This window comes from Carassius auratus, chromosome 3 (assembly GCF_003368295.1).
Source record: "Carassius auratus strain Wakin chromosome 3, ASM336829v1, whole genome shotgun sequence".
In the NCBI taxonomy this organism is placed as follows: Eukaryota; Metazoa; Chordata; class Actinopteri; order Cypriniformes; family Cyprinidae; genus Carassius; species Carassius auratus.
In genome coordinates, this window is record NC_039245.1 from 8,218,150 (window position 1) to 8,506,507 (window position 288,358).

Here is a 288,358-nt window from a genome sequence, read left to right on the forward strand (position 1 = left end):
CAAATCTCGGGAAATTTTCCTCAGCCAGCCAATTCTACTGGAGCTGGAAGCACCACTTAAGATCTGCGGTATGTATGTTTATTAGGTTCCCACCTTTGTAGAAACCTGGAAGATAAAAAAAGAATTTGTGTCCTAATTTGTGGAACGTTTTAGATTAAACTTTTTTTTTTTTTTTCTGTGCAGGTGATGTTCATGGTCAGTATTATGACCTTCTTCGTCTCTTTGAGTATGGCGGCTTTCCTCCTGAGAGTAACTACTTGTTTCTTGGAGACTATGTGGACAGAGGGAAACAGTCTCTAGAGACCATCTGCCTCCTGTTGGCCTACAAAGTCAAATATCCTGAAAACTTCTTCCTGCTGCGTGGCAACCATGAATGCGCCTCTATTAACCGTATATATGGCTTCTATGATGAGTGTTAGTATTAGTATAAAAACTGAATTCGATCTCTAACAACTACATTACCACTTATGACACCTTTCCATATACCCATTTCAGTTTTGAATGGTAATAAGGATTTTTTCCCCCAATCTCTTCAGGTAAGCGACGGTATAACATTAAGCTGTGGAAGACTTTCACAGACTGTTTCAACTGTTTACCTGTGGCTGCCATTGTAGACGAGAAGATCTTCTGTTGCCATGGAGGTAAGAGTGCAGGCAGAGGTCTTCTGTCCCCATGGCAATTTTAATGCTCTGTTATAACCCCTCTATTGACTTTGCAGTTTTCCTGGAGAAGTGAAAATATAGCTGTTCATAGATGTATCACTGGGTGACCATTAAGCTTGGCTCTTTTGATTGGCACAAATTCAGGGACACAACAGGGGACATACTAGAGTCCTGGTAAAAAGACAGGGTTTAGTTTACACTTCATTTGAACTGTAGTGTGTTTTTGCAGAAGACTTGGGAGTAATCTACTCTGGAAATGAACTTTAATTGATTTTTATTTTTTTTGTGATACAATCAGTCATCATATCCTTAAAATAATTACTCTGGTTAGCGAATGAATGCTGTAAATGTGGACGACTGTAAACAAAGGTCCAGAAGGAGTGCTCATTTAAAAATGTTGAGGTTATTTCTATTACTTCAAGCAGCTTAAATTTGTGGTGTTCACTAGGAGTGTAACAATATAAATAATAAAAATAGTTCTATCTAAAATATATATCCTTAATGTGAAATAAAATTTCTCATAACGTGAAATAAGATTTTGGTATAATCTCACACAATTCCTGCAAAACACAGTAACTAAACTCTAAAAATTCACAGCATTTTATTAAAATAGTGTTCTCATAATGTTCAGTATATGACAGTTCCATTCATAGTTAATAATATTTCATTTCTTGCTCTATGGGCTGAAGAGAAAATCACCATAGTAGGGCTACAATAAAGCACTTTACTGCAGCGTAACTCAACCAAATGCATCTTATAGAGACAAATAATATTAGGCCTGGGTATTGAGAGCGATACTTTCTAGGCACCGACCGAATTGCCTCTATACCATTGAGTATCGAAAAAAAACCTCTTGTCTGTTGTTCCGTACCAAACTTCTATACCTAAGGGGTTAATCTCATGTCAGTCAGCCGATAAGCCTGCAACCCTAGTATGGTGTTATTTTAATGTCAAATGTTGAGAGCCCATTATTGTAGCGCAAAAGCACATTCAAATTTCTCCACTCGCATGCGGATTTCCTGTTTACTGATGTCATAAATGTATATAGGGGGGAAAGGAGAACGATAACCAGCATTTCCTGCAATGCCACAGCCACAGCAGAAGAAATATTTGAGTTTTGAATGTGAAGTCTGAATTGAATTGAGTTGTCTTACTGTCTGCACTCAAAAACAATGCAGGAAATGTAGTGCAGTCTGATTGACCAAAAATTAAGCTATATTCTTTTAAAGAATCTCCTAAATTAACATTTGACATACTAAACCACAAACATTCACGTTCAGACATGTATTGATGCAAGAAATATAACACTTTTCTATTTATTATTTGTGCTTCATTTTTATAATAAACCTTTTCTTAATTATGAAACCTAAAACTTAAAAAATATAATAATTTTTTTAGTTTTTTACATTAATGCTGATGAAAGACATCTTGTTAGTATATGATGTTCTATTTTATAGATGTGGTGCCATTTCTTGTGTTGTTTTGCATCTTACAGCATCTGGATGCTGATTGCAAAATAAAAAACAAACAAGTTTGTCCCTGGAAGTGCTCTGTGAAACATAACGAATTGTTTTCTGCTCCAGGCCTCTCTCCAGACCTGCAGTCAATGGAGCAGGTGCGGCGTGTCATGCGGCCCACAGATGTACCTGACCAGGGGCTGCTGTGTGACCTGCTGTGGGCCGACCCCGACAAAGACGTGCTGGGTTGGGGAGAGAATGACCGTGGCGTGTCCTTCACCTTTGGTGCTGACGTGGTGGCCAAATTCCTTCACAAACATGACATGGACCTAATATGCAGGGCACATCAGGTTAGTTTATGCTCTGCGGTGGTAGGAATGTCTCCACAGATCATTGCAGCATAAAAGATGTGATGCTATCATCTTGTTCAGGTCGTGGAGGATGGTTATGAGTTTTTCGCGAAGAGACAGTTAGTCACCCTGTTCTCCGCTCCTAACTACTGTGGCGAGTTTGATAACGCCGGGGCCATGATGAGTGTGGATGAGACACTCATGTGTTCCTTCCAGGTAAGAGAAGAGCTGTCATTTTCCTCCCTCTCTTTTACTTTGACCTTTATTACAAGGCTTTTCTGTTCCTCTGCAAATGCATAAAATATACTTGGATGGAACAGGTCTGGCCAACTTCATCTTTAGATTTGCATTAAATAATTTTCTGAATGTTTGTTCTCTACAGTGACTCTATTGTTCCGTTTCAGAAAGCTACTATGCTGCCTGCAGATGCTTTTAAAAGTTATGGGCTTTCTCTCATTACAGATCCAAAAAAGCTAAGCTCCTTAATCATGCTGCCTTGTAAGATTACTCACTCTAAATGTGCAGTAACATTTCATAGGCACAAAAATCGCTGTCTAGATTGTAACAAGGTTTTTAAATAATTGCATTTTGTAATTATAGGAAAATATTTTTTGGAGGAAATAATTTGGGAATTTCCCTTGAAATAATTAGATTTTGCATGTAAAAATTTGCCAAACAATGGTTAAAAAAAAAAACCTTGCTGTTTAAGAAACTCCCTAATATACTGCAATAGAGCTTATTGTTGGGGGGGGGGGGGTCTTTGGACTTTTTTTATTATTATTTTACATTTTAAATTATCCGCTACTGAAAAGTGTTTATGAAGAATTAAAAAAAAAAAAAAAAAAAAGTTTTTATTCTTTTTGAATTTGACATTTTCAACAGTTTCACATTAGCATATGTTGTCAGTTGTGAGTGGAGTGCCTCGTGTTAAATTGGTCAGTTAGGCAGCTCGCTAGGTTTTGAAACGGAGCTTCTGCTTTGCTCACTATATGTATTGAAGTGCTCTCTCTCTGTGGGCAGACATGTCTATATTTAGCAGTCTTTTTGCTGTAGTGCGCTGTTGCTTACTCTCGTCCTCTTTCTTTCAGATCCTTAAGCCAGCCGATAAGAAGCTATACTATGGTGGAGGGGGTGGAATGGGCTCAGGACGTCCAGTCACCCCACCGCGAAATTCAGCCAAGGGTGGAAAAGCCAAGAAATAACACCCGCTGGATGAAGATCCTCTCACCCAAAATTCCCTGATCTGACTCCACTCTCTTTCTCTACCTCCCTTCTTTCTTTCCATCTCCAAACGGCTGTAAAGCAAAACAGTACCCAGGGTTGAAGTCCTTTTCTCCTCCTTTTCATTTTTTTTTCCTCATGTAACTTTACAAATGTGTGTTTATATACGAGACTGCGTGTGTGTGTGTCGGTTATGTTTGTTACGCTCTTTGTGTTTGTTTTCCCACCCACCCATCCTTCCCTCCCCCTCCATCACTCATTGCCCCATCTCTCCACCTGTCTCTTCTTTAGGGAGCCTCTGACAAAGCCTCCGTGTAAACGCCCAGCCAGGCTCTAGGGAAGACTGAGACAGACAGAGGGGTCAAAGGGGGTGGGACAAGCCCCATCACTGTTTATGTTCCCTGCATTGTTTAAAACACGGAACTGCATTAGTTAGAGAGCCAGTCTGAGTGAGATGTGATACATGTGTATATACACACACACGCAGGGAGAATGGATGTGCAGAGAAAACATGAGGTAGAGAGAGTTTGTCACAGGTGCATAATTTCCATTTAGAGGTCCAGTGATTTAAAACAAACGATCATGTTGGAACTTTTTACTTTTTTTGTAGATGGATCACAGCTAAAGCTTTGAAATTCTTTGCTTACTATGTGTCTTTTTAGGGTCTTTTTTTGAAAGACAATTATCAATAAAGAGAACTTTATTTAAACATCCTGTACTATCTATCTTACTGTCTCCAGTTCTCCAAAGTTACGACTCTTCCTCAGGTGTTCACTGTTGTCAGTCTGTCCTGTTTTGTTCTCTATTTTGACTGAAGAGGACTGAATGTAGTCTTTCAGGGTTGACCAAAGTTGACATTTGCTGAGAAGGACTGAGATTGTGCACCTAATCATTTTCTATTTGCCTCCAACTTGCTTGCTGCCTCCTTTTCTCTGTGTCCTTCCTCTCAACTCCGTCTCCTCTTTGCCTTCCAATTAGGCTTTTTTTCCATTCACCTTTTAATTACTTTAACATAATAACTCTTATCTGACCTATTGGTCTGTCTGTCCTTCTCCGTTCACCTTTTACTAGTAAACATTATCTGGGTTTTTAGTTCTGGGCGACGCACCCTGCTGTTGGATCTTGATTTGCTCTTGCTGAGTTCAGCTTGTCTCTTTCTTCTAAAGATGTGTTGTCCTTTTCATTCCCCTCCCTCCATTTCAAACTGTGTTTTGAGTTGCCAGGCAGGATTTCAAATTTGATCCATTTAAATCTGAGGAGTTGCTACTGTAAGTGGGATTAAAGAATTCTTCTGCTTGCCACACCAACTTGAATCAATGGTTCCAGCAGACAGTGCATTTCACAAACTTAGAATCACTAGTACTTTAATGTGTTTGTAAGGGATATGAATACTGTAAAGCAATACACTAGTGTCCTCTGCTGGCTCAAAGACACACTGAGTTCCTATAGTGCCCTGCTTTGTGTCCTGAGATGAAATTTTGAGTTTTAAGCAGAATAGTGACATCTAAAATGGTTTAAATCAAGCAGCTCATCCTTTAATTTTGTATCATGTCTTTTAACATTTTTGAAAATTATTACAATATATGTAATATGCTATATGGTGACTAAGTTTTTGAGAAAAAGTTAACTGCTTTATACGCTCAAAGAGACCCCATAATTGAGGTCTTAAGGTCAAGGTGTTTTATTTGTATTTTTTGTTGTAAATTTTTTTTTTTGCCAATATAGGAGCCTAACACTGAAAAACCTGAGTAATATGTGTAATGATTGCACTACTACACACTTAAATTGCATCACAGAACTGATTGACATACAGAACATAACAGTGGCAGAAAAACATGAGAAATCATTGCTCATCTGGAATCTGTCTAGAGAAAATATCATAAATGCCATCTTATATATCACTCTTCTGATAGATTTTGTATGTTTTTTTTTTGGGGGGGGGGGGGGTGGAATTTGAACGGAGTATATGTGCGATTAAAAAAAAAGCAAAAAGTTAATGTTCCTTTGGTTGATGGCCTTTTTATTATCTCTCATCTCCTCAGCAAGGCTTAATTTGTGCATATTATATTTGCTTTACAGCAACACTGAGATTAAGACTATTATTAGTAGAGTTGTTGTTTATTAATATATCATTGTACTTTTATTTATTTTACTGACAAGAAAGCAGGCTATTTAGATGATGTGATTTTCTTCCTCCTTTCTCTTATAAAGCAATCAGGGATGTTTTTCCTTAATGCACTGTTGTACATTATTTCAACTGTACCATAATGAGAAACAAGCCAATTAGAGGTTTTAAAAAAAATTGTTTTAAGTTTTTTTTTCCTCCAGTGCAATTTGATTTCCAATGATAAATCCTGTTTCTCAGCTAACGGAAACAAAAATAAAACGGTGTATTTGTACTGATGGTTTCAAAATTAATTCTGTATTTTTAATATGGTGTATTATGAGATTTTCCACTTTTAAGTAGGGTGTATTTTAGGAAAATATATTAGACAAGCAACACCTAGCATTAAAATATGACTTCTAGTCTTGGAAACCCCATGGGGAAAGATTTAGAAATTTATTTAATATTTATATTAAGTTTTTTAGTTTATTCATACATTGGCTAAATGAATAGAAATCTTAATTTGGGTATTTAGAATTTACATTTGTATTATTATTTAAAACCAATCCTTACTGCTGTGAAACAATATGCAACACAACAAACAGCACAAAGATATTTAAATATTAAATTTAAATGGTACAAAGACCAAAGTGCAGGACATTGATATTTAAACATATTTTTAGCATAAACTGAAAGCTTTAAAGGGGTAGTTTATCCCAGAATGAAAATTGTCATTAATTACTCACCCTCATGTTGTTCCAAACACAAACTTAGATATTTTTGATGAAATCTAAGAGCTTTCTGACCCAGCGGACAGCAAGGGAGCTACCACTTTCAAGGCCCAGAAACGTAGTCAAGACAACTTTAAAATAGTCCATGTGACATCAGTGGTTCAACAGTAATGTTACGAAGCTACTAGAATAATTTTTGTGTGCAAAGAAAACAGAAATAATGACTTCAAAAATGTATTCTCTTCAGCACCACATTGGAACACTGACACAGAAGAGAAGATATTGAATAAAATCATTATTTTGCGCATAAAAGTATTCTCGTCGCTTTATAAAACTATGGTTGAACCACTGATGTAACCTTGGTACGTTTCTGGGTCTTGAACATGGCAGTTCCCTTGCTGTCAAGCTCTGGTTTCATCAAAAATATCTTCATTTGTGTTCAGAAGATGAACGAAGGTCTTACGGATTTAGAACGACATGAGGGTGAGTAATTAATATCAACTATCCCTTTAATCCAATTAAACGTGCATTTTGCCCAATTAACAGCCTACTATCATATTGCATAACTCCATGAGGTCAACAGGACACCGTTAAAGAGATGAGGCGGGGAATGGGCTTCTTTCTCTTTCACTGATTAGCAGAAGCGCGTGGTATTTTCTACCTCTGCACTCCCATAGGCCAATCGGAACGCCGTGTAACTTGGCCAGCCAATAAGATGAGAGGAATAACGCCGAGATCCCGGCCACTCATCATACTAACCAATAGGAGTGCGACCATGGATGTCAAGGATTGGTTGAATTCACCTCCAGGACGAGACTTCTACGTTCGAAAACAAACGCAGTCTAGAAAAAATTAATGTTAGTATTATACCCGAGTCATCTCAACTCGACGGTCAGTTTTTTTAGTTTACAATCAAGTATCTGCAGCAGAAACGTAAAAATCATGAAATATGGGAATACCAAGAGCAGATGGCAGCTGCACTCGTAGCCAACATGAAAAGCTAGCTTGCTAGCTTACAGACGAATTTCACTACGGACAAATCGAGCAAAACATTTGAAGGAAAGCCCGTCAGGTAAAATGCACTCTTTTGTTGGATACGCTAGCCCTGTTTTGACCATATTTTTTTATTATTCAAAATGAAATCTATGCTGTTAAAAGATTCCGTTTGGACTCTGGTGGTTGGCTTATGTTGTTCAGTGAGCTAACTGGACCCCTTTGGTTTGGGGTGAAGTCCGTTAACTCGGCTCTTCTGACAGTGATAAATGGCCCCTTGCGGCTCTGACCGTTAATAACCAGCAGTTACGAATGGGCAGAATCATTTATCCTTTGACCTCTAGTCAGGTATGTTGTTTAGTAAATACTAATTAGTACGATCAAAGCTGCTTGACGATTGATGAAGGTGTCTCTGTGAGACCATGCGGCATGTAACATTTACTGTAATCTTATTTTATTAACCCCTTGAGTGTCCTTGTAACATTATATAGTATTTTTCTCCGCTGTGCCGGTGATCTCAGCGCGAGTCGACAGTCCAGAGGTCTTGCTGAGCTGCTGTTAGTGTTTACACGCTCTTATTTTCACGCTCGAACTCGATTACAACTCAAGTGCCGAAGTGTTTTCTGACTGAATCGCTGCTCTGTAGTGCGACTCTTGACCTGTCAGTGGGAAGAATTACTCGTTTATTAATCGCCGAGAGGAGGATGTTTGCTTGCAAGATAGCTGCGAAAATCAACAGGGTTATAATAATGCACAATACCAAACAGCCACAATGCAATGTACATCAACGCCTCTATATCGGGTAAAGCAGCTGCAATGAACAGTAACTATATATATATATATATATATATATATATATATATATATATATATATATATATATATATATATATATACATACATTGCATTGGAGTACAATAACAACGTGAAAAGGGGAAAAAGACGGACCCCAATCTTATAATAATTTTCACTCATTATAAAGAATGTTTAATGAACAAATAACAAGTATTTTCACTAGCGGCCCTAAGACGTTTTGGACACCACTTTATATAGGTGTCTTTGGCTGAAAGATGAAGGTTATATTTTTAGAAATATGGAAACATGGGATAATTGCTGTTGTTCTTCTCTGTCATGCTTGTGTAGTGTGACTTGCAGCTGTTTGAATGTGTAACTCACCAGCTTCGTTTTGTTCCAGCATGTTGATGGTGGGCGACCATGGAGGGATCTTATAGAATGAGTGTGAGAGAGCTTTGTGAGACAGATGATCTGGCCACGAGTCTGGTGCTGGATCCCTTACTGGGGTTTAGCACCCACAAGATGAACATAAGGTACTTATTATACTTGATTTGATTGCGCTACTGCTTTATGCATGATCAACAGTTTTTATGTACATTATATATATAAAAAAAAAAAAAAAGATTTGATTTAATTTTTTTTATTTTTGTTTATTATTCTGATAGTGAATTTTTCTAATGCTCACCAAGGCTGCACTGATTTGATAAAAAACTAAACCATAATATAATACATGTAGTAAAAGAAAACAGCATGTCAAATTAACTACACAAAATACAGCACGAGGGTTCAGTGCCCAATGTGTGTGTGTGTGTGTGTTTATGTGTGTATATAATATACTTATAAGTATTGACCCCAGACTTTTAAACTGTAGTGTAAATGATAGATTAAATTAGATAGATAATTTGTAATAATTTTTTTACTTCTTTCATTATGTGAATGAAGTCCTCCCCCTGAGATCCGGCGATGGGGTTACCTCAGAGGGACACTACTGCGCTTCAAACGCACACATGACTTCCAGGCCACCTTTGATGCCCTGTTGGATGGGGAATGGGTCAGTGGCTACTTCACCGGGCTGGGTTCACACCGACAGGAGCTGCTAAAGCAGCATGTGAGTATCATATCCAAAATTGCTAAATGTCCATTTTTTGCGGAAAAATCTTCACCAAAGAGGAATGTAAGAATGCTTGAATTGTTTTGAATGAGTAACTGTTGTTGTCTAGTGTAGTTACGATGGTTTGCCCTTTTTTCAGCATGTTTGTCTTTGCTAGATCAGTTGTTTGGCTTGCTGATGAGAACAGTCTCTCTGCACACACAGAGACCAAAAAAATAGTTTGCCTTACATAGACAAGGGAAGGGAAATTATAGATTTTTTGTGATCAATTGAAATCTTTATTAAACCAATCCTGAGACTTTCTTGAACTAAAAATTGTCAAAATTAATCTTTTACTTTTATTAAAGACAAGCACTTTACTATTATTCAAGTAATATAATTAATGTCTTTGAACTTGCTCCTCTGTTTTCTTTAGATGTATCGCTATATGACTGCATTTCTGTTGGACAGTGGAGTGAACATTGAGCCATGTAACCGCTATTCTTCTGAAACGAATGGAGCCAAAATCACATCCACCCGACACTGGTTAGAATCACTGTTTTGTTTTTAAATCATAAATTAAAACTCAGCATTTTATGATTATTAAATCCTAACACACAATAAACTGGTCTACTTTCTAAGTTCTGTTAACCACCATATTGAAGCATATAAAAATGGTGAATTCTCTAGGCTTGTGGGAGAACGGGTGGAGGTGCTGCAGGGCTGTATAGCAGAGCTGAGTCCTGAGGATAGTGCGGTCCTCCGAGCAGGAGTAAATGACTTCAGCGTCATGTACTCCATGCGCAAGAGATGTGCTCAGCTTTGGCTGGGGCCGGCTGCTTTCATCAATCATGGTGAGATAGCCCATATGCATATACTGATCAGTAATATTATTTTTCAAAATACATTCTGTGGTAGTAATTTTTTTTTTTTTCCCTCTCTTTCATTTTTATTGTGGGGAGAAGACTGCAGACCCAACTGTAAGGTAAGATACTGAATTATTAGTTTTGCTTTAGCGGTGAATCTTTTGAATTGCTTAGTTTTAAGTAAGACCTTGTATATCTGTAATGTATCTTGCAGCCTAAATGCACAATTGATTTGTTAGACTTGTCGGTAAAGTTTGTTTAACTAGGTCTCGCTAGATCTGATAGAAGTGATTAAGGGGTTTTGCTTTCAGTTTTTATATTTGCATTCATTCTATAATGTATCTGTAATGTAATCTTTAGTACAAATTACAGATTCAACATCTGCATGCAGTCAATTGATTCGTGGATGTGTTGAGGTGTGCTTAGAGTATTTGGTATGGCGTATCTGTGTGTGATGCACTTTTTGGTCAAATCCCCATTTTATCTTAACAAGAATCTGGTATATCACAGTAGATATATGCAAGTGGTGAAATGCAGCTTAATGGACCTGTCACTGTCTGTTATCTCTTTAATAATTATCAAAGAGCAGTGTTAACAAGATAAAGATAACAACCGTTTACTGCTTTAGTGGCTTTAATAAGCCTTTTAAGAACACCTTTTTTTTTTCTTGTCGTTTGTTTCTGTTGTCCATGTAGTTTCTTTTTTTAATTATTATTGAAATAGTAAGGAGTGTGTTCAATAAAACCGTTTTTGCTCTGGTATCATATTTTTTTTTTTCAGAATTGACATGTCACTGGTATTGGTATGAATTACTGAATTTTTGGTGTCATGACAACCCTAGCAATGATAATGCAAGCAGAAGTGATTATCTGGAAATTGCCATTTGTTCTCTGAGCCATGTGGTAGGATAAACTTAAGACAATGTGCTGTTTTGTTGTAAAGGGAAGAGAAAAAAAGGTATACTGCTTAAGGGCACTGTTGCAGACATGAACATTTCTCTTGTGTCCGTTTTCTTATGCACATCCACATATATTCTAATCAGGTTGTGTTAACTTAAAATATTGTAATTTACAGGATTTTAAAAAACACTTACAGATAATTTCCAACACTGTTGATTATTTTTGACATATAAATAAATAAACATTTAAACCTAACTCATATTTTTAATTTTAACACTTTGTATGAGATGTAGATGTGATCTCTCTCTCTCTCTCTTTGTGTATTTATTATTATTGTTATACACAGATGTGTGTGTGTATAATATATATATAACGCTACTGTTCAAAGATTCCGAATTAAGATAAAAATTTTTTTTTTGCACATTTTGATTTAGCAAAGATGCTTCAAATTGCTAAAAGTGTCAGCACCAATTCAGCATAATAGAATGATTTCTATAGGATAATGACTGAAGAAGATTCAGCTATTATTGGGAAAAATAAATTTAAAAATGTATTAAAATAGAACAATTGTAAAAAAAAATTTATAATATTTCAGTTTCTGTATTTTTGCTCAAATACATTTTAGGTGACTTCAAAAAAAAAAAATTCATACTGACTTCAAACTTTTGAACCGTAGTTTATATATGTAAATTCAACATCCATATAACATGACAAACAGTACTATTATTTTAAAATGTGCATATTTTTTATTTGAAGTGTGTATTATCCATTTGATAGTTTTAAAAATTTTACTTTTATTTATTTGATATCACTTTTTATTCCTAACAGGGCAACACCCTTTTTTAATTACATTTCCTTAATTTGTTTTCACTTGTTTCCTGGCATATGACTAAATAGATTAGTCAAACAGTGTATACTGAAAAGTAATTTGCTCATGCTGTTTCTGTTCCTCTTATTAGTTTGTCCCTGGAGATAAGAATGGAGCTTGTGTAAAAGTGGTGCGGCCCATCTCGCCGGAGGAGGAGATTACCTGTTACTATGGGGACAGCTTTTTTGGGGAGAATAATGAAATGTGTGAATGTTGCACATGTGAGAGGTGAGAGATTATATGTTAATACTGCTTCAAGGCCATCTGCTTTGGATGTTGTAGTTATGTTTGATCTTTAATGCACAATTATCTCTATGGATGCTTGTAATTGGTCTTAACTGTATTAGGTTTCAATGTCAATTAGGTTTCTAATGGCAGAAATAGATTTATAAGCCTTTTAAATCTGCTTTTATCACAACTCTCTTTATCCAATCTGTGCAGGAGAGGAGAGGGATCTTTTAAGAAGAGAGACCAGTCACCAGATGACGCTTGCTCCGTGGATCCTTCAGGACAAAAATATGAGTTCAGAGAGACCGACCTAAGGCTTAACAGGAATAGGGGAAATGGCCCAAACCCAAAGCCATTTCTCACTGTATCAAACTCAGGTATGCTTGCTTTACCATTCATCTTTAGTTATTTTCTTATTACTTGTGTCCTGGAGTAAAATGTGTATTTTCTGAATTTAAAATGACAAAGAATGTTATTAAAAGCATACCATGCAAATTTTTTTTTTTTTTTTTAAGAAAGAAAATTATTATTATAATTTTATTACTGCCGATCACTTAACTCTGGCTGTCTATCCTTCTTGTCTCATTCTCTTGTCAGCTTTGCCAATGAGGAATACATTTTCCCAACGGACAAAGAGGAACGCCCTTGTTTTGAGCAAGATGAGAAAGACTGATAGGTGGAGGAGGGAGGAGCAATGCAAACAGGTGGAAAAGAGAACCCAAAACCTCTTATCATCTTTCCCTCACCTGAAGCTAAAGGAGCTGAGCATCTGCCTCTATCAGCACAGCACAAATTTCCTATTAAGCTGTAAGGACCCCTTGAGCAAAGAAAGGGCCCTGCTATACCTAATTGAGAAAGAGCGACCAAAACCAGAGAGGATCACAAGGAACAGCAAATCTGTCTCTCCACCACTTAGTAGTGCTAACATAAATGGACCGGAGGAGAGAAAAGATGAGGATGGAGAAATGTTAAATGAAGACCCTGTCATTCAATTTAAACCCTTTACTCTTGGATGTGTTTCCAGTGTACATGAAAGAGACAGCATGAAGGCCAAGGGACGTAACATCGATGCATCATCTGTCAGAATTGTCCACCAGGGCATTTCTTCAAGGACCAGGAATATTCTTCATAGTCGTCTTAGCAGGTTCCAGAAAAGGAGTCGATCTAAACTCTCCAGATTCAACAAAAGGGGGACCAGACTGATCAAATCGATCTCTAAACTCTCTACAGGGCAAAATGAATGCTCTGACTCGCTGACACAAGATGGAAAGCAGCAAAAGGGAAGTGAGGTTGAGTCCAAGGATAATACTAACCCTGTATTAATCTCTCCAGGTAAACCTTGTACTGATAAATGTGTACACATTGATGGAGACACTGGAACTAACATTGACAAATCATCACAAACAGAGAGCACGGTGAACAGCGAGACGCAGCAGAGAGTCTTTAGGGATTGCCTCAGGGAAGTGGCTGGTGACAGGAGACACATCAGCGGTTCCATTGCTTCTAGGGCAGGTGATGTTAGTGCTTGTGTAGCTTCAGAAACCTCAGGGGATAACAAGCAAAAGCACAGGCAGTCTGTCTGTTCTAGTGCTGTAAGCGTTACACCCTCCATGTCTTCAGCATCTGTTAATAGTCCTGTCTCTCTCCTCTCAGGGTTAAATCGTTACCTCAGAGTCAGTCTGGTCAGGGTTGCTGTCCCAGGAAAGCCAGAAGTTGAAAGTACAGGTGAGAGGAAGGCAGACAGTACAAGAGACAAAGTTACAGTACCAGCAGCAGCATCAGTACATCAGAGCAAAAAACTTAATGGGAGCAAAGAAAGCAATATACAAGGTAAGAAAGGGGTGAAGGAGTTGTATTTCACACCAGTAAATATAGAGAGTGCAGATAAGTACTTAAAAGTAACATGTGATATAGAGACTGGCAAAAATGCAGTCACACAGCTTGTTGTGAAAGAACTTGTGTATGCTAAGGATAGCCACAGTGAGTATGAAATTGAAGGTAAGCAAGGTGATAAAGTTGCAACAGTCACATCTGCTGAAGTCACACTTTCCAAAAACTCTGAAGATGCTGTAAAGAAACTGAAAGGAGCAGACCAGGATAAGAAACAAAAACATGTTGAGAGCATAGCTAAGATGCAAGATAAAGAAAGCAGCATCAAGAAGCAGGAAGAAGTAATTGTTGAGAGAAATTACTTGGAAAAGAAAGTGTTAACCACACGTTTTGGTAGCAGGACCATTGTTGTTAAAGAGGCAAGGGTACTGTTGACTGATATTAGAAAGAGTTTGAGTTGCAAGTTTACTCAACATCCTAATGACTACCAACCTCCGTGCAGTTACAGTGGTATAGGAGAAGCTGATAACATGAAGACACTATTACTTGCTGACAATAAAGAGACAAAGGACAAGCATGATACACATCATAACAAAAATGAGCACCCTAATCAAGTACTTATGGCAGCCGATCATCTAAATATACATGAAGATACTCAAGAGAGACCATCAGAAAGCGCTTTGATTTCCTCAGAACCTTCATCCATGTGCATGGTTTCTCTGGATTATAGTCACCAAAGCAACATTCCCCTAAAGAAACGGGCTTTTCGAGAATCACTTGATACAGACCCAGAACAGGATGTTAATGTACCTGCAACACCGTGTACTGATGGCAGTAAAGGCAAAGAACCCAACTCGGACAATATGTTACCTAAGCCAAGTGAAAGCAGCAGTGTCGAATCAACATTAATGAAATGTTCAATACCTGAGTCAAGTTTAACTCTCAAAGACAATGTTGGCATTGAGTCCAAAAAGCGTGGCTCATCCAAGTTGATAAAGACTTTGGCTAAACAATACTGTAAAGGTCTTCAGAGTGCTCATCGTGGACCAGGCAAAAATGATGGCCGAATTCCTGAATACAGGGATAGCACGAGTAAAGTACATGTTCGTGAGCGGACAATCAATGACCCTAAGAGTGAAACATCCAAAATTACAGAAGCAGTCAAATGCAATATGGGAGAGGAGAACAAAGCAAAAAGTGACAAAGGATTAGGAGGAGGAAATAAAAGACCAGGGGACTGTGAGATCACGGATAATATTAAACATGCCATTATAGATGAGTTGTCTATCTCAAATGATTTGGATAAGATGGAAGAAGAGCAGAGGTTAAACGTCAGAATCCGCCTTAAGAGGAAAAGAGGAAAGGAGTGGGCAATGGAGTGTACAGATGAGGCAAAAAGTGTTGTGGACAAATCAAGCCCACACCAATGCTTGGCTTTAGTTGACCCTTTCAGTGCCATTTTGGATACGGTCTCGATTTTAAATGCAGAAATGGAGAGGATTCGGGGTCATGGGGAGGCTGATAATGGCGTAGGTTTAGAGAAAGCCACCAAAGCAGTTCAAGACGTCCTAGAACATTGCAGAAAAGAATGTGCAGCTAAGCCAAGTAAAAGACAACAAAACGCATCAGCTGTTCACATTAACAAGAATGTTAGTACACCAAGCGAAATTGTTCAAGACCGTATTGATGTTACTGACAAGCAGCTGCAACAAAAATCATCTAGTCCAAAAATTGAGACGGACATTGATGACATTAAACCGTTACCTCTGATTAGATTGTGCAGGAGAGCTGAAGGCAAGTGGGAGGTGGAGTGGAAAGAAGCTCACAGTGAAGATGGGAGCACTGATACTTTGCACAGGGAGCCAAAGAAATTAACATCTGTCTTTTCTACACCAGCAATAGTAGAACAGATGCCTCTCTGCAAAGTTAAAGAGGAAAACTCGTCTCAATGCCAGCAACAAATGGTGGGGCGTTGTTGTAACAATGGGACAGAGACCTTCAGGGATCCACAGAGTTTTGAGACTTCACCCTTATCAATATCCCTTTCACCTTTGTCTCTTTACTCTCCCTGTTATGATGGGCTGGCAGGAGTTAGTCATGTCAGTGGGGGTATTCAAGCAAAAGCGAATGTAAGGGAGCATGTGTCAGACACTCTCGAAAGTTTTAAGACTGGAGTTAGAACTGACAACAAAGGAAGGGATGACAGTTGCTTGAGCCACAATTTGTTTCAGATTAATAAAAGTCTGTCAAACTTCCAGGCTCTTAGCCAGTCACATGTATTTGAGAAAAGTGTGCCTACTAACACCAGTGCAACCTCCTCTCAGATTCAGTCTCCTTCCATTTCTCCCTTTACCTCAGAGTGTAGCTTTAGTAACTATTCTGAAGATGTGCTTGACTTTCCATGTTTAAATCTTGAAAGCTACGATCAGATGCCTGCTCAAAACAACTTGGCAAGCTCTTTAATAGATTACTGTCCTGGTGATCCACATAACACTGGGTCCTTCAGCAGCCCCTTTTCCCAAAGTCCCACTGATGCATGGGATCCGGAGACCCCTTACCTAGGATCACCAAGCCCAGTGAGTAACTTTAGTAGTGGTGAGGAGCTAAGTTTCCCTGATATTGTGTTTGCTCAGTCTGACATATCCTCATCTATTGGTGCATCTCAACTGCTCTTCAAAGATAAGTTGTGTAATACAGCCACGAGTTCTGCTCCTCTTCAAGACCCAGAGAAAGATCTGTACTTGTCTGATGGTGAGTTGTCCAAAACTCCCATAGAGCTCCAGGTCCAGGAAGATTCCGCAACACAGTTTCTCCCCAAAGACTTGACAATGTTTAACAATGCCTCTACAAGTGCTAAACAACCTGGGCACCCAACTGTGCGAATTCATCCTCAGGATAAAAGATTTAACTTCCTTGATTCCATTATTAACACAAAGTCCTCTGAGTCATACCTTGCTAAAATTGACATTAAAGACAAAATTCATGGACCTCTCAACTTGCATAGCTCAAAAGCTAAATCCGAATCTGTTTTTCGAAACCAGTCAACACAAAGTCTGCATGGTGCCGGGCCTCACAGTAACCTTGTTACACCCTTCCATTCACTTCACGCAGGAAATAAGTCAACTTCACTTGCTGATTATCCAGGTGCATTCAATTCTGGTAATGCACTTTTTAGTAGCAATGACAAGAAGCTTCCTTTTTTTCCATACCCCAAGAATGTCATTAAAGCAGAGGAAGGTCAGAATGCTTGTCGAATTTCTGTGCCTGCAGGCAACTCGAAATCTCTCAACAACATGGAAAGCATCTATGCTTGTCCGGGTCCATCAAGTTCTCACAGTGGAAAAGAGTATTCTGCTAGATGTCCTAATGCGGAGTTCTCAAGATTGGCTGAAAATCTGCAAAAAACCCCAAAGAACATCGCGTCCAAACAGTACCCTGCTAATCCTGGTCTACAAGGTGATCGCATTCACCCTGTTTATTTCATCAGCTCTAGCAAAACCAATACAAACATCTTCAAGAACATAAAGCCCCAGATCTCAAGGAATGATAAAGATCCATCCTTGCCCTCCACATATTTATTTCCCTCAGCTCAAGGTTCTCAATGTTACAGTACAACTCAAAGCAAATTCTCAAAATTGGAAAAACCCCATGCCGTTGTGGCTCCCACTCAAAACACTCAACTTTCTGGAGTGTCTTCTGTCCAGCCCAATAAGAATCAGATGTGTTCAAACATTTCTCACTGTAATTCTTCGGATTTCAACTTCAGCTCCACTCTTTCTCCTCCTCCATCGCAGCACAGCAGTACTCATCTGGGATACAGAGAATCCTCCATCCCTGGGGTCCCTTTGATTAAAACTCAGTCAACCACCTTTGAACACGGTCAACCTCCTCACCAGTCTTACATAGTGAACTTTACCGGAGATCATTCTGTGACTCTGGGGTATAGTGAGAATGGTGAAAGTTTGAATTATACTGGTTCAGGACCTGCAAATTACACTTACCATTGTCTCATGGAGCCATCGGGAACTCAAGGAAGGCTGGTTGTAGAAGCATGTGGTCACTCAAACTTCTCACCTTCTCCCTCTGCGAGTAGGTTTGCAGGGTCTAAAGTCCACGGGGGCCAAGTCGGTAAGGATCAGCAGCATCAGGGGACTGGAACTCACCCATGTAATTCTCTACACTTCTCCACCTCTCACTCGCAAAGCACCCCCATAATGGATCGCAAGCCTAAGAGACTTAGGCTTGTGGTGACTGACGGTACAGTGGATCTGGACCTACAGTATACTGATTAATGTCACTAACATGCTGAGACTTTATTTATTTATAACAACTTCAGTGTAAGAGGTTCTTTTTGTTTTCATTACACTGAAAACTAAATTTATGATTTCTGTAAAATGTCCTGTTCCTTAGCATCAAAAGAGTTTTCTTTAAATATTTAAAGACATATTTTTATTAGCACACTTGCCTAATTATTTGTATGCTACATGATGAATTTTGTTTAGTACCTTATTGTAGAAGATACAATTATTTTCATGCTAGTGGTGTCTGTATTAGAACAGAGGAAAATAGATATTCTGGTGGTCCTGTAATACATAAGATTTTCCACATGATGGGGATGTTGTCTGCAATGTGGAAATTCTCTCTTATTTCCTCCTAGCCTTTTCAGTTCAGAGTTGCAAGAAAAGTAAGCTTGGCTGGCAAATTGCACCGCTTAGTGGGTAAGCACATGAAGGACCAGAGCAGAGATCATGTGCTTTTAATTTAGGGTTGTTTAAATGCCCATCTGTCAAGTTGAATAAGAATGTACAAATAGTTGTGCAGTCAGTGGTACACAAAGTATGACAAACACATATTTTGAGCAGCTCTCAGGTGTCCTGTTTTTGGTTTAGGGATTCCTGCATGTCATAAAAAAAATGCAGCAGCTGCTACATTAAATGCATACAAATCACAGATATTCCAGCATCTTTACAATCTGTGATGTCATTAATTTGAATAGCATCCCATCATTTCCAAGGAAATCACACACACTTTGCAAGCACAAATGTGTTTTGGCATTGGATGCTTTTTTTTTTTTTTTTTTTTTTTTTTTTATAAACGCCAAGCATTTATCTATATCAGATTCATGGGGTTTGTATCATATTGGGTATTGCTTTGGTACTTTGGGTCAATGCATAATTAATTAGTTACCACTTGTATTACTCTAGAGAGATGTTTAGTGCCCTTTGGAGCTGATCCTTAATCAGACTCGCTTAACATTTATAGAATATTGTTACTATAATGTACTGTAGTCCTGTAGGTCACCAAGCCATCATCTTTGACTCTATATTGTGTGTGTGTGTTTTATGACCTACCAGTACATGTCAGATATGGAATGCGTCTGTTGGTTTCTTCTCATTTTTAACAGTTGCAGACCTGAGCGAGCCCTGGGCTGTCCTACATGTTTGACGTAGTTGTGTTAAGCCTTGCCTTGGTCTATAAAAAGCCAGTGTATTAATAATATTTATTTCAATATGTTCTTAATATGGTGCTTCAATATAACTTAATTTTTTGATTGTACTGAACTTAATGTATATTACAGTTTTATTAATATCTACAGTTCAGATGTCTTTTTTCCGGTATGTCTTGTATGGCCGTCCTGTTTGTTACTTAGGACATTTGAGATACATTTTAAATTGTAATGTTCAACTGTAAAATTGTAAAAAAAATGAAATTAAGGCAATTAAAATGAAATGATTTTAAATGAAACAGTTCATGGTATTTTAGTATGCTGACATGTAACATCTCCTTGAAAATATTATTTCTTTTGGAAGGGGCCAAAAATATATATATTTTTTAATTCTAATTGATATATTATTGTGCTATATTGTAAATGCATTGATTAGGACTTGTATAGTTTCATTAAGAGACCTCATATTCATTCATCGGTGTTCCTGAGGTGCACTACTAAGTTTTTCTTCAAGGTTACAAGGTCTGATTTGGCCTAATTGCTGCAAAGACTATATAAATGATTAGCCATAGAAGGGAGAAGGGAACATAAAAATAATATGCATATCATGTACAAATGCGTAAGTGTTATGTATATGTTTGCGCATTTGAGGTGTTCCACCCACAATACATCTTTATCTTAAGCACTGTCTTTTATCAGTCACTGCAGCTCATTTAGATTTAACCTGTCGCTGAGCATCTTTTTGTTCCTTCCCTTCTTTTCATCTTATTTGGTTTGTCTTTACATGCATTTTTTTACATGCACTTTATTTTTCTGCTTTCCGAATAGCTTACATCCTAAATTTTAAATCCTCAATGTTGATGTTTTTTTTTCCTCCTTTTTGTTTTCGACATCTTCCTCCAAGCTATTTGGCTGCCTACGTTCCATTTTGACTTTTTACCTTTGACTTCTACCTTTTGGACCTTTTTTTTTTTTTTCTATGCATGCTATCCTTTCACCCAGCTACTGTACTTCTTTTTCTTCCTCATCCCTCAGTCTTTCTTTTAACCCTTTGTCCAGTTCCTTTCCATTTCATATTGCCTGTTCATACCCTTTCCCCATTCATGACCCATTTTCTGTTCTCTGAACAGTGAGCAGAGGGTTAACTCTGAAGCCAAGTGGAACAGCTTTTTTCATAACGAGGACACGGGCAGCAAGGCAGTAGATAGAAAGTGAGGCAGAAGGGCTGAACCTTTGAGACACTGCGGAAAACACTGTAGGACCCAAAAACATTGCCGCATCATTAGGACTTCCTTTGTGCAGACTTTATTAATAAATCTGGTCTCCAGTTTATTGTTAAAGCAGATGATGAAAAATCTAACATGCAACTCAAGCTATTGACTCAGTTCTGGTGACCCAAGGTTTTGCTTCTTTTGAAGATACTGCCTTGCTCACTGACAGATATTACAAGCAGATTTTTTTGTCACAAAAGAGATGTACAGTTGCATCCTCCATTTTATATTCCTTCAATGTGAGACAGGCACTAGCCCGTTTGATTCATCTGTGCTTTCTTCTCTTTTTGAATTATTCAGCAATCCTTTCCTACACCCAACCATCCTTTCTCACTCCCTCCTACCTTCCTGTACACATAATGTTACTAAACATTTACCGTTTAAAATGGAAAAATGAACCTTTCCATCTGTTCCCTCGTGGTAACTCCAACATATCTCTCCATCCCCGTTTCATGCTTGTTCTGACAAATGAGATAGATCTATTAAAGGATGTTTCTTAATAATTGTTACATGATTTACAGTGGGTACGGAAAGTATTCAGACATCCTTAATTTTTCACTCTTTGTTATATTGCAGCCATTTGCTAAAATCATTTAAGTTAATTTTTTCCCCTCATTAAATGTACACACAGCACCCCATATTGACAGAAAAACACAGAATTTTCGTCATTTTTGCACATTTATTAAAAAAGAAAAACCAAAAAATCACATGGTCCTAAGTATTCAGACCCTTTGCTCAGTATTTAGTAGAAGCACCCTTTTGATCTTTTTGGGAAAGATGCAACAAGTTTTTCACACCTGGATCTAGGGATCCTCTGCCATTCCTCCTCGCAGATCCTCTCCAGTTCTGTCAGGTTGGATGGTAAACGTTGGTGGACAGCCATTTTCAGGTCTCTCCAGAGATGCTCAATTGGGTTTAAGTCAGGGCTCTGGCTGGGCCATTCAAGAACAGTCACAGAGTTGTTGTGAATCCACTTCTTCGTTATTTTAGCTGTGTGCTTAGGGTCATTGTATTGTTGGAAGGTGAACCTTTGGCCCAGTCTGAGGTCCTGAGCACTCTTGAGAAGGTTTTCATCCAGGATATCCCTGTACTTGGCCGCATTCATCTTTCCCTCGATTACAACCAGTCATCCTGTCCCTGCAGCTGAAAAACACCCCCACAGCATGATGCTGCCAACACCATGCTTCACTGTTGGGACTGTATTGGACAGGTGATGAGCAGTGCCTGGTTTCCTCCACACATACCACTTAGAATTAAGACAAAAAGTTTTAAAAACTTTTGTAAATCACAGGAAGTCGTGGCCTAATGGTTAGAGAGTCAGACTGGCAATTGAAAGGTTGTGAGTTCGAGTCGTGGAGTGCATGTACAGTTCTCTCTCCACCTTCAATACCATGACTTAGGTGCCCTTGAGCAAGGCATCAAACCCCCAACTGCTCCCCGGGCGCTGCAACATAAATGGCTGCCCACTGCTCTGGGTGTGTGTTCACAGTGTGTGTGTGTGTGTTCACTCTGTGTGTGTGCACTTCAGATGGGTTAAATGCAGAGCACAAATTCTGAGTATGGGTCACCATACTTGGCTGAATATCATGTCACTTTCACTTTCACTTTATATTGGTCTCATCAGACCAGAGAATCCTTCAGGTGTGTTTCAGCAAACTCCAAGGGGGCTTTCATGTGTCTTGCACTGAGGAGAGGCTCCCATCAAGCCTCTGCCATAAAGCCCCGACTGTTTGAGGGCTGCAGTGATGGTTGACTTTCTACAACTTCCCATCTCCATACTGCATCTCTGGAGCTCGGCCACAGTGATCTTTGGGTTCTTCTTTACCTCTCTCACCAAGGCTCTTCTCCCCCGATAGCTCAGTTTGGCCGGACGGCCAGCTCTAGGAAGGTTTCTGGTCGCCCCAAACATCTTCCATTTAAGGATTGTGGAGGCCACTGTGCTCTTAAGAACATTAAGTGGAGCAGTTTTTTTTTTTTTGTAACCATGGCCAGATCTGTGCCTTCCCACAATTCTGTCTCTGCGCTCTTCAGGCAGTTCCTTTGACCTCATGATTCTCATTTGCTCTGACATGCACTGTGAGCTGTAAGGTCTTATGTAGACAGGGCTTTCCTGTGGCTTTCCTAATCAAGTGTAGTCAGTATAATCAAACACAGCTTTAATAAATCTGCAAAAATGTCAACAATTCTGTGTTTTTCTGTCAATATAGGGTGCTTTGTGTACATTGAGGGGAAAAAAAGAACTTAAATGATTTTAGCAAATGGCTGCAATGTACCAGAGTAAAAAATTTAAGGCGGTCTGAATACTTTCTGTACCCACTGTATATTTTGTAATGAATAAATTATCAGAATCGTATTCCTTTATTTTTATGAGGTCCAGTCATTAAGTATTTTCTGCTTGAAGGCTTTATTTTATGTTTTTTGCCTCTTTGTCTAATTTTAAGTTAATGATGCTGCAGTTCAACATTCAGATTCAAGAGCCTCTCCAGAATATTGTATGATGTATCGACTGTAAGGGGTACTAAAAGTATAACATCAGCTCTAAATGAAGAATCAGTGACCTCGCTATGAGAGCCGTGCATATGGCGCTGTTTACAGAGACCCGGAGCAGCCTTAAAGCTTGTTGTCATATTCACAGAGGGCGGAAATGGATGGATAATAGATAAGTACAGTAGAGAAGAGCAGGCACTTTCAACCCTTTAGATTTGAAACAGGCAGACTTTCATACAGTATTAGTGTCTGTAGAGATTGAAATCGATCCAGAATTGAATGATGATTCCTTTCCTTAACTGGACGTTCAAGTTCTACAATCTCTGAATGCTAATTTAGCAGAAATAAAAATGTATATGGAATTACCTGCCCTATGACTTTAAGGAATTTGTAGGATGTATCAATCAGTGTCTTTTGCCAATGGTTTTGAGCATGTCTGCTGGAGATAGTATTATCAAAGACAGTTTGCGTTAATGTAATATGTAAATGCATTTTTTTTTTTTAAGAACTTGGACTTGATAGACTGAGTTGGTAAAGTCACAGGTGTACAACAACTACACTTAATTCTCAGAAACAGTTGTGCGGTGAAGGAAAAGGGAGAAAAGGAAGTGCATTGAATCTTAAAGAAAAAGATGGGTTGAAAGAATCTGCTCTTGAAGAGATACTGGATGAGTAAGGAAAGATTTATGGAGGAGTTTCAGAGACACAGCACCTAGTGCTATAAAGTAAAGTAAATAGTAGAAGTGATGAAAGCTTAATAACGACTGGATGAAAATTGTGAGGGATGGAAGCAAGGAGGTTAAAAGCACGACTGGTGAGAAAGAACCATAAAGTAATTCCTGAGAAATATTTGCCCTAGTAGCAGGAGACATGAAAAGAAGTGATGGAGCTATGAAGGCAAGACTTTTCAGTGGAGAAATGTTTTTGACAATAGTAGGGGCATGAAGAAATGACTGTCATGTGTATATTGGACTGCTGCACCACAAATCTTCAAGCAGCATTGTCACCGAGGTGAGGTACACTTCTGATAAGATTTGTTGTTTATTGTCATCAGTTTTTATTTTTTTAAATTGCTGCACAGTTCTGGAAACAGATACACAGTCAATTTCAAACAACTTTACAACTTTAGTCTGTCTTGTATCACACATTGATTTTCAGTCATGCATGTATCAATGATTGTCTCACATGCCATAAATTAGATCTAATGCACACATAATCATAAATCTTCACAGATGACAACACAAATTACATAATAAGCACAAGCTGAACATGGAGCCAGCCAGTCACATGCACATGTAAACTTAATTGACATAAGGATTGGACAAAACTCAGAACCTAAAAAATAGTTGGAATTTGAGTTTAATTAACTTCATCCCACAGGAAATGTAACTTGAATGTTATGAAATTGAATTTCAATTCAGAGAAATTCATGCCATTGTGGAAAATTAAATGTTCTTTCACCCTAATCCATCTTTGTAAAGTTTTAAAAACCTTTGAATTTTCACCTATATTCTTGAGCACCTATGGCAATTTTTGAGTGGTGTGTTCTTAAATGTATCTTCTCTTAAGTTATTTCTACTTGTAAATTAAAATATGCCTTTAAATAGGTTCCCATTTGCTCACCTTTATTCTAGATATTCTAGTTCAATTCGCATTCAAGGACAGAATTTTGGGATTTAAAAAGCATTCTCAATTCATTTCTGAATTTCAAACAAAATTCACTGATATCCTTGGGTGACATATTAATTTAGGTGAGGCGATCATATTCAATCCAAACAATGGTAATTACAGAAAATGTTTCAGACATAATCACATTGCGTTTGTAGTATAAATGCTGATCCTTCCTTTTTCTGACTCTTTCTTTTTCTTTTTTCCCATCCTTTTCTTGCCTTTTATCAACATTGAGTGCACTTAGTACCATGCACTCAACTAATGCACCAAGTAATATATGTATTCAGAAACCCTTTGCTTTAAAACCTGATCACAAGTGGCCACTGGAGACATATTTGAGATCTTGCTACCTGGTCCATGATTGATTCTGCTACAGTGTGGTGTGTAAGGGTCTATTAAATAGCAAGTTACATTTACATTACATTTTTAATTTAGCTGATGCTTTTATCCAAAGCGACTTACAATTGCTATATGTGTCAGAGGTTGCACGCCTCTGGAGCAACTAGGGGTTAAGTGTCTTGCTCAGGGACACATTGGTGTCTCACAGTGGATTCGAACCCAGGTTTTTCACACCAAATACATGTGTCTTATCCACTGCGCCAGCAACAGCAAGTGATATAGTTTTGAGCACCCTGTGACAGACTTCATGTAAAATACATTGATGCTACTCACTCTTTTTATCTGTTTAGAGACCTATTTACCTAAAGGTTCCATATTGGTACCTTAAAGGCAAGGCATGTCACCTTTATTTATATAACACTTTATACAACACAGATTGCATGAAAGCCGCTTTACAGTGTTAAACAGGGAAAACGTGCTGATAATGCAAGACAGTCAGTTTATGAGTTAAAGTCAGTTCATTGTTGATTCAGTGATGTCATCGTCCAGCTCAGGTCAGTTCTTTTCCAATTATGTCTGTGCAGTCAGGTCAGTGTTGACAGAAATTGTGTCCCCAGCTAAGCAAGCCAAAGGCGACAGTGGCAAGAAACCAAAACTCCATCGGTGACAGAAATGGAGAAAAATAAACCTTGAGAGAAACAAGGCTCAGTCTCGGAGCCAGTTCTCCTCTGGCCAGACGAACCATCATGGTGTGGTTTAATTCCAGGCTGCAACATATGTCAGATTGAGCAGAAGACTCATGGTCTTTTGCATATGGCTGACGAGATCTTCACAGGGGATCTATTACTAGGGTTTGTCTAGTTGACATGGTCTCCGCTGACATTAGGGGCGGTAGAGGTCGTCTATATATCAATAATTAATAAAATGTATAAACCCTCACACTTTCTTTCCCCTTAATTTTTCCCACTTTTTCCTTCCCCAAGCTAAGTGGTTCACTCCTTCTATTACATATGTATTTTTTGTTCTCAATTCATGTTTTAACACAGTTGGCCTTAACGGCAGAGCCAATGTTTCTTCAGCGGACTGCATCTAAAGGTGTGCTCACTCATAAAACTGCAATTATCTTGTCTTTCTCAGTATTCTTCATCCAATGCAGTGAAATGCTTTGTTTCTTCTTCCTTGAAATGAATTTAGCCCGAGTTCACATTTGTGGCTTGTTTTCTTTTCATCTCTCCTTCTTTCATGCCGTTCTCGGGAACTGCCATAGTCTGTCAAAGACATCTCCTCCTCATCCTCAGCCAGAACTCCTCACAACATCAAAGAAAGCTGGGGAGAAGAAGAGCGGGAAGGAGGGATCTGCCTTGTATCTGGGTTCTGATGGGGAAGACGGTGGAGGAAAGGGGGAGGGGCAAAAGCGATTGAGAGAGAGAGAGAGAGAGGCAGGTATGGAGAGATGGAAACAAGAGGATGAGAGAGGAACGAAGCCAACCAACCAGCTGAAAGAGAACGAGCGATCAGGGCTGTTTGAACGTGGCAGGGAGAAAAGGAGGGAGGAGGGAGAGAGAGAGGGTGAGAACGATTGTCAGATCCGAGGAAATAGAAGTGTTACTATTCCACGAACAACTGGAACGGTGACTGCTCGCTGAGGATAGGCATTGGCTCCCGGCGCTCACCGGCTCACAGGACACGCTCTAAAATGTAATTTCCAAAGGCCTAATTGTTGCCACGGTGATTTATTTTCCTTCATTTCATTTTTCTTTCTTTTTGTTTTATCTGCCTTCTCTCCTCTCCTTCTCTTTTTGTCGTTGTTGTATATCCCCCCTGTTTTTTTTTTACCAGCTGCTGGATTTTCCCCTTCTTTTATAACTGCTGTCATTCTCTCCATTTACAAAGGAAGGATCTACAAATAGCGGCAACCACAGCAAGACAGTAAGTGGGGCTTATTTTTCCTTACGCCTGTGCCGGGGGGATGCATGGAACGGGAGGCTGGTGAAAATGTGCAGAGGATGAGCGATGAATGGATCCCGATAGGGTTTGTAAGAGTAGACACTGGCTGGGGGTTTGCCATCAAAGTTGAACCATTCAAATCTGGAAATATGAGCTACTGGGAAACGGAGGCGACCTGTGTATGCGCTGTGTCTGCTAGACTGAGTGAATGATGTGAGGAGATCAGACTGGGCTGGTGTTTCCCATTATCTGTAGTTTGGCTGCAGGTTTACTTAAAACAGTAGGTGCTTGAGGCGCACTAAGAATAGATGAATACTGCATCAGCAGGTCGTAAGTTCTTCTGGATATTTAAATATCTGTGTTAGAAAGAGCTTGGCACAGAAAAAGATCATAATATTGATAAAAATGACAAGTGATACAAATCACATCCTGCCACATAATGTAATATGTTTTTTCTCTTATGTATATTTAAGGGAGAAGCCTGATATGCAGTATCTTGTCACTCCCTGAAACACCCACCCACATACATTGGCATGCATGCAGACTTACTCACCGAGCAGTGCTAACAAACTGATCTGCAAGCATGGCAGCTCTCTCATATGATTGCATCTCTTAAATGCCACATCAGTTTTCTTTTCTGTTCACTGCCTTTTGTCTTTTTTCCTCGTAAGCAGAATTTGCTGTTAAAGGGATAGTTCAACCAAAATGAAACTATTCACTCTCATGTCATTTCAAATTTTTATGAATGTGTTTATTGTATGGAGCACAAAGGGTGGAATATTTAATATTATCGCGCATACTCTTTTCTATGCAATCATCGTGAACTGCAGATTAAAAATGCACCGTTAGAGTATAATAAATGTGGTCCATACGACTAGTGCGCTGTTTTCCAAGTCTTAAGCCATGCAAAAAGCTTTGTTAGAACAGACCGAACTTTACGTTATTAACATCTTTGTGCACAAATCAGTTCAGAGTTATAAAAAAAAGATTTGACTAATGTGTACACAAATCCACAAACATGCTAAAGAGAGCTTGCGCAAATGTCAATATTTTCAGTGAATAACAGCTTAAGTTATATTTTTGTTGCACAAAGCCATTGTGTAACTTCAGATTATGCAGAATATTGCACTTCTGTCATATGGACCCCTTTTTGTGTTCTTTTTGAGGCCTTATGAATGCTTTTCCATGTGGAAATAAACATAGAAAACAGTCTTAAAACAATGTATCCTTTTGCCTTTCATGGAGGAAAGCAAATTGTACTGGTTTGGAACAATGTGGGGATGAGAAAAGGATGGCAGATTTTTCATTTTGAGTGTATTATTTTTATATTGTGTTTATCTGGCATATGCCATTTATCCCAGATTAATATTTATTATAACAAGTTGTGAATATAAGTAGGCTAGGTACTTTTCAGGTCATTGCCATTATCACAACATTCATTACAGATTCTTCTTCGCCCACAGACACACTGCTGCTCTGACAACACACTTAATGCCTCTTATGTAGACCGCCAGCTCCTCACCTTACAGTCTGGAAGTGACACACAAGTGAACCGACAAGCGAACGTTCTCTCCTCTGCATGGATGTGAAGAGATCTTGAGTCCGGGCCAGTGTGTCTGCATGTGCTGTTACACATGGATTGTGTGTTGTTTTGGTTTGGGACTGTCCCCTGCCATTATCTGCTGAATCTGTTATCAGAAGCCTTTGTTTTTCCAAGTACATTCTCCTCTGATATTGTTGCAGGTATTTTCTGTGGTCACCCATAATTACATGATATATGTATTTCTAGCCACTTATTGCGAGATTGAGAGAGAAAGAGCAAAACAATGCGGGGGAGGGAAAAATAATAAGTAAATTAAGTAAGGAGATTATTTTCTCACAAACAAAATGTTGTTCAATTTATGTGTAACAGCATGAACAAATTTCTAATACAAATTATTTTTCTGTAGGATAAGAGAAACAAAACCTTTCAAATTAGTTTTCCTTGCACAGATATTGGGCAGAATTGTGTTTTCAAAATTGCATGTAATAAAACATTTCTTCCTCAGTCTTCCCTTTAAACACATGCATACAGAGTATCTCCTGTGTAGTGTGAGTGTGTTCGCTTCGGTGGGGGGTGTGAGATAGGATGACAGAGTGGATAATCAGACAGAGGCACACAAAGAGAGTTCAAATTAGCCACATTGAACGGGCCATTGATAAATCGGGAAACTAACAACACCCTTCTACTCAATGCTCTGGCTCCATGCATATCATGCATACACATGGATGTGTCCAGGGTTTTGCAAAACCATTTTTTTTTATTGTGATATTTAATATTATTACATACTTAGTCATGTGATTGAAAAGCTGAATTCTTAACAACTATTACTGCAGTCTTTTGTGTTACATGATCCTTCAGAAATTATTTATTACCTTTAAAACCAAAGTGCTTTTTTGGTGCTAATTTTTGTGGAGATCATTATACCAATTATTCAGGATTGTTTGATGACTCTAAAGTTGAAAAGAAAATTTTGATTTTATTTTATGTTAGTCTTTACTGTCACTTTTCATCAATTTAATGCATTGATGCTGAAGAAAAGGACAACTAGTACTGCAGGTATGTGAGAGCAGTGCAACCACCCTGACCCATCCCCAGTGAAGAGTGAAAGTATTTCTTTCCAGTTATTTGATATTTGTGTTTATTGCTTCTTCCACTTCATCATTTAGAGATGGTGCTGGTATGTGTGAGTACCACCGCTCTCTTGGTGGTTCAAACACTTCTCTCTCATTACGCTCAGCAGAAAGATCTCCTGCGACGCATCCTCACACTTGTAACAGTGAATGAGGAGAAATGTTTTTGTCTTAACATAGTAATAGCTCACACCATTTCAGCAGGCTTAAATAAATGATCACACACTGACATAAAATCTACAGCAGGTCTGGCTAAGCTGACAACTACCACACAGTGGTGCATTTCCTAAAAGCATCATTAGCTAACTATGCTCTTTAGTTCCACTGAACTCTGTTGGTAATAACAGAACTTGCGACCATAGTTGCTTCTGGGAAACGCACCTCAGAACAATTGTAATCAACTTAATCTGATGTTCTTCTCACATTGTCCTATGAAATGAGTAGATACAAATGTGCCATTCAATAAACATTTCCATCCTGAGCATGATCTAATAATACATTTGCCTGACTAAGCTAATGTAAGCAGGCAGTGGATGCTAACTGGCCAGCATGGATCGATACCAGTGGATGTGTAAATTTGGCCAGTGTGGAGGTTTGATATGGTGTTCACCGTTTCATTCTTATTCATTTAACTCAACTCCTATCAGGTTATGTTTGATCTCTGTTCCATCCTGACTTCTTCTCTGTTCCCGACCACTTCCCTTCCTCCTCGTCCATTATGCACTTTACTTCTCCGTCCCCTGTAGTCAGTGAGTTTTTCTTGCCCTCTCGCCATTTTCTTCATCCCAGTGTGTTTGCCCAGCTGTTGAAGATGGTTAATCTCTCCTTGCTCTAATATTTACTGTATAGGCTCTTGGGGGGATAATTCGAGCTTTCGGGATTTAGCCCAGTCGTTTTTACGCATTTCCGCTCATTTTTTTCTCCTTATCTAACTCTGCTCGCAGTAAAGTACTGATCTGGGACAGACAGTCTCCCTAGTGCTCTGGCCTACTTCAGCTCTGTCCTTTCTATCTCACCTCCCCAAACTCTCTTTTTTCCTCTTTCCATCTGTTTATCCCTCTTTTGCCCTGAGTGTGTCTCTCTTTGGCGTAATGTTTGATGACTAATCTTGGGGGAAGATACAGTACTTGTGAAACTAATGCATGACAATGTTACGTTACTTTTACAAAAAGTAGTTACATTGTTACTTTTGTGTAACTTGTTCTCACTGAGACAGCTGAAAGAGACTCTTTCTTTACCAAAGTAGAAGCACTTTGCTTGGCTTACAGATGATTTTTATGTGTGCCGTAGACAAGAGTTTCTCCACTGACACATTTTGTGTCAAACACAGGCTATACTGTGAAAATTGCTCACTGATTGTAATAAAACTGGCAAGGCTTTTGGCGGTCACCTGCAGGCTCAAGGACAGAGTATACCCACGGCTGCTCAGAGCCATCACCCCAAAACAAAGTACAGCTGGATTTTCCTTCAGCATGTACACGCACATTAAAAGTTCATCTTCTGTCTCATTAAAACAATGTATTTTTAAAACATTGTATAAACACTCCAGTGCTTCTTAAATTGCACCAGTACCAGTTCAATTTTTGCAAACATACTACAACTCCCTTAATAATTATCCCTTACATTTATTCACCCTCATGTCATGGCATAAACCTGCATGGCTTTATTTCTTTCTTTATTTTGACCATAAAATTAAATTTAGTGGGGTCCAGTGTTGTTTGAAACACAATGTTTTTCAATATATCTTCTTTTGTGTGAAGGGAAGGGGTTTGAAACAGCAGAAGGATGAACAAATTATGACAGATTATTTGCATTAAATGTTTTGGCTTCTATTCCACAGAATTGGATGGTGCTTTGCTGGTCTACTCACCAGGTTTTTATTTGTATTTTTCATCTCAACCACCAAAACCTCCTGGGTCAACTATATTCACCAAAAAGTCGATGCTTGTTGACCAGCATTACTTGCAGGTAAATAGCATGACATTGCTGGTCCACCACCTGTATCGGCACCAAACCAATAGTGTGTTGTTTTAAACTGTTCTTTTCAGGAAGGAAGGCTGATGTTGATCAGTGGTTTTTGACTATTGAAGTGTTATATAGGGACGGGTGTCATGCACTCTGGCTTTGGCAGAACTGGAGTGTCGTAGCAAAGCAGCCTTGGCTGACAGAGCTGTTTCCCCTCATAACTGAAGAAAGACCCAAACACAAATCCTGCTGTTGAGAATAGTCTAGCGCTTTGGAAACTCAAGCAGAGCCAGGGTGAGATGATGCCAGCATCGGTGTGAGCACCGAGCATTGGGGTGTATCTCACAGCACTGGTTGAGCATGTTTATGCTCATAAGTAGAACAGAACCCTTTGTTGAATCTCAAGAGGATGGAATCACTCTATGTTCCTTTGCTTCACTGAAATACAGTTGCAGTAATGCAGTTGCATGCTGGTATATTCCTTCCCTCTCGTGCATGAGGATACGCTCATTCATGCCAACTGTTCTGAGTGAATGGATGGAGTCTCCTGCACTTCTATGGACCAGATCCCAGTTTAATAGTGCTAATTGCACCACTGAGAGGGAAAGAGGGATGCAGTAAAAGAGGGGGAGTGGGGCATGAATTTTCCCAGCAGTCACTAGTGCATCATCAAAGTATAGCTATTTTTAGAAACAGTGATGGTGGTGAGCCGGTTGGCCCAGAACAGCAGTATTAAACTGCCATGGCACTGCATTACGCCCCATATTGACTTTTCTATGGACGGTTCCGCTGCTTATGCAGATAAATTAAGTGTTGATGTTCAGGGTTCAGTAAGATGACTCTTAAGAGTAGGCTACTCTTTATACAACAGATCTTTCTGGTCCTCGAATCTGATTGGCTGATAATAATGCAATATTATAGTGATAATAAAACTCCTCCAACTGTTTAACTGTTTGTATCACTTCGCCTGCTGTATTTTTCACAGTGAATGTCATACCGGACGCCCAAATCCACTAAATTTGTATTTATGATGTAAGATGTCATTTTCATTTTGCATGTTAAATGCCTGATAAAGCAGGGCTTGTAAGTTCAGCAGAGCTTTGTGTACAGCCTTTATAGAGTTTGTTCATGCTGTTGCTGTTAAAACCATCTATAATTTAAAAATAATACTGTTTTTGTGTCACAAAACAGTTTAAGAGTATGATTACTTATAACACACAATGAACACCATATTAAATTTACTTCATTTACAATATAATGGACTTTAACATATCTTGGAATTGTTTATTTGAGATCTGCACAGTATCTTTGATACAGTAATTGATATGAGCTTAATACTCCTGATAAAAAGCTTAATACAACTGAAAAAAAAAATCTGTTTTATATGGTTGCATTTGATCTTGATGATCCTCTAAATCAGTTGACTATAAGCAACTTTGCAACTACATGCCATCTAACTCTCATTAGAGTATTAGTATGCTCAAGAATGGTAGAATCTAGTTTGGTAGAATAAGTTGACATACTTGCAAATACACTTAGTCATTTTATTTGTATGTTGACAATCAAAATAAAGTGTTTGCATATATTTACAGTTGCAGACATACGAATACTCCAATGACTGCTAGATGATATGTAGTTGCAGAGTATCTAATCAACAGCTGTCTAAAGGGTACCATCAAAATAATTAAACTGATTTTACAATAAAAATTGTTCTAAGCAAATGTGTCATATTACACATTCATCTGATCTGATATCTGATCTTATGGAATACCTTAAGAATACCCTTATAATGTATTATAAATACGGGCTTCATAGAAAGTGTTACCAATTAATCTATTATTTGTTCCATTGCAAATAGTTTCAGCTGAGGGCAAAATCTCATCAAGTTATTTTTTGTGTAACTTCAATGCTGTCAAAGCACTGCCTTTTTACTTAGAATTTTACTCACTGAATTGTCTAGCAACGTTTATGATGATTTGATTATATACATAGTTGTATTTAGTATTGGGAAACTGAATGTGTTCATCATGGTGATTATAGTGACATTGTTCCGCAATTAGATGGCGGCAAGTGACTGTTTTACGAGTCAGCTGTAAAGATTTTTTTTATTGAAAGAGACTGAAATGGAAGTTATTTTTACTTTTAATAACAGCGCATAAGACACATCCAATCAAATGCGGTGAGCAGCGCTGTCATCGGAAATCACCCTTAACAAATGAAAGGACAGTATAACAAAGATATCGCTTTCCTCAGCAGACATTCAAACTAATATTTTATTGTGAATATGAGATTGATCTGAAGAACGAATGCTGTATCAGATGCAGGTAATCTAATACTCGACTACATAATACAGTGAGCTTTTCATGCAGTAAAACTTCTAATGAAACTACTCAACATTCATTTGTTACTAGTTCTAAAGCAACTTTTTTGAATTAGTAATGTACTAAGGTTGGAAGGTTGGACCTTCTAATATAGTTGTGGAAAATGGGGAACCTTGGAGTCAGAAAAGTTAAGAAGCACTGCTTTGTAAACATACAATCACTGACTGATTTTTTAAAATAGATATTAGTGGCACCTAAACGTCTTTTAAGGGTGCAAATATTTCACCACACATCCTTCTCAGTATGCGTAATATCATTCAATCTTATCAGTGAATCATGTCAAGCAAATGGACAAAGAAACATGTTTAACTTGTCTTTTTGTGTTAGCTGATCAAAACTGCAATGAAGAATGAGCTATAGCATGTTACTGTGTGGCTAAGAAGCGCTCATCTTCATTCAAAGGGATTATGCTGCTGATACCTGCTTAATGAAGACAGGGGAGACAATCTGTTACTCATGAATACTTCTGCATAAAATCACATTGTTTGCAGAATCATATAGCATTTAAAACCTGTAGTAATCCATGCTTGCTTTTCTTCAGTTGTATAACACAGCCGATGCTTATGATGAGAATATCAGAGTGAAAAAATGGCTATGGCTCACAACTGCAGATCCTCAAAGACTGAATTCCATTAAGGCAAATGAAAATATCCGGATTGTTTATAAAGAGTATGTTTTAGAGTTGCGCTGAACAGATTTACTCTGTGTGTGATCAATTGCATTGGTTTATGAATAGCTCGTTGGAGGCAGCTATGTATGTCTGCTATCCTTCACTCTCTGTTCATCTGTTGCCGGTCTAATAGCCATATACTTCAGCTCACAGCGCTAGATGCCAGTTGCAGCAGCTGTGCTAAACTTGAAAATGTACCTCCTCATATGCTGACTGTTTTGGCTTAGTTTATCAGTGTCAGCCACACACAGACCATCAATCAACCTTTACCTAAGCTGCGGTGGCAGTGTCAGCTCAAGTAAACAACTTGATCAATAGGCTTTTAGAGCCATCCTCCTCGTGAGTAATGTCCATTTTTAGGTTAATGTTGTGGCTGTGAGTTGACATGGAAATGTCTATAAAGTCACCTGTTATTTTGTGTTATTAGTTACATTTGTTAAAGGTCCCGTTCTTCGTGATCCCATGTTTCAAACTTCAGTTAGTGTGTAATGTTTTTGTTAGAGTATAAATAATATCTGTAAAATTTTAAAGCTCAAATTTCAATGCCAAGCGAGATATCTTATTAAACAGAATTTGCCTATATCGAACGACCAGTTTGGACTACATCCCTCTACTTCCTGCAGTAATGACATCACTAAAACTGTTTTTTGACTAACCTCCGCCAACAGGAATACACAAAAAGGGGGGCGTGGTCTTGTTGCGCTTGCACGGAGAAGGAGGAAGAGTGTTTTTGTCGCCATGTCGTCGAAACGCTGTTATTTTCATCTCTGAGTCCAATCACCTTTGTTTGGGCTTCCCAGGGACACTGTACTTAGAGATCAATGGTTACAATTTATGTTTTACTCGGTTCCAGAAAATTATAATCCACATGTTAAACTATGCGCAGCACATTTTGCTGAGGACAGCTTCCTCAATCTCAATCAGTTTAATGCCGGATTCGCACAAAGATTATTCGTGAAAGATTGAGCAGTTCCCTCTTTGTCTGGAGAGGGTGTTGTTTATGGACCACAACCGGTAAGTGTATTTTATTATTTAAGTTGGTGCGTTTAACAGTTTCTGTAACTTATTACACAAAGGACAGCGCTGTTTAGCTTTGTTAATAAGATGGTAGGGCTGTGCAAAAAATCGAATGCGATTTTCATGCGCATCTTGTCAGTAAAAACGCTCCTGTGATTATAAGTACATCTCCAGCATGTGCGTTCAGATCACGATTGCCAGTTTTTCAAAACAAATCCTGCCCACTTGCTTCTCAAAATTAGCCCAATCGCGTTTCCAGGAGGGCAGCGTGCACTAAACTGGTGTCGAATCACAACACAGGAACCGCTGGCACAATCAGAACTCGTAACGTATTTCTGAAGGAGGGACTTCATAGAACAAGGAAGTCATCAGCCTGTTTTTATGTGAAAACAGCGGTATACAGATAAGTGAATTGTGTGAAAAAAATACTGTTTTTTTTTACATGCGAAACATTAACACGTTATATTGCACACTGTAAACTATTATCTATTCCCCACTCATCTGAGTAAGTGAAACCAGCTCTACTTTGATGTCTCTTGTATCACACTGTGGACATCATATTAACTGTAGCAAAAAAAATGACCTCAGACAACTTCAGTTTTAATATTATTGTAATATTGCTGCAGACTGCTCAGAGTCTGGGTCCTAATCACTTTTCAAACTTCAGACACTTCAAAAGATTCAGAAATTGCCAACTCTAGTGCCTTTTAATGGTTGCAAGAGTCAGGTCAAAGTTTTTTTTAGCAGTCATTTTGGCATTTTGTGTAGTTAGTCACATTTCTTTACACATTATTCTTTGTTTTTGTTGTTGTTCTTATTGTTGTAATGTTTTGTGCTGCCTTCAAAAACATTGAGATTTTAATCTAACCAGAGACTAACAGATAAATCATAATATACAAAAAAATAAAAATAAATAAAAAAATAGGTCAAAAAGATTAAAACTACTGTAATACACTTTCATATTAGGATGCAATAGGATGGTGAGTCCTCAGGTGTGTCAGAGCAGCTATATTGCCTTCACTATGTGCTCAATCATCCGTTCATCCCCTTTATAAGAGATTATGATGAATGAGCCAGACCCACATCCACACCAGGATCCTGGTTTTGATCCTCTTCAGGCCTTATTCAGAAAGCTGTGCGTGGGTCAGCCAAGCAAGCAGCGTCTTGAGGTTGTGTCTTGCGATGATGGATTCAGGATAGATTGGTGTGATTGGCTGGAGTGGTTGTGAGCATTAATAATAGTGGCGCTGCTGGTTGTATTTATAGTAACGGTGGAGGGTGGCAGCGCTGTGAATGGGGAATGATATATGACAGAACCTCTCTAACTGCTCAGCCGTCCGCCTGCTTGTCTGCGAGGCCGGTGTGTGCGAGTGGACACCACTTGCCATGACTAACAGCTGCAGAAATAGTGGGTGGTGGGGCCCTGGAGATGTGCATGAACACTGGCAGACTTTGACACACACAAACAAACATAAACTTGCAACTTTCAATGCTCCATTTAGATGAAAACATCTTTTCTTATCTTGTGTCTGAAGTTCTGTCCAAAGAGTTATACAAATATTTTAGGGTTCAATACAAGCTCAATGGGGAATATGGCACATGACCAAACCAGAAAACTTCTCTCATCGATTCCCCTTTTCATAGAATGTGTTAGCAGCAGTTTGAACTGACGGTTATATTTTAGATATCACTCTGCATATGCGATGGACAGAGCTTATACTCATATTGGGTAGCTCATTTGAAGGTATCTTGAGTAGAACTGCTACGTACTTAATGAAGCACATAACCAGAAGCAACGTTGCTGGTTTTAAACAATGCAGATGTTTGTTGCACAATTGACAGTACTTGGCATAATGTTGATTGCCGTAAAAATGAATTTCCTGTTCGTCATGCATTGTTTCAGCTGTAACGTTGTTCTCATCATTTTTATGTCTTAGGTGTTGTCATGGCAACAAAGTTGTGTAGTTCAATATAGCTTTAGAGTAAAGGTTAGTAAGCAATTTTTGACAATAAAATCATATTAACGGAAATATTGTTTACATCTTGTGGCATTGATAATTTATCACTTACAACTTGTATTTAACCCAGTTTATTTCTTTAAGCCTTTCTTACAGGCATGATGGCTGAAAATATTTTTCCCTTATTATCAAGGCTTAAGATTTATGTATGGCTTCCTTTCAACATAAGGTCACTGTTGTTGGCTCTTCAGACTCTGCCCAGGTGGCTGCTTCTGTGTCATACTCCAGAGCTTTGATAATTATGAAAGAAGACTACGTAATGATGGCCATAATCATCACATTAACATTTGAAAGCAGAAAGCCTTCACACTAGACAGGATTGATTTCATTTACATCCCTCAAATGCATTATTGCCAGATTATTGCTTTATTTTCAAATAAGTCATGGACCAAACACTGCAGGAACCTCACTGATCACAGTCTTTGAGATTAGAGCTAAGAACAAGCAGCACTCGAGTTGTGTCTCCACCAAAAGAGATTATTGGAAAGTGGTTTTGCAGAATCAATAATATGATTTATGAAGTTACATATGTTCACAATAGATTCAAGAGATTCAGATACATCACTGTTCTTCGTGCTTTGTACTGCACCTCCTCAAATTGATACACTAAATCCCAAGCCTGCTCACAGTGTAATTACTCTGCAAATTAAAAATGATCATGCCTGCCATTCTTGGGAAATTTTTGACACCGGTTGCATATGTTTCTTTATGCATCTCTTTAGATGTTATCAAATAGCTCTGTCATGAAATGGCTCTTTTTCATTTCAGTCATATGCATCATTTAGCATTGTCCTGGGGGCGCACAACCCTATGTTTCCTCAAGCAGAATGCGCAGTTTTGCATGACAGATGTGGATTTGGAGTCATGTGGAAGCTGGAGGAATGCTAAGTGTCTTTTCTGTTCTTTTTATTGCTTTGCATCATTTAAAATGCAAACACAATTAGGAGGTGAAGCGTGTACATGTATTGTCGAAGCCGAGGGGCCTGGAGGAGAAGGAGGGGGAGAGAAGTGCTGTTTGAAGTGTTGCCCTATTGACTGGCCTATATAGAATAGATTAGAATGATATAAAGACAATTCCTTGTGTGTTGGTTTTCCCCTTTCATCCACAGTTTGAACATACAAAGCCAAATTAAATCTTCAGCTTCTTGACGCTCTTATCTCTGTTTCCCATCTGACACTCTCCACTAAAATTAATGAGAATATCAAGGCTTCTGTCATCAAAGGCAGAGGCTTTTAGAGGCAGGAGTTAGTGTATGTTAATTAATAACGATTACTGCATGTAAAAAAACATGTAGCTGATAAAAGCCACTGTCATCTCTCTTTATGTTTAACTCTTTATTTATACATAGATGCTAAGCTAATGATATTGAATGCATTGGGGATTTTTGGAATGAAGTGTTTGATGCTCATGCACAAATAAAGGTTCTTTATTGGCATCTGTGGTTCCATGTAGAACATTTAAAGGGGTCTCGAACTGAGAAATCTAAATTCCTTTGATCTTATGACACATAAGAGGTCATTGTGCTATAAAAACATCCTGTACGTTTCAGAACTCAAAACTTTCTCATAAGTTCTAAAAACTGCTTGTATTGAAGCCAATCTGCCCAAAACAGCAGGTTGTGGAATGTGCCACTTTATGATGTAATAGTGTGGCCAAACACTGTGTCCTCACGAGAAGATCAATGCCTGCTTCTGCATCACCGCCTGATTAGCCCCGCCCACAAAATTTGTGCCTGTAGTAAGTAAATGACGAGAGGGGCAAATGCAGGTCTGCAGAGAAACCAAATTATAAACTTTTACCATTGATTTGTTTACAAACAAGGAACAATTCGATATAGGTTTTCAGAAAGATTTAAACTAATGCAACTATATATGCGACTATATTGGATCCGGCAGTAATGGCGCACCACACAAGAGTAAATAACTATTTTTATTACGTGGTCACTATTGTTATTCATATGTACAGAGTATTTATGCATTTTAACCTAAATCACAGCAGCATCCATCTGTGAAGGATGTAGCCTGTCAGACACACAACTTTTAGCCTATCATAGCAGTGGGCGTTTACCTCCGAGTCTACAATCCACCACACATATTCAAACAGAGCATTTAGGTGAGGGGGGTCAAAACACAGTACCAGCAAGCGCCGGCAGGGGTGCCGGGGGTATGGCTCCGAGACGCAGCGTCTCGTTCCCTCGAGGAACTAGGGTTACATTCGTAACCTAGAGACGTTCCTCTTCAGGAACTCGAGCTGCGTCAACACAGGACCCACAGCTTCCACAACTCCGGGCGAGGGTGAATTATCGTACCCTGCGCCTGCGAGAGTAGGTCTGTCCTGATCGGTATCTCCCACGGAGAGCCATCGAGGAGCGAGACAAGATCTGAGAACCATACTCGGCCCGGCCAGAACGGGGCTACTAACAACAGACGGACCCCGTCCCGGCGCACTCTCGCCAGAACTCCCGGGAGCAGAGCAATAGGGGGAAATGTGTACAGACGAAGCCTCGGCCAGGTCTGTACCATAGCGTCCAGTCCCAGAGGAGCTGGATGAACTAGAGAGAACCAAAGGGGGCATTGTGACATCTCTTGAGATGCAAATAGGTCTACTTGAGCCCTGCCAAATACTCTCCATATCTGCTTCACTACTTCTGGGTGCAGTCTCCATTCCCCTGGCCTCGGCCCCTGCCTCGACAGTATGTCTGCTCCCATATTTTGTTTCCCAGGAATATATGCTGCTCTTAATGAGAGGAGTTTGCTCTGGGACCACACCAGGATCTGGTGCGCCAGCTTGTATAAAGGGCGCGAACGCAGACCTCCCTGGTGGTTGATATAAGAGACCACCGATGTGTTGTCGGTGCGCACCAACACATGGTGACCCCTTAGGTCTGGGAGGAAGTGCTTCAGTGCACGATAAACTGCTAGCATTTCTAGACAATTGATATGCCATGTTAGATGGCAATCGCTCCACAGACCACGGGCAGGGTGACTGCACCCCAGCCGGTGAGGGATGCATCCGTCGCTAGCGTTACATGGCGACAAGGAGCTCCCAGCACCGGGCCCTGTTTCAAAAACCAAGGTTTCTTCCACATGTCTAAGGCACGGAGGCAGTGCCGCGTGACCTTGATAGTACGAAGTAGATTGCCCCTCGGGGAAAATCCCTTGGTCTTGAGCCACCACTGTAGGGGTCTCATGTACAGCAGGCCAAGAGGTATCACGTTGGACGCAGCTGCCATCAGACCTAACAATCTCTGAAATTGTTTGACAGTGAGTGACTGGCCTTCTTTGACTCTCTCGACTGAGATGCGGATCGACTTGATACGAGCATGGGACAATCGTGCCTGCATTGCAATCAAATCCCATACTACGCCTAGATAGGTGGTTCTCTGAACCGGAGAAAGCACACTCTTCTTGGCATTCAGTCTCAAACCCAGCTTCCCCATATGTGCGAGGACGACATCTCGATGCCGAACCGCAACCTGCTCTGACTGAGCTAAGATCAACCAATCATCGATATAGTTGAGAATGCGGATGCTCTGCATGCGCAGGGGGACCAGAGTCGAGTCTACACATTTTGTGAACGTGCGGGGTGAGAGTGCCTAGGCCGAAGGGAAGTACTCGATATTGGTAAGCTTCGCCCCCGAAAGCGAACCTCAGAAACTTCCTGTGTTGTGGAAGGATGGATATGTGGAAATATACGTCTTTGAGATCTATTGTGACAAACCAGTCCTCGGACCTGATCTGCGCTACAACATGCTTGATTGTGAGCATTCTGAATTTTAGTCTCATAACTGAACGATTTAAGACCCTCAAGTCTATAATCGGATGCAGGCCCCCATCCTTCTTTGGAACTATAAAATACCGGCTGTAAAATCCGGACTCCCTGTCCTGAGGAGGGACCACCTCGATGGCCTCCTTCTCTAATACGGTTTTCACTTCCTGTTCCATAACCAGACCCTGCCTGAGGCCGACTATTTCGCGTTCATCGAGCTTGCTTCTCTGCGGTTCAGCTGTTTTCTCGGCGGGCCAATCGATGCTTAATTTGGCCACCGCACGAGTAACCACCTCCAAGAGCTCGTCATACTGCGGCGAGTGGGGTGGCGAATCCCTGTCGATCGACTCAACGTCAACCTCCTCGGAGGAAGAGAGGCGGAGCGTCGACCCCTCTCCCTGAGTGGAAGGAACCGCGATTTGGAATCGCCATCAGTGTGTTTGACTTTCGCATTGCTCTTTGGCATGTCTAGGAGCTCTTAAACTGGACAGACAACAGTAAATAAGACTCACAGACAAACAGTTTGACATTCACACACAGAGTGCTTGCTGAAAGATGCGAAGCTGACGCCAGCTGCGTGGCACGTGCTTTTATAGCTTCCTGGTCGCTTACGTCACTCCGCCGGTGACGTCACGCTCTTCCATTGGTCTGATTTCACAGGATATTCAGAGTCGCGCACGCTGGGGGCGTTCCCCAAAGCGCATTGACGCAGCTCGAGTTCCTGAAGAGGAACTGTGGTTCTTTTAAGAACTGTTCACTTAATGTTGTTTGAAGAACCCAAAACGGTTCTTCTACACTGCAAAAAAACCTTTTGGAAGAATGTAATGTGACAGTGCACAGTTTTCAATGTTTTGTGGCATCCATAATATATAATACAGTGGGAATCTAGCCAAGAAAGCGTGCCAGAACATCTGTCAGATTATACCTTTAATGTGCCATCGATGTTTTATTGTGGTCATGTCATTTTGAGGGCTGGCAGGGATATGTATAATGGTGATCTGTGGTGGTGATGTATAAATATGATCACGGTGAATGTGGTTAGATAGCTACCCAGAGAACTTCTTTTCTCATGAAGAGTGCTCTAATATCAGTGACCTCTGCACCAGCTGTAATACTGACATTGCCTTCTAAAAGTCAGGCCACTATCATTTAACCAATATGATACTTCTTCAGAGTATTTTATGCTCAGATGGTGCAACAAAAAAAGAAAGGTGACAAATGACAAAATGCGCAATATTAAGAAGTTAAAAAATATGTATTTTAAATGATGGTACATAAAGAGCATATGGTGGAATTAAATAGTTGAGGAATAAGCAATAAGCAAATACACTGAAGAGTTTGGTAGTTGCTTGTATAATAGCTGACATGTCCTTCTGTCATTCATATTGTCAGTTTACTATACCCAAATGGGGTGGTTTTAAATGAATGGTTGACATTTTAATACTGCAACTCAATCTGTCAAATCCCGGTGAGGAAGACGTGTGACATTGGCTGGTTTGGAGCTTTTAGTATTAGAAAGTGACAGCAGTTTTAATGGATGGCTCAATGGGTCAGAGCGTGTTTGTGTGTGTCAAGGCAATTTCCTACAAAACAGGGCATTTTCAACAAATGTTCAGTGAAGAAAGATGGCTAAATATTTAATTAGTTTAATAATAAAAATGAAATGAAAATAAATTAATAAAAATGTTACAAGTTATGCATTCAATACTACAATATCTGTAAAAATAATTTGCAAATGAAATAAGATTGTTTGCATGTCTTGAAATCATGCTGTAGAAAGGGTAAAGATGTTAAATATATACCATTTCTTGAGTGTCACAAGTTTAAGGAATGGCATTTTTTTTGGGAATGCGGGAAAATCATGCACTGAAAGGGATCAGTATTTGGTAGGTAAAATGTTTATATTTAGTTTTACTACAAGGAATGGAGTATTTATTTGATTATTTAATTAATGTCTAAGTTATGATTATATATTATATGAATATAAGTTATATATTATTAGTTGTATGATGCAGTCAGCAATGTGAGTACTTCTAAGGTGGGATACAACAAAATAGTTTTTCACTTAGAAACTGTTAATTAATTAACAATTAATTACAAAGAAACACATTATGGAGAAAGTAACACATTACATTAAATATGAAAATATACTATTAAAAATACAAAAATATTATTTTATTGTAAAACTTCAATAATCTTTTGAATAGTTCTATAAAGAAAATTAAAAAAAAATAATTAAATAATGGGATTTATACCTTTACTGCTTTACACCAAAGGGAAAGTATATTCGTGAAAAGTATCATAATCTTTCTACCATATCACTGCTCAGTTTGGCCTATGTTAGTTGAATTGAATGTTGACATCCGGAGTGCGTGTGTGAATTGCACTTTCGCAGAGGAAGACAGAGCATGTTCTTGTCGGAGTGCAAGCTCCTCTGATCCAGCTTCGTCCCGCCCTCCCCTCTCAGCCATCTCTTTGAAACAGACACACAGAGACATCTTAATCCCGTGTTTGCTCATTTAAATCCCTGAATGACGGCCGTATCATCGCAAAATATGTCTGTCACAAAATGCCAGGTTAGCTGGGCTTGCACCTGAGGGAGCCTTGGCAAAAAACAGAGTGTGGCCTGTCAGGAAACCGCAGCCTGAAATGTTGCAATTCTGTCAGTTGGAGGAAACCCTCAGGCCACCGTGATAACACATCACCACACAGCACTGTCTCAAACACAGTAAACCAGCTTTATTTGATATGTTAATACAGCTGTGATTTACCCAAGTATGTCATCATATTTTTGTGGAGGTTTAGTCTGAGGTAAAATCAGTTTGGACAATTTATTCTCAGTTATGTCGGTTGTGTTTTCCTTGCAAACCAATTGCAGCCTGAGAGGAATTTTCAGTTTTGTTTTAATACTCCCGAACACATTTATTTCTGAACCAAATATACTCCACCTCAAGATCAAATAAGACATTTATCTCCTCCGTTTAGAGAGCTATTGCACAGAAATGATTAAAATATCAGTATGAATAAAAAAGATATAGTTGACAAAATACACAATCACATCTTCAGCTAGAGTTTAAGAGATTTGTAGGTCAAACCTCAATAATGCAGCAGTTTGTGCGAAGGATTTTGAGGTTGATTCTACTCTTTTTTTGTTGTCATTTTGGAGATTTATTTTTCTCTCTGGTTTACCTCAGACTGTTAAGACTATACACTAGTCTATACACTATTACAGTTTTTGCCAATAGCCAAAATCCCCTATAAGAAAACCACTTTTTTCACTTTGATGATTTCTGGTGGCCATATGTGTATGATCCTTTTGTTAGATTTTATGATATCTTACGTCGGATTTGTTAAGTTCTTCCTAGTTGTATTGTATAATCTGTGTCCATTAACTCTGTTTTTAACACAAACCTCAGTGCAGTAGATTAGAAAACCGATGCTGACCACAAAACAGCTGAGTCAGTGAAGTCTCTGTGAACCGCAAAGATCCAAAGCATCCTGTTCTGTTAAAGTTCTCTTGAGGATGTCTTTTCAGACCTACAGGCGAAAAAAGAAAGGCCAGGAGGGTTTATTGACAAATAAGAGGAGGCAGTTTGATTGTGTAACATAGTCGTGTTGTTTAACAAGTAAGTTTTAAGGCAGTCATTTTGTCTGTCTGCTTTGCTAAAGCCAGATAGAAACCTAATTTATTTATGCATGGTACAGTATCTCCCACACTGCCACCTAACTCATTTCATATTCATGAGACACACTGTATTAGATTGACTGTACTAGAGGTTATTAAAATAATAGTTCACCAAAAAATAAACATTCTGTCATCATTTAATTATCCAAACCTGCATTCATTAATAAATTTAATTAGCTTATTTTAAAATGCTCATCTTAGTTTGAGTTTTAGTAATTTTGTTATGTTTTTGACAATTTATTAGATTTAAACATTTCTATATAGCTTTAATTTTGTAATTCGAGTACTTCTGATTAAATTAATTTCAGTTAGTTGTCAAATATTTCTAATTATCATTTAAGTTTGTGTCAGCTATAATCAACTGTATCTTTAAGACTACAGGTTTGACAATCTTGTATCTTCTGCCATCTTATAAAAGAAACTAAAAGCAGCGTGACATTAATATGTCTCGTTCACAGTGGGATGATCCGTCCTGCGTTTGTGCCATCGTGCATGGTGTCTCCAATCATTTTTAAGCATGAAAAACTCAAGCATCAAACCCAGAGCCCACACACTCTCTCCCCCTGCAGCGTTCCGCTCTAATGTGTAACCTCTTTATTTGCTTCCATTCAGGAATGTTTCGGAAAGCTCTTTCCCATTGAGATGTCTGTGCTCTTATCAGTCTAGCCAGAAAATGCAGGTTAGCGAGGCATTGTTCGGTCTCTCAGAGGTGGTCAGGACTAGAGCTGTTTTCTTGTTATGACACTGCTATCAACTGCGTACGTTGAGCCAGGTTTGTGCCCAGAGGAAATACGACACTGCCGTGTGTCCAATGGCTGGTTGATGAACAGGCCATGAGGTGACATCACTGTCACACACGAGCGAAGGAAAGGTGGAAGTCGCTTGACATAATTTCTGTTGTTGACAAGACATGTGACTTTTCCCCTCTGCCTCGCTTTTGCTCTTTTCATGCATGCTCGCTTATTCTCTCTCTCCATCTCTTTGAAACACACTCTGTATGTGGGCCGCTGCTCTGTGTAAGAATCTCACGCTCTCCTTATAGAACCACAGGTCACTGCTGATTGATGTTGATTGTGTGAATAGAATATAAATCAGTCCACTTTAATGAAGGCATGATGCTGAGGTGTTTCAAGAGACTGGTGGCCCATGAAATCTTCTTCTTTCAAGCTCTCCTTCTTTCTTCTTTTCAATCCGCTTGACATGCCACAATTTTACTAATCTCATACGTGAATATATTTAAGGATGTGAGCTTTTTCAAAATTGTGAGATTCTGACTCAAAACAGCGTCTTTTGTGGGAGCACGGAATTAAAGAACTGGCTCCTTATCAGTTCATAAATTGAATTGGAATTTGGATTTGAATGACAAAAGGAGGAAGTTTCTGAATCGCACACAGTAAATTAACACACCAATTTATTCTCCAGTGTTCTTCTGTCCTTGGTGACTAAAGTTAATATATTAAATATGATTTAATATACACTATCGTTCAAAAGTTTGGGGTTGGTAGGATTTTTTAAATATTTTTTCAAAAGATGAATCTTGTTATTATTTTATCAAAAATACAAGAAAGGGTAATATAGTGAAGTATTAGTACAATTTACAATTTACAACTGTTTATTTATATCTATCTATCTATCTATCTATCTATCTATCTATCTATCTATCTATCTATCTATCTATCTATCTATCTATCTGTCAGTTATAAATGTTACACAACCCTGGTTTACTGACATTTAAGTAAAAAAAAAAATCTGTTAGAAATGTCAGAAAGAGAGAGGGTCGTTGCAGTTGAGTGAGTTATATTCTCTGCTCTATCTGAGATATTTTACAGATCTTGTAATATTTTCTGAACGTCATTTGAAAATGAAAGCCGTTTTGGAGAAGACAGTCTGAGCGGGATCTAAGATCTTAATTAGCCCCATGGTGGAGAGTTTTCGACTCAGAGGGGGAGTTTGATTTGTAGCCTCCCCTAAGGTGCATGTATGTGGAAGTACAGCTGTTTTCAGCTCTCTAATGTGATTTCTGTTATATAACCAGACCAGAATCTTAGAGTACACAGTAGAGATTTGAGCTTTTGGCTCAGTTTTTTGCTCTTTTGCTGTGGGAATATGTTTCTATACAAATGTGACCTTGTGTGGTGTCTTTTGACGTGCCTGTGTAATGATGGGTATTTGATTCAGTGACATAATTGGAAATTCCTAACACTTTAAATTAAGAAAAAATGCAATGAATGAAATAGAGCTAGGTCACTTTTATTACCCACATCATAAAATATGTTGCGTTGGTTATTGTTTTATGTGCTCCCGTGTAAAGATGGCTGATGGAGAGAGGGAATTAGGATGACTTTCTTCTGTTATGTGGAGGAGATTGCAAAATAACTCTCTGAGGACTGAAACTCTCTGAGGGGCCGAGATTGTGTCTTAGTTGGTTGATTGACGTGTGCAAGGACACACAAGATTGTGAGGTCAAAAAAGCCAGAAGTGAGTAATTCTGCACTCACTTCAGTGATTCTGTCCTACCTGTCCGGCCTCTTGTACACGGAGCATTAGCCTGTGGATGGGCATGTACCTATGCGTTTGTGTGTATGTATCAGAGAGAAATTGGCCGCTCCAGTTTCATGGTGTAAAAGTGGGGCGGTCTGTTCCTTGGAAGTTTCCCAGTATAATGTCCTGGGGGCCGAGATACTGAAAATATCTATCTATATAGATGCTTTGTCCTACATTAAAGTGAGGGTGAAAGAGAGAGAGGGCAGAACACCTGAGAGTGTGCTAACGACAGAGAGTGATATGAGAGAAAAGCCATTTTAGGGATGGACAGCAGCTGGGAGACCAGCAAACAAGCCTAAGTTGTTTATTTAATTTAGCAGGGTTCACACAGACTTTTAGAAATGTCTATTTGTTTTTTATTGGGAGACAATTGCTGTTTCACAAAGTTTCAACACTGTAAAAAACAACAATAAAAAGCAACGTGGTACATTGAAGTTTGAAAAACCTTTCAGTGACACATCTTTGTGAGTGACCTGAATTTACTCATTCATTAATATACATGTTTTGTTTTGTCAATAATTTATTTTCAATGCTATAGATGTCTTGTGCAGAAAATCAACACCAGTTAATTATTTTATATCATTCTAAAAGAATTTTCATTTTTGGATGGACTATCACTTTAAGGCCCCGTTTACACTTAGTGTGTTTTTGTTTTAAAACAGCGTTTTAGAATGAAAACGATTCTCGTCTACACTGGCGTCTCCGCTGTGTTTCAGAAACGATCTTTGTTTATATTACACAACTTAAAACACGTCACGCGACCATTCATGTAGGTACAGCCATATGAATAGGTAGATTACCTATTATCTAGATGGCATCTAAGTGCTTGGGGCGATCGAATGGGAAATCTATCTATACATCTTTGTCTACAACAATGCGCATGATGTTAATGATTACACAGCCTCCAAGGATATGCAGAGCGAATATCAGCAGTTATACGCCATCATTTTCAAAAGTCTCCATTTTGGTCCATTTACACTGAAATGCATACTAAAGCATTTTCAAAAGTATCAGTTTTCGAGGGTCGAAAACACCGGAGTAGTGTAAATGATAGACGTAACCATAGCAAAAGTTATGCGTTTTTAAAACGAAACTGCACTAGTGTAAACGGGGCCTAACATGAACTCTGAAACATTACTGCAGTCATTGAGATCTTGCAAGGTAAAGGAAGGTCTCATAGACCTTAATCAGGTTAGATGCCTTATTGATTTTAACATGGATGAAAATAAGGCTGTAAAGGATAGATTTACATTGTTTGCAGTGGCACGTATTATATAAAGTCCCTAGACCCTGTCATTTTCACAAAGTTTTGTCTACTGAATGTTGTTGTCAAATAACAGTACAATCCACGTAATGCACTGTAATCTCTCACAGCCTCATTTTCATTCCTGTCAAAAAAATTCAAATGGTGCTAAGGTCTAAAATGATGAGACGAATTGTGTAAAAAGGTAAGCTCTGACCATCACATTATGACAAGAACAACTAAATAAATCAGCTATCAGCAACACATTAATCCAATAAATGTAGCCGCTTAATTTATTCGTGCTACAGTGCATCCTGGGAGCTCACAAATCCTTATCAAATCATCAACATGGTATATATGAAATTGTTTGTCTAGACAAATCTGTTAGGCTAGTAGGGCAACATTAAGGGGAATATTGTTACTCTAACCTGTGTTTTATGTAGATTTAAAACTGAGAGGCAAAAACTGAAAGGCAAATAAACTCAAAATAACACAATAAGGCAAGATTAGACTGTAAAAATCCTGAGGTGCCACATCCGAAACCTTGATACTGAGTAATCGCTAAAAAGGCACCGTAAACCTGAAGCTCATTAAAATTTTGTTGAATTATGAAAGTGGAAGTTCGCTTGGACAGGGTAAATGAGAAAAGGGACTCATTTTGAGGATAACAAAAAAGGAAGAGATGAGGAGAGATACTGTTATCTTGCACTTGTTATCACTCGGTGTTTCCTTCTTGCCCTACAGAGTTCATCAATCACTTCCTTTGTCTTGATTCATCTCTCCTCCTGGGCTGATGATTAATTGAGATTTGCTCAGTTCATTGTGTGCTCTGACATTCTTCATGTCCTATCCAACTATGTCCTTAAAGGAAAAGTTAAAAATAAAAAATCTACTTACTCACCTTCACATCATTCCAAACCCATATGCAGCATATTTTATGCAAAAAAAAAAAAAACATTCATATTAAATGAAAAATTCAACCTATTTTGTAAATGCATTTGAAAGATTTTATTGTGAACAAAACATCCATGCTTATGTTTTATGTTTTCATTTTATTTTGATCTTATAATTTTTAGTCAAAATGTCATAAGTCTATCTTCTTGTGAGAGGACACTTTACTCTTCAGACTTCTAAAACTCCCACGTCTTTCTTCCAGTCGTCCATAAGCTCACATTCATTTTTGGGTGCAATGCCCACGTCTCAAAATCAAATAAACCACTGATTCATAGAATGGTCCTTGTCTCAGACTTTTGTCTTTGTTGATAATCTTTCATTTCATCAAAACATTGAAGGAAAAGTTCACTCAGAAATGGAAAATGATTTTCCTCTCTGTTGCTCCAAAACCATTGGAGTGATTATAGTTACCAGTGGTTTTCAAGCAATGAAAAAGACAAAAAAATATTTGTAATATGATAATATTTCCTTTCTGGATATAATTGCAGAGTAAATTGATGCCTCAAGGAATGTGAAATTTATCAATGAATAAAGATTTAATTCTCATCTGTTCCTCATACAAAAACCTATCATATAGTTTAAAAATATTTAAAATATAGCACAAGGTTTGTCTGAACTACATTTCTGATCATTTTAAGGATTTTTTTTTTTTTTTTCGGTTTTGGAGCTTTACAGTTTTTAAATCATCTTATTTTGAAGAAAGAAAGTTATACAGGTTTGAAGTGACATAAGGTTGAGTAAAATATAACAAAATTCAGATTTTAAAATGAACTCTCCTTTTAATGTCTATTTAGTTGATTTTTCGTTCCTAATTTTCTCTATTTGACCCTCTCTTACATATTTCCCTGCCATCATGCACCTCTTCCCACATGTGGGTTCAGATCCTCAGTGTTCTGCTTTTTAATCTATCTGTTCAATTCACATTTCTCTCCTCTCCCCTGAATCCAGAACCTGCCGAGACTAATCCCTCTCTATCAGCATCCTGTCCTTCCTCTTTTTCTGTCTTTCATTCAGTTTCCCACCACAGCTCTCTCCACCCTTCTCCTATTGCCTTCTATCTCAGCTCGCTCCCGCTTCCCCTCATCTCCATTCCCCCTCATCTGTGATTAGTCAGCACAAAAATTTATTATTTGTTCTTCAGCCAGTTTTTTTTTTTTTTACTCTTTCCTTTTTTCCCTATCCATCTTTTCAAGTTTTCTGTCAGCTACTCTCAGCTGAAGGTTGCTGTTTGTTTCTCCTCTTTTCTTTCCAGCCTCCTCTGTTACTTATACTCTCAGTACTTTCATGTTGTTTTTGTCACTTTCATTGCTCTGTTGAACAGGGATGCTCTGGGTAACCAGTAGCATGGATATGGTTAGAATCTCTGCCTAAACCTGCACACCATCTGTAGTTCTGTTTCATGGTTGTAGGGTGCCTTTAATGATAAAGGAGGACTTTAAGACAGCACAATTTCACAGAGCTTGCCAAAGGGGCATTAGTTTGATCTTTGGTTGTAAATAAGAGGGCTTTGTGCTTCATTTATTGTATTTCTTACATATTACCCTCTCTTCCCACTCCACTTCTCTCAGCCATTGTCATTTATTTTCTCTGACAGCCATATTATTTATTTTACAGCCCTTTTAATGTTCCTATCACATATTTTCTGTCAGTTTTTCACCCTTTTTTATCCCTCTGGTATAATCCATATCTTCTCAATTAGCTGTTCCTCCTCTTTCTGTCCCTCATTCATTCACTCGTTCCATAACTCTTCTCCGTTTTTGTATTCTCTGATTTATGCAGTCACTATTCACTGTAAATGCATCTTTACTTAACCAAGTTAAGGCTGCTATGAGGAGGAGTCTTGACAATGTAGAATTATACACTTTATTTTACAGCAGTGCTGATATTTCGTCCAACAGCACGACTTTTCACTGTTCATGTCAGTCCAGTGGTCTGTGCTGTCAGTCTGTGGTGGGGATGTGATTGCCCTAATTAAAAATGAGATGTCAACCTTTGCATCTGTATCATTTTTGAAAGACACATGTGCAGCGTAAACCAATCGCATTGGCATAAGTTCTTTGAAACGAATCCCACATGCTATTAAATTGTCTGTGCATTATCTTATAAAAATTTTTAACAGTATTTCTTTAAAGTAGACTTAAAAGTTTATGCACATTTTTAGGAGACTAGCATCAAGGTATTAGCCCACTATATATTAATTGTTGTCTTTGAACTAATCTATAGAGTAAATGAATCAACAACTCATAAAAATAAATTACTTGTCGCCACCTACTGGCATAGTGATGCAACATGCTTTGGAATCATAAGATTTTTAAAATGTTTTTGAAAGCAGATTCTTTAAAGGTGCAGTGTGTAAATTCTAGCGGCATCTAGCGGTGAGGTTGTGAATTGCAACCAACGGCTTAGTTCCCCACTCACCAAGGTACGGTGGCTGACACAGGTAAAGATGTCGTCGGTAAAGACATCAGAGAGCAAAGAGATTTCTTTACAAAGGCAAATCAAGGAATTATATTTACTTAATTGTTCAATAAATTGATGGTATTGCGAATGTGAATGTACTTGTTCATCATTGTGTCCGTTTTTTTATTCGCAAGAACAACAAATTTACAAAACGCGCTCTGTAGAGCAGTTTGTCCATTTAGGGCTACTGTACAAACATGGTGGTGACTGTAAGGGGACCTACGTTATATGTAGATAGAAATAGCTCAATCTGAAGTAATAGAAAAATAACAGTTCATTAAATAAGTTCTTTTTAATCATCTGAAAACATAGTTATGTATATTATATTGCATTTCTGTAAATAGATTTTTGTAAATATTACACATTGCACCTTTAATACAAGGATTACTTGACACTGAAAACTGGAGTAACGGCAGCTGAATATACATTTAAAAACAAAAGAGTTATTTAAATCAGTTAAAATATTTAATTATATAATTTATTTACTGTATATGTGATCAAATAAATACAGCTTTGGTGATTCCAAACTTGATTCCAAATAATGTAAAATTATTGACTGGTAGAGTATGTATTCAGTGTGAGCATATTTGCCATCGATTTCTAATCATGTTGCATTGCTGTGCCAGTAGATGGCAATAAGTAATTTTTATTAAGAGTTGAGTTGATTCAGTTAATTCAGTTGATTCATTCAAAATGTATTCATTTGAAAATCACAATTACTGTGTGTTATTTGGAGACATGCAATGTTTGTTCTGTTGTGGCTTCCTTTTGGAATATTTTCTTTGGCAGAGCAATAACGGATCAAGTCATTGGCAATATACTATGCCTAAAATGTAAGTCGCACAGTGTTCATTTCTTGTTTATCAAACTATATACTCTTAAAATTAGATGCTTCAAAAGTTCCTTCACAGTGATGCTATAAGAACTATTTTTGGTTCCACAAAGAACCATTCAGTCAAAGGTTCTTCATAGAACCATCTCTTTCTTACATTTGTATAATCTGAAAAACCTTCTTTCACCACAAAGAACCTTTTGTGAAATAGAAAGGGTTCTTCACATGTTCTTTATGGAACAATTTAGACAAAAAGGTTCTTATATGGCATCGGGAAGCACCTTTATTTTTAAGAGTGTAGTGTAAAAAAATATCACACAATTGTGCTGTTGGTCTTCTTGAAAAACGACTAAATTGTGCATATTGCTTCAGATACAGTTTCCCTGCGACTTTGCAATGCGAGTGCCTTTTCAGACTATATAAATAGCAGAAATCTTGAATAGCAGAAAACTGAGTCATGGTCGTGCATAATGCTGCTTTCCAGACAACTCGAAATTCAGATTTTTTTCCCACCTCCCATTTGGAAATAATGTATAGAACACTGCTTGAAAGTTGGACATCCGACCTGTGAACTTGGGACAGATGGATCAAGTTACCTTGTGTCAAATTTAAAAACCTTACATATTAAGCTTGTAAAATGATACTTTCATTTTTTGCTTTTCGTCAGCTGTTTTAGCAAGCATTTTATGTAATTTTTCTGTTTAGCCAAATAAACACGAAATGCTGTCGTTGTGTCATGGTGACATCATGAGGTCATATATTAATGTGACGTTTGATTAACTGGAACTCACTGAGGCTTGAAGTGGGACATTTAATCTTTCCCGCAACCGACCTCTGGATTGCAAAACAAGCACACATTAACCTCTGAGAACATAAAAAGCAATCTGCTTTGTAATTGCAAAGTACACACACACACACACACACACACACAGTTGACTTTTCTGTTCATAAAAACATTTAAGCTTTAAATTACTGATGATCAACAACCCGAGGGTCAGAATATTGCATTGAACTTAAAGGGAAGTCCTTAAGACAGTACTAAGATACTCTTTCAAGAAGTCTAGCTGTTCCCCTGACTTCACAACAAATCCACAGCCTCACAGCTATTATATTTGTGTGCTTTGTTGAAGATGCAAATTGGGTGTAATTGTATTTGGCACATTGTCAACTTTGATAGCACCGCTCTGTATATTTTATATGGTGTTTTTTTAATTAAATAACTGAAACTCTTCATGCAGCTAAGATGTTCTAGGGCAATTTTCCTATTGTTTTGAATAGTTTGCTTCTGTGCTGAGGATATGGGCATGTGAAACAAAGGAATTATGGTGCAGAACCCTCAGGAAAAGCTTCTGAATTAAGTGTCTGCAGAGACATTAACACCCGTTGCCCTCCAGTACAGAGTCAATAACCCTGGTGGCGGGCAAGCAATGATGTCTTGTTCAGTGCTTCAGTCGCTTCCTGTCTCACTGAGGTAAAACAGCGTTTCTAATGAAAATTCAGTTAAGGTGATGGCAAACGTGATAGAATGAATGGCATGCTTCAGAAAAGAAAAAGATAATGGTTGATAATTGCTGGTAATTATACTAAAGTAGAAATATGCAAAATAGACGAACTGTCACTTGTGATCTCAGGATGTTGGACTATGGCAGGGGTTTTCAAGCTGGGGTGCCATGAGGGCATTCTGGGGGAAATTTCATAGAGAAAATTAGCAAAATGTATTTTTGTGGCTGTGAAAGTGAATATGTTCAATATATATATATATATATATATATATATATATATATATATATATTCATATATATATATATATATAAATTCATACATTTATTTAATAATAATTGTAATTCCATATGATTAACAAAAGCATGTTTATATAAAGTGATTGCCTTTATATATTTTTAGAACTCAATTTAACTCATACAACTCAATATTTTAACTCTGAATAATCAAAGTCTACTGATTAATAACTGATAAGCCGATAATTTTCTAATAATTTTTAAATTAAAGCTGCAGTAGGGAACTTTTGACGCTCTAGTGGTTAATAAACAGAACTGCTTGCGTCTTGCGGAAGAACATTGTAGCCGGAACTACTTCTCTCTGTTTATGTCTATGAAGAATCACAAAGGTACTGGGTTACTCCGCCGCGGTACCCCCGAAGCAATCTAAAATAGTCAGAATATAAACACTTATTCTAGGTGCTCCCTAGTGATTCAGGACAAGCCAAAAACATGGTTTGGAAAATGGATTCATGGCGTACTCGCTTATTATATACATTTTTCTACATTTTGAACAAAAAAAAAAGTTACGGACCGCAGCTCTGATTGGTTGTTTCTTAACGGGAGCGATGTATTTCTGCAAATGGCAATAGGACCACTTGGAGGAGCCAGAGGAGCTTGATTTTTTAAAAAGATTATCTGTCTCATATTCTACTGTCAGGACATAATGACAGGTTTAATAAATATGTAAAAAATATTTTTTTTACAAAAGTTCCCTACAGCACCTTTAACCGATTATCTAAATAATAATTTGTTGCAGCCCTCTTTTATATATATATATATATATATATATATATATATATATATATATATATATATATATATATATATATATATATATATATATTACGTGTCAATTCTTTGAAAGCTGAATAAATAAGCTTTCCATTTATGTATAGTTTGTTAGGATCTGACAATATTTGGCCGAGATACAACTATTAGAAAATCTGAAATCTGAGGGTGCAAAAAATCAAAATACTGAGAAAATCACCTTTAAAGTTGTATGAATTAATTCTTAGCAATGCATATTACTAATCAAAAAGGTACATTGGGAAATGTACAAAATATCTTCATGGAACATGATCTTTACTTAATAATTTGAGTGACCGTATAAAAAATTTGGAAAACTCTGCTCTATGGTCTGTGTATGGAGTGAGAGATTTGATTTTATGAGTAATAGTGAACATTTTCAGATATGACAGCTGATTTGCACAACAACGAGACACATTGTCATAAGATATCTTCCACATCTAAAGTGTGTGCGCAGCATCTGAGCCACACAGCAGCTGGGTGTGAGTGGCACTACAGAGAAGTATTTTGTTCCCTCTGCTAAACACAGTAATCCTATTTTGAAGAGGTCTGTTTGAAGGGGAGACACTCTTAGTCCCTGATAGTGCTGGGCTATAGTGGTTTTGTTACTGATCTGGGACATATGAGGAATTACAACACTGTGTTGAGTGCTGATTGTGTGTGTGTGTGTGTGTGTGCACAGGGATGACTGCAAGAGTCCCGTCTGTGCTGTAATACAAGAGGTTCATGAGTTTGTGTTTGTAGAGAGACAGAGCCGAGGGAAGCCAAACGTCTTCTTTCTGCTGTAATACAAGCAGTTCATGAGTGGCTGTACATTGACAGTTCACTCTCGTCGTTGTAAGGAGTGTGTTCGTTTTGCATAAGGGCAAGTGGGACATGTGGGGTTGGTGGTAATCTGTGAATGAGAATTGGCTTCTTGCCGAGGGGCTGTTCCCACGGAGACTGTTCTTGCGTTCAGAACTAGCTAGACGGTGTGCAGTGGAATTGGAACATGATGTTGATGTCTTGACAATTTGATCTGTTCTTAAAGGAATAGTTCGCCAAAAATGTAAATACTGTATGATTCTTTTTCATGTTTTTCACATGGCAGTGTGTCATTGTTTACTTTCATTTTTAATAAGGCTCCCAAGAACATCGGAAAAAAAATACAAATAAAATGCATGCGCCTCTGATCCTTTTCTAAGTGTTCCTGTTTTGGTGAAGAGTAACATTTAAGCAATAAAAGGTAAATCTCATTTATAATTTTTTGTGTGTTATTAAAAAAGAAAAGTAAACAGTAAAAACCAATATTTAGCAGTTTTGTCAGGTACAGATAAATCAGAAATATATACAGTTTTTAAGCATCTTTATATAATGAATGTTTTTTTCTTTTCTTTTTTTTTTTGTTGCTAGTTTTAAATGTTTCTTAAAGGGGTGGTTGACTGGTTTGTATCTAGGCTTGATTGTGTTTATGGGGTGCAGTCTAACATGTATTAATGCTTAATTTTTTAAAAAACACATTATTTTTTCACATAATTTACCTTTATTCCACACCGATCTGTCCCTTCTCTGTCAAACACCTTGATTATTTCCCGTTATTATTAAGCCCCTCCCTCTGAAATACGCGATGGGCTGAGATTGGTCAGCTTCTGAAGCAGCACAACATGGCCTTGCCCCCTTTGTTGCTTGTTCCTGGGGGAGGGGTTTATCTGGGTTAGTGAACCAAAGGACCTCGGAAGAAGCTTGTTGTAGTCCCTTACCAGACATTTTTGTAGGCATTAAACTGCCAGAATTTTCATTTGCATTGAACTTTCAGCGCTGCAACTTTGCAGATATTGTTTATGCTTAAACAGCAACATTACACACCAACTAACGTTAAAAACGTGAAATCACAATCAGCCACCCCTTTAAAGTAAGTTGCTAACTGGACTGAACTGTGGAGCTGGTGCACAGGGTGATGATGATTTTTAATGAATTAAAATTTTTGGGAGAACATTTCCTTTAAGTGACTTCACACTGGATGTAGTATTATTGTATCTGTTTTTTTGTGTTTTTCTTTGTGAACATGCACTAAGTGTATTTAACCACTGCGACATGTCTCACTGAAGTCCCCTGCAATGAGTGCCATGTTTTGGAGACATTGTGTCAAGTTAAAAGAAGTTCATCTTGATTATGTTCCATTCCACTGACTTTCAAACATAATGCTTGTGGCGCGAGACGCTTAAAAAACTGCAAGACATGTTGTGACTGTCAAAGGTGTCACTCTGGTGTGTGTTTAAAAATGGCATGCATGCAAGACCATCTTACATGGACGGCCTGTTGCAACTTGGTGTGAGCTGCTGAGTGATGTGGGATTGTTTCTTATTTTATATTCTCTCAAACTCCTATACTTCTGTTCTCTCAGTCTGCCCTCTCCTCCTCTCATCATCCACCTCTCGCTATTTCTCATGCTTACACTCCTCTTCTCTTTTCACAGTGTGTCTCTGGGGATGATGCCGATGCCGTTGGTGCCACTCTCCCTGTCGCCATGACGATGCCGCTCAGCCCCCTCTCCAGCGACGAGGAGCACCAAAGGATGCTGGGAAACAGTCAACACCTTTATCCAGGGGCGGAAGAGGAAGAGGAGGAGGAGGAAGAGGAAATGGATGATGACGGCGTGGGCGAGGAAGGCGAGGAGGAGAATGGAGAGCTGGAGTTGGATGACGAAGAGGATGTGGACGATGAAGATGACATCAGGCGAGGACCAGGGCGTTTGAGAGGAGGCAGGGAAGAGGGGCACAGGCAAAAAGGCACAATGGCTGGACGACTTCCAGGAGACAGGCCGCTACGTCCCGGCAACCCAGGCCACACGGCCAACCCATATTCGTCCAACCCTGGACCCACCCACCAAACGCAGACTAATCAGCAACAGCAGCGGAAGCTACGAGAGCGAAGCTCAAGCAACGCACCTGACGACACACACATAGCTATGATGGTCTTTCGGATTGGCATTCCTGATATCAAACAGACGGTTAGTCTCACACACACACAAACCCACACCTGTTTTCCAGTCACCCATTCATGCACTATGCATACCGTCTTTTGCTAACCCTGCCTGGTTGAGCCCACAGCATAGTGAACTGCCCTAAAGTGGGACACTTAAGGTTTCGTGTTTGTAGCACCCCCATAAATACATGAATGCCAGTGAAACTCTGGGTTAGCAAGAGTGGCTGTGGTGTCATGTGAACGAAATCACATCATCTCTCAAATAATGTTTAATGTTTTGGTTACACATCGCAATATGTCACAGAAATCTGAAAATCAAAAAATGTCCCACATTAGGGCAATTCTCCCCACATACTGTATATTCCAGGCAGTCAGAGCGCAGCCAAAACACCATTCAAAAAATCCATTAGGCGAATACTTTTTCGCGAAGTATACAAATCTAAAAAGGGGGCCACGAATGAATTACACAGACTTGAAAAAGCTTTTCTCAAACTTTCTACGCCATCTCAGACAGTATGGGGCATGTGTTCTGCTATTGCAGGTCAGAACTTGCTTTCCACACACTCAACAAACACATATTTAGTGCTGCCGCTGCCACTACAAAGCAGAAAGTGTCATTAGCACTTTTAATAAGTTTACATACATTTCAAAAGTTGGGTTTCAGTCAGTTTAACGGGCCGTTCACAGGTCGTGCCTAAAAACTTGTGGCAAACACTAGGCCCGACGCTTTCTGTTTTTTTTTTTTTTTCATGCACTCCGGAGGCATTTGTCATTGCTAAGCAACCATGACCTGTGCTCTCCATGAAGATGTGGAAATTTTAGCAAAGGATACATGGATTTGCACCACTAAAAATCTCTTGCAGTAGCTCTGCTAAATTTATTTAAAAATGGCTATCCATATACAGCTATGATCAGCAGTTCCTTCATCTTGGTCGAGCTTTAAATGTTGTTACAGGAAAGGATGAAGCTGATTGGTTGGTTCTTGCAAAATGACCCATGGTGCCCATTGTTTTTACAGTTGGTCTCACTCTCAGCATTGTGCGCATACTCCAACAAATGAGAAGTGTTGTGCAGTATACGTTCATCAGAGAGTAATGAAAAAACAATCATGGTTTCCACCCCCCACCCCCCATCCCACCTAAAAAAAGAAAGAAAAAATAAATAATGGCACAAATGTTTTCAACATTGATAATAATGATAAATTTTACTTTTTGGAAATCAAATCTGCAAATTAAAATTATTTCTGAAGGATCATTTGACACTGAAGGCTGGAGTATTGATGCTGAAAATTCAGCTTTTCCATCACAAGAATAAATTACATTTGAAAATATATAAAAATAGAGTTAAAACTCTGTTTTAATAATAGATCACAGTTGTTATTACTTGATCAAATAAATGCAACCTGGATAAGCATAAGAGACTTCTTTCAAAAACAGATGTCCAAACGTCTGCAAAATATATATTTTTTCCAGATAAAGCAAAAAGAAAGCAAAAAAGAGAGACAAGGGAAAAACAACAAGAGAAAGCAAGTACAGGGACTCTATGACTTTCAAACAAAAACAGACTCAAGGTGACCTCAACGGAGAGAAATTGCGAGGAGGGGGGCGTGGGATTAAAGTATCCCCATAAAAAGCGTAAAAAGCATCACGTGTGATGGTGTTAAAGTGAAGCTCTTTATCACAAGACTGATTAAGAGGTTCAGTGGTTTCAGGAATGAAATAACCACTGCTGTAATCCGTTTATTGTACACCACAAATTAAACCAGGCACTTTTAATTTAAGCCACTGTGGACATGTTTGCCAAACGGGATGGAGATGACAGCGCTGCTTCCTCCCAAACCAGAAACAAATGACAGCATCTAGTACTCTGCAGTATCTGTCTACAGTTATTCTTCATTCCTTTGAATGACACTACTGAGGTTTACTTTCCCATCATGCTCCCTGGCCCATCCTATTGCTGTGGGCAGTGGCAGAAGATTAATGATTCATGAATAATATGATTATGTTGATAATTGATTTAAAATGGTAGACCTGGGCCCAGAGTGTTCTTTCAGTGAAGTCAAACTAAAGGCAGTTTTGCTGCCTCGCTGCCCAGTCAACCAGTTACTCCACGGAGACTATTGATTACCTTCAAAGGCACCGTAATTTAATTAATACCAGTGTTATTTTAGTATTGTTACGTATATATTCTGTTATAGTTTTCATTGATATTTTGAATTGGCCTTTAGGATTATATTTTTAGTGGTCATTTTAATTTTAACTTAAATTTGAGTAATTTTGTTGTGTGCTTTTGTCATTTGTTGTAAATTTTGTAATTAAATAATGTAAATTATTTCAGTTTTATATTTAGTTTTAAGCAATTTTAGTGTTTAAACTTCCAGGCAACAATTTTTTTTTTTTTTTATTTTTTTTTTTTATCTTATATTTATATTTTATTTTATTTCAGTTTTATTTAGATTAACTGAAGAAATTTTAGAAGGCAAATATTTTAACGACTTTCTAAGTAATTTATAATTTAACTAATTGTTTTTCCCCTATAAAAATTATCCTGCCATCTACAGAATAATTTGTTTCAATCACTCAGTCAAACCATTTTTATTCTTGCAACCAACTGGCAGATCACATGCACACAGGATTGTGGGATATCTGCATTCAAATATTGACCAGATGGAGGCATTTTTGTAGAATGGGTGTTAATCAAACACTGGATTTGGACACGCCTGATGAGGGAGCATACAGAAAGTTTTACGTTATCTTTTTTTATTCTCAGTGTTTCTTAAAAACCAAACTGTATCTGCTATTATTTTTTTACTCTTGTAATATGGGATTGTATAATGAATGTAGGTGTGCAAATGTGCATTAGTGTGTGTGTTCGTGAGGGGGATGTTTGTGTGCGAGTGGAAGAGAGGGACAATGAGTGTTATTTTCTTTGTTGCAGTTATCCAAAACTGCCTGTTTAGTCCAACAAGCCACTAGCAAATTGTAATTAGTGTATGATTGGTTGATAGATGAAACAGGATGGCAGTGGAACACCTGGAGGTTATCTGAGCTGCATCGAAACATTCTGCCAAATGTTTTCCTTGTGATTTTAGCCCATCTGCAACACCTGCCAATGCAAAAAATGATAAGGAGTCGAATTCTGCAACCAACTTTTAGCAGTAATTCTGTTTAGCATTATTTTAATTATATTTAAATTAAAATGTATTCTGTCTTCTTTTCTATCTTCTTTTATATGTTGTTGATGTTATTATGAATGAATCATCCGTGCATGTTTCATTTTTTGTAATTGTTTTGACCTTCTTCATGAGTGTCATAACTCAGTCTTCTGTTTAAAAGTAAGTCATCTCTCTGATGATGTATTCCAGTCTCCTTCAGTCGTTTAGTCTGCTCAAACCCTGCCATTTTCTATATACATGACCTCAAATTCAGATCACTCTCCATCCAAATGAAAACAATGTATTGAACAAAGTCCTTTCCCTACATTTTTTCTTTTTCGATAATCTGTTTCACCTGGACATATGTCATAATATGGAATAAAAGATATTTTGTTACATTGCAACTAGTTGGTCATTAATTCTCTGTATACATTAAAGAAAGCAGTCAGGGGTGGAAAGCTGTCAATGCTATTTTATTTCAAATACCTACAATAAGGTTCGTCTGACTTTCAGATTCTCTTTCATGTCTTTCTGTTTTGCCTTAAACCATGTTCTTTTATGTCTCTCTCTCTCTCTCTTTCTGCTTTTTCTGTGTGGAGTAATATGTCTGCATAATCCCAGTACATTAGGCCTGCTCTACATACCAGCTAATTCACCCTCAATAAACTGCAATTGCTCGATAATTGTGGTTTAATGAGCTCGAGGAGAGACAGTAGGTGTGCAAACACAACCGAACAAATGTAGGGATGCGAGAATGCCCACTCACCCTGTTATGCACTAAATGCTTTTGGATGCAGATTTGTCATCGGACATCAAGCGGCAACCCAAAACAGAACTAGAATTGGATATCATAGTGAACAATGTTTGAAATCAAACATTAAAGATTCATTAACTGCATGCTAAATGATTAAAGTGCCCCTATTATTGATTTTTGCATTGTGTAACACAGCTCTAAGAGAATGAAAACGTCCTGCAAAGTTTTAAAGTGCACCGTGTATAAAGATATTGTCTCTCAAAAGAAAGATTTCACTCTGAATCATTGAAAACAAGTAAAAAAAAAAATTCAGATATCTTGATAAATAGAGAGTTCAAAAGACCATTTATTCAAAATAGAAATCTTTTGTAACAATGTAAGTATTTACTGTCACTTTTGATCTATTTATTGCATCTTTGCCGAATAAATGAAAAATTCTTTAATTCTCTCTCCACTGGCAATTTTTATTTATTCATTCATTTATCTATCTATTTTATTTTTTAACTCAAGTATGAAACTCAAAGTATGAACATTTGGTTTGATTTATGCTTTATAAAAAACTTTTGCCAATGTCAAAAACATTAAGAAAACATTTTTCTAGTGGAAGAGGAAGATTATTGAAAATGACAAGTATGTGTAATTGTGAAGACTAGATGGGAGTGGTGACGAAAATGGCAATGTGAAGAGAGAAAGAGAGAGAGAGAGAGAGAGAGAGAGAGAGAGGAGGAGGAGGAGGAGGCAGTGAAGGTTATTTCCCTATAGATCTCATTAAAATCTACTAATCCCCGCTGCTCTTGCCCTGCAGAAATGGGCCTGAGGGAGCTACTGCAGTGAGAGAGAGACACATGAATGGTTACATGAAACATTGTACCAGTCAAACATGAGTAAACACTTTAGTAAGACAACACCACGTAACGTTTGCATATATAAGACCATTTCAGATTACAGCAATCATTTTCATGCTAAATTACTGAAAAGTGGACATAGTAAAAAGTTTACATATGTTCCAGGAAAACGTGAAGACACATACATTTTTGTGTGTGTGTGTGTTCATTGTTAAAGCAGACTATTTTCCATTCATTGATGTTGAGATCAAATTGTATGAGCTATTTAACCCATGGTACATCTACGCTCATGTACTTTTTCCCACAACTATATTGCAGCACATTGGATGTCTGTAATAGTTCAAACATATCCAGTGTAAAGTAAAAATATTGGTTTTATCTGAATTGTTCTTCAGTGCTTGAAAACAGCACATGATGTCATGCTTATTGTCAGTGGAAAAAAGAGAGGATGGCATTGTGAAGAAGTCTGTGGTTTGGACCTGATAAATATAAATAATAGCTCTTATAGATTAACTGCCAAAATAGTATAATTAGATATCATTATAATAAATCATTTTCCAGGTTGATTATCATTCTAAAACAAAATGATTGTAATCACATGGGTGTAAGTGAATTTACGTCTACATCTGTGTTGTGTACCTAATGGCGATTGAATCCTGTATGGTATTTATTCATCAGTGGAACAAGGGGATGTTCTGAAGAATGTTCACACTGCTCTTTTCCATAGAGTGAAAGTATATGTGAACCAGAGGATGTCCAGCTCCAATAAATCAATTAAAAAAGCACCATAACAATGGGCCATAGGAAATTCCATGTCTTCTAAAGCCATTAACTGAAATGCTTGCCTTGACGGCTGTGGTCACCATCCACTTTCACGATACTGGAAAAAGCAACTTGGATGTTCTGCTATAAACATCTTTTGTCTTCCACAGAAAAAGAACAATTACAGGTTTCAAAACATGTGAGGCATGTATAAAAGATGATGAAATGTTCATTTTGGGGTGAGCTATTCTGCACATCCTTGCATATGCAGGATGTTTGACTTGTCTACACACTGAGATGTGAGTGATCTCCTGTGAGGTTCTTCTGTGAAGTTGTCCACTACACCTATGACCTCTCAGTCAGCAGGACTCCTCCAGTGCACATGCACCCCGTAAGATCGCAGTGAAACACGCACACCATACCATAGCGCACCAAGGGACTGCTGAGATGTTTCTATGGCAACCTGCAGCTTGCTCCACTAATGAACTGGTTGCCATGGTGATGGGGATTGACTGTGTGCAAAGTGTGAGACTGAATAACAGAGGGAGGAAGAAATTTCACACCTCTCTGTGCCACTGCATGTACACACACACACACACAAGAGGACAGTGGTAAAGAGAGCAGGAAACTGACCGTTTTGGGCTTAACCCCTAAACACAACCACGGACCAATCACAGCATCTCCTCAAGGTCAGAGGAGGGGATTCTCTCCAGCACTCGCTGCAGGGCTGTCCCATTTTCACAGTTCCTGGAACAGCACTGCTGTCCCAAAATCCAGCCTGAGCAGCTTGAAGCTGCCATGTCCCTCAGCCTGGAGCTTGTGCTGAAGCTTGTAGGCTGCATGGAGTCTTAGGTTCACAGCAGGAACCAGGGTGTGTCATAAATCACATCGCTATTCCTGAGCTTCCTAAGCATCTATTACAGTATCTGAGCAGGCTGTGGGCTGGCGTTATTACTGAAGACTAATTAATCATTTGGCATTGCCATTTAGCACTACCAGGGCGACCAAAGTCTCAAATGATATCTGTTAATGAATCTGATGGACAGTCGCTGGTCAGGCGGTGTCCCACAAGCGAGGATGCTGCACCTCAGTCAACCACAATGACTCCCTCTAGTGCACATCGGTCAGAACTGCATTTTTTATTTCTTTTTAGGTTCAATGGTCATTTATAGTAATAGTAATTGTTTGCTAGTTATTATTAATGAATACAATTAAGTTAACCAAATTTAGTTATATGTAAATAAATGTAAAATATATGAAAACAGATTAATTAGAATAAATATAATAAAAACTTCACAATATTACTAGTTTTACTGTATTTAGTATCAAATAAATGTGGCCTCTGTGAGCAGAAAACACCTCTTCCAAACTTTCAAGAATATAAAAAAATCTTACCAACCCTAAATATATATATGAAACATATTTTTACAATATAATTAATATTTTAATTATATAATAATTGTATATAATAAAAAAGCAAATAGTTAAAGCATTTTTTTTATCGTTTTGATTGTCTAACCACCGTTTTTTCTCTCTGTCTCTACAGAAGTGTCTGAGGTTCAACCCTGATGCAACCGTATGGAAGGCAAAGCAGCAGGTGCTGTGTAGTCTGACTGAATCTCTGAGGGATGTATTAAACTATGGCCTCTTCCAACCTGCTACTGATGGGCACGATGCCAAGTTCCTGGAGGAAGAGAGGCCGCTCCGCGAATACCCACAATCCTTTGAGAAAGGAGTACCCTATCTGGAGGTACCCTTCCTTTCATTCTGCTCTTCATTTTAAGCATTTTTTTCCTCTTTTTTTCTTCTTTCTTTGTTTTTAAATCGTCTATAATTGAATGTGGATGTTGGTGCTAGGAAACTGATGCTTCAAATTGTTGCCAAGGTGATAATAATTCTTTAAGCAGTTCTCTGGTAACTATGAATCCTAATAACCCTGATATGGTTTATTGGAGACTGTTTCTAAATGAAAAAATTAAAATGTTTTTATTATTTGTAGAGCACAGGGAAATTAATATTTTACTCAACTCAGAGTCTAATTAATTCACAAAAAGCCCTTCTCATCTGAAGTTTATAATAAGGGTGGGCAATATCACTCATTTTCTTTTCAGTCTGAAACCAAGTACTACTACCAATGCCTTCTGTTTATTAATGTATTAACAATTACAGAATATGATTGTAACAGCTTAATTTAGGCTTGTGCTTCTTGTGTTCAGTTACAGTGCTTGATACTTTGACACCTCGAGATGCTTTTTGACTGAAATCTTACTTTTTATACATACATACTGTTATAGTATTTATTCATATTTAAATTTTCAATTTACATTTTTTGGTAATTTCAGTACTTCAGCTTAAATATAATTGATTCCATTCTAGAACAACTGAATTCATTTCAGATTTCCATTCTAAAAGAACTCAATTCATTTCAGATTTATTTAAATGACCTGTAACTATTTTAAAAATAGCTGTATGTAATTTGTAATAAATAATCAAATGAATAAAGCTGTTTTAATAGTTTTGTTTTTAGTTAACTTTTATCAACACAACCATACTATGAAAGGAAGTGGCCATAAAGGAATTGTGCCATAAACAGAAGTTAGACCACCTAGAAAAGCAGTCCTGCCAGAACAGTTTTAGACAACTTTAAGAAAATACCAAACATTTGTGTTTGTTAACAATATTTAGTCCTTCTTAGATTACAGTAAACCCTTTTTTTTTCCTTCCACAAACTGATGGAGGTTTCTTTTACGGCACACAGTTATCTGTCTTACACTGATTTTGGCTGATTTTCTTTCACACAGTTCCGCTACAAAACCAGGGTGTACAAACAGACAAATCTAGATGAAAAACAGCTGGGGAAACTACACACAAAGGTAGGCATCATCACAAAAATCATCTTATTCTTTTCCAAAAACAAAAATATTAAGCAAACTTTTCGTATGTTAAATCGATAAGTAGCTTATCGTCAGGGCATGCACTGCATAGCATGGTTGCGAGCCATAAGTTGTTTGTGTCTCCTCCAATAGGCCAGTCTTAAGAAGTTCATGGAATACATCCAGGCTGGGGCTGTGGAAAAGGTAGCCAAACTTATAGACAAAGGACTTGACCCCAACTACCATGACCCTGAGACAGGAGGTGAGGTGTCAGGCACTGCACTGTTCTCTTCCTGTGAGAGTTAATGAACTTCCCATTAGTGAGCTGAATAAAGAATTACTGCCAGCAGAGCATAAACTGGCCCACACACATGCTATATGCATATGGAAATGAGGCTGCATGAATATTCAATGCGCGTTTACAGGAATGGCCATTTGCATCTTCTCAAATGATCCATGCAGTTTCCAACAAAAGTCATCTGGAGTTGAAATTATGCAACAGATGCGTTAATGTTAGACTCAGTGGCTGTATCCTAGACCCAATTTCTACTTTTGGGCTATTTAATGAGATGAAACAATTACTGCAGCTCAACGATTCATTTCAATGCACGTCAACAGAGAAAAAACACGGAATCATTTGAATGTATTTGTAACGAAGCAGCATCTTTTATGGTATATTAATTATCATCAAAATTAAGTTTTTACTGCTTTGGTGAGCATTTGGTGAGCTGAAGACGTGGCCAGGCATGCTGTGAAAGTCGTTTTATGCACCAGATGACAATGTAGAGTAATATTAGCATTCATTTGACTTGCAAGATGGCTACTCTGAGAGTTGTTCACAGTTTGCATCGTCTGCGTTGTCACAGCGTTGATGTTGTGTTTGCCAGGCTGACAGTCACTTCTCCAAACAGACCCTGCTAATGGGGAGTGAGAGCTGCTGCACCATTTGCAATCACTAGGAGGCTGATCTGAGAAAAATATGCTGTTACAATGAAAGGCATAGTTCAGCCAAAAATTAAAATAACCTTTTTATTTACTTACCTTCTTGTCATTCCAAACTCGTCTGAGGCAAGACACACCCTAGGTGAATAGGGAAAAAAAACTAATACTCCTACAATTAACTGTTAATATTAAAGGGGTCATATGACATTGCCAAAAAGAACATTGTTTTGTGTATTTGGTGTAATGTAATGTGCTTATGTGGTTTAAGGTTTTGAATCATTGGTGGCAAATTCTTTTAATATGTAAACGTACTTACAGGCTGTGAGTCAGAAGAACCAGACTGTCCTTGAAAAGTTGGAATTGCCTCACTTTACAGAAACAGAATCCGGCATTGTAGGCTAATGGTACAGGAAACAGTCCTCGTCCTCTGTAAAATGTGCTGCACACATCTGAATATTTGGGTTGAACTGTTCTGAAACAGTTGGTGGAGGTGACAACTGAGATAATAAAAGTTACACCTTCTTTTTTTGCGTGACCATTTGGGTGGCGTAATGCTAATCTTCCCACATTGTGACATAGAGATGTTTGGGGGGGTTAAACGAGGGGAGCATGGCTGACTCAACTTCTATAAAGAATATCTCTTTGGATTTGAGACTTTAGTCTTTGGAACTTTACAGATCTTCTGTATGCACCAAGAGCTTATAACACTCCAAAGAGAAAGGAAAAATTGAAATCGGATCATATGACCCCTTTAAGAATTGTATATTGCATATATTTGTATATTACATGCTTAAATATGCAAACGTTGCATTCTCTGATTAAATATACATTTATGTGCATACATTGGATGCCAGGTCATGATTCTTGTTTCTTTTAAAGGGATAGTTCAGCCAAAAATGAAAATTTTATGTTTATCTGCTTAAACCCAAGGCATCTAAAATGTAGGTAACTTGTTTCTTCAGTAGAACACAAACCAAGATTTTGGTCCTCCTGAGCACGTTCTCAAGCAGGCACGTGAGGCATCTTCTTCTTGCTTTATGGCGGATTGCAGACCTATAAGTGCATTACCGCCACCTATCTCTCGAGTGGATCATTGACACTCTGTCTACAATCTCAATTAGGAGTGTCAATGGTCCACTTGAGAGATAGGTGGTGGAAATGCACTTATAGGTCTGCAATTTGCCGTAAAGCAAAAAGAAGAAGAAGACGCTTCACACGCTTGCTTGAGAACATGCTCAAGAAAGTTTTAACAGTTCAGACATTCTGTGTATCAGAAGTAAAACATAATATAAATACTGTTCAGTTTCTTGCACAGACCAATCATTATGTGTCTTTTCACATCAATGTATCGTCACGAGCCACAGGGTTTAATTTGGTTTTGTTTGTGTATGTTTTTTTTGTTTGTTTTATTGTATGTTTTAGCCGTGATTCCAATCCACTTACATCATAAGACTGATGGACTGCAACGGTTTGAGCTTAAGATTTTGGTTTATGTTCTACTGAAGAAACAAAGTCACCTACATAAAATTTACATTTTTGGGTGAACTAGCCCTTTAAGGTTTTTACAGAGGGAATTTTGTATGTTTTTTTAATCAAAAATCTCAAACATTGAAATGCAAAAGAAGATATTTTAAACAATTTACTAAAATATATGTACTGGATCATGTGTATCATAAAGATGTTAACAATTGCAACCAAACCACTGGGTTGAACTTGGGATCTGGATCAGTGAATGAATCTTCGTGGGCTGCATCAGTTGATTCATTAAAAATATCAGACTCAAAAGAAAAATTTGTTCATCATTACATCAACATGCTGACGAACTTGGGTTGATGCCAGACTGTTTAGACAAATCATATATACATTCATATGAATGATGTACCACATTGATCTTAATTATCCATTTGCCTAGTATAATAACTGATCGCTTGTGTGTGTGTGTGTGTGTGTGTGTGTGTGTGTGTGTGTGAGACAGAGACCCCACTCACTCTGGCTGTACAGACGGAGCCGGGTGGAGGGGAGATCATCAGGGTGCTGGTGATGGGGGGAGCACACATTGACTTTAGGGCAAAGGATGGCTTGACCCCTCTCCACAAAGCTGTCAGAACACATGCGCACACTGCCCTACTGGTAACACATACACAAAATCACAGACAGCACCTCAGAACCATGATTGGGATGAAATTATGCTTGTAATGAAAAATTCATATTTAAATGTAATAATTTTCTGTGTTTTTAGACGCTGTTGTCTTTGGAGGCATCTCCTGATTATAAAGACAGCCGTGGGTTGACACCACTTTACCACACTGTGCTGATAGGGGGCGACACCTCCTGCTGCGAGACCCTCCTCTACCACAGAGCCAAGCTGGGGCTCCGCGATGAGAATGGATGGGACGAGACCCATCAGGTACAAAAAAATGCTGAGAAGAACAGTATGTGTGGCATATACAGCAAACACCTGAATAACTGATGTGTAACTGATGACTGTTGTAACTGATAAAATCGATGTGTCACAATTGTCTAGTAGTATTACATATTTGTGTAGCTTGAGTTGACAGTGGCAGTAGCTTGAATTCGGATATAGATGTAATGTAAATGTTATTTTTCACAAACAGTAATATCTGTAAAAACTGTATCAACCTAATTTGGTAAAATTGTATTATTCTGACTGTTTGAGTTTTATTAAAGTGAACCATTGGTCTTCTATAGTAGCATACATTTAGATAATGATAACCCCAGTTAAAACGTCTTGGTTACGTACGTAACCCTCGTTCCCTGATGGAGGGAACGGAGACGTTATGTCGACCGACAAATGGGGTCTCACTTGGGAGGCCAATCATCTCTGATTTTAAGAGAAAACGCCAATGAAATTGGCAAGTGGATTAACACACCTGAGCCACTCCCCGTGCCAGCGGGTATAAATAGGACGACAGGTGCATCCACTCATTAGGTTTTATGCTGAGGAGCCGAGAATGTGTCCCGGCAACAGCGAATGGTTCAAGGTTGTGGCATGGGGACATAACGTCTCCGTTCCCTCCATCAGGGAACGAGGGTTACGTACGTAACCGAGACGTTCCCTATCTGTCGGTCACTACGAGTTATGTCGACCGACAAATGGGGTCCTATGGAAAACGCCATAACCTGAACCTCGTCACAACCCTGTGGCGCTGCAATTGTTGACAAGCCTTGGCGTGCCACAAAAGCTACGCTTAAGGTCGTAACCTTCCCAAAGCCCCAGCGCAAATTCACTGACCTTGGTACCGTAGGGGCCAAAGGGTGAGTACATCGCTGCTGGAGAAGGCCATGCTGCTGTTCCGCCCACATAAAGTAAATGGAAGGGATTTCAACCTTCAGTGAAAGATTGCTTCAAATCTTCCCTATTTGTTCTTTCAGCTGGCAAGACAATGGGGAAGCGAGCCTTTAGGAAAGGTCGCTACGGAGACCACATCCTACCCGTAGGGAGGTGACATGTGGATATACCGATATGGACTGACCCAGGGGGCAGTACTACATATGGAAAGGGTCTCTGAGGCAGGTCCTACCTTGGAGTAGGGATGGAACGGCTGCCAGAAGAGACTGACAGAGCGATCTGTCAAGGGAAGACACGGGTTTGCCAAGAGGGAAACCTTACCGTGGAAGAATACACATATGGGATTACCCGCAGGGAACCCAGCCATATGGACACCTAGCCCAGTACAGGGGCTGATCGGCTCCGGGCATGCTAACGCCAGTACTGGGCCTGGCGACAGACTGCTCCGCCAAGTCTGACGCCGAGGGTGCTGGAGGATGCTCGACCAGGGTACGCCAACCGGGGAACTCTACTGGGAGAAGAAGGCGCTCACATCCCCGTGTTAGGGGGAATGGCGCAGCAAGCGAGACACCCAGCCAGCCCTTCCCGCCAATTACCTGTTACCCAACACAGAATCAATCGGCAGCTGCACGGGACAGTCGCTGCGTGAGGAGTGAGAGGTCCGTGGGGCGTGGCCCGGCGGAGAAGCTCTCACTGTGATCCTCAGATCTCCCAGAGGGGTCCCGACAGAGGGGTCTGCTGCACTCCCCTTGAGGAGTGAGAGACGCGATCGCAGCGCTGCCATGTTCATACGCCCACAGTAGACGCATGAATCATCCACGAGCGCAGCCTCAGCGTGTTGGACGCCCAGACACTGCAGACAACGCTCGTGACCGTCAACCGAAGACAGGAAACGACCGCATCCAGAAGGACACGGACGAAACGGCATCTTGAAAAAGACGCGAATCGTCCGTGATTTGCTCTTTTAGAACTGTCTCTTTTAGCCGAAGCGCCCAGGGAAATCGCCGACTCGCAGGGACACCGCTGTAATGCGCCGTCACACCGACCAGGAACAGTTTTAAAACAAAACAAAGATGATGGCTTTGTAGAGGTTTCTTCATCCACTACTCGGCTCCGAAGCAAAAACCTAATGAGTGGATGCACCTGTCGCCCTATTTATACCCGCTGGCACGGGGAGTGGCTCAGGTGTGTTAATCCACTTGCCAATTTCATTGGCGTTTTCTCTTAAAATCAGAGATGATTGGCCTCCCAAGTGAGACCCCATTTGTCGGTCGACATAACTCGTAGTGACCGACAGATAGGGAACCATGGTACCATGGTAAAAATGTAACTATATGGTTTGGTATTTGTAGTCTAAATACTTTTAGTATAAATGCACAAACACTATAGCTTTATCACAAAAGAATACTGTTATTATATTCCATTACTCCTTTAACACATTTAATACATATGCATTAATAATATAATAAAATTATGTATGAATATCTCACAAATTCTGTTAAAATATTATGGTGCCATTACTGTTACTAGAGTAAATCCATGGTAAACCATGGTGATTTGTTGATTGAAAAGTCTTCTGAGTGTCTCAATGTTTCTCCTGTATGTCATGCAGCACTGTTTTATCTGCCTTTTAACTAGTTTAAATCACAGACTCATTTGTGTTTTTCGCTGAATTCAAGTGCTTGCTGGCTCTCACAGCACTGTTTAGAGTCGTGTGACAGAGACTTATCAGCGAGTAAACGCATCTGCTGCTTGAACTTTGAGCCCAGCAGATAAATGCTCAGTGTTGCGTGATTCAAATCAGTCACACGGTTTCATTTGTTCATGAGCATTAACATTTATCAAACTCTTGTTATCATTTTATCGATGAAAAATATATCTCAATAATTATCGTTATAGTTTTATTGTCCAGCCCTAGGTCTTTTGTAGCCGGCTGTATCTGTGAATCATTCATTCGTGTGTCATGGAAAGCACTGATCTACCCTGAATATACCTACATATTATTTACACTTTATGGTTTTATGTCTTTATATTTTAGATATATGTGGTACCATTACAGTAAGTTTACAGTATGTTTATTAATTTTTTTTTTTAAAGAAAGAAATCAACAGATTTGTTGTACAAGAATGCATTAAATGGATCAAAAGTGACAGGAATGACATTGCATTGTTACAAAAAGTTCAAACAAAGTTCAAATAAATGTTGTTCTCTTGAACTTTCTATTGATCAAAGAATCCTGAAAAATGTGTCACCATTACGCAAAAATATTAAGCAGCCCAGCTGTAAAATACTAGTTAAACTGTGGTAATATTTTACATAAGGAGTAAATCAGCATACACAGTAATAAAATAAAGTCTACATGTATTAAATTTGTAATAATGTTTCATAGAACAAACATTACACTGTATTTTGGAATAAACTCTCATATCCTCTCCTCTCCTTCTTTTACCCCCCCACCCCCCCTTCTCTCTTTCTCCAGGCTTGTCAAAATGGGAATTCTCAACACTTAGAGCACCTGCTTTTTTATGGTGCAGACTCCTCATCCCAAAATGCCTCAGGAAACACTGCCCTGCACATATCTGCTTTATATAACAAGGTAAAACTTCTGGTCCTGCCACAAAAAAATAAATTAAAAAATAAATAAAAACACCACGCCAAATAATAAAATCTCATGTTGAAAATATCTATCTTATACCAGCATGAATTTTCATGCTGGTTTGTTCTGACTAGTGTTGGTTTAGTGTTGTTTGGCTATTCACCTTTCCAGTGATGCTTAAAAGATCCCTGTGAAGATTTCATTATTTTGTGTACAAGTGGTTTATTTACCAGGGTACTAAAGTTGAATGATGTATAATGCTTGTTATATTTTGGCCAGCATCCGATGGCTTCAATGTCTTTAGACTGTTATTGTCTAATTTCACCATTTAGGAGAGTTGTGCCCGCATTCTGCTGTATCGAGGAGCCAATAAGGACACAAAGAATAACAGCGGGCAGACCTCCTTCCAGGTAATAATGAGAGTGAGACACTTGCAGATTGTTATTTAGGTTTGTTTTTCAACGTTCTGCATATTATTAACCGGTTAATAATTAAAGAGTTTTACTTACAGAGCCAGCTGTGACTGTGATCATGCGTTTTATATGAAAGGAAGTTAATGCCTGTGTGTGTTTAATATTGTGTTATTCCCAAGCCCTGTGCGTCATTCACAGATGCAAATATTAAGTGCGTGTGTGAACTTCTTTTCTAGGTGGCTGTGATGTCTGGCCATTTTGAGCTGGGAGAAATCATTAAAAACCATCGTGAATCAGACGTAGGTAAGGAGCAGAGATTTATTTGGTTGTGCCGGTATTTTTATTCTGTGTGAGATAATTGATTGGTTCTTCAAACAGTGTGACATTTGGAGCTTCTTTAGCATTCTTGTGACTCATATAGTCCCTAACAGTTCACTGCTCCCTAGTACACACTCAGCAGGGGATCTGTTGAAGTTCACTTCATTTGTAATGCTTTGCAACATCATCGAGTACATACCACACCTGCCCTTAAGATGGCCAAATATCCTGTGAAGTGAATTTTGCAGGAAATTATTGGGCAATTGGAGCGTATTTCTGTGTCTCTTGGTATCTGTTCTCTCTCTGTATTACTGTTTCTCTCCTGATTTGATGCCAGTTCCCTTTTTGGAGTCTCCAAAGTATGCCCCCCAGAGAAGGGAGAGTTCTCGTACTCTTGGATTGCCCCATCCTCATCCCTTCTTGCGGGCCAACAGTGACAACAGCATGAATGTGCCAGACTGGATCGCTTTTCCCAATGCTGCTGGATCAAGCCTTGTCTCCGTGCAAGTAAATTATTATTTCTTTCTTTTAGTTTTTTGTGAGCAAATACTGCCATTCAAAATGTATATATATATATATATATATATATATATATATATTGTTCTTAACATTGATTATAATAATAAATATTTCTTAAGCACCAAAACAGTTTGTGAATGATCAATTGCTGATGAAAATTCTGCTTTGCCATCACAGGAATAAGTTACATTTGAAAATGTATTAAAATAAAATAAAAGTTCTTTTAAATTGTATAAAATAGTATTTCACAATAATTACTGTATTTTTGATCAAATAATTGTAGCGTTGGTAAGTATATTTTCTTTGAAAAACATTTTTAAAAAATTACTGACCCCAGACTTTTTAATAGTAATATAGTTTAAATAATTTTAAATAAATACTTATTATATGGCAAAATATGTAAAATGTGAAAATTATACATTTAAAAATTGAATTCATAAAAGCTGTCCATTAGCATGAAAGATAAGAGGCTAACTGGTCAATGCTAATCAGCCATGCTAACTTTGACCCTTCAGACGGACACAAACTTTAATTGTTATTTTTCGTATTTATGTTAAAACTTTCATTGTTACTCATCGTGTTTTTGTGTATCTGTCAGGGTCTAAAGCATGGTGGCACCTTGCGTAGCTCCAGCAGTCCCCGTGGAGTCCGAACCCGTTCCCCGTCCCGTGGCCGAACAGGCGACCGAGACGATCGGAGCCGGCAAACACGGGGAAGACAAGGGTGAGAAAAAGAGAGTAGAAAGTACAAGGTTATAACTTGTCATTCAGTGAACTCATCATCCAGATTCACGTCCAATGAAGACGGACACCTGAATAAGTAGAACCGGTAATAAATGTGAATAAATGAATGTTAACCCTGTTGTTTGATTGGTGTGCCTTTGTACAGGGTGGGCTCTATCAGTAGTCAGGGCACAGCAAGCGGGCAGCGGCGGCGTCTCTACAGTGCCGTGCCTGGCCGTGTGTTTGTGGCCACCCGCTCACACTCCGCCCTGGGGGACCGCGAGATCAGCTTCAACAAGGGAGACAAAGTCAAAGGTGAATGGATGTGTGTGTGTGTGCGTGAGTGTGTCTGGACAGGAACACTGATGTGCGTTGTGTGAAAGTGTGCGTATATATATATCAGCAAGAATACCATTAAATGTGTGTTTGTTTCTGTATGTTTTTCACAGGTGTGGATAAACGTTGTCTGTGTATGTATTCTGGTGATATATGTTGGTATGTCAGTATATGTTTGTTTGCGAGGAATGTCAACGTGCATGCGAGTGTGTGTACGTGTGTGTGTGCGTTTAATCCTAGAGTTCATGTTTAGATCTGTCACCATAGCTTGCATATATGCATGTTTCATCATGTATTAATAAACTCCTAAGTGATAGTGATTTTGCATGCAATTTGTGATTCAATTTGTCTGTGTATCCCTGAGATGGTGTTTGTGAGTGTGTATCAGGGGCATTATGCACCTATGTCTTTTAAGGGGGAACCAGGTACGATAAGATAAAACCAAAGAAAAAGAAAAACAGTCTTGATGGTTATGTAGGTGCACATTCATCTAAAAAATATTTCCTTACAATTTATACAGGAATTCCAAGGTCAAATATTAAGTTATTTTGAAACTGTCATTTTCAGGCCTGAGAAATATAGTAAAATGCTGAAAGTTGTTGAAAAATTCTTTATAAATATATGTACACTACTGTTCAAAAGCATGGGGTCAGTAATTTTTTAAAATATATGAATACTTTAATTCAGCAAAGACACATCGATCAAATTGATTAAAAGCAACAGTAAAGACATATATACTGTAGTGTTGCAAATTATTTCTATTTCAAATATGTTTTTTCTGAAAACTTTCTATTCATCAAAACAAAGCAAAAGTTATTTTAAATGTTATTAAATTATTTTTTAACTGTATTTTTTCATTCAATGAAATTCAATAAATGCAGCCTTGGTTAGTATACAAGACTTCTTTTAAAAACATTTTACTGACCCCAAACCTTTAAGAACGATAGTGTTATAGGTATGAATGTAAATGTATCAATATAAATTTCTCTAGTTTAGAAAGGGAGGTCCACCATTGAGTTGGATTCAAATCTGAGATGTATTTTTTTAGGCTTTAAAGATTTGTGCACAACTATATATGTTTCAAATCCGTTAATTTCAAGAGCTGTGCCTTAAATTCTTCCCAGCAGCCTGTACATGGAACAATCATACAAAGTCATGTGAATTAATTATGGGTGGGCAATACGGAAAAAATATCATATCACTATTTTTTTTTTTTTTCAGGAAAATTACAATTTGCAATTTTATAGCAATTCTTTGTCATGTTGGTTTTACTATTTTGCAAGTTGTCTGAGCATTACAGCCGAACTAATTTCATTATTTAAATAAATAAATAAATAAAAATAAAGTAAAGAAGAATGAAAGATATGTAGGTTATTTTTTTTTTTTTGTTATTAAAAAACAAGAACAAAGATGGACATTTTAAATACACATAATACACATGTTTTGTTGAGCTTTTCAGAGTATACGTTTATTTGTCATTTTAACTGTCTGGAAACGGAGTGTAAATGTGGAAGTCCTTCAAATATTTCTTATCCTGTTGCGCCCTCTGTAGGACCAGCGACTAGTCGACGTCAAGCTTAAAATGTCATGGCAGAGCATTGTACCCATGTATTAAAAAACATTCCTTTATGATAACTTGAAAATGTCAAGTCATACAATTTCAAGTAATCAGTGGAAGGACTTGAAGAACTCGCTTGGACATAACAAATACAGACATAATGACTGATTTCAGCCACATCATTTAAACAAAAACTTTTTTACATTCCATAATTTTGGAACTTAAATATGAAATATGGTAGTTCAAAATCCACTTGGCTCATAAATGTGTCTGGTCACGACGCTTCTGGTCTATATAATGTGTTTTTGTTGCTGTACACTCTTCATATGTTTACTGCTCACACACACACACATACACTGTTGTTTTTCTCTCTTGATTCTCTCAGTGTTGAGTGTGGGTGAAGGAGGCTACTGGGAGGGGACGGTTCGAGGGCGCACGGGCTGGTTCCCCTCTGACTGCGTAGAGGAGGTGGCTCTCCGGAGCCTGGAGCCTCGTTCAGGTGAGATTCCTCATACACACACACACAAACACAAACATTACACACGTTATAAGTATCAAAGACATCCACACTACACTCAGAGCTGTCATATTGATAGTCCCAGATGGAGGTGTAGGACAGTAGGACTGCCACTGCATCTCTGTGATGTTGTGATGTCAGACTTGGTGAGGGAGAGCAGCTACTGTATGATGACTATTAATAGTTTACAGCACTACTGGAGTGTGAGAGAGACCGATTGTTTCATTTCACGCTGGCTAAACTCACTGTGGTTTGGGCCACCATGCTCTGTCAGAGTGGGAAACTTCAAGTCAGACATGTATTTTCTTGTCATGCTGTAGTTGCCCCCTCACACACCCAATCTCATGATGATGTGGATGCGGTTGTGTGTGCGTCTTTCAGAGAGCCGCAGTGACAGAGCCAAGCGACTCTTCCGACATTACACTGTTGGATCCTACGACAGCTTTGATGCGCCCAGGTAAGAACACTTTAAGAATTTATGGATGTGCATTGCTGATACGTTGATGTTGATGATGTAATGAAGGACTTTTTGCTAAGAAAACCAGTTTAGAGTTTGTTTATGCTGGTTTGGTGCTGATTTAGCTAGGGGACCAGTGTATAATACTCACTAAAGCATGAAATACAAAAATTAAAGCAAAAAAAAAAAAATGACTGTAAAAATTGCGATCAAAGGAATTCTTGCTGGTAGTTAGGAAACATCTAAAATGCTCGTTTTTTGCAAGATACATATTTCTTCCTATGGAGATTATTTTATCATCGCTATCAGAAACTGTGATTTTGATCTTTATTATCTTCTTGCATGTCTCATGGGTTTGACTGAGTTTCGTTCAGCACGTGGATAGCTTTCTGTCAGTTCTTTTGAAATGCTGCCATTGGCAGTGACTCACCTGAGGAGGCCTTAGCACCTTTTCTAGTGATAGACTGATGGGCATGGAGATGGAGATACCAATGTGTGATTTATGCCTCTTTATATTTGTGGCCTGTGAGGCTGGTTTTGAAAGTCAGATGGGAGACTGCTATGTTAAATTAATTTCAGAATTAAATAGCTGAGACTGACACTGAAGAATGTGATAATGAATTGAACTACACTACTTTACATTTAGCCACTGCGATTAAAATTTTATGTTTCCTGTAAGTAAGTGTATTGTACTAAGTGTACATTAAGGGCATTTTACAGTTTAAAACTTTAATTTATATATATATATATATATATATATATATATATATATATATATATATATATATATATATATATATATATATATATATATATATATATATATATATATATATATAGGTTATGCTATATATTATTCGAAAAGGGGGTAAAATCACATTACCTTCTAACATTGTTGTAACATTTCTGACATCTAAAACATCTAAAAACAAAGATAATTATTTTTGAAGCAGAAGTTAAATTCACTAAACTAAAAATGAAAAAATAAATAAATAAAATAAATTGCAGTATATTTTGATGACCCCATTACAATATCCACGACAAATATTTTAGCTATATATATATATATATATATATATATATATATATATATATATATATATATATATATATATATATATATATATATATATATATATATATATATATATGTGTGTGTGTGTGTGTGTGTGTGTGTTAGTCAAAATCATTGCGCTGGGGCTGTTTGGTGCGCATGCACGTGGCGGTGTTTGCATACTGAAGTCTTGTGAAGTTTAGCGGATAATCACATACAGAAGGCACATGCACTCCTGACAGCAAAATGGAGACACTTCCATGGAGCATATACCTGTGAAATGTAAGTTATGCACTGAGGAAGACAGCACATCTCTAATGCATTAAACAGTGCAGTTAGCCTGTCAGCAGCACATGCAATCAGTTATATGTCAGAGCATCTGAGTTGCTTTAAACTATGATAACTATATCTTATGAGCTATTTTAAAGGGGTCATATGATCTTGCTAAAAAGAACATTATTTTGTGTATTTGGTGTAATGAAATGTTTTTATGTGGTTTAAGGTTCAAATACAAATTATTTTTCACATACTGTACATTATTGTTTCTCCTCTATGCCCAGACTTTCTGCTATCTAGTGCTTTGTGATTGGCCTAATGCCTCAAGCGTGTGATGGAAATGTTAGGCCCCTTAACATACTGTGATGCATGTCCTGGTCAAAACACCAACACGAAAAAAGACAAAAACAATAAAACCCATTACAAATCAGCCATTCTTTACATCCAGTGGAGACATTATTACTGATTATAATGACTTATACTGTCTTTATACATGTTGTGTTTTGAATCAAAACGACAAACAACAAGCGCTACTCTTCACTGCTCAAAACTTGTGTTTGAATCATCAGTGGCAAATCCTTTACATATGGAAAAGTACTTACAGACTGTGAGTCAGAACAACCTGCATTGTAGTCTACTCTCCCAGGATCAGGAAACAGTCCTCCATAAAATGTGCTGCACACATCTGAATATTTGGGTTGAACTGTTCTGGATCAGTGTTGTAAATACAACTTAACCACTGATTTTCTAGATGTGTCCTCTTTGGAAGGCCAAAACAAAGTATTTTCGCTTTCACAATGAAACACAGTGTCTTTACAACATGGCACCGGATGCAACAGAGAGAATAAAAGTTATGACTTCTTTCTTTCCATGAACATTTGGATGATGTTATGCAAATCTTCCGACATTGTGAAATAAACATGTGGGGGCGTGTTTAAACGAGCTGTTTTAGGAGGGCGTGGACAAGTCTTAACTTTTATAAAGAATATCTCTTTGGATTTGAGACTTTAGTCTTTGCAACTTTAGGGATCTTATCTATTCACAAACAGCTTGTAACACTCCAAAGAGACAGGAAAACTTGAAATCGCATTATATGACCCATTTAAAGCCCTTCATATAAAGCATGTCTCATGTTTAGGACAAACTGGATTATGCACTTAACTGGATTACACAGAACAGCTCACTCTGTGTCCTCCTCTACTTTTCAGATGCACTCTTATCAAACTGTAGCAAAGTATATCGATATAAATGGTATTGCCTCATACCATATCATTTATTTAAAAAAAATATATTGTCCAAACTCCATATACCGCCCAGTCCTAACAGGTTGCTTCAGGGAACTGTTCCTGTAATAGATGAAGGCTACTGTTCAGTAATTAACTTAAAGGGTCAGTTCAACCAAAAATGAAAATTCTGTCATAATGTACTCTTATTTTGTTACAAACTATAGGACTTTAATTGTCCTGCAAAAACAACAACAACAACAACACAGTTTTGATGGCTTTTCACTTCAAAAAAGCCAAAATATCTTCTTGTATTTTCCATTAAAGGAGGTTATTTCTCTTTATGTTACTGTTCCTTTAAGATCTGTTTCATAATTGATAGCCTGAATGCACTCACTTTGGATAAAAGTGTCTGCTAAATGCATACATTTTCATAAAAAGTATTGAATAATTAATTTTATACTTTTTATTAAGTATTTTGGTCTTTTTTGTTTGTTTAATTGTTTTCCAATCAACACTTAATATTTTTCTACATATATCTAAGATTTATTCTAAGACTGAAAAATAAGTTAACAAATGATTGAAAACAAGAGGATTTTTTATTTACTTATTTTTTTTTTTTATACTTATATATTTTAATGTATATTTTTTTAGATATATGTTTTTTTTTTTTGTTTTTTTTTTGATAGGGTAAGGTGCCATTCATTTTCAATTAAAACACATTTTTGCATTTTAGTATCCTGCTTTTCATATTGGAATGTTTTCTCTGTGAACATGCACTAGGGGAATGTGTTTGACGCAGCTCTCTTTTGTCACATCTAACAATACAGAACAAGTTTAAAAAGTTCAGCTTTTAAAAACCGTATCTCTAGACCTTTATTTTTCATTCCACTGCCCTCCATCTCAAATTTTTTAATTCAAAAATGCATTCTGTGTAAATGGCCCCTAAATCATCAGCAATCTACTTTTGTAGGATGGTTCACATAAAATGAGTTGTCTACCAAGGGCCATTTTCAGGGGCTTGGGGAAACGTGGGGAGCTACTGAGGTCCTTTATGGTGTAGCCTACTCACTAGGCCTTAGGGAGAAGGGTGGGACTTAAAATATTGTCCCAGACCCTTTGAATTTAAGTGACAGCACCGTGAAATTAAACACTTTGCGCAAGACTGTTTTGTCTGTTTTTGGTGGCAATGTTGTAATCTGACTCACTCTCTCTCAGTCTGTCGTGTGCTGCTAAATTAACACTGCTGTGCTCTTTTCATTAGCACCTCACAGTAAACATAAAGCTGCTTCATGATTTCATTCTGTCCCAGTCATGAAGAGAGTTCACACTCATCTCATCCCAGCAGCCTGCAAGACAACATAATACAAGCCTAGCAAATTATTTACATACAAATATACACATTAGAAATCATATTTTTTAATTTATAGTCTGAATCTTGTTGGTCACACTTACTTGCTCCCATTCAGCACATGTAGAAATACACTAAAAAACACACAAATTGATACTTTTTACTGTTTTCAGTTTCTAATAATTTTTTTCACCCCTCTATTTTTGGCTTTGTCATCCCCTTGTCCCGCTCAAACTTTCCCTTGCGCTCTCTCTCTCTCTTTTAATTCCTCCCATTTTACTCACCCCCTGCGCTCTTTCATATTCTCTCCATCACCCTCCCACCCCTGTGGTGACTCCATCTGGAGGTCAGACTATGAAGGGCACTAAAGAGGAAGGCAAAGAGAGAGAGAGCGAGGAAGAAAGGGATGAATGCATGGATGAATAAATGAATACAGAAGCATCTTGCAACTATTGACATGACCAAAGGAAGAAAAAAAAAACTTTTTGGCACATAAGGCTTTATACAAGTTTGAAACATGCATTCAAACTTTTTTTTTTGATCATGCATTTTGCATTTTAGTGTCTAGATAGATAGAGATGACACACACACACACACCAAATAACAATAAAAAATATAATTGCAAGATTATATTAGCCTAGATTAAATGCTATACAAACATTCTTTCTTTCTGTTCATCAAGCTGTCTCTATTGTTTCTCCAGCCTCTCATCTCAGCCCCACACATCACTGAATCCTCCTCTATCATTGTCCTTCCCTTGCAGAGTCATTTTTAATAGCAGCTTCCTCTCTCTGCATCATCCTTCTCTGCTCCTTGTCTTCCTTCGATCTGTGCGAGCTCAACTGTGTCACAATTCCAGCGTCCCTGTCCCTGAGCACCCTGCAGCACTCTCTTTTTCCCTTCCCAGCGCACGTGATCTCTTTATAGGCCAGTGATCTGCGTAATAGGGTCAAGGACGTACAGTATAATTTCAGGTAGAAGTTCACAGAACGAGTCCTCACAAACACGGCTGTGCAGTCTTTCACTGAAAACATGTCAGCAAGTTTTCTGGCATCGATACAGATAAAGGAACACGTGTACTAATACATACTGTACTGTACAGGCACAAATATGCCTTCTGCCACTATCCACACTTCCTTACCCCCTCTATCCTGCTGATTCTCCCTCTCTTCTGCTCGCTCTTGCTCTGGTTCTTTCTCCCCTCCTCTCTTTCTCTCTCTCTCTCCCTTCATCACACACATACTCTGAATGAACAGCGGTGTGGTGTAGTCTACCATGCTGGAGGACAGAAAGAGTGTGAGAGTTGTAGAAAGTGGTAGAATAAAGCAGTAGATTGTGGATCCAGCAATGCCGTAGAGAGCGAAGGAGGCAGAGGGAGACGGAGGGGGAGGGCAGCGAGGACCAGCATCGACATCCAACGAAAGAGGCTTTGACAGAGATGATGTGAGTTATTTTTTTTCTCTCTCCGCTTTAGCTCTCGTCCTCTTCTTGTCCGTGTCTTTCTCTTCTCAGTTCTCTCATGCCTGACTGTGTTTCTCCTGAGAGATGCATGGCTGCGTTTCCCTCTTTCGATTCCCTCGCTCTCTCTCCACCTTCATTCATAGGTTCCGCTTTGTTTACAGAGATTGTTAAAGGAGAGGGAGGTGACAGGGGGAGGGGGAGGGGTCTGGTGGGTACATCTGTGTGCTTGTTTTTAAAGGGATAGTTCAACCCAAATTGATAATTCTGTAATAATTTTGATCCAAAACCCTATGAGAAGTTTAGCCGAATGACCAAGCTGCTCTTTGGTTTTAAAGTAAAGTTAGTTTAATATATTTTGGTTGATTCAGTGTTATTAAATAATATTTTGGACCTAAAACAAGTTCATTTAGAATAGACAAGTTAAATACCTTTTTTTTTTCAGTGTAGGGCAGTTCAGTGTGTGTGTGTGTGTGTGTGTGTGTGTGTGAACCTGGACCACAAAACAAGCCTTTTCGCTGGGGTATAGTTATTTGTAGCAATAGCCAAAAATACATTTGTATGGGTCAAAATTATAGATTCCTCTTTTATACCAAAAATCATTAGGATATTAAGTAAAGACAAAGTCCTTTCAGGCAAGTCGTGCCACTCGGGCGCCAATCTTGGCAATGCCTCCGGGCAGCTATTTCAGAATAACAAGACCAGCTCCTATCTAAATGAATGGGCAGAGAGTCAGAACTGCACTTTCACTGGTCACCGGGACATAAAAACAGCATCTATAGGAACAGCAGTGCAATATGATAAAAATCGCCGAAAAATGTTGATGACTTTGCCCCAAAATAAGGTTTAAGATGCCTTTTCCCCCATAAGTTATTACTACGCATGTGCAAGGGTTCCTTAACTGTGCGCATACATCAGTGGAACCAGACGATAGGCTTAAATGTTTTCCCGGCTTGACTGTTAAAAGCAGATGATTGACTTTCCAGGGGGAGGGGCGGGACATGTGCACACAACCGCCATCTTTGCCGTTAGGGGTTTTAGTTGTATTGAGAATTGTGGAAGTGGAATGTCTATTATAAACTGTCTCTGGTAAAGATCATGTTCCATGAAGATATTTTGTAAATTTCCTATCGTAAATATATCAAATCTTTTTGGTTAGTAATATGCATTGCTAAGTACTTTATAGTAATTTAGACAACTTTAAATGTGATTTTCTAAATTTAATTTTTATTTTATTTATTTTTTCGGCCTCAGATTCCAGATTTTCAAATAGTTGTATCTTGGCCAAATATTGTCAGATCCTTACAAACTATACATCAATGGAAAGCTTATTCATTCAGATTTCGACAAATTGACACTTAATATTTTGTGGTCCAGGGTCACACACATATATATACATACATACATACATATATATATTATTAGTGGTGGGCATAGATTAATTTCTTTAATCTATATTAATCTCACTGTAATCTTGGAATTAATCTAGATTGAAATGAATAAAAGTAACGTTAAGTCTTTGAGAATAGGTTTCTCAAGCTAGGTGGTGCATTAGACAAGGGGCTCATCTCCTGTTTCCAAAATGCATCACAAAGTGCTTGAGAAAGCTGTAAACAAATTCCACATTGCACAAGGTGCAAATAAACGTACGCCTTTTTCACACATTATCCGTCTCCAGTGCGTATGCATTTCTTTTTTTTTAACGCACCCATGTTAACGGATTTCCAGCATTCACGCGGTGTTTTAATAAACAAAATTCCCTGAAGCAAACCCGGCATCACCTTAGCTGCATCCATGTTAGCATGTCACGTTTGATGTGGTAATTTCACAGTAGGCATACACACAGGTTCAAAGACTCATTCTTGCCCCCTACAGATTCGGCTAGGTATACATTCACGCTTAAATATTAAGGTGAAAGTCATCATAGCTCGTGTAGTATAGACCCTGCTCCCAACCCAACTTTGAGAATAGATTAACAGCGATATTTTTTTATCGCCTGATAAGAGTCTTACATTAACGCAGCACGTTAATGCCAATAACAGCCCACCACTACTATATATACACACATACGTATATATATCATCAATGTCATGAAAATGCATTGGTTAAAAAGAGTGATAACCCCGAAGAATATTCAGCTTTTACTAAACCTCTCAGAACATTCAAAGCTTATTACAGTTTTTTTCAACTGCTTACCCACATTTTCCAAAGTTTTCCTCTTTTTTTCAAAACTTAACACACAAATTCAAGAATTGCACACAGAAGATGCAAAATGCCTCACATCTCTTTCAAAATGAAACACCACAGTCAAAATATCACAAACATATTTCAAAAGCAAACATTTGTCTTACGTTGTAAACACCTTTACCATAATGTTATATTTAATACACACTGTTATTCAAAACCTAAAGCTCTTCTTTTAAAATCTCACATGTACATGATTGAATGTAATTGGGAGAGAGCTGTTGAATATATAAAGTAAAAACAAAAGCAAAATTTAAACCAAACTTTATTTATTTATTTATTTTTTGCTCTTTGTGGTTGTTAATGTAGTATTAGTGTACACAGTTTGAAAAGAAAAACATACGTCATCCACGTCACATGCTATATTCTCTCTTGATACCTTACCAAACTGTGACAAATGCAATGCACTGTAGTAAATGAATGCAAGGGTACTACAGTAAAATATATGGTAACACTTTAGAATAAGGTTCCATTAGTTAATGTTAGTTAACTACTTTCGTTAACATGAACTAAGCAAGAACAATCCTTCTACAGCATTTATAAGTCTTAGTTCATGTTAATTTCAACATTTACTAATGCATTATTTAAATCAAAAGTTGTGCTTGTTAACATTAGTTAATGCACTGTGAATTACCATGAACTAACAATGAATAACTGTATTTTCATTAACTAACATTAACGAAGATGAATAAATACAGTAATAAATGTATTATTCATTGTTTGTTCATGTTAATTAATGAATTAACTAACATTAACTAATGGAACCTTATTCTAAAGTGTTACCAAATATATTTATTATAGTATACACTGTAAAAAATAAGTGTAATTTTAACTGTAAAATTTTGTAAAAACGCTACGGAAAAAAACTGATAATAGGTTAACAGTAAGTTCCCGTACTATATACAGGGAAAAACTGTAAAAGATCTAACAAAGCATTTAATGTAAATTTACAGTAAAATTCTGTTAATTATACAGCTTTTAGAAGTAAAAAAAGAACAAATCAATGTATAATTTACAGTCTAAAACTGTAAACTGATATTCCCAGAATTCCCTGCGTGACACTCCACGTTTGAAAGTATTTTGTTTAAATAATCATGTTTTTAAATAGTTCTTGTTATCAGTTATGTACATTTGAGCTTTATGTTACATCTTCTGTTGCTTAATGAAAGTTTTTTGCATTATTTAAGTAACACGTGTGTTACCATGATGGTGTTTTGTGTTTCCATAAATGTGAACCTTCTATATGTTAATATATACTTCTGCTTGTGGTGAAGCTACTTGTGATGAGCTTTGATACTTCATGTGGCTTTCTCTTATACAGTACCATCTTTATTATTATGGTGGTTGTCAGTATTTTCAAGGTACAAAACAGATTTAATTTTGTGTGTTGTTGAATTTACTGGTTTATATTCACATTTTCTTGTTTGTAAATTACAGCTTTATATTGTAAAATTAACAGTTTTTGACGTAAATGTGTTTACAGTTTTCTGTATTTTTACAAAATTATTCTGGCAACCACAGCTGCCAAAAAGTTTTTGTAAAAACAACAAGAAATTTTTTACAGTGTAGGCCTATTGTTTGTTATGGTAAAAAAATATATATATATTATGTGTACATTAGAACATGTGTACATTACATTAGATTGTTACATACCGGTTCTCATTTCTAAAGGTTTGAATTATAAAGTAAATCTACTCAAATTAGGGTGGACTTTAGCCCTAATCTCATTCAAAACCACTCTTCTTGTTCCTTATCCTCCTCAATTTCTGACTCGTCCTCTTCCTCCACTTGCTCCCCTTCCAACTCCTCTTAGTCGAACTCATCCTCTGGCTCTCCCTCCAACTCCTCTTACTCTGTCTGCTTTGTTTGCATCCTTTGTCCAAAACCTATTACTTGACCTTTGGCCTATTTATAGGCCACTACTAAAGTTATGATTGCTTTATGTTAAGAAAAGCAAAATTTTATTGCACATGTGAGTAGTTAGTGTGAGGCACTGATTAATTAGTGTGGGATTTTGATTGGTTTTGTTTATAAAAGGAAATCAAGAAACTTCCTGTCAGATTTTTGTGTGTTGCATGGAAAATTGTGTGTTGTGTTTTGCAAAAAGTGTTTAACGAAATTGAAAACTGAGTAAAAGGCCAAAAATTTGTGTATGGTTTTGCAGATTTAGTGTGTGGTTCTGGTGTTTGAGTGTCAGGTTTTTAGAAATTGTGACAAGTAATAATTTTGTGTGTAAGCAGTGGAAAAAAAACTGAGAATCTGTTAATTGCAATTTAATTTACTGAAACTAGAATTGTAGGCTCTTGAAATATATATTTTTAAATTTTTTTCCAGAAATGGAACATTGTGTTTACAACTTGTGCACTATTTCTGTCATTTGAAGCATTTTGTCATTTGTGTAAAAAGACAACACTGGTTCATATTCAAAGTTGTGATTTACTGAAAATCTTGCTAAGAAAGTAAGGGAAAAGTGCTTAGTGCTTATAAGGAAAAGTACAGATTGGACATTTTGTGTTCCAAAGGAAAAAAAACAAAACAGCGTAAGTCAGTCATGACAAATTTTTAATTTTCGGTAAACTATCCCTTTGACAAAAGGCAGCATGATTTTAGTGGTTTTCGGCCTGTACTCAAGGTCATTGCAGAAATAAGGGGCAGTGTCAGTGTAGGACTATAATAATAAGAGAGGACAGAAAAAAATAAGGTCAGAGAGGGACAGGGTGTGATAGGTGTGGGAGGACAAGCAGAGGAAAAGGAAGGAACAAAGGTCAGATGGACAGAAGGCAGAAGAGGAAGCAGATGGGTGTGGAAGTGTATGCATCTGCCATGGTGCAGAGACAGGAACAGAGCAACAGGTTTAGAGGAGGATGAAAAATACACCAAAGACAAGAGCAATATCCACATAGCTGCACTAACGGTCAGTCTCTCGGCTCTGTCCAATCTAGTGATGGCTAATGAGATTTCTATGAATCTCTGTCACTCTTATTGTCTTGTGGACAGTGTTTACTCAAACATGAACCAATGGCACCCAGAGCATGGTGGCTAATGTCACTGACCCATGGTCTGCTTATTAGTCTGATTAACATCCAGAGACTCTCAGACCATTACAAACATTGAGCTCATTAACACCCCAATTACTTTTGCATGTCCTGATTTTGCTGAGTTAGATGTGTTCCTAGGTCAACATATTTTGTTGACCCTGGAACAACATTTTACTCCAAAAATATATTCTTGACCATATCCCTACACCTAAACCTAACCCTAACCATGAGTAATCCCTAAAATCAGAAGAAACGATAGATGAATGACACTGATGTACAAGCACCAAACAGTGATTTTAAGTGTAAACTTCACAAAATCTATAAACTGGTTCTTCAAATCTGATTTGTTAATCACAATGTTGTTCCAGGGACAACAAACATGTTGTCCCAGGAACATGTCTCGCTTGGTAAAATCAGGTTCTGCAATTACTTTTTGACAGATAATTCATTTTATGTAATTAGGGATATTATTTTATTCAATTATTAATTTTAAACCAGTCATACTAAACACTGTTCAAAAATACTTACTGTGTTGTTTTATGCATTTTAAAGTTAACTTCTTAATAAGACAATATCCTTTACATTTTTGAAGGTTTTACAGTAACTCTTGTTATTAATACTTATAAAATACATTATGGAATGCAAAATTAATAGGATGTTTGGTCCCACTTTATATTATGTGGCTTTAACTACTATGTACTTACATCAAAGAATAAGTACAATGTACTTACTGTGTTCATATTGTATTGTAAAACACTTTTGCTGCTATTGAGGTGGGATAGGGGTAAGGTTAGGGAGAGGGTTGGAGGTATGGTAAGTTTAAGGGTGGGTTAAGGTGTAAAGTATGGGTCAACAGTGTAATTATAAATGTAATTACAGAAATTAAATACAGATGCAATTACATGTAGTTTTTAAAAAAATATAAGTACAATGTAAAAACATGTATTTACACAAAAAGTACATTGTACTAAATTATTAATTAAAATGTAAGTACATAGTGGTTAAGGCCACTTAATATAAAGTGGGTCCGGATGTTTTTTTGCAGTATTATTTAAGACCCCATGATTTTGATGCCCATTAGTACATTAGAATGTAAGTTTAAAAAAATATTTTAAACCAATATATATATTATTTTTTTTATTTTATTTTTTTTTACTAAGGAATATGGTCATCTCTTTCAACTGAATATAAATGTTTTATCTAAATATTATCCAACGTAATTACATAAAATTAATTTAAGAACTGGTTTCAAAGTATTAGACAAGGTAATTAATAGGACAAAAAAAGCTTACAGGTGTTTTTTTTTTTTTGATGAGTATGTTTTGCTTTTCTATAAAAATACTGTAGACTGTAAATACTGTATACTAGGAATATATCACTACCATTCAAAAGTTTTTGGTCAGTTATTAGGAAATGAAAGTTTTTCATCATTTTATCTCAGCTAGTGGATTGGAGGCTGAAAATGGGATGGGGTTTGGTTGTAAAAGTAGGGGGAAAAAACAATGCTAGATGCACATAATGAAAAGCAGCTAACCATTTAATTGAGTAAACTTAGCATGTGTGTCTAATTATCCTATGATTTAGGTATGTTACTGCAAATTTATCTTAATATGGCTAATACTAAAACAATATTTATCCTTGTGTTTATTCCATGATTAATGTTGGTAAACTCACACTTTTTCTGTCTTAACAATTGTATTTATATTTACAGAATTTTCAAAATGACAGAAAATCCAGATATCACATTCACTCAGACTCCTGTATTATGTGTCAGTCGGTATACAATGAATAAAAAGTTTGTGAATAAGGTTTGACCACAAGCAGCAACAGCAATGAAAAATGTGTAGTAATAAGAAACAAATGTTCATTCAGTAGCTGGTGATACTGATGATGTAACAGGCGGATGGTGGTTCAGAGCTGTAGTGCTCTACGGCTACCTGACAAGAGCACTAGAGAGTGCTCTCTCACTCTCTCACTTGTTCCCTGTCTCTCTCTACCTCTTAAACGCTGCTGTCAGTTTTATGAATGGGAAAACAGTGACTAGTGGAGGCAGTGATAGAAACATCACTCTGTTCAACTCACACGGCTGTTAAAGAAGAGAGGAAGAGGCAGATGTGCACATGAGAGGGAAGAGTAAAGAGAGACAGAGTGTGCGACAGTGAAACTGGTGTTTGGCATTTCAGTTGCACCTTCCCAACATTTTGATCTCCTATACTGCAGCAGGCGTGCATAGGCACATATTAGCCATGTGTTGTTTGTTTTCTATGTGAACAGGCATTAGATGAATGCGTGTGACCGTTATGCTGCGTCTTTCTGATTATTTTAAGTATCTCACGTCATAAACAGTGTTGCATTTTTGAGCTTGACTGATGTGTTAAAACAGTTCAAATGCTGTAACAACGTGCCTCAAGACACCTGCCATTCGTTCCTAGCTTTATTAAAATGCTAAAACGCTTCCTGTGTGAATGGCCTCTTAGCGTCCTTTACATTCAATGCATGCATTAGCTAATCAGCAAACAAACTCAGTCACCTCAAGCCCCTCTCTCTCTCTCTCCCTCTCTCCCTTCATCAAATTACATCACTTCTCTCCTCTTTCATGCTAAACCATGTCTTCCAACCAAACATTCTCTCTCTCTGTCCATCTATATCGCCCTCCCTCCCTTTCTCCTTGCCTTGCAAGCTCTCCCTCCTCCTCTGTCGCAGTCACAGTGAACCATCTCTCTCTCTCTCTCTCTCTCTCTCTCTCTCTCTCTCTCCGTCTTAAGTATGAAAGGGTTGGGAGAGCTAGGCCCTCGTTCTCACTCTCTCCGTCTCTCTCTCCTCCTCTCCTCCCCTCGCACGGCTCTCGCTTGCTGTTCTCTGGCTGGAAGAGGAGCAGCAGTAAGAGGAGGAGGTGGAGGAGGAGGAGGAGGAGGGGGGGGAAATGGCGATGGGAGGATGCGGAGAGGAGGATCTCTCTCTCTCCCTCTCCCTCTCGTCGTCCTGGCCGTCGCTAGGCCCTATGAATCGCAGCGTCTGGTTCATTTACAGGTATTGGCTGTTTTCATGTTTTTCTCATGGTTGGTAGAGAGGGAGAGAGGTGGTCTAGAGAGAGCGCCGCATGTGTGCAAGGAACGAGCCGGAGTGATGGAGTGGGTCGACTGGCAGGGATGTGTTGCAATGCACGCGTACGGACGTGTGCGTGTCTATGTGCAGAAGAGTAAGCGCTCGCTCGTGCATTAGCCAGCGTAGCGCATCTCCACTGCTGCATGCATTTGTGTGTGCGTGTCTGTGTGAATCGCAGCTTCTGTCTCTGCTCTGTTAACGGCCGCAGAATACAATGTCTGCCTCCAGCCAGATACACCTCTGCTCTGATGGACAGAATGCTAAACCGGTGTGAGCGTGTGTATGTATGTGTGGGATGGAGAGAGAATGTGCTGGGCTTTAGAGCTGGGCTTTTACTTTTGGGTTCTTCTACTGGGTGTGTGTGTGATCATACAACCCGTATGTACATTCAAGAAATGAAGAATGATCACTCACAAGGGGACATTTGTGCTGGTTTCATGTAACCCCTGCTGCATTTATTGTTGAATGTGCTCTGTTTGATGTGGTGCTGACCTCGAACCTAGAAGAGTTTTTGTGTGTTGTTCAGTGAAGTTATCATGTGTTGGCTGTTATTAGACCTGAAACTCTCATCAAGTTTGACAAGTACAACTTTGGCATGTTATTGTCCCTGCAATATGTTGGTGTTGGTTGGTCACTTTGAAGATTGTGTAATGTCATAATATTTGTACACTGAGATTGCGTAGGCTTCACTGCATGCACGGTATTTATGGATGCAGCTACTGTATAAACTGTCTGTATCACTTTATAGGATGAACCTAATGCCCAAAAGATCAGAGAGAGAGAGAGAGATAGAGAGAGAGGGGATGACAAGGGGTGTGTGAAATGTCTGTAACTTTAAAAAGGGAGTGCCAACTTGAAGGGAGACCATCACTTTCTGCACATCAATTCAGTCCTGGCTTGTTTTTTCGATCTGGGCAGGGATGAGTGGGTGAAATGGAGAATGGCCACCGTTGGCATCCCTCTGTGCAGGCGCGATGGAAGATATGTGAGGAGGAGTGCGGACGGACTGTTGGAGAGAAGAGAGGACCGAGATAGAAAGCAGGGTAGGAGGTGACACACAGAGGAGTTATTGACAGAGTTCAAAGGGAGATATGAGCGACCCCCTGGCCTTGGGTTCCTGTTCTTTAAGAGGTTCAAATAACAGCTTTTATATTTGGCTTTTAGATGGAGACTAGAGTTTGTAAGCATTCAAGGAAAGAGAGAGGAAAAAGAGAGAGAGAAATGAACAGATGGAGTGGGTCGAGGGCTGAGCCTGTGTACAGTGTGACTATCAGCATGTGGGTACAGTATGGTACAGTTGAAACAATATCTCACTTGCACTGGACATGCACACAAGCACTCACATAGACTTAGAGTGCAAACAAACTTCCAATACAGATATATATATATATATATATATATATATATATATATATATATATATATATATATATATCCTGGGCTCCTCCCAGTGGTCCTATTGCCATTTGCAGAAATTCATCTGCTCCCGGTAAGAAACAACCAATCAGAGCTGCGGTCCGTAACTTTGTTTGTGTTCAAAATGTAGAAAAATTTATATAATAAGCGAGTACACCATGAATCCATTTTCCAAACCTTGTTTTTAGCTTGTCCTGAATCACTAGGGTACACCTATAATAAGTGTTTATATTCAGACTATTTTAGATTGCTTCGGAGGTACCGCGGCGGAGTAACCCAGTACCTTTGTGATTCTTCATAGACATAAACAGAGAGAAGTAGTTCCGGCTACGATGTTCTTCCGCAAGACGCAAGCAGTTCTGTTTATTAACCGCTAGAGCGTCAAAAGTTACCGACTGCAGCTTTAATTCTTGGTTCTTTTAATTGTGATGATTTTGGCTCACACTGAACAAAATCCCACCAATCTCAATCTCAACAAATTAGAATACTTCATAAGACCTATATATATATATATGCTAAGAGAGTGTTATAGTTTAATACACTCACACGTTCAATGCACTTACTAATATATGTGGACCTGGTTGTTAGTTTGTATGTGCTTGCTTGGTTGTTTTCCACTTCCACAACTGCAACTTGCACTTGTACAACAATTAACATCACAAACACAACACTTGCCTGAATCCCTCTTACACTGACCTTAGAGTCAAACCCTGCCCTTATGCCACTAACACATTAAGATACCCCAAAGCACTTCATCCTGGATGAAATAAGACACATGGCTTTGGGCTGTACATGGACACCTGCAGCGTTTGGGTTTGGAGCTTTATAGCATAAAGGCAGTGTTTCTGATGGTGTTTATCAGACCTGCTGCACATGATTCATGAAATCACTGGCCATATGACTCATGGACTGGCAGAGACACTGTTGGACAAACAACCTCACTGACTCACTAACACAGTAACTGACTCATCTAACTCACTGAAACCTATACCATCTAAGTACAGTATCAGCATAACTGACTACTGACTTCAGACATTCACAAATATATCAGAGCAGTGACTGAATGACAGTGATTGATATAATGACTGAAGGAACTGTAAATCATTTCAACTGCTCATGAATCATTCTGGAGTCCCATATACACTCATTAAGAAGCATAAACATGAGTTGAGTACAGATGACATACTATACAAAGTGCTCTTATACTATATACTTAACTGTCTAGTGTATGATTTTTTTTTAATCTTCCAATTAAAAGTTTGACAGTGTATAAATTTTTAAGTGAACACATCACATTAATAAAACTATTAATACAACAATATATACAATATATAACACTGTGAAAAAGTATTAGGACATTGGTATTTTCACAAGCATAACTAACTAACTAAATAAATAAATAATACTTTTAAGTCAGTTCTTTCTATCTTTTGCTGTAGTGTGTCAGTAGGAAATATCAGTTTACATTTCCAAACATTCCTTTTGGCATTAATTGTAATTAACCAGTGACATTTTTGTATGCACAAGGATTGATCTACAGATCTCACAGTTCTGTGGATTCTGTGTCAAATGTTCATTATCTCTGCAAGCCTCTGAAAGTTGCATTGAAATTGCATTGCTCCACCTTTTCCTATTCCGAGCAAATAGTTATTTGCCTAAATATAGACATGATCTCAGACATAACCAGGCTTTTGTTATTTATTTATTTTATTTAATATTGTTTCTGTGGCCAGTTATGTACTTGGCCCAGTTTACACTGGTTTGATTTTGAAAACATTATGCTTGGGTGTTTTACTGAGATCCCTTTGAGGTGAACATTGGAATGCTGAATGACTAATTTTGTTCAATAAGGCTGCCAAGTGTGTGTACTGTATCACTCACTGTGCATGTCTACGTATTGTTCTGCCTAGTTCCTATATCCAGTTCTGGCCGTTGCTCAGGCAACCGCCAACATCTCACTAACAGTGCCCATTGCACATACAAACATCACATAGAAGATCTGCAGTCTCTATGTTTCCTAACTAAAGGACAAGATGATTGTGTTACTCTAGTGGATGGAATTTTCCTACTGTGTGACACTAGAACTACATTCAAGTTTGGCACAATGTTGTGACTTGGACCATACCCCTAGTCTCTTCCTTCTGGTCCTTGGGCAGTGAAAGGATACAGCTGGTTAAGTCTCCTCAACACAGAGCTAAAGGATGGGGATACTGTGTTCTGAACTGTAGTGAACTTGTTGACGAAAGATCGTGGATGCCAGAGTATTGTAAACAAAGCTTTGGTGTCAGTCAGATGGGCTCCACTGTGAATGGTTTTTAGTATTACAGCAACAGGAAGTGTACGGCAACCAACAAATGGCTTACTTATATGAGATATGTATTAAACATACACTACCATTTAGTTTGGGTCGGTTAGATTTATTATTAATTATTATTATTTATTTTTTAAAGAAACCTTTTATGCTCACCATGGGAGCATATATTGGATGGCAAATACAGTAAAAAAAAAGTCATATTGTGAAAGATGATTATAATTTTGTTGTTTAATATTGAATATTGAACTTAAATAGCAGTGTTCTATTAGATTTGAAAATATAATTTGATAAATTTATGATAGCAATGCTGTATTTTCGGCATCATTACTCCAGTCTTCAGTGTCACAAGATCCTTCAGAAATCATTCTAATATGCTGTTATGGTGCTTGAGAAACATTGAGAAACAACCGTGATACATTTTTTATTTGTTCAAAAGTTTTTAATTAATAGAAATTTCAAAAGAACACCATTTATTAGAAATGTAAATCTTTTGTAAAAATGTTATGTATTGGTGTTGTAAAGTGTTCATTTCTTTGAAACATCTTTCAGACCCCAAGCTTTTGATTAGTAGTGTAGATTATATTAGTGAGAGAGGACATACATTTAAATGTTACTTTGTATTTATTTCTATTACACATAACTCTGCATTTTTTTATTTTGGAAAATTACAGGAAAATAATTTTTTTAATCTGAAAACAAAGTTGCATGTTTTCATCTTGTGTATTGCTATTTGGTTCTTGGAATTCACTTCTGGTGCAACTCAGACACATCATCAGTGATGTATCCTTGGTTCATTGGGTGTTTCGGGTCTCACAACATCATACACCCTCGCCTAGGTGACCCAGCCAGGGTTGATCAGACCCTGGCTTGTTTCTGAGTAGCTTGTGTGATCCACAGATGACCACGCTTGATCCTCAGCCACCTTGATGCCTTCTGGCGGCATCCGTAATGATCTTGATGGCTTTCCTGATGTGCAGTCCCTTCACTCCAAGCATCTTGAGGGACCTGATGAGTGACTGGCCGATGAATACTCTACACCCGCCTCGATGGGATTGCATCGGGTCCTCCACCCCCTGCTTCAGCATTCGCCTGCCAGCACCTCTTACTTGGCCCCCTTCCTCTCAAAAGCCTCCTCCACCCGGTCTTCCCAGGGAATGGTCAACTCCATCAGGACCACTTGACTTGTTATTTCTGACACTAGGACAATGTCTGGCCTGAGCGTGGTCAATGCAATGTTTTCTTGGAATTTGAGCTGTCTCCCTAGGTCGACCTCCAGCTGCCAGTCCTTTGCTGTTGAGAGCAGCCCCCCGATTGCTTCAGGCGCTGATGTGGCTTCTCCCCGGCTTAAACAAAGGCGATGTTTTGTCTTGCTGGTTGCTGGTGTCTACTGCAGATGATCCCAGAACTGATGATCTCAGCACTTGGTCGTGGCGCCAACAGTAGCGCCCATCTCCCAGTGCTTTTGGGCAGCAGCTCAAGATGGCTCCAGGGAACCTCCACTCTGGCAAAGTGGGCACAATGGTGTATCTGCCAGGCCCCAGCGGAAGAGATTGGATGGACTGGGGAGGACATATACAGACTGAACCAGGAATTTGATCCGATGTGGCTCAGACTTCCACAATTCTGTCCATGATATCTTCCGGTCTGCCACCTGCTCCCATCGGGTCCATGCCCCCTGCTGCCGCATCCCTACTGACCTACTGCTGTGGGCTTCTTCCAACCCAGCTCGGACCTCATCTTGGATCAGCTGTCGCCTTTCCTTTGTCTGTGACTTTTTAAAGTGAGGTCTTGGATTGCTCCCAAGTCCTGCCCATCCACTGTCCCCACCAGCTCACTGTGTTGCAGTTGTGACTCAGTCTGCTCTACTGCCTCTTGGGCCTTCCTTTTCCTGCCGGTTCTGACCATTATGCCTGCCAAAGAGACCCTGTTGTCACTGGAGTCTCTGTACAGTAGCACCACTATTCATCGGGTTACCATAAACTCTTCCTTCAGACTGCTAAAAGGCAGTTTAAGTTTGTTATTCCTCACGTACAAGGCCATAACACTGATGCTTCGTGGTAGGAATAAGCACTTCCACAGGTAACAACTAACTTTACTCTTGAAGCATTCAACGGTGGTTATTGACACGTCATAGACCAGCAGTGGCCATAACAGTCGGGGCACGATGCCGTGCTGGTAGATCCAGGCTTTATATTTACCTGGCAGACCTGACTTGTCCACAGCCGTCTATCAGATTCCCAACTGTTTAGTGGTTGTCTAGAGTGATGCATTATCTTTCAGGGTGCAGTTGTAGATCTTGCCCAGACTCTTGACTGGCTTTTCTCCAACAGATGGTATCAGCATGCCTCCAAGCGAGAAGCGGAACTGGTCTGTTACCTTCCCTTTCTTCACCACCACGGACCTGGACTTGGCTGGCTTAAATTCCATCCTAGCCCAGTTGATGAGATGCTTTAGCCCTCGGAGGATCCATCTACACCCCGGGACCAGTGTTGTTGTCACTGTCAAATCATCCATGAATGCTCTGATGAGGGGTTGCCGTATACCTGATTTGGTGAGTGGGCCTCTGCACTCCACCTCTGCTGTCTTTATCAGCATATTAATAGCCAAGGCAAACAATATCGAGAAGATGATACATCCAGTGATATTACCCTTCTCAAGCTGATGAAATGCTGATGTTTCCGCTCCAGATGTGACTCTCAAACTGAAAGAATTGTAATAATCCAGTATGAGGTTCTTGATCTTGTCTGGAACGTGATGACAGTCAAGTTAGGTTTCTACCAGCCTATGTGGGATTGACCCATAGGCATTAGCGAGATCGAGCCAGAGGACTGCCAGATCCCCTTTGCCTTCACGTGCCTCACGTAACAGCTGGGTGACAACTTCTGTATGCTCAATGCATCCTGGCATCTTTGGGATGCCGCCCTTCTGCACAGAGGTGTTAATGTACGAGTTCCTCAGAAGGAATTCTGTCAGGCGACGGGCAAGAATACCAATTAAAATTTTTCCCTCAACACTGTGAAGCGAGATGACTCTGAACTGCTAGATGGTGTTTGAGTTCTCAATGTTTTGCATGTTCCATGCTCTTTGTCTCTTGAGCTATCACTGTAGGTGATACTGAGATATTTGTTAATATCTTCAGTGCACGCAAGATGGTCTCTTCTTTTCTACCCGAGAATTTTCTTCGTAAATCCAAACGGGTTAGAAATGAAGGCGACACGTTTCCTGGCTCTGTCCTTGCCCCTCCTCCTATGCCACTCTGCTTGCCGGAGGGTGGTTAGTCTTTTCCTCAGGGTGTGGCAGAGTTCTCCCAGACCAGCCTTTTCCTCCTCACTTGCCTTCTTGAACTGCCGTCCGGGCAGTCTAAGCTCACTCTTTAGCTGACTGATCTTCACTTCCCGCTGGCTTGGCTCTGCCACCCCTCTGTTCAGCTGTTGTTCCTTAATGCCGAACCTTCCAGCTCCAATGCTGATGATCATTGTTGACAGAGCCTGCAGTTTCTGGTCTGCATCCCCCCCTTGCAGTTGCTTCAAGGACTTGGTCCAGGTCTTCATCAAACTGGAGCGACTCTCTTTCCTTGTTGGCAGCAGGCCACTTGACCCAGCGGTGATTGGAATGTCTGAACTGGGGTGGAGCTTGTGGGGCTTGGAGTTTCTGGGCACTGTGGGGTGACTCCAAGCCGAGCTCCTCCTGCATCTCACCAGGTACTGTATCTGTGCGTTGCACCTCCTGCTTCCCCGTCAAACATTTCATTTTTGCCTGCTGGATCTTCAGGCCATGTCAGTTCTTGCAGACTTTGCCACATACGCAAACTGCACTCATTGTCGTTTCATTGCCTGTGTGTCCATCCTGTTGGTGTCCATCCCCTGCTGCACTTTTGCATTACAGATATCTTCGGCTACCTTGTTTGTTTTGTGAGCGCCTACACTTCAGAATAGTTCTGAAGCTACAAGTCATTGGAGTCTCATGTACAGTTCACAAATGGATGGGTTCAGGAGCTGGAGATCATAGAACCATCAATCAGTATACAGTAATCCGGACAAAGGTAAGCTGTGCTCTACCTAGCTGCTAGTTTAGTAACTCCCTTATGAAACAAAAATATATTGCAGTATATTGGAAAATATCATGTAATATATTAGGTAATATATTATATTTCAATATATTGAAAGCGGCAATCATTTGTATATTTTGCAATATATTATATAATATATGCATCATCAATATATTATTAAATGTATTCAAACATATAAAATATTAGAAAACAAAAAGGGAAAATAATATATTACAATATATCACAATATATTTTAAGAAATATATTGGTAAATATATTTTCCTTTCGTAAGGGCTGTTGGTGCTAAAAAACATTTTCAAAAGTGTAGTTAGTAGCTGTCAACCCTCCCGTTTTTTCCGGGGTTCTCACGTATTTGAGCTCTTTTCCCACTGTCTTCCCGTTTTATTATTTTCCTGTAAAATATCCCGTTATCTGTGCTGTTGTCCTGTTGCTACTCCTTGCCATACCAGCGAACATATGTTTTCAATGCTTTGTTTTGCTTACTTGAAAGCAACCTTAGCGTGATGTTGGGCTATTTAAGATAGCGTGGTTGTTGTGATAGCACGATTTCACGCCAATCTGTAAGCAGTCATGTCAGACTTAGCTTCACAACTCAGTCGAATTTTTTATGTCAGCAGAGGGAAAGCAACAGAGAGATGAATGTTGAAATTTCCAGTTTTTTGGACGAGTAATCCGGGAAATTTCCCCTATTTTCATTGTTGACTTAAGCTATATAAATGAATATTCAGATGTTATGGTCTCCGTGGTCGCACCTCCAAGCAGGAAAGTGGAGGAAAGTTAATCCATTCTCATTTTATTTTCCCCATGGCGATTATATGTATATATTATATATCCGAGTAGTAGTAAAGGAGGCCATCAACATGGTGGCCACGCCAAGTAATGACGTCACGACACCCAAGCCCTATTTGAAATATTGTAAACATTATATATATATATATATATATATGTGCCTCCCTACCGTTAAAAAGCACAGTAAACTGGCATAAAATTATTTTAGGACTGGAAAAATGGCACACTTCACCTTTAAAGAGTCAGTACAGGTTGTGCTAATGTATGCATTCATACACTGTACTCCACTTTTATCTGGCCTCTGACCCACCCCACCCCCTTCACTCAATAGCTTGTTCAGGATTTAAGAGTTTTCCTAATGCAGTGGAGATATTTACAACGTCTTCTGTCCTCTTTTATCTGCCTTTTTATCCCTTAATCTCTCTATTCTTTCTTTCCTTCCTTCAGTGACTACATAATCAAGGAGAAGACAGTCCTCCTGCAAAAAAAAGACAATGAAGGTTTTGGCTTTGTGCTGAGAGGAGCCAAGGGTAAGAGCAGGGCACAATATATTCTTTTTTACACATAAATATATGTTTCAGCATTTTAATTAGCATCAAAGTTAGATCGCAGATTTAAAATTGTAAAATTAACAGGATCATCTCAAATATATCAAATATAACTTCTGATTTTGTTTAAAACATATTTAATGTCATTAAAGCTGATGACTAAAAATGTGTGACATTACCCCAAAATGACTGTGCCCCAAAAACTACTGACAAAAATGGTTTTAATAAATCGATCGCCCTGAAATTCAGTGAATAATTCACACACATTCACTCTTTATCTCTTACACGCATATTTATACTGATACATTCCAAAATGAGATTTGTCTTTTATCACTAATCTTTTATCACTGTTCATCCTTTCTTTTTCTTGTGTTATCTCATAATTGTCCATGTATTGTAAACTTCAATAGAACATTCTGTACATGCACGCTACACTGATTATATAAATGTCCTCTCTTTGTAGCTCAGACCCCTATAGAAGAGTTCACTCCCACCCCAGCCTTTCCAGCACTGCAGTACCTTGAGTCTGTCGACGAGGGAGGTGTGGCTTGGAGAGCTGGTCTGCGAATGGGAGACTTCCTTATCGAGGTGTCTGCAGAACTGCATGATGGAACTTATATTATGTCCTTCCCTTTTTATAATTACTTGAAGTCTCTCAAGAATTGTCCTCATTACTCCATATCTCTCTTTCCCTTTCGGTCTCTTTCTGTATATTGTTTCTTTCTCTTTTCCAGGTGAATGGTCAGAATGTGGTTAAGGTGGGACACAGGCAGGTGGTCAATATGATCAGACAAGGCGGCAACAGCCTCATGGTCAAGGTTGTCATGGTTACACGAAACCCTGATATGGAGGAAGGGGTCAGAAAGAAAAGTAAGAGATACAAATTCACACAGCAGAGACAACAGTGAAGCATTACAATGTGATCATGACACCAGTGACTCTCTCTCTCTCTCTCTCTCTCTCTCTCTCTCTCCACACAGTCCCACAGCAGAGTAAAAGGCTGAACACACCAGCTATCGCTCTGCGCTCCAAATCCATGACATCAGAACTGGAAGAGATGGGTAAGATGTGTGAAATGGGAGGATGGAAGAATGGGGGAAAAAGCTAGTGCAGTGTTTCCCAACCTTTTTTTGACCCCTACAGCCCCCTCACTACAACTCAATCACCCCTTAATCAACACAAACCAGAAATGTTTCACTTGAATTCATATTATGATGGATATCATTTTCAATTATCATTCTACCAAGTGACACAGAAATCTGCCTCTGTCGGGTGATTTTATGTAGTTCATACTCTACTGTTCAAAAGTTTGGGCTAATTAAGACTTTTTAAATATTTTTATAGAAGTGTCATATGTTTACCAAGGCTGCATTTATTTGAGCAAAATACAGCAAAACAGTAATATTGTGAAATATTATAACAATTTAAAATGTTTTCTAGTTCAGTATATTTAAAAATCTAATTTAGCAAAGCTGAATTTTACTCCAGTCTTCAGTGTCACATGATCCTTTAGAAATCATTCTGATATACTGCAAGAAACATTTCTTATTATTATCAATGTTGAAAACATTTCACTATCATACATCCAGTCATACATAAAGTTAAGAAATCAAGCACAGTGTTGTGCTGTTTAATTTGTGTGGCTTAATAAATGTGTCATTTTATCAGGGCTTTTATCAATAGAAAGTAAAAAAAAAAAAAAATTGTTATAAAAAACAGTATATATAAATCTCTTCTAATAGTCTTACTGTCATTTTTTATCAATGTAATGCATCCTTGCTGAATAAAAATATCAAATTATAAATAAAAAATTTAAAAAATTAAAAAAAACATTTTGAACAGTAGTGTATATAGCATTATTACATAAAGTACAAAACAAATAATGATAAATATTTGCAAACAAATATTTTAATCTATTATCAGCCCTAATTTTATTAGGTGTAATTTCTGTTTTATGGGTTTAGGGTTTGCAAAAACCAAAACCTTTTAAGCACTCCCAGCTCATGTAACCCCCAGCTGGGAATCACTGCACTAGAGAACAGAACCATAAGGTTTAGAGAGAGAGAGAGAGAAAGAAGACAGTGAAGAGAGGAGTTCAAGAGAGGATGAAAGAGTCAAATAGAACAGTTTGAAAGAGAAAGAGAGACAGAGAAAGACAGCATTAAGAATGTTCTCTCACTGTTCTTTCAGAAGTTCCACACTGTCACTACCAGCACCCCCACTACAGGTAACCCCCCAAAAACTGTTCCCTCCCAACCCTAATATCCCCCCAGCTTCCACCTTATCCCTCAATCCTATACCTGCAACCTCTCTTAGCTTTAACCCTAAACCTCAATCTAAACCACCTTCCTTAAAGTCACACATCTCTGGCTCTCAGTTTCTGAGTGCTACGTGTGTTGTTGTAGGAACGCAGCGGGCAGTGGGCATTGCTAGAGAGGCACAGTGTGTGCTTGCTCAAGGTGTCACCATCACTGACAATCATTTAGTTTACCAATCAGGCTTATATAACATTGAGAGGACCAGAGGAGAGCATTTAAATGGCCCACCACCAAGTCAAACACAGCTTATTGTCATCTGTATCCAAATTGCTGTACACACCTTCCTCTATCAACCTTTAAAACTAAAATCACCTCTTATAGTCCACTGAGGCATGTTTTCCCTTCTCCCTTCTCTTCAGCCCAAGCAATATTCTCAAAACTCACAGTGGCTACTGTAAATGCTCAATACTCTCCTCAGCCCAGTTCCCATGGTTCAGTAGTCAGGGTTAATGTGAGGGTAATACAGTTCAGTAATAGTGAGTACTTGTTATAGCACTCAATCAAATTGGCAGGCTTCTACACAGGTTCTGGTGAAAATCAGGAACAGGTTTAAAACATAGTAAATCATAAACATAGTCATGCTTACAACGAACCCTTTCTAAGCAAGAACTAGATGTAACCAGTTTGCCAAGTTCCTGATATTTATTTTTTACAAGATATTCTTAGTTTATCCTAAGCACTTAGTACCATGTAAACAGGACATACATGCACAACTGTCTATTCAGTACAGATGGACAATATATCAGCTGTCATATTTATACTGTTATAAGTAAAAGAGGCCAATATATATGTATACACTACTATGCAAAGTTTGGGGTCAGTAATATCACAGGGGTCAAAATGTGATCAAAATTCATCAGAAGGTACTGTAAAGACCTTTATATTGTTACATTGTGACTTCATTTTTTCAAATAAACGCTGTTCTTTTGAGTTTTCAATTTCTCAAAGAAAACTGAAAAAATGTGCAACACTTCCCCAAAAAATGTTAAGCAGTTTTCAACATTGGTAATAATACGAAAAGTTTATTGCGCACCAAAGCAGCATAATAGAATGTTTTTTGAATGATCATGTGACACTGGATTGATTTCTGCAACAAACAATAAATTATGTTTGATACATTACATTTATCAATTTAATATATAAAAAAATAAAAATAAAATAAGAGTAATAATACGTATAATTATTTATTTATAATTATAATATATTTATATTGAATAAATATACCAATAAAAGTCCTCTTATAAGAACATTTAAAAATATATATTTTTTAAACGTATTGTCAATAAAATATAATGATCACAAACAATCACAGAATGCCAAATTATTACCTGTTAATAAATATATATTTTTTATCTATGACTCACAGGCATCATCTTTTTTATCGTATTTATGACAATTACATTTTCCATAGTTTTTTTTTTAATGAGACTAGACCATAGATATGTTTGATTTCTTTATCAATTCTACATTTCTGAAATGAATAGTTGTTGAATAGGAAAGTTGTAGAAAGATGTAAATAAGTTCAGACTACTCATTTGACATGGTTGATACACAATCACTATTTCAGATCAAATAACTGTAATACTGTATCAGTATTGCAGCTATGCGCTGCTGTTTCAGAGCAAAACACCAAGCTTTGACATTTCATTCACTGACACGCTTCACTCTGCAGCGTTTTTGCAACATTTTGAAAATTCATATACAGTAAAAAAATACAAAAGTTAAAATAAAAAATAATTAAATATTAGCACTGTATTTTTAAGTGTACTGTACAATAACTGTATTTTTATTTAATACTCATTTTTATTTTAAAATAAATAAATTATCACACTTTATTTATTTATTTAAAAAAAATAGACTAAATAAAGTACAATAATACTAATATTTATATGATTAATTATTTAATTTTTTTTATAGTTATACACTATGTGCAGTGTGAGCACCAAACCAGCTGCTTTCATGAGAACCAGTCTAAAAAACTTATGTCCACCCCTGGTTATTACATTATTTGAGTGAACTAGCACTTTATTGCGAACCAGTTTATTATTGTCATCAGATTTACCCACCCCTAAATATACAGTAGGTATAGGAAAGAATCACCTCTTTAAAATAATCACATTTTGTTGCATTGCAGACTGAAATGAAGACGGACACAGTTTTATTTTATCCAGCTGAATTTTCACATTTACCCAGCTGGATCTGTCTCTGTCTCACTCTCTACTAACTTTGCACATCTAGACTTGCTATATTTGCCCACTCTTCTTTGCAGAACTGCTCAAGTCCAGGTAAATTTGATGGTGAGCATTTGTGGACTGCAGTCATCCACAGATTGTCAATGGGGTTTGAGTCTGGGCTCTGACTAGACCATGCAAGGACATTCAGCTTTTTCTCTCAGTTTTGCTTTGTTCTTTGGGTCTTTATCTTGTTGGAAGGTAAACCTTCTTCTCATTGACAACTTTCTGGCAGAGAGCAGCAGATTTTCCTCAAGAATTTGATCATATTTTTCCTTCTATCCTGACATGTGCTGCAGAGAAACACCCAGAACAGGACATTAGCACATCCAGGCTTTACCGGAGGAATGCTGTTATTTGGATGATGAGCCAAATTGGATTTCCAAAAGTCATATCATTTAATTCAATTTTAATAATTTAATTAATAATATATAATTTTTTTTTTTTTTTTTTTTTTTTTGGAAATCTCAGTCATGACTGCATGTGGCCTTTCTTGAAGAGTGGCTTTTTTTCTTGCAACCCTCCCATACGAGCCACATTTGTGCAGAATTTGTGATATTGCTGTCACATGCACACATTAACAACACTTTGTCATAAATTCCTGCAGCTGCTTCAGAGTTGCTGTAGGCCTCTTGGTCGCCTCTCTGACCAGTTTCCTCCAGCTCTTTCATCCAGTTTGGAGTGACGTCCTGATCCAGAGAGGCTCTGTGTTGTACCAAATACCTTTCACTTCTTAATAATATACTTCACTGTGCTTATGCATTGATATAGGCTTTGTGTGCCATTTAGAAGGTGATTAGTTACATCTGATTGAGTTTACAAGTCATTTTTAAGAGGGGATGATCCTCAGTGATTCTGTTTTTTTACTTTTTTTTTTCCTGACATGTTGGTGTTATATCTTTCACTTGGATATTATAAGTCTTATAAGTTAGAGTAAATGCAGCTGGATAAAACTGTGTCCGTCTTTATTTCAGACAGGAAAGTGACAAAATGTGATTATTTTAAAGAGGAGTGATAATTTTCTATACCCAATGTATAAAAAGCAAAGTGTGATTGTTTTTTTTTTTACATGTTGGCCAAGTTGTGGCCCACTAAGTGGGTGTTTTGTCCCAAATAAACTACTGTTTACAAAAGATGTAATGCCAGAAGTCTGGAGAGTAATGTAGGCCACAAGAGGAATGCATGTCTGTTGTACCATTTAAAGCTGTTTAAGCTAATACTCTATTATTAGAACTTGATCATAGTGATTCTAATGTGTTACTGTTGTAACTTCTCAGTGTACTGCAGGTGTCTCAGGTGTTTAATGTGTGCAGGTATTATGTTATGTGAGTGAAGAACTCAACTTTTCAGATGTATTCACCTCTCCACCTGGTAGAGTGTCCCACCTCACTGGCTGCCATGCTCTGAAGATAGCCGAGATTGCTCTATAGCATGAATGTGTTGCTGCACTGGTACCTTATAAAACAGGCAACAGCACCTAAATGTAAAAAGATAGACAGAATCAACTCTAGGAATACAAAAGGGCAGATCAACCCCTTCTCTCATTCCCCTAGAATCCCTCATCTTAATATACATACAGAAACACCTACACAAGCATACACAATCCCTATATACTCACTTGTGGCTTTTATGAACCTTTCCTGCACACTTTTGTTGCACGGGTTGTTTTTTAGTTGATTGATTGAAACCCTAACAAACCTGTCTTATAACCTCCACAATCTTTCTGTCTGTCTTTGCATTCCATACACAGTGGACAGAGGTAAGAGACACTCCAGTTTCACTTCACGTATTTTGCTATGGTTGCATGTGAATATGATTGGGAGTGCATTTTGTGTGCATCCTGGATTTTTTTTTTTTTTCTGAAATTTGAAATCTGAATTTGACATTTTTTCTGTTTGTTTGTGCTTGACCTAAAATTTTTTTAAAAAAAGTGTTTAATCTCTTGCTACTTGTTAGATGATGTAAATGTGATTACAGCATTAACAGGTCATACAGTATTACTACAAGCTGATGGTGTTCCACCTTAGATTGACTCTCTGTTTGCTTGATCACAGCCTCTGCCCCTTGGAAAAAAAAATCAGGTAAAGCACTTTGTCCACTCTGTCTGTCTTGTATGAGACACTTGACCTAATGGATCTGCAAATATTTCTTATGGGATTAAATCTGTCCATCTGTTACAGAGTTTGAGTCTTCACAAGCTACAGAGAAGAAGAGGACAGTTTATCAGATGGCTTTGAGTAAGAGTCATTGGTTTTATACAAGGGGATTGCCATCTAGTCATACATAAAGTTCAGAAATCAAGGAACAGTTCACCCAAAAATTAATAGCCTGTCATCAGTTATTCACTGTTACATCATTGTATGACTGAGCACCAAAGAGATATTTATTAGAATGTCTGAGTCACTCACTTCATACAGTGAAAATGGGCAGAGACAAAAAAAACAACAAAAAAAGCATCATAAAATTTTCCTTGTCCAAGTCTTATGAACAATATTCCAAGTGTTTTGAAGCCATATGATAGTTTTGTGTAAGCTATAGTATAGGCTGAAATGTATTTTATTATTCATTGAAAATCATGCTTGGCAGGCATGACCACAATGTACTTTCATTGTATGGAAAAGAGTAGCTTTGTTACTCTGCTATAAATAAATCCTTTTTGTTCCATGGAAGAAAGAATGGGTTTCAAAGACACATGGATGAGCAATGATGACAGAGTTATCATTTGTTGGGTAAACATCTCCATTTAAATCCAAGCTAAATCCCTCCAATTCAAGCTAAAAATAAATAGTTAGTTAATTAATAATTGATTTATTAATTTCCCTCTCTCTTTTATTCTATGTCAGATAAACTGGATGAGATTTTAGCAGCAGCACAGCAGACTATCAATACCAATGAGGCCCCAGGGCCCCGAGTACAAGGGGTAAAAAGAGAACGGGGCAGAGGCTTTTATAATGAGGTGTGTTTGTGTATGAGACCATTGAAGCAGTTATTAAAGATCACTAAGACCACTGATGATTATGAAAAAATTATTTATTAGATGGTGCTTTGGATTTACTGAGCTAAATTTTCTTTGCAGAAATTTTTTAGCAAAACTGAATTATGTAGAAAATTTGTGCATAATGTTTATAATGTTCTTTCTTTCCATTTATTTTGGTAGCCAAGTTTCGACCAAGTGGGAATTGGGATGACATCATCTGGGGCAGGGTTAGGATATGACCGTGGTCAGTTTATGTCTGGCCATGGCCCCCCGCACGGTATGCTGCGACAGAAGTCCATCGGTGAGGCTGTCTGTTAGTCCATCTGTCTGTCTGCACACCTGTCTGTATAACCATACTGCTGTATGTCTATGGTACGTGCGTTTAGAGCACTCAAAAGAGTGCAGCTGTGGATTTGCTTTAATGCTTATCATCTGTAATGCTTTATTGCTCTAGAATAGAGACCGTACATTTCAGTTGTTGAAACAGTCCATAAGAATCTTGTCAGGGGTTTGACTGGTTTACTGGAGAAACCAATTGCCATAACAAAGGTGAATTAGATGTATTTCTTAGTGTTCATTCTTGGTTGGACTATATAATTTGCAGCCCATTTAAAACCACCAAGATAATTACAGAAGCACACTATCTATATTATAAGAAATGCTTTCTGTTCCATATAAATGTCATCATGTGCTTAAATGTTTAATATTAAAATGTTCACTTTCTTGGGTTGCACAATTGGGAACTTTATTTACATAAAAAATAACAACAGCATTTTTTTTTTTGCATGCCATGAGATAGCTATTGTGTATTTGTGTCACTTCTTTTTGTCATCAAGATGACTTTATGTATGTATTGCATTTGTCCTTGTATAACACAATGTAGCTAAAACCGGTCTGCACTGACACAAAATAGCATTTCAGAAGTAGAGAGGTGAATGGCTTGTACATGTTACTGTTGAGAGATATCCCAGTTATGGTAAAAACAGGAAAGCAGACAGACAGACAGACATAATTCAAGATGGTCTCATTTCTATTTCCCATTTTATTGTCCTCTGCTCATTTTTAGGACATAAAGATTTTTTTTCATCTCCTTCTCTTTTATCACATACAGCTGATGTACATTATCTTTCTCTCTCAAACATATTTTTGTTTTGTGTTTGTTTTGTAACACTATTTTTTATTCATACTCCATTTCTTTCCTTGAAAATACATTTCATCTCTCTTTTCGGTTTTCTTTTTCTGCAGGTGTTCCAGAGGAGGAGAAGCAGTTACTTCATCCTCCAGCCATGAAGTTTGCCCGCAGTCTTTCAGTACCTGGCCCAGATGACATCCCTCCTCCACCTACTACAGCTCCCCCTGAGCCCCCTTTCTCCTCAGCTCCCCCTCTTGGCTTTAGGGGCAAGACATCCCAGCAGCCATCTGTTTCTGTATCCCAAACCACTTCCTCTTCTGCAAATTTTCAGCTCTACTCACAGTCAGTGTCTGTCACTCATGGCCCCAGAGACAGGTCCCCTGGACCACCTGCTGGGTCTGGAACTGGGGACCTCTCTTACTCCCATGCTCACGCCCACCCCTCTGTGCCAAGCAGGACTGCATCCAGGAAGGTGATTGGGTACACAGGGGACCTTGCAGGGGCTGGAGGAGCACCAGGGGTAAAGGCTGCAGCATTGAGAAGGGGCTATAGCAATGCAGTACCACCCACTAGCGTTGCTACTGTTATTCCCCAACAGCAGCAGACTACTCAGAGCCAACCTTCCAGGGTGGACCGCAGTGTGATAGGGGCAGGAGCAGGGGCAGGTGGTGTGCCGAAAGGTGGTGCCCGGAGAGGGAAGGGGCCCTTGGTGAAGCAGTCAAAGGTGGAGGATTTGCGCCAGGGCCAGGGCACACTGGAAGGGAAGGGGTCAATGGAGAAGAGTTCAATTCCTATCCCAACAATCATCGTTAAAGCCCCTTCCACCAGCAGCAGTGGTCGTAGTAGCCAAGGCAGCAGCACGGAGGCTGAACCGGCTACTCCAGGAGAGAGTGACAGTTCTAAACCCCAACCTGTTGTTCCCCCGCCTGCGCCCACCGTTCCACCACCAGCCCCTCCATCTAGACCTGCTCCACCACCCCCATCACTTCGTACACAAGAGAATTTGGACTTTACCAGCCAGTTTGGTGCTGCCATAGTAGGGGCAGCTCGCAGGGATCGAGAAAGATTCCATGAAGCACGACGAAAGAGTGCCTCCTTTTTTCTTTCTGCTGAGGAAGAGTTGGGTGGAGCAGGAGAAGCGGGTGGACGGACGCAGACTTCCCAACAGCAGCTGAGTTCCCAGCCTTCACCACGCCTGCGACCATCCAAATCTATAGATGAAGGCATGTTCTCAGGTGATACTTTTATCCACCACACACGCAGTATGCCCCCTGCCTTTGGCCTGCCTGAGTACTCCTCACCTGCTCCTCCTGGGGATTACCAGCCTAAGTCTGTACCTGCTGACTTCTATGGGGCGGGGGGCCGACAACAACAACAACAGCAGCAGCAGCAGCAGCAAACCTCCACTACAACTTTCATTCACCCATTAACAGGGAAAGTTCTGGACCCTTCATCCCCACTAGGGTTGGCATTGGCAGCACGGGAGCGTGCTTTGAAAGATGATGGTCGCATACGCAGAGAGAGGACCACTGAACATCATTTTACCCGTCAGTTGTCCAGCATTGGGGCCTTTTCCTCATCCACTGCACAACCAACATCACACATCTCCTATTCAATGGTCTCGTCTTCCTCTGCAACCTCCTCTGCTGCTCAGTCCTCAAGTTCCTCCTCATACCTTGTTACCTCCTCATCGTTAGCTGCCACCACCACATCTACTCGGCCTCCATCTCCCAGGATCTTGCGTGGAGCAGGAAGCAGCTGGGGTGAGGAAGCAGGGGTTGGAGAGCGTGCAGATAGGGAGGTTGCTGGTACCTCTGCTCCCAGAGAAGGCCTAAGGGTTCGTTTCTCTGAGGATAAAACTGTCCACACTCACAACTATCAGTCTCAGCACTATCAGCCCACCTACAAGGAGCGTGAACGAGAGCGTCAGAGAGAGAGGTCACGAGAAAGAGAGAGGGAAAAAGAGATAGAAAAAGCTCAGACCCAGTTACAGCAGCAGTCCACACAGTCAACAACCCAGCAGCCTCGTCGCCCCTCGTTCTTGAGGATGGAGAGTGAGGCTGGTGCATACATCCTTTCCTTGACACCACCTACTCCAGCTCCAACAACAGCCCCTACACGTCCTTCAGCAGGAGCTGCAGGTGAAAGTGGCACAGGTCTGATGGTTCTCCCTCCCCCAGCTCCCTCAGTGGATGTAGATGATGAGTTTGTGTTTGCTGATCCACTCCCTCCACCTCTGGAATTTGCCAATAGTTTTGATCGTGGTTTGGGTTATTCTGCAATATTGTCACACAATGTGACAGCCCGCCAGCAGCTTCACCCTCCCCCACCACCTCCTCCCCCTCCAAAAGACTCCTTTATGACTGGGTTCCCACCTCATACGCCCCTGCCTTCACCACAGGCAGGAGATTCCACAACTTCCAGCCTTACTTCCTACGACAGTGAGGTTGCCCACCTCACCCAGTCAGCCCCCTCTCCCTCTTCATCTTCCCCCAACCCAAAACCCCCTCCCTCCCCCTCCACCTTGCAGCCTTCTGGGCCACCTCCACCTCCTTCTGTATCACCTCCGCCTCCACCCACCTCCTACCATAGACCATTTGGCCTATCTCAGTCACAGCACTTATACAACAGTGCAAATTCAGCTGGACGCTCCTCTTCTCCGACTCCACCTCCTCTCTCTATTCCAGCTCCACCTGCCTACCGGGGTCCTTCAGCAGCAACATCCACCCCAGCAACTTCTGTAAGTCTTAGAGGAGCCCCAACTGTGACTGCAAGCTGTTCCACAACTGCTACAACTGTCATCTCTTCTACTACTTCGGCTGCTGCGGTCACACCACACACACGCTTAGCAACTGTATCCACGGTAGCTACAGGGGGTAGCAGACGGCCCAGTGCAGAGCATCATCCACCACCCAGTGTCGCTGCAGCTAAGAGTGGCGAGTCCCAGGAGACAGTGGTAGATTCTGGGATTGAGGAGCTGGATAGCCGAAGCAGCAGTGACCATCACTTAGACAACATCCTTGCACTCAGTGGTAGTGGGGTCAGAGAAAGGTTGGAGAGAGCAGGGATGGGTAGCATAGGTGGAGTTGGAGAGAGAGTTGGGTCAACAGATGCTGACAGAAGTGGGACTGAATTTTTAGAGTCTTACATGAGCTATCTTGATGGACAGACTTTTGAAATGCACAATACCAAAGCTACAAGCACTGCATCCACCTACCCAAAAACACAGAGGTACAGAGAAGGGAGTCAGGCTTGCGATCTTCGACGCCAAACCAGCACAGCACCCCCTGCATACCACCGTCGTAGGGAGGAGGAAGAGGAGGAGGATGAAGTAGAAGAGGGAGAGGAAGAGGATGTGAATGCCCGTGATGCCTTTGGAATGATTGAAGGGCCAGGGATCGCTCGCTCCTCTGTAATGTACTTTGACCGGCCCCGCACTCCAGAGATAAAACCACTGTGGGGTGATGGGTCAGCCGTACAGTCCGTAGGGGAGGGAGGGGTTCAGCCCGGTGGGACATATGTGGAGGCACGTAAACTACATCCTCCCATGTCCGGTATGAAGGCAAGCATCATCAATGAACTAAGCACCAAATTACAACAGAGGAGCAAAGGAACAGAGAACTGGGGAGCTCAGAGATCACTGAGCAGACATAGGTATTTGTGTGTTATCAGTATAGGTATATGTGCATGACTGTGTGTAAATGTCTGCATGGTGGCCTTGAAAAGGAGACATGTGGCATGAAAATCTCTAAGCTGCCCAAGCACTGTGTGATTTGGTATGCATGAACTCCTGGGATATTCAGAGTAACATAATGTGTGAAAATTGTTTTGTAACTGCCATTTTATTATTCAGTGTCTCAAACACCAATGAACTCTGTGTGTGTATTGTGCAACTGTGTCTGTTTAAACTGTTCCTCTCTTTTGTGATTTCTGCTTTTTATTGCACTGTCCATGTACATCTGTCTGTCCCACATCAGACACAGGTAACTGTAGCACTATACTGCTCTCTTGTTCTCATTACTGTCAAACTGTTTTTTCTTTCTTTTTGTCCTCTCTTATTCTTTTGTCTTAATTTGTGTTACATTTTCTCTCATTTCAGGTACTCAGAGGACTCCACAGGTGCACTGAGTCCTCCTTCTGTCCGCTCTAGCTCCCCATCTCCTGTTCAGCTCTCTCAGCCTGCCTTGTCTCCCTCCCCCACCCCTTCTTCCCAGCCACTCTACCCAAATTGGGCTCGATCTCCTTCACCTCAGCCCCCTGCTGCCTCATCCCAGCCTCCTCCCCGATCCCACTCACCTGTTTCACCCTCTTCATATTCACCGTACCCCACCTCACCCAAACACCGGCCCGTTTACCGCACCAAAGCCCTGGAGTTTCAGTTTATCCCCAGCCGAGATTCACGTAAGGCAGAGTCACATCACGCTCAGCGCAGACGAGCACCCAGCCCATTAATTTCTCCCTCTGACCGCCCCAAGCTTGGCCCTCCCCGTCCCTCTTCCCTTCCCATTCTCCCCACCACACCCCTCTACAGCAGCTTGTATGACCTTCGTGGTTCTATTACTCCACCCTCACCTGCCAATCCTCTTGGGGACCCCTACTTCTCCCCCTCTCCCCCTCTCTTTGCCCCTTCAGGGGCTCCACCTCCTCCAAATTCCTCTCTCGTGGTCTCTCGCTCCTTGTCTCCCACCCACTTCCTGTCAGGGACATCATCACCACCACTCCACCCCATTCCTCCACCCACTTGCCTGAGTTATCCACACCTTCCACCTCCTTCACCCACCAAACCCTTTGCCTCCAAACCACTCCCATACTGGACCAAGTACGATGTTGCGGATTGGCTGGGCTACCTGAACCTGGGTGAGCACAGAGAGCGTTTCCTAGACAACGAGATTGATGGCACGCACCTGCCCTCTCTAACCAAGGACGACTACCTGGACTTGGGTGTGACCAGGGTTGGCCATCGCATGAACATAGAGAGAGCACTCAGGAGAGTGATGGACAGGTGAGAGAAGAGATAGAAGGGGAGGCAGAGAGAAGCAAGGGAGGACAGCGATGGAGAGGGATTAGAGTGAGAAAGGGGTAGTGCATAAAAAAAAGCTAGTATAGATGAGGTGAAACATTAATATGCTATTCATCGCTAACTTCTGGGAAAATTTGGAGTGGACTAATGCATGAGGTCCAGGATGGCATGGGGCAAGAGAAGGCGAACAGAAAGGGGGATGTGGGCAAATGAGAAAAAATAAGTCCTTATACTTTCCACCTTCCCCCCCTATCATCAGGCTGTCCTCTAGCCCTTTCCCCATTTCTGCCCTCTCCTCTCGAGATGAACGGACAGACAGAAGGAGAGATGAGGCCAACCGGAGTTGATTGGACAGGAAAGAAGAGGTGACAACTGCTGCCATCAGAGATTATTCCCTGAATTAAGGAAAATGCAGGAAGAGATGACTTCAACATCAAACTGCCGACTCACAGATAGAGAGATACAAGAGAAACAGAAAGCACTGAAGGCCTGCCGACTGTGAACATGCCTGCGCTTCCGTGTGTTTCAGTCAACGAAAATATAAACACCCACATATGTATCCATACATATCAACATTTAAACAGAACACATTTAGTTTGAGCTTGCAGGCACTCACAAGATGATCAAAATGAAAATAAATGAATAAAATATTGGAATTTAACTCCATTGGAATGAGTATACACACGTTCAACAAAAGAATGTGACATACTACATGCCTGAGCCAAATAATTTGAGGGAAACAATCAAAATGCTTTTTCTGTAGTTCTGTAGAAAGAGATAGGGAGAAAGAGAGATATTGAAACCTCCTTTGCTATCTTTCTCTTTTTCCTCAGATTTTGAGCTGAGTCTGTGTTACCGGCAAATATTTACTGATGGTCTCATTTTTAGAGTAGGTTCAATGGTGACCAATGCAGGGAGGGCAAGTAATGCCAAACCTCCTTTCTGGCATGACTAGGGAAGCCCTTAAAATAGAGGTCAGTTTATCTTACACTTATTTGGTAAGACTGTGTTTATGCTTGGGTTCCTGTTGTTTGTGTGTGATTGCGTGTGTGCGCATACTTGATAATGTGAAAGGTTATCACTAGAGGCATGACCGTGATTTGTTATGTGATTTTACCTCACCAATGGAGGGATTCTATTTTGCCGAAGCCAGACTGGGGCTTGTGCTTATCTTGTATTTCACTAGAACTTCTATACTTTCTCATGTCTTATAATGAAATTAATATATATATATATATATATATATATATATATATATATATATATATATATATATATATATATATATATATATATGTATATATATATATATATATATATATATGTATATATATATATATATATATATATATATATATATATATATATATATATATATATGTATATATGTATATATATATATATATATATATATATATATATATATATATATATATATATGTATATATATATATATATATGTATATATATATATATATACACACACACACAGACTGGTCACTGTATTACAAACCCGTAGCAAAAATAAGTGCCCAGACCAACATAACAGCCACAAAATGCTCTAACACTTACACACATGCACTCAGTACATCCTCAGCCTACTGATAGCATTATACACAAATGTACGACAACACCTGTCGATGACGATATACTTCTCTCTTTTATTTATATAACACATAATGGGACACAAATATCAAAGTATGGATACAAGATGAAGATAATGTTATAATGCAAAAAAAAAAATATTTTAAAGAAAGATTATACAATTATATATATATATATATATATATATACATATGCTAAAAATGTATCAATATTTTTACTACAGACTCTCAAAATATAGAGGTGATGATGACTTCAGCGAACCTATCAACGATATCAAGCCTACATTTTAAAAGAGGAGACAATATAGAGACGAGGGAGAGGGAAATCGAAACTGCCTGTATTTCTTTCAAAGTCACTCTCCCTCTCTCCTTCCAAAAAACACTCTTTCTATGGAGGCGAAGCAAGATGAACATGCACTCTGACATGGGTGAGGGATATGTGCTAATATCTGTTTTAATATGATGATTGTTCCTGTAACAATTTTTTAACTCTTAAGTGGGTCTGGAGTTCTGTTATTGATTTAATAAGAGATAATTATATTTATTGCAGTCACTGTTTTCATCGTCCTTGCTGTTATTGCTATAAGCTGCAATGTTTCTTGTTTGCTTTTGAGCAGAAACGCTAAACAGATGTTTATGTTTGACTTTTTTTTTTTTTTTTATTTGTGATCACATGCAAAAGATCAATGTTCAGATCTTTGGTACCTCTAGGATTTAAATTAGACAATAGACACTCATATCTTACAGTGTCCCTCACCCTCCTGATTTTCCTTCCAACACAAAATTAATGTCATCAATTTGTATGCAAGGACTATCAAGAAGTTTATTGTCTGTGGCAGTAGATATACACTTTACATTCATATTTCATTACACAAATCTATAAGTAAATCTAGTGACCTCCACCCCTCATCTCCCACATCACAAATAGTTGCTCAATCAATTAAAAGGGCTCCTCATCATCACATTGCACCTTTAATGAGCCATTCCTCTTCTGTTCCTTTCATCTGCTGTCACCTTGAGTCCAAACCACCAATGCCTTCACCTTAATTTTAACTTTCTGTCTATGTCACTTTCAGGACCATCAAGACCATTCTCCCTCTTCATTTCCCTCTGCCCATCTTGCATCCATTTGTCCTCTCACAATTAGTGTGGGATTCATTGCATTATTGATCACCCATATTGGACAAAAAGAAGAACTTTTATTTTTGATGTTTAAGACTGGTAAGTATAGTAATGTTGATAACAGTAAGGACAATGAAAGATATTATGATTCTGAGATGGAAAAAAGGATTCCAAGTTTTAAAGAATCTCTGTCTTCCAAATGTTTAACATGAGTTTAACGTGTAATTGAATCATGCTTTCTACACATCCTGTGTTCCCTGTTGTCTCATCTTTCCACAGTCAAATTCATTAAACCAAATTGCTTCAATAGCTGCGAGTGTACCTTGATGAATGGTTAATATTCTCAGTTTCCAATATTGTCCACTAGGTGGAGTAAAAGTCACACTTCTCACAACCCTGACAGTTTCAGTCGAATAGCTGAATGAAGGACTGGACCATGCAAAGGACAAAAAAACAAAAAAAAAACAAAAACGGCCATATTTCAGCCTTTGTTCAGTCCTCAAGCTCTGCATTTAAGATTGTCAATATCACAGGTTCTAATAATAGAACAGTATTCAGTCATGCTTTCTTGCTGCAGAAATATGCAGAATCATGCTGAGGATACATACATATTGAAGATCACATAGCCATTAAAGGGTCTGGGCAGTGTGACCTAGGACAAGGTCATGAATCACACACAGGGGCAACTGATGCAGTAGCTGTCCAGGGTGTGCAGAAAGCATCTTTTTTTTTTATTATTGAAGAAAATTAACTATGAACAGATAAGAGGTTATTTACAGAATGTATGTGTGTATGCAATTATACATATTCATATACACATATGAAATACAAATGTTTTAAGAAATGACTAAAGGTTATTAGAATTATAATAAAAGATGCAGGAATTACTTTGAGTGTCTTGTGGTTTGTTTACTATAACATTTATTTTTTATTTATTTTTTTGGTATTTTTTATTTTTGGTATTTATTTTGTATTTTGGTACATGGATATTTTAAACCATACAGTTCTTATTAATGTACATCATGATAAATATTTAATAAGTTAAAGATATTTGACATAACACATGTTTGCATTTATAATGCATAAGCCAAAATAAAAGCTAATTTTACACAAGTTTTATGTATGCCACAGCACCATTAAGCTGGCATCTAACAAGCTATCCTGTGCATGGTTCTCGAACCATAAAGGCTGGTGTAATTTGCCCCGACTAAGCATTTAAATAATCCTCTGAATACGCTTAAAGAATTGAAATAATGGCATTCTAAATTTGCAAAAATTGAATTGAAAACCTATGAATCATATTGCTGCCTACCCAAAGATTCACAGCCCCAATTCAGATGTGTGCACTGCAGTACATTTTATGGAGGACTGTTTTCTGATCCTGGTAGAGTGGACTACAATGCTGGCTGTTGTGACTTGGCAGTCTGTAAGTACATTTACATATGTAAAGGATTTGCCTCTGATGATACAAACAGAAGTTGAGCTGTGTAGAGTAATAGGTCATTTCTCAGATCGCAAAATGCAGACATTTATGCAGCAATGCCCAAGGTGTCCGTACAAGTCATTACAAACTATAATTAGGTCCCTACTGGATGCAACAAATGGCTTGTCCGGAATGGGTTTTTGTCTTGGTCTTGTGCCGGTGTTCTGACCGGGACACGCATTGCAGTATGTTGAGGGACATAACACTTCCGTCACATGCTTGGAGGCCTTTAGCTAATCTCAATGCACAGGATAGCTGGCCAATCAGAGCACACCTGGCTCTTCAGACTGATGAGCTTTGTAGAAATGTTTCAGATGGCAGAGCATAGAGAAAAAGGTACAGTATGCGGAAAACTTACCTTAAACACCACATTTTAACAGCAAAAGTGATTTTAGATTAAGATCACATCTTAAACAGCATTTCAAATAATGAATTCTGAAAACAAGCTTGAAGATGAAGTCTTTATTGGTAGTTAAAAAAAAAAAAAAAAAAACCCACCCCCCACACACCCCTATTAGAACAAAAATAGCTACAAGTTCACACAAGCATTTTGTATATTTTAAGATTAAACGCCATTCGCAGAAAGGCAGAAGCTTGTCCACAGGTCACGATCACATGTCGCCAGATTCCACTCTGCAAGTAAAAAAAAAAAAAATTAAGTAGTTTTATCCACGTCGAATTTAATTGCTTTGAATCCACATCAATAGCGCTTCTCAGATTCTGCCATGTCAGGAGCAGAACAGCACTTTATCTTCACACGAGTTCAGAGCCCAGTGCTAACACATCACAGAAACACTTCACAAACCATCGTTTATTACAAAGGGATTAAACTGCATCTCACCTCAAAACTGCAGTGACGAGGCCTTTCTGGAAGAGAAAGAGCAGATGTCCTTAAGTTTAACAATCACCACAAACACATGTTAAAAACAACTCGAAAGGCAGTAATCAAGTTTATTTAAAAAAAATTCTAACACTATAACCATCAACGCGCACGTGGTGACGGTAGCGCTCACTAAACGTTTTAACCAAATAAAACCGCATTGACCAATAGTAGTCTTACGTTAATCATCATTACGACATACACTCCTTATAAAACAATAAATACTTGCTTTTTTTAAATGAAGGAAGAGATTGGGGGGGACCACTTACCCACACAGACAATATAAGCTTCTACCACGGAAGACTGAGGACTCTTTCGCGCGCAGTGTGGCGGTTTTATATCCTCAGTAGGACCAGCCTTTAGGCGTCCGATAATAGAGCCTTTACAAAATTCAACTAGACCGCGCTACGCCGTCAAAAGCGATATTTATTTTTGTTGTTAGATGGTTTATTATTATTGTTATTAATTTTATTCACCTTTTTCTAAATTGTACCCGCTGAATTCGTAGTAGTATATTTTATATTACGATTTTTATTAGCTCATCAAGAGTTGTATAAGTTACTCTTAAAGATGTATTTGGTTGTATATGTGGACAGGTTTTGTGTTTTAAAAGCAATAATCATATCACTAGATAAACAGATACTATACAGGCTTTTGTGATATTTCTATACTTTATTTGAACTTGTTTTTCTTTATTTATTTAAAATATAACAATATAATTTTATTCATATAATGAATTTTTAGATTGCTTTAAAAAGCTGCTTTCCAGCAGCTAAATTTAATACAGTAAATATGTAAAATATTGTAAATAGATAGGTTGTTAATGTTATTATGATGTGATTCTGTGGAGAGGGGCAAAGGTGTGATATTTAACCCCTGACACACATTGGCTTTTAAGAATATCACAGAGAATGAACTTAGGGGGCTCATTATATTAATTCTCAAAATGCTATCACTAATTCTGAGATTATAAAAATATAACTGAACCATGCATGCAGACATATTTGGGATGGGCTCTTGTCAGTGTGTACAACAGCTGCCATATTTGTAATACTGAGTCACAGACCTTTGTTCAACAAATCAGGGGGTCTTCTCTCATCTCCCCTCCTAAGAGCCACTGGATGTGCCAGTGCCATGCAGGCAGCTGTTGTGCGGACCTCCGGAGAACATGGGAACTGTGAGATTGAGCACTTATAAGGTAGATAAATTGTGATAGTATAAATGTAGTTGTTACAAAAGACGAAAATTCACAGAATATAAAATCTGTAACACTTTACAATAAGGTTTCATTTGTAAACATTGGTTAACTGCATTGGTTAACATGAACATTCGGCAGCATTTATTCATCTTAGCTTGTTAATCTTAACATTTACAAATACATTATTAAACTTGAAAGTTGTATCTGTTAACATTAGTTAATTCACTGTCAACTAACATGGACATTTAATTAACAGTAACAAACCTTAATAAAGGCTGTAAAATATATTGCATATTGTTATTTCGTGTTAGTAATGCACTACATAATGTTAATGAAATAAGACCTTATTTTAACCTTATTTTTGTTAGCATGAACTCTTTAGGTGGGCAAGTAAAAAAGTGTGCAACAGGTATGTGGGTTATTCACGAATGAAACACATCCAAACTAATTGTCTGGACTGAACCCATTTCATTACCACTTTACTGTGAGGACCAACTCTGTGTTTAAATGAGAGGGAGAAGGAGAAAGAGAGAGAGACATGGAGAGGGAGGAGTGTTGCCATGTAGTATGATCCACAGAGTGAAAAGTCTATTCGCCCGCAGCTGCTTCGGAAAGAAGGGGGACCTAGAGAGAGAGAGGGAGGAGAGCAGAGAAGAGAAAGAAAGTGACAGGAAGCCACCTCAATAAACACTGACAGCGGGTCAAAGACAGAGAAGAGAAGAAAGAGTGTGTCCAGAACACACCATAACCATATGGTGGGCTTACAAGTGGAAAAGCCAGCAGAAAAGAGCTGATCTGTTGCGTCTGAAAAAGGAAAGTGTGAACTAAAAGGAAACTTTCCTGAAAAAGTTAGAGGTGAGTCTGTTGTGTCTTTTTTCTCTGTCCTTCTATTATTTATTTTTTGTTTGTGTCAAGTTTGATCACACTGAATTGATGAGTTCTGCAGAATTCATATACTATTTCTGTCTGATGCATTCATTAGTTGCTATATATTTCTTCGGTGTGTGGGTGTGTGTTGAGTGACACTCAAAACGGGGACAGGGGGAGGAGAGAAAAGAGAGCCAGGGTGGGTGAGGGGTACAGGGGTTTGAAAAGGGGGAGAAAAGAGAAAATGAGAGAAGAGCGAGATTCATAGCAACGTCATGATGATATTTTCAGACAAATAGGTCATTCCCTCCTCTCCAGTTACAGGACCTTTCAAAACTTTCAAATAGTTTTTGATCTCCGTTTTGAATGTCTTCTACAACATCCAGTTCTTTATAACCTGCTGTTCTAGATAGTTTTTTCTTACTTTTATCCAAAGATAGTGATCATTTAATTCAGTCAAGCAGATGCATTCATCCTTTTATTTAATTGTACATACATTTGTGTGACCCACAGACATGGGTTATGAAGGTTAAACCCTTCTGGAGACTGTTATAGGTTAACTTCACAAAAAAGGCTGAATGCAAACAGGCAACATTGGGAGGAAAATGAAAACACTGTTATCACATAGTCACCCTCATGTTGCTTTAAACTCACATAGCTTTCTGTGTTCTTTGGAACAAAAAAGGAGAACTTTTGATGAAGGTATCATGTATCCCCCCATGCTTTTGTGGATGTAGACAAAATTGTGTAACCTTCTAAATTGATGTAAAAGAGCATCATAAAAGTATAGAAAATTGCCTTGTGCAATGTATTTTCTACACATTTTCTGAATATGTTTTGATTGAAAAACAGAATCAAATTGTAATATTTATTCACTGAAAATCTTCCCATTGACTATTCACCCTATCTATTTTCTAAATGCATCATACTGAAAGATTTATCAATGGATGTTTAATTTTTATCATTAATTTATTTGATCATTTTTACAATGTCATATCTGAATCTTTCTGGTGACATATGTCGGATTTCTCCAGTTACTGAGTATTCATAAAACCCTTCTTTTTCTTACAGGTGACTAAAAACCTGCATTTACATCTGCCTCTATAAAAAAAAAAAAAAAAAAAAAAAAGAAAAAGAAAAATTCTTCCTTTTTCATAATCAGTTTCATTTTCACTACATTTCACAATATGGAAGTAAAGATCTGTTATTATTTCCATTACATCTCAATTTTCAGAGCTGTATCAGTCAAATTTATGAACAATTTAATCAGAAGTTTTTTTTTTTTATTATGGTGCTTTTGCCTCCTTTTGGAAGCTTGAAATTTTTATAATAACAAAAGGATAAGAAATTAAAGACGGAATTTAACATTTTTGGTGAAATTTCCCTTTAAGCTTGTCCCTGCTCATATTCTCTGAGAGCACAAGACTTTCTGGAGGGAGAGGAACAGAGGGGGGACAGGAAGTGAGGTTAAAGTTCAAATATAAAGTGATTTACTTTACCCATGACCCCTGCAGTGGGAAAAAGTGATAGGAAGAGACAGTGTGGGATAATGCACTGTGGCCCAGGGAGTAGAAAAGACAAATAACAGCTTGTTCATGCACTTCCCTTCTGTCATCTTGTTCTCTCTCCATGTCTTGTGACAAAATGTGGTTTATTGCATTTACAGAAAAAAGTTGAGCTGTCAAATGCATGTGTTTCTGGCATGTGTGTGTTCAGGGCAGCTCAAACATGTTCTTGTGTGGGCCAAATGTGCTTGTATTTTCAAGCAAAGAGCTCAGGAACATGTGGTTTCAGAAGAGAAGTTTATTTATGTGTGTGTGTGTGTGTGAGAGAGTATGTGTATGTGTTTGTGTTTATTTTGGGATGGCTCAAATGTCAAAGCCCAGAGCTCTGGTTCGAGGCAGATAGCAGTGAAGAGTATTAAGAGAGAGTATTAGGCACTATCTGTCTGACTACAACCCTCTTCAACACTTACATCTGCTCCGAGACATTTCACTTTTTACACTTTAACTAGTCAGTGACACATTTTTCATCCAGAAAGCTCTTTTATCCTCTGTAAACAGCCTTGAATGTAACTACCCTCCTTTCTTCAAGAACTAGACTTCAAGAGCATAAAACTTGTTAGCTGGAGCCATGCACTTCCCGACGCAGTTCGTAAACTGTAGTTTAAATAGAAGAAAGCTTGTAAAACACAAGGCCCTCCCAGCATGCTATTAGGCACATTATGTGATTCAGCTCTGTCACACATTTCTGACTATTGTCTCCCTGTTAAAGCTGCAGTAGGTAACTTTTGACGCTCTAGCGGTTAATAAACAGAACTGCTTGCGTCTTGCGGAAGAACATTGTAGCCGGAACTACTTCTCTCTGTTTATGTCTATGAAGAATCACAAAGGTACTGGGTTACTCCACCACGGTACCCCTGAAGCAATCTAAAATAGTCTGAATATAAACACTTATTATAGGTGTACCCTAGTGATTCAGGACAAGCTTAAAACACGGTTTGGAAAATGGATTCATGGTGTACTCGCTTATTATATAAATTTTTCTACATTTTGAACACAAACAAAGTTTCTTAACGGGAGCAATGTATTTTCTGCAAATGGCAATAGGACCACTGGGAGGAGCCAGAGGAGCTTGATTTCTATTCTACTGTCAGGACATAATGACATGTTTAACAAATATGTAAAAAATATATTTTTACAAAAGTTACCTACTGCAGCTTTAAGACAAGCTAGAAAATTAAAAAATAAATTGCAATCATTTGTCCCTCTGGCATGTCAAATGGAGAGTACTAGCCCAACTACTGACCTGTATTTCTCACAGCAAAAGTAAGAAAAAAAATACTAGTAATTTTGTTTTAAAGATGTATTAGTAACTGTTTTTGTTTGTTGTGCTATTTGATACACCAGGCATTTTGGACTTACACTGACACATAGAGGCATGGATGCACAAATGTTTTTTTGGTTATGATGCCAATGTAAAAATGTGATATCAGCAAGTCAATGTCACAGTGTGACAAATGGCATGTGGAACTTATTCCCGCTGAAGCAGTGTTCCCGGGGGAACGCTTTGAGTGTAACCCTGTTCCCAGGCCTGTGTGTGCGTTTGTTGCTGTGACAACCCCAAATGATGGATTGGCAACAGGTGTGGGGGATTTACTCAGAGTTTGCGTGAGGCCTCATCAACAGTGGAGAGGATAAAAAGCAAGAGAGAGAGGTGGTGCGTGTGGTTTTTCTCCCTTGTGAAAGGTCGTTTTATTGGGTGGTAATAGTTACTGGAGGACGGGTGAATGAAGAGGACAGTGTTGCTTGATGAGGGATTCGAGAACAACAGCAGGAGAGCGAATTACCCTGTTTGCATTGGAGAGGAGCTGAGTAACTGAGAACTGAGTCTTGTAATTGCACACGTTTGACACTGAATTGGATGTGGTTTGGAGTGTTTGGATCACGATCATAAATATCATTGAGTGGATTGTATTGATTCATTACCGATCTCTTACCTCTCCCTCCTCTATAAATGGTGATGTGAACTCTGCCGGTGACTGTGAAGAAAAACATCTCAGAACATCCTCAGTGGCAGTGAGGATTGCGCCCTCCCCCTTCCCTTCGGACAGAAACCCGAATGTGAGTGCTGGCTTTAATTTGCACGTCGTGAAGTGAGTTTGCAGTGGCTAAAATTGATGTTTCCCCCCACAATATATGTTTGAAGTGGAATTGTCGTGTGTGTGTGTAAGCTACATTCCTGTTTGCCATGCACTCTCTATGTGTCATGAGGGCTGACTGTCAATAGTAAGAGTCCTGCGACACTGATTTGTTCCAACTGTCTGGATGTTGAGGATTTATCATCTGGGATGTGAATTAACCCCTCTGTTGTGCTAATAGGAGAAGAGATGCCCTGTTGAAATATTTACTATCTGCCTCAGAAAAGCTCTGTGCAACCTGTTGACTTCGAGTCTGCTGTATCCCTGCCATTCAACTGTATGGTGAGAGGTGTTCGCTCCTTCCAATACATGTGAATTGTATACTTGCCTGAAACATCCATTCTGTCTGTCTCAGAAGAAGCCCCATTCAGCCTGTTGACTTCGAGTCTGCTGTATCCCTGCCATTCAACTGTATGGTGAGAAGTGTTCGCTCCTTCCAATACATGTGAACTGTATACTTGCTTGAAACATCCATTCTGTCTGTCTCAGAAGAAGCCCATATTCAGCCTGTTGACTTCGAGTCTGCTGTATCCCTGCCATTCAACTGTATGGTGAGAAGTGTTCGTTCCTTCCACTGCATGTGAACTGTATACTTGCCTGAAACATCCATTCTGTCCGTCTCAGAAGAAGCCCCATTCAGCCTGTTGACTTCGAGTCTGCTGTATCCCTGCTATTCGTCTGTATTGTGAGAAGTGTTCGTTCCTTCCAATGCATGTGAGCTGTATACTTGCCTGAAACATCCGTTCTGTCTGTCTCAGAAGAAGCCCATATTCAGCCTGTTGACTTCGAGTCTGCTGTATCCCTGCCATTCAACTGTATGGAGAGAAGTATTCGTTCCTTCCAATGCATGTGAACTGTATACTTGCCTGAAACATCCATTCTGTCTGTCTCAGAAGAAGCCCCATTCAGCCTGTTGACTTCGAGTCTGCTGTATCCCTGCCATTCAACTGTATGGTGAGAAGTGTTCGCTCCTTCCAATGCATGTGAACTGTATACTTGCCTGAAACATCCATTCTGTCTGTCTCAGAAGAAGCCCCATTCAGCCTGTTGACTTCGAGCCTGCTGTATCCCTGCTACTTATCTGTATGAGGAAGCCCCATCCAGCCTGTTGACTTCGAGTCTGCTGTATCCCTGCTATTCATCCGTATTGTGAGAAGTGTTCGTTCCTTCCAACGCATGTGAACTGTATACTTTTGTTTGAAGCATCCATTCTGTCTGTTTCAGTAGAAACCCTGCACAGCCTGTTGACTTAGAGTTTGTTGCATCCTTGTGGCCCACCTGTGCTGAGAGAGGTGACTGTCCTTTGTCACGAACGTGAGAGGGGCACGCTTTGTCTGGAATATCCACTCTGACGGTGTCAGGAGAAGCCACCTTACTGTAAGACCGTGCACCTGCCGTATACGTACTTGACTGATATCATTCGCCTCAAATTCCGTACCTGTGGAAGAAGGAAGGAAGGCTGGAATTACATACTTACCGGAGGAGACTTACCGGACCCCTCACTTGCCAAACACATCCCCACCTCAAGGCTGTGTATCTGCCGTGTACGGACCTGACCGATATCCATCCGTCCCAAATTCTGCATCTGTGAAGAAGGGAAGGGAGTTTGGAAGTATTTAATTACCAGAGGAGACTTACCAGACTGCGGGCTTGCCGATTGCATTCCCACCGGTGAAATACCTACTTGACCACCCATCTGTCCATCTATTGCGGGGCCCGCACAGAGGAAGAGGGCGGGAGAGTCCCCGGTCGCTGCATTGTTTACCTTCAAGCCCTGAGGGTAGCAAAGAAGATTTTAGTTTAGGATTCCCAATTTGTTTTTACTTCAAAATAAAACTTGTTAAATTTATTCTCTGTCTCCGACTCTTCCCTCTGATACGCTCCTCGAGGGGGTCCTGGTTTAGGGGAGGGCGCAGTCCAGCTTGGCCCCCCTGACCTGTGACATCAACAAGGATAAATGTATTACACAAATGAAAGTATTCAATAACAGGGGCTTACTGAGCTGAAGTGAGCAGCATTTAACAGCTTCCACGACGAGGCAACCCGTCCTATGTAGAAAAAACACAGTCTTCATCTCATGTGAATATAGTTGATTTTAAACATTGTTCAAAGGTACTATTAACTACTTTTTCTGTAAAACTGTTTTTAATGAGGTAAAAGAGTAAACTTTTAATGTCTTAAAATGTTGTTTATCATGTCTCTATTCCAGACTCCATCATGTCAACGCTTTCGGCAGAGACAGGCCCTGAGGATGCCAACAATCAGAGCTTCTGGATGGTAAGTGAGAGGGGGAGGAAGGACAGCAATGACTCAGACAGGGTGACGGACCTCTAGAAAATACCATCTGCTTCTGCTTTGTTATGTATGTGTTAGCAGACATGCACGTGGGCGATGTAGCTTGACTTGGTTTTAACACCTAAACACTTGGAGCAACAACAGATGACAAGATTTGTTTGGACATTAAGTGGAAAGCTTCACAAAAGCTTCTGAAAACCCTACATTAACCAAATGAAGATGAATATTCAAGTCAAGTCTATTTTACTTCTTTGAGACTACTGCAGCATGTTTTATGGTTCTTTAACCTTCAATCTCAGTCTGTAAATTTCTTCCATTGTGCCTCCACCCATTTTAATTAGCTAAGCTTTTGTCTCTCAGCTCCCTAATTGGTTTGCTTTTCCGCCCTCCAGTGCTGGTGGGAATCATGCAGAACCTTGCCTTTTAATACCTTTGGAAATGTTTGAAAATAATACTCACAGTATTTTTTAGACTGTAGCAATTCTGTAGTATTTCGACATTTGGCATGTTCAAAGTCCTTAAAACACCCTATGGATAAAAGTGAGGTGTATTTGCTCATGTGTCATCTTTTTAACATTTAGTTTTCTGTTTTATATTAGTGAAATTGGTAAAATATTCCTAAAAAGTCCTTTTGATATTAATAATGGTAATTATGTGATGATACTGTATACATAATTTAATTACATATAGTCACTATTAATCATGTTCATGTTCAAACTTATATTTAGTTAGAAAGTGAATAACAAGCTGTTATTTAGCCGTGAGTTTTAGCTGATGAATATTTATAGTTTTTTGTGGTGATTTGTTGTTATTTTAGCAATGACATCTAGAGATCTTTGAGAGCCGTATGAAGCCGTTTAAGATTCTCCTCAGCTCTCTTTTAGCCTCAGCTCTTTTTGCTGAGTTGCCATCCCGTCTGGAGCTGGGCCAGTGCTATGGTTTTGGGTGAAATGCTCTGACCAACAGTGTTCTGTCAGTTTACAACAACCACCCTGCTATAGCCTGCAAGGGTTTTGTTGCATGTCCTACCTTTTAATTGGCTGGCCGCTGACCAGAACTGAGCGCTGTAGGGTTTTTGTGTTCATCCTAGACGCTGTGATTGGTCAACCACAGCACTGGCTGTAGATTGCAGGGGTGAAATGGCAAAAAGTTTCAGCCAGAGTTGAATGGGGTTGGTTTAAATAGGCTTGTTTGATCAGTAAAACAATTCTGTTTAAATATTGTACAGCTTTGAGTCCAGCTGAATGTTATATTCCGTTTGACAGGGATTGTGTTATTTGTTTGATTTCTGTGATTCTCTGATTGGTTGGCAGGTGCTGCTCTGCACCGCTCTTGGCCGGAGTTGAGATTCCTCAGCTGTTTTTACTTTTTCTCAGACTGGGGAAAATATGTGGTGCAAACCACAGCTAAGAGAGAGAGAAGGAGGAAAAGCCAACAAAGAATAACAAAGAAGGAAGATGTAGAGGAGAGAGATGAATTGTTAAAATTGTGGGGGAGCTGCTAATAAAATGGAAGAACACACTCCACATTATCAAACACAACGCCCATTCTGGAAATGTCATTATGTTTGCCCTCCTCCTTCATGTATTATAATTGATGGAGTTAATACAGTTAATCAACCTCTTTCACTGTGCTGTCCATGTGATGCCTCACTTACTGTGGCCTGAATTCCCTTGACTCGCTGGTAGGCAACTCATCTAGTCGCAGATGTTTGGTTGGGGGGGGGGGGGGGGGGGGTGTTGTAATCTTTGAATTGTGTTCTGGTTTTCCACACCACTTGTTGTCTTTGGATGTTTATATTAGAAACAAACCTTAGCCGATGCTGCTAACTAGTCCAATCCATAGCAAACAAACTCAATGACCCTGCTGGAAAAGAAATGAGGCCAGTCCCTCAGAGGAGACAGGGACATCTTCCATGTGTCATACAGTAAATACCTCACTCTTGACCTCTTAAACAGACTCCAAACCTTTAGCGCCAAGGGCTATTCTTTCATTTTCTTTTCCCTCTATATTTTACAATTAACCTTATTGTTTCATCCATGCTCTATCTGTCTGTGTCTCAGCCAGGGAATTACCACCGGACTGTGAAGAGGACCGAAGATGCCTTCCAGGCGTGTAATGATATAGTGGCATGTTTCCAAGAGAGGGCCAGGGTCGAGAGACAGTACGCGCAGCAACTTAGTGAATGGAGTACCAAGTGGAAACCCCTAGTGGATGCAAGTGAGTACTGCATTTTTTTGTTCAAGAGGTTCTGGAATGAAAACATACTGTGCAGTATGTACTGTATAAGGTATTATAATCAATCAATAGAATAAAAAAAAAACAAAAAAAAAAAACAGATGACTGTACTTGTTTTTTAACAATTTAGTAATCCCTAATACATGTAAGGTGACATTTTTGATTGGCATTCAAGAATACCTGCTTTGAAATCCTATCCAATATATAGACCAATATTATATTATATCGCATTATGAAATAAATGTATATTGCTTGTTATAGGGAAAAAAAGCATTCATAAGGGTAAATGACTGTAAATTATTTATGCCACATTTACTTATGTTGTTTTCTTATAACTTTACAACAGTTCTAATTAAATGCCAAATGATTTTAACATGACCTGACTGTTATTTAATTCTACACGTTGAGGAACAATTAATGATTAGTTTCCTGATTACTTTGTTATGATTAAAAAAATATATTAAAATAAAACAATATAAAATTGTTATTTTGAATTTTCAATCAAATGTTAAATGTTTTGAACACAATACTAGCATATTTCTTATTTTATACTGTGATATACTGTATATTGCATGTTATTTAAAAAGTATGCATAATAGTAAATAATGATACATTTTTTATGTTATGTTAACTTTACAACATGACAGTAATGCTAGTATGCTAAATGATTGTGACATGACCTCACTATTTTAATTCATCATGTTCAGCGTTAATATGATTACTTTGCACATGCTCTAATGTTGTCATGGCCCTTCATTATGTTGTTTAGTTCAAGCTCATCTCAGGAGTAAAAAATATTATTATTAATTTTTATTTCACCAAATTTAGTCTTAGAATGGGTTTAGTTTTGACAGAATTATCAAATAATAAATAAATAATGAGAAGGAGAATTTGCATTGCATTGTGGGATATTTCCCACATTTTAGCAAATGTTGGTTTTAAATAAAAATAAATTTAGCATACTGATTGTACTGCATATTGAAAAAGATTAGTATGAGTAGTATTTTGAAGATAACATAAGAGACAAAGTCTTTTGTTAAGAGCCGCACATATCATTTAGTATAGGAACTATGACCTGCGTTTTATGTGAGAGGTCCAAATCTTTAGTTTAGTATCTAATGAAGAAGCTTTTTGTGACCTTAAATGGTCCTCTCATGAATATGTTTGTCCAGGTCCTCTCTACGGCTCGCTATTACAAGCTTGGAGGTGCTTCCTCTCTTCTGCTGACCGCTTCTCCTCCCTTCACTCCTCCATCTGCCGTGCTTTGGTGTCAGAGGACGGAGATTGCATCCGGACGTGGCAGAAGGACACTTTCCATAAGAAGATATTTGGAGGTTTCAAAGAGTCCCAGGACTTTGAAACTGGTTTCTCACGTGCTCAGAAGCCCTGGGCCAAGAGACTGAAGAAGGTAATGCAAGCATTGTAGTTCTGGGGTTAAAATTTCACTCATTTTATTTGCTCTGTATACAGTATAGGGACAAAAAATGTCTCAAGATAAAGGTTTACATATGGTAATTGTTGAATAGTGAACTGTTGAGTTTTTGAAAATGAATGTACAGAGTGTGCATCACTAACACCTGTCCTACATGAATCTGACCTGGATGTGTGTTTTTTTTTTTTGTGGCAGCTAGAGAAGGCCAAGTCTGCATTTCACAAAGCTTGCCGTAAGGAACACATGGCTCGTGAGCGGGAGACCCATGCCCAAGGCAACCCTGACATTGCCATTGAAAAACAGAGGAAGATCCAGGAAGAGACCGAACTGGCTCACCAGGAGACAGAGAAGGTGAGTGCTGTGTGGGGGAGACTGTCAGAAAGAAACAGAAAGAGAGAAAGAAAGAAAATAGCTGAGGGTTTCAAATAGTCTTTTTTCATCCGTTTCATGAAAAGGAAGCATAAAAATCAGTTTACATTTACAGGCTGCTTAATGATGCCGTGAAATCATGTGATATATTGCATACTTAATGATAGATCTCAACAGAAAATAGAGGATGTGGAGAATCAAAAAAACAAACCAAAAAAAAAAAAAACAATTTTAACAGTTTTAACAATTGAGTAACCCCTTATGCATGTAAATCTAGTCTTATATGTGACATTTTTGATGGGCATTCAAGAGGTCCCGAGTTGAAATCCAATCTGTTTTTTTTTTTATTTTTTTTTTTATTAAAAATACAGTAAAACGTTTATATTGTAGAATATTGTTAGAGCTTAAAATAAATGTTTTCTATTTAAATGTATTTTAAAACGTGATTTATTCCATGCTGATTTGGATCGATTATTATCAATGTTGAAAACATTGCTGCTTAAATTATTTATTAATTTTTTTCAAGATTTTTTTTTTTTTATGAATAGTATGTTGTAAATAACAGCATTTTTATTCATTTATTATATAAATATACAGTGCCCTCCACTTATATTGGCACACTTGGTAAATATGAGCAAAGGTGTCTGTGAAAATAAATCTTCATCATTTATCTTTTTGATCTTTCATTTAATTTAAAATTCAAACTTTTCATTGAAGTCAAACAATTGCAAGAGGAGGGAAAACTCATTATGAAATAAATATTTTTTTCTAGTTCATGTTGGCCACAATTATTTGCACCCAATTATTGCATTTTGCAAGATAACAGCTCTGAGTCTTCACCTATAATACCTGAAGAGTTTGGAGAACACCAGACAAGAGATCAGAGAGCATTCCTTCATCCAGAATCTCTCCAGATCCTTCAGAATCACAGCTGTATGTTGGTGCTTCTTCTCTTCAGTCCACCCTACTCCTTTTCTATAGGATTCAAGTCAAAGGACAGGGACGGCTATGGCAGATGCCTCATTTTGTGCTCAGTGTCACATGTTTGTGTTAATTTTGATGTTTGTTTTGGATCATTGTCCTGAAGTAAGATCGATCCACAGACTTTTTTAAGATTTCTAACATCTGTTAGTATTTGATAGAATCCAGGATGCCATGTATCTGAACAAGGACCTCCGGCCCACAACATTAAAGATCCAGCAGTATATTTAACTGTGGGCATGGGATACTTTTAATCCATGTTTGCACAAAACCCATTTGGTGGTTTGCTGCCAAAAAGCTCTTTTTTTAGTTTCATTTGACCAGTCGTGTCTAAAATTGAATATACTGGAGTTTGTTTTTGGATGAGTCAAGAGTCAGACTTTTAACCCAAATTTATTTATTTCATAATGAGTTTCCCCCACTTTCAAAAAAATTATTAAATAAATAAATCAAAAAGATAAACGATGAAGATTTATTTTCACACCCACCTTTGCTCATATTTACCAAGGGTTCCAATATTAGTGCAGGACACTGTACTGTATATATTGTATAGTTATTTATAAAAAGTTAACCATGCCTTTTTATTGTTTCGAAAAAACTGCTTCGAAATTCAGAGATGTATAGTAACGAAGTAGAACTACTTCACTACTGTACTTAAGTACTAAAAGGCGGTATCTGTACTTTACTAGAGTATTATTTTTTTCTCCTACTTCCACTTTTACTTCGGTACATATTTTCGCTGAGTTTAATACTTTTACTCCGATATTTTTTTTTATGTGCTGCATCGTTACTCGTTACAATTATAATAATGTTACGAATCATTCCATTACAAACCACTGCCAGAACTGTAGATGGCAGGTTTGATGAAGCTGCCACATCATTGAGCGAATCAAGCGAGACTGCGCGTGCTGACTGAACTGCTGTGAAGAGAGAGATGAACACCGAGCCGAGCCAGATAATGACTCGTTCACGAGTCAAGAACCGGTTGCATCGGTTTTCGGATGACCAGTAACGTTAGTTCTTTCTGACAGTTCGATTCAATAAACCAGTTGAAGAAAACAGTTCACCGATTCTTTTGCGCTCGATGCAATGGCGTCATTGGCGTTGACTGCACATGGGCTCATAACATTAACACGGAATCAGTTCAGAATCAATCACCAAAAGAATCAGTTCGGTTCCAGACGCTCTGTGTGTCGGTTTGCTTCACGCTAAATCACACATGCGCAGTATCATCAGCTCCTCGGTTCACGAATCGGACGCGTCTGACAGAAACGGTTCTTGACTCACGAACGAGTCATTATCTGGCTCGGCTCGTTGTTCATCTTCAGTTCTCTCTTCACATCAGTTCAGTCAGTTTACTGTTTGAGTCAATGAATTACTCCGGGATATTGGTCTGTTTTAACTCAGAGGGAGTGTCAGACACATTAAACAAGTTAACAGCTTAATTCATCTGTGGATTAATGCGTATTGGAGACGCGAACTGTTTAAAACGATTCAGTTCGATTTGGTGGACTGTTTCAAAAAGATCCGGTTAAATCGAATGATTCGTTCGCGAACCAGATATCACAAACTGCTTTGTTTTTAACTGTCTTACAACAGACACGGAAAAGAAGACAATGCTGAATAAAGTCGTAGTTTTTGCTATTTTTGGAGCAAAATGTATTTTCGATGCTTCAAAAAATTCTAAATGACCCTCTGATGTCTTACGGGTTTGAAACAACATGAGGGTAAGTTATTAATGACATCATTTTGCAAATTGGGCTAACTAACCCTAGTAACCGTTTTTTTTGTTTACAAGAAGTTACAGTCAAAGGAATTATGATTGTCCTTTAGGTTAATCATTTGAAATAGTAAAAACAATATGTTCAAACTTTTGACTACTTTCTTTAATAGCTACATAACACAATACTTCTACTTTTACTTTCAGTACTTGAGTAGTAAATTTTAAAATAGACTACTTGCAATACTTAAGTACAAAAAATGTTGAATACTTTAGTACTTCTACTTAAGTGTGGTGCTTAAAGAGCACTTCTACTTCTACTCAAGTCACTTTTTTGATAGAGCACTTGTACTTTTACTCAAGTATGGTTCTCTAGTACTTTATACATCTCTGTCGAAATTGGGTAACACTTTACAATAAGGTTCATTAGTTAACACAAGTTAACTACATTAGTTAACATGAACTAAGAATGAACAATACTTCTACAGCATTTATTAACCTAATATTAATTTCAACATTTATTAATGTATTATTAAGATCAAAAGTTATTAACATTAGTTAATACGCTGTGAATTAACTTGAACTAACAAAGAACGACTGTATTTTCATAAACTAACATTAACAAAAATGAATGAATACTGTAATAAATGCATTGTTCATGTTAGTTAGTACATTAACTAACATTAACAAACAGAACCTTATTGTAAAGTGGTTTTGAAGTTGCATTCAACATCCAGTTCATTCTGAAGTGGCACATAAACACAACACATCTGACTAACTGGCTGCAAATTCTTGTTTGCAGGTGCGAGCCCGCTATGAGAAGGTTCTTGAGGAAGTGACACGTTATGCTCCACGCTACATGGAGGAAATGGAGTCTATCTTTGACCAGTCACAAGAGGAGGAGAGGAAGAGGATAAGCTTCCTCAAACAGGCTTTCCTGTCCATCCACAGACACTTGGATGTCACCAACAACGAGAGGTGTGTGAGAAGGGTTATGCTGGTCAAATCTCAGTTTCTGTCTATTTCATTATTGCTCACAATGAGTAAATGATACAAGATCTTTCTCTCTCTCTCTCTCTTTCTGTTAGTGTAAAAGCTGTGTACAATGAGCTCCATAATACTCTCATGTCCATCAGCGAGCAGGAAGATTTGCGCTGGTGGAAGAATACACACGGGCCAGGAATGCCCACTGACTGGCCTCAGTTTCAGGTAGATACATACAGTTAATATTGCAAATGCATTTACATTGACAAACATTAGCTAAAACATAATTTTGACATTTTCTTAAGAAAATCTGAGTGGTGATTGCTTGTGCACATCTCACTGCCATGAGGGTGTTGTGGGTGGATGCCATGGTATTGCTATGCAGTTGTTAAGGTGTTCTGGGTGGTTTCTAGATGGTGGCATAATGGCCTGTTTTAAAAGAGCCCGAGCTCACGTATCTCTGATATTCTGGATCCTCGTTCACTCAAGGCTATGAGACTTTTCTCCTGTTTTAGCCACCTTATGTAGAGATACATGAGTAAACTATTTTCTGTGAATGTGCAAGACTTCAGATTCTTTATCTGCTCAAAGTAAAGTAGAATAAGTAATTAAGTAACAATAATACATTCAAATATTATGGTAACAAATATTAGTTTGCAATATTAAGCAGCAGCACTTAAAACAACAATAACTGGAAGCCTTGCACATTAAAGTTATGAATGATCACACTTAAAAAATAAGGTGGATTATTCACAATGAGAAATGTGCAGTAAACCACATTCACATTGTCCGTAGCAAAAACAAACTGTAACACTTTAAGATTTAAGATTTGTTTTAAACTAAAGTTTTGAGGTTAATGCATTCTTGAGGGTGTTAGAGTGACATCTTTGTTGTTATCTGTGATATTTCTGTATCTCACAGAGGCACGTCTTCAAATAGACTGTAGTCTGTTGTGCCAAAACCCACATTTACTCCTTCACTCATTCTGTCTCTCGCTCTCTTTCTATTTCAGGAGTGGACTCCAGACAAGAAGCATAAAAAGGGAAGGAAGGAGGTGGAGCAGAAAGCAGTAGTGATGGAGAGAAGGTCAGTTTACTACAGTCATGTTTGCTGTGGGGCTTTATAGCGCGTGGCTGCCTGACTGTTATTCACTACAAACCAAACTAAGCCTTTTTGAACTTCAGGCCTTGTCATTGCTTGCTGCTGTGTATTGACCCATTGCAAACTCAGTCCAAACTTGGATACTATTGCTCAGAGAAACTTGACAAGGAACACTGACTGAATATTATATTCAATACTAGAATTTATTGTGACATTGCAAAACATTCTTGCTGTTTTTCTTTGCAAAAATCAATAATTTATGCAGTATAGTGAGTAAGACTGTGAAGACAGTGAATCAGAATTGAGGCAAATGTTGATCACAGTCAACTTGAAAGATATATATATATTTTTTTTAATATTTAAAAGACATTACAAGTGATAACATTTCTACAACACAGTATTATGGTTCTGTGAATCATTTAATTGCTATCAAAAATACAGTACAATAAACTGAATCAGTACATAAATAAATGTTATAAATGTTAAATGTAATAAATGTTAAGTTAATAACATTTTTATCATTGGACCAAATTCTTACTAATGCTCTGTGTTCTGCATGCTTCTGTATGATTTGAGAATAACAGGTGACATATCATAGTCCACATATTTCATGACTTTATGAATTACTCAGCTTTTATTTTCTCTGTGTATTATATGTGCTCTGGCAACAACATGTTACAGTATTTTTGGATTAATTCTGTTTAAACCCTTTCCAAGGAAAGTAATAGTCCCAAATGTTAAAGTATAGTATTTGATATCCTTTTTAGTCAAATGTGGAAAAAATTGACCCTAAAATTGTCTTCATTAACTTCCTTTACTCTCCTTCTTTTGGTCTAGTGTTTCACAGATTAGTTTTGTAAGTTATATGGTTCCTAAAAGGTTTATATTTAAGAAATAAACAAATAAGGAGTTAAGTTTCTTTGATGTATAACAGTGGAAGGCCAAGAAAAGAAAAAAAAGCTTTGGTTAATCAGAAATACGATGTAAAAAGTCATGTAATAATGACAAGCAAGTTGAAATACTAAATTATAATTATGAGTAAAAACTCAAAATTTTACATGGAAAATAATTTTACTGGAAAATAATTTTACTGGAAATTATTAGATGAACAGTCACAATTATTAGAAGATTTGTTTATAATTATGACTTTTAATCTCATAATTTGGACTTTTTATCTCAAGCTTGTCATTGTTTTGACCTTTTATCTCTCTCTTTTGATTTACATTTTTTTTTTTTTTTTTATTCTTATGTGGCAGAAATGTGCTTCCATAACTATTTAACAAAAGGTAACAAAAAGTTTTGATCAAAACTATCCGCACATACAAGATTTGCATTAGAAAACAGCAAAGGCTTAGTGGATCGTGACAGTTGCTAAGGAACATTTTTTAAATGGGGTTAATTTTACTGACTGTCTGTTTTCCCTCTTTGTCTCAGTGTAATGATTGGAGGAGTGAGAGTCCGAGCTCTTTATGACTATGCTGGACAGGAGACAGATGAACTGTCCTTCAAAGCAGGTCAGCTGCCCTTGTTTATTAAATTAGATTAGATTAGATTCAACTTTATTGTCACTGCACATGTAAGGAACAAGGCAACCAAATGCAGTTAGCATCTAATAAGCAATAAGCAGTAAGTACACAATATACAAGGTCTACTATATGTACAATAACTATACAGAGAAGTATTATGGACATAATTTATATACCCCTGATGCTTTATATCTGTGTGTGTGTTCAGGTGAGGAGTTTCTGAAGATCGAGGATGAGGATGATCAGGGTTGGTGCAGAGGTATGATGGACGGAGGGAAAGAGGGCCTTTACCCTGCTAACTACGTGGAGGTGGTGTAAAACCTCAGGACAGCATCAAGCTCCAGCTCGGGGATACAGAAATGCCTACAGGCGCCCAGGTTTAAGCCTGCTTCACAGCCATTTTTATTGATGATTGCTTTGTTTTCTCTGAACAGATGACAGATGGTACACAGGTACGGCTTTAGAGTTGAATTAAGCTTGGATCAGGACGACAAAATGCTTCTTTCACTACGATCTTACTTGAGAACATTGTAATATTCTGTTTTATTGCGTGTCACATTGTAGCTTTAAGTCAAAATATACAGAGAATTGCATACGTTATAATATGATAAGGTATCAAGATCCTCTAATATATAGAGAGAAAATGAACTGCATTGTCTTGATGCTTGCATGAACCTACAAAGTATTTTAATGACAATGTCTCACACCAAAGATTATTTCCATTTTATCAATGACATATTTCTTCTGACAAGAATTACGTAATATCTGATGGCTGTGTAAAAGGAGCCAGATGGTTATGATGTTCATCTACAGCTGAAAAGTGTCAGTAGATACTGTATGATGATATGCTATATTTCAACCGTTTTGGTCTTCTTGTTAGATGTCACCTGTGTCACGTTAGGTAATTTTAGATTCACAGAGGCAGTACTAATCAACACCACTTTAAAGTGATAGCCATGGGACCCATTCGGTCTCTTCTTTTGTATTTCTGTTGTGTTTTAAGATGTCAGTCTAACCAAAGAAAATGTATGCAAATAAGCACAATGTTTGTGTGAGTAAATTACATTGGATCAGGGCACTATTTTATGCACCATCACTAATCTAATGCGAACGCTAGCAGTATTAAAAGGAAAACTTATTACTGTGAGTCTTGTTCTTATTAATCATCTTGAAAAAAAAACTTTCAGTAAGCATATACGCACTATTATACATAGAGACATTTTATTTTTGCTGTTCATGTTTCACTCTGTGCATGTCCTGAGGCCACATGCTGGTGCAAATATATGGAGCTGTAAAAAAATATTGGTGTGTGTGGGTGTAATGCTCAGCTACAATTTGGGAACAATATTTTCAAAAAGAAAAAGTATCTTATGCTCACCAAGGTTGCATTTATATGATCAAAACTATGGTAACAAAAATGAAATTTACAATTAACTTTTTTAATTTTAAACACTTTTGTTGTATTTTCAGTCTCTTCTGATGGAAAATGGAGTAGAAAACAAGTGTAATGATGCAATTTAAAATAACTTTTTTCATTATAAAATGTACTTAATTCCAATGATGTCAAAGCTGAATTTTCAGCATCAGTCTTGATTGTCACATTATCTTTCAGGAATCAATATGCTGATTTGCTGCGCATGGAACATTTCTTATTATTATCAATGTTGAGAAGAGTTGTGCTAAATATTTTGTGTAAAAGTGTAGAAAACAAAAAAAGTAATCTTTTGTAACATTACAAAACTGTGCTTTTCGATCAATTGAATGCATTCTTGCAGAAAATCACAATGTATACATTTCTTTGAAACTCAAACATTAGAAAACAATAGTCTATGTTGTCCTCAGATAGATAGACAGAAAGACAGACAGACAGACAGAGAAAGTTATATGTGTGTGGACTCATATATGAGTCAGTCTGCTCACGTATCTCAGGATTTCAGTTCCACTGGACCCCGCAGCACATCTTTTAATAGTGTCAGATCATTCAGTGTGTTGCCCTGAGTGGTTGTCACACACATTTTCACTCACATTATCGTGCATCATGAGTAGATGACTCAGAAATGCTCCCACTCTGAGCCTGATTTCCTTGGGTCAATTCCTTACCCACAGTTTTGAGTAACATTAACCTTTACCATTTGCAAAAATAAGCACAGCCCATAAATGTGCTGATTACTGCTGGCTGTCTGCATGAAATTCCTCACAGGGAATATAATCATGCTCAGGCTAAGTAAAGATGGCATAAGCTATGAGTGGGTCAATGACGCAAAAAAAAATGCTTTTTAAACTTTCACAGACACACTGTTTACCAAGCAAAAATCTGGATTTAAGTGCATTCTTGCTCTCATAGTCAATACAAACCTGGGAACAGTGATGAGAAGGGAGCCTACTTATTAGCCTGAATAAATAATAATCTTATCCACATTTCTTAAATCCCAGATGCTAAGATGATTGCCGTCCTGACTGTCCATATGTAGCACCTCCATCACTGTGGAAAGGGCTGGCAGCACTCTTGCTACTTGGCTTGGTACTTTCAGCAAACGGGACACTGAATGATTTTAAATGTCTCTAGTAGGTCTTGGGGTTAGGATCATTTCTGAAAGGGAAAATACACCTTATTTAAAGGTGCCAATACTATCATAACAGGGCTTTACAAGGCATCATAAACTTTTTTTTTTAATGTGGATTCTACAAGTCTAAGATACAAGTATGCAAGCAGCATGTATGTATATGTATGTATGTGTTTTATGTTTGTTTCTTTGATATGCACAGATTTCTGCATAGATCAGGAATTTAACTGATATTCAAGGTCATAAGATTAATATTTATTCAGCGAGAACTAAACATCTCACACTCAAAATGGAATAGCAACCCTATTTCTGCAGTGCATGGCAATCATAGTCTAAGCAAAGAGAATAAAGATATGTACATATGCTGTGAACGCTGTGTTCTGCTGTTTGTCAGAAAGAACACTCTATTCCAAACTGACTGTATGCTGGTCGACGTAGATGCTTCTATAGATCCAAGCGCCTCGTCCAATTTGCCCGTCAGCTTGTTCTCATAAACCGATTATCTCACAATACTGATGTGCTTTGTGTATCATTTCAATTGGATACATTCTGCTGTCGCGTAAGAGATAGTGTGAGCCAGCAGAGGGCGCTGTTGATTTATGAAGCAATTAGCTTTTAGCGCTGATGGTCTGTTGCTGCTAAAGCCATAAACGCTGACGTCAGACACAACTGGGTCTCTCGACCGGTTTTGCTTCGAGACCAAAATTTTATATTGGACATCATGTGGCAACCAAGTATCATAATGTTTGTTTTTGTAAAGAGGCAAGTAAACATGTAACTTTCCTATTTCTATGTTAAATTGGACTCTGTTTGACTGATCTATTTGCTATAAGCTTTGCTATTCTAATTATGCACAATCGTATTATCACTATAGCAATGTTTTTCCCTGTTCTTCATTGTTAAATTACAATTTTATCAGCCACCAGTTGAAGCACATTTACCCTTGCTCAACAGACAGAAGCCTCTTAAAGGGATACTCGACCCCCAAATGAAGATTTTTCATTAATCACTTACCCACATGTTGTTCCAAACCCATAAAAGCTTTGCTCGTCTTTGGAACACATTTTAAGATTTTTTGGATGAAACCCAAGAGGCCTGTGACTGTCTTTCATACTTTTCTGGACCTTGACAGGGTCATTTATTTGGCAGTCTATGGGACAGTCTCAAGCCTCCCGGTTTTCATCCAAATACAAATTGTGTCCTGAAAACGAATGAAACTTTTACTCATTTGGAACAACATGGGGGTAAGTGATTAATAAAAAAAAATCATTTTGGGGTAGAGTAACCCTTTAAATATGCTCATTTTATTTGAATTCAATTTAAGTTTATTTGTATGGCACTTTATATGATACAAATCGTTGCAAAGCAGCTTTACAGAAAATTAAGCTTCTACAATATATTTATTAGTAGCATATTAGTGGTGGTTATGTCAGTTAATGTCCATGGCAGAAATGTTATGGAAAATCAGTTAAAATCAATTAATCAATTAAATCAATCATATGCGCGTGCGGAGTGTGTCTCAACGTGACTGTGGAGGTCTATATTTATGTTTGTTTAAATCATCATGACATCAAGTCTACGAATGCTTTGTGCAAACAAACGTGTTGATTTGTTGATGATTTTAATTCCATACGTCTGTGTTAAATCCTATATGTATGTGGGGGGTGATTAACGCTCTTCCAGCATGGCACACAGCATACAGTGTGAACAGTTCAGTAATCTGTCATTCACAGGCTCCCCCTCACTGTCGTGTGTGTGTATGTGTGTGTGTGTGAGAGAGAAAGAAAGAGAAATAGAACTACAAAGGCAAACACAGTCACCCAGATACACTGAGATTATATCCTTCTGTGTTTGAGGAGCTCTGTGTAAGTTTATATTTTCCCTTTAACTAAAATAGATATTTTATTATGTGTTTCTATGTGTAATTTTACACAGGAACATGTCACTAAATAATAATCGATTATTGCAAATTATTACACTGATCTCTGGAACACTTGATTCTGATTAGTTCAGCCAAAAATGAAGATTCTGTCATCATTTACTCAAGTTATTCCAGATCTGTGTGAATGACTTTAAGCTGTTGGATGCAGTTTCTTTCTTCTGTTTATTATAAAAAATATATTTTATTGAATGTTGGTGACCAAATAGTTGACGGTAGCCATTGACTTCCATACTATTTAGAAGTCAATGGCTACTGTCAACTGTTTTGTTACCAAAGTTCTTTAAAATACCTTCTTTTAAAGAAAGAAACTCATACAGGTTTGGAACAACTTGAGGATAAGTAAACAATGACAGAATTTTAATGATTTTGTAAACTAACCCCTTTAATTGTGGCATCCATCCACTTTTTTTAGCTGTTTTGATTCCAGAAGTATTTTCTCCCCTTGCTAGTGAACACAACTATTAAAAAAAAGGTTGAAAATGCAGACTGACAGCTTCAATAAAGGCATACCATTACAGTTAATTTTTTATTTCCTGGATTCGACTGTTGTCCTGTATTTTCCCTCACATGTGGCAACACTTCATATATACAAATCTGGGTAACTGAAACCAGCACTACCTTCATGTATCAAACTGTATAGTAAAAATTACCTCATTACACTCATAAGTATTAATATGACTTTAATGTTGTTGGAGAATGTTCATCTTATTGCTTGCCATTTTGTATATGGTAGTGGACTATGCTTTCCTTAGTGGAAGCTTTAAAATAATAGACAGATAATTCCAACTTAAATCAATATTTCATGTCCAAATGTTTATTTATTTTTGTGTGAAGCCATGTAATAAGTGGGATGATGTACAGTCAGTCAGTCATTACTGCAAAATAAACCCATTCAGGGTGATACCAGGTCACCCTGCCTGGGTTTATTTTCCGATAATGATCGGCTGGCTGTACATAACACCTCCTTACAGCTTATGTTTATAACAGCATTCTGAAATAAGCATAGTGACTAATCATGCACAAATGACCATAAGAAAGCTTTGAATTACTGAAAGAAAAGCTTCAATTTAAAACAAGACATCAGTGTTCACCGGTGTAAAGCAAAGCTGCCTGACCCCACCTGCTACCATTATTAGAAAAATAAAAAAAAATTTAGGCTGAAATTGGCATCCAAAAAAAGTTTCCACCAGGAGTAGAAGTTAATCAGTCACCCTGACCTTGGAGCTGTGCTGAGAAAGAGGAGCGTTATAAGACCACTAGATGTGTCATCCAATCACACTTTAGCCTAATTCCATGTAGCCCAGTTAGGCTAAAAATAGATGGAGCTTCAGAGGAAACTGAGAAATCAGCAAAGACATGATTTGTTGGTTGTTTGGTATTACCTTACATATAGCATAAAGCTGTGAATGGCTGGGAAAATACTGATTGATTACTTCACCCCAAAATGAAAATCCCTTGGATCCTTATTATTAAACCTTGTGTCATTTGAAACCTTAAACTTTGAACATATTGTACTTTTATGTTTTTGTTGCTATCCACTTTTGTTGGAGAGGATCAGCTTGGATTCTTTTCTAAATAAAACAGTTTATGTTCCACTGAACAAAAAAGGCAGTTAGGTTTTGAACAAAATGAAAGTGGGTAAATGATGATTCATGTTCAATGTTCCTGCTGCAGAAACTTCGTGATGACCTCAAGAGAGCATTTCTCACCTGACATCCAAAGGATATTGTTGAAATGAAACACTTTTGTAGAGAAGAATGGGCAAAATTCTGTGTGCCTCTGACCAGCAACTACAAGAAACATTTTGTGGAGGTTATTGAGGGTCAACCAATTATTAAATCTAAGGGTTCACAAACATTTTCCACCCTGCACTAAAATGCACTAAATATTTCCAATAATGATTTGAAAATGGTTCATTTTTGTCTGTTATGTGTTTAGGCAAACTCTCTATTTTATGACACAATCAAATGCATTCCTTTTTCAAGGGCACAGTGGTGATGGTCTGGTATCTCATATCTCATCCAGTATCATCTCTAAAGCTCCTAAATGAGCTTTATCTGGTATTGAAACTGTAAGTACTGTAAGAAAACATGCAGGTATCTTAAATAAATGTAGACATCTAAAAGTCTGTGAATTGAGGAAAGTTTGATATAGGACACTTATCCTCGTTGTTTCGTTTTCCCCATATACTTTCAGAAATGGAGTCCAATAACTCTCATGTGTTAAGGAGCTTATTGTGTCACATCATCTAAAACCTGTGACAGAAAGAAGTGGAGCTTCAAGTCATCTTTTACATTAACAGCGCGAGTGGGAGAGACAGCAAGAAAATGTGTGTGTACTGAGTCAGTGAAGGGAAATGAAGAAACTTGTGCTGGCTTCATATGTCTGCTCAATTCTTTAACCGCTCAAAATTATGAGTAATCCGGAAAATGGTTATTCTAGCTTCTTAATTAGCCTAATTAAATAAGACTTTGGCTGGCCACGGAGAAGAGGGACTTAATATACCATTTGTGTGTGTGTGTGTGTGTGTGCGTGTGTGTGTGTGTGTGTGTGCGTGTGTGCAATGTTCTAAAACAAGCTGAAGGCTTAGATGGGCAGTATGTTCTGAAGCATATGTGAGTATGTGTGAATGTGTATAGGGAAAACTGGAGCTAGCGCTCTTTTTAATTATTTCTCAGGGTAGATTTATTTAAAAAGAGTTCTGTGTAGAAACGTACCTTAATGCTTTGGAAAAAGCTATTCTGCATTTCAGCTGTCATTGCCCCAGAGAAAAAATGATACAGTTCATTGAACCATGCTGTGTACCATTCAGAGAGAGAGAGAAAAAAAAGAACACCATCATCTCACTAGGAACGGTGCAATCACTAATTTAGTGAGAGGAATTTGTTCGCCTCATAGACTTCACCTCAGATTCGTTGAAATGTGTGAACTTGAACACATAAATTCACTGCATTGATCATAAGCTGCCTGATTTGGAAGTGACTGAGTAAGCATTGCTTCTTCCATCGCTGCGTTATTGACATGAACTCCCCGCATCAAGTAGGATATCAAGAGATCAAGCATCCATCTCACAGCTGGCTATATTTCACTCTCCATTCATATGTGAATGTCTTCACAAAGCTAAGCTGAGTTACTTTTTAATGGGTTATTGGCAACATGCTTATTGCTAAGGCTTTCCATGTTGCTTAGCCCTTGTTAGTCATTTTCAGTAAAATGCTTGTGCTAGGTTTATGCGATCATATTGGCAATGTGTGTTGTCATTGGCAACATGCTTGTTGCTGCAACATGCTGTGCTTTAAGCTATAAAGTTAAATCACCTATATTTATATAGCATTATAGCTTTATACGGTAGATTCAAGCAGCTTGCTGTGATAGAGAGTAAATAACGATCATCATTTCTGAATCAGTTCATCTGTGGCACAGCTCCAAACAGAAATGGTAAACAGTCATTATTCAGTTGAAGTCAGTATTTTTCACACTTGTTCTATTTAGTTATATTGGGAATATGCTTGTTCTTAAGGCTTCTTGTCATTGGGTAAGGGCTACTTGCTTGTTGCTTAAGGCCTTATGATTTTCACTGTCAGTTTGTGTTGGGGGATATCAGCATATGGTTTATGGTACTGTTATCCCTGCTCTGCTCTTATCCATAGGCTGCATGGATGCACAGGGAGTTCTTGCCCAGAACAGAACCATACCGCCAATCCAAACTGTATGCTAATTGTAAATCTTTGACAATATTGGTCCTGACAGAAATTTACATTTAAAACACGTGTGACAACTTGCCTCAACTGGGCATGAGGGGAAAAATCCTCTTTGAAAGAAAAGTAGCCCCGGCCTCCTCTATAATTATGGTTAAACACCCCTAGACACCCATTATTTCAATCTTTCTGAGTGACCAGTCTCAGGTAGCAGCAGGATGGGGAAGGGCCAAGAGAGAGAGAGAGAGAGAGAGAGAGAGAAATAGCCTCCATTAGCAGAGAGCTGGAGCGCTGTAGAGGTTAATCATTACTTCAGCATCACTTCTTCAGCTGAGAGCCAGATGGCTGAGTGGAATCCTCACAGAAACAGAGCAAGGACCAAGAGTAGCACCCCCTGCTGGACTACATGTACACAAACACACACACACACTTGTCTCCAGATTTCTGCTCCTCCACAGTGTGACTGTTCTGCCTGATGAGTGGAGCTCCCCAGCGCCGGGCACACCGGCTGAGTGAGCATGTAGCTTATTTACCACAGTGATGGATCTGTTTCCACAACTCCAACATGTTAAGGGAGATATCATACACATGGGTTTCACATTGACTGACCAACATCACTCAGAGTGCATGTATTCAAGCGGCCCTGAGGGCTCCTAGTTTACAGACAGAGATAAACACTCTAGTGCTTTGTTAGGTTTCCAGAAGTTTCTGTCTGTAATAATTACAGTTTGTAATAATATTTTTTTCCCCCCTTGTTCTCCCCTAAAGCCCAGCAGTCTCCTGTCACTGTGCTCCAACCCTCATCAGTATTTCTGTCTTTTCCCCATCCTCTCAGTCACAGTCTATTGGTCATGCTTAATTGGCAGCTGTCTAATTGCTTCTCATTAGCTTGTGAAACCAAACATCCCTGACACAACAAATAAACAAAGCCTTTTTTCATTTGCTTCATTTTTCTCCCAATTCCTTCAGGTCCCACACCACCCTGTCTTCCCCCTCCTCCTCCTCCTCATCCTCCTCCTCCTTCTTGAGATTTTTCTCAAAATGTTTGTTTTTTATCTCCTTCGTTTTTATCTGTTTTCTCTCACAACTAGGTTCAACAGAAAGGCTCTTCTCTGCATTTCTCGGGATATCTTAATATGGCCATTTTTAGGAGTGTCCCATTGTCATAATGGTTCCAGTTTGCTGATTTAAATTCCCAAACTGCACCTGGAGAGAGACAGAAGAAGAAATACAATTCCCAGGTGAGCAGCTATCATTGAAGTGATGTGCGACGTGGGCCGATGACGTAAAACAGTCAGTGAGAGCTCTCAATCGTGACCATAGTCTTGACTACAATGTATCACATAGCCCAACATGTGAGATAGACAATGTCATACAATCTGTCTCGACCAGGGTTACACAATCTGATCAGGAGCAGTCGTTAAGGACAGAAAAGGACTCTCATATCACCAGAGAATAAGCAGAACTTATATTTCATCCCTTACATGAATCCAAGTGAAACAGTCCTGCAAGCTGCAAAGGTATTATAGAAGAAACTGAGTTGCCAGATTAAAAAAGCAAAAATTTAATCAAACTGATTAAATCACCCCAATACATCTTTTGTTTTATTTGTATATTTATGTATGTTCTGCAGTCTTATGTGTATTACATTAGTTTAATATCTGAATGTCATTATGTTTGTGCACATCATAATGAGATCATGTGACATGAGTGCTCTACTGTTTAGAAGATCAAGGCTCTTGTAACTAAAAGGTTAATATGAAAGGTTGCCAGTCATCCAGTCTAAGCTTTATATCCATTATTCAGTGTTACATGATCCTTCAGAAATCATTTTAATATGCTGATCTGGTGCTTAAGAAACATTTCTTATTACTGTCAATGTTGCAAACAGTTGTGTTGCTTACTATTTTTGTCTGTGAAAACTATGATATATTATTTCAGGATTATTTGTTGAAGTTCAAAAGAGAGAACATTTATTTGAAATAGAAACGTCTGGCAAAATTATAAATGTCTTTACTTTCACTTTTGATCAATTGAATGCAAACATCTAGAGTAAATATTTGTTTGTTTGTTTGTTTGCTTGCTTATCCATTTATGCATGCATGCTTTATTTGCTCATCAACCCTCATCGAAAAGTTGCATCTTTAATTTTTAACCCTTTAAACCCTTTAAAGCACCATACACAGTCGGATGGAAATGTCATGTTAAAAATAGTCTAGTCGAATATATCTCTTCATTCTGCACTTTGTCTGGCTGTTTTTTAACTTCTTATGATTGAGGGCTGCGTCAACCAACAACCTAGTCTATTTTGAAACTATGTAGTTTTGCCTATCCCTACTTGCTAGCATACTAATTTGTGTTCACAATCTACTGATTCACAACCTAGGCAACTAGAGATTAGAATGTAGAACAGCCTCTCTCTTCAATCCTTCCTGCATCTCTTTGAATTTGGCAGCGTTTGAGTGTCTGGTCACCTGTGTCACCTTTAAATCTATCCTCCATGTACTTTCATAACCGTACAGAGAACTCCCAATTCTAATTCTCCTCTCCGTGCGGAGTGCTTTAGCGGCATGCTGGCCAACTCCATACAGTCAGCAATGCATCAAGGTTTAAAATGGACATCTGAGACATCTGCAGCAGAGGAGTTTAGCCAGAACAGCGTGATATATAGAGCGCCTTGTTTCAGTGGTGAAAAACATCAGTCCACGTGAATGCAGACGCCTCCCTATGCCACCACTCTGCCTTTGCCACAGTGTGTCCCTGGGAGTGAGAAATGTGTGAACTACAGTATTTGCTTTGAAGAGAGATGCTGAAGAGATGACTGCTTCAGGTGAAGTACACTCACTGTTTTTTTCAGCCACTCTATTACTCCCATGCAAACAGCCACATACAACATTTGCCAGAGGACTGAATATTCATCACTTTTCTCTTTAGCTTAAAAGGAAAGGGAAATAATCATGCCAAATAAGTCTGAGTGACTGGCAAGCATTCTTCTTTCTAGCACAATATAATGTAACCAGACACATATTTCTTCTATTTTCACATAGGTAAGCATGACTTCTTTGCAACATATGGGTACATTTATACTGTCATTTCATGCTCTTTAATTGATCAAGATCTTATATTGCATGAATGTTCAGTTTACATTTGTAATAATATTAAAACCTTCGTAATCATTGGGAAGAAGGAGGCGGGAACCGGCGAACAATCAAAACATCATTTTAATATTCAAAATAAATACAAACAGCGCACCAGCCCCTCACGGACGACTGGTGCGCATAAATAAAAAGCAAAACATAAAATAATAGCCCAGGCCTGGTCCTCTCTCGTCCTTCACTATAGTCGGTCCAGTTTTATATCCTTCCATCTCCTACGTGGGACTCGACACCGGCGGTGGGGCGCAGGTGTAGCTCATCTCCAATCACTACACCTGGCCTCACTCCTCGTTCCCACGCCTCTCGGCCCCGCCTCACTCGCCACAACATTTGTCCAAAAAATGTCTCAGATAGAAGCATAATCTACTTTTTCTTGGCTATATGCTCAATTCTGCCAGTTTTCATTTACTCTATTCATGATCGTCTCATTCATGACTGCCATTCGAATGTGGTTTACGGTATTCCCAAACTTCCAGATGATGTTGATGATGCTAATGCCAGGTATAGTTTGAATGCTTTCTTAGCCCCATAGGGCAAATACTTCATTAGTGCATCTCATTCATGATTGCTTGTTCAAATGTGGTTTAAAGGTTTAAAGGGCAGATAACGTTCAGCAGTATTTTATGTTTAACTGCACTGACACTATTGGATCAACTGAACTTTGGAACCAAATTGAGCTAAATAAATGGCACTAACTTTGCAACATTAACACTGTTACTAAACTTAACTGAATAAACAGCTGAAATTGAATTTGTAAAATCATTGATAAATGTAAAACAGTTTCACTGGTTTATTAATGGAAACATGCTTTGAAACAATCTATATTGTTGACTTAAAGCCACTTGGGATAAGTAAATTCTACTAATATTACCTAAAGCCTTATTTTTTCAGTGTTTTGTGTGTGTGTGCTCTTGTTTTTATGACATATCAGGACACAACTCTGTATAATGACATGGGTATGACACAGGTATTACAAGGAGAGGATGACTTATGAGGACATAACCCATGTCCCCATTTTTCAAAACGCTTATAAATCATACAGAATGAGTTTTTTTGAGAAAGTAAAAATGCACAAAGTTTCCTGTGAGGGTTAGGGTTAGGGGTAGGGTTGGTGTAGGGCGATAGAATATAAAAACCATTACGCCTATGGGATGTCCCCACTTTTCACAAAAACAAACGTGTGTGTGTGTGTTGTTGTTGATGTTGTTGGTGTTGTTGTATTGTAATTATATTCCATGTGCTGCATGAAAGTTGCTACAGTAGATTGCAAATTGCCATCTGTGATGAGTGAAGTTTACTTATGTGGCCTACACTATACAGTATATATTTAAACTTGAGTATGTCGCATCTTATTCCACTCAAACCACATCGGCTGGATTGCTATAGATCTACATCTTGGAGGGCATTTACTTTTGATCTTTTTATGATTGGATAGCTAACCGATTAGTAAAAATCATGAAGTAAATACTCCATTAAGATTTTTTTTCTGCAGCATATTTGTTTTGATAGGTCATAGTTCATGTTTTGATGTCAATTTAGGTGATGTAATTGATGTTTAATCTGGTGCAAACCGATTTTTTAAAGCTTTTGCTTATTGAGCTTTGTCATTCTGGTTACAGTTTTAGACAGACACTATGTCAGGAAGGGGAAAAAGTCAGAAGCACCTCAGCACTGAAACTCTATTGTGGAGATGTTCGGAATGAAGCATAAATATTTAATCGCAGACTGTAGTGGAGAAGGCTGAACATAAATCTGTACCATATATTACAGTGGTGAGAAAGAGAAATAAAATGTGTGTAAGTCCGAAAAGTGGAAAACTGAGAGTTACAGTGATGGTGCAAGAAAGAGTAGGGGAATGAGTTGAGAAGACAGAAAGATGAAAGTCACTGCAAAGAAAGTAAAAAAAAAAATGAAAGAGGAAAGGGAATGAGAGATGTGGGCGACTCACTTAGGGATGGTTGTCATGGTAACAAAATAAAATGGATAACTCAAAAAGGAGCAATCCAGTGAAAGAGGGCAGACAAACTGTTGCGGATGAGAGGTGAACTTGGGCACTGAGGCTTGAGACGTTATCAGTATATCCACGGTGAGACACCTTGCTGTCCCTCTCATGTCCGGTGTGAGATTTTGTCGACAGAGTCAGGAGACAAAATAGATAAAAATAAGGTTAAACGTCACGTTAGATGGCTCTTCACGCTTAACACGATTCACACAAGTAGGGCATGTTCTTGGATCAACAGCACCCATTTACTGCTCTCGGATTTTAAAGGCAGTGTTGTGGCTGTATTGGATGACAGTAATCTCTTTCCATTAGCAACAAAGGATGTTGAACCAGGTGTAGTGATGGGAGTTATACGAATTTACACCACTCTAATTCCTTTACGATTCCATTACAGATTTGTTTAGTACTTGAACAAGGCCTATTCAGACAGTGATCGCATTTCCAATTCATTTAACAAATGAAGACAGATTCAGTCACCAATAAAACTTGTTCAAGAACTGACTTAAAAGAGTATGTCGATTCAGTCAGTGAATGAGTCTGATTCTGAAACTGAAAGAATTTGATTCAAAAGAGCAGGGGCATGACGCACTTATTAATTTACGTAGAGGGGGCACGAGTGAATGGGGGGTGGTCTCAATTATCAAATATATGTAGTAAATGCATTTTGCACCTTTATAGATCATGTTACTTGATCTATACCCTTTGATCGGCAAAGTAGACAAATTTTGGGGTAATCTATTAACTACACATAAAACCCATCTTTTTACTTAAGCAGTCCTACCAGACATGGGTATCATGCCATTAAATATATGATTGACTTTGTATTTAACATAAATTTAATAAAAACATTGATAGTTACTAATTATAACACCTTCATTGTACAGAAAGAGAGCAAGGAACATTTACAATATCATAGCACATTATCATTGACTTCAGTAGCCAGAGTTCAAGCACTCTCAAAAACTCCCATTATAATCACCGAAGCTGTTTACACTGTGAAATGCATCTTACTTACATCGTACGCACATCTGCACTTCGTTGTTTCTGAAGAGAGAATTAATTTGCCAGAAAGCAGAATTCAGACAGCGACGTGAGCGCAGTGAACAAAACTCGGGTGTTTCAGTAATTTGGTAAATATAATTTTTCAGTACTGCAATATCTGTTTGTGGAAATTTGAAAGCTTAACACGCAGTTTAGAAATCTCAAACTCGCATTTAAAAAAAAATCTAACCCACCTCATGTTTGGTATATAAAATTAAATTGAATCAGGCTGTGTTAAATAAGATTTAATTTAGTTCAATGATCAGGCAAGTATAATATATGATGGTGGTCTGACGGTGAGTCTGAAGTGTTGGTCCGATATCTCGAACCCCAGATATATACACCCCCCCCCCACACACACACACACACTTTGAAAATGTGCCCCTGTTGAGCAGCATTGGTGGAAGAATGTACACATTGAAAAACAGTTGGAACAGAATGTCATCTTCCCGTTTCTGAATAAGAATATCTAGGAACACTTCCTGCTTTTGTAAATCGCATTGTCCACCTCTTCGTGGGCTCATTACTTTGGGCAACACCACCAACACCATTACTGAAAACCTCTCCACAGCTGAATCGTGGCATTTCCTCTGCCAGAAATGTGTGAGTCTCCAAGAATATGTACATTTCTGTGTGCATGAATATAATTTCCTAGTGGGAAACAGGAGCAGTGCCAGTACATGTTCCCTCGGTGACACGATCTCAGTAAGGACAGCGGCTGCCGCCTGAGGCCAAGCTTTCAGTTTTCTCTCTCTGAACCCTATTTGTCTCAGATCTCCTCTTGTCTGTAACCTGTTTCTCTCTCTCTCTCTCTTTTAGTCTTCCCTCTCCCTTCCTATTCTTCTCTCGACAGCCTTGCTGCTGCGCTCTCTCTCTCTCTCTCTCTCTCTCTGCCCTGTCCTCTCCTGTTGTCTTCCTCTGTCTCTTAGTGTGCACTGCTCTGACAGTTAGCAGAGGCAGCTGTTTACACTCATTTATACCCCAATCATCGTACTCAGTGCTTCAGGCCACGTCTCTGCGCACCCTTTATTTCAACAGAATCCTCATCTATACTCTACAGGACCGAACATAAATCATCAGGAGGCATTTGTGTTTCTGAAACACCTTGATTACCTGGATTTATAATGACAGCTAAACAGTCACTATTAGCTGCTACTACGATTGAAATTGACTATTTGCAGGGATTTCGGGGCACAGGCATACTGTGCTTCACACTGTATGAATTTTCAATGCAGCTGTACATGTGTGAGATACTGTCATCATCTCATCGATGACAGCATATGATCAGTATGTTCAAACACAACTGATTGGCTTCCCCGATAAATTCAATAATCTCAGATTAATAGCACACTATGGACATTTGTTTTTATTGTGTGTTGCTAAACTCATATTTCTTAGTAGGATTATTGCACCTTTAGTAATGATTATTTGTAGTGTCTATATTAATTCCCCTAGAAGACTGTAATGTTGGACGGTTTACACAGAGTGATTTGCATATGCTCAGGTAATGTCGTACCTAAACTGATTTTGATCTGATCACAAAAGCGACCATGGCTGTAAATTGGATATATTATTACCGTCCACATTTCTATCTCATCTTAAATAATTACATAGGAACTGTTGTAGTTAATGAGTCTAAATATAGGGGATTATCCTGTCAGTCATGGGGTTGACTATTTTAGAAGTAAATAAGAACATTAGACATGCACTGATTTATTACATTTGGGCCAGTCTTTCCAGGTTTTGCACAGTTAGCTAAACACATGTCTAAAGTTTTTTTTTTTTTTTAAAACACTACCACACATTTTTGTGATATATATTTTTTTGATTTACAGTGAAGTAATAAATAAGGCCAGTAGGCCTATGAGAAGTATTTCATCAGCTGCCTGTCAAACTGTCCAACTCAACTGTCAGCTTTAATAAGGTATCGAGGGGGAGCGGCTATCAGACTCTGACTGTGAATGACAAAATAGCCTTATAATTCATGAACTACATGGTTGAGTGCATAGTGCATAAGTACATAGTGTATAGTGCGTTATTTGGGATGCACCTACTGACTAGTGGTGTATTTAAGTGAATATTCTGAATGAACCATAATCGCTGTAACACTTGACTGTTTTCCTGCCTTCGAGTAAATGGACATCTGACAGACTGAACATATATGCCATTAATTTGGTTCACTATGTCCATTAAACTTTTTCGCAAAATGAAGTGAAGGGAGGTGTAAGAAGAATTTGAAAAATATATGACCACATTACTGAAAAGCTTCCTTATTTAGGCTTTCATTCTCTTTATTGTATTCCATGTTTAAATGAAGGAAGATGGTTTGTTGTCGTATGAAAAAAAGCTTCTAATGCTTAAATATTATTTTTGTAGCTTCTTAGTAGATTTGTAGACTCAATTTTTTATACGTTTTTTGTTTTGATTTGAATGACTCAGTGTGTTTAGTGAATTTTTTTGAGTGAACGACTCGCTCATAACAAACAAAAAGACTCACAGTATCGCCACCTACTGGCTGAACTAATTATTGAATTAATATTTTTATTGATTGGAATAAAATTTGCAACACTGGGCAAAATCAAATTTACCACCACTAGCTTTTTCCCCTTAATTTTTCTGTGTACTGAATCGTTTGAATGCCTCATTGAAACATATTTGTGGGGGTAGTTTCTTCAATAGGCTGATAGGGTGACCCACCACCAAAGTGTGAAAGGGAGGGATTCATTTTTCTATCACATTCAAACACAGTGTTACACTAGCTGTCACTGTTCTAGAATCTTTGTTCTGCCTGGATATTTAGTCAAGTCAATCAGTGTCAAGTCAAATTATGTGGAGTACATCCCCTTTATGGGTGATTAGTGGTTTATGTTTTTTTATTATTATTATTATTATTTTTGCAAGCAGGCTGAATTCAAAATCTCACTATTCACCATTCCCTACATTAGTCCACTAAAACAGTTAACTTGAACAGGTAAATGAAAACTTGTGAGTGAATTCAACACTGAGTGTGTTAAAAGGGCTGTCGCTCTTACATAGTTTGTGCTTGATGTCATTTAAAGCCAGGAAACTAGCAGCTCCAGAACTAAGATGAGAGTATTTATCTTGAACTCTGTCATGGTAATTATGTATAAACCTCAATTTAAGAATAATGATTAATCAATTTACAAATAATTTATACCTGTATTGTATTAGGCTGTAGGATTGTTTTTAACAGTTGTGAATTAAATTCAAATTTAGATCAAATGTAGTACCTAAACAGACTGAAATCATTCCGAACACAAGAAGGGGATGTTCCGGGACGGCTAGCACTAATGTACTTTCATCATCATACATAAACTTAACTTGTGCAAACATACCTCTATTCATTATCTTTAAGCTATAGTCTGGTCAGGACTAGTCCGAATGGCCTAAATAAAGCAAACCAGTATCTCACCAGTAAAGTTTTGATGGATGACGGGAAATACAGGGGTCATACATGATTAAACTAGCATGAGTCTGTTATTATTAATATGCAAATAAATTAATAGTTAACTAACCTTACTTCCACAGGCTACACACAACAATATAAACAACAGCTGTACATGTTCTCTTCACATCGTTCTTGTAAAATAATAATTTAATAACATAAGTATACAAGCATACCGCTCCGCTGGGAACTCGACTTACCGGCAGCCGTGGGCGTTTTTGGAGTATCTGGTAGCACACTAAATTACTAAAGATATCTGAACGTGAGGGATCGTCCTGGATGGGATCGTCAGGTGAAAGGACAGGTTATGTGGATAATTTTATTTACGGGTAAATTATTAATCACTAATTTTACTAATTTGGCATGCCTTCACAAAATGGTGTTTTAATTACCAATAAAAAATAAAAAAAGGGGAAAAGGGACAGGTCCTCAAGCACCCACCACACCCCCCTCTACACATGCCTGACCACGAGTGCAGATTGGTGTGAGAGCATCTGCACGCACAGTGAGGACAATACTTTAACAGCCTGGTGTCAAGAAGGGCAGCAAAGAACCCACTACTCTCCAAGAAAAAACGTCAAGGACAGACTGAAATTCCGCAGTTAGTACAAATACTGGACTGCAGAAGATTGGTGCAAAGTTATTTTCTCTGATGAAGCTCACTGCCGACTGTTAGGGACATCTGGAAAATCAATCGTTCGGAGAAGAAAAGGTGAACGCTACCATGAGTCCTGTGTTGTGCCAACAGTGAAGCATCCGGAGACCATCCATGTGCTTTTCAACCAAGGGGAGGGCTCTCAATTCTGCCCAAAAACACTGCTATGAATAAAGAATGGTATCAAAATGTCCTGCAAGAGCAACTTCCAACGATCCATGAGCAATTTGGTGATGATTAGTGCATTTTCCAGCGTGATTGAGCACCATGTCACAAAGCAAGAGAGATAAAGAAGTGGCTTGGATCTCCCTGGATCTCAATCCCAGAGGACCTGTGGTCATTCCTCACAAAGGTGAGTGGACAAGCAGAAGCCCACAAATTGTGATCAACTCCGAGAACTAATAAGGCAAGAATGGGTCGCCATCAGTAAGGATTTGGCCCATGAATCTAATATCCAGCATGCCAGAGCGAATAGCAGAGGTTATGAACAACCAAAGTCAATTTTTTTTTTTTTTTTTTGCCAATGAAATCCTTTAAAACATATGATATTCGTAACATTTTTTTTTAGTATACCATAGAAACGTGTTAAAATAATTAACATATACTGAGGCAGCACACTTTGCAAAACACAAAATTTATGTCACTGCCAAAATTTTGGCCATGATTGTAGTCTGCTAGTCTGTATTCTCCTGACTCTCTGTGGTCATTAAAAATCCCAGGATGTCTTTCGAAAAGAGTAGAGGTGTGACCTCGGCATCCTGGCTAAATTCGCCCATTGGCCTCTGACCATCATGGCCTCCTAACAATCCCCATATCCGCTGATTGGCTTCATCACTCCGTCTCCTCTCCACCAGTAAGCTGGTGTGTGGTGGGCGTTCTGGCGCAATATGACTGCCGTCGCATCATCCAGGTGGATGCTGTACACTGGTGTTGGATGAGGAGATACCCCCTGTCTATGTAAAGCGCTTTGAGTGCCTAGAAAAGCGCTATATAAATGTAAGGAATTATTATTATTATTGTATGGGCTGAATAAAGTTAAACAGTGAAGCTTAGATGGATGACGATTGTAATGGAGGTAACGATGATTACAGTGACATGCAGGTGTCTTTATTAGACACTTTTGTAAGTCCGTTATTAATAATGTGCAAACAACAGACTGTGTCTGTGTGTTCTCCAATAGCTTTTCACATGAGCACATTTCAGTAATGGTCACATGTCTGGCAAGTGTTTTATAATGGACAGTTGCTGATGAAGCATGCTTTTAGAGGAGTTTGCGATGGTCAGTGGTGTTTACATATGGGCAAAAAACACTCGGACAGAGGAACAGTGCACTGTTGATGTCGAGCTGCCTTCAGATCACCATGTTCGACAAATCCAGATTGTTTTATTTACTTTATAAATGTGTGTTTTGCTCTGTTTAATATTTCTAAATGGATCGGTATATTTCTATATACAGTCAGGTTAAGGCGACTGGTATAGTGGTCTGTTTGCGTCTTCGTGTGGTCCAGTTTGGTATTGCAGCTTGAATTTGTGGTTATTTCTGTACTATATATATATATATATATATATATATATATATATATATATATATATATATATATATATAAGAAAATGTTCTCTAAACAAATTTAGATTTTTTTTTCCTCACAGTTTTTGCCGTTGCGCTTTATACATAAATTGAGAATTATGAAAAAAAAAAAAAAATTATTTATCTTGAAATAAGATTGCAGTAAATAGGCCTTTTTGGGAATCATCATCAGTCTTTGGCTTGGTAAAACAATTATCTTTATTTAAAATGTTTAAAGTCTTACTACTTCTCCTTTTATTATATTGGGAAAATATCATACCGGGATGTACTATGCTAAAATCCCAGCCGCCACAGATAGGATAAATCATACTGGGATGTACTGTAGGCTGTAGCTGTTTGACGTTTGTGCCTTATACCTAGAACATTTCCGCAAGCCGCAACTGTATAATTGTCTGAAAAAGAATAACTTTTTTATAAAAGAATATTATGGGAGATCTCACTCCTCCGCCCAGTATCCTCTCGTTTCACAGCTCTGTCTTTCTCTCTCTCCATACATCAGTATGTGTTTAGCACTGCACGCGCACTGGAGCCCGTGAGCAGAGACGAGACTCGTTTAGTATTCAGTGCACAAGGCAAAGGAGGGAGAAGAGAGGGAGGGCAGAGAGTGAAATAGAGTGAAAAAACGAGCCTGTGAAGACAAGCGAAAACACCGAAAGAGAGGAGGAAGAGGGGAGCGGAGAGACACCTCCTCTGTCCCTCTCGGTCTACCCTTTGGTATTCTTCTATCCCAGGTGCGGTATTTCAGCCTTTATCTGTCTTTGGGTGTGCGGGGCGGATGTTATGATGTTGCTGTCGCATGAGAAAATTAATATTTGGATGAATGTGATCTCGGAAGAGAGAGAATGGATATGATGTAGACAGTCGTTCTGTTTGAGATCTGCATTGCTTGAAAACGGTACAGACTCTTTACGGATTGTTGTGTTCAGGTTCTCTATAATATATCTGTGTATTTGTGCGCGCGCGTTTATGTGTTGGAAGGGTCTGTACGTCTGTCCAGTATCGTCGTGCAGAAACCCTCTCAGCGGCTTAAGTATTCTTTATTTATCAACTGCAAAATCATGCATGAATATGTGCTGAGCATCGCGACCCCGCATTTTCAGATGTGCATAGATCTGTGTGTGCAACATTGTATAGAGGGATTATAAATCATTGTCAGACACTGTCACTTATGTAATTCTGTTCTTAACTTCCATATTTCCTACTCTACATGCTTAATCTGCATTTGCATATGTAATTCAAGAGGAAAGGACGTGGAATGCACATATGAAGCTGCTTCCCTCCTCTTCAACCCCTTATCAGTGTTCCTTCCCCTCCAAACCCCACCCCTCCCCCCCACAGTCTTCAAAGGTTGGCTTACATGGGCTTCTATCAGGCACAGGACCATAATTATGCAAATATTAATACATCCATATGGAACCGTCATAGGAATCCTCTCCTTCGCTCACTGACAGCATATAACGGCATTGGGAAAAGCCAAATGAGGGGGCGATTAATTCCCCCCCACAATGTGACGGAGCGGGTGATGACGTTGCCTGGCTGTCGGGCTGCTGAGAGCATCTCTCTACGCTCTATCTGTGTGGGAGCTGAATCTTAAGGGCTGGCACAGAGCATCACCAGTATCTCAGGGTTCCTCGCACCACTCACCATCTATCTTTTGCCTGTGTTCTCCTGAGTGATGTTATAGATAATTTAGATACTCTTGAGGTCCAGGAGAGTGGAGTGGAGGATAGAGAGAAGATGGGAGGTGGAAACCAGGCCCACATGAAATCTGCAGATGTCGTCGGAATTGAGAGGAGTGTCATTCAAATAATTCTAGAAACTTCCCACCGTTTTTCAAATGTGTTAATTAATTACTTGGGCTAATTTGATTATGCTTTCAGCTAGTGCTTTATCACCTGTTCCACAGAATTCCCTGAAATCCGCACTGATAAACTCTGCAGATTCCATCTGGAACTGAGGCAAACTTGAAGCAGACCTGTCTATTTGCAACCGTTTTGTACAGGTTAGACTGTTTTTGAATAGGACTGATCTCCTTTAAGACAGTGATAAGAGTGTTACAACATGCTCTAAGCCATAGGCCACAAAGGCCTAAAGTATCTTTTTTACAGGGATATGTAATATCACCCCGTCTTTGGCCAGCGGCGGATGTCCAGTTGTGTAAATGGCAGCAGTCGATGGCAGGGCAGTTTTAAAATGTTTATTATCCAGTGAATAGGCCGGACACAAGAGAGGATGGAGAATGTGTCCAGGAGCTCACAGTATCAAGGCAGATATATGAGCAAGACGATGAGATGACGCAGTGATCTGGATGAGTGTTCATAAGCAGAGGTTGTGACCGCACTGAAGGCCATTTAGCCTGGTTTCCTCTTCCAGTGCATTCCAGTGATTTAAGGGGGTGACATGGTGCCAGGCGACAAAAGTAGGAAGGGTTAGAAAAGCAAGAGAGTGACGGAGGGAGACAGGGAGATGAAGAGAAACTGCTACACGAGTCTACTAATACAGCGCTGTTATCATTTATTCATTCATTTCCACTTTGCAGGAAGTCTGGAAACATTTCGTTTTGAAGCCAGAGGGGTAAAGAAAATTACTGTTATCTTCTGACAGGTAAAAAAAAAGCAACAGTCTTACAGAAAACAAAAGCAGATTAGACTCCCGATGACATTGCAGATAAGACCACAGGCATGGAGGTGATACAGTGAGTGTGAGGAAAAATAAGGGAACATAAAAAGAAGGAGAGAAACAAAAAACACAATGGCTTCATTAAGAAATTACTCTTATATCCTATTGGTTATACTTAATGGATTTACATCCCTTGTCAATAGAAGTGTTCAAATTCATAGCCTCAGTTGAGAAGAAAAGGATTAGCCAGCATTTTTCTTTTACAATTAGTCTCAGTCACATCTATCAGTTTCAGGGGAATATGGGAAGTTGTGAGGCAGGTTTCCATTGAGTAAAGTGGAAAGGAGGGAAACTTCAAAAGGAGGCAGGTGATTGTGGAAACTACAGATGTTTCGTACTGTACATATGGATGTGTCTCATATTGGCCTAAAATGTACATTTGTTATTCTCAATATATCTTAGTGGTGCTTTAAGCTAAAACATTCAATGTCAATAAGCTGCTTTAGACTCACACATCACATAGTATACTTTATAAATTTGAATTCTTCTAACAAATCTATTGTCTCAGAAAAGAAGATTTTTAGCCTCCGAAGAGTAGATTATATGTTTGGTTTATTATTTGTTATTACCTTACCTTACCTTACCTATATATCTTGCATATAAGATATCTTGCATATCTTGATATATATGTGCTAATATGGATTACATGGATCAGAAATGGTTGGCATGCCATGACACCTCTGATTTCCATAACACAGCAATTAAAACATTTGTTTATATTTACATATCTGCATATTTAAACACTAGATTTGAGACTGGAGAACAGCTCAAAGAGTTGCAATACTGAAGCAGACTGCCAAACAAAAATAGATAAATGTTATAATGTGTGTGGTTTGAGTGATGTGCATATTCTTCATCTTATGCCAGATAATTTTGCAAGCAAATTGGAAGACCCTGCTTCAAGGCAAGTCGAGGTTTGTCATCTTATGAAGACTTTACAGCAACTTAACCATTAGCCTACAAAACAGTCAACTTAAATAAGGCAGAGGATGTTGCCTGCGGGACAAAATGAATTGCATCATTCTTCTTAATAATTCTTAAATACCTTCACCTCAGGGCCGAGGACTGAACCTCAAACCCATCTGCTCTCTGCTGTAGAAACAGGCAGTGACCTGAGCGACTGCTGCTGATCTGTGGTGTTGACAGATCTCGACTCTAGACACCGGACAGTTGTCTAGTGAATGCCAGGTGTCTTATGTATGAACAGTCAGCAACATTGTCATTGTTAGTAACTAGCCATATTTGCAAGTGTTGGCTGCAGTTATTTAGAGGTTATTAGGAGCAGTTATATTGTAGGATGGTCTTATTTGTCCAGCTAACTCATGACCACCAAGACATCTGCAAATCTGCTTGAATGGACCAAACTGGTGGAAATAGACTAATTACTAATTAAAAAATTCATGCACTCGGGCATCATCGCTTTTAGTCACGTCCGAATTAATATAAATGTGAAATGATGACTTGTTTGCCATTTTAGAGGACATTCAGCTTTTAAATTAAAGCTGCACCTCTGTTCATGTGATCTTTTATTACGCTTGCAGTGTTTATAGTGTTAATAGTCAAAAAAGGGGATTATTAATGATTGACAATCTACAAAAAATAAATAAATCAATAAAAATAAACCAAATTTGATTTTGTACTTTATTATTGTAATTATTATTTTTGAAGTACTAAAAAATAAAAAATAAAAAATGATAAACTTAAAAAAATTTGGAATCTTTTTTTTGAAAAAAATTGTTTTCTAAATAAAATACTAATTAAAAAAATAATATAAATATTATGGATTTGCTTGTTAATAGTGAATTCCACACTACTGTGTGTTTTTTTGTTGTTGTGATAATCTGATTCAAACTTATTGTTCATTTTGTGATTTCAACTGAATTTACAAAGTAACATTTTCAAACATTTTTTTTTACTTATAATTTAAAGTATTGTTATTTATTTTATTTATTCATTTTTTGTCATCATCAGGTTCTCAACTGAGATCATCTCTTCTGCTTTGGATTTACTCATTGTTGAGTCTTTCTGCTTTCTGGTTGAAATTGGACTTCTGCATCTTGTGTGAATTGTCTAGACACCAAACAGTGCTGCAACATTTAAATGTTTCCATATTTAATAGCAATTCAATTATGGCCATTTTGATTGATGCCTCTGAACATTGACCTTTCTGGTTGTTTGTGTTGGTGTACATACCCATATAATCATTGCATTTTATTATAGGTTTTCATCTCTAGTGCGTGATTGGACAGGGGCTTTTGTGGCCTTTATGACATGATTGGACTGTGGCAATTATGTCTGGCTTGCGTGTGATTGGACAGTGACCATAGAGGTTTCTGGGGTCCCTGTTGTGGGGTATTGCTTTTCCTGGAGATATTGATTGAGACCTAGGCAGCACTCAATGGAATGTCTGAGACCGGTTTCATGTTCTGTTGTCCGCTTGTTTCATGTCGGTGTCACTTGCATGGATTTTACCACCACATTATTCTGTTCCGGCTTTTTTTTCCATATGCACAGCCCATAATACCCCAGAGCATCGGTGTAGTTTTATTACAGCATGTCACTTGTAAATGCCTGTCCTCTAGACGTTTACACTTGCATCACAATGCTTTTTCTGTCTGGAATCCAAGGCCACATGCTATATGCCCTTCAGGCTTCTTCTTCTGAAGCCTTATAGTTTATATCTCGCTCTTTCTTTCTCTTTCATTGCTTCTTTCTTTCACCTGCTCTCCCCTCTTAGTTCCTCTCTAACTTCGTTATCAATCGACCTGGCATTTCTGAACAGTGACACTGTAGTTCGCTGCCAGACAGCCATCTTTCAGATTGAGCAGCATTTTTAAAGGGGTAGTTGATTATGATTTCACTTTTTGAACTTTAGTTAGTGTGTAATGTTGCTATTGTTAGAACATAAACAACATCTGCGAAGTCTACAAACGACGCTCAGATTTCAGTACAAAGGGAGTTATTTTATTTTAAGGAAATCGCTGTTGAAGGACTACAAAAAACGGCTGTTAGGGACTAAAATCAGCTTCTTCCTTTGAAAGAAGTAGGCTAATCTAAACTAGTCTGAGGCTCATTTAAATAGACAGTTAAATGGACCTCAGTCTGTTTGGGTTTTCTTCAGATGACGCTCCGGACTGATGGTCCACTTGGGCACGCTGATTAGTAATGGATTGTGTGAGTGTGTGGGTGAACATCTTGACCTGAGTCGTGCTCCCGAATGACTTATAGCTTTATTTAAGGCTTTGACTGATTGATTGATGGATCTGAACGGGGAAAGATGGATGGAAAAGATGCAGCTGGCTGGAGAGAAACCATCCACCTTACAATGAAAGACCAATGACATCTTACAGACCCAAAAAGCATGAAAGAATAGTCTACCAAAATGATCGATGGACGATCGGCTCATCAGAGAGAAAGAGATCAGACTTCAGGATTTCACCGGCTTGAAAAAACTCTCTGATGAAAGCAGACAATCATTGAATCGATTTGCATATTGATAGATTTACACACTTTTTCTGGGCTTGCACCGTTTTAGCTGATGCAGAAAGGGGATGAAGACGGAGAGAGACAGAGAGGGGTTGAAAGAAACACTGGGAGGAGAGCTGAGACACGGAGTGAAAGAGAAGACAAATGAAAGGTGGAGCTTTGACCTGGTTTTGTGAGACAGAATGAGCACAGAACAAAGGAAGAATACTGAGAGATCTCATAGATATAGATCCTCATGCTGACAAATTATACACACGCAGTCCCTCAGCAGATGAATCGCTAGAACATTTTTCCTCAGTGCTGCTGTCTGATTTGTGAAAACACAGATTTGTAATTCAAAAATCTTAACAATTTGATTATTGTAAACTAGATAGCAAAAATGTAATTACTGCGGTCTTTATGGTAACAGAGCATTGAAGTCCTCTTTATGGAAAAAGTGCTGATGCAGTAGCGTAATCCTTAGTGTGGATCTGACCTGTATTCTAATCCATTAATGAAAAGCTTCTTGAAATTACCAGTTGATGAACTCTGTCTTGTGCTGTGGTGCTGATGTAATAAAATGTTGTGAACATTGGCCTACTTAACGTGAACCTTGAGTGCATTTATCCTCTACATGAAGGTTCAAAGTTTGCCCATTTAAAAGCATGAAAAAACAAGGTTTGTTTTAGTGTTTTCAATGCTCTTCGTCTGCAGTGTGCTGTGAGTGTGAGAACTGTTCAGTGTTGTGTGATTGTGTTGTGTCACGCCCCATTTTCACATTTGGGGTAGACAGACAAATTGCCTGTCACTAGAATCTTGTTGTGTTGCACTCTGTCAGGACTCAGTGTTAATCATAAAGGTGAAGTGTGTCTACCGAATTACAATCTTAAAATGCTTTCCTTTTTATTATTATTATTAATTCTTTTTGGATTCTAAATAAACTTAATTACAAAATAAAATAAAATAGAAGCAGTTATTTCAAATTATAATAATAATTCACAATATTCTATTTTTTTTATCAAATAAATGCATAAGAGAGTTATTGTATAGCCTCCACATTTTTAAACAGTAGTGATTGTTTTGTCTGCAATACTTATTTGGATTCAGTATAATAATTATAAAACTAATCCCAGTGTAATTTTTTGTGAACAGGTATTATTAGAGTATGTCATCCAGACTCAACATCATACCAGCACAACCAATAGTGTGAGTTTGGGTGGGGCTATCATTTAATCAGACCAATGGTTTGAAAGCATGAATTATTATACAGATCTCACACTACTGGTGCTGATATATAACACTTTAGCTTTAAAGATATCAAACAGAATCACAAAAAGAGACTACAATAATTATTGATCAAACATATACCCCCGTCTAAACCTCATATCATTGGTTGAGCCCATGTATTGGGCAGCTCAAATTAACATTACAAGTTTAACATCGAAATTACTTTTCACCTTTAAGCTCAGAGTATCATGCAACAACAGCTTTGTTTTGTGGTCGACCACGTCCTCGTTCCCAAGATGCACTGTACAAGGAGAGCTGTTTGTCTTTGGGAAAATAAACTGATATCCAGAATGATTGGTTTTTCTCTGCATGCTATTGAGCTCTGCGAGCACAGCGGGTGGCCTTGATAATTTAACCATCATTTTTACAGCAGTTTTTTATTTATGATTTGTGCCTCATTTTCTCTTTCTCTCTGTCTCTCACACACTCTCCCTCTCTTTTCAGGCAGTTTCAGAGCTCCTAGAACATTCCAGAAATACATCCATGGACCACAATGAGCCGTAAAGCTTGAATGGAATAACAAAGAGAGAAACTTCGTGAACATAGGCCATACATTTCGAATTCAAGCCTGCCCTGATGCTGCTTTAAGGACTGGGCCTGCAAACACTTCCCTCCGCCCTGACTGATGATTTAACTGAGAGTAATAGTCTGCAAAATCTTGGCTATGCTTTCTGAACAACAGACCTTAATATAGTCTTGCAGTTTATCCATTGAGCAAATTCTTAATATCTATGTGAATTGAATTGGTTTTGACCTTCTTCACCATGACTAGGACTCAGGGATTTTGTTTTCATCCTTTATAACAAGTATGTGGAGAAAAAAAACATCTTGTGAGCAAAGCACATTCAATTCAATAATAGATTTTACATAATGAATGCATGCATTGTCTTCTCCTCCCTTGCTCTCATTTCTTCTTTTTTTTCCCTCTCTCCTGTTTTTTTCCTTCCCAGGAGCCTATGTTATTATTAACCGCTAAAGTTTTCAATTAACGGGTCTAAAGAGACCGTCGAAACTTTGTCCTTCAGCTCCTTTATTATCGGAATCGGCAGAAAGTGGCCAGACACACCCTCTCCGCTCGGGCGCCGTCCAGCTGGTGTGGGCGGTAAGAGCTGCGCCACGATTGGTTGAGTGCAGGGTGAGTGTGCGATGCGGATTGGAGGATGTCGGGGGACTGGGAAGACGACCTTTGTAAGAAGGCGTTGGTGCTGGTGGAGGAACTGTGCTTCCGGTCTGGAGGCTTGAGCCAGAGTGCCAGCTGTCAAGAATTCAGCTACATGATGAGAGGACCTAACGGACAGCTGAACACAGGTAAGAGCATAGCACAACCTGTTTAAAGGATGGTTGATCCAAAAAAAATTGCATTCTGTCATCATTTACTCACTTTTGTGTTGTTACGAACCAGTTTGACTTACTATTTTTCTCCATGGTACTCAAAAGGAGCCAGTCGCGCTCTTGTCCATGAAGTAACGATGAATGGTGACTACAAAAAGAGCTCAAAGGCATCATAACAGTGGTCAATGTGACTTATATTCTAGCTAAGTCTTGTGAGGTTTCACAGAAGAAAGTCTTACAGGTTTGGAATGACAGGAGGGCGAGTCATAAATGATGACAGAATTTTCATTTTTGGGTGAACAATCACTTTAAAGCCTATTCAAAGCTTGAATTGCAATGATTTAAGTCTGACTTCTAACCAAAATATTAACTTGGACCTCACAAATGGTTTAAAAAGTTAATTTTCATCATCATCCCACCTCACTGAGTCATGAGACCAGGAAAGAGCCTCACTGGTAAAAGCTGCTCGTTCATGTAATTGCGCCTGGCCGTTTTTATTTGTATTCATGCCATGCCCACCACAGGTGTTATGGCTGGATGCTGTGTTCAGAGTGAGACTGTCCTGTTTACAGATTTAGTCATTATTGTTTAAATTCCCAAGTGCCCAGTGATTGAAATGGAATTGGACTTGCATTCTCTTTAGTATGAAATGGCACCACCGCAGGTAATTGAAATGGCTCTAAGCTCCTTGTGAAAAGAAGGGGGGAAAATGAAACTGCGTAGGCTTTCCTTCCTGGGGTCTCCAAACACCCAACAATCACCCAAATAGAGTCAGTTAAAGCTAATCATTGTATTTATATCTTAAAGGGATAGTTCATCCAAAAATGAAATTGTTTTCATCATTTACAAACACTTTTGACTATATTTCTTCAGTGGGCACCAGTGAAAAATGTCTCCATGATATTTTTTTTGTCCATATAATGAAAGTCAATGGGAGTCAATCTTATTTGTACAGACAATTTTTTTTTTTCTGCTGAAGAAAAAGTCATACTGGTTTGGAACAATGTGAAGGTAAGTAAATGATGACAGAATTTAAAAAAGCAAGGATTTCATTTGTAGAATCATGTCAAATGCCAAACATTGGACAAGTGAAAAATGCTTTCAGGATATTTTGCATGTGTTTATTATTATTAACACAACCATTTTACATTCATCATTCGTCATTAGTTATTAGGACAGTGCTGGATTGAATTCTGCATTTTGTATCATGAAAGATATGTTAGAAGCGGGCTCCAAAATCCCATTTACATTTTACATTTATTCTTTTAGCAGAGGCTTTTAGCCACAACTTACAAATGCGAGTAACACAAACAATTTGTCCAATATAAATAATGATATTATACCAAATTTCCAAGTAGTGCAACGCTAGAGGAAAATTATCCCTCAGCAAGCACCAAATGCAAGTAAAAATGGCATTAAAACATGTCAGTGGCTGGTAACTTTATAATGGACTGCAATATAATACATGATTTCAAATCAAATGTGTGAATGAGAGTCTGAATCTCACTTATGTAAGCAAAGTGAGCAATTTAAGTCATATTAGTCAAAGACATACTTTGACTACTAACATACATACCATCTACTAAAGAAAACATCTGACAACTTAACCTGGCGATCAAAAGCTGGAAAGTACTAGCTAATGGAAACATGGTTCATGATATTGTTTTGCTGAATGCATTGCAAAATAGTGACATGCATAGCTGAGCAGGACGGGCAGCTTACCGTAGTATTAATTAGTGGGAAACTAAGGGAAGCTGCCTTAGGCTCTTTAAACTCTTCTGTACTCACAGTATGGCCCATATGTGCACTACAGCTGAAGGGTAGTCATGCTGTCAAGCATAGTGTAACAAGGTGAAACAGACTATTTTTAACCCTGAGTCTCTGTATAAGCTACGGTCAGTTACTGCTCAGTTGTAAAGCAGGATTGAACATTTCGATTTGGATTTGCGGCTTTATCCTGCGACATTCTGCCACCCTCTATTTTCTATTAAAGTGTATTTATTTTTTGTATTTATTTATAGCAAGCTCAGGATAAAACCCAAAGTGACACTCACATTTGACTCCTCTATATCTGCAGGGTGTTAAGTTAATTTTAGCATAAAGTAACAATAAAATCCTTTGTAAATGACTCACCACTGCATATCTGTTGAAGAGTAAAACAACATTCAAAAGTTCAGGGACACTAGGATTTTTAAAATACTTTATTATTAAAGGGATAGTTCAGGCAAAAAATAATAATTCTGTCTTCATTTATTCACCATCCAGTTGTTTCAAACCCGTGTAATTGTCTTTCTTCTGATGAATGCAAAAGATGATTTTTTGATATTAATATTAGTAACCAAACAGTTGCTGGTAACCAATGACCCCCATATATGGGAAAAATACTACTGAAGTCAATGGTCTACTTCACCTTGTAATTCTTTAAAAATATCTTCTTATGTATTCAGCAGAAGAAAGAATCTCGGACAGGTTTGGAATAACTTGAGGTTGAGTAAATGATGACAGAATTTTAACTCATGCCTAATATCCTTTTAAGCTTTTAAGGATGCATTAAATTGATCAAAAGTCACAGTAAAAACTTTTACATATATATTTTTTTCTTTAAATAGAACATTTTTTTTCATAGTTTCCACAAAATATTAAGCAGCACAGCAGCATTTTAGAATGTTTTTATGATTTCTGCTGAAAATTCAACTTTGGATTAAATTACTTGTTGAAATAATATTTCACAGTATTACTGTTTTTAATGTATATTTATATATACATAATTTAATACATATTTCATTGTCCTGTCTTTGCATATTTTTAATACTCAAGGGATGCCACTGTGTAGTTTGGGCTCCTCCTCAATGCATCCTGTAAATGTTGTCGTACACTCATTAAAATAAAGATACCTCACAGTGACATAGAATAACCTTTTTTTATGGTTTCATAAAGAACCTTTAACATCTGAAGAACCTTTATGTTCCACAAAAGGTTATTTGTTCTTCAGGTTCTTCAGATTTTAAAAAGTTGAGAAATAGATGGTTCTTTAAGAACCATTGAGTGAATGGCCTTTTGTGGAACCAAAGATGGTTCTGTGAAGAACCTTTATTTTTAAGAGTGCATGTCTTTCACATTTTCAGTCTTTCTTTTTTTATTAATTAGTAATATGCAATTTTATAGGAGTTGAATCATAGAGACAACAGGTTAAGAAAAAAATATTTAAATACAATAGTGCATAAATATAGCAAAATGCTCCTCTTTGTAGTTATTTTTCTAGCTGACTGATGAGCTTATTGACACCGAATGGTTATTCTGAGGTATATTACGTTGCTATGTTTACAAGCTTTACACGTTTAAATGGCTTACTTGTTGCTTGAACTGAGGTGCTTCTGCATCATAGAGTGCCAAAAAAAACCTCTGATTGTTATTTATTGTTTGTATTTTGTTATGAATTTTTTCAAAGCTTTAAGGCTGATACTTTGTTTATTTAAAAGTAACAAAGCTTTTTGCGATTACTAGACTCACGATTTGATTCAATTCATGATTTTGATTTTTTTATTTTATTTGATTCGATTCACATTTTTTTATTTATTTTTTATTTAGATTTAAGACAAATTATAAATTAAATGTGTCGTTTTATTATTGCTTGGACAAAATGCTGCAAATTTCTTTGTGAAAATTAAATACAACACTATAATAGTATACTAATAAAGCACTTGCATATTAATTGCTCTGTTGTTGGTTTCGATTGCATCTACTGCTTTGTCTTAAAGTTTCTGCCAAATGAAAAAAATGTAATATAACTTAAATGTAAATAACAAAGCTAAATTAAAATTTTTAAATTAATTTAAATTAAATTTTAAATTCCAAATCAAATAAATAAGTAACACAAATAAAATCAATATCTTCATATAAACAAACTAAGGCTTCGTCTTTGCTCTTTCCATTTGAAATTAGAGGCAACCACTGCATTTTAATCATGATCCAAACAAAGATGCTACATAAATTCACGATGAGTAGTTTTTAATCTAACTTAAATTGTATCATTTGAATGTTTTGACTTTAGTTTTGTGAAAATAATCTGCATGAAAGCAGTAGATGACCTGAATGAGATGCAGATTCACTCGGCCAGCAGGTGGCGCGTAAAGCATTTCCTTGGTTTCCGCTGTAAACAAAGCAGCTCTGTACTTATGAACTTTGATATGCATGCGTTATGCAGAGGCAAGATGAAAAGAAAATTACCATCTTGACATACATTTTTATAAACTCCTTCCCCTAATTGAATCACGATTTATTTAACATCTTAACTGATTTGAATCGTCACATATTTTGATCGATTTTCAACTGGTTCGCGGTTAATTGTTACATCCCTACAACCAAGACCACATTAGTTTACAAATTCGAATGCTTATTGGATAAATAAAAGTTAATGTCACATTATGCAGCTGCACAATCCTGCATGGACAGCTTACAAATTACTAGCTGCTCTTGCTTTAAGAAGAAATGATGCAACCAAATTAAGTACATTAAGACTACAACCCTACCCATCTCTTTAGGAGGTGGTGATGGTGTGGAAAAGTCGGTGAGACAAGATGAAATGAAAGCTTAGCAGCGGGGCAGAACGCTGATCCTCCTGGTCCAGCCAACCCAGAGTTTGTAGATCAAACTCCCTCCCCAGATATACTGCTTCGACCAGTCTTTTTTCTTTGCAAGCAGATCAATACATTAACCTTTCTAATCCCAAACCCCTCCTGTGTGTAGCTCTCTCTCCATCAGTGTCCGTTTGTTTGGCTCCACATCTTTCATTCCTGCAATTCTTCCTCTCTTGCACCAGCCGTCCTTCCCTCTCTCTCTCTCTCCATCACTGTCCACTTTTTTCCAGGCCTGTTTTTCGCACAGGGGAATGCTTGCGGACTTTATTAACCCCTCTCTGGCGCTATCTCTCTCTTTCCTCACCTTTGACGTGTTGAGTGAATGTGTTATCTTGATCAGTCAGCTGATGTGTCTGCTTCAACATGTACACTAATCTGTTAGATCCCTTCTGGCCCCTCCCCCTTTTCCAATCTCCCTCTTTCCTCTGCTATGTCCTTTTTTTTCTTTTTCTTTTTCTTTTCATTCTTCCTCTCTGTCAGCTTCCTGCTGGAAAATCCACTTAAAACTGCCAGCTGTGGTTTGGGACATGGTAGCGATTCTGGCGTCCGACTTCAATAGCATTACATGCTAATAATGTAAATGTTCAGTTCAGTTCATTGTATTAATGTTCATTAGCTTCAAGATATTAGTTTAAATGAAATATGAACAATGGCAAAATTATGGGTTTGCTAAAAGATAATCTGTTTTAAGACTACTAACTGAAATTAATGTAAATACTAATTAAATATTTAAGTAGCTATAGTTTTTCCCTCAGACTTGTAGTGGTACACAGTGGTACACAGTTTCTGTTTTACTGCTGTCTAACAGCTGAAGTTTCAGAGTTTGAGAACCACTGTGATAAAGGATGGAAAAAGCAATGAATATGTGGTTTCTATCTGGTATAAACTGGTCCAAGCTGCTCGTTTCCAGTTTGAGATTGGTCATGTTGATTCTTGGATCATGGTCGCTAGTCAACCAGCTGATGACCAGCTTGCATCAGCTAGTGAGCAATTAATGACCAGCTAGAAATGGCATAAAACATAATTAGGTCTTTCTTCATCCTTTATCACAGTGTTTTTCAAATGTTTTCAGCTGGTGGACCACATTAAAACAAAAATTGTGGCCCAGCAAACACTCTAGGTCTGGGGAGAAACAACAGCTGCCTACATTTTTAAGTAGTATATACATTATTCTCAGTTTATAGCCTTGAAACTTGAGACTGTTTTAATACAGCCTCTCTTTTAGCAATCCATAATTTTGACTTTATCCACATTTGTTTTTAATTAATGTCTTGTAGCTAATGAACCTGAATAGAGTGGACTGAACATTTATGTATTGTATATTAGCATATACCATGCTGTATGTTATTCCAGTGAGACAACAGAAATACTATTACAATTTCAACAAAATACATCTGTTTTTAGTTTATTATTAAGTAATTAATGTTGGTGCATTTTTTCTTTTATATTTTGAATGTTTTAAATGAGTACATTTAGAGTTTATTATGAAATCTATTATTATTTATCAAGATTTATAAATGTGCGTTATTAGTTATTTTTTATCCTTTACAAACTCAAGTCACCTGCAGATCACCGACTGAGAACCAGTGTTTTATCGCCATCGCCTTCCTGTTTCCCTTTATGAGTTTCACTGCTTTCTCTCTCCATTTCCCTCTTTCCTCCATTCATATCTCTGGTCTCCTTTCCTGTCCCACTCTCTTCCGTTTTCTCCTCCTATTTACCTTTTTCTCACTCTCTCCATCTGCGTCTTGTTCTTCAAGCTGACAGATCAATGCCTTCTCTCCTCCCTCTGTCTCTCTCTGATCATATCTTTGAACAAGTAGTGATTACTGACATACAGAGACTGCTGAATAATTCACCAAAGAGAGACAGAAAGTACAGCGAAAGGAAGAAGAAACAGCAAGAGGGAGGATGAGAGGGGCGGAAGAAGAGGAGAAAGATGGAGGTGGAGAAAGGAGGGCAAAGGAGACAAATGATGAAGATGGTGCTAGATGAGGATGGAAAGCATGATGTCTCCCTGTAATGTTTCAGAAGAGATTGTGTCTGTATGCAGTCATGCACAACAAATTTTAGAAAAGAAATCAAAATTTCATAATTGTTTGCTTATAGTATGCCCATATGTGCACTATTGCTGAAGGCTATTAATGCTGTCAAGCATACAGTAACCAAGTGAACAGGAAAACGAACTATTTTCAGCCTTACGTTTGTGTCTAAAACATGGGTTTAAAATTGTAAAAGACAGCTGTTTATTTAGATTTGGATTGGAATCTTTAAACTTTCTATATAACTATCATTATACTCTCTGTGTATTTGAGACGCTCAGGATGGAATCCAAAGATGAATTTAAGGTGGTAGAATTATATATTATATACATTCACTAAAACAAAGTTTTAATATACAATAATATATTTATATAAAATCCACAATTATATATTTACCTTTGAATCATGTACATAGAGAGAGAGACAGAGAGAGATTTGTATATAAAAATGTTGTTCTACAGTTTGAATATAACCTCATTTCTTTATCGTTATATATGTATTACTAAATTAATGTCATATATACTCCTCCCATGTAATGAAGCACGGTGGAAGAACACAATTTCTCAACATATTCACATTTTACCAAAGGCTTCTAAAGAGGAGCCAAACAACATGATTCAGACTTTGACGTTTTTTTTTCTTTCCCATTTTATGTTGGATTACTGAAATCCCTGCTTTATGACTGTCTGCAGCCCAAATAATTTTTCTTCCTGTTATTCAAGTTGAATTCCTTTACAACTTCCTGTAAGACGTAGCCAATTCAATTTAAATTATAAATGGAAAGGGATCCAGTTCTGAATGTTGCCCAACCCTGACTGATTCTTTGGAGACCTGCAAATGTGTGAGCAACCCGGGAAATGGAGGAAAACAGAGTAGTTGGGAGCAGAAGCAAATATGGTGCAACAAAAATTGAGAAAGATGGCATGACAGAAAGGAAAATGAAGGGCGAGCTGATAGTCATAAGATATAACTTCCTTGCATAATAGAAATAACAGAGTAGCTCAAGGTAGAACCACCCTGGGGGCCTTTAGAGCTGGTGGGTGTTGCGTCTGAGGAAGTGATGTGAGTGCAGGGTAAGCGGAGGAACTATGTGGGTTAAGATCTGAATAGAGCTCTTGAGAGGCAGGCTGACAGACAGGCTCTTTGTTTTTCTTGATCGGCAGGCACTTGTTTGTCCCTGCTTGTTGGAGAGTAGCTGTTCTACTCAGTCTGGTGCTGAAACCGAGTTGCCAAAGTCTCATTTTTTCAAGTGACTCATGCACATGCTTAGAAATTGTTATTAAAGGCTGCATGATGGAAAGCTCATACCCTGTGAGAGACAGAGCCATAAGGCTTAATACACAGTTTAGAGGACATCTTTGTGGAAATTGGCATTGGCATTGACACTTTTTCTGCTTGGAAATAAATCCATGGTTTTCTTGGCTTTGTATTCAGATAAGAGCTAGTGAATGTTGGGAGAGCCGGTGGTAATTTACAGGCACAATGCGCCATCTCCTTTCCTTTTTCTCCTTCTGATCCTCTCTCGCTGCTCTTCCTCCAGATTCTCCCAGTCATTCCCCAAGCGCAGCATCTGTCCGCCAACGCTACCTAATTTGCACATTTTTTCTCTTCAAATATCTCAGTGTTCATCCTCCCAGGTTATGCAATATAGCTTGTTACCTAGAGTTGGGAACTGAGAACTTAGTTGCATTTAAAAAAAAAAAAAAATACTGTAACCGATTTATTTCCATCATGTTCATCATTTCCATTTATTGTTCTTGAATGTCTGCATTCATCTGCCGATGATGTATTCCTGAACGGCTGCTATATCTACTGTGCTATGGAAAAAGAAATAATTTTGTGGCAGAGTTGTGAGTTTGCAATGTGAACTGAATGTGATGAGGGAGAAAGATTGCAAAATTATACACAGATAATAAATAGACAATAGAAGTAAAAAATAAATACAAAATCATAGTTAAGGCAGCATATTTGAACAAATATTACATTTAAAAAATTTTTTTTTTTTTTAATCAGGCACTCAGTAGAGTACTCAAAATAAGTCACAAAATCTGTTCTTTATAATGAACAGGTCAAAAAGACAGTGAGTTGTCAGTTTGAATCAGTCTAATGACTCACTCACTGACTGAATCGATCAATGAACCACAACTCGAAATGAACCGTGAACGCCTACTGTGTGCTGGGTGTACTTAAATCAATGTAATATATGACTGTTTTCTTATAACATTCTGTATTTTTTAAATATTAATATTAATTAAATATAAATATATTTTACAAATTGCTCTGAAATATATATATATATAGATATATATATATATATATATAGATATAGAAATATAACTTATTGGAGTAGTTTTTGCAAGTGTGAAATTTGTAATTGTTGTTTAAATTTTAAAATTTGTTTAAAATTAATGTAAATTTAGAAATTCTGAACTGTTTTGAATGGAACTTAATGTATAAATATGTATACATTATACAAGTATGTTACAAAATATTTTTTATTAGGTTATTGAGTTTTTATTTAGTAGATGAGTTTTGGTTGTATGTCTGTGTATATATAAAATGTTGTATACATGCTTAGTATATAGTTAGGACTAGTTATTTTAGAATATAGAATCATTGGTGTAATTATTAGGAATCGGAAGCGTTTATTGGAAAATTTTAACTATAATCATTAAATTTCTTGCCTTTTTTAATATAAAGTATATGTGTTTTGTATACAGTATACAATTATTCAAGTCCTAAAAGAATCATTAGTGTAATTATAAAGGAACCGGAAGCGTTTATTGGGATTTGAACCAGAATCATTAAATTCCTTGCAATTTTTGTTTCTTGTCAAGGTTGTAATAAATCAAACTCTCCCTCTCTCCCTCTCTGTTTCAGAGATCTCCGTGAGTCTGCTCTCCGTCATTGTAACGTTCTGTGGCATCGTGCTGCTGTCTGTCTCTCTCTTCGTCTCATGGAAGCTCTGCTGGTTGCCGTGGAGAGATAAGGAAGGCGGGGGTCTGAGCTTGACGTCTGGGCTCCTGCCCGGCGGTGCCGGTCTGGGTGGGGTTGGAGGTGGAGGGGGTGCCTCTCTCCTTCCTCCCTTGTTGCAGAGGAAAGATACTCACTCCTCTACCTCGCTGTATCCCTCGCTCTCACAGCATGGGCAGCATCACCCCCATTTCTCCGACCTAATGGGGGTGGAGGGCGGAGGGGGGCTGGTCGTGGGGGGTGTGGTTGGAGGTCCACAGGAGATGCAGGAGCATTCTTACCTAGACATGGACTCTTATCCTAACAATGCTGGTGAGCAAAAGTCTAGTGTGTATTAAACTCAGAAGCACTCTTTGTGAAACCTAAGAGACAGTGATTGTTGTTAATTATACTCCATTCTCTTAATTACTCCTTTCATCTTTTCTGTGGCTTATGGTTTCTTACTTTTTCAGCAAACCTTAAGTTGAGCCAGACATCTCCCGAGTTGCCCCCTGCAACAGAAGGAGGCTCAGCTGCGAAAGATCTGCCCAATGCCCACACCCAGCAGCAGGTCACCACCAGGTCAGTGACCTCCTCTTCTTGTAGCTGTCTGTGGTTTCTGTGTGTGTGTTACAGGATGGAATGAGTGTGTGGTTTGTGTCTTGCAGAATGTTGTATTGAAGTTTTTTTTATTTTTTTTATTTCCTATTGTCTAATATTGTGAAATACTTACAGGTTAAAATATCTGTTTTCTATATATTCTAACTGTTTCTTCAAATGCAGTTTATTACTGTCTGTGTCATGGCAAAGCTGAATTTTCAGCAGCCATTATTCCAGTCTTCAATGTTACGGGATCCTTCAGAAATCAATCTGATAATGCTGACTTGATGCTCAGAAAACATTTCTTATTATTGGCAATATTGAAAACAATTGTGTTGCTTCACATGTTTGTGGAATCAGGTTGTGTGAATCAGTAGTAATGCAATAAGCATCTATTTGAAATAGAAGTCTTTTGTAACATTATAAATGCACTTTTTTTCAATTTCCTTGCTGAATAAAAGTTTTGGTTAATAAAAAAAAAAAAAACACTACCCTAACTCTATTTCGAAACTTTGGAGTTCAGTAGTGTTGTCACGGTAGCACAATTTCAGGATTCGGTACCAATACCAGTGACAATCCACGGTTCTCGGTACCAAGGCAAAACAAAAACCTTGCACTCTATTTGTGGCGGCATATGCAAATTCATTCTCTGCCAGCAGGAGGCGCTTGTAGAGCACACGCAAGAGAGGTTTCCCGGGTAACGGCTGTAATCAAATAAACACTGAGCCAGCGCTCACAAACGCTGCTCAGGCATTACAGACAAGATGAAATACAAATTACATCCAGAACTGCCAACCTGTACGCATTTTTGACCTCAAAGTACGCTGGTATGATTTGTCACTCTAAACTACGTAAAAATCTAGTGACGACCCTGTCCACGAGCAGAATTCGAAATAAGCAACAGAAAAAGGTGAAGAGGTCAAAAACTCAGGGCGTTTTTTTTCATGACCATGACTTCCGAGCAACCTTACTGGGTGAATCATTTCAGTTAGCTTAAATTAAAGGCAATGCAACAATACTACAATGAGTAAATGCTTAAAGGGGGGGTGAAATGCTCGTTTTCACTCAATATCCTGTTAATCTTGAGTACCTATAGAGTAGTACTGCATCCTTCATAACTCCAAAAAGTCTTTAGTTTTATTATATTCATAAGAGAAAGATAGTCTGTACCGATTTTTCCCGGAAAAACACGAGCACCTAGAGGCGTGACGTGTCGGCGGAGCTAAAGAATCACAAGCGCCAGTAGGCTTTTGCGTCGAGAGCGTTTGGAAGCTGTGACATTACCCAGAGCTGTTGAAAAACATATTTAACGGTTCTGACATTGCCTTGAGGAAAAAAACTGGGCCTTGTTTGTAAAACAAGCATCTTAGAAATGCAGGGAACAAACACAAACACTTGCACAACTCCGTTGATGCTCTGTAAAAATAAACTCTGTCCACTGGTCCCTTAATGCTGTTTTTTCTTTGGTAATCTGTGCAGGGTTGTCTTGCCCTGGCAACCAAAAACACACTCCTTTTGTGACATTTCGCGACGCTCTCGCTCTGATCAATGAATTCCTGTTGTGCTCTCAGTGCTCTGCTCTACGGGAGCGCGCGCTCTTCCGGGAGAAGTGCCCTCAGGACCCATATAAAGAAATTCCTCTCCATCTAACGTCACACAGAGCCATACTCGAAAAAAAAACTTTCCGAAACTTGTGACAAACCGGAAGGAGTATTTTTGGAACAGAAATACTCCTTCAAACGTACAACTTAATTTTTGAAACTTTGTCCATGTTTAGCATGGGAATCCAACTCTTTAACAGTGTAAAAAACTCAGTATGCATGAAATAGCATTTCACCCCCCCTTTAATTATTTTGGATAAGTAATCAGTTTTTTTTTTGTTTTGTTTTGTTTTTTTTTATGAAAATGCAATGCAAAAACTCCAAAAGGTTCAAGTGGGCCTTCTTTTGACTCTGGGGTGAAATATCATCTGAAGATTGTTTCGTTTCTCTCTACCAGTCCTTGTGTTTGTCTATAGCTACATGCACATGTGTGAATGTATTCACCCTCTGGTCTCTCTCCAGGCCCAAGCCCATGACTCACCAGTTATCCAGCCCTGATTTCCATGGTGAGGAGAAGAGTGAGCAGCTGACCAGCATCGGGCAGATCAAACCAGAACTTTACCGGCTGCGCCAGGGAGACCAGGGGGATGGCAAGCAAGGCGACACCTGCGGCAAAATCAGCTTCCTCCTACGCTACGCCTTCAAGTGAGTCCACTCGAATCCATCCCGCCATTACCTCCTCTCCCCATGGGGAAGCATCTCGTATGGAACTGTCACATGATGTGGATCCATGCCTCTCAATACATCAGTGGGTTATAAATAGATTGCATCGGCAGGGCTCACAATTGAAAAGGCGAGCTGGAGAAAGGAGCAGGGGAGTAGCAGTCAGCACAATGAGTTATAGTCAGGCCCGCCGTGGGCAGCCCGTGCACGTCAGACTGGGTCCTTTCTTTTGCCATCACACAGAGGGACATTAGAATGGTGGAAAGTGCTGATGTTTGAGAAATGAAGGAGGGAGAGGCTGTTTCACTCATGAATTATATATGACCAGCCACTTTAAACAGCACAGCCTGTCAACACATAATATAACAGCACTGTGTTACAGAGTAGGCCGAAGGAGGCAAAGAGATGAAGATGGGTGAGTGGAGATTGATATCTTATTCCTAACACATAGGGAGTAGTTCAAATAAATGATTTGACACCTCTGTCCCTGTTCATTGTATTATCGGTCTATTTTGTTCTACTGTGAGTTCTAAGGTGAGTATGTCATGATTGAGTGTGCCCATGAGATGGAAAGCATTTGAAAAAAAAGGATAGTTCACCTAAAAATAAAAGTTCTGCTTTTGCCTCATGTTGCTTCAAACCTTTTTAAATCTTTCTTTCTTCTGTGGAAAAAATAAGGAGATATTTAGCACAATGTCTAAGCTCTTCTTTTACTGTACATTTAATGAACAGCCGTGGCACCCTTCACTTTCATTGTGTGGAAAAGAGCAACTTAGACATTCTGCTTAACATCATTTGTGTTAGAAAGAAAGAGGGTTTGAAACAATCAAGGTGAGCTGGGGATGAGTAATATTATGGTACACACGATAAACTGGTAGAACTTTGTCTGACAGTTTTGGATTCGATTCTGAATTAGCGGTTACACTCAAGTGATGTTAGTTACAGTCACAAACGTTTGTGATTTGCATGTGTTTTCAACCCCCACCAGTATAAACACATAAAGCCATCAGTCACAGCATCTGAGTACAGAATCAAGTTCAAGTCAAATAGCCAATTTCACAATTATTTACTTTACACATTTGTATTTTTGTTTGTTTTATTTCTTCGTCATATAGTTTCATAAGGTTTACTTGTCTAAAGAGCTTTTTACTTATAGTAGGTAGGCGTATTAGTTTTTTTGTCTGAGAATTGTGAAATTTCAGTGCCATCTAAAGATTTGGTATTATAAAAAGCTTTTTTTTCCCGGCAAAAATAACTATATATTGTTAACGTGAAATGAAATTACAATTTTTTTTTGACATACTAGTGTGAGTAATTGAACATAATTTCTATTTCTTTTTAAAGCAAATTCAATCGTAATTGTTACTCAGCGTTTACATGAGCACTAGCGGCCAATATTGTTTCCCATCCCCGTGTGTTTAATTGACGTCATCACACCTTTGCAAAACATTAAGGCGAATATGTCACAAATATGTACAAGCGTTTCGGGGGATAGCGGGCAGGTTGACACTATCTGTCAGAGTCGCATCCAGTGGGACGTAGCTTTCTATCAGCACAGCAGTAGGCCGATAACACATGCGACACGGAGGGAATAGCAGCTATTTCTAACCCATTGTCTGTATGGGTTGGAGCTGAATGTTGTTTTATTATTTATTTAAATTTATCTGTCTATTTGTCTAATTCCAACTGAGATCAGTGCATTTTCAAGAAGACCGCTCTCAGACAGCCTGTGCATGACATTTGTTTGGGGTTTTTGTTTTGCAGTGATATTGTAAAGGGAGAGGGGAGGATGGGCAAGGAGCCTGTCACTGAATAATGAAAAGCCGTTGTGCCGTGCAACACATGACTGGGGTGGGGGGCTACGGGCTGGCTTTAAATGCTTGCTCTAATGTGGGCAAGACAGAACCTGTCATTTTGAATTATATATTCATAGCCCTGAGTGCTAATGGCAGCGTACATTTCTAAAGACCAGCCTGATTTAAAGTGTGCAATTGTGCTGCGTGCCATTTGCCTTGAGATTCATTTCTAATTCGGTCAAACTGATACAATGTATAATATAAGTTAAAAATATTGCTTAATATTCTATGCAAATATTTTCTGTGAAGCCCCAATAAATAAATGTATGTATGCATATACAGTTTTGTTCAAAATAATAGCAGTACAATGTGACTAACCAGAATAATCAAGGTTTTTAGTATATTTTTTGTTGCTACGTGGCAAACAAGTTACCAGTAGGTTCAGTAGATTGTCAGAAAACAAACAAGGCCCAGCATTCATGATATGCACGCTCTTAAGGCTGTGCAATTGGGCAATTAGTTGAAAGGGGTGTGTTCAAAAAAATAGCAGTGTCTACCTTTGACTGTACAAACTCAAAACTATTTTGTACAAACATTTTTTTTTTTCTGGGATTTAGCAATCCTGTGAATCACTAAACTAATATTTAGTTGTATGACCACAGTTTTTTAAAACTGCTTGACATCTGTGTGGCATGGAGTCAACCAACTTGTGGCACCTCTCAGCTGTTATTCCACTCCATGATTCTTTAACAACATTCCACAATTCATTCACATTTCTTGGTTTTGCTTCAGAAACAGCATTTTTTATATCACCCCACAAGTTCTCAATTGGATTAAGGTCTGGAGATTGGGCTGGCCACTCCATAACATTAATTTTGTTGGTTTGGAACCAAGACTTTGCCCGTTTACTAGTGTGTTTTGGGTCATTGTCTTGTTGAAACAACCATTTCAAGGGCATGTCCTTTTCAGCATAGGGCAACATGACCTCTTCAAGTATTTTAACATATGCAAACTGATCCATGATCCCTGGTATGCGATAAATAGGCCCAACACCATAGTAGGAGAAACATGCCCATATCATGATGCTTGCACCTCCATGCTTCACTGTCTTCACTGTGTACTGTGGCTTGAATTCAGAGTTTGGGGGTCGTCTCACAAACTGCCTGTGGCCCTTGGACCCAAAAAGAACAATTTTACTCTCATCAGTCCACAAAATGTTCCTCCATTTCTCTTTAGGCCAGTTGATGTGTTCTTTGGCAAATTGTAACCTCTTCTGCACATGCCTTTTTTTTAACAGAGGGACTTTGCGGGGGATTCTTGAAAATAGATTAGCTTCACACAGACGTCTTCTAACTGTCACAGTACTTACAGGTAACTCCAGACTGTCTTTGATCATCCTGGAGGTGATCATTGGCTGAGCCTTTGCCATTCTGGTTATTCTTCTATCCATTTTGATGGTTGTCTTCCGTTTTCTTCCACGTCTCTCTGGTTTTGTTCTCCATTTTAAGGCATTGGAGATCATTTTAGCTGAACAGCCTATCATTTTTTGCACCTCTTTATAGGTTTTCCCCTCTCTAATCAACTTTTTAATCAAAGTACGCTGTTCTTCTGAACAATGTCTTGAACGACCCATTTTCCTCAGCTTTTAAATGCATGTTCAACAAGTGTTGGCTTCATCCTTAAATAGGGGCCACCTGATTCACACCTGTTTCTTCACAAAATTGATGACCTCAGTGATTGAATGCCACACTGCTATTTTTTTGAACACATCCCTTTCAACTAATTCAACTAATTGCCCAATTGCACCGCCTTAAGAGCGTGCATATCATGAATGCTGGGTCTCATTTGTTTTCTGAGAATCTACTGAACCTACTGGTAACTTGTTTGCCACGTAGCAATAAAAAAAATATGAAAAACCTTGATTATTCTGGTTAGTCACATTGTACTGCTATTATTTTGAACAATACTGTATGTGTGTGTGTGTGTGAAAATAAACCAGTTATATTGCACATACTGTTTATTTGCATAAGTCAAGCTCTTCCTAATTTTATCACCATAAGTTGGGTTGCTGTCGCTCATATTGCTTTAAATCACCAGCATTCCTTAAAAAAGAATCTCTTAAAATTGCTGTCAGTGTGAATAGCCCTTTTATCCTTGTCTTGATATGATAATACAATAATGAATGATTAAATTTGTCACTTACAGATTGGATGATAACATCACACGATTAACTTATTTGCTACCATCCTGATTAATTGAGATTTGTACCATGTCATTGCGCATTCTTTATGATCGACATGTCAATCTAAGGTCATATTGGATTTCTGCTTGTGTTCTCCCTCCCCCAGAGTTGCTGATTTGTTTGTGTGTCCTAATGAAAGGGTGACGCGTTTGTTAACACTGAGAGACACATTCTAACAAGGCCTGATTAGCAACCACAGAACTTCCCCCGCCTCTCTTACTTACATCTGCACAAACAATGGGTGAGCCTCGCGGATCAGAAGTTCACAGTCGTGCTGTGCTTGGCACCAGACCGCAACAACCCCGCTGCAGTCTAACCATGAAATGACCTATGGTTTGCCTCATAATAAGCTCTGGATTATTTATAAAGTCCGGTGTTGGAGGCCACAGTCATTGCATTATGCATCAAATATTCATGTCTTTAAATTCACATTAGGGATGTATTATCTCATATATTCACTTTCGTACAAGATCCATTTAGCTCGGGCAGTTCAAGTGCGGCTCTGTCCATCTGTCAATTGCAAGCCATAGAGCTGGATCGTACAGTTGGCACCTCCTTTTTTTCTCCCCCTGTTTTTCTGAACCTGACAGCCATTGAGCCTCACTGAACTCAGTGCTGCATTGCTGTCCTGATACTGGCCTGGATGTCAGCCTATTTCAACATAAACTCGCGCTCTTGTCATTGCCGGTTAGATGATGCTGAAATGAACTCACGCCCAGGCTAGCGAGCCCAGGCATTTCCAGATAGTTCAAAGTGAATTACGGTGACGCTGACATGTCTTTCTTACAGCACGGAGCAGCTGGTGGTTAAGATACTGAAAGCCCTGGACCTCCCGGCGAAGGATGCCAATGGTTTCTCGGATCCTTATGTCAAGATCTACTTACTGCCTGATAGGAAGAAGAAATTTCAGACCAAGGTATCTTTTTTTTTTTATCCTAGTGAGACAGCAGTCAGCTCCCTGCTATTACAATAATCCACTGTTCAGATGGCAGACCCTCTTAGGACTCATTAAGATCTGGTTGCGTTTCTCAGTCTGCCTGTGTGATTTTTTTCCCATTGCCCTAGTTCATCTAAAAATACATCTATATCAGACTGTGCATTTTGAAATCACTTTATGCATTTGCAGTTTTGACGTTAACCAATCTCTTGTTCACTCCCTTCGCTCACTTTTCCTTCTCAGCTCCTCCGCTTATCTAATTCCCTTCACTTTCTCTCATTTCCACTCGGTCTTTCCGTGGCTCTGGTTTGCAGGTGCACAGAAAAACTCTCAACCCGGTTTTTAATGAGACGTTCCAGTTCGGCGTGCCACTGGGAGAGCTGCACTCGCGCAAGCTCCACTTCTCCGTCTACGACTTTGATCGTTTCTCCAGACATGACCTCATAGGTCAAGTGGTGGTGGATAACCTGCTGGACTTCAGCGAGGGCACCGGGGAGAAGCCAGTTTGGAGAGACATCATAGAAGGAACCACGGTGAGATAGTGACACAAACACATATTAAAGGTTCATTAGACCTTAAATACAAAGGGAGTCGGTGAGAGTGAGTAGTTGATAGTGTTGTGTGTTTGCACATGCTGTCTGAGTTTTAGCATGTGATTTGCTGAAAGATCTACGCAAATTAGGTAACGCCACAAACACCGGCTCTGGGTGCTACAGTAGGTTATGAAGGATGCAGACCGCTACACTACAACAGATGTTGGACTGTCACGATCTGATTTACTATGCTGAGACCGTACACGAGGGCTATTCAGTTAGAGTCCTGGAGGGCCGTTGTCCCGGGGAGTTGAGTTACAGCACTAATCAAAAACACCTGTGTGTAATTTTCAAGAAATCCTTCAACCAAAAACATTATAAACCGGTATGACTGACTTTCTTTGATACTACAAAAAAGAAAATATTTTTAAGAATCATGGTCTGATGTCAGAAACAAAAATTTGTTTTTGTTCCACAGAAGAAAGAAAATCATACAGGTTGGGTGCATAAACGATGACAGAATTTACATCTTGGGCGAACTGTTGATTAGCTTGTTGACATGCATTAAACTGTGGGTAAATCTAAACCCTGCAGGAAAGTGGCCATCAAGGACCTGAGCTGAATAGCCATACTGAACAGTGATCATTTTTTTGCTACATTTATTGCCATACACAGTAGTAGAGATGAGAGTGGGGAACAGGATGGCAACATGACCTGGGCCTGCTGTGAGCACCACTGCTCAGTATGTCAAAGCACTCGCACTGAACACATCAGCATCATGCCAACACCTCAGTAAGAAATGCTGGAAGTGCGCTTGACAATACCAAACTTCTGGATATATAACACTCTACTCCTTAAAGGTGCCATACAATGCAAAAATCACTTTTATAAGGTATTGAACAGTTGTGTGGCCACAGTGTGTGAAAACAACCACCCTATAATGGTAAAAATCCACTTCTAAAAAATCATAAACAGTCTCTCTACACAAGCAGTTCCAGACTATGAAGTTATAGTTAGTGAAAGTCCCACCCATTTGTGACGCTCTCTGTCCTATTAGCATATACACAGCCCTGAGTGAGAAGCTGCGGTCCATCATTACTGTTCTCTTGCTGTAGCTGCTGGAGATACAATGTCAGTGCCAAAGAGCCATTAAAAGTATGGTGTGTTGGGATGCAACAGTGAACATTGATCATCGCTTGATAAATTACTGCTGTCATCAATAACAATATGCATAATTGTCTCTTTTGGGCAGTACATATGCAACTGTTTTTCGAGTGACATGTGGTTTAAGATGCAAGGTTTTGCACTAAAACACAGTTTAGTGAATTCCATCCAAGAAATTGTGCTGGATTTCATGAGAACCTTAGCCAGGACAGATTTTATGATAATGGTGGTATCTTTCATGGTACTTGCGTATCTCTCTTAAGTAGAATTGAAAACCTCATTTTATAATAATTCATTTTCACAATTGATAATCATGCGTGATTACATGCTAATGCGATGATGATGATGATGATGATGATGTGTCCTTGGGGATGTTGGTAGCAGAGGTGTGAGGTGATCTAGTGATGCATGTGCTCATCCTTCCAAAGAAAATCACATGAAATTAGTGAAGGTCAACTGTGCAAAGGAGCTTTTTTCAAGAGCAATTCACAAATTGCCACTGTATCTTAATGGAGCAGTTTTTAGAAACATTTTTATCATGATCATAGAATATTGCTATTTTAAAACGTGTTTGTACATTTAGAGAACAGAGAGAATAAATCAGATCAAAGACAAGCTGCTGCTGTGCTTAAATAAGGTAGATTAAATTTTCCACAGCACGGCTAGGTCAAATGAAGGGAAGAAAATACATTAAGCACCATCTAATCTGTCTGACAAGACAAATTTAAAAAGGATTCAGTGATGCATGCTGGATTTTGAGTACGTTTTTGACATTTGTGTGTCTGACATGTGAATGGATGTAAACGAAATGTTGGATTCAAATGCAGGATTCAGCCAATCGGCCGCTCAGGTGACGTTAGCGGATTTACCTAATCAGCTGGTTTGAAAAGATCATATTTGGGTTCTAAAACATTTTGTAAAGTGCTGGAGTGTAAAAAAAAAAATAAATAAATAAAAACACTCACATAACACAGCATTCATATCACGTTTATGGACCCAGACCCAAAGCTGGCAGCTCCTATAGTTCTTGGAGATGTACTGTACCTTAGACGCTTGACGTTTTTGATGAAATACTGTAGCTCTTTTTGCTTACCTCTCTTACCCTTGTTCTTTTTTCATCATAGCTCATGATTAATTCTGTCTGACAGAACAAGAACTTGAGAGAAAGATGAAAGGTTCAACCAAGAGTGTAAAAACAGGCGTAGCATCTCAACACATATACTTCAGAACAGTCTCTTTGCAGTAGTCTTGCTTGCTAAGTTACAGACAGAGAGAGTTTATTGGATTTACATGGTCATGTGGATGTACTCCAAAAAAGTGTGTTTTTAATTTTTATTAAAGTGCATTTCCATGGACTTTCACTGCAAGTGCATTACTCTAAACATGATTTTCTCCTTGTTTCAAAAAATTCAAGGATGAGTTCAAATGAATTCTGCGGAGATGCTGTCTATTTGATTCGAACATTGAGAAATACTTTAAAAATGTTTGATTAAGCATTAAAAGCCACAGACATTCCTTCATTTATCCTTGCATCTTACATGGACAAATACATTTTTTAAACATTTCAACAGAGACGGGGTTATCTTTTTTTTTCATGAATTTCCTTATTTTTGTGCATTGCTTTCAGCATTTGCATTTCTCACAGTTTAACTTCTAAGTGAACTTTGGACCTCTCGATATGTTTTTGTGTCTGCAGGAGAAAGCTGACCTGGGCGAGCTGAACTTCTCACTGTGTTACCTGCCAACAGCTGGCAGACTGACCGTCACCATCATTAAGGCCACCAATCTGAAAGCCATGGACCTCACGGGCTTCTCAGGTACCAGGTCTCGTCCGTGGTCCCCAGCCATCCCTCTAATTCCCTCATAATTAACAGCGATACCTCATTAGCGCCTCAGACATTGTTGACATTGAGGCGTGATGAAACTGCTGCTCATTAATAACCTTGGTGTAACACGTCCAGCATATGAATAATGAAATAACATTAAAGGTCACAAAACCATCAATTCTGAAAGTTCTGAATATCAAATCGCACCTCTAAAAAGTAAAAAAAAAAAGGTATCAGCATAACAGTCATAAGAACGAGCAACATCTTTAATTAATGTTGGCTTATTTAATAATCACAGCAAGGCTTGAAGTAATGTAATAAAGATTCCTCTTACAGGACATGATTATGTTGCGCTATCCAGGTGCATTATGAAAAAGTAATGTAAATGTATCATTATTGCTAGCACAATAATTACTGATGCCATTACTAGCATTAATTAGTAATATTGTCAATGTACTACGTCTTGCTGTTGCTATTTCTTTGACAAATTTTCTTTTCTTGCTTTCTCAGATCCATATGTAAAGGCATCTCTGGTTTGTGAAGGTCGAAGGCTGAAAAAGAGGAAGACGTCCATAAAGAAGAATACTCTCAATCCTACGTATAATGAGGCTCTGGTCTTTGATATCCCCAACGAGAACATTGACAATGTGTCGCTCATCATCGCCGTCATGGACTACGACTGGTAAGATCATGACTGTCTTTTTCATGCTGTGAGACATGCTGCAACACATCAAGCTCACTGTTGTGATATGAGGCTTGACAGGAAGTGCCCACTTGTAACTTTAGGCATGATTACAGGCTGTGTCTCACAGATCTTATTCAGGAACACATGGATTTTTCATTTGTTGAAAGAATAAAGCATGTATTGAAATTCTGTGGGAGAGATTCAAATTAGATCTGCACAGTGTTTCCTACAGAGTCCAATTGTGTTAATATTTCTCCAGATTAATTTATGCTACCATTCCAAAGACTAGTGCAGTTATTAATGCAGTTATTAATTAATGAGCCAAAAAGAATAGACGTCACACCTCTGTTTATCTATTTGCACTGGCTTCCAATAGCTGCTCGCATAAAATTCAAGGCATTGATGTTTGCCTACAAAACTACCACTAGCTCTGCACCCATTTACCTAAATTTGTTCAGATTTATGTGCCCTCTAGAAGCTTGAGTTCTGCAAGTGAACATCGCTTGATTGTGCCATCCCAAAGAAGCACAAAGTCACTTTTACAGACTTTTAAATTAAATGTTCCCTTCTGGTGGAATGAACTCCCCAACTCAATCCGAGCAGCTGAGTCCTTAGCCATCTTCAAGAATCAGCTTAAAACACATCTCTTCCATCTTTATCTGACCCTCTAACTTTAACACTCAGTATTCTAATTATATTCTTAAAAAAATCTAACTACCTTTCTAATCTTTTTCTATTCTATTTTTCTTTTAATTTATTATGCAATTATATATGTGTATGGGTGAAGACCTCTAACTCTATCTGTTTTCTTTTTATTTATTATATTATTTAAAATCCCATGACACGTGTACTGTGTTAACCTAACTGAGACTTGTTATAGTGCATTTTACTATGTTGTTGAGAAATAAGCAGTGGAAAACTGAAGTATGATCTTTTCATATATTTAAGGATCTCTTTGACTGATACTGATGAGATTGTTTGTTTTTCAATTGGTGAGTTAGAATACATGTTGTACATATTTATGTGTGTATGGGCTCCACTGAACATAGGGCCTTATGCCCCTAAGTGTCAGACTATCCCTGGTGGTTTTGCATAAAGACAGACCCCTCATGAATATACATGATGGCCTAAAACTAATGGAAGTGGTGTCTGATGGTGAGACACTCTGTAACACAGCCAGTGTTTCTTGTCCGGTGGGCACAACTTAAGTCACCTCTTCTGTATGTGTGGAGCTCTTTTTGCAGCACTTCGGTATGATAGACCTTCAGAATGGCATTTATGTCTAGCTTTTGTATTACAAAAGGTATTACAAAATTATTTAAAAAAATGCTAGGTGTGTTGTGTCATCTAATCCCACTTTTATGGCCATATTTTGTGTGCTTTTGTGAAAAAAATATGACTTGCAAAATCAGGAGCATACAAATCGTGCATCAGATTCTATTTTAAGAACCGCTTTCAGTTCTGAGGAAATCCACATCCGAGTTTCCCAAATGTGTGTTTGTCTATGCTCTCCATGATTTCATCTGTTCCCAGTGGCACGTGGCACACCAGCAGCTCCTCCTAATGAAACAGCTCATCTGTGAGCCGCAGATAGCGGCTGATGAATTGCTCTAAGCTTTGCTGCATGCCATCTGTGCTAAACGCTCCATTCAGAAGCCTTATCGGCTCGGTAATAGTCATTTCTTGCATGTATCTGGCATGCTAAACAATCCATTTTGCAATATTTTAGTGTTTCTGTATTGAAACCGGCATTACTGTGGATGACGACACACAGGAGCAGGCAAAGCTATTTTTGTTTGAGATGAAGAAATGTTGTTTATAGCTTGCAGACTACTTCATAAAACTGATGTTATTCATATGATCTCACGCTTTTACAACACAACGACTTTAAGTCTTCACTAAAGCTTGACTGATTTATTTTGGCAGCATTGTTATTAAAATAATGGCAGGACATAACTCTTGGTGGCACACATTTCTTTGAGCATGACTTGATTTAGTGGAAGTGTTGGTGGAGCTACTTTAAACTACAGTCATGCTACTATTTACAAAACAAATAGTTAGCTATGCTTCAGCCAGCTTACAAAGAGTAGCTACATTGAAGCTATGTACAGGCGTTAATTCAGTTTAATTGAATAACTATCCAAGCTGTATTTATTTGGCACAAAATTATAGATCTGATTTAGGATGGCAGCAATAAATTAGCCAAATACATTTATACTAAAAGCTAAATGATTAATATAACTGAGTAGACACAGTCCACAGCAGCATTTATCTCAATATTTCATTTAAAAAAAATAGACTCGGGAGACTCTGTGAATCAGTGACTCATTTATTTGTGCCTCTTTGTTTTCATTAAATTTATTTGAAAGGAGAGTTTAATTTATCTAAACTACTGTTCAAACTTTGGGGATCAGTGCAAATTCTTTGAAGAAATAACGCTTTTATAAATCGACATCAAAGTCATTTTACAATGACAAAGACATTTAAAATGCTTTTTTACTTAATATCACAAAAAAAATCATGGAAAAAATGTATCATGGTTTCCATAAATAAATATAATTTTAATAAATAAATATATTTTTTATTAAGCAGCACAACTGTTATACTGATAATAAGAAAAAATATTTCTGGAGCAGCAAATCAGCGTATGAGAATGATTTCTGAAGGATCACGTGACACTGAAGACTGAAGAATTGGCTGCTGAAAATTCAGTTTTGCCATCACTGGAATAAATCACATTTTGAAATATATTAAAATAGAAAACACTTCATTTAAATTGTAATAATATTACGTTTTTTTACATTAATAAATCAAATAAATGTAGTCTTGTTTAGCATAAGAGACTTGCATAATTTAATTTAAAAAAAAATTCTACTGACCCCAAACCTTTGAACAATAATGTGTATATAAAAATTGTAGCAGGGTCCCTTATTTCTGGTGAAACGACTGTTATTATTAAAGGTAGGGAGAGGTTAGCTATAGCAAGCTAACTTTGAAGGCATAAGATCTGACACTGCAAATCAGTCTCCAAAGCCACGCCTCCTCCGAAACACATGAACGCACAGGCCGCCCAGAGGCTAATCAGCAACACAGTGGGAGACGCCGTGGATGGAGGACTGAATACAACGCTGTCAGATTACTGCATGTCCCATTCATGGGTGAGAAATTACTACAGTACAATGCATATAATATTACAATAATAAAGCCTTCCATTTTCGCTCGGTCTGCAATAGCATAATGGAAAGCGCTGATGACAAATCACGTCTGCGCGAACATGGTGTGCAGATGTATGCAAATACCTACTGTACTTTGATAGGTAGGGCAGCCAATCGTAGTCCTTGGGCCGAGGAATATGATTGGACAAATATTTCATGGTCCTGCACCTTCCACAGATGATATATTTAGACCACTTAACTTAATTATTTCTGTCAGTATGTGAAGAGGCTTTCAACCAGCAAAACAAAAACATTTTTTGAACCAAATCACCTACACTGCCTATAAGTGTGTCACCACTATTGCAATAGGGAAGCTACTCTCATGAAAGTAGGTCTTTATAAAGTAATACCCTGATGTCTTTATACAAATCCAGGCCTGTCACATGGTGCACAGAAACTCCTTCTACCTGCCAGTAAACAGTATGAATGAATGTCATTTATTTTCTGTCCACGTCTCTATTCAACAATAAATGCAGGTGGAAAGATTTATTTGTGTTCCACTTATTAAACCCGCTTGTTATTCCACTTTTACTTGAGCAGCTTTTCATACTCACTTTTCAAGTAATTAAGTGATTGTGACACCTCTCTCTCTTCTAATCTTCTCTCTCTCTCTCGTTTTCTTTATTTCGGTAATCAGTAGACCTATCATAAATGCCTACCCATCTGCCCTCTGTGACAAATTTTCTCTCAAATCATTGAATCCGTTCCCTGTGCTCTTGCCTCATTTTGTTTATCCCTGTAATTCAGTAATTGGGATGTACCTCTGTCTCTCTCTCCTTCTGTTCTCTGTTTGTCTGTGTAATTATGTGATCTCTCAGGCTGTGTCTGAGTGTGTGTGTCTTAATGGGCAGGTTGCTATATGACACTAAGGTCCTGTTCGCATCTTTCTAATTATATGATGCCAGATAGGCCTCATTTTTTATCTTGTTACTTTGTGCTTTCTAGCTCCTCATGTTCTCATGTGTCTCTTTGCCGTCTTTCATTCTCTCTCTCTTGCCCATTTGTTGTAATGGATGCACTGGTCTGTGGTTCTCCTTCATTTCTTAGCCTAACTGCATTAATTCACTCTCTCCCTCTCTTTCTCTCAGTATTGGTCATAATGAGGTGATCGGGATGTGCCGTGTGGGCAGTGATGCTGATGGACCGGGAAGGGAGCACTGGACAGCCATGCTGGCGAATCCCCGCAAGCCCATTGAACACTGGCACCAGCTGGTGGAGGTAGAGCGTGACCGCATGGAGTGTGTGTGTGTGTGTGTGTGTGAGTGAGCATGTGAAAATCAATCAATGTGTGCAGTGTGTGATTGTGTGTAGGCAGTGTCCTCTATACAAGCCAAGTCCTTGTTAAAATGCCTATAACCTTCACACCTGATACCTGTTCAAGGTTCACTTGTCTTAAAGTATTTGCCCACACACCCAATAAAATGTGCTTGTACCTCTTGGTCAAATGCAGTTTTAGTTAACATCCCCATCTGGGAGAGATATTAATGTAGTTATGATTTAAGTGAATGTAAACAAATGGGGGGGAATGGATGTGTGCATTAGACCTTGTAGTGTGAATAATACAGTCTAATACAGTTGCTGCTGTCTATTATGTTGACAGCATTAATCAGAAAACATTGGCATGAAAAAGAGCAGACCCCTTACTCGCTGACTGAATAATTCCCATCAATGCTTCCTTAATTGGAAAATACTTAAAACTACATTCTTTTGTTTGCATTTAAAACTTTTAATATTGCTGTGGTATTGAAATTGTGAAACCAGATTTTCACTGGTATTGGTATCAGCTACTAAAACGTTGCTAAAAAAGACTCAAAGAAAATCTAGAAAGAAAGAAAACCTCAATTGAAAGAGAAAAGGTATCTGGTAACTCTTTCCTTGAAGCCTGTATATGCATTCAAATAAAGGTATTTGTAATGCACGAGAATGCATTTATAATGTGCTATAATAATGTCCTTTAGAATTTATAATGAACTTATAATCTTAATTATTGTAACACTTATCTTTCTTGTGGTTATATAAAATAAGAGTTTTATGTAAGGGCTAATGTATTACATATTAAATCTCAACAGCAGGATCAGGACCCCTGAAGCGGTTATTTTGTGACTGATTGCACATAGTATTTCCTATTACATGGCTACTTACCTAATAAATAAATGAATGTGACATTTTGAGTTAATTATTTATTTATTTGTGTGTGTGTGTGTGTGTGTGTGTGTGTGTGTGAGAGAGAGAGAAGGAGATATAGCCAGATTACTAATACCTTGCACCAGCACAAACCCTGTTTTTGCCTTTTTTGTGGGCGGAGAGTATGTAAATAAATCATGCAATGTGATTTACCAAGGTTTATGGTAGTCAGTTTACTGGTATTTGCACCATTATTTCTGTTATCGGTTCTTCTTATGTGCAGCCTTATGCTAATTTGCGCTGTTAAAGTTAATACTGAAAAGATACAATATAATAAATCATTCATTTCTTTGATAATTTAGTATGTGTACGAAATCGCTTTCTGAATAGTCATGTGTGTTCATTGATGTCTCCCTTCACAGGAAAAATCCATAAATGCATATGTGTCAAAGAGCGCCACAGCCTCCCCTAAGCCACACATAGTGGTGGACAGCCCTCACTCTGAGTAGAGATGTGAGTACACTCACATACACATAAACACATGCTGTAAATAGAAGGGCACTTCCTCTCATATTGGGTCTGTGTGGGTGAATGCATCAGTGTGTTACACTGGAGTACTTCAGGTTTCAGTCATGAACTAACACATTGAAGAAAAAAAAACATCAATGGCTATGTTTACACAGTCCTGTTTCAGAGTGCTAAATATGGTTACGTTCTCACAGTTTTGTTATTAACAGCTGCATTCTATAACCTAAATTTTCAGGACTCCCAGCCAAATTTTGAGAGCGAGTGTGGTCAATACTGTATGCAGCCATCTGTTCGCCCAAGCTTTTTGTGTTTATGTATTTTACTGTTTGTGTTTATATGGTTAACTGTGTTTTTTTCTGTCTCTCTGTTTCTTTTTCTCATCCTTAGGTCAGCATTATCTCTTTTCATTTGTGAATAATATTTTATCAAGAAAGAACCAGAGAAGAGACTGTGCCTGTGTTAGTGCTTCTCCTCTAAATCATCCCTGCAGACCCAACACAATATATCGAAAAATTACTAGACTAGACCAGACACAAATCACACACACACACACACACACACACACACACAAACATACATGTACATTGAATAGTATCAGAATAACTGGCATGGATGGTTTTGCTTCAGGAATGATGTTAAAGTCAAAATATGTCATGATTTATTCAGGGGATATATGAAAATAAACATTCCCACTTTAAATAGATAATCTTTATTTAGTTATTTGAAACTGAGCCTACAAAAAAAGAGATTTTAAATACTTAAAAAAAATACAAATAAACAAAATAATCAGGAGAGACCTGATAGATTATGGACCACGAATGTTTCTGTGTATGTGTGAGTGCATGTGTGTACGTGAGTTTGTACGGGTGTCTGTGTGTAGCTATAGAAAATCTCTACAAGGTGTTTTCAGTCTGACAAGTAGCTGCAAGTTCTTGGAATGGTCTTCTCTGCCAAGGCAGAATCCTCGCAACTGTTTCCTGTTTCTCTGGAGAGGAGGACTACTTTATGACCTTTCCCATCTGGAGAAGGAGAAATAAGGACGGATACATTAGCCAAATTGTGTTGTGCAGTATTGAAATGTGTCCCTCTGCCTTTTACATTTTTATCACCTTCTGCTTGGAGCTCAATGAGATCAGCAGTGTTTCTTTTTTTCATTCGTTTACTAGAGTCCAACCATTCTTCTTGTTCTACCAGATACTGAATGAAACGATTGGAGAGTATGTTTCCCTGACATGGACACCCTGGCAGACTGAATCCCATCGAGAACTCTTCCAAAGGGAGCTATCCTTGATTTCAAACATTGCCAGAGGACCCTAACTGAGAAGGACATTGGAATTGTGTGCATTTTCTGGAGACATATCCTATGGGGAAAAGATCTGGCCATAGTATTTTATTTTTATACCATGCCAAGATTTTTTTTTTTTTTTCTCTTAAGACATTTTTAATTTCAAAAGAGGAAGTGTGTGCTCTCCATCATCCTTCTGCCAAGAGGACAGCTTTGGAAAGACACACACGTTCATCCTCTTTCTCCTTCCGGGTATCCTATGTGTTTGTAGGATTTGTGCTCTTTTGTGTCTTTTTTGCTCGTTGGTTTGTGTGTGTGCGTGTATGCCTGTGTGTCAGTATCTGTCACCGTGACCCTGAGTATGTCTCCACTTCCCGTCCTTTGTCCTTGCACAGAGAAAATCTCATTTTGAACAATCAAGTGTCTTCTGTCCTGTGTCTTAGAGGAACTATTTCTTGTGTAGGACCTGTTGCACTTGGTAGGGACAGGGTCTATTTCTCAGATGCGTTTTTCAGTTGTTATCTGTCGAATGTGATAGTGACCCGTCTCTGTTGTGTCCCTAACCAGCTCGTCACTGAAACGTGTCCCTAGCTTGATCTGTGTTCTCGTGTTGGGTGTGCTTTTCTTTTTCTGTAAATGTGCTCTGTGTGTACGAGGGGACAAACCTGGTGGCCACAGCTTTTGAGGAATAAAATGTTGTACGTTTTTCCAGAAAAGGGTGGGGGGGGGGGGTGAGACAAACTGGTTCTGTTCATCTCTTTCGGCTAATGTGACTATCTTTTCTGTCTGAGCATTCCTTGCAAAAAGAGACAAAAAGGGGGGCACGTCTTTTATCATTTTAGAGCCACATTACTTCAATAATTTTACATTACAAACCGACTTCAGAGGGTTTTTTTTTTTCAAATAGAAAAATATATATTTCTTTCAGAAGGTCACTGCTTCTCTAGTGAGAAATATTATAGTGGCCAAAGCACTCAATTCACATACCCTCGATATCCAGGGTCACTGCCTCTATTAAAAAGAAATTCCACCCAGAAAGGAAAAATCTGTCATTTACTCACCCGCATGCCTTTCCAAACCTGTAAGAGTTTAATCTGTGGAACCCCAAATCAATTTTTCCTCACAAAATCCTTATGCAGTGAAATCCAATGGGATGCAGTGTTGTTGTTTTGGACACCTTTTGCTTTCGTTTAAAACATTCTTCAAAATATCAGAAAAAAGAAAGAAAGTCATGCAGGTTTGAAATGACGTGACAGTGCATAAATGATGGCAGAATTTTCTATTTTAGATGGACTATCTCTTTAATATCGCAGTTCAACCACTGCCAATGCTACCACACATATCCCTCAATGAAGGAATACTGCATTACCAATCACTAACACTCATGTTATTGAAATACACATCAGTATAATTATTTCCCACTGTACCCCCCTGAGCTTGTTTTTCTGTTTCCATTATTAATCACATGTCAGGCCTTGGATGTGCACACACACATAATCTCGCCGGTGTGTGCTCATTCCTTAGTCTGTTATCGTATATCAGCACTTGTTGTTTTCTAAGAGGCCATTGATTCTGTCATCCATGTGGATGTGGTATCGACCCACTGTCTTCAGCTCCTGTCTCCAGGTCCATCTCTTCTGCTGCCTTAGATCTTACACTGTGGAGGCACAATCCCTGTAGAGTGACCTCTGACCCCTTCATCAGTTTCCACAGGTATAGACTTTGACGATAGCTTTCTCTTCGCAGGCCATATTTTTCTCTGTCTGTCTCCCCTCTTTCCTCTGTCTCTCTGTGTCAGTGCAATTCTGAATGATCCTGAGGAAATGTGTTTGCATGCTTATATTAACATGGATGATGTCAACTTGATGCAATGATAATTTAATAAGTGATGCTCAACACACACACAAAAAACTGACAAAGAACTTGATACTAACACCACTAATGACAAACATGTTGACCTAGCAACCTGTTCGATATCATCAAAGCATTGATGATTAATGTTGTTAATATTGTATATCCTCTTTGAGATGGTATTACAGTTTCTGGATATATTTTTCTTTGTTTGTTTGCTTTTTTAGTTTTCTTTGAAAAGGTTTACTTTTTTATATGTTCAGATTAAGCTGAGACTTAGAGCAAGATAAAAATGAAATGCAGTCAGGGCGAGAGAACATTTCAGCTGAAAAAAACAAAAACAACACTGAAAAAATTTTAGGAGGATGATTATGTCTAAGGCTGGAGCAATGATGGCTGAAATAAAACATGTATGAAAAATCATTGCAATGTGTTTGCGTGATGCAGCTTTTTGTGTTCATGTAATGGGTTGTGAATCAACCTGATCATTCTGTATACAGTACCTCTTAATTTGTGTCTCCCTCCCTTCTCCCTCCTGCTGTGTGCATTTACTTGTGTGTTATTATTTAGTCACCATCATAAGTTCTTTATTGTGGGCCCAGTTTATATTAACAGTTTGTGGAGCATTGCATTCCTGTACATGCTTCTGTTTTTCTGTATTATATATCCATAAATCAAACCCGGCCTTCCTCCACCTCAGCCTCATTCTTCAGATGTATCTGGTTGTATCTTTATGGCTTTTCCAGTCACACAGCTTCCTGGAGCTAATTGCACCCGTGAGGTGTGATGCTTAGAGGGTTCAATTTGTTACAGCCTGATTCTTGGACATCCATCTTGACTTCTAGAGTCACATTTATGTGAGTCTAATGCACTGTTCATCTGAGTCTCACTGTACGCAGAACAGCCAGAGTCAGCACTCTCTGACACACAGATACAGGAAGAGAGACAGGTGCAGGGAATTAGCGCATGTGGCGAAGACTACAAATGTGTTACGGAGAAGAGCAGGGGGTAAATCTTGACAAGAGAACAGTAGCTATTTTCATCACCACAGCCATGAAGTTAAGATAGTATCTTAAGAGCTCTGGCCAAAATGATCAAACTTGACCAATCTATTTTTTATGCACTGACTTCAAAAAATAAATAAAAAAAACAATTTTATCTATTTTATCTTTTTAAAGACTAGTCTTTAAAAAAATTAAATGACTGACTTCTAATATTACTATATTCTAAGCAGTTTGTGCAGCTGGCCCCGGGGCGAACAATATGAAAAGAGCAGTAAAAGGATAAATGTTTGAGAAAAACTATTAGGGGAATGGAATTAAAGAATATTCCTTAATTCAGGTTCAATGCAAGTTAAGCTCCACTGGCATAAGTGGCATGATGTTCAAATTAATGTAGACTTGGGTTACAGTGATGCACTTACAATAAACGTGAATGGGGTCATACTGTAGAAATTACTGTGGAGTTACCGGGACATTCTTTAAAAATGATTCCGTGGCTGTGCAGGGCTTGTAATGATGAGAATATAAGAACAAAGAGAAAACAGACTGGTGGACCGATCCGGTTTACACCGAGACACCAGCAACACATCAGCCATGTGCGAGCAGCATGAGAAGCGCACAGTCAACCGGAGACGCTGCAGAGCTGAAGACACGCCAGTTAGCACAACGAACGAGCCATTCCCCAACACACACGCGTGCACGCGCGCTGAGGGCTGGGGGTCGGGGGAGCCGCAGTCTCCATGGCAACGTTCCCACAGTGCAAAAAAAAAAAAAAAAAAAAATAATAATTTAGTCAGAAAGATAATTCACCCGGCTCACTGAGCTGAAAGAGAGATTTTGTATAGAGAGAGAGATCAGAAGAGAAAAACTTGAGGAGCTGTTTTGATCACTATGGGACAAGAAAAAATGATCAAGTAAAATTTGGAACATGGTGCACTGTAATCAAGAAATAATTATGTGTTAATTTTCACAGCCTCAGGGAAAGACCTCCATTTCGAGATCGAGATTCATCTCTGTAATGACAACTGAGAATATTCTGTGAAAATATTAGTGTAGGAGTGTTTTGTGTTGTGTAGGTGATCGTGCTCGGTGATCGTGTTTATCTCGCCTGTGCCCTGAGATATGTACCTAGGAAGCACGTTATTTGTAGTCCCAGTGACCCAGATAGTGGTGGTATGTATATGGGTGTGTTCTGTATGCTCTGGTCGCCCGGTGTGAGTTCCAGATGGCTCCTGTCTCCCAGCAGAGAGCACCAGTAAAGGCTTCGTGTATTAATCAGTGCCACCTGGAGGACACCTCTCCTAAAAATAATGTCGGACATCCGGAAACAAAACAACATTTTGTGCGATCTCGAAGTGGAATGCATACATGCTTTGAGTGATACAGAAGAGCTGATAAGGTACAAATCTGTCTCTTTGGGGAGGTACCTTTTCAAAAGGAACTAATATGTACCTTTTGAGTAGGCCTATATGTACACTTTAAATATAATGTGCACTCTTTAGTTTCAAAGGTGTACCACAAAGGTTGCACAGTGACAGCTTTTGTACATCTCAGACATGTCGTATTATGAAATATGAAAATTTCACATTATAGGCAAATAACATGAATTTTATAGGGTGGTACGTTTTCATTTATTTGCTAACATAAATCTTCATTAATGGTGCACAAGAGCATCTACATTTGTGTGTGCAGCACAAATAAAAATGAATTATGGGCCACCTCATTCATTACAATATTTTTTTTTCTCTTTTCTCCCTTTGTTTTCTGAATTATAATAATAAAGATATTCACTTAAATTCAAGCTGTGTGCTGGGGTGTTCAACTATTGTCCAAATTTTAGTCCATGGTCAATGATCCAATTATATATGCTATATATTATATAATATAATATAAAATTTGATATATATATATATATATATATATATATATATATATATATATATATATATATATATATATTATACACTTTTCAAAATAATTGAATGATGGATGCATTAAATTGTTCAAAAGAGGCCTTTCACATTGTTACCAATTTTACAAGGTCATACAATTCTGATAAATATATTAAGGAGCTCAACTGTGTTTTCATCATTGATAATAAGAATTAGAATGATCTCTGAAGGATCATATTATGCTGACGACTGGAGTGATATCTATTGAAAATTCAGCTTTACTGTCACAGAAATACATTTTAATTTTGAATATAAATACAAAGTATTTCTCAAAATTGCTGTTTTTACTGGATTATTTATCAGATAAATGCCCTGTTTAACATAAGAAACGTCTAAAACATGTGTCATAAAGACAACCTTATAATAAGTGGTTAATAAATATTTACATATTTTTTGCTATACTGGAAATTCAGTCTTTGAGCAGTGTGATGCTGTCAATCAATATATGGAGTAAAGATTAGCAGTGGTTTTGCCAAAGTTCCCTTGGTCACCTTAAATCCATCTAATCTGGCCACCCAGATCACAGAGATGAGCTAAAGCCTCCGAAATTGTGCCACTCCACAAAAGAACCACCAGGGCTGGACTGGGGTTAAAATTAAACCCTGGAAAAATCAGAATAGCTATCTGGCCCACGAGTTCTCCCTTGAATGGACTTAAATTGAAGTAAATAAATAAAACAGGACAGAAACAAGTAATGATAGATATTACTGAATTCACAGCAGATGCTGCAAACTTAATGCATGTTTGGTCACATTGAAATGCTCTTGCAGTAAAGCAAGGATCAAATGTCAGGACTCCTGTGCTCCCGATGTCCAGCACATGATGCCTGGTTCCGGACAATCATAACTAACCCTAGCCTAGGGGCATTCTTCTGTTTACTGACTGTGAAAAGCAAAAGAAGTGGATTCTCTGCGTTGCTCGCTGGAGAACAGATTCTATTCTTGTCAGGAGAGGAACGCGTGAGCCTCGGGGCCACTTAGCTCGCGGCACGCTGCTCTCATTTGACAGCACTTTGGGTCGCTCGGGGCCGTCTGAGTAATTATGCAGATTCTTGCAGTAAAGAGCAACGAGGACAAGAAACAGGTTGCACGCCGACCTAAAAACATGATTTTTTTCTTCAATAACTTGCCTGTCTCCTCCTTTCTGATAATTAGTGAAGCAAAGAGTGGAGACGAGACTGATTTGTTTAGGTGACATATGTAGGACAGTACTTTAGAGACAGTCCACATACAATAGTTGCTCAAGAAAATAGACAATAATATACAGTATTATCCAACTGCTTTTTCTGCTTTCTTTTTTTTTTTTTTTTTTGGTTGCTTGACTTTAGCGACATCTACTGTTTGCTTAGCTGATTGCTCTTAAGTTAAATGTCCCTAAGAATAATTATTAATTCTACATATCATGGATTACTTTAATAAGATTTTAAATAAAGCATATTCTTCGATTATGTTAAACCATTTTATGAAGTCATTTAAATTATGATAATAATAATAATTTATTTGTGTAGCACTTTTCTTAAAAGAAAGGCAGCCCCTCAAGAAGTGCTTGAAAATGAAAAAAAAAAAAAAAAACTGAAAAGCGCCAAGTACGTTACTTATAACATATAAATTGCAAGTGCAATAGAAAAAGAGTAAAAGAAGGACATTTGAAATGAAAACAAAGCAATACATAAGTAAAACATAGCCTACGGGATAAATTTAAGAATAAAATGATGATAATTATAAATTCGACTTCATACCTTATTAGTAATTATATGAATTTATTGTTTACTTACATCAGCATACATTTTATTTCAGTGTAGAAACTAGTGCCTAGTGTAGAGATATATAGACTGGACATCTACGGTGTTTCTGTCTTTTTTTCCCGAGACGCAGCATTCCTGCGACCATACAATTGATGAATATGAATTGATCGATGGATCATAGTTACATTTTAGGTGGGATTAAAATTGACGTACCCACGAGCGATCACTCATAAATCGATTCACCAACCCAGTGAGCCCAGCTCCCAGATCTAAGATCAGACCGTATTGTCGATTGCCGATACGTTAAATCATAATGTTTGTTGTCATCACGGTCTACGTTAACGTTTAGGTGAAGCTTTCATAAAAGAACTTAAGGCGGCTGGTTTAGATATAATCAAACTAAATGACTGTATCAGTCCTTTTTATTCTTATTAGAAGTCAGTTCTACTAATTATAGCAGGTAAGACACACGAGCTAAATTAGCATTTGAGGAGAACGGCTAACAAACATGCTAAGACTTGTATGTGTAAAACTTGAACGTGTTCACTTTTTATTTAATTTTTATTTATATTCTTTATATCTTTCTATGAATTGACTGTTTAATTGAATGAGAATACAGATAAATATCTCAGCCGAAATGAGGCTGTCAGGCATCTTTGACACGGACTGAATCACTGAGTCATTCAAAAATGTCTATGTCGGCGTTTTTCTAGATATTGAGACACAGCTAGCATATATATATATATATATATATATATATATATATATATATATATATATATATATATATATATATATAAAATATACACTCTTTCTTTGAGAACAGACATGACAATAGATAATAATAATAACAACAAAATAAATAATGCTTCACAGCCAGTGGTCTCAGTAAAGTTTAAGTGCCCGTACCCTACACAAACTCTATATTACAAATTATTTTTTTAATAGTCACAGCATTGAACTAATGTCTGTCTTGTTTGCAGACACAGGGCGACCCATATGGACCCGACGTCCAAGCCTGGGTTGAATCAGGTGTCAGATGTGGTGTTTGTCATAGAGGGAACTGCAAACCTTGGTCCTTATTTTGAATCACTTCGGGAGAATTACATACTACCGACTATAGAGTAAGAGTCATCACCTGTTTATTCATCCTGACATTTTGTAAGACTTCTGTACAGACCTACTTTGTGTGATCACAGGTATTTTAATGGAGGACCACCTGCTGAAACAGATTTTGGAGGAGATGTGAGTTGGATGAATCCGTTGTTTACACCTTCTCTTCATGTTAGTGCTGTTATTTCAACATCTTATAATCTTCTTGCTTTTAATAGTATGGTGGCACTCAGTATGGTCTGGTGGTCTTCAACACAGTGGATTGTGCTCCAGAATCTTACGTCCAGTGCCATGCTCCCACCAGCTCTGCTTTTGAGTTTGTCTCGTGGATTGACAGCATTCAGTAAGGGCCATTCCATGATATATGCATTTTACTATAGAAAGTACGAGATAAAAGTGTGCTTTTGATTGCTTAGATGATCTGTTAGTTATGAGTGTATGTCTGCTTTGAAGATTTTTATGTTTTATATGATGAGAATTGCAACTTTTACACTGATCCTTTCTGCACAGATTCATGGGAGGTGGAGCAGAGAGCTGCAGTCTTATAGCTGAGGGTCTTTCTGTGGCCCTGCAGCTCTTTGACGACTTCAAAAAAATGAGGGAGCAAATGTGAGTTCTTTAACTTGTTTTTAGGAATCTGTGCTTGTATACGTGTTCTAATTTTTTTTTTTAATTCAGTGGTCAGACCCACAAGGTTTGCGTGTTGCTGTGTAATTCTCCTCCATACTTACTACCGGCTGTGGAGAGCGTCAGCTACACGGGCTGCACCGCAGACAGCCTGGTCCAGATCATACGTGATGTGAGTCTACACTGATTCCCTTGTTTTATCAGACATGGCTGTTTGTCAGAGTTCTGTTGTAAACATAGAATTTGTAATATAATCAGGCCCACCAGGATTTCGTGGAACTTTTTTCACCCCCCGAGTTATCAACCTTAAATCACTGAATTTGATGTGGCTTTCTCAGATTTTGCAGTGAAAACCCATCAATAATCTTTTTTTTTTTTTTTTTTTAAATGTCGGTTCTGGTCCCCCGTGCACAAAGGCAGTGGCGACACCAGCATAGAAATGCTCATGATTCTGCTATGCTGAAAATACAGAATTATGGTAGACACAGGGAGTGACACTGATTATATACTATACTTTTTACAATTCTAGAATTGTCTGTTTTTGTAATATTGTTTTTGCTTTTTTTTAAAGTTTTATTAATTATAGTGTTATCAGTGATTAAATATTTAAAATATGCATTTTCTGTAAAATAATGTGCTTATATAAATCTACTTGTGAAATCAAGCATTATGGACACTAGCAAATATTCGCCCCAGTATACATTAGATTAGGGGGGCATGATATATATCGGCATTAAAGGCGGTTATCTAATACCTAAATACCATCATGTGCGTGATTTCCTATAGAGCAGCTGTTACTACACAGAGCTGTTGTTAACTGACAAGCTGCGCAAATCCAAGCTGATAATCAATGTCTCCATAAGTTTTTCATCAACCAGTCAAAATTTACAGTAGGGCATGCAAATTCGGTCAGTTTTTGCAATTATTGATCTCATGTTAACTTTTTTTTTTGGTGGAAATTTTGCAGAAATTAGACACAAAGCAAGCTACTAAGTTTTGCAGAATAGCGAAATCCTGGAGGGGCCGTCTAATGTATTTACCTTGATGCTGATCATTTTGATTGATACCATCATATTCTACAATATTATGTTCTATATTGTTTACTGTAATGTCCTGCTGAATTTTGAGTTGTGCCATTTATGTATAAAAGCTGGTATCTGTTTCTGATATGTAGTTAATGAAATTAATATTATTATTACTATTGGCTATAGCGGGGGATCCATTTTTCTGTAATTGCTCCACGGAAACTTCCAGCGCTTCGATATCTTTTTGAAAGAGCATCTTCGGTCGCAGGTGCACCAGAATCCTCACATCCAGACTACAGTCAAGACCCCTTTCACATGGTGTTAGTCAGGGGCATTGCACTTCCTGGTAAGAAAGACACTTGTCCTGTTTGTGAATGTGCAGTGATATAACATTTTGTCAACAGCTGAGCAACAGATGGCAGAATTTGGAATAAAGTGGTATTTTGCTTTTATTATTAGGTTTGCTCTGATTAATGCTTTCATGTTACATATGTGTGTGTCCAGTTACTCCTGGAGGAGGTTCTGGTGTAGTCTCTCTGAAACCGGTCTTGCCACCTCAGCCTTTGCCTGTGTCCCAGCCTTCTATGGGCTCAGTAACCCAGACTCCTCCTCCTCCTCTTTCATACCAGGTGTGTTAATGTGATTAATAGAATGATATAACTTCATTACATATACATTACTGTTCAAATGGTCAAGGTAAAAAAAATAAAAAATCTTTCTCAAAATAAATATTTTTTTTTTCAGCAACATGGATTCATTAAATTGTTCAAAAATGACAGTGAATACATTTTCTTTAAAAACAAAAAAACAAAATCTTACTGACATCAAACTTTTGAAAGGTAGTGTATATATTTTTATATGAAACGCCTTTCAAGCAAAACATTTCACAAAACTAGTTTTTTAGGTGTCGTATGATAAAACAGTCGGTCTTTGTCATTCAAAATTAAAGGTTACTATGTTTGGAAACTATGGATGTGAATATATTACATGTAATATCATTAGTACATATTACATACTTATTTTGAACTTATTTTTTTATATATATATATATTTGTGACATGAAAACTACGCTATTAATATCTTGAAATAATAACACATTTTATTATCTGTTCTGCTAGTCACATTAAAACAATATTTAAAGGCAAATAGGTCCAATGAAAAACTCGGATCAGAGAAATTGTATACAATGGGTTTGTCACAGGGAAAATGGGGACAAAAAGGAAAAACAGGGACGACAAAAATATATGCACGTTTTAATGAACTGTTCTCTTACCATTGGCAGGTGATGTAAAAGGTTAATTTTGGACCTTGTCCGTGTCATTGCTTCAGGGATGTAGAGTAATCAGAGCATTTCTCTCAGTAACAGGCTAATCTCGGTCTGCTCATTCTGAACCTTTCTGTGCCTAATTGGAGGCACATTAATGGTAATTTTCAGCATACAGAGCCTCATTTTGATTCTTAAGATTAAAACTAACTGCTGTTATAATCTTATTTGAATAGATCTAAGTGGTAGATGGGATGTGCATCAATGCATTTGTATTTAGTGGAAGGACCTGGCTTTGTTTTCAAGCAAGGCTGTGCACACTAATGATGAGACTTTATGAATGTTTTCCCTCTGTTGCATACACGATCTCTCTCTTCCCACAGAATCCCGCTCTAAACGCGGCACACGATGCAGCACAGAAAGTGCTAGATGCAGCCACTCAGCAGCAGAAGATTCGATGTGAGTCAAATTGTGTCCCTGTATCCTCGACTCTTCCACTGTGTTCCTTTGTTTTACTGTCTTCCCTATTTTGAACACCGTTTGCTGAGTTGTTTTTGTTTGCAGTTCCTCAAATGCCAAATGCTCCCTTCAGCCAATCACTCCCATCAGGAGGTAAACCCAACCTATCTACAGTTACCACAGTGTCACCGCCAGTGTTAACACAGCAACAAGTTCCACCACAGCAGCCACCACAGCAACCACAAGGCCCACCTGCACCCAACCAGCCGCCTCCTCAGGCCCCTCAGTCGCAGCCCACCAATCAGCAGACGCCGCCAACATCACAGCCTGGCATGGTCAGACTTGAGAAATGTATTTCTGTGGTTACTGTCTCATTTGGACTCCATGCAAGAGCACTTTCAACATACTCTTGTTTTTTAGGGTGCTATACCTACACCTCCGGCTGGGGCACAGCAAGGTGTTGCCAATAAAATAGTGGCATGGAGTGGAGTTCTGGAATGGCAAGAGGTGAGAAATTTATACTAGTGATGTCATGGGAATATTTGCCTTCAAATGGTCTTCTTCAGACCAGTTACGTGGTTTACTGCTGGATAACAAACCATAATTAGGACCTGAATTTAGAGAAGTACTGAATTTCTTTGCCTCTTAATTAGGGCCTTTTATTATAAAATTGTATTTTTAATTTAAGTCACGATGAACAGTTTGCATATTTAGAAAGATAAAATTTTTTATAGAATGGTGTACATTGTTCAAAGATTAACGTTGTTGTTAGCAATGCAGACTTGCAGCATATGCAGAGATGGAGTTTAAGGTGGTCTGCACATGTAAATGAAAACTGTTTGTGTGGAGCAGCATTTACTATGAACAGAGCCACTCTGAGATGCACGCAACTTACACACATACAAATGAAGCACATATTAAACCAGAAGCTCATATATTTAATTTAATTGAATCACAGCCTTTGTGAATTCACAATACCACTATGCTCTGGTTTTAATATTTCGTGTAGCCTTAGAAAATGGTCTAATAATGCTGTTCATGGCTTCTCGTTCATGGAATGTGCCAGTTCCGGTATTATGCAGGTTGATCGAAGGGAGCAAAATGCAATCAAGGATTTTTTTTATAACATGGAGTCCTAGCATGTAATTAAGAAATTTTGACAGTCCTAATCTTGGTGTTTTTTTTTTTTTATTTTATTTTATTTTATTTTTTTACGCAGTATAAAAATGAAATGAAATTTTTGAATGGAAACCCAGCTACTGTAATATTTGGATACTGAATTGTAACTGCTATTATATTGTGATTACTACTGGGCTATACAGTTAACTACTAACTAAGAACAGAAAATTTACCAAAACTATGTAAAAACCTGAAAGGCTCTTTTATCAATGCCAAAATGTTGCTAATAAAGCTTTGCAAACAAGTGTTGTTAATATTAAGTAAGCTAATTAAAAAATATATATAAAAAAAAAATATTGAAAAATATTCAATTAAAGCTGAAATCAGATAGATGGGGGAAAAAACTACAGAAAAATTTGAAATGTTGCTTTTGCAACTATCGGAAATTAGTTAGTAATTACTGAAATGAAAAATAAAGCTAAATGGAAATTAAAACACAAAACTGAATGGATGTCTTACAGCTGTTTGCGCCTCCCAGGTGTGCGAGGAGTGTTTGTTTGGAAAATGGAACATAAATGGATCTCAATTAATCTCTTTGAAAGACTCTCGTAGCTCATCTGCAACTCAGATGAAGTGTAGTTTTTTTCTAGACATGTGAAAAGATTGATTCGATCACTGAAAGCGAATCTGGTGAATGCTAGTCGTTTTTCATTGATGTGTTGTTAGGTGGCGCATGTGTATTGTGCATTGGATGCCATTTGCACAGACTTTAATGTGATCAATCATGTTTCTTGATTTCTGTTTGATTTATGGGAGAGGCCTTTGCCTTAAATTAATGTAGCATTATTGACTATTCCACAATGACCAAAACATCAGCTCACCAATGAATGTTCCCAAACACAAAATCCGCTATCGAAATGTTTTTTTTTTAAACTGAGTCAACTCAAATAATCAGAAAACAAAAACACAGATGCACATGCCATGGTCATTATCACCATCTGGTCAATAACACGCCAGCCAACCAATGTGCACTTATCAAGCACAACAGCAAACTCTGTTTGCTGAGGCCTGTATTGGAGTCTCCTCCTGGATGAGTTCACACAGCTCACCTATTCATAAACACAAACTGCCAGGCTATGCTGTGTATATTAAATCAGTAGTAATTCTGTGCCACAACTCTCGACCTGCAGATGAGTCCTGGGATTTCTCCACAATCTCCTTTTGCAGCGATACTGTAAGGTGGTTATAGTAAGGATGTGTAAACTGATATATTTCTAAAATCGACAAGTTGTTGTGTTGACTGAGTCAGCAGTTGGTCTAAATGAGGCTTTGAAAAAAAAAAAAAATTCTTGAGATGGTCTGTTTGCTCATTGGTTGTACCATTTTGATTGACATAAAAACGTTGCAGCTGTTCCATTTTCAGTGCAATCTCTCTTGTCCTGGAAGTTGCACACACAGGTTGTATATTTCACAGAGACCTCCTGCTTTAAGTCGCACCATCCATCTTTGCCAACAAGGTCTTTTTACTTTGATTGTTAACCTCTTCATCTTATTCTGTCTGTCCTTTTTTTCCCCCTCCCTTGTCACCTCTCCCTCTGTCTCCATCAATCACCGCAGAAGCCCAAGGCTTCCTCCATGGACTCCAACACAAAACTTACACGCTCCTTGCCCTGCCAGGTCCAGGTCAGCCAAGGGGAGAATCTGTGAGTGACTCCGTTTGGCACATATTTGCATAATGTAGAATGTATGGAAGAGATGCACAGCGAGGATGATTTTTTTGTTTGTTTCAGAAATACAGACCAGTGGCCGCAGAAGCTGATCATGCAGCTCATCCCTCAGCAGCTCCTGGTAAATGTGAACATTGTTGTTCCCTGGAGGATGTATTACTGGGCTTGAGAAGGAAGAAGCGATTGCTTCTTGTTCTTTCTCTTGTTCTCCTATATTATCTCCTTCACTATCTTTTTTTCCTCTGGTCCTTTTTCCTCTTCCTTCCCCATTTTTTTTTCGTTTCTTCCTTAATCTCCTCTTCATCATTGCTCTCCCTGCATCATTGCTCTCCATTTTTTTTTGTTCTTCTCCTTCTCAATCTTTTTCCTCCTTTTCTACATGTTGCCGCCTCCTCTTTCATATTTGCATTCTCATTTTTTTATTATTCCATCATCTTTGCTCTTCCTTAATCATCGTCTCCTTTTTCTACATAATCTTTTTCTCCATAACTTCCTCATTTCTTTTCTTCTTTTTATCCTCCTCCTCAATCTTTTCATCCCCTTCATTTTCTACTCCATAATCATCTCCTCCCCTTCCTTAATCACCACATAATTTTTTTCATCTTCCTCATTCCTCCTTTTTCTTCTCCTAAGTCTTACTCCGTCGTTTTCCACTCTGTAACTGTTCCTCTTCCATTTCTTTATAATCTTTTTCTCCTCTATCTCATAATTCTTATCTCTTCCTTTTCTATTTCTGCTCGTTCTTGTCCGTTTTCTCCACTTTGACAATCATCTCCTGCTCTTCTTTCGCCTTGTCCTTCTGCTTATGTTTCACTCCCCGTGTCTGACTAGTAAACTTTACTGATACACACAGTAGCAAAATGCATTGTCACATGAGTAGAATGTTCATTTATAGACTGTATTCTTTGTTCAAATGAATAACTTTTGTGGATGTCATCCTAATATAGATGCTGATTTGGGGTTGGTCAAACATCTGGTTCACATAGTTTATTAAAGAACTGATCCCTATGTTTTGTCTGTCTATAGACTACTCTGGGCCCTCTGTTCAGAAACTCTCGTATGGTGCAGTTTCTATTTACTAATAAAGATATGGAGTCTTTGAAGGGACTGTATCGCATCATGACCAATGGATTTGTGAGTATAAAAACAGCATTATTCATAACCTCCTCATGTATGGTACACAAGTCAGTTCAAAATTAATAATCAAGCTAGAAACTTCTCTTATAGGCCAAGTTTTTATTTTCAATATGCATATAGCTATATATTTTATTTCACAAGTGACTGTATATCACATTGCAGTCTTCTGAAGAAAATGTGATATTGTGTAATAATGGACTTCACCCTCTTGGGGGAGTTCTTCCTCTGCCTTTGTGTGTAAAATGAAAAGATTTTCACATTTGGCTATGAAAAAAAGTCTAATAATAATAATAATAATTATCTGCAAAGTCACATAGCCAGCATTTCCTCTGAAAATGAAAAGCTCTGAAATGAACCTTTACCCTGGAGCTAGATCCCTTGACGCAGACTAAGAGATCTGTCAGTAGTGAATCACCATTAACACTGATTAAATTCAGTTTTAGGTTCAATCTGTGTCTGGGAAACGGCTGCTTAGTTCATTTTAATCCTGTCTTCAGAAATAATTGTGTAGGCCCAGGCAGCTCTCCAGTCACTCTAGTTGTGTGTGCTGTCTAGATGCGTGGATTGACACATAGTTTGATGTATATTATGTGTGTGTGTGTGTGTGTGTGTAGGCTGGATGTGTGCATTTCCCCCACAGTGCTCCGTGTGAGGTGCGTGTGCTGATGCTGCTTTACTCATCTAGGAAGAGGATCTTCATGGGACTCATCCCTAATGACCAGAGTGGATTCGTCAATGGCATTCGGCAGGTCATCACTAACCACAAACAAGTGCAGCAGCAACGCTCGGTGAGTCACACAAAATGGTGTAGTTTTCACTATAAACAAACAGTTATTGATATTTTATAGTCAAAGCACAAAATTCTAAATTTAATACACAAAAAATGCTCACTTGAAATCTACAACTAAAGTAACTTTTTGTTCCTGTTAAATATTTGTGTAAAAGAATAAAAGTTTTTAAGTTTATTTAGCAATGAAAACAATCCTGTTATGTTTTTCTACTTTCTACCTTTGAGCAGCTGTCTCTGGTTTTGCTTTGATGTTGCTCACATTAAGAGTTTATTAAGACTTGCTAAATGCTATTTATATTTATAAGCGGCTTTGGCAATTAAAAACAAATCCCCAATGGTTAATAACCATCTTAGGACCTGCAACATAATACAAGGTTAAATATAACATTGTATTCATGTGTCCCTGACACATGTCCTGGTTGGCATTAGTATACCAGATAAACAACAAACTGTTTCAGTAATTGCTAATGAGAAGGGGAGAAATATTGAGGATCATACCAGCCATTCTTTTGGTAACCAGAGACAAAGAACCTGATTTATCTTGTTAATATTGGAAAATATCAAACTTCGAGGGTTATTAAATTTAAAATTAAAAATTAAAAAATTTAAATTAAATTACCGTATTTTCCGGACTATAAGTCACACTTTTTTCATAGTTTGGCTGGTCCTGCGACTTATAGTCAGGTGCGACTTATTTATCAAAATTTATTTGACATGAACTGAGAGAAATGAACCAAGAGAAATGAACCAATTGAAAACATTACCGTCTACAGCCACGAGCGCCCTCTCGCGGCTGGAGACGGTAATGTTTTCTCTTGGTTCTTGGTTCTAAATAAATGCGACTTATAGATAAGTGCGACTTATATATGTTTTTTCCTCATCATGATGTATTTTTGGATGATGAGACTTAGGAGACGCTTTTATCCAAAGCGACTTACAGTGCATTCAGGCTATCAATTTTCGCAATGCTCTACCATTTGAGCTACAGGAACACTATATTCTGAGTAAAGCTTACAAAAATTGACAGCACATGTGGCATATTTAAACTGCTCACCCTATTGAAAAATTTGCTGTTTTTGAAAGTGCCCTGAATTGTCTAGATCCAAAGAGTTTTTGTTTAGGATTGTGGAGGTGTGGGACTAAGGGATGTTGAGGTCTGCATGCACTTGTTTGACTACAGTAGTAGCTAATCTTGAGGCTGACTCCAACATTGGCCGGAAACTTTTTTCTCAATAATGACGCAAAACAAGGAAATTGCCTAATGTGAGTGATTTAGAGGCCAGTAAAGTCAGAATATTTGTTACAAAAATAAAATATCATATTTGTTTTCTTTTTATTGTTTATTATTATGTTACTGTATTAAAAGTAATGTACTGTTATTAAATTAAATATTAATATTAGATTTTATAAAACTGAATCTTTAGAAAGAAAACGGCATTCTTATGTTAATTTTACTAGGGCTGGACCAGAATATTCGGTTATTCGAATATTCGTTCGGTGGGTTGGAATTCGATTTTCAAATTTGAGATTCTAATAATTGTTTTGTTTTTTTACACCTGTCATCCTTCTTGAAACGGTCTTCATTCGCTCTTGAATATAGCCAATTGTTTGTACTATCGGCCGAATGGTTCTAAGGACTGTCAGGAACAGTTACAGTTGTTACACCAGATACTGACTGGTTTTCGGACCCCCCAATACAGTAAAACTGCACATTTTAGTGGTCCTTTATTATGGCCAGCCTAAGGCACACCTGTGCAATAATCATGCTGTCTGTTCAGCATCTTGATATGCCACACCTGTGAGGTGGATGGATTATTTCGGAAAGAAGTACTCACTAACACGATTTAGACAGATTTGTAAACAATATTTGAGAGAAATATGCCTTTTGTGTACATGGAAAAAGTCTTAGACCTTTGAGTTCAGTATTGCATTTATAATTTTTTTCAGTATGTGTGTGTGTGTGTGTATATGTAACCCACTAGAATATAATTTTATAATGTAGTGGGTTATGTTTCATTTACTCTTTGTGTAATTTTTTGTTTCTAATTTAGAACTGAAATGTTAATGGAGTCTCACACTTCATATTCCAAGTCACAAAATATGTACGCTTGTGTCTTTTAAGAATGCTGTTATTGGTAGTAGGGTTGTTTGGAGTGCACAGGTAAAAAGCTTGCTTTTGCCTTGCAAGTTAGCTTGATCTTTATTTTCATTGGTTCATATGTGTTAAGTCCCTCCCTCCCGGGAAAATATAAAATGTGAGTGGTTAACGGGAGGAGGGGGAGAGCTAAGAAATGTACAGCTGAGGAGAGAGCTGATCGGCGCGATTTAGCTGACATTGCAGGAAATATTAAAATTAATCAATTGATCATCCTATTAACACTTTGAAGTGTATATAGTGCATGTGTATACACGAGTGTTTGAGTTAATTCTGTTTCTTTATATTTGCCTCTGAGTGTATATTCCCTGTTGAGCTATCACAAGACATCACAAGAGACATTTCTCCATAATGGGAACTCCTTCCCTTCCAACCTTTCCTGAAGTCCTATTGGCTCACGCCAGTCCAAATGACTGGCCAGTTGTTGCGAAGTATGCAAATCGCATGCAAATACTGACAAGCTCGAGAGACAGTATAAAATGCGTCAGATTCTTCTCCTTCACTTTGCTTGACAATCTAAGAATATGGCTTATAAACTGTTTACAGTACCTGGATTGCTGCTCCTCTGCAGCATGCAGGTGAGTATGAAATTTTTCTTTAGATGCCAGATGAGTCTGTCTGCCCAAGAAAGAAGGGTTGGACCTTAAGGACTCTGGTGATGAGCTCATGCAGACAAAATGTCCACATTCATCGAATCTGCAGGACATAAGCGCAGCTTCTCACGTCCCCCTTCCATGGAAGTGCAGATAATGGAGTTAAGGGTTCTCATATTGCCACAGATGCCGGACAATCACTTTGGCTCCTCACTCATTCCCAAGATACCAGCCCCTCATCAGTGGCTACCAAGTTTGGAAGACACTGCTCTCCCTTATAAACATGATGCCATCCCTCAATCATTTAAGGCGATATGCAGCCCCCGCTGCAGTGCAGCAACCTGCTATTAACAGAGGATTAGTCGTTGTGATTTAGTCGCTCACCCACCTGCAGTAAAGCTTCCCCTGCCTCAGAGCGGCAGTGAGTCCCCTAATGCCTTGGCATGCAAAAGTAAGGAGTCACCTGATGCCCCTGCAAAGAAAAGCACACAAAGGTGAGGGTTCACCTGAAGCCCCTGTGTGGAAAAGCGCGCAACCTGAGGAGAGTTACCTGATGCCCCGGCGCGTGTCCTATCAGCCTTCCAGATTTCTCTGGACTATTACGTCAACTGTTAGCACCCCTACGAATTGGTGTTTAACTAGGTCTTATAGCCATTCACAGTCTGTAGTGACAGGCACAGATGTTGCCACCCACACCTGTTAAAAGTACACCAAAGCTATGATCCATGTGATGCCAAGCCGAGCTTTACAGCAAAAGAATGCAAGATTGAGGTCTTCTTGAGCCAGCCTAAGCATTGTCACTGGAGGTCTTGGTGCAATGTGTGAATGTGTGTAAGAGCAGTCTCTCCTCAAGTCAGTCTATAACATATCTGAGACTGTGCTTTGACTCAATGGAGATGCTCGCTGGACCTCTCGGAAGTGCTCGGCAGTCATTTTTTCTTCCCTGTGCCATTTCAGACTGTGCAGCACTGTTCACTTGAGGGAATTTCAAAGGCTGCTGGGACTGCTGCTGGCAGTGGCATCAGCGGTACATCTTTGGGGTTTACTACACATGCCCCCTCTGCAGTTTTGGCAGAAATCTCGAGTTCATTGGACATCGTAGACGTCGTAGACTTCGAGCCTTTTATGCGTATCCCACATCTGCAACAAAACTCTGAGGCCATGGGCAAAGATCTCTTCAGCCGGGGGGTTTCCCTGGGCTTGGTGACATCACGTGTCATGGTCATGACGGACGCATTGACTCGCAGGTGAAGAGAGGTGTGCAAGGGCATGTCGGCATCAGGGCTGTGGGCAGAACCGGTGGCACATAAACGGTTTGGAGCTAGAAGCAGTGTTCTTAGCTCTAAAGGGTTTTTGGCCGCGGCTGGAACAGTACCATGTACTGATTGGCTCTGACAATGTCTGTGGTTTCATACATGAATCACCAATGAGGCATACGATCCAAGCGAAATTATCTCCTGAACTGCGGAGTGGAAATGCTTTTGAGTTGCTTTTTGGGATTCCTCAAGGAGAGCGGAGGCTACATCCTCAGTCAGTTAAGATGATTTGGACCCGCTAAAGGAGAGCAGAGGTGGATCTGTTAACCATGAGCGAGAATGTGTCTTACTCCTCGCTGAAAGGGGACGCTCTGACATCGCACTCTAATCAAAATATTGCAGCTTGTGTTATGCAAGATCGGGGAGGAGGAGGCTTCGGGGATACCCCAGAACTGGCCAACCAGCCTCGGTTCTCAGACCAGAAAAAGCTGCTGGTGGCGCCGCCTTGACCGATCCCCATCAGGAAGGATCTGCTGTCTCAAACAAGTCATTTTGGTGTGGCACCCCAACCCGGAGTTATGGAGCCTTCATGTGTGGCTGTTTGTGGTATAAGAGGAGCAGAGCACCCTGTATTCTTGTGTGCTTGAGATTCTCTCGGAGGCACGGGCGCCCTCCACAAGACGTTTGTATGCTCTTAAAAGGGGAGTGTTTGTGGTGCCTCGTTTTGTTCGCCGTTGGTCAATCAATCGACCCCCACATCCACCCTCAGTTCTGCCCTGGGACCTAGAGGTGGTGTTAATAGCTCTTTCACAGCCACCATTCAAGTCTTTAGCATCCATTACTATAAAGGAGCTATCTCTCTAACTGCACTTCTTCTTGTCCTCGCTTCTGCTATGCGAATAGGGGATTTGCATGTGTTTTCTGTGGACTGCGATTGTATTAGCTTCGGACCTGGTGACTTCAGCATCACTCTCTGGCCGAGACCAGGCTACGTGCCTAAATCACTGTCTACCCCCTTCAGAGTGCAGACTGTTTCGCTGTCTGCCCTGTCTTCTGAGTCATCGACCTCACGTGACGCAGACGATCAAACTTCAGTCTGCCTCTTCAGAGTTTTCAGAATTCACATTGACCATTAGACCAGCTTTCGGCAATCTAACCGGTGGTTGTGCGAAGGGCCGGGCTGTCAAAAATAAGTATTACTATCACAGCTGTTGTATGAGCAAAGGTTTGGAATGTTCTTTGCACATTAGGGCCCACTCAACAAGGGCTATCGCCTCCTAGGTGTGGTCTGGTATGCGGAGAGGTATGTCTATTCAGGATTTATGCTTTCCAGCAGCCTGGTCTTCTCGGGTACCTTCGCCAGGTTTTACAAGCCAATGCTGCCGGTGAATGACTGATTCACATTTATGCTACTCTATTTATGTGTTTTTGCAACCTCACAGTAATTACTCTGCACAGCCCTATATGATATTGTTGTTGTTGTTGTTGTCTGCCCTGTACTCAGTGCAGCTACTGCTATTCGATTAGTGTACCATCATGTTATGTGTTATATTGCTGATTTACACAGTTATCTCTGTGTAGCCCCTTCTCACAATACAGTGGTTGTTGTTGCTTCTGCCCTATTTGTCAGCACAGCATACAATATTACTGACCATATATGCAAATTTCATATACCTGGGCTTTAGAGGCTCATTGGCTTATCTCCAACCATCAGCTGCTAGCCCGCCTAACAAGCGTCACTATTAGTTGTGGCAACTGTGTGTTCTGTCTTCGCTGAGTATGTGATTTGTACTGGCAGCTTATAGCCTCTCACACGGCAGGATTGAATATCATTCCCACACTATAGACATGTCTCCGTGATGTCTTGTGAAAGCTCGAGAGGGAACATTTCTGGTTACTATCGTAACCTCGGTTCCCAGAGAGCGAGACATCACGGAGGTCGACGTGTTCCCTGCTTGACCAGCTAAGGGGCGTCAAATTCTGACGTAGTTGTTGCATTAACCACATTTTATACTGCCTCTCAAGCTCGTCAGTATTTGCATTTCAATTTGCATACTTCGCGACAATTGGCCAATCATTTGGACTGGTATGAGCCAATAGGACTGCAGGAAAGGTTGGAAGGGAAGGAGTTCCCATATTGTTCCTGCTCTCAGTGAACCAAGGTTACGTTAGTAACCGGAGATGTTTTTTGTTATTGCGGTTACGTCATTCCCTCTTAAATAGTGCTGAAACGGACTGTCCTTAAAGTTATCTTCAAAAATAACTTTCAAAAAAGGAAAAAAGGACTGATATGGCCATATTTTACCGAAAAATGTAGAAAGTGCATTATTGTACTTCAAAAGCACATTAATGCAATGCACGAGTGCGAATCACTCCGCTTGTGTGCGGATTTCCTTTGCTGTAGCACAAAACCGGACACACGCACTCAAATATATGCTGCTCTCGCCTGGAAAGAGTGTACACACTTAAAACGTGTCTCTCCTCTTGCTTAAACTGTGTCCTCCGCACACTCAAATCTCTCTTGGCTCATGCGCTATAGATATGAATTATTTTCACACCTAAATTAAATGTTGTCAAAGGTTGTTTTGGGAGCGGCAGTGGCTCAGTGGTTCATGTAGGTTGTCTACAAACCGGAAGGTTGGTGGTTCGATCCCCGGCTCCACCTGTCCAAGTGTTGAGGTGTCCTTGAGCAAGACACCTAACCCCAGCTGCTCCCGACAAGCTGGATGGTGCCTCGTATGGCAGACACCGCCGTTGGCGTGTGAATGGGTGAATGTGAGGCAAATTGTAAAGTGCTTTGGATGGCCATGTGGTCTGTTGAAAGCGCTATATAAATGCAGTCCATTTACCATTTTTTTTTTTTTTGGGGGGGAAGTCGTGGCCTAATGGTTAGAGGGTTGGACTCCCAATCTAAGGGTTGTGAGTTCTAGTCTCGGGCCGGACAGAATTGTGGGTGGGGGTAGTGCATGAACAGCTCTCTCTCCACCTTCAATACCACGACTTAGGTGCCCTTGAGCAAGGCATCGAACCCCCAACAGCTCCCCGGTCGCCGCAGCATAAATGGCTGCCCACTGCTCCGGGTGTGTGCTCACAGTGTGTGTGTGTGTGTTCACTGCTCTGTGTGTGTGCATTTCGGATGGGTTAAGGGTCACCATACTTGGCTGAATGTCACTTCACTTTTATTATGCACATTTAAAATGTAGACTCAACAGATTTGTGCAGAGACTTTACTTGATTTTTTTTTTTTTTTATTGTTGTGTTTTTGTTTTAAAATAAAATGGTTATTGTAGCTACTTTGTTCTACTATATCTCTTGTATTTTGATCTTTTCTTTGCATATATGCCTCTCTCATATCAGTTGGTATGATGGCAATAATAAGTAAAAACTCCTCAAATCAACAACAAATGTATAAATAGATGTAAATCATGCAGGATATAACAATAAATGCTCTAATAGCATCACTGTTTAATTTTTATATTTAATCCAGTGTTTGTTTTCGGTTCTGATCTTTTTTTCCCCAAGAAAGTCCACTTAATTTTAGCTATACATTCAGTGGGACTTCATTGGCTACAGTGATATGATAGAGATATGTAATTACATTGTCTGCAAATGCATTAAACCCATAGAATATAATGTAGTAATGTTATGGCAAATCTGAAAAATTATATATATATATATATATATATATATATATATATATATATATATATATATATATATATATATATATATATATATATATATATATATATATATACACACACACACCGCACACACACACTCATATATGTAGGTCTATATAACTTTAAGAATTTTAAGAATCATATGCTTTTTTGTTTGTTTAGATAAATTGTTCAGAAGTGTTTGACCAAGCTGTTAAAGGTTATTTACAAACCATCCAAACACCTGATTAATTTCTAATATTATGACTAAGTAGTATTACATTGTAAAGAAATTACAGATCCATCTTTGAAATCTAATTGGTCTGTTAACTTTTGATTTGATTTAATTCAGGTGCGAAAGTTTGAGCGAGAGGAGAGACATTTTTTAAGTGCGCACAATCTTTCCTGGCCAGAGCAGCGCATATCTGAGCGTGCGCGTCCGTTTTTGTGCTCGCGCGTCCGGTTTTGTTCTCGCGCATTGTATTAATGTAGCCTGACTACGTCAGACTTCCTACCTCCGCTCAATTTCATTTCGCTTCTGTACTCAGTCTGATACAGCGTCAGAGCTTTCTGTTTGCCACCGGTCTGGAAACAGCCGGGCCAATCAACGAACAGAGGGCGGGCTGAGAGCCGTGACGTAGATGCGTACACTGTAAAAAGTTTAACTATTATTTACTCAATTTTTTTGAAATATGAAAATTTTAGAGAAATTATTTTTAATTATTATTTTTAACCTGACCCACTCAAAATATCACTTAGATGATTTCGAAAGATTTTATTAAGTAAATATAGCTCTTTATTTTTGTAAAATTTACTAAGCCACTGAATTATTTTTTACAGTGTAGATTAACTTCGCATAATCTGCAAAAGTCGTTTACAACCATGTTCACTCCGGTATTTCGCTCTCATCATGATGTGTTTACAACAGGTTTACAGTGGAAGTTCAATCATAGATTTGAGTTCGATGGGTTTGCAAAACCCACTCGAAAAAAAAAAAATGCTTTCTCACCCGAATTTAAACTGGTTTAGTTTTAATAAAATGCTAGTAGCAGGATTATAAAATAAATAGATGTGATTTTGATCATTTGATAAAATGAAGAGAGCACACCATACATTTGAGATCATTTTACCGACCGCTGAATGCACCTCTTTAAATGGTTTCCTTGTGCTCGTTGTTGTATTTTAAAACACAATTGTTTTCAACTGGCATGGCATTGAAAATAAAATGATCTCAAACGTAACTGTGATGCGTGTGGCTGTGTGTGCTGTGCAGTAAGTGAACTTTTTCCATCGGGAGAGTTGAGCGGTCACGCGCTGCCAAGATGGTGACGGCCCGCTATGCACATTTTGAGCTTCAAAAACGCTCTTCAGGAGTCTACGGTTGACGTCACGGACACTACGTTCATGGTTTTATACAGTCTATGTGCAAAACACATTAACCATTTTATGACAGTATTTAGTTTGATCCTGCTGGATCCTGTTCTGGAAAATGTGAGATTTGGAATTTTTGCATCGCAGTAGGTCTGCTTGTTTTAAAAATCCAGCATTTACATTGCATTACATCTTAACAGTGCATGCATACAGAGCCACTGCTGGGCAAATGGGTGCCTTAAGCAGAACTGTATTGTTGTGTCCCCTTCCCTAATTATTATGGAAGTAAAAAAAAACACCTGTAAGGGGCTCAATATAGAACTTTAATAGAATATAAAAGTAAATAACTAAATTGTAATTAAATTGTATTATTTAAAAGATTACATATGCCTATGGCTATGATTTTACTAATACAGTTGTCTGATTGATCTTATAGTCTCAAACATTCAGGAATGACACAAAAAAACACGATTTCAATAAAAATCAAGGATTAGATTTGTAAGGGTTGTGATCTCCATACGTTGAAGAAATTCTAGAAAGGTGGGCAAAAACTAAAGATTAAGTGGATATTTGAATTAAACGTTTGGTCACAAGGAAACAAGGATTTGATCATAATATGATTATATCAATTAATCAGTCATTATTGCCTCATTGTTTTTTATATAATGCATTTTAAAGGTTGTTGTTTGGTCTGATTTTATTACAAAAATATTATCTGAATACTTCATAAATTATTATTTGAAGAAATTTTAAGTATCAAAGCCATGGTTAATTTGTAGTTACCATTGCTACAAGGAACCCAGTTTTTTTTTTTTTCGCAATTAAAACTATGGTTAATTTTCAGAAAGGAAAATGCAAAAAAAAAAAAAAGAGAATATTAAAGGGTTGGTTCACCCAAAAATGAAAATTATGTCATTAATAACTTACCCGATAGCTTTCAGTCCCTCCATTGAAACTGTGTGTATGGTATACTGTCCATGTCCAGAAAGGTAAGAAACACATCATCAAAGTAGTCCATGTGACATCAGAGGGTCAGTTAGAATTTTTTGAAGCATCGAAAATACATTTTTGTCCAAAAATAGCAAAAACTACGACTTTATTCAGCATTGTCTTCTCTTCCGTCTGTTGTGAGAGAGTTCAAAACCGGATCTTCTTGAACCAGTTCACCAAATCGGTTCGCATCTCCAATACGCATTAATCCACAAATGACTTTTAACTTTTTTAATGTGGCTGACACCCCCTCTGAGTTCAAACAAAGCAATATCCCGGAGTAATTCATTTACTCAAACAGTACACTGACTGAACGGCTGTAACGAGAGAACTGTAGATGAACACCGAGCCGAGCCAGATAATGAACGAAAGATTGACTATATATTTTATATTTTTTACATTTAAATTTACATTTACATTTATTCATTTAGCAGACGCTTTTATTTTGGCTCATTAAAAATTAATCTTGCTGCAGCGTTCTGAATTAATTGTAAAGCTTTGATAGAATTGGCTGGAAGACCTGCCAAGATGGCATTGCAATAGTCCAGCCTGGCCAGAACAAGAGCTTGAACAAGGAGTTGTGCAGCATGTTCCGAAAGAAAGGGCTTGATCTTCTTGATGTTGAATAAAGCAAATCTGCAGGATCGGACAGTTTTAGCAATGTGGTCTGGGAAAGTCAGCTGATCATATATCATAACTCCAAGGCTTCTAGCTGTTTTTGAAGGAGTTATGGTTGATGTGCTTGATAGTGAAATTGTGATGGAACGATGGGTTTGCTGGAATCACAAGCAGTTCGGTCTTGGCAAGGTTGAGTTGAAGGTGATGGTCCATCATATTGGAAGAAATGTCTGTTAGACAAGCTGAGATGAGAATAGCTACCATCAGGATGGAATGAGAGGTAGAGTTGAGTGTCATCAGCATAGCAGATATTTTATATGCATATATGTATATATATGTATATGTTTTATATAAGACGAATGTTGAAGTAATTGTTTTCAACATTATGCCACAAGTGCTGTTTTTTGAGCTTAACTTGTATTGAACCTAGACCAAAAAAATCACTGCACAAAAAATATGGTTTTCAAACATGAGTGAACGTACATACAAAATCAATCATATAGTCACAAGCTTGAAAATGTGCATGACATTTAAACATTACAATGTTTAATAATGAAAACATACTCGCACACATGTACCTTCATGAAAAGCATTTTAGGATATTTAAGTGAAACAATGGAATATTAGTTTGAAGTGTATTAGTGTTTTAATTGTGCTTTTTGTGCTTTGTTGTTTAATTCTGTCAGTAATTCATTGCTGGTCTATTTCTCAGATGAACAATACTGTTCAGATGCAACCTGGACAGGTCCCACCCAATCAGAACTTCCTCAACAGACCGCCGGGCCCCATCCCTGTTACGCATGGCAACGTGCAACAGCAGGTAAAGCAGCAGTGCTTCCCCCTCGCCTCTCTCCCCTGCCCTGCTCTCTCTCCGTCTTTTGCCTTGTGCACTCACCCCATTTGTATTTTTCCTCTGCTTGAGATGGAATGTGCATGCTGTTCTAAACCCTCCTCGTCTCCTCCTCTCTGTCCCTCTCTTTCTGTCTAAGTCTGTGGTGGTGGGCTTGCCCTCCGTCAGTCAGGTCACACTGATGGAGGACCAGCAGAGACAGAACAACATGGTGAGAATCAGAAACATAATTATTCATGCATGCACGGACGCATGTAGGACCATGTTTCCTGCAAGCACAGGGTTTCACAACTTGATTTTCTGCCATTTCAGCACCAATCTTGTGAACAGCATTGTGTGTTAAAAGGGACATTGCTGAAAGAAGTCTCTTAGACATGTGGGGGCGTTTTTGAATGAGCCGTTTTAGGGGGACGTGGCAGAGTCTTGACTTTTATAAAGAATATCTTTTTGGATTTGAGACTTCGGTCTATGCAACTTTACAGATCATCATTATGCACCAAGAGCTTGTAACATGCCAAAGAGACAGGAAAAACTAAAAAGTGCATCATATGACCCCTTTAAAACAGCTACCTCATAGAGTCATTAATTTGAGAAATGGACTACATTGGTCACACTCAATGATTTGGATTCACACAAAAAAAAGAATCGGCTCTTACAAGACATTCTTTAGTAAATGGGATGGATTACACTGGTTGCACTGAATGTTTATGATTTAAAAAAATTATAATAATAATTCCCTAATCAGTGACTCTTTTTAGTTGGTCCCTTTTAATAAAATGAAAAACATACAGTGCATGTTTCATGTTTTATCTAAGGCTGTTGAGATCAGTGTAGTTGTTGTTTGTTCTTATGATGTTTAGTTAAAAACACTGATGTGATGATATTTCTAAGTAGTATAAATATTCTAAGTAAGAAATAGCCAATGAATGCATGAAATGTTACTACATTATTTTGTTTGTTTTGTATTATTTAATATATAATTAAGGCCAAATATTGAATTGCATTTATTCTGCCCCTAAAAATATGTCAATAATTAGCCAGGGATCATTACATTTTTCTTATGGTTCCCATCCCTAGAATAAACAGTTGTGCTTGTGAATATCAAGTTTACTTGTTCCTGTGTCAAACTAAGCTCTAAATATCTGTGAATATTGGTCTGTGGGCTGAGACTAAAAAGAGGGGAAAATGGTAACGTAAAACTAAGTTCCAACTGTATTTGATGTGAGAAGCCTTGGCTATAATCAGAGGACTTCTGGGAGGATATGTCCCTTTTAATACCTTTAGCACAGTTACAGTGCCTCTCTATTCACGGTTCTCTCCTGTGAGACTCACACAGAACTACGGTGTTTTACAGCTCTCATGTCCACTTTCCTCCTCACTGTGGTTTTGATTTCCATTAGCTGAGAGCAGCTGCAACAGGCAATCAGCAGCCGCCGGTCACAGGTGCTCCGCCCAATCAGGTGGCCCAAGCTCAAGCACAGCCTCCTGGTGGCATGCTGCGCCTCCCAAACCCAGGCGCAAACCCCCAACTCCGCAGTCTCCTCCTCAGCCAACAACCTGTAAGTGTGTGCAGCGACTAGCATTATCAGCACACATTTTTCCCGTTTAACACTGTAAAGCTGCTTTGACACAATCTGTATTGTGTCAAGCACTTTATAAATAAAGGTGACTTGACTCGACTTGAAGCCCTTCCATAGCACTTTCTTGAGCTGCAGTCACATAAATTTGAGCATGTGAAATTTCTACAGATGCTACATTGCTTGCCACACACTGCAGCATTTTAACAATAATGCAATTTATAATTCCTAATTCAACATATGATACATCCAAATTGTAAAAATATTGTGCATGCTATTCCACTTTATTTAAAGAATGCATTCATTTAATTCAGATATGACATTGTGACGCATCGATAATCTATGAGTCACATGTCTTCACGCTGATAGGAATTCACAGGTCAAGAGTTCACAAAACCTGAGCTTTGAAACGCAGCGCAATTCGCTTGAGCTTGCATTTCCTGTCTCCCGCTTTTGCATTCGTACTGTAAACATGGAAGTCAATGGAATGAAAAGTGCCATTCACAGTTCGGCTCGCTCTTATATTCCGTATTCTCTCTCTGAAGCAGGGTGGGATGCAGGGCATGCAGGGAATGCATCCCATCCAGCAGATGGTCCATTCTGCACCAGGAGGGGGCGCTCAGTGGAGGCAGCCTCACCAAGGTAGCCCTTAATTTCCAGTACAGTATCAGTAGCACAATTTATTTTTATCACATCTGTGACCTCGTTAATTGTGTAAGAGATTTCATTTATTTGCTGTGGCTTGTACTGCTATTCAGGGTTAATCTTTTTTTAAACCTCTTGGATACCTTTAATGCTATAAGTTTTATATTCCCACAGGTCCGCTGATGATCCCTAATGGTCCACGGGGTCCAGTCGCACAGAATCCTGGGATGCCTCAGGTGTCGAGCGTTATGGAGGATGAAATTCTTATGGACCTTATCTAAGGACTGCTTTACCCATCATTCTTTGCTTCAGAGGTTTCATTGCAAAATACGAGAGTCATCTTAGCTCGGATCTTTCTTCTTTTTGTTAGAAGCAGGTGCGTAGGGGAAGATTAGAGGTGTTTAGAGTGAGATCAGGAATTTATTTTCATACTTGTGTATTAGTTGATGCATTTACACACGAACCTATCAAAAAATTTTGTTAGCAGTAACTTGATTGTTCATATGGACAGGACAAAGAGCAAGGCGTTTTTGAAAACCAGGCTCTTCCATCACTCTACACCTCTTCGCACCTCAAGATTAATCAATTAAATCTGGTTACTATTACATTTTTATGAAAGTTTTACTTTCTATCGGTTTTACTTTTTCTTAATTTGTCTTTTGAAATCTAGTATGTTGTTTTATGAAAATGAATAAAGTTAATTTTTGTTAATCAAGCTATTTTTGTCTTTGAGGTCTTCCTCAAAGTGATAATCCACCTACATAAATATAGTCATCATTTGCTTACCCTCATGTCGTTCCAAACCTGTATGCATTTGATTTCTTAAGTTAAACACAAAAAAACAAAACTACTTTGATCAATGCTGATAACCAAAAAGTTTGTTCACACTGACTTCCTTTGTATTTTTGTCCATACAATGAATCCGTTTAGTCACCAGCATTCTTCAAAATATCTTCTTTTCTTTGTTCCAAAGAAAAAAACGAAAGCCATACAAATTTGGATCAACACGAGAAAGAGAATAATGATAGAATTTTCTTTCTTTCTTTGTTTTTTTGGTGGACTGTCTTTTTAAGGCAATGTATTTGTTTGTATGTCAACCTGGTAGTGGTGTGATAGCAGTGGACGAATGATTTAAATAGACTGAATGATAGGTTGCAAAATGCTCGATTCTGCCAAATGGTGTCACAGCGTTAAAATTAACCACTCCAATATGTTATGGAACCATACAGTGGACCTCTGTGCCAAGTAGTTCTACCAGATGGCAGCACTTGGCCACGTTTTCCCTGGCATAACACGTAATCAGGCTGGACACAGACACAATGTATGACTACAATCCACACATATACACAGATCTGTGTGATCGTATATGCATAATGTGACATTGGTCTGTTCTGATTAACCAGCTTGTGTGCTAAACAAACAGTTTTAATGACCGAACGTGACTGTCCCATCATGCTTATTCTTTCAGAGTACCCAAAGGCAGTAATTATGAAGTGGCATGTGATTTGTGTGAGACATATCTACATATCTGTCACATCAGGAATGCGTGTTCTGAATCCAACGCACCAGTAATGGGAACATGGCTGCACAATGCACGTTACCAACCGCTGACATTCAGCAGAATTAAACAGCCTCCGGTCAGTGAGCAGTCAACCGCTTTGACTAGCATGCACGTTTTTGTATGCTGTTTCGCATGCAGACCTTTTAGTATACAGACACACGTTCTCACACAGACAGGAAGTGATGTTAGTCCCTGTCACCTGGGAGACGGAGACGGTTGCTAAGATACACTGACACTGGGATCTGATTCTAAGCTTTCTCTCCATCCCTTCCTCTCACACAAGCCGCATACACTCAAAGATAGAGGCTCTTCTGTCTTGCAGTGACGGCTGCTCATCCCTTTCGCTGCCATCCAGGTCACGTCAACAGCTGAACAACTGTGGGCTGAGTGCCCTTGCTTTTACTTCTTGTTTTTTTTTTTCACTTTCATACTTTCTAATCTGTGCTTGTTCCTATTTAAAGCCAGCTCAGTTTAAATGGCACTCTTTGGGATATGCAGACTGTTTGCACTTATCACAGTTTGATGTGTGTTGATGCACATTTTCTGGCTCGTTATGGTCTAAATAAAGAAGCATCGCAGTAAGTAAATCGCTGCAGCGCAGACAGTGATGACTGGTGACTCTGCTTCAGTTTATTAAGCCTAACGTGCAGAGTTGGGCCATTCTGCTCACTCATCTGGAAGAGCGAGTATTGTTGTAGTTCCAGTGCTGCATTTAATTTTGCAGCGTCTGCTCAATCGACGTTGAGCTGTGGCCAAGGGAATAAGTGGGTCACGCAGCCACGGAGAGTTTGTTTTAGGGGGCGATCACTTTGACTGACTTCGGTTTTAAATATAAAACTCAGTGGCAGGAGGACGGAAGTTGAGTGTATTGCTCCCAGAGATGTTCACTTAGCACTGACAGAAAAAAGTGACATGGTTGTTGGACCTCTGGGGCAGAGATGCATCTGTGGCCTTAATGGATGTGCATTGACGGAGGCTCAGCGTGTAGGTGTATTTAGTCATTTCTTGTGATTTTCAAAAGCCTTATTTTGTGCTTAGAAGGGAGCATTTAAGGGGTTTGTATTCTGACAGTGAAGATGGTTCCTGGGTCTAATTGCACTGCTGTGAGGAAGCTGATCTGTTTCTTGTATGACACATATCGGACAGGAGTGCTGGAGCAACATGTTGCCCCCTCTCTGAATGGGTCGCACCATGTGAGGAGGGGAAAAAAGGACAAAGAAAGATGTAATGTGCTTCTATTAACAGCAAGACTAAGCCTTCTGCCAATCCTGACTTGACGCGGTACAGCAGCTGACATGCAGCAAAGAAGAGGAGGTGCAAGTGAGAGGTCCGAAAGGAGATCTATTAACCAATAGCACAGGCCATTGAGAGACCGTGTGTAGAAACACAAGAGCTTATCAAAACGAGTTCACTGCAGTGGGGCTGTCATGGTGCTCACATCACTGTTTTTGTTGGTTTGGTCCACCTACTTTTTAATCTCACTACTCCATTTGATCTTTATAAAAATCACGAGTATAGAGTAACACAATGTACTGGTATTCTGGGACAGGACTATAGTAAAATAAGCCGTTTTCCACAGCTGAAAATATTTTAAATGTATATTTTATAAACCAAAGAGACTGTACACAATGGTTTTCTTATGATCTTGGACATTCTGAGTGCATATACTGTATATTGTGTTTAGAAATGGCTTTTGATATTGCTGCTCCAAGAGAAAGCTATTTTTAAATTGCGAGTTTGAAAAAGGTAAAAACAAAATGTATTGAGATCACAACAAAAGACAAAAATTAATAATGTATGGCTTCTGGCTCTGTATAGATTTATTAGTCTGTTATCAAGAAGTGCTGTTCAGCTTTAGATTTAAATCACTCCTGCAATGCTAAGGTTTCATTCAGAAAATATTTGCTGTCACAGGAAAAATATGCATCCAAGCAAAGTGCTAACATTGCACTAACATTATGCAGTTAAAAGTGAAAGTGTGCTTTGTGCTAAGTTAAACTTCAGTGCAATTGTAAGTAACCACAAGATCGCCCTTGGAGGAGTGTCACACATGGTTACATCACACATCATGTTGCATATTATTGTTTTGTATTCCTACCTTTCAAAAAGGCGTGCAATGAACCATAGCCCCACCCTTCCGTCATTTGGAGAGGACAATACAGGGTTTGACAAGAACATGACACGAGCATGAATTACTGCATTAGATATATTCTGACATGCCCTTGAAAACAGCACATTTTGATGTGGCTAAATCTGCTGATATGGTTTAATGCAGCATAGAAGAAGCAGCACTTTCCACATGTCTGGTGGACCTGTGCAGACAAAAAAAAAAAATTACAAAACCCAGAGGCACAGATTTTACATTAAGACACGCTCACACACCAGAACACAAGAGTGGCTTCTGGAGAGTAGGAAACATTTGACTTTGCATTTTACAAGTTCACAATAAAGAGAAGGAAGAACCTTTTCAAAATCTAGTTTAAAAAAAAAAAAGTCCTTCATGTTGGGTTTGCATGGTTTTGTAAAAAAATTATTCCTATTTTATTTTAATTTAAATTTTCAAGGAGAGATCCATTTTAAAGAACTCATTGTGTTTTCCTTTTTTTTTCAAATACAATAAATCATGTTTTTGTGGATTCACGCCATAAATTGTAATAACTTTGCCTTAAATTATCTGATATTTTAAGAGACTTATTGACCTTGACACCATCATGAGGGTCTGCAGGGATCCACTCTATCATATCATTCATTGTTTTGAAGCATAATAAATAGAAGCAGTGAAGCAGATGACCAGTGTTTTTATATAAGAAAAAATAGTATCAGGACAGTATCATCCTGACGTTTTTCAATTATCAAAATCAGAACTATGTTAGATACAGCAATTAAAAACACAGGAGATGTGTTCAAATCACCTGTGAATTGTAATTTGAATGCAGTTTTGAATAAATTTTATCAGAGCATCACGTCATTGACTCGCATGACAAAAACAGTCAGCAGGCACCGCAAAATTGAGCACAAACACCCGAGAGCACCGTGTTGTCCCACACATGTTGTTTGGGAGTATTTCACTCTGCGGGTGAGGGCACGGTGGCAAGCATTAATTCCGAAGCGTGGCATGAAATGTGTCGTGTTCACTAAAGCTAGTAAAGCATAGCAGTGCTCAAAGGGCCCTGTGCTTTCCTGCAGCTCCCCGTGAAGGGCCAAGGGTGTGATCACACACACAGGGCCTATAGTGTTCAGTGCGCCCACTCTATCTTCATCATATGAACTGCATTAATCCTCCAGTCGGGCCGCATCACTGTTCATTTAATGACCTGTGGTGTCCACATAATCAGTCACATCTCAGCTGCCCCGCGAGGGAGACCAAAAGAAGGAAAATTACCAAGAAAACACAATCCACATGGTCAAAAAGTATACACAAGGCGCATTGAAATGTACACAACTGCCATGCCGGATAAGTGTGAGTGAGTGTGTGTGTGTGTGGTGGGGGACTAAACTAGTGAAAGGTTTTGTTTTAATTGGAGTGAAAGCGGAAGAGATGAGGCGATTGTAAATGAGGAGGGGGACAGCTTGCAGTCTTAATCAATGGAGATTGAGGGCTTTGACTTGGAGAGAGAGCAGTCAACAGGGAGACATACAGAGATCCAGGAAGATTTCAACATAGGAGGGTATCTGTGGGAGAGAGGAGGAGATTGGAAAGAGGAGAGAGAGGGAGGGAGAGAGAAAGAGAGAAAACCGGAGGGAGGGAGGGATATCCACTGCACTGTTGTGTGACTGGAAATTTAATAGAGAGAGAGAGGGAGAGGAAGAAGGAGCAGGATGCTGAAGCTGGACGAGAGAGAGAGAGAGAGAGAGAGTCTACTGGTGTAGAATTCCAGGGTTGAGCTGTGGGCTGTGAACAATGCCTCCTCTACTACTGCATAGAGTTCAGGGGCAAAAGGCAGGAAGGGAAGGGGCGGGGGTATTCAGAGACAGCCAGGCAGCTCATGGTATAGATGTGATGTCAGTGGAGTGAGTGCGCTGCAGAGAGCGACGGAGGGGGCGGGGGGAAGTGAGGTGAAGGGGGTTCGTTCGGGGGCACGCTGATTCCGAGGGTGCAGGGATTGGCCACTGGACTGAACGAGCCCCTCCGAGGAAACCGTATAGCCGAATGTGAATATCATTTTAGGCTTAAAGACACAGCAGCTATGTTCCATATTCAGGGGTTAAAGGGAGGTAAAGTCAGCCGCAGTCTAATCTCTCGGAGGTTAACTGCGAGTATCGGCATAGTCGGATGTGAAGAGTTAAAAGTGGATAGAGAGTGAGGCAGTGACTGATTCCTCGTGTCTGAATTTAGAATGTTATCAATTCAGTGCTAATCAGCCATCTGATATCCCTCATCCCTCTCTCTCTCTCTCTCCGTCGCTCCTCCACTGACCTCTCCCTCCTCCTCTCACACCGCATTTAGGCTATACCCCCCCAGTTCCTACAAGCACCAACTCAAGTTGTCATGCCCCCGTGTATCGAGCGGTATCCTTCACAATTATTTAATGCGCAACCTCGCTGTAAATCGGTAAGAAAATGTGCGCGGTGGAAGCATTCAAAGCCAGATGCTGGGCGCTCGCGGATTCGGGTAGCTACTGTATGTGACTCGGCGTTGCTATGCCAACGTAACATCCGAAGCGGAGCGCGCGCGTGCTGTGGCCTCGCACGTGCGTTCTGTAGGATACCTCACGCATAGACACACAAATATCACTCCTACACAAATAGACAAAGTGTGAAGCTGAGCAGGGATTTCTAATGCATTACCAGGCCTGTCTCGTGTCGATAAAAGGACAGATGTCTGTCTCTACCAAAGAATGCATCGACTGATTGACATGTCTTGCGCGTAATTCTGATGTGACGCGCGTGAAACACGGTCTGACTTGCGCACATATAGTTATATCTCTCATCATGACTTTGGCTTATTCACATAAGTGAGTGATTCGGCAGCAGGGATGAGCACAACAACACTTTTAAAATTGTTTGTACAACAAATAGTTCAATTAACAGGAAGTTAATATTGAGTAGCTTACATTCCAAACTAAATTTGGCGAGACCGACGAAAATAGTTTTAAAGGAGGCCAAAGCATCAATCTCAAGCAACACACATACTGGAGAGTTGTGAGTGGAGTAGAAAAACAGAAACAGGGTTGCCAGGTCTGCATAACAGAACTAGCCCATTCATAGTCAAAAGTAGTCCAACTGGGTTGCAGTGGAAATTTAGTACTAAAATCTCTTCGAAATCACTTTCTGATAGGGGTTGGGCAAAAACATATTTCTTAGGAATACCATCTCTGTGTATAATAATAATAATAATAATAATAATAATAATAATAATAATAATAATAATAATAATAATAAATGCAGCCAGGGTTTGAAATGAACAAAAATCAGTTGGCGGATTACTTTTCAAAGTTTATGTTTACTTAGGGGTGGGTGATATGGAAAAAATATATCAAATTTTTTTTTTTTTTATATCAATCCACGATTTTATCACACTTCTTTGTCATGTTGGTTTTACTATTTTGCAAGTTGTCTGAGCATTACAGCTGAACTAATTTTCCTATGATAAAGACAAAGCCTTTCAAGTTAACAAAAAACGACAACAAAAAAGTATTGCAAAAATTTGGGCCAAAGAGGGCAAATATAAAAAATCTTTGTTCTTACTTTTTTTATAACAAAGATAAAAGAATGACAAAGATACACATTACAACTACACACAATATACAAATAAATAAACAGTGCTTTATTTTCAGGTACAATAGGTGTATTTGGCAGGAGCATTCAAGAAACTGAATGAACAAATATTAAAATAAAACACTATATAAACTAATTCCTATATAAAGCAACTGCATTAAATTTCTTTAGTCAAGAGCAGTGAGTGATTTTTCTCGTTGTGTTTTGTTTTATTAACGTTAAATAGTTCAACCAAAAATAAAAGTTCTGTCAACTGTCTGTCAATTCTGTCACAGTGTTTTATTTTTATACCACCATTTACTCAAAATTGGTTTTAAACCTGAATGAGTTTCTTTCTTCTGAACATAAATGCTACTTTGAGGAACTTGGACAGTCAAACAGTTGCTGGTCCACAGTGACTAGTATTTTTGCTACTATCAAATTCAGTGTGGACCAGCAACTGATCGGTAACCCAAATTCTTCAAAATATCTTCTTTTGTGTTTAGCACAAGAAGGAAATTAATACAGGTTTGGGACAACGTGACAGTGAGTAAATAATAACAGAAATTAAATTTTAGGGTGTTCTATCCCTTGACAGTAATGACAGTAGGCTGCATGTTTAATAGGTCTACTGTCCCTTTAAGACCTGCATGCATCTAATATACAGGAACGTATACCTTTTTTGTCTCCGTTTAATTTCATTTTAGAAATAATCAACTTGAGTCCACATTTAAACCTTGTGCGTTCTGACAGTATTAGCGCAAAAGATAACTTAGTTCAGTAATCGGGCACTGTCTGACAGGCTTTAACTCACGTGCTTCGGGTGTATGCGGCACTCAGAAAAAGCACAGGACAGACCAGCGTGTGAATGACATTTAAAAGCACATGCAAATAATGAGAAAGTAACTCTTGCTCGAGTTAACACTGCTGTGAATGCTTGTGGTGTTGTACAGTATATGGTTGAGGCGTCAGAACTGCAGCTGAAAGAATGTGTGCTGTAGCATGATATTATGATATATCTTCGAAAGGAGATCTTGGATACATCCTTATCGCCCATGATTTATTTTATTTTTTTGGCTTGTAGAAGTTATGAATGGCCAGTAACTTAAAAATATAATAGCCATCTTTTTTATCTCACTCAATGCGTTCTGTAATCACTCCAGATTTTTTAGTTCCAGTCTGTTTTTACTTTCCCCATTACCTCTGCTCACTAGCAATAATTACAAATAATGGTTCAAAATATCTAATTGGTCCTCTCTGTTTGTTTAACCAATCAGAAGGCTTTTTGATGAGCTATCGGCCTTGTCTCGCAGTCATTTTTACACGTTCATAGCGGGAACTCCATATATGGGAATCCGGAAGCTGAGAGGGTGGCACGTGAAAATGGAGCGAATTTTTTTTTAAAGAATCGCGTTTTCTCAACTGTCAACAGCTTTCACAGTAAAACGTTCCAAAACGGAATGTACAGGAAGACCAGAGTTAAAGCTTAACATCAATAAAGATAACTGAGACTTTCAAACACCCAACGGACGCCAAGCTTGTTTTGCTTCTAATTAACTAATTTCTGCATTAATAGAGGGCGTGTTTGGGTTTGTCTGAAGATCTAGAAGCAGCTACTTGCTTTTACAGCACATTAAGAATTGTATGCAGGTTCTAAAGTCTCCGGTTAACGGTTCCGCATTTAGGTTTGACTGAATAACGAGTACACTGAAGTATTTGAGTATAAGAGTGGTCGGTTTTTGCGATTTAAGCGTTATTTTACCGTCTCAGTTGTGCCATTCGATACAGGCTAATAATTATTATTTAATCCCATGGGCTTTTAACCACACTACATGTTGTAGGCTACTGTGGTCAAGTTGGCTGTAATGTCTTCCTGCGTGTATTTTTCCTTCTAACCCACCACTACTCACAGGCAGACAGTGCTGTGCTTCCAGTTCTGCGAAAGGGTGAATCAATTTAAGAGAGAGAGAGAGAGAGAGAGAGAGAGAGGGTTGAACAGAAAGAGAGAGAGAGAACTAGGAGACGGAGAAAGACAGGCGAGAGGAGACATCGACTCCGCACCAGAGCTTCTGAAGGATATATTTAGATACAAAACAAAAACTAAGGAACAATAGACGAGGTAAGTCTGGATACATACAGTATACTAGCTACTTGTAAAACATTTTGTACGTATGATCGTTAGACTTGGAAATTTGTGCATGAATGGCCTTCGTAAACAGCTGCGCGTTGAATAAGGCAAATTTTGTATTTTCTCTTATTTTCCATTTGTGTTAACAATTGTAATTACGCAAACCATTGTTTTATGATGGATATGAGTACAAAGGAATTAATGCGACAGTGTTTCTGTGTCCAGTTGAGCGCGGGTGCGCGCCCGCGTGTGTCCGGGCGTCGATGTAAACTAATGAATTTGTGCTGTCGAGACACCTTTCACCGATATGGAGTGACCTAGAGTCATAAATTATGGATGGATTACTTTGGTATATAGGACTGCTGTTGAAGACGCGGAATGAGGGGTTATTCGTTTTAAACCCACTGGCGAATAAAACTAGCATGAAAACGTAACGTACGCTGTTTTAGTCAATGCTGGTTATGTGTGCAATAATCTTAGACTTTTCTACGCAACACGTAAATATCGACCTCTCGATGCGTGTTTGTCAGCGTGTTGAACCGAGGATGCTCACCAATGCGCAATTTCTTTAGTTTACTTGTCACGCTGTTTCTTGTTTTACCAGTAACCACTGTGGCAACCACTAAATCTGTTGCCTTTAAACTTTGGATAGCAGTTGTATTTTTGAAAATGATTGAGCGGTTTCATTTTGGAAGACGCTTTGTCCAAATTCATGGGTATAAATACGAAGGCGCTGTGTGGCCTGTGATTAATCGCTAAAGCGCGCGCGGCTTGCCTGCGCGAGCTCCACCGCTCGCGCACAAGAAACCAACAGATTAAGCGCAGTGAATGAAGAGCCACTGCTGCTATATGTGAAACATGAAACTAAGGGTTTAAATGTTGATGTGTTGTCGCGGTGCTTCAGCTGGGAGAAAATTAACCCACATGCATGTGCTATGCACACTGATTGTGTGTGTGTGTGTGTGTGTGTGTAAGACATGAGTGGTGATGACTTGGGCATCTGTTGCTGAAGGAACAAGGTGCGATTCTGCACACAGGTTTCTCATGCGTTTTGTTCGGTATAATAGTAAATGCTCCTGATGATATTATTGCTATTGCTATGTCATTTCAGAAGTAAAAGGATCTTAGCTTAAGTTGGAAGTTTATGGTGTAAAAAGTGGGTGATCAGATGATCCAGAGTTTGAGTCATGCTGTCATATTGGAAGAGAATGATTAGGCTTTTTACAGAGAGCTCAGGCTCTGTGTATTTCTAAGAGAACAAAAAAAGTGCTTTCATTTTCATATACGTTCCCTTGGCAATGTAAGCCATGACACATCACATAAATAAATGTATTTGAACACAAGCTTTGAGGGAGACATTTCACATTGCAAGCCAGGTATCACTGGGCCAAAATGGCTGCATAACACAATCATGACATGTTTGTAAACAGTTTTGGTGAGTAGACTAGAGCATTTACATTTTTCAGTTCTTGGAGCTCCTCAAGAGGTGGAACAGTTTGTGTTAGGCAGAAACGGCAACTTCAGTCACCATTTACTTCATATGTAAAAAAAAAAAAAAAAAAAAAAAAACAGTGAAAGTGAACAGTGACTGAGGCTATCATTCTGACTAACATCTCGTTTTGTGGTTCGTGGGAGAAAGGAAGTCGTACAGGTTAGAAGCAACATGAGGGCAAGTAATGATGACAGCGTTTTCATTTTTGCACGAACTGTCCCTTTAAACTCTGGAGTCACCCAGGGCCGTATTCATAAAAACCATCCACCATGTTGGAATTAACCCACGTTAATAACTCTCTAATGCCTTTTGAATGGTTTGAAGTGAGACAATTACCTGCTGTGGATTTTCCAATGGGTTCTCCTAACACACAGGTGTTAAATTTAAAGGTGACATGAAGTTTTATGAATAATCAATTAAAGTCTTTTGTTCACGCTTCATTACTCTCTGTGACTGTGCAATATATTGCATGTAAAGTTATAACTGAAAAATGATATCTAGCCTACTGTTTTATTTTTTTTTTGCATCAGCTTCAAGCTTCTCTTGCTAAAAGGCCCTTTAAAATCATACCTTTTATGTTTGCCGCGCTAGTCATCCTTTGATGCCTCACCTTACTTTTGTGTTTCATGTGCCTTTTTTAAATGTATGAAGGGGCTTCAGTGGGTCAAAAGGTGACAGATAGCCGTCAGAGAGGAAGGCTTTTCACAGACATGCTTTAAGGGAGCAGTTCACAGAGAGCATTGCACCCTCAACCCTTCTGCTCCAAACAGACCCTTCAGGGATGCAACTCAGCAAGTTGCTTCTCAGAGCCTGCGGCAAATCTAGATCTAAATAATTAGGTAATGATTAAAAGGTGGTTTACAGGCACACAAAAAACGAAGCCGATGAAAGTCGTTTGACATCAAGGAAAAGCAAGACACAGCTACAGAACAGAACCAGCTGCCTCAGTGGGATTAGATTATATGCATGTGGAGAGCAAGGTGCTGTTGCATAGTGTTACATGATCCAGTAACTTTGCACGGTATGGCTTTCAGGATGCTTCGCTGGTGCCTCACCATAACTTTTAGATTTTTTTCTTAAAAAAAAAAAAAAAGTTTGTGTGGTAATAAACATTATCCCATAAATGCTGTCAGCTGAATTTAACGTGTTTTGGGCCTGGAATATTCCTTTAATAAAGCATTCAACCTCATCCTATAGGATCTGGATGGACAGGGAGTCAACTTTATGTATTCAATTAATTTATTTATTTCACTTCACCCTTGTTCACCCCAGTTTCCATTAGGAGAAATCAATGTATGTGTACAGTAATGCATTAATTAAACCGGTGCTCCAACCAAACCAAATGCTCTTTAATTATTAGAGTCATAAATCTGTCTTGTTTACTCATAGACAATGACAACAGTAAGCAAAAACACACACTCGCACATGGGACATGGTTCAACACACCTGCACACCTGTCTCTTAGCAAAAAATTTAGATGACTCACAGAAATGATCACACATGCGTGCGTGCACACACACACACACACACTCCACTGGGCTAAATTGCCTCATAGGCTTCTTTTTGCACATGCCAGGTGTCACATCATCCAAAGTCTTTTTTTTTCTTTCAGAATATCCTCTGCACAACAATAAAAGTCTGTTTCTCTAACTCAGAAGGGGTGTGGGAGGTATTTGTAGTGTGTTGGATGATGTTAGCTATCAACTAGTCTTTGGTGCTCTTGTGCCATGGGATCTGGAGCTCAATTCTGGCTGATGACATGCAGAGAAATTTTGCAGTACGATATTGTTGATTGTAAGACTCCATCTCGGTCCAGAGCAGGTTTATCAAAAGCAGGAATAGTCGGAGGGCTAAGTGCTTCCACAGACCTTTGTTTGAAGCCAAAAATCAGAGCCTGTGTCGAATTTTAGTTTTATCTCCCATAATCTTTAAGCCATTACATTGCCGAACGATTTCCCCTAAAGATAACTGCACAGACGCCTCTTTACAGTGCACTGGCTGTACTTGCAGTCTGTATTCAAGGCTATATAACACTATGCGAGCGCAGGACATTTAACTAATGCATATTGGAGCGTGTAACATCTACTGACTGGCTGAATTTTGACATTGAGCAAAGTTATAAAAGTGTAATGAATAAGTCTGAAGTGATGTCTAGGGATAACAGTTACACCATCATGGCAAGTGCCAGACACTTCTGTCTTATTTTAATGCACCACACATAAAATATAAATCCCCTTGTTTAAGCAAGCTACGGAGAAGGATGACCCTTCTTGGATGCCTTCTTTGCATGAACCACTTTCGAACGATCTGGCATCATGCAAAACTAAACTTCTTAGTGGCATTCAAGACACGGCTCTCTCGGCTGGATTGTGAGAAGGCCATCTGCAGTCTTCATAAGAGATGGCTGCACTGCTGAATTGACCACTGCCTACTTTAGCAATCCAAGGCGTCTCCGTTGATATGGAGATGGCTTCGTATAAATCATTGCATGTCACCTTGGCATGTGCAGTCGCAGGGATGAAGTGACATGGTGTGCTTTCAAAACTGATAAATGAGGAGGATTGAACCATGCTGACCCATCCATAGTGCTGATTCTGGCCTCCTTCGCTCTCCCCACTGAGTGGGGGTGTGGAGGAAGAGGGCCACCGCAATAATTAGCCATGATTGGTTTGATTGAGTTCCCCAGTCCAGGCCTGTGTGCTGGTCCTTCAGGGGAACAATGAAGACTGTCAGACCTTTAATTATTGAGTAATCGTCAGTAAGGAATGGCAGTGGTTAGCAATATGAAATTAATGCCGTTATCCAGCCCCGAAGTAACATAATTGGGTACAGTGGAAATGTCTCCAAAGGCAGGAATCATTCATGGCATTCGAGTCTCCCGTGGCGAGGTCTGGAAACCCACTGGAGCGATGGAAGTGCACTCATGTGGATGTAAAAGGCTTCAGGGATAGAGGGACTCGGGCGAGAGGTCTGTCATGTGTTAGGGGAGGGGGGAACATCTTGATCGTGGGTTTGTGAAGACAGACAATAGGCACGAAAGGCCACTGCAAGGTTGAGTAAATTGCCCATGAGGGATTGTTAATGAGTCTGTGTTGATTTGAGGTGAAATATGCAGCCTTGTGTTAATAAAGCAGTCTATCTTTGTTTAGATTATGTGTACATTAGCAGATTGTCACGACTTGGTTCATGTGTTTAGTGCTACTGGTGTTATTGTTTTTGGCAGGTGAACAAAATGAACCTTTTGATTGTTCAGACAGAAAGAATACATGGAGGTATTTTAAGGTCACACGTGGTGTATTTTTGGGTTTTCGCTCCATAAATAAGTTGAGTCATGACAGATTCTGGCCTCTGTGAGGCTATTTGAAGAAAGCTCGCCAGCCGAGATGCTTTCAGAACATAAACTCTGCGTAATGTGTTTGTAGTGACTGCAGCCATGCTGAGGTTTATCCATGTGTGACTAATTCTAACTGCAAGTGATGGCTCTATGTTTAGCCCATCATGTTTGACTCAAAACACGAAGAACTGTACATCTGGAAGTGTTTTAGCCATGATCCTAACATATATTGGCAAAAGCACTGGGTCAACTGCAAGTCAACCTAAGATTCAGCCATCTGTTCATAAGTCATTGATTTCAAGGTGACAAGAGGCAGATGTAATATGATGTTATATAGATAATGGATTGTCACATTGATATTCCCTAATGGAGACTGTCAGGAACTGCTTACTTCATGGTAAACAGAGAGAGCCTGACTTGTAAGGGTGGTCAGACAATGGCTCAATCATGTGTGAGTAAAGCTGACTTGGGGTAATGGAAGTGGTCAGGCTTTGGTTAGCTCATGTGTTTGGAGAGGCAGTTTGGTAATGAGAGCATTCAGGCTTCAGTGACCTCGCAACGCAAGCACTATGACGGTGCCGTTGCATTGAGCCACACTATCTGGAAGGAGTTTGATTCGGGTCACCGAAGGAATAAGTGAGCCAGGGCAGGAGGAGGGCCCGGCGCAGCAGTGCAGGCTCAGACTAAGGGGATTTTCCTGTTGTAAATGTGCACATTTATGTGTGCTATCTTTCCTGTGCGAGAATGAGTGTGTTGACTGTGTTTTACAAAATCAGGTCAAACAGTAGATCACGATGATGATGTCTGATTAGAAGTCCTGGATTCAGAGCCTCATCTGTGCTGCTTTTCGTGAGGCTTTAAGTAGACACAGTCCCTGGGGGAGAGTTTATTAACTGTTGTGACATGCGTCCCGAGCGCTCGTCAGCGTCGCCCTGGCAACACACGGGAATCACCGGCACGAGCTCATCACGGGCTGAGCGGTCGCACCTGCCGCTCATCAAGCAGTGCCTACTTAGGCAGAGGAGGAAGACAGAGTGGTGAGGAATGTCTCCTGACAAAGACGCTAACCCTTACCTCCTCTTTTCCAGAGAGCAGCGTGTGACCGTCAGCCCCCACCAAGGAGAGCACAGCACGGGATCCACCACTCAGGACACAGCGAGCACGAGGGACTTAAAGCGCCACGGAGAGCACCGCCTTCACCCAGAGCACTTTCATCTAATAAATCCACCCTTCGGGGACTTTTCTCTTCCATCGGTTGTCGTGTAGTTCCTCACCCCGCCACACTGGTGGAGAATGCGGGCAAGAGTGTGAGCTGGACACCGACAACCGACCCCTGAGGAGACCCTTAAAGCCACCCGTTTGTTTTTTTTTCTGTTTCCTTTTTGTTCCCCCTGTCATTTGTTCTGCTCTGTTTTCACAGGCGGCCGCTCCTCCCCCGGCATGGAAGAACTGCTGAAGCACCTCACCGAGGTGAGCATCCGCCAGCAACAAATAGTGGAGCACATGGCCTCACGTCAAGGAGACGCCGAACGTGAGCTCGCCGCCCTCCGCGCCGCCGCCCACCGCACGCCGCTGCCTGACCCCCGTGTCCAAGCCGTCCAGCTGATGCCAAGAATGACGTCACATGATGACGTGGAGATGTATCTTCGGATGTTTGAGGCCACCGCAGTCCGGGAGGCGTGGCCAGAGGACGAGTGGGCCCGTCTCCTCGCGCCGCTGCTGACCGGGGAAGCGCAGCGGGCGTATTTCACCATGACGGCCGAGAGAAGCCGGAACTATGGAGAGGTGAAGAAGGAGATCCTAGGCCGAGTAGGCCTTTCCCCAATCTGTGCGGCGCAGCAGTTCCATGACTGGGAATATCGAGCTCGACAGCCCGCTCGCGCCCAGGCGGCCGAACTATCCCGGTTGGCCCAACATTGGCTGTTGGCCGGGGGTCCCTCCGTACACCAGGTAGCTGAGCGTGTGGTGATCGACCGACTCCTCCGCGCCCTTCCCCGCGCGTTGAGGCAGGCGGCTGGCATGAGGAATCCCACCGATCTCGACGGGCTCGTGGAGGCCATTGAGCTGGCGGAGGCCGCCCAACACCGGGAGATAGGGGAGCGAGCGCCGCCTTTTCCCCGAAGGGTGGTCCAGGAGCGACGCTCGCCGGAGGGCACCCAGCGACCCGTAAGCAGGCCTGCGGTTCCCGGCCCCCAGGACGAGCCAATGCCCACCGAGCCGCCGCATTCCCCAGGACGGACATGGCTAGCAGGCTGTTCAGTCCACGGTCCAGCGCCGAAGGCACCACGGGCCCGGGTGCGCATCAACGGCCGGCCATTCGTCGCCGTCCTCGACTCGGGCAGCGGGGTAAGCCTGATACAACCGACTGTCCTTCCACCCCGAACAGGTTCCAGGGCCCGGCTGGCGATAACGTGCGTGCACGGGGATACCAGGCATGTGCCGGCCCGGAGAGTGACCATCACCGCGACACCTGGTTCCTGGCCCGTCGAAGTGGGAATCTTAAGGAACCTACCGGTACCCGTTCTCCTCGGCCGGGATTGGCCGGGGTTCGATCAGCTCCTCACCTCCAGCACACAGCCTGCTAGCCCGGCCGGGAACCGCCGACGCCGGAGTCCAGCAAGGCGCCCTCGACGAGGCCCCGCGCTGCTAACGTCAGACAGCCCTCGAGGAGGTGAGTCCCCCTCCCAAAACTCTAACCTGTTCTTCGATGTCTTCCAGCAGATAGCGGGAGGGGGGACGCTCGCCAAAGAGCAGCGTGGGGACGAGCGCCTCAAGCATTGCTGGTCTCAAGTGCGGGTGGCGGAAGGGGAGGATCTACAACCAGCTCCCCACCCCACACCCCACTTCATCATCCAAAACGGCCTGCTCTATTATGTCGGCCAGCGGAGGGGGGAGGAAAAGACGCTGTTGGTGGTACCGCGGAGCAAAGTCCCAGCGGTCTTGGAACTCGCCCACGCCCACCCGATGGCTGGCCACCTCGGCGCCCAAAACACTGTGCAACGGATCCGGGACCGCTTCCACTGGCCAGGACTGGAGGCGGATGTCAAGCGGTACTGCCAAGCGTGCCCGACGTGCCAACGGACCTCGCCACATACACCTCCCCCTAGCCCGCTGATCCCGCTGCCGATCATTGAGGTGCCCTTCGAGCGCATCGGGATGGACCTGGTGGGGCCGCTGCCGAAGTCCGCCCGGGGGCATGAACACATCCTGGTGATCGTGGATTATGCCACCCGCTACCCAGAGGCCATTCCCCTCCGCAAGGCCACCGCCAAAAACATCGCACAGGAGCTCTTCCTACTGAGTAGTCGGGTTGGCCTGCCAGCGGAGATCCTGACCGACCAGGGCACCCCTTTCATGTCCCGGATCATGGCTGACCTCTGTAAACTCCTCAAAGTCCGACAGATCCGGACCAGCGTATACCACCCACAAACCGATGGGCTCGTGGAACGCTTTAACCAGACCCTGAAACAGATGCTGCGGCGTGTCGTGGCCGAGGACCGACGCGACTGGGACCAGATGATCCCGTATGTGCTGTTCGGGATCCGGGAGGTGCCCCAGGCATCCACCGGCTTCACGCCCTTCGAGCTCCTCTTCGGCCGCCAACCCCGAGGGCTCCTAGATGTCGCCCGGGAAGCCTGGGAACAACAGCCTGCGGTATGTCGGACCACCGTCGAGCACGTCAAGGCCATGAGGGAGCGGATCGACAGGGTCATGCCATTGGTCCGGGAGCATCTGACCAAGGCCCAGCAAGACCAGCAGCGCCTCTTCAATCGGGCTGCCCAACCCCGGGAGTTCCAGCCGGGAGATCACGTCATGGTACTGGTCCCCACCTCAGCCTGTAAGTTCCTGGCCCGCTGGCAGGGCCCGTATACGGTCACCGAACGGGTGGGACCCGTCACCTACAAAGTGCGCCAACCTGGTCGTCGAAGGGAAGAGCAGCTCTATCATATAAACCTGTTGAAGCGCTGGGTGGGGACCGGGCCCCAGCTCTCGGCCCTCGCCGCCACCTCTCCCGTGGTTGTGGACATGGACCCCCACCTCTCCGCAGCCCAGAAGACGGAACTGCAGCACCTGGTCGGTCAGTTCTCGGATGTGTTCTCCCCTCTGCCAGGGCGGACGGCCGTCATCCAGCACGAAATCCGAACACCACCAGGAGTCATCGTCCGGCAGCGGCCCTATCGTGTCCCGGAGGCTCGGCGACACGCAATCGAGACAGAGGTACAGGAGATGTTGAAGCTAGGGGTAATTGAGCCCTCGCGGAGTCCATGGTCCAGCCCCATCGTCATGGTCCCGAAGCCCGACGGCACCCTAAGGTTCTGTAACGACTTCCGCCGCCTAAATGAGGTCTCTGAATTCGATGGCTATCCCATGCCCCGCGTCGATGAGCTCCTGGATCGACTAGGAAGGGCCCGGTTCATCTCAACTCTCGACCTCACCAAGGGGTATTGGCAAGTCCCCCTGTCTAAGGATGCCAAGCCGAAGACAGCCTTCTCGACCCCCAGTGGCCACTGGCAGTACCGGGTCCTTCCCTTCGGCCTGCACGGGGCCCCCGCCACATTCCAGAGGCTCATGGATGTCCTGCTGAGGCCCCATATGGCCTACGCCGCGGCCTACATCGACGACGTGGTCATCCATTCAGAGACCTGGGGGGAACATTTAGAGCGGCTCCGGAGGGTGCTGCTGGACCTCCGCCGGGCGGGGCTCACCGCCAACCCCCGGAAATGTCACCTGGCTCTCTCCGAAGCCAAGTACCTGGGCTTCTGCGTGGGACGTGGCCTCATCCGCCCCCAGGAAAAGAAGGTGACAGCTATCCTCTCGGCACCGCGGCCCTCTACCAAGACCCAGGTACGAGCCTTTTTGGGGTTGGCAGGATACTACCGGTGTTTTATCCCTAACTTATCCTCCTTAGCCTCTCCCCTGACAGATCTGACCAGGAAGGGGCAACCGGAGAAGATAGCCTGGAGTCAAGAAGCGGAAGAGGCGTTCCAGCAAGTGAAGTCAGCCCTCACCACGGAGCCAGTCCTGCGAGCCCCCGACTTCAACTGCCCCTTCCTGGTGCAAACCGACGCCTCGGACACCGGGTTGGGAGCCGTTCTCTCCCAGGTCCAGGACGGCGAGGAACACCCGGTGATCTTTATTAGCCGGAAGCTGACCCCGACCGAACAACGGTATGCCGCCGTGGAGAAGGAAGCGCTGGCCGTCAAGTGGGCAGTCCTGGAGCTCCGCTACTACCTCCTCGGACGCCGGTTCACCCTGCTGACAGACCATGCGCCACTGCAGTGGATGGCCCGCGCAAAGGACACCAACCCCAGGGTAACCCGCTGGTTCCTTGCGCTCCAGGACTTCCACTTCACCATACAACATCGGGCGGGGACGGCCAACGCCAACGCGGACGGTCTCTCCAGGATAGGGGCAGCTTTCGCAGGTCTGTCAGGCTCCACTCCCCACCCTCCCCATATCTCCCCATTGTACCGCAGGCGCAGGTCGACGCTTAGGGGGGGGGAGTGTGACATGCGTCCCGAGCGCTCGTCAGCGTCGCCCTGGCAACACACGGGAATCACCGGCACGAGCTCATCACGGGCTGAGCGGTCGCACCTGCCGCTCATCAAGCAGTGCCTACTTAGGCAGAGGAGGAAGACAGAGTGGTGAGGAATGTCTCCTGACAAAGACGCTAACCCTTACCTCCTCTTTTCCAGAGAGCAGCGTGTGACCGTCAGCCCCCACCAAGGAGAGCACAGCACGGGATCCACCACTCAGGACACAGCGAGCACGAGGGACTTAAAGCGCCACGGAGAGCACCGCCTTCACCCAGAGCACTTTCATCTAATAAATCCACCCTTCGGGGACTTTTCTCTTCCATCGGTTGTCGTGTAGTTCCTCACCCCGCCACACTGTGAAGTGGTGGTCTCCACGAGGTACGTTTGTGTGCGTTTGGGGACTGTCTTAATGCTGTTGTCTTGGGTGGGAGGAAGTAGTCACAAAGGAAGAGTCTAATGCAAAGGAAAGACCTTGAATCATGCATGTTTTTCACAGTTAAATCTGGGAATGTAATGGTCCGGTTCCTTAAAGATTCAGTTTATAATTCTCAATTTATGATGCACTTGAGGAAGAACGCTCTGACTTCTTCAGTCAATGCATGTATCTTTAGACAGATTCAAAAAGGTTAAATAATGAGTTTGAGATGTTTTGTTTTAAGTCTTTTTGGTTAATTCGTAAAAAAGTAGTGAAGAGTCATAAATACACCTAATTTGTTGTATGTTTGTTATTAGGGCTGCATGATAAATCGCATGCCATGTCAGTAAAGCTGGTTCTGTGATTAGTAGTAAATCTCCATCAAATTCTTTCAGATGGTGTGGCATTTAATACACAGAGCCACAGATCACTGACAAGCTTCGCAATATCAAGTTAATTAATGCAGATGAATCGCCTTCGATTATGAACGCGATATTGCATAGCTTGTCAGATTTATTGTGCAGCCCTATTTGTTATGCGCAACCAGCAAGTTTAATGCAATCAAAGGCATCTCTTTGTATTATTAATTGTACTCTCATCACATTTAAGTCAATCTCAGAACTTGGTTACTTTATTTGCTTGTTTCTCATTTTATTGTTCAAGTTAATTTTTTTAAAAAAGAAAAACAATCTGTGTGTATTTGTAATCTTTAGTCAAACTTTAGTAACATGGACTTTCTCTGACACGACTGTTTGAACAATGTAATTTAGCTTTCACATTCAGTTCTGGCTCCATATTACTATTACTACTTAATAATATTTTTGTATTTATGAATATTTTTAATTGACTTTTATATAAGTTTTTTTTAGTAAATCTCATTTAGATTTGTAATATATATATTTTTTATTTTAGTTTTAACAATGTTATTTACCTCAATTTTATGCTCAAGCAAAAAAATTATATATATATTAGTTTTTGTTAACAATAATAACATTGATGGAACATCCACTTTTCACAATCTAGTCAATTCCTGATGGATTAAATCACGTTGAATCCTTCATTTCTGCTTGTTTAGTATCCTGTTTCACTTGGAATAAGTCACATTGACTTTTAGTAGGAAACACTTCTGTCTGCATCAGAAGAACAATGCAGATGTTGACTAACTGGTTCCTAGTTCCTAACGGTATTTACTGTGACATAGAAGTATACGCTATACAGGTACATTAAAGAAAGGGGAATTAATAATCTACACTTTTGCTGATTTACATTTATTCTGATTTAAGAGTGAGGGGTTTTTGAAGCTAAATAGGTGGAGTTGAAAATTCAAGTTCCCCTGTCTGCAGTTGAGAGTGCTGTGAAAAGAGAAAGAGAGAATGAAGGTCAAAAGAAGAAGGATGCAGAAGGGCAGAGCAAGGTAGCACAAGCTAGAAGTGTCCGTGCTGTTTCTGTGATAAATCCGAGCCTTGGCTCCATGTTTAGAGTGATTGTGCAGAGTGCCATCATCAATGTGCTGGACTTTATTTCTTCACACACACATATACTTCTCTTTCTCGCTCTCTCGGGTTTCTCAGTGATCCTGTGCTGGCCTCTGCAAATAAGGATGGCCTAATGGCCCGGGGGAAGTGTAAGAGAGTTTTGAGCCAGTTGGCGGGACTGTCAGTTTCCCTTTCGGGCCAGTGTCGGGCTGTCACTGCACATTGCATTTGTTGAGGTTGTACATGTGTTTTTATGCCTTGTGAATTTAAACATTTGGATTTCTGAGATGTTTTAAACATTGCTGGTGTGAATTCTGTTAATTAAAATATGAAATAATTTAGCAAGCGAAGACCTGGAAAGAATCATTCAAAAATAGGTAGAATTTATTTTTATTTTTTTTTATATATATATATTAGGGCTGCACGATATAGGGAAAAAATGACATTGTGATATTTTATTTTTCTGTGATATATATTGCGATATGAAATCTAACCTAATTTTTTCTTACAAACAAAAATGGAGTGAGCACACTTACATTCTTAATTTTAAATGATTTAAACATCGTCACCATTGTGTCAATTTATTAATATGCGTGTGGGAGAGAGAGCAAGACAGCGCTCGTGTTGTTTGAAGATGGTGAGCTTGCGGCTGGGGCTCTCTCTCTCTCTCTCTCTCTCTCTCTCTCTCTCTCTCTCTCTCTCTCTCGCTCTCTCTCTCTCTCTCGCTCTCTGCGAATCACATTCGTCAAGGGCCGGGGAGCAGCTGGCCCGTACAGTTAATAAATATCGGATCAACTACATATCAACTATTTATTTCCACCATGAGAAATGAATATTTATTTGCTGTTTGGTTACAAAAAATGTAAAAAAATAAAAGATGTTTAATGATAAATATAAACATAATTAGATTCATATTAAAATATGTGACTAAAATGGCTATTTGTTTAATTGTAGGGGTGAAAGTAAAAATCTGAATTAACCAACCCGGGGCAAATTTATATACATATTTTCAGCTATTTAGACATTCAGGCCTAATTAGTTAGTATTATAGTATAATGTTATAGTATTATAGTATTATTTATTTTTATATTTATTACATAATATTCAGACTTGTAATAATTTTTTTGTATTGTGTGTATTTTTTTTAATTCAAATTTTTCATAATTTTTATTAGTTTTCTATATTTCAATTTTGATTTCTTTTTATTTCAGTTTTAGTTGTAGTATTTAAAAATACATTAAAGGGGGGGAGGGTGAAATGCTCGTTTTCACTCAATATCCTGTTAATCTTGAGTACCTATAGAGTAGTACTGCATCCTTCATAACTCCAAAAAGTCTTTATTTTTATTATGTTTATAAGAGAAAGATAGTCTGTACCGATTTTTCCCGGAAAAACGCAAGCGCCTAGAGGCGTGACGTGTGGGCGGAGCTAAAGAATCACGAGCACCAGTAGGCTTTTGCGTTGAGAGCGTTTGGAAGCTGTGACACAGATCCAGAGGCTGAAATTTAACAAGAGCAGCATCAGCAAAGGCATCTCTATGTGGTATGTACTGAAACTGTATATATTTACTTAGCGGTTTTAGAAAATGACTAAGTTCCACTTTATGTCGTCTTTTTTTTTTTCTTTTTTTTTAAGCTGTACATGTGGAAAGTGAAGTTTGATGACAACATTGCATGTTGTTTACTTGATGTGCTTACGCGCTGATAGCTAAGTTAACAAAACAGAGATATTTGAAACCGTTTTAATCACCGCATGCGGTTCCAACACATGATCGTGACCCTTTTTCATTGGGACTGCATTATCCTTAAGAAATAAACGATGTGCAATCCGAAATGCAGGGAACAAACAAAAACACTTGCACAACTCCGTTGATGCTCTGTAAAAATAAACTCCATCCACTGGTCCCTTAATGCTGTTTCTCTTTTGGTAATCTGTGCAGGGTTGTCTTGCCCTGGCAACCAAAAACACACTTCTTTTGTGACTTTTCGCGACGCTCTCGCTCTGATCAGGCTGTGCTCAGCCTCTCAGTGTTCTGCTATACGGGAGCGCGCGCTCTTCCAGCAGAAGTGCCTTAGGACCCATATAAGGAAATTCCGCTCCATCTAACGTCACACAGAGCCATACTCGAAAAAAACTTTCTGAAACTTGTGACAAACCGGAAGAGGTTTTTTTGGAACAAAAATACTCCTTCAAACGTACAACTTAATTTTTGAAACTTTGTCCATGTTTAGCATGGGAATCCAACTCTTTAACAGTGTAAAAAACTCAGTATGCATGAAATAGCATTTCACCCCCCCCCCCCCCTTTAATTTTTTGTCATAATGCAGTCATAACCTTTTTTTTTTTTTTTTAACAAAAGTCTTAAAATGTGTATTCTTATATAAAGGCTATATTCTTGTGCATATTAAAATATGTGGCTAAAAATAGCTATTTATTTAATTGTGGGGTGCCAGTATAAATGTTGGCAGGGCAAGTAAAAATCTGACTCGAACAGCCTGGGCCAAAAAAAAAAAGAAGCTTATTATTGAGCCCTGCTGTGGGTGTTGGAAGTCCACAGAGAGTTGACTCAGGCATGTAGATTTATTTATTTAATTAAGTTACCCATTCGTTAATTATTTGGGAGACCTTGTCATCTCTCCCTGTGTAGATACAGCCCTATATAGCAGCAGTGGCAGCACTGAGAAAGAAACAGGGAGTCCCAGGTGGGGTTCTGAATCCCCAGAGCAGAGTGATGGATCCGTCCCAGCCTCATAGCCTTGCAGTTGGGCTATGGTCATCAGGAGCTCATGTGATGTTGACATGCAAGATGGTGAGTGAGCCTGTTACTATAGCAACCCCAGGCTCTCAGAGCGTGCTTCCATTTCACCCAGTGTGGGAGAGAATGATGGAGGGAGAACTTTGGAGAGAAGGCTGCCAGGAGCTATAGGGAGTTTTGGAAGGGTCTGGAGAGCAGAGAAGGAAAGAGTGATGTTGTGGTGTTACTAAGATGACTTCCCAGGATGGAGATGTGGTGGGGGCAACTAAAGTTAATTTAAGAAGAAATAAAATTCAAGTTTGCAATTAAAAAAAAATATTTTACCATTACCTAATTGGCGAAACACAACTGTTGCAATCCAAATTTACTCAAACACTCAGCTGTCACTTTGTTGGTCAAGAGGTAACGGGACTCAACTGGTCTGAAGGTCTAAGACCAGTGTAAGAGAGTTTTGGACCAGTGCTGCTTTGCCACTGGAAATCTTACATTCATTGATGTTGAACAGACACTTTATAACTGGAAATACCTTTGGTCTTTTATAATATTGTTGCAAATTCTGTTGATTTGTCACATAGACAATGTTAACTTAAATTGCTAACATAAATGAGCTTTTGGCTAAAATTGCAAAAAAGGCATGCGACAATTTTGAAAGCTTGGGTATGAATTGCATATGTCATTGTTTCCCAGCATAAGTGTGAACTTCGAGCTTGTTACAATTTTATTAAAGAAATATGTTTTTTTTTTAAAGAAACATGAATTTAGCGATTTATTTAAATAAATGAAATAATTTTAATTTTAACTAAAGCTTTATGTTTTTTGTAGACTTAACATTTAATGAAAAAAATATAAATTCCACCAAATATAAAACTGCATTGTTAAAAAAATTAATAGATGATTCTTGCATTGAGTTGCAGGTGAAAATGTTGTCATTGGAAGTTAAAATGGTAAAAAAAAAAGCAGAAAATAATCCATATGGTAGAGTCCTAGATAAGGTTTTTACTTTGAATGTGGGGAGTCTAAGGTTTAAATCTAGGTTTCTATATTAATTTGCATACTTATCTTTGTTGAAGAAAAACTTAAACTATGGTAAGTAGGTTTTAAAACAACCACATGGACAGAATTGAAATGCTTGGGCAGAGCTAACATTATGCGGCGCTGACTGTTGGCCCTTGAATAGCCAATAATCAATTGGAGAAAATGTCCAAGCTAAAGCTAAAAGTGTAATTTAATTGATTTTCTATCGGGTGGTAAATCAGCTTATCTGTAGCCACACCCCTGAAATGATGGCCAAGGAGGGCTGAAAAGAGAGTTGAATTAGAAAGGAGGTATATAGAAAAGAGAATGGACAGAGATGAATAAGTCCACCTCCAGAACGGTGCAACAAGCTGACAGGTTCACATGAGGGAGGAGACCTCCAAAGAAACACTGCAGCATTGGCTGTCAGATAAACACAGCTTTTCTTCTGCTTTCCTCTGTTCATGTCCAGCTCTCCACACCTCCCTCCCTGCTGCTTCACTCGCTCACTTTGATTCTGATGGCACTGCACTGAGGGAGACATGGTGTCTGTCTCCACAGTGACAGGTATCCATGGAGACATCCATCAGTCAGCATGTGTCAGCGTTTCCATGGGGATGCAGATCTGGGGGTGTTTGTCAGCGTGTTTTGTGCCGCACTCTTATCATGTTTGTCATAGATGGTGTTTATCTGTGTATGTATTAGTCATGGTGTCACTCAGAGTGTGGGGTGCAGCCTGATGGCCTTCTTAGACTGGGACCAAAGTGTGTGTGTGTGTGTGTGTGTGTGTGTGCAAAACAAACTTTAAAACACTTCTGTCCTAGTTTAATGTACTACAAGTAGTCTAGTCATGTCGAGTCACATTTATTTATATAGCTCTTTATACAATAGAGATCGTATATAGCTTCACAGTAGTAAACAGTAAAACATTTGCGAATAAAGCACCGTTTCCATCCACTGAGATGAAGAGAACAAAATTGTAACTTCCTGATAAACTTCAACATTTTCAGAACATCAAAAAACAGCATTTGAGACGCTGTGCAACTTGGTCGGTCCACAGGTTTGTCTAGTTATCCTGTCCCATTTTGCAAAGTCACATGACTTTTTGGTGTGAATTGAGGAATTTATTCTGTAAATATGTTTCCGTCATAGTTTATGCATGTTTTCTTATCAGATAAAAAATGTATCTGCCTCGAGCATGCTCGTTTTTTTATGTATAATTTATATGAATCTTTCCATTTTTCATCCAGTAAAAGACAGGGTGGTTGGGAAACCTGTTTGGAAACAATTATTGTTTTTGAATTTCCTGTTTGCTAGTGGTACTGAAATTACACACTTTACTCTCAAAGGGATAGTTCACCCAAACATCTGAGATCATTTGCTGATCCTGTGTTTCAAATCATTTCTTCCATTAAATTTAAAGTCAATGAGGTCCAAAACTGCATTGGACTCAAAGAAGAATGTTAAGTCATACAGGTTTAGAAAGACATGACAGTGAGTAAATGATATCAGAATTTATCAATTTTTGGGTGAACTATATCTTTAAACTATAATGATGTAAATACATCACAAACATCTGTTTATATAGAAAACACAATCAAGCACACGCGCACACACAAATCCGAACAGAAGCATTGATTTCACAAGAGGATGCATCCACACCCCACTGAGCGAGACATACAGAGTCTGCATGCTTCTAACCTGCAGAGCCACATGAAATCACAGGAGTGAGAGATATGAGAAAGAGAGAGATGGTCAAAAGTGCTGAAGTAAGTTTTCACAGAAGGCCCTGGAAACACGGTTTGCTGAGAAGAGCTGGCAAGGCTGCAGCTACACTGTCACTGCAACAGTGTGATAGTTTACATGCTTCTGTAAATGGCTGAGAGACACTCTGATTAATAGCTGCTGCTCTGCTCTCCTCCCAGCCAAACAGGAATCAAGTGTATCAACACTTTTAGCAATGCAAAGTGCCAATTAATTGTTTGCCAGAAGCACGTGTATATATGTCTCATAACCTAGGGGTGTTTCACTTCACAAAAGCTCTATTATTGCAGAGATAGTCAAGCGGAGAAAAACTTTGGCTGCATTACCCCAGCAGCAGCATAGAGTAAACTAGAAAAGGAAAGTTTGGCTAGACACCCAAGTCTCGCCTGAAAGTTTAAAAAGCCTTGAGGACTGAATGTTGTTAAGGCCTCACGTTTTTTTTTTTTATAGAAGATAGATTCATAAAAATTCAGATTGAACCACTGATGGCAGATGGACTATTCTGACGATGCTTTTCATAGTTTTCTGGACCTTGACAGTGTAATTTACTTGGCAGACTATGGGACAGTTACAAGCCTCCCGGTTTTCATCCAAAATATCTTAAATTGTGATCCGAAGACGAACAAAGCTTTTTTGGGTTTGGAACGACATGGGGGTAAGTGATTAATGACACAATTTTCATTTTGGTTTGGATTTTAACTTTAATGACTTGAAATACTGGAAGTTTAAAGGGAGATTTCTCCCAAACATGACAATTCTGTCATCGTATTTGTGTGTACGAACTCTTTAGTTGCACAAGGCTTCAAGGGTGTACTCACACTAGGCATGGCTGCCTTGAACCGATTCATTTATAATTTAGGATGTGCATTTATTTTCACTTGTATCAGAAAATTATTACAGATACAGCTAAAGGCCAACGAAATAATTTGCAGCTTTACTCGCAAACTACATTTCCTGTTCATTAATACGGTAAGACCCAGAGCCATTATAAACCTAAATATACTTGGTTTAACAAAATTTATTGAAAAGTGTAGTGTTGTAGTAGTAATAGAATATGTTTGCGGTCGTAATGATGACAGTAGTGCACACAAAATACTGTTCCATGCTCCGGCGCGGTTAGTGCTCCCACTGCATGCGTACCGCACCCGAGCCCAACCGAACCACGCACTGGCCCTAGCGCTCGCAATTGTCAAACAAACTGTGCTTTGAAGATCAAATGCTCTCAGGCATGGTTCAAAACGTCTAGTTTGAGTACACCCTAAATTTACTAAGACCCTTTAGGCACTGACTTTGACTACTGTTTGGGTTTGCACAAATTATTTTATTCTCGCCAAGGGTGTGTTAATTTGACAACAACAAAAAAATAAAGAAAAAATGGTAATATCATGAAATATTAATCATATTATTTCAGCAGCCATTATTCAAGTCTTTAGTGTCACATGATCCTTCAGAAATTATTCTAATATGCCGATTTGCTGCTAAAGAAACATTTCTTATTATTATCAATGTTAAACAGTTGTGCTGCATAATGTTTTTGCAGAAACCATGATACATTTATTCAGGGAGGGTTATTCTATGAATGTATCCTTGCTGAATAAATACAAAGTTCTGTCCTGAAACTTTAGATGGTGCAGGCCAATATGTTCAACTCAATCTGATACAATCGCATCATTATTCACATGGCGCAGCTGATTGGTTCTTTTCGAATCATCAATGAGCTTGCTGCTCAACATTCTTAGCGCACTTCAGAAAGCCTCCACCTTCACCACATGTCTGTGAATGTACTGGCTGAAGTACTTGCTCTGCCTCAGCACATTCGTTTAACTTTGCCATGTATATCACCATGCTAAACCTTCAGAGAGTTTTCATGACAGACAGGTATTACAAAAAATAAATTGTAAAGAGCCCAACCCTTTTGATTGGTAGTGTATGTTTAACGTAGGGTTTTTTTGCATTAACTTTTATTTATTTTGATAAAGTGTCCTCATACAGAGAGAACAGACACCAGCCCTCCAGTGGCATCCTAACAAGGAGAAATGAAAACGCAGTCAGACAGGAAGTCTCAGAGAGGAATTGTTAGTCTGAGTAAATCAGAAATGAGTGTTTGTATATGTGTGATAGAGTGTAAGAGAGTGCTGTGTACATGTGCTTGCTTATGATCTTAGAGTGTCTGTGTGTACTTAACATCTGATTGGATGAGGATCACAGAATACTTACGACTTGTTTTCCTATGCACACTTGAGGTTTCAAAGTGATCCGCAGGTATGAGTTGTTTACAAGTCTACATATGAGCGTACTGTCATTCAGAGCCCCGCGTCATCTTCCATCCCGATCCGTTACATCGTTACATCACTGTACAAACTCCCACCACGGCTGAGCGCTAAAATTTATGACACATGCGAGAGGAGGATCTCTCCTCTACCATCAGCAGTCCCATCATTCCCAATCACATCCCATCAGATCTCATCCAGCCCTGCAGTCTCTCACAGAGCACTTGAACACGGCCACGCACAGATCATTTCCTTGGTAGATGGCAGCATAAAACTCTTGCGTGGAAAAATAAAGTGTGAAAGTAAAATGGAGGTCAGTATTAATTTGCTGTGATACATAATGTGACCTGTACGGAGGTGGGCAGGTGTCGGCTCCTGCTCCCATGCAACCCTGCTTGCCCCTCTTGACTTGCTTGGCCGTGGGTAGAATATTGACTTGCACTATCGATTTACCTGTACAAACATTCAGCCTCAAACCCCACGTTGAATATTTCAATAACCTGGAGGGCTTCTCTCCCCCGAGCTTACACATAAATCAGCCACTACACGGCCAACACAAAGCAGGCGAGTTAGCATACTATTAGTCATGTCTCTGACCGCTGGAGCCAGCCGCATTGTGCAAGCTCCTTGCATACATGTGGAGGAGTGTGTGTGGGATGTGGGCATGTGACGTCAAAACCTCATTCGGTTCAGGTATTGCACATGGCTTTAACAGCTGCAATGTTTGCAGATGGCTAAAATCTTCTTAAATGTTGAATCAAATGTTTTTTTTGAACGTGTAAAAATTATAATATTGACACATATTGTGTTTACATTTCAAGTCCTTAGTATGTTCCTCCGAATCATAGCAATGGAAAATGTATTACATTTATTTATGTTTTATACATTTTTAAATGGTGAGTTTAAGCGTGTTGGAATTACATCTTTTAATGTTGGGGTTTTGGGTAAAGTTCAAGCCTGATGCATAGTGTTACATATATTTTTTGAACTATTTAAAGTACTTTGAAGTCTCTCTCAGTTTAAAAAAAAAAACAAGGGGGTAGAAGCAACTTGAAAGTGTTCAAGCAGTAGCCCTCTTCATATAAACAGACAGCTTGAGGAAAAACAGAGGATTTTGGTTCGATTTGTGGTATCTGGTCTTTTTTAAGTGGGTGATTGTCATAACGTTGCACAACGAGCACATTTATTTATGTAAAAGTCTTGGCTCTGTGCATCTCTGAGGCTGTTTTTTTTTTGATTCAGCATGGCAGTTTAAAATCCCAGGACCAGAGCAATAATGGGAGACAAGATGGGGATGAAAATGAGGCTGAGCACACACTTCTTACACCAAAGATCGGAGGACTTTGTAACCTAAGGCATGCAGAAAGACTGCAGCTCCTCTTTGAGGTTACTGAATAAAAAAATAATGGAGAGAAAACTTAAAAACGAGTTGTAACAGAGACCTTATTGTGGTTGAGTATCGACGGATGCACTTTTGCTGCCCATAGTGAAGCAACAGAATAAAAAATCATGTCAGCCTCTCTCCCATGTGACTGCCTAAAAATAAACTATTGCTACCCATCACATTACATTAGCACAACAGAGCTTCATACTTCCTTGAAATAGATATGCTATAAAAATTGGATAAAATATTTATTTAGCAATGCTGTGGTTAATATTAATAATCGTTTACTATTTATTTTTCAGACAGAACCAAAAAAGAAAAATCACCTGAATTTTTGATGCTTTCTGAGCTTGCAAGCTGGATAGAGACATGATTTCTTGAAAAACAGGCACGCACTGTATAAAGTATTAAGGGAAATTTTGGATATACAAAAATGCTGATAGTGTGAAACATTGTATCAATAAAAAAACAGATGTAATTATGCTTTTGAACATAACTTTACAGTAAAATGGCATCTAAATGAGCACAATCTAGCTCATTAATACTGAATCTATTAATTTCACACTTGAGGATGGATGTGTTTAAATCAAGACTTGTACGTGTCCATCCATCGAGTGTGCACACTGACTTAACCTGTTGGCAGTAAGCTTTTATTCATTTCTTTTGTCTTTTAATCTTTCCTATAATAAAATCAACATTTAAAAAGCATCAGATTCACAAACCTGCACACCTGTTACAAAGTTCAGTCTTTATTTACACAGAGATGAGTTACCTGCGGTCATCTTGAGTGACCGGCAGTGTGAACTTTCTGTCTGTCAGTAAAGGACATCAGGCACATTTACTTCCAGGAGCAGATCTGAAAAAAATTAATAATAATAATAATCCTGCGGGGGTTTTGTGCTCTGTAATTTTTGGTCAGAAAATCGGCCTGTAGATTAATATTGAGGATGTGCAAGTGCCACTAGAAACTCCACTCACACCAAAGAGTCTAGGTCCTCAACTCCCAGATTTTTTATTTTTATTCATTTCTATATTATTAGCACCCTGAAGAAATTCAGGCAGACTCAGTATGCATTGCACTCTCAGTTTGATAATTAATGAAAGATTTATGTGCATGCTTCAACATTAAGATACAATTGACCAGAAATTGAATTGAATTTTTATATTATTATTACAATCATTTGAAATGTCAATTCTAATTTCATAGGTTGTATAAGCGCTTCGACAGTGCTCTGATATCCCTAATCAGTGCCTTTATTAATAAAGCGTTAAATTAGTTTTATAAGTCATGTCAGGGTCATCATGTCTTCATAATTACAATTACATACTAAAACCATCAGATTGCCTTTAACTATCTTCTATTTTGGAATTAGTACTCTGCGAAGACATAATGCCTGCCATTTAGAATAAATCCATCCTTATGATGAGCAGAAGTTTAAATATGTATGGATTTTCTTTTCCGTAATGTTTGCATAATAAGAGTCTTTCCCCAATAATGAAGGCTGCTGTAGAGTTTGTGTGGAGTTTATGTTAGCTTGCTCATTGTCTGTGCTGATGATAAGGTACTTAGCCGACTGCTGAGCCTAGTTAACGCACTGTACAGCTCTGTGTGAGGAACGTATGGCCCAGTTATTGGATTTAGTTACATTTCATTAACATCATCGCAACGCTGAGTTTCAGCAGCGTTTTGTGTTACTTGCTCCATTGATCTCAGCTTTTCACACTAAGATAACTCGATCGTCAGATATTTTTAGATATATTGCTCACTGAATGCCAGAGGCTGTTCTATATACTTTCATGTTTCCAGTGATTCACAAACATTTTACTGATGCCTTGTTCGATAAAAACTCCACTTTTCTTAACTGCAGCGCTCTTGTCTCGGTTGAAATAGTGCAGCCACCCAGTGTGTTAGGCACTAAAATTAATTGTCACAATTTTATTACAGGGGAAACAATAACAGCTCAACATACATATTGTTGTTGTGCCAGTGCATCTGTCAGTGGCAATCTGCCCGACCAATAATTACCATTTTTCATCATAGGTCCACATGTTTTGTTGTATAACAGCAGATGAATGGTTTATCTCTGGGATTTTGCTTACACGGCAGAATCCCCCTTTGTCTGCGGCGTACCACCTCAAACATCTCCCTCTAAAAGGAATAAACACAGTTGCTGGGCTGAACTCTGAAGTAAAAATAGAATAGGCGTTTTTTTCTTTCTCTGCATCAGCTGGCAAACATGTGGGGGTGGGGGGGTCTTCTCTCGCTGCAGTATGTGCATTGTTCGTGATGGGATCTTAAATGTAATGCTGAGGCATCACCTCTCTATTACAGCTGATGTAATAGAAGGTTTTGCAGCTGAATCAAAGAGGCCCTCAGAATCCATGCTTGTGTCTTTAACTACAGTTGGACTTTCCCTCAGGAGGAAGCAGTGCTCTGCAACTGTTCTGTGTGGCTGTGCACAGTATCTGTGCTAAAAGTAAGACATGTGCGTGGGTGAGTATTATCATTCAGAGGTTAAAGGTGATGTGTGTCATTTCTTTCCTTTCACACCTTAAAGCAATTGTTCTCAACCTTTTTGACTTGAAGGCCCCATTAAAAACAATGATAATAATAACAATAATAATAATTACAAATTAAAACAACAATAATATATATTAGTATTGAGGGGACATTTTTTTAAGTTATATTGTTTTAATATAGTTGTTTTAATATTAATGTTAAATACATTAATAATCGTATATTATTTTAAATAATCTTGAGTCATCCAGCTGTGACGTTTCGTAAGAGAGGAGGAAGCAATTGCAGGTAATTAGAATGGTTGTTTATTGATGGTAGAAAATACAGCGAAACTGAAAGATGAAGGCACAGTCCAGGATGTGGGCAATGGTGACGGAAGGTCTACAGTGGCGTGAGAAGTGCTGGATGGTGAAGTCGGTGGTGACGGTGTACGGAGACGGTAATCCAACAGGGAGACTGCAACATGAGTGAGGATCTGACAACAGACAGAGAGAGAGGTGAGTATATGTAGCTGAGGGGTGATGAGGATCAGCTGGAGCGAGACAATCAACACCCAGGTGACCACAATCAACTAAACGAGCACATGGAGACAACGTAAGTACAAAAACAACCACAAAACATGACACGGAGGAAACACTGGATTTCCTACCGTGACAGTACCCTCTCCCCTAGGACGTCACCTGACGTTCCCAGCCTGCTTTACCTGTAGATTGTAATCATCTATAAGGTGGTGATCCAATATGTCCCGAGCAGGAACCCAGCTTCTCTCCTCCGGACCGTAACCCTCCCAATCCACCAAGTACTGAAATCCGCGTCCCCTCCGTCTAGAGTCCAGAATACGATTAACCGAATAGGTGGTTTCCCCATTAACGAGACGAGGCGGGGGGGGAACCGGGGCAGGCGGATTAAGACGGGAAGAAATCACCGATTTAATTTTGGACACATGGAACACGGGATGAATCCTCCTGTACGCCGGAGGAAGGCTAAGACGCACGGTTACCGGATTAATAATTTTGGTAATAGAAAACGGGCCAATAAATTTGGGAGCAAGTTTGTTAGAAACGGAACGCATAGGAATATTCTGGGTAGAAAGCCACACTCTTTGACCGACGACGTAACGGGGAGGCTTCGACCGGTGGCGATCGGCCTTAGCCTTGGTGCGCGACCTAGCCTGGAGCAGAGCTCTGCGAGCTCTGGTCCAGGTGCGGTGACACCTCTGGACTAATGCGTGTGCGGAGGTGACCGAAACCTCGGATTCCGTACTGACAAAATTAGGTGGTTGGTACCCTAAACTACACTTAAATGGAGACATGCCCGTAGATGACACTGGCAAAGAATTGTGTGCGTACTCCACAATTGAGAGTTGCTGACACCAGGACGAAGGATTATTGGAAGCCAAACATCGCAAAACCCTTTCGACATCCTGATTGGCTCGCTCGGTTTGACCATTGCTCTGGGGATGGAACCCGGACGAAAGACTAACAGTCGCTCCTAACAATTTACAGAATTCTCGCCAAAATCTGGACACAAATTGGGGACCCCTGTCAGAAACCACGTCTGTCGGAAGGCCATGTATACGGAAGACGTGGTCAATGACAGCTACCGCTGTTTCCTTGGCTGATGGCAATTTGGGCAAGGGAATTAAATGAGTCATCTTCGAGAACCGGTCCACTACGGTTAAAATCACCGTATTGCCCCTAGAGGGCGGGAGGGCGGTAATGAAATCTAGCGAGATGTGGGACCAGGGTCTCGAAGGGACAGACAGCGGTAAGAGTAACCCCTCTGGAGGTCGATTGGAAGTCTTCCCAATAGCGCAAACCGAACAAGCCAAGACGAAGTCGTGGACGTCACGAGCCATACCAGGCCACCAAAATCGTTGCATGACTAGAAATCTAGTTCTACTAACCCCTGGGTGACAAGCAACACTGGAACAATGACCCCACTGGAGAACGTCTGACCGTAACCCCTCCGGCACAAACAATCGGTTCGGTGGGCAACGAGCCGGGGGCGTTACCCCTTCTAAGGCAGTCAAAACCTAAACGGTGAGAATAATACGCGCAAGGATGAACCTTTTCGTCTGAGCATGCGCGCTGGGACAACACTGCTCCTACCCCCACCTCTGACGCGTCGACCTCCACTATGAATTGACGTGAGCGATCAGGGGTGACGAGAATGGGAGCCGAAACAAAGCAGCTCTTCAGTTTGGTAAACGCAGCCTCGGCTGCGTCTGACCACCTGAACGTCAATCTAGGGGAGGTCAAAGCGGTCAGAGGCGCGGCTAGTTGGCTGAAATTGCGAATGAAACGCCGGTAAAAATTGGCGAACCCCAGAAATCTCTGCAGGGCCTTGCGAGACTCTGGGGATGGCCAATCTGCCACAGCCTTAACCTTATCAGGGTCCATGTGAACACCCTCAGTCGAAATGATGTGTCCTAGAAAAGAAACAGACTGTGCATGAAAAACGCATTTCTCCGCCTTGACAAACAACCCATTCTCTAGCAACCGCAGAAGCACTCGTCGTACGTGTTGCACGTGTTCCTGGAGAGACGAAGAAAAAATCAATATGTCATCCAGGTAAACATATATAAATAGATCGACCATGTCTCGTAACACGTCATTAACGAGTGCTTGAAAGACTGCCGGCGAGTTGGTTAGCCCGAAGGGCATGACGCAATACGCAAAATGGCCTCTAGGGGTGTTAAAAGCAGTCTTCCACTCATCCCCCTCCCTGATGCGGACCAAATGATAAGCATTACGTAATGAAAAAAACGATGAGGAGGAAGAGAATCAGCCCGAGACTTACTGAACACCTCCCTCAGGTCGTGGTACTCCGCGGGCACGTTAGCCAAATCCACTGCCTCCCCCTGAAACACAGACTCAGAAACATTAACACCAGCAGACAAAAGACAAGACAAATGACATTCCTCGCTCCAGCTAACCACAGATCCGAGAAGCCAATCGATCCTTGGGTTGTGTTTCTGGAGCCAGGTGTGACCGAGAACAATGGGGGATAGAGGTGAGTCCGTGATGAAGAATGACATCTCTTCCGTATGGTTGCCAGCTGTGATGAGCGAAACCGGTAGAGTGGTCTGTGTGATGATCGGCAGCTTGTGTCCGTTGAGTGCAAAAGGTGCAATGGGGTGTTTGAGGGAGGTGAGAGGAATGTTGAGCTTCCTGGCGAATTTGCAGTCCATGAAACTGCCCTCGGCCCCAGAATCCACCAAAGCGTGAAGATTAAGTGCGTGGGTAGACCACCGTAGACTCACCGGAAGGAGTGTCGATGTAGATGAGGTCTTCTTGGCAGAGATCCCACCCGATAGTAGCCTCGGTTTTACTATCGGGCTTGGTCTTTTACCGGACAGCGCTGGATGTGATGTTCTTGGCTGCCACAGTATAAACACAGTCCCAGGGATCTCCGCCTGATCCTCTCCTCCCGGGAGAGCCGAGCTCGCCCCACCTGCATGGGTTCAGAATCTCCAGGTGGGCTGACCGCAACTTCTGAGCGCTGACGTTGAGCCTCCGGTCTGGTCGCGAGAAAAACTCTCCCCCTCCGTCTGTCGGCTTGGTCGAGTCGGTTGTCTATCCTGATGGTGAAGTCAATAAGACCATTGAGAGAAGTGGGGAGTTCAGCGGCGCGGATCTCCTGTTGGATGCGGTCAGCCAACCCATGCAGGAAGTGATCCCACTGCGCCTCTTCGTTCCACTTACACTCCGCCGCCAGGGTGCGGAACTCGATGGCATAGTCGGATACGGACCTCTCTTCCTGGCGTAGATCCGTGAGAAGTCTAGCCGCCTCCCTCCCGGCGACGGAGCGGTTGAAGACTCGTCTCATCTCCACCGAAAGGGTGTGGAACGATGCGCAGCAGCTGTCCTGGTTCTCCCACACCACCGTTCCCCAGAAGGCAGCCCTCCCCGTCAGTAGGGACAAGACGAAAGCCACCTTCATCTCCTCGGTGGTGAACGTGCGGGGCTGTAAGGCGAAGTGTAGAGAACAATGTGACAGAAATGATCGACAAAAGTTTGGCTCACCCGCATATTTCTCAGGAATGGGGAGGCGTGGTTCGGGCTGGGAAATCCCTCCGGAGACGATCGGCGGTGTGGGTGGCGTGGGAGGCGCAGCGGGTGGCGGTTGTTGTTGCTGTTGAGCCTGGAGAGCGAGCTCGGACACCTTCGTCACCATTGCTTGGAAGGCTCGACCCATCTCATCTATCGCCTTGTCTTGGCGCTCCATAAGATCACCGACTCTCTGCAGAATGTCCTCTAGATGAGATGGGGAGCGATTGCCTGCTGCTTCCATGATGGTCAGATCCTACTGTGACGGTTCGTAAGAGAGGAGGAAGCAATTGCAGGTAATTAGAATGGTTGTTTATTGATGGTAGAAAATACAGCGAAACTGAAAGATGAAGGCACAGTCCAGGATGTGGGCAATGGTGACGGAAGGTCTACAGTGGCGTGAGAAGTGCTGGATGGTGAAGTCGGTGGTGACGGTGTAGACGGTCGATGGATGAAACCAGGAAGTGACCGGAACACTAACACGAAGACGACAACACGAACACAATCCAGAACACTAACACGGGAGACGGTAATCCAACAGGGAGACTGCAACATGAGTGAGGATCTGACAACAGACAGAGAGAGAGGTGAGTATATGTAGCTGAGGGGTGATGAGGATCAGCTGGAGCGAGACAATCAACACCCAGGTGACCACAATCAACTAAACGAGCACATGGAGACAACGTAAGTACAAAAACAACCACAAAACATGACACGGAGGAAACACTGGATTTCCTACCGTGACACCAGCCTTTAGAACTTTAGACCCCCTGTTCAAGAGTCACTGCCATAAAGGGTCAACTGACATCGTTTCTAAATATATTTTGAAGAGTAAAGGATGCAATAGATCTTGCCCCCATTTACTGTCCGGAGAAGTTGACGCTAGTTGCCAGAAGTCCGAGTCTGTTATTTGGTTGTTTGTCATTTTTGGAGCTTTAAGGCTCATTCACATCAAGGACAATAACTATAACATTGACTATAACTATAAAGATCTAATAATAATTCTATGAGAATAGGGAAGTCCTATGCTGCTGATGAATAATAAAAACATTGACAGCCAATCAGACTTTAATGAGCATAAACATGTGAAGTGGCAAACAACAAAACTGCAGAGAGTGCTTATAATAAACTGGCCGTTATCATCCGCTGTTCTCCACTATTCTCAACTGCTTTTCCTTGCCCTCAATGGAGGGTAAAAGTGTTGTAGAAGAAGTAGGACATCCAGGTATCTTTCACCAACTGTTAAATGCATACACTTTACTGCATATTTGAGGGAAAAAAATACATGTTAGTGCAAGGTATTGATCAAGAACAATTCATTCACTTCATTCTAATTGGTTCACTACCAAAATGTTAACACTTCTCCTTTAATGAAATGTATGCAGTGCATATTTTGATCCACCCGCAGCTTAAATTCTGAATAAAGGTACACTGTTAAAAATATTCCATAAAATATACGGTAAAAAACCGGCAGCTGTGGTTGCCAGAATTAAACCTAAAAAATACAGTAAAACCGTTTTTGGTTTAACGGTTTTATACCGTAAAAAATACAGTTACACTGTTGTTGGTTTAATGGTTTTACTTTATATTTACAGTTTAATACCATAATTTAACTGATATATTATTAATATAGGAACTTATTAAAGCACTGAAATCTGTATTGTACCTTTGTATTACACTGGTAACCACCAAAAGCAGGTGGTGATGAGAGAGTCACGTGGTGAAACAAAGCCCATCACAAGCAGCTTTTAAATAATAAGATACATAGAAGGTGCACGGTGTCATTCACACAAGCACTAAACACCATCATGGTGAGACTCATTAAACTGAAATATGCAATAAACATTAATTTAACAACATTTTATGTAACATACAAACCTAATAAACATAACAGATGAGAAAAAATTAAGAAGAAACATAGTTATTTCAAAGAAAAAAACATCAAATTAAAAAATGCAACGCAGAGAATTCTGGGGACCTAAGTTTACGGTTTTTCCCTGTAAAGTTTACAGGAAATTACCGTTAACCAGTAAACGGGTTTGTACTGTAGCTTTTTCACAGTTTTTTACCGTTAAAATCACAGTCATTTTTTTACAGTGTACTGTATGAGAAGGATATCACTGTGAAGAGAAAGTTTGGTGAAAGGTGCATGGTAACTCTTAACTGTGCTTAGATTTGAAACCGAGAATGAGAATGAGATCCTCCAGGATGCTGATGCAGAACACTAAAGGGTTAATATGTTTCAGTGCAGTAGGTTAACCTTTCATCAGGCTTAGAGGCCAATGGCGTATTTACGCACCAACTGGACACAGGCAGGATGCACATAGGTAGAGGGAGTGAGAGAGGGTGCTAGCAGGGGTGGATTTAGTGATTTGGGGTCCTAGGCAAAATACAGAAATGAGGCCCTTTACAATTGCACACATTTACAACTTTGAGGTTCCTTTCATTGTTGTGATGCTTGCTGCTGCATGACCGTGTACCATAGTTGTCCACTTTTTTGATTTTTCATGTACATGTTATACATTTTCTTTCATGTTGTAGACCCTTTGTTCACGTTTAAACAGGTTATAACATTGTTGGACATTAGTTAGTACTTTGGGTAATTTTCACAGCACAATTGTCTACACAATTATTAATTCTAAACTTTAAAATACATTTATTTATTTTTTATTTTAATTACAAAATAAACTGAAGGAAATTATAGATTTATACGCTTAAGGATTATTTCAACCAAACATAAAGTGTGGAAAGTAACTGCGCATGCGTCCTCTACCCGGGTCCTGAACAGAAACAAGTGAGCGCCGTTCATTAAAATGGAATTGACTGTGTTTTGGATGAATAAATCAAATGCAAGTCAGGACACTTAAATCAAATTGCAATATGGACTAGTGTATGTGAATATTAAATGGCAAATATACTATTTAAAAATGAATCCTGCCTCATTCAATCCGTGACATTCCTCATTACACAGTAAATTCAGTTTTTTTGAAAGGATTCAATGATTCGGTCCACCTTTTCTGCTTTGCGGAAATCATAGGGCCCTGCATTTTCTACAAGAAGCACATTCAAAGCTACTTGTGCATCTGCCCATCTCGTATATAAAAAGCTTTTTAGGGGTCGCCCACCTTTGCCTAATGGTTAAGTCGGCCTCTGGGTGCTGGAAAGGAAGAGAGGATAAAGGCAATCAGTGGGGTTTAACACGGGTATGGACAGTGACACAAAGCATGTGATAAAGGACTCAAGGTGGGTTGAGAATTCGAGTGCGTGTGAGCCAGTGAACATAACAGGATCACAGTGTCTCACATGCACACCTCAAACACATTTTGTGCCAGTGGAGCCAACGATTCAAACCACATTTCCCAACAGGCTCACATTTGACTGAATTTCCTGTCATCACTGTCATTTTGGACTCCATTTCCCATCAACATCACAGCAGATGCCATCTCCCATTACAGCCATTTAATTGGCAGTGGCACTCTGAGCTAACTGTAGCTCTTGTCAATCATGCATGAAGATGACACAACACATATAGATAAAATAAGGTGACCGTAATTTCCAAGATTATGTTTTAATAATTACTTCATAATAAGGACTCTTCACCTTTTTGGCTCACAAAATGCAGCGTTATGAACGAGTGTGATAAGATGCTGCAAACATCAGGGACTGAGCCCATGATCCATTTTAAACATTAACCTGGTTAAGTCATGCTGTTAAATGCATAACCTTCTTGCAAATGCAGGTACAGTGTGTTTCCCAGTTGCCCACAGTGAACTGCTATGTTTTCTAGAAGTGTATATAATACCAAAACCTTATTATCGTATGAAATTAAATCAGAATTATGTAAACAACATTACAATTGTATATTATAAATATGTATCTCTAGATGACTGTAAAGTAAACATTCCTATCTGGGTATACCCTAGTAAAACACCTTTGCTAACATTTTTTTTTTCATACTAAGTATACTTAAAATCCATTAATATATTTATTGATATATATTGACTGCAAAAATTATTTATTTAATTATCTTTATTGCACAATGCACATTTCTTAATATTCTGTATAATATGAGTCTTTCAATGCAATATATTTAAATTTATTAAGTATACTTGCAATAGTTCCACTTTAGCACAATCAGATATTCTTATTATCTTTATTTGGAACTCAGCACTACTTCTGCACAATTAAAGTGCATTAACCACAAAATTACTTTCAATTTAGCAGACTTTAAGTATACCAGTTTAGTATATCAAAAGTACAGTTGCTGGGTATTTTGTATTAAGCACACAAATATGTACACGTATTTGTAGTATACTTAGTTTTATTATATATAGCCTCTTTTTCACTAGAATATTTACAGCAGGATTCCTGCTCCACACATATTTAGAAAGTGGGCTTCATTAATGAATCTGATGCTGTTTTTATTTATTTTAAGCTTTTTGAAATCAGCTCTGTGAGATAAAAAGGCCTACATTACTGAATCTTCTCCTCCAGTGAGTTAGACTGAGAACCACAGCAACTGCAGTCAACTGGCTGAAGTCAAGAACCTGATAAGTATATGAATCATTTTGACCGGTTTTATGAAATGAATGAACAGATTCAAAATAAAGAATCTTAAATTTCTTTATATAGTGCACAAGTTAAATGGACCACTTTTAATGATGCTTTTATAAATTATTAACCAAAAACTAATTTATTAGGTTTCACCAGCAATCCACAAGTCAGTGACAATTGATGTTTTACTGTTGACTGCACGTTGTTATTCTCCTTGTTTTTTACCTATAGCACCTAATGAACCGGAAGTCTCACCCATAGGCTTACTTCTGCGTTGAAGGAAAAGGTGGATACACAAAGATATTTCTAGTAATTCTGCTCTAATTATGACAGAGCTGTTTGCTTTCAGACATTTATATTAAATGAACATGACTATTTAATGAACCACAATTTATTTTGTGAGTAGTGGTCCTGATCTGTATTATGAAACTGTATGTTCTTCTATAGTTATTGAGGTAAAAAAACAAACATGTAATTGATTATTATTCATTTATTAAACACATTTAATTATAAATACTTCTAAGTCATTCTGTGCCCCCCGTTGTGGACCCCGGCGGCCTGGTTGAGAACAACTGCTGGCCATTTTTTACAGTGCACATGCTTTCTGAAACTTGACAGCTTCATTTTCGCTGTCAGTTTCCATTTTCATTTGATCATTAAAATCTCCAAAAAATTAAATTGTTTTCTTTTATTTAAATTGTGGAAAAGACCGAACATAAGGACCGGGGCTGTTGAAAACACATTTGGGCTATAGCCCAATAGTGGGGACTGTGGTTACCCGCCTGGTCACCAGCAGATGCAGTATGGAAGAAGAAAGGCAGCAGGTGACTGTATTAGTGATGCTTGAGTTGAAGTGTTTATAGAAGAAGGCCTGGGGCATGGCTTCCTGTTACATGACAGCTCTACAAATGGCTTTTGCCCATAACGGCATGCTAATGCTTACAGTAAAACACTGGTTATGGTCACAGTCAAGCAGCAGCAGGGGATGGCACATTTGTTCCTCTGACTGGAGTGTATGTCTGGGTGTTTTTGGGCCAGGGTTCATCACATCGTATTTTAGCTTATTAAAGAGAGTATGCAAATATTTTCAGGCAGTAATTAATGATTCATTAATTCAGTACGCACTTATATTTTGTCTAAATTTAGGATAAATATTAGACTATCACATACATAAATTCCACAGAATTCCAGTGGCTGTTGAAACAGGAAATATGTGAAGACAAAATGTTTTTATATAAAATATTTCTTAATAAATTGAACAACTAAGTGAGCCTTCATTTAACAATATAATGTGCTTTTATAGCTCGATCTGGATTTAGTTTTAAAAGTGCAATTGGTCATGTGTAGTCTAAGCCTCTGCAAAAGGTTTTTATTGTTTTATGTCATTAAGAATGACAAACTTGGCATTTCTTGAAAATCCTTCTCAGGGGTAAAGATCTTGCATCTTTAGAGTGCATAAGAATACATTTGCAAAGAGTGAAAATGGCTTTTGACAGGTGAAGACAGGTGCAGACTTAATGTTCCTTTCACTTCCATCCATACGCAAATGTTAGAAGTGAAAGAAGTTTTGTCTTTTAAGTTGGTGAACTCTTGACTAAAATGCTTCATTATATGGTGAAAGACATTTGACCAACAGACTGCTTGACTCAGTACAATGTGGAGTAGATGATAGGCCTATATTTCAACAATTCAAATTATTCTTTTCTTTGTTACTTTTATTATTCAAAAGAAAAGGCAAAGAGTGTGATATCATTGGTGGAAGATATCATTTTGCAGGGTCTGAAGTCATTTCTAGTCTTTAAAATTTGATGTGACCTTCAACAATTAACAAAAATAACACGTAATAACTCGTAATAATTTTGTCTGATACACTTTCCAGTGCGCATAAGTATACTTGTATGCGATTATTAGTGAACGAGACCCAGTGCTTCTATGTGTGTGTTGTATTGTTATTGACTGTTCAATAATTGTATTGTATCACACACACACACAGAGTTCAGTTATCTCTTTTCTTTCTATCACTACCTGTTTTATATTCATTCCCTTGTGTTTTCTTCCCTGCATCTCTCCCATCTTTCTTGTGCATTTGTTGTTTTTAATGCACCTACAGTATGTTGTCGTTCTTCTCCTCTTATCTCTCTGTCTGTTTCATATTCATCCCTTTCTATTAAGCCTTCCTCATGCATCTCTCTCTGGGAGAAATGATTAATATTAATGTTTCTCCCTCTCCTCTCTTTCCTCACCCTCTATCTCATCCTCTTAACATTACCCTTTCTCTATATCTGTTCCTTACTGTCTGTCTCTCGTTCACATTTCACTTGGATCTCTCTCTCTCTCTGTCTCAGTATTCATCTATTAGTGTTGATGATTCTTTTCTATCCCTGCAGCTGTACAGTCATCTATCAGTTTAATAATCTCTGCATCCTTCTGCCTTCTGCCCTGCTCTCTCTCTCTCTCCATCTCCTGTCTCTCTTCCTCTCTCATTTTTCACTGTGCCGAAGTGTAAAATGCTGTGTTAAATGACCATGCATGTCAGAGTACGATAATTAGGGACATCATCATTAGTAACGGCCCGTGTCTCATTGGATAGCCTTATATAAGGTTACTGGAGTCTAAATAACCTGAGAGAGCTAAGCCCCCTTGCATGGGGTTCAGGTTGAATTAGCCATCCATCAGCCGAAGCACATTGCACCAGTTAATGCTGCTCTAAGACCCCATGGGCCTCAAGTCTATGTGCGAGTATGGACAGAAAGATTAGCACCATAGTTCACACGTGCGGTATGATTGTAGAAAAGCACAAGGGAGCTAAGCACACAAACCTGGTGAAGGAGTAAGTGTAGCTAGATCTGTTTTGCGTATTCCGTAAAGCCAGGATCCAGGATGAACACTCGCCAAATACGAGTAAAATGTGATTGTGGCATTTATGATAATGTTTGATGATCTCTAGCAACATAATACATGGTTTAAATGTAAAGAAGACTAGTGTGTCCACCAGTAATGTACGTGGCAAAATGATTCAAACTGAATCATTTAAAGTCACAACGGAAGATTGTGTTGTGACATCTGATTAAAAATCAACTACTGCTACTAAATAAACTACTATAATCTACTTAAGAAAACGATTAGAAAACAATAGCTTGGATAAAGGTTATTTCCGGCGAACTCCATGTGGCAAGACATTATGCTTCCCAAATGTAAATGAGGAACAACATTTCAATGAGTCTCACTGTCTTTATGACAGATGCAGTTTTAATGGGAGGATATTGTCTCATTTCCCATATGATGCTGCTAGTGATACCCATCAAAAAATAAATAAATAAATTGTCAAATGAACAAAGCATTTTTATTAAAAATGTAGAATAATACGCTTACATGGCTGGTATGAATTAAGCTTGTAATTTTTCTTCATTCACCTGCCACTGGCCAGTGGGTGGCTGAAAGCTGATTTTGGACCTTGCACACAGCAGTCAATTTAAAGTCTAGGATGCTGTTTTTGATGTCTGTTGGTCATAAAACACATGAATATCTAGAAAGAGGATCATTAACATGCACAGAGAGAGACACGAATCTGGGTGCATTATCAGTGTGCAGTCATTGAGTTCTCCAAACAAGACTGTATATGTAACATCAATAGTCTTTGCATTCCTAAAAACTATTTTTGTCCTTTTTAAATTGATCCATTAAATTCCTTATTGTGTGGCATTTTAGCTTTTATATGAACTGGAAATATTTGACTCTATAGGAGTAAGAGAACATGACTTTCTTCTCTGTTTCTCTTTTGCAGTAAACCATGCATTCATCACAAAGAGGCCTGTCAAATAAGAGGACCTGTTAATGTAAAGACGACACAACTTATGTAACTGTACCTGTATGAAAAAAATAAACAAGGACAAAACACACCACCAACCAAGCAGACTGAATATTTCCACTGGAAAATGCAGAAGTGACATCCATTGCAGAAGGAATCTACAGCTGTTAAAAGAGACAGTGTTCGAGAGACATTGGAATCAGCCTACCATCCTCTTTGGAGCACAGGAAGGGTCATGACCCAGTTGCCATGCGCATCACCACGCTGACCAGCCTTCCTAGTCCCTCCCCCCTCCTCCTCTTATTGGTTCAGCAGCTGTTGTGGCTCATCCTCCCAGGTCAAGAGGCAGTCGGAGCCGCCTCCACCTGTCCCACTCCATGCAGTTGTTCTAATCAAGCTAGTCGAGTGATCTGTACAAGACGAAACTTAGAAGAGGTGCCCGACAGTATATCAAACAACACACGATACCTCAACTTACAGGAGAACTCAATACAGGTAAATTCTGACTGCACCGTTCTTTTTCCAAACAGGCTTTGGGAGAGGATGTTTATGTTGGTTTGTTTCTTAGATGTATTGAGTGTCAGTTTTGGTAATGCTGCTTGAAGACTGAGTTGTGTTAGCACAAATGGCTCAGCCGGTCGCCGTGATTTTGCCAAGACATATTCCTGTATAAACATCTTTTGATGATCCTGGGTCAACATTATTGTCCAAAAATATAGACTTAACCCAATCCCTACCCCTAAACTTAACCCTACCCATAATTCATGCCTAAAAACAGTGGGAAATGATAGCTGATTAACAAGGGTGTAAAGAACCTAACCCTGATTGTAAGCCTAAAACAGATATTTCCTGAAAAGTTATATCTCAATTCTGATTGGTTGATTGGAATGATGTTCCAGGATCAACAAGGATGTTGATCCAGGAACATGTTGTACTTGGTGAAATCACGCTCACCGGCTCAGCCTTGCTCAAATATTGAGGTTTAAGTGTGAAGTCAGGTGTTAATATGACCTACTTTGAGTGTGAATGTTTCGATTTATTCTTAAAATGAAAAGATGCGAGCAAATACACTGCTCACCCCGACAGTGCAAGTGTTAACTAAAAACAAGCCTATTAAAAATTAATAATAATAATAATGCTTTTCATCAAGCCACCGTTTAAGCATAACAATTCTGATTTGATTTGTTGTGTCCTCAAGCCCCACTTGAAATGATTAAAAATCTAAAAATGTTTTAATACCTGAAGGCATCCTAGATTCTTTGGCTTCTATCTCTCCCTTAGCTTTTTACCAAGAGTGCAGCTCTGACAGATTCCACCCTCCTCTTCAAAACCCCAACCCAGTGTGTTTAACACCCTCCTCCCCTCCCCTGCTCTATATACAGAGGGGATTGTGGCAGTAGGCCAGGAGGAAGCTTCTCGCTGCCCAAGAAAAGCAGTTCTGGCTACATCCGATGCACAGAGACAAATTGTTTTAGAACCCACGGCATTTAGGGTTCGTGAATATTCTCTAGTCTTTTCATTATTTTTTTTCATCAGGTTTAAGCACATTAATATCATGACGGTTTCCACCATTACTGAGATTTACAGAAATTTTTTCATTATTTGCTCATCTTCATGTCGCTTAAAACCTGTATACTGTTCCGTGGAAAATTAGAGCTTTTTGAGAAATCCTTATACAGTACTTTTCCTTTCAGGTAACAATTTATGTTAGGATACAAAAACAGACACGCAATAAAAGTTGCATGATAATGGTGTGTGGGAACAGACGTAAAGTTTTTTAATTCTTTCTTCATTTATATCCTCTCTAAATTGGTCCAGTGCCCCGTGCCCTGTGCCCCCCGCCCCGTGCCCCGTGCCCCGTGCCAGATTTAACTTAGACACTAAACGCCATTTGTTTGTGTCAGAATTGAACATGGTTCAAATGCCAGTTCAAATGTGTTGAATTATATTTGAGAGCTACAGTGGATGGTAAGATTTGCTCTGAACAGCAACTTTTTTTCTGTTCCTTGCACAGAGCTGTCATATGGATTAATTTTAAAAGTGATTTTATGTTGTTGTTTTTTGAGATGGAAAAAACATTATCACTATGACCTGAAAAAAAATCTTAAAATTCCCCTTTTGTGTTTTACTGATTAAAAATAACAGGATACAGTTTTGGAACAACATGAGGTTGAGTAAAAAGGGACACAATTTTTATTTTTGGGTGAACTATTCCTTTAATGTGTTTTTCTTCAGACATTAAGAGTGGCTGATAACAACTTGCAGAACAGCATTTCTGTAAAGCACAACAAACAGTAATGAATGTACTTTCTTTGTCTATGACTTTATATTTTCTATAATATACATCCTTCACAGAAACATTAGATCACACACAACTTTAATCCTAAACTTGTACCTGCAATTTTCTCACTTAGGTGATAAAATCAGACACGTTCAAACATTTGCGGCACCTGGAGATCCTCCAGCTCTCCAAGAACCAGATTCGTCAGATAGAAGTGGGTGCATTCAATGGCCTCCCAAACCTCAACACTCTGGAACTGTTTGACAACCGCCTCACGCTGGTGCCATCGCAAGCTTTTGAGTACCTCAGCAAACTGCGGGAACTTTGGTTGCGAAATAATCCCATTGAGACTTTACCAGGCTATGCCTTTCACCGCGTCCCCTCGTTGCGGCGTCTTGACCTAGGCGAACTTAAGAAACTGGATTATATATCTGATGCAGCCTTTGTCGGACTCATCAACCTGCGCTACCTGAACTTAGGTATGTGTGGCCTAAAGGACATCCCTAACTTGACTCCCCTGGTGCGACTGGAGGAACTAGAGTTGTCTGGAAACCGTCTTGAAATCATCAGACCCGGATCCTTCCAAGGCCTGGAATCCTTGCGCAAACTATGGCTCATGCACTCTCAGATGTCGGTCATTGAGCGTAATGCTTTCGATGATCTCAAGAACCTAGAGGAGCTTAACCTATCCCACAATTCTCTGCACTCTCTGCCCCATGACCTTTTCACACCATTGCAGAAGCTGGAACGAGTGCACCTCAATCACAACCCATGGGTGTGCAACTGCGATGTGCTTTGGTTAAGCTGGTGGCTGAAAGAAACCGTGCCAAGCAACACAACTTGTTGTGCACGGTGCCACGCACCACCCTACCTTAAGGGAAAGTACATAGGAGAGCTAGACCAGAGTCATTTCACCTGCTATGCCCCCGTCATTGTGGAGCCACCCACTGACCTCAATGTGACCGAGGGCATGGCTGCTGAGCTCAAGTGTCGCACCACTACCTCCATGACCTCTGTGAACTGGATCACACCAAATGGCACCCTAATGACCCATGGCTCCTATAGGGTCAGTATTTCCGTTCTGCATGATGGAACACTGAATTTCACCAATGTAACTCTGCGTGACACTGGCCAATACACCTGCATTGTGACCAACTCAGCTGGGAACACAACGGCAACTGCTGTCCTGAATGTGACCGCAGCAGACGTCAGTGTCAACTACACCTACTTCACCACGGTCACTGTAGAAACGGTGGAGTCTACGGGAGAAGAAGATTCGGTATTGCATACCTTCACAGAGACCATCCACATTCCTGGGCCTAAACCTTCTGGGCACCCCTGGCAAGAAGTTGTCCCTACTACTGCCTCTTCTCTCTCAATCCTTAGCTCAACATCCTCCCCCCGAGCAACCAAACCCACTTTCACTGTCCCTATTTCTGAGCCCAGCTATCCCTCTGGACTAGATGATGTGATGAAGACCACCAAGATCATAATCGGTTGCTTCGTGGCCATAACCTTCATGGCTGCCGTCATGCTGGTGGTGTTCTACAAACTGAGAAAGCAGCATCAGTTACACAAACACCATGGGCCAGCGCGAGCCATTGAGATCATTAATGTCGAAGATGAGATTGGACCGGGAACGGGCATCCGTGGCAGCGGCATCTCAGGAGGATCCACAGTACCGCAAGGAGGGTCAGGCGGAAGCGGACAGAGCTTGCGTCTGCAACACTCTGAAATCGTCAACCTCCCAAACCTTGCACGAGCGGAGCATCTCAACCATTACTACCAGCCCCATCACTTCAACAATAACATGATGGGTCTGGGCCTTGGCGGAGGCCTAAACAATAACAACAACCCTTCGCCCTGCTCCCAGGCCCAGACTACCCCCATCTCTTACACACAGGTGCCAGTCTCAGCAAGTAATACATCATGCTCCATGCCTTCTCCAATGCCTCTGCCGACCCTTGGCATCCACGGGTCACTGAAAGGCCTGATGGGTAAAGGGCACAACCCACAGATTGAGCCGTTGCTTTTCAAGAGTGGCTCTAAGGAGAATGTCCAAGAAACCCAGATCTGAATTTGAGAAGGAGAGTAAGGGAAAGAGGGAGAAAGGTAAATGTACAGATAAAAGATGGAGAAACAGTATCAGGGAGACAGAAACAGATGAAGGGTATTGGCTGTTCAACCCCTATGGGCATGTTCTCAGGAGTTATGAGAAAGGCAGACCCAGCATTGTATGAAATATTACCTACACAAGAATACAAGATACAGCTGTGAAATCACTACCAAGTACATACACTGTCAAAGAGTGTGGGTTTTCTAGATGGAAGTCAGGCAACCACTCTGCTGTTTAAAATCACCATCTTTACATTACTCTGATCCGCACTTATGAAGGGGATCATCAGACATCAGCAAACAAAACCACATTTGCCAATATGATATAAATCAATATGTTTTTGTGCAATGCAAGATTGATAATTATGTGCCAAACTTGTACCAATCTGTGCCAAAGCAAAATCTTTGCACATCAGCCTCACTACGCATGTGTACAGACACATTTCGGAAGATGAAAAGATCTGCGCGTATACAGTTCTCCATTAATAAAGCAGAGATGCTATAAAAATCAAAACCATACACACCATTAGGTAGGAAGTGTATATAGAAATACATGAACAACCCTAAGTATTTATAGACAGTAGCTGAGAACGAAAACTCACATGTGTAAATGGTTTAGTGAACCGTAAAACACAGATAACAAAATGGATCATTCAAATTTTGGAGAGGTTTGCAGTCTACGAAGGAAAGATGGATTAGTATACCAGCACTGTGTAGAGGGCTTATGTTTCAAGATGATGGACTCGGTTTCTCCCCTTTCTCGAAGGCTCTCACAGTTGAGGGGAAGAGATGAAAACGAACAAGAACATCAAAAAGACAATGAAAGATATACACATTTTAAGAGAATATATAAACTATGAAAGTATACATGATATATAAATATATTTTCATTCAGAGAAATAAATTATGAAGAATCTTTGCATTTTTCTGACAGAAAGCCACGGCTTTTGAAGAATTAGCAGCTGCTGTTGTAGCGCTTTGTCACTTATAATTCCTTTCTCTGCATAAAAACAAATATCTGAAACTAGTAAACCCTCACAGGACTTAAGGGCATCCTGAGGAGACGGAGGGACAGAGATGGATATTCTGGAAAAGTGTTTTTGATTTCAGATACTTTGGCTTTGTTTTTTAAGTCTTAAAAGGTTTCCCTTTCCTGCTCTATAACTAACAGGGGTCATTGAAGAGAGGTAATTTTAATTGACGTTATAAATACACTACTGTTTGATTCTGCAGGCGTTTGAGACCCAAATTGGGTCAATATCAGTTAACACCACTCCCAACAGAATTCTAAAAGACAGTAATGATGATAGTATGCAATGCAATGGAAAGAAAAATGCTGTAAACGCTGATCTACATGCTGCTATATTGAGAAAATATATTTTAGTGAGATGTTTTAGTAAAATCTGATTTGAAAGTTGAGTAAAAAGTGGCTCCTGTTGACATTACATTACTACTACTATCATCATTATTGAAAAACATCAAGTGTCAAAAGCATAGCGGATTTTTTACTTGGAGGTGTTGTTTGTTTGTCATTGTGTAAAAAGTGATTGTCGCTACAGCTGATAATCTCCTCAGTGAAGCTGGAATAGCAGTGGACGTACTGACAGTGACAACAATTTGCTTGATGTATTACGAAGCCACTACAACAACAACTCCAAACAAGGAAATGGATGGGCCTTAAAATGGCTCCCTCAATGGCCTGTCCCCTCTCTTTTGTACAAGACAAAAACTTTACCAGGACCCTGCTTTTTTGCCAACGTGAATCAACGAGATTTAGAACGGAACACAAACTCTGGTGATTACTGCAGGGGTAAAATGGATTATTGCGTACACTGTGTGCAGACATGTGGACGGAACTACTGTTTGAGCTGAAAGCGAACAGAGGACATCTTTTGAAAGGTAAGAGAAAACCCACTCAGTGAGCGAGATTGGAGTTTGGAAAGCTTTTTTTAAATGAAAATGGACAAATAAATGACAACTATAGAAACTTATAGAGCTCTTTTAAAACAAAAACTATTATGATAATAAGTGTCTTTCATTATTTGTTTTTATCTGGTTTCTTTTTGTTTTGTTTTTTCAAAATCAAGTGTTATCTTAATTGTAATATTGTTATTGTTATTATAATTAGCTAATATTACACTCGTTATAATTATGAAAAATGTTCTGTTAGCAGAAGTCACTTCAAAATTTAAAAAAAAAAAAGAAAAAAATATCTATATATATACATAAATGGCACACAAACTGGCAACTGAAATTGTGAAACTTGGTGGCATTGATTTGTTCTATGTTTTTGTCTTTTCTTTTTCTCATGTATTTGAGGTATCACTGTATGTAACCCTTAGAGCTTACGGCTTGGAGACAGTTCTCCCGAGATGCAGACAGAATGTGATTTGGCTGGTGGTAGCGTTCTTCTCTGCAGAGAAAGAGATATGAGAGAGAGAGAGACAGGGAGGAAAGAGAGAGACCGGGTTTCTGATACACACTCGTTCTCAGAATGTCACCCATTATCAGTGCCGAGAAGTGTGACTGTGCCGTGTCAACACCCTGTTGCCACGGCAACATGCCTTCGCACTAATGTGCCAAACACTGTCAGAGCCAGGGTGCCATCTTTGTGGGTCCCAGTGCCTGTATTTGTCAAACCTTGTTAGCCTACAACACATGCAAATATCCACACGCGAGCACACCGCCGTGTCAATTGTCATCTGACATATTGGCGCACCCATTCTCTGGCACAGCGTCCCAACAGGTTCCTATGGTGAGGTTTCCCTGGCAACTGTTGCTTCTGTGACAGTCCCCATCACAGCGTTCGGGTCTCAGATGCAAATGCGAGGATGGAGCATGTATAGGATGCCATTTACGAGGACATAACCATTTCCATCCGTGTTCTTAAATCAGAAATTAGCATATCCGCAGCACACTGCATATCAATAAACCTCCTTTCTGTTGACATTCATGAACCTTGAGTAGCAGTCATAGAGATGTCCGTATCTAATGCCATTGATCTTCCATAGGCACATCATCCTCTATACTCGAAATTATCATATTCTCCCTCTCATGCCGGAGATTTGCATATGTTCATTTGCTTCTCGAGTGATTAACATACACATCTGTTTGTGTGTGTGTGTGTGCATATGTGTGTACCAGACCGTAATCGTATTACATTTGTGCTCAAGGCATATGCTTTCTTTCCAAAGCAACTTTACAAGAAAGTATTGCCAAGCAGATTGGTAGTGGGACAGGGCAGAGACTGTTATAACATATCGCATATCTCACGATCTTCACCTAGCCTGCAACCTCAGATATCTCTCGCTTCCTAAAGTCTTACAAAGAATGCAAAAGCTGTGACAAAGGTAGGAAGACAGGAGCCCTCTCTCTCCCTCGTAGCACTGCGGTATCTGAGTCACAGGGCCCAACACACTCATACACATCGAGCCCACCAATCTCAGCTCTCTCATAAGCTCGCTTTGCAGAGAAATACCCTGCCCACCAGCTGGTTAGGACTTATGCAAAGAGCACCAGAGAGTGTGGTGTCACGGGTTTTGGCTTAAACATGTGTCTGTGTGTGAGTGTATGAAAACAATGGAAATGGCCATTTCAGCTTTTGTAAGCTTATTTGTAGACATTCATGTTTTTTGACCAATGTTTTTCATTGATATAATTTTTTGTTGCCCTCACACGTGTGTGTGTGTGTGTGTATGTGTGGGAAAGAGCGAGTTTTGGCTGTGTGTTTTACTATAAGAGACTGTTGTCATTGAGTGTGCATGTGGTGAGCTTGACAACTTCTGTTGGGATTTTCCGGGGTTTTTTTTTTCTTTTTTTTCGTTTTCTCTAATACCCCGATGGAGAGGTCAGGGGACAGCCAGCTCAATTTCCAGCCAGCTGAAGTAGTGGGAGGTACTTCCCTAGTAGTTGTCATGATACATAATTTAGACATGCGGCAATGGTCCCTGTTTTTTTGTGTGTGTTAAATTTGCAGACATGCTCCGACTTTGACAGACAAATCTAGGGCAGCTCTTGCTTTTGGGTGTGGGGGTAAATATCTTATTCCAGCATTTACTTCAAAGATTTGTATTTGATTGTTTGCACTTTGATCCAGGATTTATCAGCAGAAGGTCTATAGCATTGGGTCCTCAGTCTGAATCACAAAACCAAAAACAACTGGCTTCTACTCATTTGAGAATGTGTTGCTAGAATATCAATTGCATCCAAACCATATACTTCAGCCCTACTGCTGGTGAGGGTCCGTTTCTAAAGCAGCTGCGAGGGATGGTGTCATTCTTCACATATAAAACTGGTTCATTGTAATTGTCAGGGCTAGAAAGAAGAGACAAATCTTTCATGGCAGGGTGTGGATGTATCAAACACAGTTTTTACAGAGTTGCACAGACCGTCACGACACTCTGACACTAAATATATACGCTACACATTCAAAAGTTTGGGCCATTTTTCCATAAGGATGCATTAAATTGATCAAAAATTACAGTAAAGACTTAGCATTTCTATTTCAAATGAATTCTGTTCTTTAATAAAAAATAATAATAATCAAGTAGCAAACTGGCATATAGACTGATTTCTGAAGAACCATGTTACATTGAAGACTGGAGTAATGATGCTGAAAATTCAGCTTTACCACTAGAATAAATTACAATTAAAAACTATTTACAATAGAACATGTTTAAAATTGTAATAAATTGCTCAACTAAATGCAGCTTTAGTGAGCATAAGAAAACATGAAAAGAATCTTTGTGTGTGTATAAACTATCTAGAAAAAAATAACACTCTTAGATTAGATATATTCTCTAAAAACAACTATATCTCTGGCATTTTAAATTGAATTGTCTTTTATAACAGACTTTTATTGAATTCTGTTATTATTGTAATTGGCAGCATATTTGCACATAAAACTCTTGTCCTCTGCTCTGATGCCGAGAGTGAAAGAGAGCGAGAGGACCAGTGTGTTGTTCAACCCTGAAGACTTATTTAGCCCCTGAGATTGAGTGTGTGTGACAGATTTGGAATTGAGCATTAAAACAGCTTGAGTGTGTGCGGCAAAAGTCACCCATAATGATTTATCGTGTTAGGGAGCGCGTGTATGGTTTGTTTGAACATGTGCCTCGTTTTCCATTGCAGTTGTTGTGTGGGCTTCCTGATATCCATCAGGACATTTATGTGTGTGTTTGTTTGAGGGGTTTTATGAAGAGAATGAGATCAGTTGTTCACAACTTCTCTTTGCGTCATTGCACTGATCTGTACAAGAGCCTGCAACAGCTTGTCAAACACTGATTGCCCCTGAACACACACACACACACACACACACACTAATGTAAGATTGTATCCTAGACCCTCACCCCAGTCAGTAAAGAGCACTTCTACCCGCCTCTCCCCTCGAACGCACACATGCGCCTACGGACAGAGGCATGAATAATTACATGTGACACCTTCGACTTGGAAACCGCATCAGTGTCGTCTTTGTATTTTTGGATAGTTTGTGACTCGTCATCTAATGTAATCCTCCATGGCACAAGCTTCTCAAATGTCACTGCCATTTATGATTGGATGGTACTTGATTGACTGGTAAATGCACATGGGCCAGACATGTATGCATGTAGACTGGTGCTTCTGCATGTCTGCGGTAATATCCTTCCACATCATGTCCCTGAGATGCCCCATGACAAGTCTTAAGTGATGATTTAAACGAATGCATTTGGACTTGCCTGCTTCAGCTCCTTTTACACTGTTTCGAACTTCGAGAGATGTCACTAGCTTTTGTGATGGTGGATATGTGGCTGAATAGCATTCTGTTTTGTGCACGTGTTTCCTGGAAACAGCAGAAAGGGTACTACTGGGTATTGACTCCTTTAAAACAAATGGCTATTATTAGGTTTTGCAAAGGCTATGAAGATAAGGTTGCAGTTGTGTGTGTTTGCTAATGGGAATGAATTACATCCCTAAATTTCAGTTCACATCGTTTATTTCATGGGACAAATCCCTTGGGAGACTGTTTTAATTTTTCTTCAATCCTGTGTCCTCCCGCAATGCTTTTTAGTTTAGAGACAGCATGAGGGGTTCTTCTCTGGTTTAGAAAGTCTTTTTATTTTATTTTTTGCAGAGTGTGCCTTTTGCTCCGCAGCCTCCAACACAGTTACTGTTCTAGGTTTTGGGCATATTATTGGCTCGATTCCCTGTGTGATGTATTAGATGTTTTAGAATGAAGTTGGAAAGGGATGGTGTGTGCTCTAGAGGCCAGTGGACAGTCCCCAGCCAGCCTGTGGAGGGGCTGGTGAGAGAGCACTGAGCTGTGACCTGATCTCCTTATGAAGAACCTGCTCATGCTGTGATGGCATAAAGCAAACCCACGCTAGAGCTGCAGGAGAAACTGATCTGGGTTCTCAGGGTCAGAGCACCAGTGCCATCTGTGACGGAGCGAACCGAATGATCTAAATGTGACCCAGTTACAGTGTAGCGTGGCAGAACGCAGAACAAGATTTGCAGAAGAGGCGAAACAAAAGCACGCCATTATCTCAGCACATTAAATCTCACACTGATTTTGGTGCAATAACTTTAAAAGACAGAGAGCAACATAACAGTAAACATTTATCAATATGAAATAAAGTTGAACTAGAATTATTGATTTTACTTTAATCTTCTTCCCCTACTGTCAGCTTTCAAGCTTTTCATCTATGTTCGTAGCGCAGTCATTACTGTGAAAAAAATCCCTCTCTATCCTTCCCCAGTGAGGGTTTCCCAAAACCCCACCAGCTGAAGACTTCCCATTAGATGGTGACCTTCAGGTTCTCGCCCAGAGGGTTTTAAATGTTTGGATGTCACAGACTCCCAAATATGACAATCCCTTTCCCTTTCCTAAACTATAAAGGCAGCTAAGAATTTATACCCATTTATACTGAGTGGGAAAAGTGTGAATACTACATAGACATTTAAATGTTTGTTTGATCAACAAAATTACTGGAACTGATTCGACTTCTATCTCAGTGCAAAAGTAATCTATTTCCCATGAAATGTGCAGGACTTCAGATTACTTACCTGTGTCAAGTAAATAACTAAATAATAACAAAGTGCATTAAATGGTTAAACTATTTACACTACAAAGCATTTATAATTAGGATATTGGATACTGTATTAATTAACAAATACTAGCTTGTAATGTCAAGCAGCATAAAGGACTGTTTTTGTTAGCTAAAATAACCAGAAGCAAATGACACCGGAAGCATCAAACTGTTACATCCCCTCTTACATTATTATAATAATAAAAAAGTTATTAAGTATATGCTTATTTTTTTAAATATAATATAATTGAAATTATGATTTCATCAAATTTACTGGGTGTGAATATTAAGAAAAAGCCATTGCGTTAAACAATCATGTCTTAAATGCACATTCTATCTTTGACAACCATTATATATTTTGACAATTGTCATGGTCCCTCCTAGTTGTGGGAATCTACCAGCAGGGGATGAACTAGACCATCCAAACCAGCACAACCTTGACCCCTTTGGTTCATCTGTGGGCCTCTCTTCATTACAGTGTAATGACAAAATAAAACTCTAGCACTGCAGTCAAAAAAAAAAAAAATTCCTCTAGACCACGAATCATGTTTTCCCTGCAAATAAACTTTAAAACATAGGTGGAGATTCTGCTGATAAATCTACGACAAGGAAAAAGATCTGGAGAGAAAATAGAATGAGATGAGGCTGGCTGTCATAGGACGTTCGGACATGTCTTGTCACTTTTCATCATGTCTTATTCGAGCGTGTGTGTGTAGGCATGTCTGCGCCAATGACTTTGTAAACTAAATAAGAAAAGTGTTCGTACATCTACCAAACAATGAGTGTGTGGGCACATACAAGTGTGCGTTTGTGTGACGTGTGTGAAGGTGCATATACTGTATGTTGTAGGTGTCTGTGTGAACATTCACTGACAGCCAGCATGTGTGTGTGTGTGTGTGTACGTAAGACTGTGGACGTCCATCCGTCTGCCAAATTGAGTCATGTGTGTCTCGGTGCAAGCTTGTGTGTGTGTGTGTGTGTGTGTGAATGCAGGGACATTGCTATCCTTGTATGTCAGGATCGCTGTGGGCTGAGATGACCTCACTGTTAGTAACCTGCAGGAATGAGAGGCGCACAGCTGACATCCCCCCTCTCTCTCCTTTTCTCACCCTCTTCCTCCTTCCATACATCTATATCTTCCGACATGCGGATAACACATCTGACCTTCTCGTTCTGAGTCACCGGCTTAAGAGAGAAAGAAACTGAATGAGAGAAGAGAGAGACATTCTTTTTCGCCATACATTATGCGTTTCATTCAGCCCTTTAAAGTGATGATTTAAATCGAAATCATTTACTCAGCTTGTTGAAGTTGCACCAGAACAGCCATACAACACTTCATAATTTACTTACAGCCTCATGTTGTTCCAAACCCGATACAGAAAGAAAGGCTTTCTTTTGTGGAACCCAAAAAGTGACTTTTTAAAAAAATATTCTAGACAGACTTTTCAATATAATTAAACTGAGGCTGTAAAAGGGGCTGTAAAAGCCCGTTCATACCAAGGACGATAACTTTAAAGATAATGACAAAGATCGTTCTCAATATTATAGAAGAAAAGAGTCTACATTACAGCTATAACGATAAAGGCACAGAGAAACGATATCGTTGGAATCACTTTCAGAATGAATTTTATTCCAGCTGATGAACTATAAAAATATTAACAGCCAATCAGAATCCATCCTGCTATAACGAGCTCGAGAATTTAAAGTGGCAGACACGCATGCGCCTAGAATAAACAGACGATATTGTTCGCTGGTGTGGATGCTAATATCATTATCTTATCATTATCATTTATCATTATCATCTTTATAGTAATAGTTCTGGGTATGAACGGACCTTAAAGCTTACAAAAAGAAAAGATACAAAAACACCATAAAAGTCCATAATATGCCTCTGCACTGTATTCTAAGGCATCTAAAGCCATATGATACAGTAGTTGACAAGCAGTCTGAAATTTAAGGTGCCATTCACTGATAATGTTCCTCCGCTGAACTATTAACTGCTACATCCGGGGTTTGGAACGACATTAGAATGAGTAAATGATGACATAATTTCATTCAGCAATGATCCCTTAATTCCTCCGCTGTCATACCTTATTTTCCTAGATTCATCTCTTTTTGTTTCTTTCTGTCTCACTCTTTCCCCCATCAGCCTTCGCGTTTACCCTTTTCTTCCTGAAGAACCAGAAATTCACAACTGTCTGGCGTCTAACACACAAACACACGCGCCGCAACCCCAGTCCTCTCTTGAGAGGAAGAAAAAAACAGGAACACAACAGAGAAGCAAATTGATGCCTCAGATATTTTCTTCCCTCTGTTCAATTAAACATTCCCCCCATCTGCCACTTTGGGTTATTTGAGTCCGTCTGAAATATTGAAAGTAGTTGTTAATGTGATTGTTTCTCCTGACTCTGTTTGAACCTGTTGGATAAATCGTTCTGGAATGTGTGTATTATTAACATCTGAAATGTGTGTGTGTGTGTGTGTGTGCGTGTGCCTGCGTGCGTGTGTGTGTGGAGGAGGGCAGATTCGTTCTGCTGTAATGGTTCTCTGCCAAATCTTTTTCAGACCATTCAATCTCTGTTCATGTGCCATACTGATAAATTTATGGAATAAAAGATGTTCTTTTTTCACAAAATGAGTATTGAACTGTGGGTGGTTATTTTGGATGTTTTTCATGACAAAAACAGGATCAAACAAAACAACAAATGCAAAATGGGGGATTTGAGAACGAGTGTGTTTTGGATGTCTGCTTGTATGAATTTAGACGAACATCTTAAAGTCAACATGAAACTACATACGCAGCCTATTTTAATTCAGTAAATGTACTGATTGTAGAATGGGATTTGATTGGATTGTGAAAAGTGGAAGGGAGGGAATAGAAGTAAAAACTTTATGACATTATCCAAAAAGTTATTAAGAGGCCGAACAAATAATTACATTCTGACTATAATACCTTTTTTATTTCCAACAGAACAACATGCACTGATATATCACAACAAACTGTTAATAGGGTTCACTTTGATGTCATGCTGGCATTAAACATCTGACTCAGTAATTCGTGTGAGTTTATGGGTGTATCCATCGAATCGATATATGTGCGTTTAGCAGCCATTATGTCAATGTGTTATCACTGCTTTGACACTACAGCTGTGACTTGCTAGCTGTGGGGTGTTTAGGTTGACCCTTGATGGCTGACCTCCGCCTGCGCTGTACGAGTGCGTGTGTGTGTGTACGTACGTGTGTCTCTCCGCGCTGATGTTTTGCCTGCAGTCTACATGCCTCCTGTACTGGATGGGGTTTAGCGTCTGAATACTACTGACTCAGGGTTACAATTATTGGCTAACCTAAGGGTGTGCATGTTATTCTGCGCGAGGGTGACATTGTGATTGTGTTCCTTCATGTCCATTTTCCATTTGTGTTTTGCATATTAGATACAAAAACAAGGGACGTGCAGAGCTCTGTGTGCGCTTCTGTGTAAAGGTTTCGGCTGACATTTCATTCCGTTTTCTCATTTCATGAATAAAAGCATGCATGGGTTTATGAGCACGTGTGTCTTTATGAAGGGATAGATGGAAGAGGTCGACTCAAACTCAACCCCCCCAAACTATAAGCAATTTATCAATTCTGTAGTTGAAAAACTAAATGCAAGCAATTTGTAGATTTCTTGATTTAATTTATTGTTTGTACATGTGTGCATGTTTATGAGCAAGTGTCTTTACGAAGGAATATTTACACCGCTAAAAATGGTCAACTTAAAAATCTTTAATCAGTATTTTCTTTTCCAGTAAAAATAGTACTATGGTGTATATCAATCTATTCATCAATACTTTTTATTTCACCATACAAGTTACAATTTGAAACAAACTGGATGTATGAATCTTAAAATCAAAGCTCTGACTTCCTCCCTATGTTCGTGGTATAGAGTTCAGAGATCAGCTGAAGGCAACCCAGTGTGTAAGCGTGCCCTTCACAATAGTGCTGTGGCACACACACTTCACCCAGGGTGCCGATCCACACTTGCACTGAATAAATTATTTAAGCGGCTTAACAATCCTCATTCTCAGCTCAAGGCACACTTACATACTGTACATACATGTTACCACAGCCTCGGCTGGGCTCTGTTTTAACACCTCTTTTGGGCGTCTGATAAAGAAGAATGTTTACACTGCTTCTACACTGTATTACATTGTATCCCTGAATCCTGCATCACTGTTTAATATCAAATCAATCTGTGTCTGAAACTGTCAAGGTCTGGTCATATCAACACAATTCCATTCAAAGCCAAAAGTCATGTAGTAAAGTTAGTTGAACTTTAAATGATCGTTCCATCTTTAGTATTGTGAGAATACTGCCTCTCTTTGCCAGTCATCTTTAATTTTCCCTTTTCCAGTGAATTCAGTTTTGTCACATTGTGTTTTTGCTTTTTTATTGAAGGTTTTGTGTTTTGTATTGCCCCTTGAACTTAATAATCAGAACAGCTCTCAACACTAAAAACTACATACTACATCTGTTGAGATCTATTATTTATCGATGTTCCACCAGTTCTCTGTAGTTTTAAGGTTAAAGGAACAGTTGAGCCAAAAAAAAAATGTCACCCTCAACTCATTCCAATATGATTTTATTTGTACTTCAGACCACGTCAGACAGAACAATTTGCCCTGCTCTATTTCTACATACTGTAACGAAATGATTCATGTGCTATCGTGAAAGTCTTTTGAAGTCTTACTATAGCTTTGTGTGATTTTATGACTTCATA

At 39.2% G+C, this 288,358-nt stretch overlaps 7 protein-coding genes, 1 long non-coding RNA gene and 1 other non-coding gene across 29 annotated transcripts in view; 7 read left to right on the plus strand and 2 right to left on the minus strand.

Moving 5' to 3' along the window:
* Window positions 1-4,405, plus strand: part of LOC113046385 (serine/threonine-protein phosphatase alpha-2 isoform-like) — a 14,774-nt gene extending 10,369 nt beyond the window's left edge. Inside the window, exons 2-7 of the mRNA XM_026207251.1 lie at window positions 1-68; window positions 184-414; window positions 537-641; window positions 2,246-2,469; window positions 2,551-2,685; window positions 3,558-4,405. The exon at window positions 1-68 is cut by the window's left edge and continues 64 nt beyond it. Coding sequence (XP_026063036.1) covers window positions 1-68; window positions 184-414; window positions 537-641; window positions 2,246-2,469; window positions 2,551-2,685; window positions 3,558-3,671 — 877 coding nt within the window. The 3' untranslated portion in view covers window positions 3,672-4,405. The remainder of the gene's footprint in view (window positions 69-183; window positions 415-536; window positions 642-2,245; window positions 2,470-2,550; window positions 2,686-3,557) is intronic.
* Window positions 4,406-7,262: 2,857 nt separating this feature from the next.
* LOC113046445 (serine-rich adhesin for platelets-like) lies at window positions 7,263-19,250 on the plus strand. Of its 4 annotated transcripts, XM_026207315.1 has the most exons (11): window positions 7,263-7,597; window positions 8,714-8,846; window positions 9,256-9,421; window positions 9,840-9,949; window positions 10,094-10,257; window positions 10,369-10,388; window positions 12,128-12,264; window positions 12,478-12,641; window positions 12,862-13,596; window positions 13,672-13,776; window positions 13,918-19,250. In XM_026207315.1, exons 2-11 carry the CDS (start codon window positions 8,734-8,736, stop codon window positions 18,384-18,386), a joined length of 6,183 nt encoding a protein of 2,060 aa, XP_026063100.1. In that variant the 5' UTR covers window positions 7,263-7,597; window positions 8,714-8,733; the 3' UTR covers window positions 18,387-19,250. The 4 variants fall into 4 exon arrangements, with proteins under 4 accessions (XP_026063100.1, XP_026063095.1, XP_026063090.1 ...); XM_026207310.1 differs by having other exon boundaries at window positions 12,862-13,776; XM_026207305.1 differs by having other exon boundaries at window positions 13,672-19,250.
* Window positions 19,251-26,642: 7,392 nt separating this feature from the next.
* LOC113046396 (SH3 and multiple ankyrin repeat domains protein 1-like) lies at window positions 26,643-119,212 on the plus strand. Of its 8 annotated transcripts, none has more exons than XM_026207261.1 (29): window positions 26,644-27,006; window positions 27,148-27,237; window positions 58,507-59,040; window positions 66,077-66,280; window positions 67,332-67,403; window positions 67,557-67,665; window positions 70,321-70,475; window positions 70,585-70,752; window positions 74,135-74,251; window positions 74,584-74,661; window positions 74,901-74,967; window positions 75,320-75,489; window positions 76,100-76,224; window positions 76,390-76,538; window positions 78,503-78,616; window positions 79,016-79,091; window positions 101,876-101,958; window positions 102,440-102,564; window positions 102,711-102,846; window positions 102,957-103,037; window positions 108,276-108,284; window positions 108,580-108,606; window positions 108,706-108,762; window positions 109,369-109,481; window positions 109,683-109,803; window positions 110,748-114,288; window positions 114,612-114,617; window positions 114,734-115,636; window positions 115,914-116,873. In XM_026207261.1, exons 3-29 carry the CDS (start codon window positions 58,558-58,560, stop codon window positions 115,999-116,001), a joined length of 7,377 nt encoding a protein of 2,458 aa, XP_026063046.1. In that variant the 5' UTR covers window positions 26,644-27,006; window positions 27,148-27,237; window positions 58,507-58,557; the 3' UTR covers window positions 116,002-116,873. The 8 variants fall into 8 exon arrangements, with proteins under 8 accessions (XP_026063080.1, XP_026063046.1, XP_026063041.1 ...); XM_026207256.1 differs by having other exon boundaries at window positions 27,202-27,237; XM_026207265.1 differs by having other exon boundaries at window positions 27,206-27,237.
* A 1,125-nt stretch (window positions 119,213-120,337) lies between these two features.
* LOC113041645 (uncharacterized) lies at window positions 120,338-121,080 on the minus strand. Its single transcript, XR_003275427.1, has 3 exons — window positions 121,013-121,080; window positions 120,705-120,730; window positions 120,338-120,496 (listed from the first exon to the last, which is right to left on the minus strand). It is a non-coding gene; the product is annotated as an uncharacterized LOC113041645 (long non-coding RNA).
* Window positions 120,570-120,659, minus strand: LOC113056092 (small nucleolar RNA SNORD88). Its single transcript, XR_003277659.1, has one exon. It is a non-coding gene; the product is annotated as a small nucleolar RNA SNORD88 (small nucleolar RNA).
* Window positions 121,081-122,543: 1,463 nt separating the features above from the next.
* LOC113046474 (protein kinase C and casein kinase substrate in neurons protein 3-like) lies at window positions 122,544-140,454 on the plus strand. 3 transcript variants are annotated; one of them, XM_026207329.1, is made up of 11 exons: window positions 122,544-122,796; window positions 126,358-126,431; window positions 128,718-128,785; window positions 130,867-131,023; window positions 132,214-132,449; window positions 132,669-132,824; window positions 136,346-136,521; window positions 136,632-136,752; window positions 137,540-137,613; window positions 139,063-139,142; window positions 139,363-140,454. In XM_026207329.1, the coding sequence occupies exons 3-11, from the start codon at window positions 128,726-128,728 to the stop codon at window positions 139,470-139,472; spliced, it is 1,170 nt and encodes a 389-aa protein (XP_026063114.1). In that variant the 5' UTR covers window positions 122,544-122,796; window positions 126,358-126,431; window positions 128,718-128,725; the 3' UTR covers window positions 139,473-140,454. The 3 variants fall into 3 exon arrangements, with proteins under 3 accessions (XP_026063114.1, XP_026063105.1, XP_026063109.1); XM_026207320.1 differs by lacking the exon at window positions 126,358-126,431; XM_026207324.1 differs by lacking the exons at window positions 122,544-122,796; window positions 126,358-126,431 and adding an exon at window positions 127,986-128,620.
* Window positions 140,455-159,734: 19,280 nt separating this feature from the next.
* On the plus strand, window positions 159,735-199,007 carry LOC113046493 (synaptotagmin-C). 3 transcript variants are annotated; one of them, XM_026207336.1, is made up of 13 exons: window positions 159,735-159,996; window positions 167,141-167,526; window positions 167,647-168,004; window positions 177,588-177,992; window positions 178,133-178,241; window positions 180,323-180,505; window positions 185,351-185,477; window positions 185,813-186,031; window positions 188,892-189,012; window positions 189,532-189,703; window positions 194,010-194,139; window positions 195,468-195,558; window positions 195,961-199,007. In XM_026207336.1, the coding sequence occupies exons 3-12, from the start codon at window positions 167,857-167,859 to the stop codon at window positions 195,552-195,554; spliced, it is 1,701 nt and encodes a 566-aa protein (XP_026063121.1). In that variant the 5' UTR covers window positions 159,735-159,996; window positions 167,141-167,526; window positions 167,647-167,856; the 3' UTR covers window positions 195,555-195,558; window positions 195,961-199,007. The 3 variants fall into 3 exon arrangements, with proteins under 3 accessions (XP_026063121.1, XP_026063120.1, XP_026063122.1); XM_026207335.1 differs by having other exon boundaries at window positions 167,141-167,502; XM_026207337.1 differs by having other exon boundaries at window positions 167,141-167,336.
* Window positions 199,008-203,669: 4,662 nt separating this feature from the next.
* LOC113046527 (mediator of RNA polymerase II transcription subunit 25-like) lies at window positions 203,670-227,101 on the plus strand. Of its 6 annotated transcripts, none has more exons than XM_026207346.1 (20): window positions 203,670-203,866; window positions 204,390-204,530; window positions 204,606-204,651; window positions 204,738-204,862; window positions 205,030-205,128; window positions 205,198-205,318; window positions 206,358-206,517; window positions 206,676-206,800; window positions 207,819-207,894; window positions 208,000-208,229; window positions 208,315-208,401; window positions 210,631-210,716; window positions 210,804-210,861; window positions 211,767-211,874; window positions 212,492-212,665; window positions 224,025-224,132; window positions 224,302-224,373; window positions 225,563-225,721; window positions 226,288-226,381; window positions 226,559-227,101. In XM_026207346.1, exons 2-20 carry the CDS (start codon window positions 204,406-204,408, stop codon window positions 226,663-226,665), a joined length of 2,160 nt encoding a protein of 719 aa, XP_026063131.1. In that variant the 5' UTR covers window positions 203,670-203,866; window positions 204,390-204,405; the 3' UTR covers window positions 226,666-227,101. The 6 variants fall into 6 exon arrangements, with proteins under 6 accessions (XP_026063131.1, XP_026063134.1, XP_026063128.1 ...); XM_026207349.1 differs by having other exon boundaries at window positions 210,634-210,716; window positions 226,285-226,381; XM_026207343.1 differs by having other exon boundaries at window positions 203,671-203,866; window positions 226,285-226,381.
* Window positions 227,102-235,614: 8,513 nt separating this feature from the next.
* On the plus strand, window positions 235,615-278,589 carry LOC113046560 (leucine-rich repeat-containing protein 4B-like). Of its 2 annotated transcripts, none has more exons than XM_026207380.1 (3): window positions 235,615-235,761; window positions 272,119-272,637; window positions 274,557-278,589. In XM_026207380.1, exons 2-3 carry the CDS (start codon window positions 272,392-272,394, stop codon window positions 276,498-276,500), a joined length of 2,190 nt encoding a protein of 729 aa, XP_026063165.1. In that variant the 5' UTR covers window positions 235,615-235,761; window positions 272,119-272,391; the 3' UTR covers window positions 276,501-278,589. The 2 variants fall into 2 exon arrangements, with proteins under 2 accessions (XP_026063165.1, XP_026063169.1); XM_026207384.1 differs by lacking the exon at window positions 235,615-235,761 and adding an exon at window positions 246,419-246,511.
* The last annotated feature ends 9,769 nt before the right edge of the window (window positions 278,590-288,358 follow it).

Bases quoted from the DNA above. Each gene is read 5' to 3' on its own strand.
- LOC113046445 (XM_026207303.1), top strand. From the start codon at position 8,734: ATGGAGGGATCTTATAGAATGAGTGTGAGAGAGCTTTGTGAGACAGAT. The intron at 10,389-12,127 runs GTAAGATACTGA...TCCTCTTATTAG, and splicing joins ACTGCAGACCCAACTGTAAG to TTTGTCCCTGGAGATAAGAA. The intron at 12,642-12,861 runs GTATGCTTGCTT...TTCTCTTGTCAG, and splicing joins TCTCACTGTATCAAACTCAG to CTTTGCCAATGAGGAATACA.
- LOC113046396 (XM_026207261.1), top strand. From the start codon at position 58,558: ATGACGATGCCGCTCAGCCCCCTCTCCAGCGACGAGGAGCACCAAAGG. The intron at 59,041-66,076 runs GTTAGTCTCACA...CTGTCTCTACAG, and splicing joins TTCCTGATATCAAACAGACG to AAGTGTCTGAGGTTCAACCC. The intron at 75,490-76,099 runs GTAAATTATTAT...TGTATCTGTCAG, and splicing joins CAAGCCTTGTCTCCGTGCAA to GGTCTAAAGCATGGTGGCAC.
- LOC113046474 (XM_026207329.1), top strand. From the start codon at position 128,726: ATGTCAACGCTTTCGGCAGAGACAGGCCCTGAGGATGCCAACAATCAG. The intron at 132,825-136,345 runs GTGAGTGCTGTG...TCTTGTTTGCAG, and splicing joins CTCACCAGGAGACAGAGAAG to GTGCGAGCCCGCTATGAGAA. The intron at 137,614-139,062 runs GTCAGTTTACTA...TCTTTGTCTCAG, and splicing joins GCAGTAGTGATGGAGAGAAG to TGTAATGATTGGAGGAGTGA.
- LOC113046493 (XM_026207336.1), top strand. From the start codon at position 167,857: ATGTCGGGGGACTGGGAAGACGACCTTTGTAAGAAGGCGTTGGTGCTG. The intron at 178,242-180,322 runs GTCAGTGACCTC...GTCTCTCTCCAG, and splicing joins CAGCAGCAGGTCACCACCAG to GCCCAAGCCCATGACTCACC. The intron at 185,478-185,812 runs GTATCTTTTTTT...TCTGGTTTGCAG, and splicing joins AGAAGAAATTTCAGACCAAG to GTGCACAGAAAAACTCTCAA.
- LOC113046527 (XM_026207343.1), top strand. From the start codon at position 204,406: ATGGACCCGACGTCCAAGCCTGGGTTGAATCAGGTGTCAGATGTGGTG. The intron at 206,518-206,675 runs GTAAGAAAGACA...GTGTGTGTCCAG, and splicing joins CAGGGGCATTGCACTTCCTG to TTACTCCTGGAGGAGGTTCT. The intron at 211,875-212,491 runs GTGAGTATAAAA...GTGTGTGTGTAG, and splicing joins GCATCATGACCAATGGATTT to GCTGGATGTGTGCATTTCCC.
- LOC113046560 (XM_026207380.1), top strand. From the start codon at position 272,392: ATGCGCATCACCACGCTGACCAGCCTTCCTAGTCCCTCCCCCCTCCTC. The intron at 272,638-274,556 runs GTAAATTCTGAC...TTTCTCACTTAG, and splicing joins TACAGGAGAACTCAATACAG to GTGATAAAATCAGACACGTT.